This window comes from Amblyomma mixtum, chromosome 10 (genome assembly GCF_055824585.1).
Source record: "Amblyomma mixtum isolate Tamu chromosome 10, ASM5582458v1, whole genome shotgun sequence".
In the NCBI taxonomy this organism is placed as follows: domain Eukaryota; kingdom Metazoa; phylum Arthropoda; class Arachnida; order Ixodida; family Ixodidae; genus Amblyomma; species Amblyomma mixtum.
In genome coordinates, this window is record NC_143021.1 from 21,171,646 (window position 1) to 21,416,297 (window position 244,652).

Genomic DNA, 244,652 nt, shown 5'->3' on the forward strand with positions numbered 1-244,652 from the left:
CTCGAGGATGTTGTTGGTTTTTATCGACGCGCAGTTGATTTCCCTGAGCTGGTGATCCACCACGCTGGCTACCGAGCCGTGTCGGTGTCTGTATGTTGTTGCGTCAACGCATAATACGTCTTTTGCCCCGGCGAAGCTTCTTTCGTGGAATTCGGATCTTGCCTTTCTTCTCGCCTTATGTATATCTGAATGCATGTTTTTTGGAATTGGGCTGATCTCAGTGATCCTCCTGAATTCACCTTGAACGCTCGCTGTGCTATTTAATTCTTTCAAAGCGTCCCTCATGCACAGCAACCGCAGCGAGTTTCTGCCTGTTTCGGAAAGCATCAGTCTTGTTTTCTGCGCAAGAAGGTGGGCCTCGATATGTTCTTGTACTGTGTTGTTTATGCCAAGTTTAAAGGGCCACTGACCAGGGTCCGGACATTTTTGAAAAACAAGCCCACTGCATAGATGAGGCATCGAAGATAACCTCTGCAAAATATTAGAGCCATGCGCGCCCCGAAAAGCTGCGAAAATTCAAATCAAAGCCCGTTCGTTCTTTCCTTCCTTCAAAAACGGGCCCGGCCCACTACTCTGCACCCCGCTGACGTCAAGGGGGGCTACTTTCGCTAAAGGCACTCCATTGGTGCATCGTTCTGACTGACGGGAGAAGGTTGGGCGTAGCCTTGGCGTCGCGTCGTCTGCACAAGGCTTTCCGCAGCGCCTTCTGTTCTGGCTCATGCCTACAAACCCGCATGAAGGAACAAAAAAAAAAAAAAACTGCGGAGGGAGCGTGCGGCGACAGCCTTGAACCCTAGCCATAAAAAGTAAAAAAATAGTAAAACTGAGGGAGTTGGTTCGCCCCCCCCCCCCCCCCCCCCCCCCGTGATCACGTCACGAGACGCTCTGCGTGCGCGCTCCCTTCTCAGTTTCTTTTCTTCTATGCGAGCTCCCCAAAACAAGGTTTTAATTAGTAGTGCAGCAGAGCCTTTCCCTCGCTCGCCCACATGACCGCTCCGCACACACCCCCCTTATCTTTCGTGCATCTTGCGTACGCCTTGACTCCAATGAATGACATATGCTTTGGAGCGGAGAAAAGACACAAACACACAGAACACAAACACGCATGGAGAAAAGCAAACGGGCGGTTGCCGGGTCCGCGCTTCGCCGTGTGTTTCGAACACAACCGACTTCCGCCCCTCCGCTCGTGAAACGGTGGGGAGGCCTAAAAGAAAATGAAAAGGTGGCTGGTTAACTGGGAATGACAAACAGATGTATGAAAGGATGCGCTCGCTAACAAGTCTAGGTGGTCGAGCCGATCGCGCCTCTCGATCGTTCAGTGTGCGGAGAAAATGCAAAAACCAAGAAAAGAATTCTATTGAAGGCGGGGCCATGACGTCGCCCTGTGACGCACTCCACAGACACCACGCCTCCGGCTTACACCGGAGATGGAAGGGGTGATTTTGCCTTGCCGAGCCTACTCGACGAGGAGCGGGAGAGAAAAATTTCGAGGAGGGAATGGAAGGAGAGGAGGCTCGCTCAAAGAGAGGTAGAGAGTGTCTGCTGCGCTGGGGTGGGCACGGGGCCTTTAAGGAATTTCTCCGTCGAAGTGTTGACCGGCAGTCCGAGAGCGCATTTGTATGCTTTTCTAAGAATTGCCTCTAAGGGCCGTTTCACATGCTGCGACTAGAACGAAAATAGTCGGCCTAGTCGGTGACGCCGCAGTGCGATTTTCGCACAGTGCTTTCACATGCAACGCGTACCCAGCGAATTCGGTCGGAGGGACACGCAAGGTTGCTCGATGTTCGCATAGGCAACCCACGATTAAACCCGACAGAAACACTGCACGGAATGTGTTGATGATGTAATGACCAGCTTGTTTTTAGATGCAAGGCAATATTTCGTATGTTTTGATTAGAATAAACAGCTTTGCTTACGCCGCGGGAACAGCTCCCACGTGACCCCACGCCGAGACGGCGCGTGACGTCACGTCACGTGCGAGTTGTTGCCGCGGCAGGTCTCGACGCACGTGCGCTCTCGCTCGCGCGCCTGGAGACCGGTCGTGGCCGCGGCAGCTGCTCCCGCGTGACGTCACGTCACGTGCCGACTCGGCGCTGCCCATTGGTCAGTCGCAGAGCGACCACACCGACGCTGCGACTGGATTCCAACCGGACGGAACTTGGTCGCAGGCCGTCTGCGGCTAGACCGACGGCCCTCCCCAGTCGCAGACCGACCGAATTCGCAGCGTCGCAGGCGAGAATCGCATGCATGTGAAACGGCCCTAACTGCTCCTTTTCTTGCTCGAGCGGTGTTTGGTAGGGGACGCTGTATAAGATCCTACTGAACACGATGGCCTGTACTAGCCTTCATGTGTTTTCCTCCTTCATACCTATTCTTCTGTTGGAAATTCTTGCAATCATCCTGGTGATCTGTGCTGCGGTATTTGCTAGCTGTCTGATCGTATGATCAATACGACAGTTGCTTTGGATCCACATGCCGAGGATCCTAACTTTCGATGCTTCCGGAACCTTCGTTTCCCCTATGTAGATATCTATGAAGTTTTGCAGATCATACCCTTTTCTGTAGACTCTGAGCACCTCGGATTTTTCAGGGGAGCATGCAAGTCCACAGTGTCGGGCGTATGCGTTGACCGTGTCTGCTGCTCGCTGAAGAAGCTCTTGTGTTTCTCCTAAGGATCCCCTTGTCATCCAGAGTGTGATATCGGCCGCGTAGATGGCATGCCTGATTCCTTCAATTTCTTCGAGCGCCCTTGCTAAACCAATCATTGCAATGTTAAAAAGCATAGGTGAATGCACAGAGCCTTGCGGTGTTCCTTTTTCGGGGGTGTTGAAGGTGTCAGTACTGATGCCTCCAATTCCAATGGTAGCGGTTCTGTTAGTCAGAAAAGCTTTCACATAGTTGAATATTCTCTGCCCGCAACCCGGTTTGCTGAGCCCCTCCAGCACAGCCCTGTGACTGACGTTGTCGAAGGCTGTTTTAAGATCGAGAGCGAGCAAGATGTTTTCTCCATATTCTGGGACGGTAGTGAGCACCTCCTCCTTGATCTGCAGGAGAACGTCTTGTGTTGATAGGTATTTTCGAAATCCAAACATAGTGTGCGGCATGAGTTCGTTGTCCTCAAGGTGGCTCTGCAACCTGTGATGCACAACTCTCTCGTACACTTTTCCCAGGCATGATGTTAACGAAATGGGTCTAAGGTTTTCCAGATTTTGGAGTCTTTCCGGACTTAGGAATCATTACAATTTCCGCATGTCGCCAGTCGTCCGGCAGGATCCCTTGTTCCCAGTGCTTATTGACAAATTTCGTGAATCTTTTGATTGAATTGTCATCCTGATTCTTTATCATGGCATTGGTGATGCTATCCTTCCCTGGTGTTGTGTTCAACATCCTGCTACACAGAAGTCTCGGATTGATCTTGTCTCTAAATAGTATAATGTCTTTGAAAAGTAACCAGCTAACCGTTATTTATAATTCTCATCAACCATGTTTCATTTATTATTTTCTATACAAAAGCAGCGCACTAGCACAAAAAATCTCTGCCTCTCCCGTAACCGAGAGTAGAGTAAGCATGAAATGTTTACGGGCATAATACGAAGCGCACGCGGATACGACGAGACGCAGGCCTGACAAGAATGTATATGCAGCGCGTTCGAAACTGTCTAAAGTGCGTAGAGGCGAAAGCGTTTTCCGCACCACTTTGCCTTTGTGAAACTGGTGACGTCACCACTAGATCACGTCACAGATAACTGATGACGAAGTAATGGAAAATTACTAATTAGTGACTAATTACTGATTAATAACTTAATACTAATTAACTGCTAATTGATGACGCTTAAGCTTCGGCTTTAGGAGTGGAACGCGAGAGCGTGTTGTAGCGCTGCCAGGCAGTCCACGGAACCCCGGGGACCAGTCGTTCAGCGCGATGCCTTGCCCTTTGAACGCGACAATTTTTGAGGAAAGAAAATGGCGCAGTAATTCTCTGTCATCTCGGTGGACACCCGAACCGCACCGTAAAGGGAGGAACGGTCCCACCCGTTCGGCGCGATGGTGGTGGTGAAAAACATTTATGGGAAATTAAGTTTTTTTTACAGAAAGGTGATTGGGGTAGGACCCTATTGGCCCTTTCCCCTTACAATACTGGGTGGTGGTGGTGGTGGAAACTTTTATTGCCAATGATGTAAATCGTGGGGGCGAAGCCCCCTACATGGCACTTGGATGCCTCCTCAATGTGAGGAGGAGGCACCCTTACAACGGGAAGGATAGCCCCTGGAGCGCAATCCTTCTGTGAGCGCTGGAGATGATCCGGCGCTGATCTTGAGCGGACGAGCTGGTCAGAAGAGTCTCCCAGTAAGACTCCGCCGCGGTTGGTGATGGGGGATGAGGGAAGGTGGGGCATGTGAGGAGGGTGTGTAAGAAGTCTCCTGGTTTGCCGCAAAGTTTGCATGATGACGGGAATTGGTCTGGGTATCGGGCATGCATCAGTATTGGGTATGGAGCAGTTCGGGTTTGTAGTTGTCGCCAATGTGCAGCCTGCGGTATGGTGAGGGATGGAGCTGGGGGTGCGTATTCCCTTCGTTTGTCTCGGTAGTACGAGAGAATATCACGGAAGGAGAGCAGGCGCTCCGAGGCTCGTAGAGGGGGCGCGACTCCTGCCCGGAATGTGAGACCTCGGGCTAGGGAATGAGCCTCCTCGTTGCCAGGGAGGCCAGCATGTGCTGGCGTCCAGATGAGGGTGATGAGGCGCCGGGGCTGCCAGAAACGTAGTAAACGAGCAGCGGTGCTGGATATGTAGCCCTTCGCATAATTTAAAATTGCAGATTTGGAATCGGAGATAATTTTTGTGGCAGATGTAGAAATGAGAGCAAGCGCGATGGCTGCCTCTTCTGCCTCTGTGGTCGAATTGGTAATGATTGAGCTGGAGGTTAGAAGCTTTGCATTATTGTCGGATACCGCCAGGGCCATACGGGAGCCTGTCGTATATTCCGCTGCGTCCACGTAGACCACCTCATGGTCCTCGCTATACTGTTTGTGAAGGACCCGAGCCCTTGCTACTCTGCGTTCCCTGTCTCGCTCAGGTTGCATGTTCTTGCGGATTGGGGTTACGTTGAGATTAGAGCGGAGGGTAGCAGAAAGGGGGACCCCCTCGGTAGGCTCTGTAATTGGGGTCAGGCTCAACTGGGACAACAAAGTACGACCAGCCTCTGAGCTGGATAGACGGGATAGTTGTGCCATAAAGGTAGCTTCTTTCAGCTCCTGAAAGGTGTTGTGTACACCGAGTTTGAGGAGTCGGTCGTTGGATGTGCTGGGGGGAAGACGTAGAGCCGTTCTCGTGCAACTACGTAGGAGCGCATTAACCCGGTCTGTCTCCTTCTGTTTGAGGGGTAAGTATGGAAGGGCATATGTTGTGCGGCTTATGATGTAAGCCTGGGTGAGGCGAGTCGTGTTTCGCTCGCGTAGGCCAGCCCTGCGGTTCGCTATGCGGCGAATCAGTCCAGTGGTGTGTTGAGCGTGTGTTTGAAGTGCCTTTATGACTTCTCCGTGCGCACCGTGGGAGTGGAGAACCAGTCCTAGCACGCGGATTTTGTGTACTAGTGGGATGGGATGGGTACCTATAGCGAGGGAGATGGGTGCATTGACTGAATCGTGTTGCTTGGGCCGGTAGAGGAAAAGCTCCGATTTTGAAGGGGAGCAGGTCAGGCCACGCTCCCGTACATATGCGCCGATGGTGGTTAGTGCCAATTGTAGGTGTTCTTCTATTTCGGCATCGCTGCCATGGTTTGCCCAGACAGTGATGTCGTCGGCGTAGAGGCTGAAATGGATGTCGGGAATTTGAGCTAGCTATTGTGGTAGGTGAAGAAGTGTTATGTTGAATAAAATAAGGGAGAGCACGGCTCCCTGGGGCTTACCTCGTGCTCCCAGCGTGATCCCTGGTAGGCTGTGGTCGCCGAAGGTAAGCGTGGCTGTGCGGTGGCTGAGGAAGTCTCGGATGTAGTTGTACATCCTGGCGCCGACTCCCAGGGTCGTAAGGTTTTCTAGGATAGCTGAGTGTGTAACGTTATCAAATGCCTTAGTGAGATCCACCCCTAGGATAGCTTTAGTGTCGGAGGTCTGTGAGTCGAGAATGTGATGTTTTAGCTGCAAGAAGACGTCCTGTGTGGAAAGCCCTGGTCGAAATCCAAACATGCTAGTGGGCATGAGATTGTTGCTTTCTAGGTATTGGCAAAGCCTGCGCTGGAGTACATGCTCCATGAGTTTGCCAACAGAAGATGTGAGGGAGATGGGTCTGAGGTTAGAAGTAAGCAGAGGTTTGCCAGGTTTGGGTATGAAAATGACTCTCGCCTCTTTCCATTGTGGTGGGAGGGTGCCCAGTCGCCAGCACTCATTAAAGTATGCTGTAAGTGCAGCAATAGATTGTGCGTCGAGATTCCTGAGAGCCTTGTTATGTACCCCGTCTGGGCCGGGGGCTGAGGACGTGTTAAGCGTCTGGAGTTCAGCCTGGACCTCTACTTCTGTAATGGGTTGGTCAAGCTGGTCGTTAGGGGGGCCTGCATAATCAGGGTGGTGTGCAGGAGGGTATGTGGGGAAGTATTGATTCCGAAGGTCTTGGAGGAGGTCTGGTGGAGGTATATCTGAAGTATGTATGAGTTTGGTGAGGGCGTGTCTCTGGGCAGTCTTAGAGTGAGTGGAGTCTATTAAGTGCCGAAAAAGGTTCCAGGTCTGAGGCACACTCATATTGCCATCAAGCTTGTTGCAGATAGATTCCCAGTTCTGACGTGAAAGATTCGCTGCGTGTGTTTCTATCTCTTTGTTAATGCGGGCGAGGCTACGCTTAAGTGTCCGATTCCATCGCTGCCTTTGCCAGCGGCGCTCTAGGCCTGTTTTAGCCTCCCATAAATGTAGGAGGCGGGAGTCAATTGTGTCGCTTGGGCAGTCTTCGGGTAGAGTACAAGTTACGGATCAGACATCGCTTTTTAGCTGCTCGGTCCATGCGTTGATGTCCGGGATGGGAACGAAAGTGCGTGCTGTTCTACATGAGCGGAAAGAGTCCCACTTTGTAAGAGTGGAGCCTCTGGAAGGCCTGAGATGTAGTTGAATGTGTAAGAGAATTTCGATGATGAAATGGTCGCTACCAAGATTCTCTTGTGTGTTGCACCATGTGGCGTGAGGGAGGCGATGTGCGAACGTAAGGTCTGGCGTAGTGTCTTTACAGACACTGTTTCCCGTGCGTGTAGGAGAGGTGGGGTCTGTGAGAAGGGAGAGACCGGCTTGTTGCGCGGCTAACCATACCCGACAACCGCTCCGACAACGCTACCTCAGACGCAGCTCACCCGAACGCCAACAACGCGTCGCGCCACGCAGCAGCCGTAACCGGCAGCGGCAAGACGCCGGCCCGTCTACCACCTGCGACTAAGGAGGCTCGCCTCGCAGTACAGCGGAGCAAGCAGCTGCCACCACTCCCACCGAACGCTATTCGAGTAGTCGTTCGCCCGCGAGGTGAACTACGACTCCTAGATGTCCCAGAACCCCGGCTCTTGAAGACAGTGCAGACGCAGCTCGATATCATTCCACCGGACGACTTCTGCCTGCGCGTCCACCCGACCAATAATACTTGCACCATGGCAACCACACATTTCCCAACAGTCGAGACTCTCAAGACGCTGACCTCTCTCACCATCGGAGGCAAAACATATCCCTGCGCGGCATACGTAGCACCACCACCGGGGGCTACCAGAGGAGTCATCACGAACGCGTATGACGACGAGACGCCGACGCAACTGTACCACGACCTGGTGAAAAGAAATCCTGAATACACCATTCTAGCAGCGCGACGCATGGGCAAGACACACTCCATCCTGATCACCTTCGACGAAACCACAGTCCCTCACTCCATCAAATACATGGGAGCCATCCACCGCTGCACCCCATACCGTGGCAGTCCGGATGCCTGTACAAACTGCAGACAGCCGGGTCACCGCCACGACGTATGCCCGAGTCCCAAGACAAATATCTGCCCCCGTTGTGGAACACAACACTCCCAAGAAGACACACTTTGCACGCCCAAGTGCATTCTGTGCGAGGGCCCACACCTGACAGGCACGAGATCCTGCAAGGGACGCAACATCCACCAGCCACGGAAACAGCCAAACCACCGACAAACGCAGCTACAAACGCAGCAGCACGACTTGGTCCTATCCAGAGAAAATTTTCCCAATTTGTCATCCGGACTCCCACAGCCCAACCAAAACAAACCAGCTTGGTCAGTGCCGTTGAAACAAGTCTGGGACACCTCCGCCTCTTCACACAGGTACACGAAATCCTTTCCTGCACAACCCAGTCTACAACAAGCCCTGGCAAAATCTCAGGAGGAGGCAGCAGCGGCTAAAGCAGAAGCTACAGCAGCCCGAGCAAAAGCCGCCGCCTTGCGTCAACACATCGCCAAGCTGGAAGCCCAGATAAGTGCTCTTGCCGCTGGTTCTACCCTTCCACCTGCTCCCGCTCCTACCACATCCCAAACTCCTCCTCCCAACCCGCCTACCGCCGATACCTCGTCCTCCCACTCCGAGCCTAATTCCTCTCCTGATTTGCTAGCAATGGATGCTGACACTGATCCCTTTACTAATTCACCTCCGTGCACAACGCCCTCTCCCTCCACACCCATGTCACTAAACAACATAACAACCCTGCTTGAATCATTTGCAGCTCGCTTTGAGGCAAAACTGCAGGACGCTTTAACTCGCATCAACGAGGAATACACACCCATCAAAGACGCAGTAATCCGCATAACACAAGACAACGCTATTCTTAACCACCGATTCGATGTGCTAACTCAAGGATGTGCTAACTCAAGGTAACGATCTTGAGTCCCGACTCCCAAAGCGTGACCCCACACCAAACAGACGCAAGAAGCCCAAAGCACCGGAGAAACAGGCCAACCCTATCCCTACCATAGTTCAGGGCTCCCAACCCCCCGTTACAGCTTCCTCCTCTATAGATTGTCATGATGGCAGTTCCACTCCGTAATCTTACACTCTGGCAGTGGAACTGCCGGGGATTTGGTCACAAGCGTCACGTAATCCACCAACTGCTGTCCTGCGCTACAGGACCCGACATCCTTGCCCTGCAGGAACCCTCAAACCCACTCACCCTACCCGGCTATGCTCCTGTTCTGCCCATATCCCCCACACCCCCTCGGCTAGCATTTCTGGTTCGTCGTTCACTCACCACCATCTCCCATTCCATAGTGATTGAAGACATTGATCACCTTCTTATTGAGCTTGTGCCGCAACACACTCGAGCGAACAGTGCCTTCATCCTAAATGCATATAGCCACCCTAAATGCCTTCAAGGTAACTTCGAGCGCCTCTTTACCCTCGCGAAGCGCATAGCCAACAAGTGCCCCTTACTCGTCGTGGGAGACTTTAACGCCCCACATACAGCCTGGGGTTACCCACACGACACACCGAAAATACTGGGTGGAACCCCTATTCCGGTGCTCCATTGGCAAGCAACGCCGCCCGCGTCCGTTGAACCAAAGCCTTTTGGCTCTTTAGGCCTTGACAGCCGAGCAGGGCCGCCTCCCAGTCCTCTCTGGTGGGGTTGGGGTTGGGGGGGGATAGATGGGTTTGATTGACACGCCCAAACCATGTGGAAGATGTCAGCCACCTCCCCACAGAACTGGCACGCGCCATCAAAGGATGTATTGAAATGTTTAAGCACCGCCGGGCACAGTACAGTGTTAGTAAGAATTTTGATGAGGAGGCACTCGTCAGCGCGATCCAGACCCTTAGAAGGGGCCGGGTAGCGCCGGTGCCCCTCCTTGTAGTAATCGGTGATTTGTTTGAATGTAAGGGCCAGATTTTCTGATTGGGAGTACCCTTCTAAGGACAGGGAGATAGCCCGGGGAGAGAGTGCGCGGACGGCCTCATCGGCCTGTTCGTTTCCCTGGAGTTCCTGGTGACTGGGGGCCCAAATCAGGTTGCGTGGAGTTGGATCTTCGCATCGGCAGCTATATTCCAGTATGCGCCAGGCAAGCAGGGGAGCCCAGCCCAACTCGTAGTTCCGACAGGACCCTCGCGAGTCTGTGATGATGTGTTTTTACTTGGGATTCGTGAGAGCGCGAAGTGAGTGAGTGAGTGAAGAAACTTTATTTCCGCCAGAAGAAGACCCGTGCCCCTCCGGGTCCGCACGCAGGCGAAACTACCGGCGCTTGTATGGCGGTCCTGTAGGAGGACTTAGAGAGTCTCGTTAAATCTTGTACGTTGCCCGGATGTTCTCGTTTCAGTGCCCGGATGAGTGGAATTCAGTGTCCGGATGTTGGCTCTCGGTCTCGGCGTGACGTGACCTACCTGCCGGCAACGGGAGCTAAAAAGCATTTCATGCTTAAAAACACGAGGGAAGAAAGGACGATACACAGTGCCATGTCTCGTCCTTCTTCCCACGTGTTTGTGTTAGTGCGCTGCTTTTTCCAAGAATGTCGTAATAGCTCGCCCACCAGTCTACGATATTCATTCATGATGACCATGTGAGCAGCGCACGTATGTATCTGGGAGAGGGGGTATGGCATCGCGTTGATGGAGAGATCGGCGTATATCGATGATGACAAAGCTCAGGAGAAGGTGGTGGTGGTGCGACACTTTGTCCCGGTGAAGCCCCAAATGCCGACCGATACAAGGGAGCGGGAAAAAGGACGTGTAATAAGTCTTTCTTAAGTTGCCTTTTCTTCACAGTTGTCAAATATTCTCTAGAAAAACGGGTGACAAGGAATCAATAAGAGGCGACAACCTCACGAAGGTAACGAGACACACTGTAGCGACCACCTCCGGCAGAGGAGATTACAAAGTCTGGGAGTGCATTTGGCAACATAAACTGAACAAAACACTGGAGGAAAGGGTTTCTTCTTTCGCGGAGAAACATGAAGCGCATGACCAATTGGCTTAAAAACAAGTGAGAGAAGGAGAGACCCCCCTCGGCGACTCGCCGAAAAAGATTCGTTCGGGAGGTTCTCTCCCAACTGGACTGCCATATAAATGTCGCAAAGATGCGATGGAACTTCTGTATATTCACCCGTGTACAGTACAACACCTGCAAGATGTACATTACCTTTGCTGCTAGAAAAACATTGCATACCGTGGCACGCGCGAACACTGAAAGGTCGCGCCCACGCCATTTAGATGTCATCTCTCTCATTTCACCGGCCTTCTTGCTCCAGACCGAATCGCTTTCACGATAGCAATCAAGAGGCACCCCAAGATATGTGCTCGGTGTAGTGGACCAGTGAACATTTTCAAATACATCTGGAGTCATGTCCCATGCGCCATGCCACAAACCAATGCACTTATCTATGTTTAACATGCTCCCACTCGGGGCACAAAAATCTTGTGTTGTTTTCAGTACAGCCGTAATGCTTTCCCTGTCCGATGCAAAAAAGGCAACGTCATCCGCGTAAGCAAGCACACGAACTTCACACGAGTGGGAGCCAAAACCGCGTATTTCTTCATTCTGCAAAATTTTCTGGCAGAGTGGTTCAAGGAACAGTGAGAACAACAGCGGCGACAATGGTGGCTGTCAAACCTTCTGCTTTCGGGGGTATTTATGTTTACAAATAACCGAACCTTGGGAGTGTTGACCAGCGCCACCCACGTTCTTAAGCGGCGGACGTAGCACGTCCTGAGTTACCGCTGATGTGACGTAGAACGCCATCGAACGGCGAGGGTGGAAGCTGTGTGAGAACCCTCTTATGCTTCCTAAGGCATCAAGGCTGCCAGAACCGAGGCCCTCGTTAAGCAATTAAGCAGACAAGGAAAGGGGAATGAGGGGCTCGTTATAAGTTTGAGAGAAGCCAACAGCCACAGAAACCAAGGGGCAGAGGGGAATTTTTAATTTCTTTTTATTTATTTTGCGGTGTTGATCGATTTATAATATTACTGAACATGTTATCGCTTAAAGCTAATTGATTAGAAAAGCAGAAGAAAAAACAACCACATGCCGCCGGTGGGATCCGAACCCACGACCTCCGAATTACGCGTCCGGTGCTCTACCTCTGAGCTACGGCGACGGCTGTCAAACCTTCTGCTTTCGGGGGTATTTATGTTTACAAATAACCGAACCTCGGGAGTGTTGACCAGCGCCACCCACGTTCTTAAGCGGCGGACGTAGCACGTCCTGAGTTACCGCTGATGTGACGTACAACGCCATCGAACGGCGAGGGTGGAAGCTGTGTGAGAACCCTCTTATGCTTCCTAAGCATCAAGGCTGCCACAACCGAGGCCCTCGTTAAGCAATTAAGCAGACAAGGAAAGGGGAATGAGGGGCTCGTTATAAGTATGAGAGAAGCCAACAGCCACAGAAACCAAGGGGCATAGGGGAATTTTTAATTTTTTTTATTTATTTTGTGGTGTTGATCAATTTATAATATTACTGAATATGTTAGCGCTTAAAGCTAATTGATTAGAAAAGCAGAAGAAAAAAAAAACAACCACATGCCGCCGGTGGGATCCGAACCCACGACCTCCGAATTACGCGTCCGGTGCTCTACCTCTGAGCTACGGCGACGGCTGTCAAACCTTCTGCTTTCGGGGGTATTTATGTTTACAAATAACCGAACCTTGGGAGTGTTGACCAGCGCCACCCACGTTCTTAAGCGGCGGACGTAGCACGTCCTGAGTTACCGCTGATGTGACGTAGAACGCCATCGAACGGCGAGGGTGGAAGCTGTGTGAGAACCCTCTTGTGCTTCCTAAGGCATCAAGGCTGCCAGAACCGTGGCCCTCGTTAAGCAATTAAGCAGACAAGGAAAGGGGAATGAGGGGCTCGTTATAAGTATGAGAGAAGCCAACAGCCACAGAAACCAAGGGGCATAAGGGAATTTTTAATTTTTTGGAGCATTAGCGAAATAGCGCCTCAAATACCCAAGCATATTAATTGCGTTAGTACAAATCAAAATATTTTTGGATCATGACATTTTAGCGGTAAATATAATGCCAAAATACTCGTATTCCAGAACCCTATGCAAGCATAATTCATTGAAAGTGTAATTGATCAGTTAGGCAGATGCACTATTTGAATATTACGTTACCAAAGTTTTAGTAAAATTTCATTTCATTGGCCAGGTGCTACACAAGGTACAGAAACTGGCAAAAGAGGCGTTTACTTGCAGATGATCTACTAGTGTGTTAATCTTGCAATATAATTCACAGTCATCTGCATAAAGACGTATATGTGAGGTGACAAGCTGAGGTAAGACGTCCATGTAAAAAAAAATTCATAAAGAGCCAAGTACCGCCCTTTGAGGTACATCAAATGACACGTCAACACAAAGAATGTTAGTCGGATACGTGCGAACTGTGATCGGGGCAAAATAAAAGCAATGATCCAACTAACCAAGTGAGAATTGTTCAAAACCATGTTAAGTTTTACTAAGAGATTAGAAAGTAGCACAGCATCAAAATCCTTAGAAAACTATGAATATAGCGTGGACATGGGTGGCGACGTCAAGTGCGCTGGGAATGTCGTGTAAAAATCCAACTAATTGTGTTCAGGTACTGAAGCCTTTCCTGAAACCATGCTGAAAGTTACGAAGAATGTTTTGAGATTCCTGAAATTCTATTATATGTTTGTGAATTGCATGCTCCAGCATCTTACATGAGTACGATGTAAATGTGAAATAGGTCTATAATTAAAAAAGCTGTTTGTTAACATATTTGACTAATGGAAGTACTTTGGCCAGCTTCGATGACAATGGCACCACGCCAGTGTTGACAGACTTTTGAGAGATGACTGATTTAAGAAGTCCACAGTGAATAAAGAACGAAAAAACAATTAGGTATGCCATCAGGGCCGGTCATATTTCTGTGTACATCTGTAGTATTAGGTGAAGTAAACGAACCACATTAATTTTGATATCAGGAATCGAAAATGACACACTAGGATGGTGAAAGGTTACAACCTCGAGGGCGTCAGGTGAGGGAATAGATTTAAAGACGGCATTAAAAGCACTGGTTATCTTTAATCGATCATTAGTTGTTTCATCACTGACGATTATAGACGAAGATAGAGACCGTTGGCAAGATAGAGCGAAAAAATTTAAAAGGATTAGTTTTCAGAAATTTTCATAGTGTATGTGAAAAAAACTATGTTTAGCTGGGTTGGTTAACACTCGAAGTTCTTCCTTTGCCATGTTAAACTTGATAACACTTCTTGAATTATATAAGCGCGTCACTCGCCTAAGGGGTCGAAAGCGGCGTCAAGCATGTAGCATGTCACGAGTCATCTAAGGTACATTAAGATTTTTTTGTTAGTTTTAAGCGGAACAAAGCTCATACAGCGCTGCCGCCGGCATCCTGATATTCTCCTGGCTAGCAGGGGCATCAAAACTCCGCACGGCGGGCTTCCGCTCCCAGGGAAGTGATAACAACTCGGACGGACAGTTTCGCAAAATTCACTTCATGGTCTTTTTCATCGTCTTCATGCGGTTCGCCGTGGTTAACGTACAACGTTCGCTCGCGCAAGAAACGATCAAGACAGATTCGTGAGTGATCCTTCAACCTCTTTGTCAAATGGAAAGATATTACGTATCTTCCAGGAGTGCTCATACAACCTCTTCAAGAAAAAAGCTAATGTTCCCGCCGGTTTTTTTATTCCAACCTATGTGGTACATTTGTTTCGTATATAGACGGCTTTGGCGTTCGCGTTCATTCATGATTTATATTTGTTGCGGACGCAATAATTGATTACAATTGTCAGATTGAGGAGCATCGAATCTGGTCAATCGAATCGCCAGGATGGCGCATACAAAACGAAAGAGGGCCAATGAACTGGTTTACCCTTCAACCTTAGTAATGTTACTTCCATGCTTCCGCGAAGTTATATAAGGCAAGAATTTTCTAGTTTAGCGGCGAGAAGGTATTATAATCATGTCGACCTTCATCACGCAATCCTAAAGCTTCACCTTTCCACATAACTGTCACCCACACTTCTCGCACTTTTACGTGGGAAGCTCCCAGACACCCTTAGAGCGTGTGGGGGTAGCGGTCTCGGACACGAAGGAGATGCCCTCGACTCAGCGTGGCAAACTCAGCGAAGACCAGCTACCAAGTGACAAGAGGTTTTTGGGCGTTCGGTGCCCAGCTTTCGCTGGTCGCAAGCCAGAGAATGGGTCGGAGCCAAAGGTTCACAAACAATAACAAAGTTTATACAGCAATTGAGACGATACAGAGGATTTCACAGACACTAGTACAAAGACAAAGTGATTAGCAACATAATGCAACTCGTGCAAAGTTAAACTCGAGAGAGAATACAATTCAAAGGTAATATTACACCTAGAGTGCACTAAAACAGGACAGAGAGGTAAACAAGCAAAACACAATTTGTTCACCGGGCACTGCGGCAGTCCGACGACCAGAGTTCCATGACGATGCCGTCCCGCAGACTGGCGAACGTTGCCTTGTTGGTCCGATGCTGGCCGAGTGGTGTTTTCCCGGGAGTCGAACGGGCGCGCATCGATGAAGCTTAAACGGCGGTCCGGACTGACTTGACAGTGGTCAACGTCCTTCTTTTATAGGCTCGCTCTCCCGTCTGTTTGTTGTACGCGCCAAAGTAGGCGCGCACATACACGCAGTATCTCCCGTATAGTCTCCCTTCCTTTCTCTCGCCGGCCGCGCGTCCTCATTGGTTAAAGTCAGGAGTCGTTTCGCGAAGGTTCCAGCGTGTTCTAGCGTGACGCCGTCGTGGCGGCGTAGCCGACGTCCGAGTGCAGAGGAGGGGGACGTGACTTAGTGCACGCAAGGCTACGCCCTTTTCCTCCGGTCAGCAGTAGAACCGACTCGCATGTTCGAGAATCTTCGGCGTGGATGACTCAATCCTTCGACGCACGCCGTGGCGATGGAGAGAGAGGCACGCGCTCGGCGGGGGCTTTCCCTCTCTCCCGTTGTGCTCGCGCCGGCGAGACGCCGTGCGCGCGGCGGTTTTTCTTTGTTTGTTTCTAAAATGCGCTGAATTTTGTGACACTGCCCCTTCCTTTAAGAATATTGTGTAACAATATTCACAAACCACAAAATTCGCGCGCACATGCATGCGCTCACACAGTCAAGGGTGAATGCCAAAGTACATACATCAATACCTTGATGCTTTCACATACATAACACAGTACAATAGACGGATTGCACTCCAAAACACGCCGCAGTTCGGCGGTACAATTCGCGCGCACATGCATGCGCTCACAAACTACATGTGAAAATACATACATCACTACCATGATGTTTTCACATACACAACACAGTGCAATGTTCACAATGCACATAAGTACACGCCGCGATTGGGCAGTACATTAACACAAGGCTACAAACATGGAGCACACAAATACAAGGCACACTTTCGCCTAAACTTCCAAGTTTGGCCTACCGAGCGGGCTCGGAACAGGATTGTTTCGCTCAAGGTTTCAGTCACGCTTTTAGTTCTCTTACGCACGCGACTCTGACTTTTCTTCCTGTCGCGCGTTCTAGTCTTCTTCCGCCCCATGCTGAGGCTTCTCTTGCGAACGCGGTTTTGGCTCCGCTTCCAACTCGTACTCCTGTCTGGTTCTGCGGCCAGTCTTCGAGCCCTTCTTCTTTTCCTCTGGCCAGCGCGTCTGTTGCGAGCAAATTTAACGCCAGTTCGCTTACGACGGCTGCGCTTCAGGTGTTTGCTCTCTTTTCCGTGTGCGCTCTTCTGTTTCCGTTTGCGCCTCCACACTGAGTCCTTGCTGTAGGCTGGGCTCGTTCCTCTGAGCTTCTTTCTGACTTTGCTGCGATGTTCGGGCAGCTCGCTTGCATTCGGCGCGGCTGTCTTCAGCTTGGTTCTGTCCCTTCCCATTTTCTTCCTGAATTTTCTCCAGGGCTTCTGCTTTTCTGCTTTACGTGCTTTGATGGTGTCCGACTCATTCCTCTTTCTTTTTTCCTTCTTCCAATCTCTTCTACGGAGCACGCCCGGTTCGTTTTCACTTGCATCATCCGAGACGGGCTCTCGCGATGAAACCACTGGTTCAGCTCTCTTTTGTTCTTCGAGGGCTGAGCTTTCTTGTTCCAAATCCTTTTTGTTATTTTGGAGCCTTCCTTGTGGGGGGCATTCTGAGCATGGCTCATTAGCCGCTGATGACTCATTCTCCTCACTTTCGCTCAGTGTTGCTTCCACAGCTTTCTCTGATACTTTCTTGAGCTCGTTAGTTTCAGTGCAGTGCTGCTCCATTCCTTGTACTGCACTGTCTCCTTCCTCCGAGGCACTAATTTCCTCTCCTTCGTCATAGGCACCGATTTCCTCGCCTTCCACATCGTGAAAGCCCTCCTCGCTGCTCGAGTGTCACTCGGAACGACTTCCGGGTCATCACTGAGTGAGCTCTCCTGAGATATGATGGCGTCGGAGCATTCATTCTCTTTGACATTTGACCGCTCTTCCTCATGGTCCCTACTGCAACCCTCAGGCGTGCAGCACAGTGATTTGTCGCTGGAGCTCCAACTCTTTTCTTCCTCATCTTCAGGCGACTGCCCTATGGTGCCCTCTGACTGAAGTATCAGTTTGGCCTTTTCAGTGCTAACTACCTCTGTAGTAGCTACACAATCAATTTCCTGAGGAAGCGACACTCCGGTCGGTTCTTCAATCCTGGTGGTTTCAGTTGCAGAAACAGGCTGTTCCACAACCACACTCTCACTAGTTGAGCTAGTTACAACCTCTTCCGTGGTTGCTAACGAATTAGACTCGTTAGTCTTCCACCCGGCCTCTCCGGGGTTAAGCTCCACTGGATCTCTGACGTTCCTCGAACGCCGCATTTCAGCAATCTTCCTCTGAAGGATTGCCATATCTCTTTCAAAAGCCCTTTCGGCTTCTTCACGTTTCCTTTGACTCTCTTTCTCAGCGGCTTCTCTAGCGCGCTGTCTTTCTCTCTCTCTTTCTTCTCGAGCCCTCTCTCTTTCCTGGTCCACCCATTCTCGCAGTTCGGCTCCGGTCATCCCCATCTGGAGACCGACCTCTACTAGCTCCTTTAGCTCCTTAAAGCTCATATTTGGAGACCGAACTCTACATTCAAGGCAATGAATACCTCTCCACGGTGAACCTCACTAACCGCTTCGGAGCGGCACCTCAAAATATCGCTCTGCTGCTACCACTCGTTTACGATTCGTAATCTCCTTCCGACTCTTTCTCCGTTCTCTGTGCTTGCAAACACCAAACGTCCTGTCGCGGACGCCAGAATATATTGTCACCCACACTTCTCGCACTTTTACGTGGGAAGCTCCCAGACACCCTTAGAGCGTGTGGGCTTAGCGGTCTCGGACACGAAGGAGATGCCCTCGACTCAGCGTGGCAAACTCAGCGAAGACCAGCTACCAAGTGACAAGAGGTTTTTGGGCGTTCGGTGCCCAGCTTTCGCTGGTCGCAAGCCAGAGAATGGGTCGCAGCCAAAGGTTCACAAACAATAACAAAGTTTATACAGCAATTGAGACGATACAGAGGATTTCACAAACACTAGTACAAAGACAAAGTGATTAGCAACATAATGCAACTCGTGCAAAGTTAAACTCGAGAGAAAATACAATTCAAAGGTAATATTACACCTAGAGTGCACTAAAACAGGAGAGAGAGGTAAACAAGCAAAACACAATTTGTTCACCGGGCACTGCGGCAGTCCGACGACCAGAGTTCCATGACGATGCCGTCCCGCAGACTGGCGAACGTTGCCTCGTTGGTCTGATGCTGGCCGAGTGGTGTTTACCCGGGAGTCGAACGGGCGCGCTTCGATGAAGCTTAAACGGCGGTCCGGACTGACTTGACAGCTGTCAACGTCCTTCTTTTATAGGCTCGCTCTCCCGTCTGTTTGTTGTACGCGCCAAAGTAGGCGCGCACATACACGCAGTATCTCCCATATAGTCTCCCTTCCTTTCTCTCGCCGGCCGCGCGTCCTCATTGGTTAAAGTCAGGAGTCGTTTCGCGAAGGTTCCAGCGTGTTCTAGCGTGAGCCGTCGTGGCGGCGTAGCCGACGTCCGAGTGCAGAGGAGGGGGACGTGACTTAGTGCACGCAAGGCTACGCCCTTTTCCTCCGGTCAGCAGTAGAACCGACTCGCATGCTCGAGAATCTTCGGCGTGGATGACTCATTCCTTCGACGCACGCCGTGGCGATGGAGAGAGAGGCACGCGCTCGGCGGGGGCTTTCCCTCTCTCCCGTTGGGCTCGCGCCGGCGAGACGCCGTGCGCGCGGCGGTTTTTCTTTGTTTGTTTCTAAAATGCCCTGAATTTTGTGACAATAACCTACAACATTATTTATGATTTTCATTTGCACCGATGGGGAATACTTTAGAAATTCGATGGCTCGATGGGGTAGAAGATTTTTTTTTTCACGTTCATTAGTTAGTGATAATGTACAGAGATGCAAGGTATGCAGTCCTTCTTTCGCAGAGGAAAAATGGCGCGACGCTTAAAGGCTTTTTCATGGCTGGATGAATGAACATCCAAATTTTCTTCAGGTGCCTTCACGCTGCTTGGCGTACACACAGTGATTCTCGGTACCAGTCTGGGCACAGAGGCCGTGCACACTGTTGAAGACGGAGTGGTCCTGGTAATGATTAACTCGTACAGCTCCGCAGGTCCCGGCTCCGAAGGACGATGTCGAACTCCGCTGTGGAGGAAACTGTACAGAAGGTTTATTTTGCATATTTAGAGTCCAGATGGGAGCACTCTTGTCACAAAACAACATCGTGTTAAATAATCGTCGAATTCCCCAGATCCCGGACTGAGGAATAAAGTTCAGAGATCGATGTCCAATCAGATGGGCACATGGGGACACTGGTGGTACCACCCACGGCAGGGGGCGGTGCTGGGCTCTCTCGCTCTCTCGCAGCTCGGTCGATGGGAAGGGGAAGACAGAGTCATCAAACACTGATGTGCCACCTTGACCACTGCTGCAAGTCTTCTATGCGTTGCCTGCGCGGGAAAATAGTCTCCCGCAGTCTCCCTGCAGGTGAATGACCGTCCTTGAACTCCCCCGCCGCACGTCTGAAGCTCGAGACCTCTGTCGAGGACACAGCCGCCTTTCAATCAACAACAACCGTAGACCCTGCGCAGCACCACTCCGTCCGGCGACCCGAGGACAGACTCGGCCCCTCTACCGCCGCCGCCAACGTCTCTTCTTCCGCCGCTGCTGCCGCCGTCGCCGGCCCTCCCCGCATCTTTTCTTTGCGATGAGTCACGTCCTGTACTAATTCTTCCCAGGCGAGTGTTCTCTGATCTTAACAGCACTCTTGTGTCAACGTTCGCTTTTTGGTAATGCCCCTGTCTCGTACCTATGACATGGTCAAAAAACAGCTTTCATAACACCGAACGAGGCTTCAAGGTTACTCGTTCCTCTGCATTCGCAGCGCTCGGTAGATGCTGGCTCGTGGCGGTCGTCTTGCAGTAGATGGATATGTCGAGCGAGCTCTTGACGTCTTTGATGTGATCGAGGAAGACGATTAGCGTTCCTCTTTTAATGTGTTTATATTCCGGCCTGAAGTTAGTTACCCGCAAATTGGCCTTTTTACTCGGAAGACACACGGAGCGTCTAACGATATCCGTTCCTACTTTCAACAATATTTACCATACCCTTCGCCCACGATGTTGTCCGAAGCTACGACGGCTGCAGTAACGAGAGTATTTAAAGGGGACGAGGTGTTGACTCTATATAGCGACAACACAGAGTGCTGTGTGATTCCTTCTAAATGGCGATAGTTTTGGATTTTAGAGAGCTGATTTCTTTGTGTTGAGTAAAAAACTCTTTTCTTAGAATCAAGTCGCTAAAGCAGTGTTGTGGAACTAGCAAAGACGGGCTGTATGTTTGTCTATTGACCACTCTTTCAGTGCGGAGTCCTAACGCAACGATGAAGGGGCTGTAGCTTCTTTCTCGGCTGAGCGGAGAATGTTATGGTGACGGCTGGGTAGTTATATGCATGTCTGTAATCCCGCCAAAAAGACGCGAACGGTAAGAGATGGAGAAATCAAGCATAGCTGGCGATGGTTAGGTGAAATAGCTGTGACGTTACTGTCATGAAGTGAAGGGCGGTTCCCAAGTGACTGTGCTTAGAGTGCAAACAGAGAATACGGTGGGATGATTTCGGCAGCGAAGGAAGACGGGTTAGAAAGCAACAAAATAACACGAAAGTCCTGGAAGAGAAGGTATAGACGCCCAATGTCGCATGACGAATTTCTCCTGCGACCCGCTTAATCCCTACACCTTAAATGCAGTCACACACCCTAGCACAAAGTTCCTCGTGATAACTCAAGTTAGTGAAGTCTGAAACGCCATGTACGTCCATCGTTTAGTTCGTCCGCCGTGTCAAAGACATCACGTCGAACTTTAAGCTGCCCTCAGCGGTCCGTCGGACCATCCACATAGTTTAGTCCTAAAGAGTGACCGGCCGTCGCGGGTGAAGTATGCTTTCGCACCAAAACATGACGAAAACATGAGATCTGCAGCGATGATCAAAATCGTGACACCTAAACAGCCGCAGCGATCGTGTCTGTAAAGGGTACAGACATTTTCTACCAATTTGGTAAGAATTATCCATTGTTTTCGACAACCATGTTTCCGTTCAGAAGAACACATGGGTGGTGCGCGCATCTACGAGAGGCGGTAGGGTGTCGCGTTGGTTGAAGGCCATGCTTATACCGGCAGCAAGGAACCTCAGGTCTCGAGTAGATTTACCTTAGACTGTCCCTGATTTGTTCTACGTCACACCTACGGTAACTCAGGACGGTCTACGTCCGCCGCTATTGAACGTGGGTGGCGCTGATGAACACTCTCAAGGTTAGGTTACTTGTAAACATAAATACCACCGAAAACAGAAGATTTGACAGCCGTCGCCGTAGCTCAGAGGTAGAGCACCGGACGCGTAATTCGGAGGTCGTGGGTTCGGATCCCACCGGCGGCATGTGGTTGTTTTTTTTTTCTTCTGCTTTTCTAATCAATTAGCTTTAAGCGATAACATATTAAGTAATATTCTAAATTGATCAACGCCACACAATAAATAAATAATTAAAAAAAATCCCCTGTGCCCTTTGGTTTCTTTGGCTGTTGGCTTCTGTCCCGATTTGTAAGAGCAGACAGCAGGCGAATTTGAAGAGCCTGGTGCGTAAGTGCTTTTATGGGTGGCTGAACACTTGCGATGAATCTTGGACCAATGTGAGTCGAGTTTTATGTTTACACAAAGTTTAATCGACCCTAAGTTATCGGAATCTCTTTTCACTTTCACACTGCCTAAAAGTTTTTTTTTTTATCATTATTGCCTGCTTGCTTGGGGAAAAGTCGAAAAATACAGGTGTTTTTCTGGTTTCACCTCAGGAATAAAATGCTTTGTTTTACCTTGGAATAGATATACTTCAGAATATGCTGAGAAGCAAGTGTTTCTAGCCGAAGTCAGTTATCTAAATCGTTCGTTTCCTGTGCCGTCGGAGTGGCGTACGAAATCCCACTGACGTGCGGGTGGGGCTTATATAGGCCAGACAGGTCGCTGCATTAACGACAGGGCACGGGAGCATGGGAAATTGTTAGAAAACGGAGGCAGGTCGAATTTGCCCTACATTGTAAGATTGCAAGTGTGAGCCAGTGCTTAAGGAATAAGGATTCTGGGCAGGAGCCGCAATCAGGTGGCACGTGAATTTCTTGAGGCTTTTATGATCAATAAGAAGGCAAGCACTTGTGTTAGTGACTCTTCAGTATCCCTCCGTTGAAATGAAGTGTCCTTTTCCTGATAGTTTTGTGCGACGTCATGTGCTGTGCATCTTCTCAGCCCTGCATTTCTAGCGGCCGTCTGTGGTTTGTTTAGGAGGGTTGTTAATTCTGTTACTGTTTTTGTCTTTTCTTTTTTATTGTTTTCGGGTTCTGACTGCTTTTGCTTCATCTGGCTTACTGTGCCTTTACTATGATTGTCATTTGTTTTTTTACTTTTTTACTTTTTATTTTTATTTTCGGTGTTTGCTTTCTGACTGCTTTTGCTTCTCATCTATGACTCTGCTTTTGATAAGATTGTTTGACACTGCTTTTGCTACGAAATGGCCTTCTCTAATATCTGTTATCAGAATGTCTTAGTTTTTTGCTGCAGGGGTTAAATGTTTCTTGTCTGTTATCCTGATGTTGCTGCTTTTTTTCCGCATGTTGTGTTCGGAGCGATAATGCGATGAGTGTCATGTCGGAGCTGTATGTTTAAATATGCCACCTTTCCATCTAATAACCAGTTGGTAGTGTGGGCATGTGGTGCCTCTTTCTTGTTAGCGTCCTTGTTGGGCCGCCTTTGATTTCATCACGCACAAACTCGCCCCCCAGGCCATTCCTCTGAACACCACCTACCTTCCTCATTCATTTGCAAGCAGAGGGAATCTAAGACAGAGAGTACATTTTGCTAAGATTGAGCCCATGTGTCGGTTAAATCAATAGGCAATAAATAAAAAAACTAAACGAGGGGTACCCAAAAGAAACCGGACTTATTTTTGTTTGAACTTATTTGTTCGCATTTTAAGCACAGAACTTCAATCTCCTTCAAAGTATTCCCCACTTGCAATAATACGCTTGTCGAATCTTTCATTCAATTTTTCAAAACATTGTTTAAATTCATCTTTTGTGATGCTTGATAGTGCCACCGTCGTTTTTTTCTTGACCTCAGCAACATCAGCGAAACGCTTTCCATTCACCTATTTTTTCATTCTAGGAAACAAAGAAAGTAGCACGGGGCAAGGTCGGTAGAGTATGAGGGTTGAGGAATAGGGGTCATGCCATTTTTGGTCCAAAATTGTCGTAGAGACAGGGCTGTGTGAGCAGGGGCATTGCCATGATGGAAAAACCAGTCACCCGACCGCCACAAATCTGGCCGCTTCCACCGCACACTGTTGCCCAATCTTTTCAAAACATCCTAGTAGAAAGCTTGGCTAGTTCTCACCCTGCGGAACAAATTCTAAATGGACGACTCCTCTCACGTCGAAAAAACAAATCAGCATTGTTTTGAGGTTTGGTTTCACCTGACGAGCTTTCTTGAGGCGAGGTGAATTTGAAGTTTTCCATTGGCATGATTGTTGCTTTGATTCAGGATTCGATTCAGGAACACTTGAGTTGTCCCCATAGCATCGTCCTTATACGTCTTTCTTAATATTTCAAGAGTTTCCATTCAACTTTTTCCGAGCAAAAATCAGAATTTCACCGGCGCACACTGTTCACGAAAATCAGCCATTGCAAAAACGACATTCACACAAAACAGTCGTCACTCTAAAACTCTGCCTAAACTAGTCTGACCTCCTTCAACGACGGCACTCGGCTTACTGACTCTGGAATGTTCGTTCTATGCGCTCCTAGTGGCAAAACGCGGTACCACAGAAGCTTTGCCGACCAAAAAATTTAGTCCGGTTTCTTTTGGGTACTCCCTCGTAGCCATACATTCATGGTAATCCGGTCGATCAGTGGAAACAGGCCCAGTTTGCTCTTTTGGGATTGTTGCATTTGTTTCGAACTCTACGATACTCTTTAGCTACCGTAGAAGTAGGCGGTAGGATGGTTCGACAGTATACCGGGAAGCTATCTCAGTAAACTAAGGATCTGATTAAGAAACGGCAAAGCATGAGGACGTCTAACTCCATAGATAGAATAGAGCTAGTAGAGCTGTCGAAGTTAATAAATAAGCGCAAGGTAGCCGACATCCGGAAGTTTAATATGGAGAAAATCGAGCATGCTCTAAAGAGCGGAGGTAGCCTAAAAGGAGCGAAGAGAAAACTAGGCATAGGTAAAAACGAGATGCATGCGATAAGAGACAAAGTGGGAAATGTCATTAGCAATATGCATAAGATAGTTAAGGTAGCCGAAGAATTTTACACAAATCTATGCAGTAGCGATTGCAATCAGAATGTTAATGAGAGATGCAGTAGAGTACAGCATTGGGACATCCCGCCAGTAACGAAGGAGGAAGTAAAGAAAGCCTTGGGAGCAATGCAGAGAGGGAAAGCAGCTTGTGAGGATCAGAAAACAGCAGATTTGTTGAAGGATGGAGGAGAGATTGTGCTCGAAAAACTAGCCACCCTATATACGCAATGAATTGTGACATCGAGCGTACCTAGAGCTTGGAAAAACGCTAACATTATCTTAATTCATAAGAAAGGAGACGCCAAGGACTTGAAGAATTGCAGACCGATCAGCTTGCTGTCTGTTGCCTACAAGGTATTTACTAAGGAAATTGCTAATAGGGTCAGGATAACCTGAGACTTCAATCAACCAAATGACCAGGCAGGCTTTCGTAAAGGATACTCGAGAATGGACCATATTCACGCAATCAATCAGGTGATAGAGAAATGCGCAGAATATAACCAGCCCCTATATATAGCGTTCATTTATTACGAGAAAGCATTCGACTCAGTAGAAACCTCAGCAGTCATGCAGGCATTGCGGATTCAGGGTGTAGAAAGAAGTGTGTTATGTGAAAATATTGGAAGATATTTGTAACGGTTGCACAGCTACCATAGTTCTCCATAAAGTCAGCAATAAAATTCCAATAAGGAAAGGTGTCAGGCAGGGAGACACGATCTCGCCTATGCTATTCACTGCCTGTTTGCAGGACGTATCCCGGGGCCTGAAATGGGAACAGTTGGGGATAAGAGTTAATGGAGAATACCTAAGTAATTTTCGATTCGCTGATGTCATTGCTTTGCTAAGTCACTCAGGTCATGAACTGCAAAGCATGATCAATGAATTGGACAGGCAGAGCAGAACGGTGGGGCTAAAAATTAATATGCAGAAAACCAAAGTAATGTTCAACAGCCTAGCAAGGGAACAGCAGTTCGCAGTTGGTAGCCAGGTGTTGGAAGTAGTAGGAGAATATGTCTATTTAGGGCAAATAGTGACAGCTGATACAGATCATGAGTGGGAAATAACCAGGAGAATAAGAGTGGGGTGGAGCGCATATGGCCGTTATCTCAGATCATGAATGGCAGTTTACCAATATCCCTCAAGAGAAAAGTATACAACAGGTGTATCTTACCGGTACTCACCTATGGGGCAGAAACGTGGAGGGTAACAAAGAGGGTTCAGCTTAAGTTAACGATAACGCAGCGAGCTATGGAAAGAAAAATGATAGGTGTAACGTTAAGAGATCGGAAGTGGGCGGAGTGGGTGAGAGAACAAACGCGGGTTAATGATATCCTAGTTGAAATCCAGAGGAAGAAGTGGGCTTGGGCAGGGCATGTAATGCGAAGGCAAAATAACCGCTGGTCCTGAAGGATAACGGAGTGGATTCCAAGAGAAGGTAAACGTAGCAGGATTTTTTTTAGTTTTGTGAACAGGGCAATTGAGCAAGCTTCGAAGGAGTTAGGGGTGCGTATTTTTCATTATGTTGACGACTATTTGGTGTTTACCCCGCCAGGCAGCCTGCCTAGAATGATAGTCGATGTTCTTTAGGTGTTTAATGAGTACGGACGTGGGCTAAAGTTTACAACAGAGGTGCCCACGAACAAGGAACTGCAGTTTCTAGATCTGGTTTTGTTTTCCCGAGACAAGCACGTGTGCTGGTGTTATCGGCCAAGATCGGCTAAGCCCTTGTTAAACTTCCGGTCAGGTCATTCCAAGCTTATAAAAAAAGGCATTATCTTGTCTTGCCTGCAATCTTCACTCAAGAAGTCCTGCCATGAAATGATTGGGGAGAGCATTGCAGCCCAATCAAACAGATTATGCGCGAATGGCTATCCGGCTCACCTCATTTCAAGGCCAGCGGAGAAATTGCTTAGGCAGGTGAAGTATGGGGCTCAGCCGAGTGCAAGAAATGAAAATCAAAACAAAAGACCGGCAGTGGTTCCATATGCGCACAGCATGTCCCATGGGCTCAAAAAAGTGGCAGGCAGATATGGCGTTGACGTAGTGTTTTCTGCCCCGAAGAAATTAGGCAGGATGTGCAAACAGGTAAAGCAGAGGCAGGAGGGAAACAAAAGGGCTTGTCAGGTGCGCCATATTTCCCCTTATGTACATCACGAGGTAGGGGTAGTATACCAAATTCCCTTCTCGTGTGGCCCCACATATATTGGCCAAACAGGAAGATGCATCAACAAGCGACTCATGGAACATGAGAACACCAGAAAAAAAGACCCCCTGTCACACGTAGCGGTCCACTGCAGAAAGTGCAAATGCAAGCATGAAAAAGATTACGAAAAAAGAAAATCAGAAGGAGACCCTCGCGCTAAATGTGCATTCCGTTGCAAGAAATGCAAATGTACCCCCGACTATAAGAACACCAACATCGTGTTCCGCCATAGTGATAAGATGACGCGAGAAGTTATTGAAGTTTTTCTTATACTTGAGAAGGGCGCAACGTGCATTAGTTGCCCATCGGTCACCCTTTCCGAAGGGGAGATTGGGTATCTGGCGTCACATGTGGCATGAGTTGAATATGGTGGCGATTAATCTTTCCTAACTCTGTCTATATATTTGTGTGCTTTTTTAAATAAACCTAGTTGTTAGTCAGCGCCTTTTTGTCTTCACCCCTCAGTTTCCACGTTCCGTCTTTGTTGCGCAGTTTCAAAAATGAATACGTAGGAACTTGCCCAAATTTCTGCTTTACTAAACGTAGCCGGGGGCCGCAGAAATTTCGGTGTGTGGATGAGAATAAGAAATTTGCGGGAATATGGTGGCCGCGGCTGGCGCAGGACAGGATTAATTGGAGAGACATGGGAGAGGCCTCTGCCCTGCAGTGGGCGTAGTCAGGCTAATGATGATGATGATGATGAACATCGCTACTCAAGCCCGAGTGGGGCAGTGATAAAAGCAGGGCTCATGAGCAGCTAAGTGTCGTTATTTGATGGACGTCGCTTTGCGTTCTTCACATTCGTGCGATTTTCGCTTGGGGCGAGAAATATTACCGCTTGGCGCCCAAATTTTTTGAATCACAGCGCTGGAGAGTCGCGTTTTCGGAGTTATAAAAAATACTAGCTATTTCTAAGGGCAAAAAATAGTTTAAATGCAATCAGGCGAATGTGAGTGATACATAAGAAGTTGACTTTTCTAATTTAGTGAACCACATTACAGATAATACGATTCGCCTGTTTTCTAACGTCCTCAATCAATGGTATTATTTTGCCGAAAAACAGCTTCTCTTTAACTCAAGAAAATGATTTAATTATTGGCAGGGTTCCTTCATACACCTGGTATAATCAGTACGGTTCTAAATCAAAATGTTGAATGGAAATGGCTTCACTGAAACAAAAATCAACAATTATTGACAACATAGAACACAGAAAGCTTACCTTAGGATGCCTTATCGACTTTTCCAAGGCCTCCGACAGGATTAATCATGTTACCCTTACTGAGAAGCTATCAGTATACGGAATTTGAGGAAAGGCACTTGGCATTATAAAAAGTTATTTACAGAATTGTGTGCAATGCGTTTATATTGACAAACATAAATCAAAACACAAATCCATCCATCATGGAGTACGTCAGGTAGCATACTGGGACCTCTAATATTTAACATTTACATTAATGATCTAGTTCAAAATTGGTAAGGGGGCCGAGTATATAGTATATGCAGACGAAGTAAGTATATTTATATCAGGAACCGATGGTAATGAACTAATGCGGAAGGCTGATAGGATTTTAGCCAAACTACAGAAATGGTCAGTGAGGAACGCGTTACTAATAAATAACAGCAAATGAAAGGCGGTACTTTTTAGAGCAACAAATTATCAACACAGCTCTGACTTTCCGCTATTCCTAGAAAATAAAGCAATAAAGGTAACCGAGACAGTCAAAACACTAGGCTTACACTTCAATTAACATTAGCTTTGGGACGATCACATAGAACACCTACTAGTCAACCTTGCCCGTGTGGTAGGTATTTTATGGAGATTTCAACGAACGTATCCAACCAAAACTAAGTTTTCGATCTATCATGCCCCGTTTCAACCCAACATTGACTACTGCCACCTAATGTGGGGAAATATAACTCTCACTAATATAAACAAATATTAGTGCTACACAAAATTGCATTAAGAGATTAAGAGCGATAGGAACCGTTTCATATTTGTCGTCCTCAACACGGCCATTTTCTTGATACTGTATTCTAAAGGGTCTAGGTTACATGAATGTCGATTATTGACAGTTTATAAGACAAAAATTCGTCGGAACGTTAGTTTACTTACCCGCACGTCTAACTTCAGAAAAAACCCACCCCCTCACCTCACACGGCAACACGAATATTGGTATATACAACGACCATGCAGGAATTATGGCTTTCAAGCCCTAAGGTACACATTACCCTTTACTTTGAATCAGTTCAAGGACAACACTTTAACCATATCTTCTAAGAGATTGCTTGAGATGCTTCTGTAGTGTCTTCCACTTGTTCGTGTTGTACAATGCTCTTCGAAGTTGTTTTTGTGCTTTCTGCAGTGTCTGTTTTCAGAAATGCGAAAAAAAGCCTAGTCAAAATTGCATTTTTATACTCTGGAAGCTATTAACCAGCCTTCGTGTATCCGGCGTAATTGTTCTTTTTTGCAATTATTGTAATTCTCACTATTTTATGACATTTCTCAGTACCGCACTGCCGAACACACCATAGGTGATGGTGAGCATAGTCAAGCCGCTGTAACGGGACTTTTGATCCCTTCAGCTAAAACAGAAGTACATAAACTACATTGTTTGGAATAAAGATATTACATTGTATTGTAATGCGCAGTTTGAAACGACACACACCGAACGAGGCTCAAACATTCAGCATGGCCTGTTGCGCAAGTGGAAGGAAGGTGGCGTCAAATGCAAGGAAAAAATATTGAAGGCCCCGCCCTCAAATTCAGGGATACTGAATCTCAGTGTAATTGCTTCGTCTGCTGTTGCCTAATTCCGCGTTGCACGTGACAACCCGGTCCTGAGATGTTTTAACGCAAGTGTGTTAGTGCCCCCATCTGGGAAAAAAATCTCTGCCGTGGCCATCAGCGTTGGCGTTGGTAGCGTCGGCTTTGGCCACCATTTGAAGCATCGCAGAGGAGCCGGAACAACCAACCGTTCTCCCAACCTATGTGGGCCACCAAGGTCACGTGACCTTATGATATCATCACTGCTTGCCCACTCGATTATGAGCAAAGTGACCACCGTGGCTGGTGGCAATTAAATTAATGATTGGTCGCTGGAGGTTGCTCGGTAATATCATCTTGGGTCTCACAAGCCCCACCAGGTGACAGCACCAGCCGTTATTGGGCAACCGCACATTGCTTAAACGCTGCATCACTGCGCCAGAACTAATATGAGGACTCCCACCGATCTATGAATATAAAGAATGAGCAAATTCCGCGTGTGTGAGTATTGTCTCGTTAACTCTACTTCGTCAATACCTTCAGGCGGAGCTCATGTCTCCCCTCAAGTTTTTTTGTTATTCCAACTGCTATAGAAAAAAAAACTATCGGGTGTCCATCGTTCGCTGGTGCGGTAGATCATCGCGAAGAGCTCAAGCACTATACGAGAGGTATGGGGCCATTTGGGCTAGAGTTCCCACTAGAGTTAATACGGTTGGCCGATGCTATAGTTGTCACTTCATCCCGGTTAAAAAAGCATCAAATCCCAGTTTCTAGATGCACCTTGTGTAATTCACCAGAACAAACTAAGTGCAAGAAGTGCAGGGATTGCGCAGGAACAGAAATCATTACGGAAACAACTTTTGCAGGGTTACTGTCGACATGACAGGGTAAACACAATGACTAGGGAAGTCAATTCAAGGCATATACCGCTCACCTCGAATATGGACGTGACGCCAGCTTCGTACAGCACAGGAACGAAGACACGGGTGGCAAGCGGAATCCACAGCAAAGCCATAGTGAATCCCCACATCAAGTGCCATCCGTAGGCGTAAAAGTGCGCTGTGAATCCGACAAGTCCCGTCGCAGAGAACAGCGAAGCCACGGAAGATGCCGCGAGTGGGAGGACCTTCAGCACGCGACCTCCGAGAAATATCTCCGATTTCGCAGAGCTGCTACTGCCGCTTCGTGATCTCTTGCGGCAAGAGAAATACATACCGAGGCTGAAGTTCACGAATACTAGGAGTGCGAAGAGTGCTATGTCCACAGCTTTCAGCATGGCTAATGGGCTTCTTTATCGCTAGACGCGCTTTTTGGAGGCTACACAAAGTACTGTCGCCTAAAGGGCCGTTGACGCACTTAGAGACCACGAGCTGTTGCGGAAGTTGGCCAGGATAGTACGTAGTCAATCTGTGACCTGGATTGTTCTATCTATCGAGTACAATCGAGCGATGTTGTCCTTCCGTGAAAGCCGATGCTTTGTTAATTTACGCGGCTGATAGAGATTCTCGTAACACGGTTTCTCTGTCCAGCGCCGCCACTGCTGAGCACACCAAGTGCAGAAATATTTTACTCCTCGTTTATGATGACAGCGTGCTGTCTAGCTCAGTTTTGGGCAGATGGCATTCAGCTGTTAGTCCCACTTAAAATCGCTGTTTTCTTATTTTGATTTTCTCTTAATGGCTTCGTTCTGTTTAAAAAGCAGTATAGAGGAAGGGAAAAGCAATGTATGAACAGCTGGCGCAGCCATCGCTGTAGTTCACTCTGTTACTATGCTCTCTGGAGCGCTTTTGCGGTCTTCTTTTTCTGGTCAACAGAAGTGAGGAAGTCTCTGAAGGCCTGAGAGCGGAAAACGGGGACACGGACGAGGAAGGGAACAGGACGAGCGCTCGTCCTGTTCCCTTCCTCGTCCGTGTCCCCGTTTTGCGCTCTCATGTCTTTCACGAATATGCACCCACAAGCCCAGTTTCAAGTACTTCTCTGAAGGCCGCCCTATTTTCGGTGTTGTGTCGGCACCCAATTAGCCAACCGGTATCCAGATCCGCGTAGGCTCTTTCTGTTCATAACATTTCACAGCTGCACCTATCCCCGCATGCCGGCTGGACGGCAGGCTTCTTTGCTGTGTACGCAGTAGTGTATGCGAGAAGTCAGGGCTGAAAATCGGGCGGCCCCCGTTGATTGCTCCTGAGCATTAATTGCGGCCCGGAGTCGACTCCACCTGTTATGAACAGAGATGCCTGAGAAATGAATCGATGCGTTTTTTGCTTGCGCCTTGGAAGAAACAATGACGTGGATATTTTACTTACGCATTCATTACGGTAAGCCCGAGCGGAAACGGGGGAGACGCAAACAGAAAAAAAAATAAAATTATGCGACATCACCTTCTCGGTGTTCGATATAAAGCCTTAGCTGCGGGAGCTTCAAGTGTTTGCATCTGTGTGCTCAGCAGACGCGAAGACGAAATCGAAACATTCACGCATGTTTCCTTTCCGGAAACATCCTTCTAGGACTTCTAAGACCCAAGAAGCGCCATCTACCTCATAGATTTTGCACTACTATTGCGATTTGCAGCCACCTTTGATATATCCCGTACATTTATTCGTTATATCAGGTAGAAATTTTTTAAACGTGCGCATCATAACACGACAAATCGTTTCACACCATCTGGAAACCCCTAAGACAAAAAGTTCGGCCGTAATGGCGTCTTAAGGTCCTCAGAATGCACGGTCTAGGGGCGGTAAGGTCGTTGTTGCGAATTCCATACATGATTTGGGCTTCATCTCAATTAGTAATTTCACCCTCAGAAACATGCAGTCATTTGACACAACTTACGCAAATGGTGATACAGGGGGTCCCAAATCGATGGGCGCTATACTGGTACATAAAAAACGGACCGAAATTTTCGGAATAATGCGGTTGCTGTTTTGGTCAATTTCAATTTAAGTTGCAGTTTCGTCAATTTCACCTTTATTGCAGACAGATACGTCCCTCACAACCGTAAATAGTAAGAGCTAACGTTCTTATTTGCGTTGTATTCTGTGCTCCACCTAGACTACTACGCTGTAAGACGACATGCCGCTCCTGAAGACGACGAAGTTAGCGCGAGGTATGTAAGAGCTATAGCTATGTACGAGTATATAACCAAACCAATAAGCCAGTTTGGTTTATTGGTGTTAAACGTCCCGAAGTCACTCAGGCTATGAGAGATGCCGTAGTGATGGGCTCCGGAAATTTCGACCACCTGTGGTTCTTTAACGGTCACTGACATCGCTGTACTGTACACGGGCCTCTAGAATTTCGCCTCCATCGAAATTCAGCCTCCGCGGCCGGGATCGAACCCGCGTCTTTCGGGTTAGCAGCCGAAACAATTTCTATGGTTGCATCTCCAAGAACCAACCTTTCTTCTATCTGTGCCTGCTTGCCTCAAGTCAATCTTAAATTACTGTCAGCTCTTTTTTGGCTTCCCATAATACTTCATCTACATTTTTACAATGAAAAAGTTGGTGGTGTCGTCGGCGTAGAGCACGTATATTGCATTGCTTTCCTTTTGCACGATATCGTTCACATAGATGTTGAAAAGAAGGGGCCCTAAAATGCTTCCTTATTGCACCCCGGAAGTTAGTAATCTGTGTGATGAGTTACTTTCAGCGATGGAAATGCGCTGCTGACGATTCAAAAGAAAAACTAAGTAAAGCGGAACCAAATCCTCGGACACCATAACTGAACAGTTTGTCTAGTAATATTTCATGGTTTAGGCGATAAATGCTTTGCTGTAGTCAATGAAATTCCGAGGGTAAGTTTACCTTCATCAATATGAGAAATTATTAATTCATTCTGAGTTAATAATGCTGTTTCCATTGACCCCCCTTTTCGAAAGCCATGTTGACCACCGGAAATCATGTTATGTTTAACGAAAAAGCTGTTCATGCGCAAAAGAATAATCTTCTCTAAGCCCTTAGGAAATACAGGAAGCACTGACATTGGTCTATAATTGTTAACATGATTTTTATCACCCCCCTTAAAAATAACTGGAAGTTTTGCGATTTTCATCCAATCCGGGAAACAACCAGATGTAAGAGCCAGATTGTATATGCATGCTAGATGCAGCGCAATAATATCGATAACATAATTCACCGCCTTTATTTGAAAGCCGTCAATATCGCTGGCATTGGTGCTTTTGAAATTTATAAATGTGTGATAGATTTTTGTTTCATTCGATGGGTCAAGAAATAGTGTCTCCTTACACTGGTATTGAAGCAAAACGCTAGTTGAGTTGTCGAATGGTGGCTTTGCTGCACTGACGAAGTGTTCATTGAAATACTCGGCTAGGGGAATTCCGGATAACTTTCTACTACTTATACTCAATTCAGAAGTGTTTTGTCGTGTTGTTTGTCTATTTAGGGCTTAGTTGAATATTTTCCAAACCTTATGCGGATGCTCTTTTCTTGCAGCATTGAAAACGTGGTTGCAGTATTACTTCTTTGCTGTTCGCAATTCCGCGTTTAGCTTGTTCCGATGCTTCTTAAATGCTCCAAGTTTAGCTAGGTCTTTTGTCCTGAGGAAGGCTTGAAAAAGAAGTTTTTTTCAGTAATCATTTTTATGTGTTCTGGTCCTAGCCAAGGTTTTCTTATTTTTTCTTAAGTTTAACATTCTGATAAGGAAACGACCACTCATACAGCTGACGGAATATTGAAAGAACTCGCTGTACGCGTCACTGCTGGAGACCTTGTAAAAAACGGATGACCAGTCCGCATTGATTATTCGTCCGGGAACATTTCAAGGTTTTTACTTGACAAGCATCTGCACTTTATACTGTTTGAGCACTGTTTTTGTCGTAGTAAATTGGTAGAATAAATGATATGTATATTGGACAATGGTCACTGATGTCAGTTCATTCTCGTTCTCGCCTCACCGTCGATGTCGCCGCCGTATTTACTCAAAATGTGCTCCGCATTACCGTGGGCGTAAATAGCCGTCGTTGCTTCGGCACGACACGCATCTTTCAAGTACTTTCCTTTCAGCATCCTTCTACATGCAAAAGTCCCTGATTCTAGCCCAGCATTCTACTCAGCATTTTCGTTTATTTTTACTCTCGAATACATCACATCAGCTCCCAGGGAAGATCCATTTCTTGAAGTTTCTATGCATCAAATTGTTAATACAGATACTTGAATTTCATTGCATCTGAATTATGTTAAACCTGCTTGAAGTTCTGATTAAATCGGTATAAAGAACAAGGTAGTTAACTAATTAAAAACACATTACAGTAGATTTTTCAAGTATTGTCATTACTCTTATCGCAATCATTACCGTCTGGATCAAACCCTAACGTTGGGGCATTGCAAAATAATACCCCTATTTAAAAAAATTACGTAGAGCACTTAAGACTGATACCATGCTTTAATGCGAAAGAATTGTCTAAGCGAGAGCTGTGTTGCGAGGTTCATTAAAGATTCATTCCTTTTTAATCACACACCTACTCAGCAGCTCAAGGAAACGCATGCACTAGATTCACCTTTATTGTCCAGGGAGTAAACGCGGTTTCCCTCCCGGCACGTTCTGGTGGACTTTTTTTGTCGCACTTATTCTTGCGCAAGTTATTAACCTGTTCTTCTTCTTGGGAAACACGGAGGATCCGTTTCTACGCACAGTTTTTTAGGTTCGTTTAGCAAGAGCTTTGCTAACATTTGGTGTATCAACAGTATGTCTTGACACCGGTGGAATGTATGCTTATTTCTGTGTAGTTGTCTAAGCAACCTGTTTATTATGTACGCGATTCATAATGGAATGTTTAAGTAATGTTTATGATTTATGGTCTATGGAGGTTGAGCTTCCCAAAACGGTACAGGCTATGAGGGAAGCCGTAGTGAAGGGCTGCAGATATTCGACCACCTGCAATTCTTTAACGTGCGCTGACATGGCATAATATAAGGGCCTCTACAATTTCGCCACCCCCGAAATTAAACCGCCGTCGGCGGGATCGAACGCGCGGCTTTCTACACCGAAGCCGAGAACCATCACCACTGAGACAGCCACCGCAGCCGCCCATTTAAATAGTGTTATCAAAACACACCTTTAGAGAGGTCTTGTTCAACCTGTGTATCGGTCACTGTACTCTTTTCTACCGCGTCAAAATCTATTGAAGCGTATTTAACCGAAGCGTGGCCTTGTGGTAGAGCATCCGCCTCGCATTCGGGAGGTGCTGGGTTCAATCCCCAGCAGGGTTGCCAGATGGCTCCGACCTCAGGTAGCCAAATTGGCCGCCGTAGTAGCCCAAACGTAGCCAAAAGCAAAATTTTTGGGTAGCCCAAAAGTAGCCAAAAATATTTGTTTTTATGACGACATTTCTTGAGTATATTGAATTAATTTTTGGCAAGAATATTTACGTATTAGATTTCTTTTGTCTTATATATATTATATATAGATATCGTAGAGATATTATAGTCTTATAGATATTACATGACGTCTGAGGGGGCGCGCAAGGCGTGTCATTTCCGTTGTTACGTTTCGCATCCGTCATGCGCGCTAACCTGTGCGGCTAACCAGGTGCGCTAACCAGGTCCTAAAAATGGGGCCGCAGTTCCACTCTGCAGGCGCGGCAGTAAGCCATATCACCTGAGGCGGGTTACGACAGCCAGTCTGCGCGCGGAAAAGAACGGCGGCGCGATATAACGCAATCGCAGCTCTAGTTTAGGAATATTTCACCTTCTAAATGTTCCTGCGCAGATTAGACAAATCGACAGTGAAAATACCTTACTGTATACTTACGCAGCCTCACATTTCAATTTTATGCTTTAAGAGAAAGGGTTCTCACTGAGAGCGTCACCTCAAAGCATCTACCATGCGCCTTCTTGAAGCTACATTCTACGATATGCATGAGCTCAGAATAAATCAAGGATATATGCCATTAGATGATATTCTATGTCGATTTTATCTTCAGTCTAACAGCACGTTCACAATAATGAGAAAAACATATTACCCTTGAATTCCGACTCCTTTTTCCATTTCTCTTTGTAGTTCCGGATTTACATCGCCCACTTGCCCATTCTGAAAGTTCTCGTAGCGACGGATCTAATGCCATGTCACGCCACCAACTTCCGCCGCCTTCGTTAGTTACAGTGGGTTCCGCGCCGCGCCGAAGGATGGCTCCATGGCTCCGCATGCGTGCACGCAGATTACGCAACGGACACGGCGCTCTCGCGTCGCTCCCAATGAATCTCGAGGGCTGCACGTGTGCCGCTTGAGGCTGCAGAAAAAGCGTAGGCTCATGCGAGTGGCGCGCTTGCTGTGTCCATCACGGGAATAGGAAGAAATAGAAAAAGACCTTATTAATGCGTAAGCATTACTTGCCTCATGCGTATCTTGAGCAGAATGTGTCCGCAGAACCAGAATAAAAAATACAAGGAAAGAACATGCCTGGCTGTGGGTTTCTAACCAGCCACCTACCGCAGTAGAAGCGGACGCCCAAACCACTAGGCCACGTCTACGGATAACGGAACATGTGAGGATCACGGAACCACGCAACAGAAGCGAAACAGTAGCATTTAATGCTTACGTATTCGCATCACGTAGGGAGACTTAAGTTAGTCTAGTGTTTGCCCTCTATTCTGGCGCCAAGGTCGCTTGCGGTTCACCGTCAATGGGAGAACGCTCACATGTGCAAACGGCAACAGTCTATGTTCGGTGGCGCGCGCGCGCGCGGGTGGCGTTAGTCTGCGGATTAAGTGGAATCTATAGGCCGTGAAGTGTTTCCTGGGGGCAACTTTCACGTAGTGTCCACTCATTATAAAAGAAATCAAAAGGTCATGATCCTTTACCGCCTGGCACACATGTCTTCTCGAGCACAGCGTTTTCAAATTGTCATTTTGTAGCACACGCGCTCAATTTCTTTAACCTGCTATAGCCTGCATTTTTTCCTGTCACTGTATAATTGTAACAGAGCACATTATTACTACTTTAACTTTTTTTTTTCACACATGAAAAAGATATAGCCCAGAAGTAGCCACATAGCCAAAACGAAATTTCTGACGCCAACTCGGACAAAAAGTCGCCCAATTTGGCTATTAATAGCCCAATCTGGCAACCCTGATCCCCAGTGCCGCCGGGTACCCACCGGTTTCTTTAATGGGCACAAGATTTCCCCTTGCCTGGTGCTCGGCTCTTCTAGGGTGAAATACTTGGGAAAAGGGTCTTAGACCAAACAGTTGCCTTGACGGATGAGTGATAAGTTCCCCCGCCAAGCAACCATAAGTCCGCCTCGTGCGGCATAAGCCCAATTTGTGGCGCTTTTTTTTTTTACTTCTTCCAAGCGTACACCCCTAAAGAAAGCCGAGCGCCAGGCCGGGGGACGCTTGTACCCTTTTGTACCGGTGGGTGCCCGGAGGAGGGTTTCGAACCATCCACCTCCCGCAGCCGAGACGGGCGCTCAAACCACTAGGCCACGACTGCGGTAAATCTAATCCCTAACAGCCTGCTGGGGAAACTTTCTTCTTTAAAAAGCACATTTGGGTTCTGCCAATCTGGCAGTCTTGATGCCTTAGGTAGAATAAGAGGGTTATTGCATAGTTTCCGCCCTAGCCGTTCTATCACACTCGCCGCGGTGGCTCAGTAGTTACGGCGCTCGGCTGCTGCCCCGAAAGACGGGGGTTCGATCCCAGCCGCGGCGGCTGAATTCCGCTGGAGGCAAAATTCTGGAGGCCCGTGTACTGTGCGATGTCAGTGCACGTTAAAGAACCCCAGGTGGTCGAAATTTCCGGAGCCCTTCACTACGGCGTCTCTCATAGCCTGAGTCGCTTTGGGGCGTTAAACCACAATAAACCAGTAAACAATAACCGTTCTATCAAGTCCCTACGTGGAACTCGTAGTAATACACGACATACTACGTCCGCAGCTACCTACGAATGTGGCGCTGGTGAGCACTTGCAAGGAGCGGTTACAGTACACAGAAATACCGCCGGAAAGCGGAAGATTGGACAGCCTTCACCGTAGCTCAGTTGGTTGAGTACCGGGCACGAAATGCGGAGGTCGTGGAATCGGATCCAACCGGCTTCATGTGGTTGTTTTTCTTCTGGTTTCTTTTCAATAATCTTAAACCATAAAATAATAAAACTTGTTTTTTTCCGGAAATCAAGAGCACCAATTAAAAGAAAAAAAAACATCTCGATACTTCTTGATGTCGGTGGCGGTCGGCTGTTGTCATGTTCTGGCGCTCGGCTGCTCAGCCGAAATCCGTGGATTCGATCACGGCCGCGCTTGACGAATTTCGATGGTGGTGAAATTAAAGTGGCCCGTGTACTGTGCGATGTCAGTGCACGCTAAAGAACCCCAGGTGGTGGAAATTTCCGGAGCCCTCCACTACGGCGTCCCTCATAGCCTGAGCCGTTCTGGGACGTTAAACGTCATTGACCAAACCTAACCGTTATGTTCACCCTTTAAAGACATGGATAACGGAAAAGGGAATTTCTGTACCATGGGATCTGGCTTGTCTTTTGTGCACAATGCCAGATGCTGTTCAACACGTACTTATATCCCTCGGATGGGCTTTCTTTTGGGATTTTTTACAGCGAACTTTGATGAAAGAGTTTAGCAGAGTGGTTTCTTGGGCGAGTTGGTTTACCATATTGAAATATACCTGCGCTTAAACGACACGGACTGAAAGAAAGAGACACACACACAAAGCGCTGGACAGCGCTTTGTGTGTGTGTCTCTTTCTTTCAGTCCGTGTCTTTTAAGCGCAGGTATATTTCAATTTGATGAAAGATTTCTTTTAGATCCCGGTGGAACTCGGTTTTTGGCAGTCGAGAATGATGAGGGTGTGCCGTATGATATGCTAATGCTATTACGCTTACACAGCAGGTGGAAACGTCGAATGGCTATTCGTAATGCTGCCGTTGATGCCAGATATAATCTTCAGCATTGTAGGAATTCTGTTCGTTCAATTGTAGAGGTTTTCAAAACTCAACCGACTGTGCCTAAGTGCACTGGAGAAAGCGACAAACCTGAATTATTTGTAGTGAAACAAGATTTCTTGGGTAACAAGATGTGCCAAAAGATGTTTGCCATATTTACCTAATCATAAATATGCGTGCTTTTTTTTATTTGCAAAGTGATTGGAGAGATCTGCTTCTCTTAATCAGCTGTGATAGTGTAATACCATGTGTCTCATTTTTGTCCTCGATACTTTTTGAACGAATGTTATTTACACGTCAATGCAACTTCTGTTGTTCTCAAGAATATGCTCTGTACACACTCCCAATTTTTTAACATGAACGTGCGCGTCGACTGGACAGCGCGCTGCGCAGAAGAAGACGGAAAGGAGAAAGCGTGTGAGGGAAGGTGACGCTCACAGTTCGTTCTGCTGGAGTAAGCTGATAGTGCAGTAAGGCCGATTGGATCCAAACCATGCCAAATCGTATAGCGCCGTGGCAAAGCGCGCGCTTTTTGCAACCGCTGTTTCTTTTGCTAATGGTTTCTCCAGCTTTCACGCTATGTCCAGCAACCTGTGCGATCATCACCTCTTCTCTGTGCTCACATGGGCGGAAATGGACGACCTCATGTTGCCGCACGCGGAGCGATGGTTGCTGAAAGGATTGGACTGCTTGAGTATGAAACGAGGCGGCAACGGTAGTCAGAGCTACTGCGAGATCTTTCCCGCCACGGACTACTAGTCGTAGATAACATCGAGAGCTCTTTACTCAAGGTTCACACGATCGTTGGCCGCGTACTGGCTAAGCAGCAGCTCAGCTCGTTAGCGCTCAGCGCGAACTGTGAAAGCCTTCACCGAGTATTGCGATTCAGGTCCTCTTGAGCGGGTTCGCGAATGGGTTGCATTCGCCAACCTAGCGCAGGAGCTCTATGTCATTCGGCACTGAAAAACGCACGCGGCTGGGGGCCACGGTCCTCATATGCACACGAAACCGAAACTTTTGAGAAATGAAATAACCATACAAAAATGACACAAAGAGCCATTGCCATGACGACAGTGTACACAGTCTGTTGTTAGGCTTACAGGCTTAGAAATAGACTGCTATCTCAAAAGTATCGACAAGTTATGACATGTAACACTGCGCCCGAGTGGGATGACAGAAAACGAAAGCGAATACCACCATTTATTGCCACTTAAGCGCCGAATAACGCAATGACGAGGTATTTTAGAACCGAAGCGGGCAAGCAGGGCGTCGCCATGTTGTCTCCGCCAGCCCCGCAAAGACGAGACGCTATTTCCAGAAAATTGCGTGCGTACGCTAAACGCTAAGCTTCCTTTAGAGTTCTGCGCATGCGCATTATAGATACGCTATTTTAATGCATACGCAAAGGTTTTGCGTACGCTATACTAAAACTGCCTACTAAGGTGACCCGGGTCGTTGCCGCGCAACCTGCCGTCAACCATAGCTTGTCTCGAAGGGAGCGCGCGCTTGCCTTGAGATCGCTCCTGCTTCACGCTACTACTTTACCCTTCTCCTCCACTTTCCTCTTCTCTTCGCTATCGTCGTCTTTCGTCCCCCGCTGCGCTCCGCGCTAGGTTACGCCTACGGCGAGCTACGCCAGGTACGCCGCTGAACCCGTGAAGGGACGCCTGAAAGCTGCCCACTAAAATATCCTGCACTTAGAGGTCGGAAGAGCCCCGCCTCGGTGGCTCAGTGGTTACGGCGCTCGGCTGCTGGCCCGAAAGACGCGGGTTCGATCTCGTCCGCGGCGGCCGAATTTCGATGGAGGCAAAATTCTAGAGGCCCGTGTACTGGGCGATGTCAGTGCACGTTGAAGAACCCCAGGTGGTCGAAATTTCCGGAGCCCTTCACTACGGCGTCCCTCATAGCCTGAGTTGCTTCGGGACGTTACACGCCAATAAACGAGGGGCCGCAAGAGGGCGTTATTCACCTTGGTTATAGCGCGCTACTCCACATCAGAAATGAGAGACGAAGAAGCGCACGCAATAAAAGAAGAGCGAACTCACAACTGTCTGTTAGACATGAAACACATCCTTTTATACAATCTAAGTGCATGTCCTGTCAAGGTTTTATCAGAATGAAGCACGCGCTATTGCACCTGTATCGGTTTTCGATTAGTGCTATTTCTGCTTCTGCTAAGGTTATGGAAGAATCACTCACACATTTCTCAGGATATTTTTAATCATTTGGTTTTCATAACCGATTTTGTCTGTATCGCTGAAAAACGGCTGAGACCCTCCTTAGCAAAAACTAATACGCTTGGAATATACGGTCGGCTATTTAAATTGTATTTTCAACATATTTTGCATTCATGAATGCGCTAAAAATGTCCAGAAAATATGTTCCTGAAATTTCATGCTTGGTATTCGAAATATATTCGTAAAATATGCCAGAAATACCTCGCATAAAGCCTACTTCAAGCACTTTCCAAATACGTGAAAAAACATGTATGCAGTTTTAGCATCTTGTCAATGTATTAAATGTGTACTTTCGTAAATATGTTTAATTCATCCGAAGTATACTTCAATTCTAACAAACGTGCAGTCCTTTTAAACGTATACGAGGGGGTACCCAAAAGAAACCGGACTAAATTTTTTGGTCGGCAAACCTTCTGTGGTACCACGTTTTGCCACCAGGAGCGCATAGAACGAACATTCCAGAGTCAGTAAGCCGAGTGCCGTCGTTGAAGGAGGTCAGACTAGTTTAGGCAGAGCTTTAGAGTGACGACTGTTTTGTGTGAATGTCGTTTTTGCAATGACTGATTTTCGTGAACAGCGTGCGCCAGTGAAATTCTGATTTTTGCTGAGAAAAGGTTGAATGGAAACTCTTGCAATATTAAGAAAGACGTACAAGGATGATGCTATGGGGACAACTCAAGTGTTCCTGAATCGAATCCTGAATCAAAGCAACAATCATGCCAATGGAAAACTTCAAATTCCCCTCGCCTCAAGAAAGCTCGTCAGGTGAAACGAAACCTCAAAACAATGCTGATTTGTTTTTTCGACGTGAGAGGAGTCGTCCATTGAGAATTTGTTCCGCAGGGTCAGACAGTTAGCCAGGCTTTCTACTTGGATGTTTTGAAAAGATTGGGCAACAGTATGCGGTGGAAGCGGCTATATTTGTCCAGTCGGGTGACTGGTTTTTCCATCATGTCAATGCCCCTGCTCACGCAGCCCGGTCTCTACGACAATTTTGGACCAAAAACGGCATGACCCCTATTCCTCAACCCTCATACTCTCCCGACCTTGCCCCGTGCTACTTTCTTTATTTCCTAGAATGATAAAAATAGGTGAATGGAAAGCGTTTCGCTGATGTTGCTGAGGTGAAGAAAAAAACGACGGAGGCACTGTCAAGCATCACAAAAGATGAATTTAAACAATGTTTTGAAAAATTGAATGAAAGATTCGACAAGCGTATCATTGCAAGTGGGGAATACTTTGAAGGAGATTGAAGGTCTGTGCTTAAAATGTGAACAAATAAGTTCAAACAAAAATAAGTGCGGTTTCTTTTGGGTACCCCCTCGTACGTATGCTGTTTTAGCATCTTTTCAAGGTATTAAAAGTGACTTTCGTAAATATAGAATTAATTCATCTTAAGTACACTGCAATTCCAACAAACGGGCAGTCCTTTTAAACGTATTTGCAGCACACTTCTAGCTGCCGTTGAGCAGTCTAGCGCTCGAAATCGCGTTTCGGGAAATGGCATTTGCGTGTTGTGAATGTATTTGAAGTGTACTTCCGTATTTACGAAATTAATTCGTCCAAAGAATACTAAAACTTTATCAGATTGGCAGTCCGCCTTAGCATATTTGCAGCACACTTCAAGCTGCCGTTGGAAAACCTAATGCTCGAAATCGAGTTTTTGGAAATTGCATTTTGGTGTTGGCAATGTATTTCAAGTGTACTTTTCTAAATACGCTATTAATCCGTCCAAGTATACTGAAATTCGAACAAATCAGCAGTCCGCGTAAACATATTTGCGTTACACTTCAAGCTACCACGGAACCATCTAGGGCTCGATATGACGTTTCAGGGAACAGTGAAAACTCTCCCTTTCCTGTCGTCTTTTCGTTTATGGTAACTTCTAGCGCGAAGGTAGTCACCACTTATTTACACTACGTGCGGAGAACGTGGTAGCATTATACCGGCAAATGAGCCTTGGGTACTTCCGGGCCCGAGTATGCCAGCGTAAAGAACCACGACCGGCAAGGCCGACCGGTTCCCTCAGACGTCCGTGTATCTATTGGTTGACAGTTCGACTCCTGACCTAATCCTGACCCAACTTTCGACGAGCACTTCGGTTTTAGATCGTCTTCAAATTCGAACGCGACCAGTGGGGCACTTCTGGGATAATGTAGGGGCCCATAGTGTTAGCGCAAAAAACACCTCACCGGGCAAGGTAGTGCGTCGTTTCCGGCGGCTATATATAAGGCAAGCCAAGTATGATGCTTGTCGGAGCGTTTCTTGTTTGTTGCGGCACTTTCGTCACGATTTCCTGTGTAGTTATCGTTGCTGTTCCCATTCCGTCCAGTCTGCAGCACCTCTTGGTAACTACGCGTGTACAATTTTTCATCAGTTGAAGCAGTTAACCGTCTCATTCTGCGAAGCCTACAGAGTAGGCTTTCTTAAAGCCGAAGCTAATATATTTTTAGTGTATTAAATGTATAATTTTAGCCTGTTTCTAATGTATTTAATGTATATTTTTAGGATATATTTAATACATTGTAAATATGCTAAGCGGGCAAAAATGTACTTTTCACGTAATTTAAAGAACGTTCAAAATATTATTGCTAGTATACTCAGAAAGCATTTCTATTGCAGTTTAAAGGGGCACCGCGATGATTTCCTCAGTACCAGTTAATGTCATTAAATGGATTCATCATGCTTTCCAGAGACCAGAGCAAAAAGAATTATTGAAATCGGAGCATGCAAACGAAAGTTATTCCACTCTGAAAATTCGAAATGAAAAGCTCAGACGAAAACGCATTTCACTCACCCATTTCACTCACCCAGTACCAAGATTGGGCGCTACCAATCAGAGCCGCGCCTAGCGCACACGCAGCGGTAGCGTGCATGCAGTTGTTGCTTTGTCGGGGCTGTAGACAGCCGCGCATTTTGACGGCGTCTTCCCCCCATGTATGCGACGCCGTAGTCGGGGCAGGGCAGGGGTGACTAACGACAAAGGAAGCTCCCCGAAGTTTTTTTTAGTCGGACTGTAAAGGCCGGGATACATGGAGCGTTTTTACCGCGTCAAGTCGTCGATTTTCGCCCGACGGCGCGCACACGACGCCCCGCGTCAAAAAATACGCCCGCCGCCGTCGATCTGGCCCAGCCAGATTTTTGACGCGCGGCGTCCGACGGCCGCCGGAAGCGGCCAGCAGGAGCAGCCAATCGGCGCTCAGGCTGGCTGACACTTCCGCTCCTCGCTCGCGTCGCCCGCGTTGTCTCGTGTTGTTGTGCTTCGTGCGCGAGTGCTCGCCTATCGAAATCGTGTTGTTGTGCTTCGTGCGCGAGTGCTCGCCTATCGAAATGGCCATGTCTTCTTCCAAGGCAGCTCGCCTCGAGTTCAACGACCGCTTGATAAGCGCTGTGCAGAGGCATCCCATATTGTGGGACTCAGCACGATCTGACTACAAGGACATTAGAAAAAAATGGCTGGCATGGGCCGAAGTCGTCGCCGAAGTAGGATGCGATCCAGAAGGTATGTTTACTTTGCTATGAATGTTCGTTTTTCGTCGAAGCTAGAAACGAATTTCATGCTTGCCGTCGTCAGAAATCTAGCGCACCGCCGAGCACAGAGCATGCACGGTGGTGCACGGCGATGCCTGCGGAAGCACGTTGTAGAGGTCTCGAGGACGCTACGACGATTCAATGAATCTCATCTGCGACATGGTAGTGCTGCGACACTTATTTGCCTGAGAACTGTTTTGCATGTAGAGGTCAGCCCGCTTGTTCAGAGTGCTGAAGCGGGTGTCGCTAAGCTAACGAATGAAATCTAAGGTACTGCGTTTCAGACACAATGCTTGCTTTCGATCGAAGCCAAAAATGCATACGAGAATCGTGGCCCAAATACACACGAGAATTGTGCCCGAGAATCGTGCACCAAGGAAAGCAGGTGCAAAAAGATTTCATTTGTTCCATGGCGCATCGCGCACTGTCTGAACAAGCCAGATCATAGGTGCACAGCGAAGTTGGCCGCACGTAGTTGTTTACACGCAAACGTTTAGCCATTCTATTTGGTACACAAGCTTTGCAACAATATGCATTATATTTCAGACTGTAACCATACCACGACGAGGTGAAGGTCAGCTAGCAGCATGTTAATGAGACAGCTGTTGTTGAAAGTGGTGCGAGAAATATTCAGGATAGCTTTTGCACTTTCGATGGCATTGTGGTGATGACCTGGCTTTAATCTATGAAACTTGCGTATAAATTGCTCTTCTCTCATGCAACTTACTGTCCCCTTGTATGGGACTCCATGATGTAAGCAACCTAGAAAGAATTCATATGCTGTAAAGATAGTTATATACAGAGTATTCTTTTGCTTCGCCGCGACCAGGATGATGATTTTTTCTGTCTATAGTTTTCAACACGAACTGCTCTTTCAAAGCATTCAATACTTTGAAATGTTAACTTATCGGACACGGAACGGAACACTGATATCGCACAGCACCCATCGAGGCATATTAAAACTGCTAGGACCAATTACGGGCAACAAATGGTTGCTTTTCGACTGCCCAAACACTCAATCATGTTACATGAAAATAATGTTGATGTATTGACTGCGCCGATCCACGAGCTTTTGGATTATTATCAGCATTTACAAGAGGAGCTTGGCTGTTTTATTTTCTTGAAATATGTGCATCACTGGCTTTTTACTCGTTTTCTGTCAGTGTGATCTCGCCTTATTAATAACAAATTCTCGCCTGTTGTCTGTGTAAACAGGTCAACGGCTGGTCAAGCCCGTGAGGCTTTTTCCCTCAGCCCTCTTCATCATTTGAGGTGAATAAATGCGTTAAACTATACTTGCAGGCTCCAATGTCCAGGCGCGGTGGAAGAGTCTTAGGGACACTTTCACGAAAAAACACCGCGCCTGGAAGGATGGCGCTCCGAGTGGCTCTGGAGCAGGTGCAGTGAAGCAGGTGCGGTGGCCGTATTTTCACCTGCTCATGTTTCTCAAGGACCAGGTGGATATCGGCAGGTATGTCTCCATAGCATAATGCTCACTTTTCAAAACCATTTATTTTTCCATTGGGGTTCAGAGAAGCGTGTTACATAACCAGATGATGTAAAAGGAGTTGAACAAATACAAAGTTACAGTAGTTGCAATAATAAGTACTGGACAGTACTGCAGCTGCTGTGCCTCCAAATGTTCATGAAGGAATGTTTGCAAAGCTGAGGTATGAAAAGTAGCGTGCGCTGATTAGCTGCACGTAACATTTTTTTTTCCAGCACCTTCTCCAACAGCCGACAGTTGGACGAAGAAGCCTGCGGAGAAACTGCTGAGGCAGTCCTAAATGCCATCTACAGTGATTGTGACGGCAAGAATGTGCACTCAAGTTCCTTACTGCCTCTTTGCAAAGGTACGACACCCAAGGGTCCACATATGCAATAGAACAAGGCAATACTGAAGCCATACAGAGACATAAAATGCACTTGAGCTTTTCGCAAGGACCATCCAGAAACACCACAAGCTGGTCTAAGTAAAGGTGCGACATCAGAGGGTCCACATATGCAATAGAACAAGGCAATACTGAAGCCATACAGAGACATAAAATGCACTTGAGCTTTTCGCAAGGACCATTCAGAAATGCCACAAGCTGGTCTAAGCAAAGGTGCGACATCAGAGGGTCCACATATGCAATAGAACAAGGCAATACTGAAGCCATACAGAGACATAAAATGCACTTGAGCTTTTCGCAAGGACCATCCAGAAATGCCACAAGCTGGTCTAAGCAAAGGTGCGCCATCAGAGGGTCCACATATGCAATAGAACAAGACAATACTGAAGCCATACAGAGACATAAAATGCACTTGAGCTTTTCGCAAGGACCATCCAGAAACACCACAAGCTGGTCTTAAGAAGTGAAAACTACCATTGCATGTTACTGCAGTCAGCATGGCCGAACTTTATCTTCGCCCCTGTGGGCTCATGTCTGGAAGCAGCACAAGTTCTTGGAGAGTCATTTTGCTCTTCTGAACTCTGTTTTGCAGCATAATATACAATGCTTTGCAGAGATTCAGTTCCACAATTCTATTTTTTTCTCATAGAACCGACACAGGAGAGCAGCGTCCTCGGCAGAGACAGCCCGGAGCCGAGCACATACAATGGCTGCTCACAGACTGCCTCAGCAACCCCTCGACAAGGGCAGCGCACCGCAAAAAAGAGGCGCCGGGATGAACGAACGAGGCTGGACGACGACATACAGAGGGTGGACCAGCTGATAAAAGATGACAGGGACCAGGCCTCTCTGTATGGACAGACTGTGGCGCACAAGCTGCGCGAATGCCCAAGAGAGCACCAACGTGAAATGGAAATGGAACTTCTGCAGTTTATTGCCAAGTACACCTTTGAAGACGCACAATAAGTTCAATAAATAACGCATTTTCAGTAGCACGTAGCAGCATGAGCACAGAGCACTTTCAAAACATGAAGGCAGAACAAGCCCTGAACTTCAATTCGGAGAATTGCCAAAACACTGCATATACACCCGCTGAAAAAAACAAAACACCCACCAGGATTGCAAGAAAAATTTTGTAATCATGGTGGGTGTTTTCTCTTTTTCTGGGAGTATATATGCAGTGTTTTGGCAATTCTCCGAATTGAAGTTGAAGTTCAGGGCTTGTTCTGCCTTCGTGTTTTGAAAGTGCATTGCGCTCATGCTGCTACGTGCTGCTGGAAATGATGCAACATCAACTACTCAGACAGCTTGTCTTATTCAATAAATAAGTTTTTGTCGAACTGAATACAATGTGCCAGAGCGGACAGAATAGCAGGCAGCAAAGAGCAACTGCAATTCATTGTCTTGTGTTTCAGTTTGATATGGAACACCACCTAAACCTTACAAAGCTTGATGGTCAATGTGGCAGCAGGTCTAATTTGTATTCATATTTAGCGGAAAGTGGGTACATATCATGGACAAGAAAGATTACAAGGGGAACATTGTATGAAGGTAGACTAGGCAAAATGCATTTCAAACACACCTGACAAGGCCTCGCCTCCCAGTGCAGTGAACACTTAGGATATTATTATACAAAGTACAGCACACAGCTAATTAAAGCACATACAGCAAAAAGATATGCTTCGAAGCATGATTGTCTAGGCAGCAATGGTTGAGCACTTAGTTACAAGAGCTGTTGCTATGTAGAACATAAATTTCATACAAAGAGCAACACACGTCTAATCAAAGGGCGCAACCAAAGGGAAATGTATTCGGGACATACAAAAAAAGAACTATGACGGTGCCCCAAACTCGCAGCTAGATACGGACTTCACAGAAAGCGAAGTACACTTTGCAATTCACGAACTCAACAGTAACTCTGCAGCAGGCCCTGATGGTATCACAAATCGAGCTCTCCGAAATTTAGAGGACAGCTCGGTCAAGTTCCTAACGCAACAAATCAACGAAGCCTGGAAAACTGGCCATCTTCCTGCCGAATGGAAACGTGCAAACACGGTCCTCATCCCAAAACCAGGCAAGCTGCTGGGCCTACAAAACCTAAGGCCCATCTCACTAACGTCCTGCCTAGGAAAGCTAGCTGAACAAGTCATACTTAATAGACTATCGGAATACGTAGAAGAAAAGGAGTACTTCCCCTCCAATATGATAGGCTACAGGCCGGGTCTCTCAACGCAAGACGCTATGCTACGAATCAAGAAAAGTCTGTTGGATCGCCCCACACGAGACACCAAGGCGCTGCTGGGACTCGACGTGGAACAAGCTTTTGACAACATCCAACATCAAGCCATTCTCAAAGCCTTATCTGACCACAATCTCAGAACACGCTTCTACCGCTACGTCAAGGCATTTCTGGAGGATCAAACAGCCACTCTCCGGATAGGCGAGCACATCTCGGAGAGCTTTGAACTGGGCGATAAGGGAACACCACAAGGCTCAGTACTTTCACCATTCTTATTTAACTTGGCCATGACAAAGCTTTCTCGCGCACTGGGTGAAATTGCTGGTGTGGAGCACACCATATACGCAGACGATGTCACCATCTGGAGCACCGGTGGGAGCGATGCGGAATTGGAAGCTTGTATGCAAGAAGCCATCACGGTTACCAAGGCCCATCTCGCCCCAATGGGACTTCGCTGCTCTTCCAGAAAATCGGAGCTGCTCATTTACCACCCCCCAAGACCAGGGCGCCCATCCAACGACTGGCGCAGACACCCCACACCATGCATAGAGTTACACGACAGGGATGGAAATCGCATACCTGCGGTTGACAAAATACGAATTCTAGGACGAAAGCAACGGCTCCAACTCGGCAATGTTGGACAGCATCACGATCAAGATTGCAAACGCGATCCGGATGTTTCGGCGCATCATGAATAGGCACAGGGGATTGAGCGAGGACAACACCATTAGAATGGTCCACGCTTTTGTACTCTGTCACATCACATACGTGGCTGCGATGCTCAACTGGAAAAAGGTACATCCGAAAAGGCTCGAAGTACACATACGTCGAGCTTTCAAGACAGCATTGGGGCTTCCCGATAATGCCTCCACTAATCTTCTCTTACAGCTAGGAGTGCACAATACCCTTGCCGAAATCATCGAGGCACAGCACACGGCACAGATCGCACGCCTATCAAGCACTAAAGCGGGCAGAGAGATTCTCGTCAAGCTCGGCCTGAACACCATAGCAGGAAGGGACAATGTCGTGCAGTTACCTAAAGTCGTGCGAGAAGCAATTAAAGTGTTCCCCTTCCCAAGAAATGTACACCCGATCCACAATCAAGGAAGAAGACTCGCCCGCGCCAAAGCCCTCGCTGCTGACGCGGCAAGGTTTCCAGACCAGACAGCTTTCGTGGATGCTGCGTACATACCGGGAAAGCATGCCTACTCGGTAGCAGTAGTCGACGGACACGGGCGAACGCGTAACTCACTCACACTTTTTCACGAAGAAACCAGAGGTAGCTGAACAAGCAGCGATAGCACTAGCTCTCAAAGACTCGAGCTTCACAACTGTGTACAGCGACTCTAGAGCAGCCACTCGAGCTTTCGCCAAGGGTGGAATAGACAAGACGACGCTACGAATCTTAGGCGGAAGTAACATCACCGCTCACTCCATCGTATGGTTCCCGGCACACATGGGCAGCTTAGGGGGTGGCCTGCGGAATCTCAACGAGATCGCACACGAGGCGGCGCGAGGGCTCATCGGCCGCGTCCCTCCGGTTTCCCCCGCTACTTCACATATCGAGTTCAGGGAACAATTATTCACGTACAACGAGCTCACTAAACACTTTTATCTAGGCAGAGGAGCGTTTCCCCTCCCGGATAAGAAATTAACCCGCAGCCAGTTGGTCACGTTACGCTTGCTCCAAACGAACGCATACCCCAACCCCTGGCGCATGAAGCACATCGACCCAGATTACGACGGACAACATGTGTGTGACCAGTGCAGTGAACGTGCAGACTTGACCCATATGCTGTGTGGTTGTGCATCAAGTGACGCCTACACCCAGAACAAGGAACACTGGGACAAAGTACTAAAAAGTGCTTCACTTCACGACCAGCTTCGGGCTCTCTGTGCTTACGTGGGAGCTGCCCTCTACACCTGGCGCCTAGCCGAGTGTCCTTCAGGACCCCTACTGTGGGAAATAAAGTTTTACCACCACCACCATACAGAGGACCGTGTGCTGTGCGACGTCAGTACACGTTAAACAACCCCAGGTGCTTGAAATTTCCTCAGCCCTTCACTACGGTGCCCCTCATAGACTGAGTAGCTTTGGGACGTTAAACTCCAATAAACCGCACCAACAGAAAAAGGTTGCATAATGTGCAGAGACTTTCTACACATTCTGAGGTGCTGGAAGCCCGGTGTGCGCCCACCGCCATGGTACGGCACCTTCTTCCATGAAATACCGGGCAAAAATGTCCCTGGTTTGGGCAGCGGCTGCTTTATGATTCCTCGACTGTGTGGGTTCCAGGTCGAGGAGGGCACCGGATTCGCCTTCTGACCTCCACTGACCTGGGATGACATTTCCATAATCATCTTCTTGGTCGGTATAGCCTGGTGGACAGTACGAGGTGTCTTTGGTTGCACACAAAAAGTTGTGCAGCGCACAGCAGGCGAGGACAGCAAACGCTGCATTCTGAGGCAGGAGATTCAGCGGGCCCAGCAAAACTCTCCAGCGTGCTGACAAGATTCCGAATGCATTTTCCACAATGCGTCTGCAATAAAGACAGTAAATCCATGATAATCTGTCACCTTGCAATAAAGGTTGCATAGTCGTTATTTGCGCTCCAGGTAGAAGTATCAAACATAACGAAATTTCACTGGATCAAGTAACTAATTGCAGAAGCCAAATGTACCGTCCAGGTAGAGCATATCTGAATATCACTCATCTAACAATGCTAGAAATTATGTACTCTATAGTTCAGGTGAGCATTTTGTTTTCTTTTCTCATAACGGACAAAGAAAGGCATGCCCAACTAACAGAATGTCATTCAATACCTTGCTCTGCTGAGCCTGTAGTTGAACACCCTCTTTGTAGGCTCCACATTCTTGCCGGGGTAGGGACGCAAGAAATCTTTCCGCAGTTGAAAAGCTTCATCCCCGACGAAGACATGTGGAGCTACTGTCTGTGTTTTGGGAAGGCGTGCTGGTAACGGCAAGTTGGCAGCATTACGGGCGAGCTTCTTCCCAAAGTTGCACTCCTTGAAGACGCCTCCATCGCTGTGCCGCCCAGGAGCGCCAATGTCAATCATTAAAAATCTATAGTTGGCGTCAACGATAGCCATGAGGACTATGGAGAATGTGCCCTGAAAATGCATAAAACAACATATGCACCAACACCCCTGTATGGATAGAAAGTCTGGACAAGTTATAATATAACAAATGCACTAAATGAACCTTACCTTATAGTTATAAAAATTGCTACCAGAAAGTGGTGGCGCCGTTATTTGTACATGTTTCCCGTCAACTGCACCAACACAGTTGGGGAAGTTCCACCGCCTGCCAAAATTACCTGCAGCAGCTTGCCATTGCTATGGCCCTGGCTCCTAGATAGCAGAAAGAAAAAAGGAGAGATTTGTGGAGAATCTAGTTTTGCATGCTAATCATGAGCCAAAACTCGTTTCACTTTTCATACTACTTCATTCCAGCCACTACAATACTTTTCACGTGGCTCTTTAGAATGGCAGAATGAACTGATGGCTTTTCAGAATGCATCGTTCATGCATATGCATATATATATATATATATGTTCAACATTTTCTACTCAAGCTCCACAACAGGGAGCAGTAAAATAAGACAAGCAGTACTCACCGGAACATACAGTGGCTCCAAATACTTCCAGATAATTCTGCATGTATTCTGAATCACCTTTCGAAAGGTTGACGGTGCAACTCGGAACACCATGGCCACCTGTTTGATGGCCATTCCCGAGGAAAGGTATCTGCATACAATGAAAAATTAATAACATGCATGACGACATAGGTGTCACAAGCGCTGCAGTATACCTGAGGGTGATGGCCAGCCTCTCTTCAGAACAGAGAGGCTCCCTGCAAAGGAACTGGTGCTCCAAATCCCTTTGGATGATCCTATGCAGCTCGTCAAACTGCTGCGGAGTCATCCTATAGTATTGGAAAAACATCTCCGGGTCCTTCCTCATGAGTTTGTACTGAAATAATGACAGAAAACAAAAGTAAACTGTCAGCGGTATACCATTCTTTCATGAAAACGTTAAAATTTCCGTCCTACTCTTTCATTTCGCTTCAATAGGCTCTTGGCAAGCAAAATCACACGAAGACCTGCAGTTTTTTTTTTAATGCCTGTTTTTCTAAGGGTTGTACAGCCTTTGTCGCCACTCGAAGGAAAACTTTTCCTTTACCATTCTTGTCAGTAGCATGGGATCGGGCGCGGTGCGCAGCGAACACGTGTTGCCTGTGAAATAATAAACGCCTTCGCGGAGAATCCTGACCGCCCGACTGCGTTTCATGGCCCATGCAGAACGGACGCGGAGGCTGACGTGACCGACGGTTCAAAAATATACGTTGGAAGACACCAGGATGGAATCCCTGAAATCGCGGCCTATACGAGGCTATTCTCACATTTTTTGAGCACAATCGCGGCCTATACAAAGCTATTCTCAATTTTTTTTTTGCGCATACTTGAATGTAATCCACGTATATTTACTATGCCCAGCTGACACCCCGAACGCGCAAATTATTGAAAACATGCTGCAAGAGCTGTCTGATCTGTGATGTTCTCCAAACGGAGGAAAATCTCATGTTCATGCCACGCGCAAGCAGGTAAAGTTAAAAATTTTAAGCGGAGAGATGAGCTACGATTCCGTCTGCACCAGAGCATTAGACGAGAAGCAGAAGAGAGGACAATCGGTCAGTCGCTAGCAATCAGCCAAAACGTACTTACCGAGGTGTGGTACTCGCCCTCCTGTTTTCGTGCCTCCCATACGGGATGCACCCAAAATCTCCTTTTTCTTCTTTTCTTCTCTTCGAGTTCTTTCGCCTTCGCGAGGAGCAACCTCTTCTTTAGAAGAAGTAGCCGACGGAGTACCCCCATGGAGAGTCGAGTAGTCTGGCCAAGCTACGCGCACTTCTTTATATTCTGCTTCTCTCGCAGTGCCTCCGAACCCAAAGTGATTGTATAGAGAAGCGAACGATCAAGAGGACGAAAGATCGGGCTATAGTGAACTAGAATAGCTCGGGCCAAAAACCTCGCCGCTGTACTAGCTGTACCTCGTTGTCTGCACACAGTGTAGCCATCCAGCGCGCGCGCTCCGCTTAAACAGGCGCAAAAATACCGAAACATTCTTAAAAGCGGCTAACGTCAATTGTAAACAAATGTTTAGAATGTTTCTGTTGTACTTAGTTGTTATAAGCAAAGAAGAATGGTTTTTAAAGCTCATTTGTTTATTTCTTTTAGGCGAAAATATTTTCAGTTCGTCTGCCCACACTGAGGCGGCGTCCGCCGGTTTTCCGCTCCATGTATCCGTGCCCAGCGAACTCTCTCTGCAGCGCCGCCGCGGCGCTTTCTGACGCGCGTTTTTCGTGAAAAAAATCGTCGCATGTATTCCGGCCTTAAGGCTGTCAGCGGTAGCCCCCCTCCCCCCCAAACTCGACTCCCGTCTCCTGTCCGGCCTTTCTCTTCACAATTTTGGGCAAGGTGTTCGACTGGCTTTTTTTTTCGCTGCTGTCTTGGTATGTTCACGGCCGGCCTCGACGCGTGCGCTCTTTCTGAACAGCGCTGGCCGCCACGAAGGTTTGAAGCGGAATGGAAAGTGTCGCCCCTAGCTGTATTCTTGTTAGTTTTCGTTCGCTTTCCCTGCTTCTTTCCAGTTTTTGTGGCATGCAAAAAGCTTTCAATACTCAGAGACATAATATTTTGGATCCATTTCGCAAGTATAAAGGAACAATATGCAAACTGGACGCCCAACCAATGAGAAAGGCAGCGCCCTATCTGGATGCCATCTCATTTCCGCTGCCGTAAATGGCCGCCGCGTTGCGACACCATCGGCTCGAAACAAGCATTTCTAGCGAAGATTAAAATATCAAATATTATGATTTCGGTGATCTCATTGCGCGTTCAGGACTCACAATGTCCCTTACTCTGCATACAAAGAATAAAGAACCCATGCTTTATGTACGTCGCAGGGCACCTTTAAGCATGGGGACAAAAAAATGCGAAATAAATATGAAATTAATACAATATCTTTCAAATGCATTTTAAGCACATCCACTTTTTCGTTAAGGGCCGTGCCGAGCACAATGCGTAGCCAGGTTCCCTGGGTGCGTGACGAGGCAACAATTCCTAGAATGTTCATTTAATCTTTTATATTCACTATTGATCAAGTTATACAGAAATATGCAGAATTTAACGAACCTCTCTATATAACCTTATAGATTCCGAGAAAGAAAGCATTTGATACAGTCAAAACCTCAGCAGTCATGCATGTGTTACGGAATCAGGGTGTAGATGAGTGTTGTTCAATGATACGGGAAGGTATCCGCATAATTGCTGTACAGAGAACTTAGTCATTCATAAAGTTAGCAACAAAATTACAACAACGAAGGATGAGAGAAGCCACCAGCCACAGAAACCAAGGGACACGAGGGATTTTTAATTTATTTATTTATTTTGTGGTGTTGTTCGATTAAGAATATTGCTGAATATGTTACCGCTTAAAGCTAATTGATTAGATCAATTAGCTTTAAGCGGTAACATATTCCAGAAAGGAAGCAGTCGCCTCGTAATTTCGAATTATGCGTTGCGCTCGTGAAATATTAGGCGGGTGCTTCATAAACGCACGCGGACACGTGCTAAGCGATTCCTACGCTTCCCTGCGTCGTGCCCTGTGATCGCGCCTTTCCCGTGTTTTCTGATTTGCTATTTCCTTCCTTTTCTGCAAATCGTAGTGTTGGAAATTTTTGTTTTTGACCATTTTATTCTTCTGTTGCGTAATTTGCATTGGGGGCTATATAGCTCTTGCTCACGTCTTGGCATATTTGCTCGCAGGTTTTTTTTTCTTTCGAACATCACCTTTATTGATGAAAACCATCGAAAGTAGTTGCGAACTACAATTCAACATGTCTTTGTTTGTTTTTGCTTTTTTTGCGCGGAACTTCCACACCAACAAACAATTTGAGGATTCTTCGACGACCACTGAATAAATGGACTGACAACTGGCGTTAGACGCATATTAACCTAGCTTGTTTGGCGCATGTACGGTACATGAAACTATAAAAGAGCGCGCATTCTGCTTGGATATTTTTTTTCTTTATATTTTTGTTATTATGTGGTAACATTTTAAGCTATCTTGAACTAACAGAAGCCACATCATACGGCCCCACAAAATACGCGAGTGTCTCAAGTCGTTTTGGCGAAATGCATCTTGAAGCTCCAAGTTTTTCACTTCAAAATTTTCAGGCTTTTGCTGCAGCTTTGTAGCAATACTTTGACGCTTCCGTGTTTCCCATCCACTTCTCTCTTGTAGATATTGCTTTCTGTACTGGCTGTGGCCATGTGACTCATTCTCCAAAAACTCCAAACCCTTTTCACGTGTTTTGGCCTCTTTCCCTCTCTCTTTCAAGTCTTCAAGTCCAATATCTCCCCACCTGTTTTCCCGGCCGTGCCCTTTTCCAGGTAGCGGGCTAACCCCCCCAAGCGCTATTTTTTCTTTATGGTTGTCACTTTCTCAAAGCTGTTTTCCCTCGCGCGCAGCTACGCGCTTCGCTGTTCCCCCACCTCCCTGTCTCTACTTTTCAGCTCGAGGACTTTTCTCGGAACCACAAAACCTCTGTAAAGGAAAATAACTCTCTCCCCTCCAGCCAACCCCCCCCCCTCCCCCCCACACACCATCGGCTCCACTACTCGTCTTGGAACCGCACGACTCATCACAATAAGACATTCTTGACTGCACGGCGGAGCTCAACCACGTGCACAACCAACGCGACGAAAATGCATGCACACTCGAGCTAGCACCGTTCATAGTCTGTGCACGCGAAAAGCCACACTCATATATTAGGAGAGCTCCGACGGTGTTCGTACCGCCTGCAAGATCTTATTTGTAATTACTAAAACTCTTTTATCTTGATATGCGTCTGGAAGTTAAAGTGGTTTTTGTAGTAAATGTTGCTTTGACTACATGCGCCTTTATTTTTTCGGCAGGACAAGAGAGCGAGCCAAAAAGCACGAGGACGACTTCTGTGTACCCACTCTCATTGCGAAATGGCTTGTTTGACGTCGTGCGCATTGGAATTGTGGCCGAATGGTGAGAATTTAATTTTTCGCCTTTGGTGAGATGAACTCACTAAAGATTCACTACTTTGGCTAACAGCGGGTTTGAACTCATATGACTTGAGACAGGATGCATTCGCGAATATGTCCTTTACCGCTTATGCACGACGGAAATCAGAACCGCTTAATTAATTTTCCACTGCAGACTAGTTGGTAAGGATATGTGTAATACTTCCGTAGTGTTTCTTTTTGCCTTCTACGCTTGCAGACTCAATAGAAAATCCGCAATTACTGGTTAAAGTTTTTGCCCAAGTTCTCTCGCAATGAAAAAGGGCATTACTCTGGACTATCAGACTAGCATTTTTGTGTGGTTTTCAAGTTGCAGTTTCGAATCCAATTATAGCATGCATGCGAAGCAACTAAGGTAAAACAAAGGTGCCCTGAGTTCCTTGCGTTCAGCGTATTTCGCCAAAAATCGCAAGCCGCATTTTTAACCCCATTAAATAAAACTAATCAAAAATGTTGTTTTGACGTCCATGTGGAAGAGACGCTAAACCTTGTGCATATTTACTGGAATAAAAATTAGCTCGCAATTTAGAGTACCAGTTATGATATTAAAACAAAATAATACATTAATCTGTTTTCAATATCACATTAATTTGCTTATCTCGCATTGAATATACATGGTCTGTTCTGAAAGTAGTAGGACTCATTTTTTTTAAACAAAATTTATTGAAGAGAATAGTGCAAACGGTTACAATTCTTCAAGGTAGACCCCTTCCGCACCTTCACGCTGCTGCCAATGAGTTTTACAGTTTTCGCACGCCTCCAGGAACGCCTGGACCGGAATGCTGTTTAGCTCCCTCGTCACGGCCTGTTGAACCACCTCTAGCCATCCGTGATGTTTCCCCTCGAGCGTCGATTTTATTCTCGGGAATAGAAAAAAGTCTGGCTGGGCCAAGTCGAGGCTGTAGGGGGGCTGAGGCAGCGTTGCCGCCTTGTGCTGGGCAAAAAATCCGGGTCCTCATTCACATGATGAAGAAGATCCTACCGGTTGGCCTTTTCCTCCTCTGACAACACTCCCGGAACAAACTTCGCGCACGCTTTCCTCATGAATAAGTTTTCTGTCACGATCTCAAAAATTTGGGTTTGAGGAATGCTGAAGTCATCAGCAATCATTCTGATACTCATTCTACGATCACTGCTAAGTAAACATTTCACTCACTACACATTTTCGTTGGTCTTGCTGGTCGAAGGGCGTCTGGAGCGGTAGTCTTCCTCCACTCTTTCCTTACCTTCTCAGAAAAGCTTGTGCCACTCAGAAAACACCTGATCTACCCATGGAGGCGTCACCGTGGGCCTCCTTAAGCGTGTTGTGAGTCTCTTTGGCAGTTTTAGCAAGATTTACTCAAAATTTGATCGCGTATCGCTGATGTAATAAACTCTCGACGATTATGCGTGACGAGACGTTTCGACAGGGGTTCACAGTACAGGCGACCTCCTCTCTTAAACGGCCGAGAGCCGACTGCCGATTTTCCCGAGCATTCCCAATATCCCCCTTCAACGATCCTGCACGCGCAGACCACCTCTCGTCCGCCCGTTCGCCCAGGAAAAAACCAGTCCTACTACTTTCAGAACAGACCCTGTATTTACTGGGAGTGCGACACGACGCATTAAACTAAATTAAACCATTTGGTATAAGGGAAGTTTAGTAAATTAAATTCCACTTTGTGCAACTAATGTGGTGCAGGTTCTTAAGAGTAAATTAAAAATTATCCTGTAAAATATGTTGCTAGTGTCTTCACGATGACTGTGTTTGACAAAATTCGGTGTTATTTAATCATTTTTGTTTTTGTTCTGTGATGGCCATAATTCAACTTACCATGACATCATGCATCTCTTTACAGGCTTGGCGCTTCGTGAGGCCATCGTGCAAGAACTGGACGAGGGAATTTGTTTGAATGCAGTCCAGCAGCCCCCTTGCAAGTGGTGTGGAACGATTACATCGCATATGACTGATCAGTTCACTGGAGGACAGCTCCGTTGAGCGCTTTATGGATGCCTTAGCCGTGCCGCAGCAGCTTGCCGAGATGCTTTGTCCAACCTGATCGGCACGCACCAAACTTGAAAATAAATTGTTTTCCCACAACCTCTGTCACCATGCTCTTGGGCTCCCTTTCTTTACTCCCCACGGTGGCTGGTGGTAGCGCAAACCATCCTGTGTGCGCTAGAAGCGTGATTCTTGTAACTCAAAGCAATAAACGGGTCTTTTTTCTGGAATTCTTTCGCACCCTCATTTATGAATATTTGCTAGGTAGAATGGTATGTATATACAACCATCCACAGTGCCGGTCATTGCCGAGTGGGTTAATTGCATGTGCCAGCGTTCGAAAGCTGGATGCCATTATTCGAAAGCTGTAAACCATTATTCGAAAGCTGAATGCCATTATTCGAAAGCTGGAAACCATTATCCGAAAGCTGGCTACCAATGTTTGAAAGTTGGATGCCAGTATGAGACCTTTGCTGGCCCATGCTGCAGAACGAACGTCGGGACTGCGTTGGCCGCTTGATTGGCCGAGCGTTGGCCCAAAACTGGCATGAAAGTAGGGCCAATGTGTAAAGTGCTAGCACTCGGCCCAAATGCCAGCGTAGGACCGATGTTCGTGCCAAGTTTTGCCAACACTTGCCCGACGTTCGGCCAATATTTTGTGCTGCCTGGGTACAGCGATTTATACGGATCAGACAGTGATCGCTGGCGGCAGCGAGTTTTGTAGCCGGAATACATTTCGCTTCTTAGCCATGGGATAACGAGAAAGAAAAAGTTAGTGAGTGTTTTTTCATTTGTCTTCAGGTAACTGCCGAAAAACGCAAACAGCGAGCAGTTCAGGGATTACGTAATTGCAGAAGGGAAACCATCAGGTCAACAACATTCGCGGCGTTTTTAACAAAACTATGCAACCAATATGACCACTGCCGAATTTCCACTCAAGACCAATAGAACTCACATCGAATATGGACGTGACTCCGGCTCCATAAAGCCCGGGCACGAGCTCTCGGGTGGCCAGCTCAAGCGCGAGTGGCAAGAAGGCCGCGCACATCATGTGCCAGCCGTGGGCGTAGAAGTGCACCGTGAAGCCGTTAAAAGCCCCGTCGCACAGTAGAGCAACCCCACGGCAGCGCCCGAGGACCTTCAGAACGCGTCTTACGAGAAATATGTCCGGTTTCTTATTGGCGCTGCCTTCGCGTACGAAACTCTTCCGAGAAGAGGAGTGCATGCCTAGGCAAACGCTTTTATAAACTAGGAGTCCAAACAGGGTCCAGTCTAAAATTTATGGTATGGTAATTGAGGTGGTTTTTCGCTAGGCACGCAATGTTTTTTGCGCAGAGGAGTGGAAAATGGTTTCTCTCATCGCGCTATCGGTGAGGATACAGACCACCAGAAGTAGAAGGAGCCGGCCACGCCTGTTTTCTAGCCTCCTGTGGCTGGGAGTTATTTTAGTTCCGGTGTTTGATGGCCGAGCTTCCTGTGCTGTACCTCAATGCGCGCCGAGGCCCACAACAATACTCGCAGCACTGCATTTGCAACGGGAGTCTCGCTCGGGCAAGTTGGCGATCATCCAGCCTGATTGCGCTGCGCGAGACACACTTCTTTCCGTGGCGTCAGCCAGGGAATAGACAAAACACATGTGAGGGGACGAAGGACCACGCTATTTTGTGTTTCCTCGCATGTTTTTTCGCCTGTCCCCGAGCTAATGCCGAGCTAGATATAAAGAAACATTGCTTGCCTCAGATCCAACCAATCTTGTGATCACGCGACGAAGAGATAGGGGTACGAAGAGGCGGGCGTCTTCCGCCTGGAGTTCTGATACTGCAGCATCTTCCAAAGGAAATAAATTTGCCTTTCTTGTTTACGTTTGGATGTTTTGCTTTTCATTGTGTCGCAAGACATTTGCAATGTTGATACAGTTTGAACAACAAGCATTATGGTTATTAGAATGATCAAACCTTTCGTCAGTACGGATATACATATGATTTGTACTACTCCATCAAAAGGAAGAAAAACTTAGCGGGTCACTTAATTGTCATTGGTTTTGACAGTAGGAGAGCGTAGCACCTCTGTGCGACTGTTACTGTACAGCTACTGAGCTTGTGAAGATTTTTCGCAGGGCCGGCTACTGCCGCACTTCTGGCTCTATGCCTGCGTTGCGCTTGTTACGTATGCACACACCCGAGCGCAGCTGCCGACTCCCGCCGCCTCCTGCGTGGGGCCATCGCGAGCTCACAGCACCTGTCACGTATCACGTGACCTGGCATGGCGCGCCGCCCTATACGGAAGGCCGACACGCCAGCGCGCCTGCCCCCTGAGCGAGTTGAGGTGATGAGTTACAACTATAACATACAGTTACAATTAACTGTGAGGATGATTTTCTTCCGATTACGCTTAATTGCAATTGCAATAAAAAAGATAAAGCGGTGCCTTACCTCAAGCTGGCGCCAACGAGCGCGGAGTTTACTTATATGCCTTCAAGGAGTGTCAAAGACCAGGTAGCCGGTTGCGTCTCTTTGATGTGCTATTCTTTTACGGGAATCCACGGGTATCTGCGTCCGTGCCCCCCCCCCCCCCCTCCCCTTACTCCTTCATGGACCACAGATCTGACGCCGAGGGTCTGCGCGTTGCCTAATCACAAAGGACGTTCTTTCTCTAGAAGCGATCTCGGATGGTCCGGTCATAATCGCGTCTGTTGCGCTGATGTACCTGAACCTCGTCATGAATATGCACCACTACCTGACGGAATCAGGTGCATGCTTCGTCGAGAATGTCCACCACGTTCATTCTGACGCCAAGATGACCTCCGCGTTTTAAAACGGCGGTGAGTGGTCAGTTTTGAGAAGGCTGGCGTTAGTCTTGCCGTGCTGCTTGCCTAACCAGCTGCCCTTGCCACCGCATTAGCCACTGTCGCTGAGGTTCGCCACTCAACTCGCTGTGCGAGTAAGCGCAGCCCTTAGGGACAGCTAGAGTTGAGCAAGGGCCTACGTTTTATGCGCCACCGGTACCCCCCCATAGCAGACTTCTCCTAAGACCTCATAACGTGATTAAGTGTGGGTCTTAAGAAGCAGCTGCGTATGAACACCACGACTTTAGCGAGCCATTACTGTATCGCCTAGCCGCGGCTATGTGCACAAAAACACTAATGAGATGTGCACACAGGCACCGCCAATCAGAAATCCCTCTCACTTTTGCAGCTCGATGAATATCAATGACTGCGGCACACCCAGTTAATAAGAGAACCGTGCCGCCGGAAACCTTGACAACTTACTCTTACAGCGCCCCCAGGAATGACACGACAAAAGAAATAGCGCCAGTGGCCAGTACCGCTGGATAACCTACGAGGGCGAGAACACCGCATGAGAGATTTCTTGACTAATCAGGAAGTCAGCTACGAGAGAAAAAAATCACGGCTAGGCGCCCGCCAACACTTATTACTTGGAGAGTTTGGTAACTAACCACACTTTTCCGTCGTCGTCATAGGTAGATACCGACAGCACCTTAATTTGTATCCCTTAAAGTAACACACCATAATTCTCGGTAGTTTATGAGGAAGAGCTAGGCATATCTCCAAGACACGCCGCCTTGCCAAGCCGCAACATGTAAAAGACCTACAAGTGTCGCCCAGGTATGATGAGTCTTCATTTACTGTTCCCTCGCAAACGGCCTGGGGTCATCAGCGATGTATCGGCGAGCCCAAAGGCTTCTTCGCCTACATGTTCTGCGTCCACGTGAATAGGCGAAGGCTTTTCTTAGTTGTCGGAACCTCATTAGCGCTTGTCCGATTATCTAAAAGGCGAGAGGACACGTGGATTGGAACAGCGAAGTTATATAAGAACTTCACTTCGCCGAGAACAGAACCAGCATTCAGAAGCATTTAGACAGCTTCTTGCCTGATGAGACAGCAAAGCTACACCGAGACGCAACTTGCGCTGCCAGAATGCCGTGTTGCCCAGACCGCTGCTGCAGCAACTGTGACTTCCAATTCTATGAATACTTCAGAAAGCACTACCAGTGGACAAGGCAAGGGCAGCGAACCCGTTTACCAGAAGCAGAGAATTACCACCGAACTACCAGAGGACAAGACAAGGGCACCGAAAATTTTTACCGAAAGCAGGGAATCACCAAGCAACTACCAGTAGACAAGGCAAGGGAAACGAACATGTTTACCGAAAGCAAGGATTTACCAACGAACTACCAGAGGAAAAGACAAGGGCGCCGAAAATGATTACCGAAAGCAGGGAATTACCAAGGAACTACCAGAGGAAAAGAAAGGGCGCCAAAATTTTTACCGAAAGCAGGGAATTACCAAGGAACTACAAGAGGAAAAGACAAGGGCGCCGAAAATGTTTACCGAAAGCAGGAAATTACCAAGGAACTACAAGAGGAAAAGACAAGGGCGCCGAAAATGTTTACCGAAAGCAGGAAATTACCAAGGAACTACCAGAGGACAAGACAACGGCAGCGAACACGTTTACCTAAAGCAGGGAATCCCGAAAAGCTTCCAGCTGCCAACATCAAGCTCTTGTGTCACACGTGGAAAGGCCGGTCCTCAGATTGTACGTTCAGAACCACGAAGAGAGCAGGCCACAGCTCACTGGTTTCTTACTGAGCCCTTTCATCCTGAACTCGACCGCTAACTGCATGAACAGGATAAGTTTTTCATACCTGTACCTTAGGAAACATAACAGAGAACCGAGGCCAAGAGCCTCGAGACCGTCAGCTTTGGTATACATGGAAAGAGTTCACGGCACACAGTACAGAAATAAAAAAAATTATGCATTCCCGCGAAAAGGGACGTCCAGCACTTGCTTCGAAAGCAAAAGCGAAGAGTACCAACAATTCATAAAGCACCGCAGGACCCATTAGATCGTCAGTCTGCACATATGCCTTGCAAGACTTGCAGCAGTGGGCGAGAAGTGGTTGCTAACTTTCCACCGGTACCCAGAGAAGAGTCGAAGCTGGCTCCGTGGCTTCCGCCATGTCGGCCGCAAGGAAGTGGGGCAGCCGCCAGGCCTCTACCCTCCTGCAATGTATGCTCTCATCTACTACTGGTCCAAGTTGACATGCAACTAGGGCAGGGACGAGGCTAAGAATGCCAGCAACAACCTCTAATAAGTCATCCTCGAGCAACACTCAACCAGCATCTACCGCGTGCGGTAGAATGCTATCAGTGCGGCCAGCATTTTGCGGGCTTCGGAGGATGTTATAAATAAAGGGCTTCTCCGACTTAAGCTAGCGCGAACGTTCACGGGCTCCAGCTAATTGGCTTCCAAGAGTGGTGAAGGCCTGACGGCTTATCGCGTCTCTTTGTACTGCAGTGCATTTTTTTAAATAAGAGACAGTAAGAGAAAGCCTTGCATGTGCCCATTCATTCTGATCAGGAATTCGCATATCTGGTCAGAGCTGCTTATACAGCAATCAAGCGTAATGGTAAATAAAAAGGTGGTGCTGAGAATGTTTCACTAGAAGCAGCCCTCGCCCACTAATTGCAACATCGCTTTTCATTAAAAAGGAATTTCGCGCCTAGTACGAGCGGCAGAAACTGAGGCCATATTTGGCAACATTTAATTCTGCACAATTGGAGTGCCTGCCAAAGTTCTTCCTACGGGCTTTTTCTCTCAGGAGAGGAAATCAAAAATTAGACACAGACTCTTAAAGCTGCTTACGTGTAGGAATGCCAGAACACACAAGTAACACCACCCAGAACGTTGTATGACGAATGGTTGCATCGAAATGTTGATACGAAAGTACTGGAAGGCATAGATTTGAAGGCGCATTCGTCGCCGGTTCGAATTCCAGCTGCAAGTTAGCCTCCAGAAAGACTAGCACATGTAAGCTATATGCAACGAGAAATCATGACGCCACAGGGAACGCTGTACGACTAACGGTTGCGTTACACTTTTGGTGGGAAGGTTGGGAAAACTGGCGCCATATAGAGGTAGGCCAGCGGGGAGTATATACGTATATACGAACCACAATATTTATTTATTTCAGAATACTGCAGGCCACTGCTTGGCCCAATAGGCTTCTCTGAAGTGCGGTGCTCGGTTTGCCGTGTGCGCCATATGAATGTTTGATGATGTGATGCTTCTTTTCTTGCCCTTTCTGATTTTCTCTACCATCTGCGAGTACACACACATACAGGGTCTGTCCTGAAAGTAATGAGACAAGTCCCGGTGTGGAGCGTGCATGCGCTAGATCGGGAAACCGCTTTTGGGGGAACGAGGGGGAACCTTCAGCTTCTTAATGCAAAGACCTCAGTTCGATTCGAGTAGGTCAAGTGAGTGGACGTGCTCAAACGTGCACCCCTGTTTTGTCGCTGCGTTGAGGAAACCATGGAGCGAACGGTGGAACAGCGCGATGTGGTGAAGCTTTGCAATAAACTGAGTAGTAAATCACCGACCGAGACATTTGAAAGCATGTGGTAATGATGCAATGTCCAGATCGCAAGGGTTCTAATGGCACAAAGCCTTTACAAATGGCCGTGAAGACGTTCAGCACCGCACAGTAAACGTTACCGTCCGTAACCGTGATCGACGGGCGCCCGGACCGTTGCTCGTCGTGAACGTCCTCACGACCGTTTGTAAACGCTTTGTGCCATTAGAACACGCGACTGGATATCGCATCGTTCCCACATGCTGGCTTGATCACGTTGATTGACTCGGTAGGTGACTTACTCAGTTTATTGCAAAGCTTCCCCAAGCAGCGCTGTTTCAACCTTCGCTCCATCATTTCCTCAACGCAGCGACGACACATGGGTACACGCTCGAAGACTTCCCCTCGCTTCGCCTGCTCGCAGCCAACTAAGCTCGTCGCATTGTGAAGCTGAAGGCTTCCCTTCTTCCCCCAAAAGCTCTTTCCCAATCTAGTGCTTGCACGCGTAACGCCGCGACTTGGCTCTTTACTTTCAGGACAGACCCTGTATACACACAGACATTCCGTAATGTTACTAGTAATGCTTACGCATTACAAGGTGCACCCGGTAGCTTTAGTAGCCGGCTGCTGTTGGAAAGCGTCCTGATGCATAGTCAGTTGGAGCACAGTGGAAACTAGGAGAGAAAGCGTTTACGGTGCTAGTTGGAATCAGCGCTGGGACTGGGAAATTGTTTGTTCGTGATTATTTTTTACTGACGCAAGCTCACGGGATCTTACTGAGAACACAGCTTTTGCCCTAGACCGTCGTTCTTTGGCATTTATTTATTTACAAAATACTGCAGCCCGAGGGCCAAGCAGAGTGGGCAATATAACAACAGCCAAAGATCACACCAAACTTCAAAAACAAAAAGAGAGAAAACAGAAAAACACTACAAAACACCTGTATGATCAACATAAAGGCAGTCAGAAGTAAAAGGTTGCTGTATGAACAACATTGTCAAAAAGAAAGAACGGGAAGAAATATTATAAAACACCAGACGTAGGATTCCAAACAGAACTCAGATCAGAGGGAACAAGCGTTCTTCAAAATCATGAACATCAAGCGCGGAAAAGACGAGAGCTGGCAAGCTGTTCCAGTGAGCGATAGTGCGAGCAAAAGAAGAGTTTTTAAAGAGGTTTGTACGGGCAAAGTACGGCGTAAGGCTGTGGTCATGAACGTTCCTAGTATGCCGGGTTAAGCGTGGGTGCAGGTAGTCCTTGGAAGAGAAATTAAACTGTTGGTGATAATGTGTAAAAAGAAATCTTAACCTAGCGAGTGCTCTTTTTGAATTTCTCTGTCATCCAGTTTTGCGTTCCGCATGTCGCGACATTTTGCCACTCCTTGTGGCACTGGAGCGATTTCACAGGATTACTTCTTTATTAATTCTTTATTTTTATTATTTATGCTTGGTATTCATTCTTTATTAAGTTGATTGTTGTTTATGATGATAATGGCAAACAGTGAACCTTCATGGATGCATGTAAAAATCAGACTACATTCTCTCGTGGCTTCATCCCCGGTTTCGAAGTATTTGGGAGCATTAAATACGGTCGAATGCTTGAATTTGGTTCGAAGCGAATATCATATAAATATCTCTCGATTTGCTTACAAATAACGAGAGCAGCGCAAAAAAAAATGTGACTAAACGGAGAGCAGACAAAGACGAGCGGTCAACTTCCCACAACTTTTATTTTGAACAAATAACAAGTTTATTCATCTTCAAGCTACAGCGCGAAAACACAGACGGGACACACAGAACGAGAACACACACAGAGCGCAGAGCTCGTTGTGTGTTCTCGTTCTGTGTGTCCCGTCTGTGTTTTGGCGCTGTTGCTTGAAGATGAATAACCACCAAGCCCAAGCTGCTGTTCTGGCTCAATTTATACATGCTGTCCGAGCCGAGAAATCATCTGCGTATGGGCAAATATGTAAGCGTATTATGTGAGAGGGTGCTCACGCCACCCTCCTGAAGTCTCGGAATCTGTTCAGCTTCTACAATTTTCCGTATGACGCGTGATTTGCTCATCTTAATAACAAACGTGTTTCTAAGCTGGGCAAACAGTGCTTGCAAGTGAGATAATCACTAGGCAGAAAAACCTTCAAAATGTTATCCTTCACGGGCTTTTTTTGTGTTGTTGCGTCCTCCCCTAACCTATCTTTATAAGGTCTCCCAGTCTGGCCAACGTACACTTCTCCGCACTTGAAAAAAAAATCGATTTACAACGCCTTTTGCATATTGTTCAACATAAGACCGTCTATGCTTCATGACGCATTCACGGTGCTGGGTTGTCTCCGGGGTGAGTTTGTGGGGTGCAGACAACACGAAAACACGACACAGGGTGCAGAAACCAAGACAGCGGATATGGTGCCCGTACAAACTCCTGCCCGATTGTACTGTTATTGAGCTGAAGCTGCGCTTATATTCACACAGCATAGTGTCTTATGCTGGGTCCTTTAATCCAGAGGGCTAATATTAATTGCATATACGGGATATGGTCCTAAATTAACTTATATTCAGGCACGCGGTGATAGCCGACGAGCTAAAATTAACCCTTGATTACCCTTTTGACCGCGATAAAAGTGTTCAGTGATCTCAGTAATAGGCAGGAAAAAACTAAACCTAAATGCGTATCACATAGTTCAGTTATGAACGCAGTCTGCCTGCACTGAGGACGCAAATACTAGGCCTCTGTGCTCTTCCGTCGCGCTTGCCGCTATTCTGCGGCTGGAATGCTATGCATTTATAAAGCCGCAACGTGTGGCGGGATCAAAAAACAGAAACAATCGGCCAAACTGGCCGCTGTTAGAGTTTGTGGCCACTGACAGAAAGGAATAAGGCAAATAAATGCTGAGACAGGCATCTTTTTGTGCACGGAAAATGGTGTGGCTGTGTGCCGTTCTTTTTATTACGCTACGTAAGCGGAAGGGATACGAATATTGAAGTTAGGAAGATCGCTGAAGCAAATTTGATTAGAAATTCAGCCCCTTTTTGTTATCGCACTTTAGCTATCACTGCAAATAAACACGTTTTTAAAAACTCCTCTCCAAATCAGCATCTTGATGAATGATTCCATGAATAAATATTGATAGGCATGAACATACCTCAGTAGCAGTAAAGTAATTTCTCGGGGTGCCTTTTTCAATCCGGTCTTCTATGTGTACGCTTGTTACTGATTAAGGAATGCATCTCAAGCCCAAATTTTAGTGTTATTTTATTTCGCTGATAGAGTGCAAGCAGCACATAATGACAGTCGTTTTTTTTTTGAAACCATAATTTTCGAACAAATGTTTACAGTATTTGCCAAATTATAACCCATATGTTCTTTATTTGTTAGTGAGCCCAGATTTGTGCTCCTCTCAGGAACCAGTGACATTGTAGAATCATCTACGTTATTTTTGTCCCCGATATTCTATCACTGGATATTATTTTTCGTACCAATGCATTATACTTTTTTCACAGAAATATACTCTCCACAGGCGCCACCGCTGTGGCTCAGTGGTTATGGCTACGGACCTAAGAGAGTTTTCCTAAGAGACACTAGTTCGATCCCGGCTACGGCGGTTGAACTTCGATGGGAACGATATTTTAAAGGCCCGTGTACTGTGCGATGTCAGTGCACATAAAAGTACTCCAGGTGATAGAAATTTCCGCGTCCCTACTGCGTCCCCAATAGTCACTCTCAATGATCATATAGCTTTAAATAACGCATTCACCACAGTGACCAAGTGGTGCCAAGAATGGATGCCTATTAATGTTAAAAAATCAGTTATTTTAACCGTAATAAAAAGAAAGATCGATCAGTTTTTCAGTACACATTAAACAACATACCTCTTGCATCGGTCTGCGAATACAAATATTTAGGCATGACACAAACCTCTGTCCCCAGATGGGATTCTCATGTTAACAATGTCAAATTAACCGCCTTAAAACAGTTAGTTTTTATTACCAGCCGCCTCAAACTAGCACCATCTGAAACAAAGCTAGTTGCATATAAAACATTTTTCAGGCCAGTTCCCAAATAGGCTACTACTTTCACTAACAAGGTGATTAAACAATTAGAAGGAGCGGGGAGGAAGATGGTCAGATGAATATTGAAAAATAGAGGTTCACAGACTCGCCAAGAGAACTACTCAAACACGCAGGACAACGAATCTTTCAAAACTGAGCAAAGCTAGCGCGCCTTAAAACCATGTACCAACTCATACACAATCAAATAAAAAGTTGACACTTCAAAACGCATATCAGAATCGCAAACGCGACAGACACGTCATAACCACATACGAGGGGGTACCCAAAAGAAACCGGACTTATTTTTGTTTGAACTTATTTGTTCACATTTTCAGCACAGACCTTCAATATCCTTCAAAGTACTCTCCACTTACAATGATACGTTTGTCGAATCTTTCATTCCATTTTTCAAAACATTGTTTAAATTCATCTTTTGTGATGCTTGACAGTTCCTCCGTCGTTTTTTTCTTCACCTCAGCAACATCAGCGAAACGCTTTCCATTCACCTGTCTGTTCATTCTAACGAAACAAAGAAAGTAGCACGTGGCAAGGTCGGGTGAGCATGAGGGTTGAGGAACAGAGGTCATGCCATTTTTGGTCCGAATTTGTCGTAGAGACAGGGCTGTGTGAGCAGGGGCATTGCCATGGTGGAAAAACCAGTCACCCGTTCGCCACAAATCAGGCCGCTTCCACCGAACACTGTTGCCCAATCTTTTCAAAACATCCAAGCAGAAAGCCCGGTTAACTGTCTGGCCCTGCGGAAAAAATTCTGAATGGACGACTCCTCTCACGTCGAAAGAACAAATCAGCATTGTTTTGAGGTTTGGTTTCACTTTACGAGCTTTCTTGAGGCGAGGTGAATTTTAAGTTTTCCATTGGCGTGACTGTTGCTTTGATTCAGGATTTAATTCAGGAACACTTCAGTTGTCCCCATAGCATCGTCCTTGAACGCCTTTCTGAATATTTCAAGAGTTTCCGTTCCACTTTTTCCGAGAAAAAATCTGAATTTCACCGGCGCACGCTGTTCGAGAAAATCAGCCATTGCAAAAACGACACTCACACAAAACAGTCGTCACTCTAAAACTCTGCCTAAACTAGTCTGACCTCCTTCAGCGACGGCACTCGGCTTACTGACTCTGAAATGTTGGTTCTATGCGCTCCTAGCGGCAAAACGCGGTACCACAGAAGCTGTGCCGATTCAAAAAATTAGTCCGGTTTCTTTTGGGTACCCCCTCGTACGCACACTAAACGAGTTTTCATTCCATACTGAGTGTTCAAATATTCGTACTTTTCTCGCGCTACATCGTGAATAGAACACCTTGAAGGCATCCACTGTTAATAGTCCAGCATTAAATGCTTTTATCATTATTGTATTCTTAAATCACTGCGAATTTGTTCCTCATTTTTTGTGTTTCTCTCCTGGTAGAACTATTTGTCCACCAAATTCTTGCCACGCGATACTCATTCTAGTTCAACTCCCATCCAATTTTCCTGATGTATAATTTTGAGTAATTTTCTGATATGTACTTTGGTTAATTATCATTGCTATATTTTGTGTCTATGAATTTTGGAGTGCCTTCCCTGTTGTGCTCCCTGACGGGATTGACAGTATCAAACAAATAAAAATAAATAAATAAATAGCCTGAGGCGCAGTTAACGTGCAGAAGAGTGGGGAATGTTCCATACCCAGTTAAAGAATTCAGGTCGATGATACAGTGCTCGCTGCCGGCGGTGAGGTTTCAGAAGAAATGCCTGCCGCTTCTTCACTTTTAAATAGCGAAAACAATTAGGTAATTTTTCTTTATATAACTGCCAACAGCACTAACTGTAGAAAGGAATTGGTTAAATCAGCATCTTTTGCCAGGCTTTTTTTCCGTAACGGTGCAATTAATTCGAGGACAGTCGACATTCCAATCGCGACCAATGCCACTCACCTCAAATATGGACGTGACGCCTGCTCTGTACAGCACCGGCACGAACACACGGGTGGCCAGCGGAAGAAACACAAGAGGCAAGGCTTGTCCCCACAACATGTGCCAGCCGTATGTGTAGAAATGCGCCGTGAAGCCGATAAGTCCCGTCGCAGAGTAGAGCGAAGCCACGGCAGATGCCGCTAGTGGCAGCACTTTTAGGACGCGCCCTCCGAGAAATATGTCTGCCTTTCTTGAGGCACTTTGTCCGTGCGTGGATCTCTTGCAACAAGAGAAATACATACCGAGGCAAAAGTTCGATGTAACTAGGACTGCAAATAAAGTCCAGTCGACAGCTGGCAGCATAGTGAACACGCTGCGCTCTCTGTGAGCGCACTTTGTTGAGTGTGTGTAGGCTAGAAGAAAATGCTTTCCTTCAGCGGACTACCGACGTGGATAGAAAACCCTATAAGTCTGAGAAGATGGAAGTGCTCGTTTTCAGTGCCTGTGTGAGGGCGCGTGCTGCTTCACTGTGGGGGTTGACGGACCAGGTTTCCGGTGGTATGCATCACTGAAAGCCGTGGCTGTCACAGATACTCGGAGCACTGCTTCTTTCTTCGGTCCGGTTAATGATGCATGTTAAAAAAAAAGCTTTCCGTTTCTGCTTGTTCCCGCTTATACATGGTCACTGTCAACCTCAGTTGATGGAAATGCGGCTCATTGCTTAGCCTCAGCTAAATTTACTGCTTTCTATTATTTTCATTTCCGCTTTAGGGTGGAGTGTTTTGTAGTAGACAACTAAGAAGCTTTAAAAAGAATAGCTTCAGCATCTGGCTTTACCGACAGCTGGGTTTGGCGTGACTGAGTTTCTCTGTAAAGGTTCTGTTGCCCCTCTGCAGCGCTTGTGGGCTGGTCTTTTTTTTTCTGATCCGATGAAGTTGAGCTGCAAGCTGCGAAAGTTCGCGCTTGTATCACAGTTCAGCCGCTGCGCCAGTAACCTAGATTCATTGCGGCTCCCCCGTGTGCTGTTCCTGTTAATCCCTCACCCCTGTCGGCAGGCTAGCCCAGATGGGAAGGCACACGTGTCGTAACTATGCCGCTCCCGTTGATTGCTATCGTATTTTAAAGGTTGTCCGCTGAATGTGGCACCAGAAATCTATGAACAGAGAGAAATTTCAGTAAATAAACTGACGCTTTCTATACTTCCAAGTAAAGAGCCTGATAACAGCGCTGCCCCTTCCCACATTGTCACCGACTCTCAGCAAGCATACCGCGATTAAACCACAGGCCGACCGCCCACTGGAACGGTGATCCCGCCTCAACGAACAGCGCGTTACGGAGACCCCAGGCCATGAGGGCCTCGAGGGGAACGAGAGAACGCTTTAGCTCGCGAACTTACCAACCGAGCGGAGCTGCCTACCCCCTAACATGCCCCTTTACCCTCCAAATATTCAGAACACTTTGAAAACCAGCGGCTCGACCGCCAGACTGTCGCAGCAGGTGTTCAGTGGCTTTGAAAAACGATGAACAACAGAAGAGCAAGCTGGAGTGGCATTGAAGCGAACACTTTGTTGAGCAAGTGCACTTAGCTGCCGGCGATCAAAGAGGCCGCCACTCTCGGCTGCACTCAGTTTAATGGTGGCAGCGAAATTTTCAGATTACAGAGTTGCTAGGCCACCTAGTTATGTTTTATAGACATTTAAAGCACGCAAACAGCTTCGAGCATCGTAGAAGCGGATGTGCATTTACAGGATCGTTTTATGGGAGTGTGCTGAGATGTAGCTGTTAAACGAGGCGGTGAGGCCACGTGTAACGAATAATGAACAAAATGTGAAAACAAAATTGCTTTCAGGCTATATCTACGGTTATAGCAGTATATACGCATCTATGTTTCGCTTTCTCGGCTTGGAAAAGCCTTCCTTTTGACAGAAGTGTGCACTCGCTTTTTCGAGAGCGAGGAGCGGAGCACAGGCAGTAGCTGGTTATTTTAGTTTTGGCAGCACTGGCAACTGTCGAAGCGATATGTTAGTTAAGTGTTGTTACAAATCCCCGGCCTGCACACGAAGATAGTTGCGTCCAGCCACGGGTAAGAAGCATGAAAGGAGAAAGGGTAAAGCAGTCCCCAGAGTGCAACAAATTCAGGGCATGTCCTCAGCAATGAGCTTCTTTCGTACTTTAGCCGGATTCTTTTGGTTCTTTGCAAAAGTGAGGAAGCTGTTTCGAAAAGTAAGAACAAGGCAGGTTGAATGTGTGTGCAAGAAAATGGACGTTCCTTTAATTAGCAACAGCTGAAAGGTCAGAGGATTTTAAACACGTGGGGCTGTGGTATATTTGGCTTCATAGAGGCACAGAGGACCGCTTCCTTATATCATTCATATCCGCAAAAACTTATTCTCGTGCTTTTTCGTGCTATGTTGACGTGTATCCGGCTCACAGCTATCGTTACGGAGTGCGCCGTAGAATTAGGAGGTAGGATGATTCGTCAGGATACTGGCAATCTACCTGAGGAAAATGAAGATCTGGTTAAAAAACGCCAAAGCATGAGGAGGTCTAACTCCACAGACAAAATAGAACTAGTGCCTATGGGGCAGAAACGTGGAGGCTAACGAAAAGGGTTCAACTTACATAAGTTAAGGACAACGCAGCGAGCTTTGGAAAGAAAAATGATAGGTGTAACGTTAAGAGAGCGGAAGCGGGCGGATAGGGTGAGGCAACAAACGCGGGTTAATGACATTCTATTCATATAAAGAGGAAGAAATGGGCTTGGTCAGGGCATGTAATGCAATTCAAGATAACCGCTGGTCTTTAATGGTAACGGAGCAGATTCCAAGAGAAGGCAAGCTTGGCGGTGGCAGCATAAAGTTAGGTGGGCGGATGAGATTAAGAAGTTTTGCGGGGATACGCTGCCTGCAGCTGGAAAAAGACAGGGTTAATTGGGGAAACATGGGAGAGGCCTTTGCCTTGCAATTATCGTAGTCAGGGTGATGATGATGATGATTACCTAGACATTATAGCAGGCAAACTAAATGCTCTAAGATTTCATTCTTTAAGAATGTGGTAAAGAAGGCGTCAAGTGTGTATTTTTTTTACTTCTGCTGATTGTGATCAATTGAACTGCTTATTTCACAGCAGTATTCGTCTAATATTTCACTGGTTTGTAGCAACAGGCTCCTGTGGGGCACCGGAAATAGCCCGCACCTGGTTTATTTTTTTTATATGAGACATAGGCTTTCGGAAAAAGGCTCTGCCCGTCTGACATCTGTTGTGTTCTGGACTTCGCCCCTACCTCGAAACAGTACCAGGCTGCGACACAGGCTGCGATGACAAATTGTGGTGTATCATTATGCCAGGTGCCTGCTGGCGACCGGAAAGAGGCGTTCTGGATATTTTACAAATGCTTTCCCTTGGAGCCTGAATAAAGAGATGTCTGCTCGTTTTATTCCGGACCTAGCACATGCGATATAATGCTGTATCAAGGCACAAAAGGGTGAAATGAAGGACACAGTACAGGAAAAAGTGCGCACACTATAACAGCTCCTTGAACATCCCCAACACTTTAGTTTATTTAGGCATTCGTATAAAACATAAGGCGAAAGGGCCATGATGCTAAAAAAAGTGCATATTTGCGCTCTTCAACATATTGTCGCTTTCAATGGCACTGAATGTGCGAGATTTGTGCGTCAACGCACATTTAGTGCTGTGGAGGCAAGAGAATGCCGAGGATCCATCTAAAAAATTACCCAACTAAAACTGCGAAGTCGCAAATGGCGTAAGAAGAAGCCACAAAATACGGCAGCGAATTTACAATCAAGTTCCCAGGTACGCTGTGAGCTCAAAAAGGTTGTCATGTTCGTTATGACTAATACTCTATCGGAATACATGGCGACTTCACCGCAAAAGTTTGATGGTACAAGAGCTGTAAAAAGCGTAGTCTTGAATGAAAACGTGCGCAGACAACCTCAACTGGTGGCAAAGGGTGTAGTAATCTTGTCATCGGTTTCGTAGCAAAAGCTAAAGAAAGTTCTAGCCCTAACTATTCAATCGCGTGATAATAGCAACCTCGACATTGCAAAACAAGGTATAATGTCATTGGTTCACAAATTAGAGACTAACAGATCCCCTAGCCCTGATAGAATACTCAACGAATTCCTGATACGGTGCTATAAATGGATATCAAAGTTACTGGTTATAGGAAGGAACTGCACCACGCGATTTTCTGCTAGCGCGAGTGGTAACAGTCTTTAATGGAAGAAATAACCTCTTTGTGGATAACTGTGCTCCTATTTCAATCACTTGCAAGACGTGTAAAAAATGTGGAGCATGTGATCCCAAAGCACTTAGGAGAATATGTAACAAACAATACTGTGTTTTAAAACTTATAACACGCATTTAAGAAGCGCCTATCCACAGTAACCCCCAGCTGTTCGAAACACTGCACAACTTTGCAATCGCAATTAACTTCAGACAACAAATAGATATTGCACTAGACCTGTAAAAGCATGTCGACAGTGTGTGCCATGTGAAACTCATTGAAAAAATTGGCGACTGTGGTGTCGACCTTATTATAGTAAAATGAGTTCAAGCCTTGTTGCATAATTGGTACCAATTTGTTGAAATATCTGGAAGTCGTTATATATACATGCCCGAGGCGTCTGGTGTGCCGCTAGGGTCGGTTTTGTGGCCTGTCTTATATTTATTGCATAATGACATTGCAGCTGGCGTCCGTCGATTCGTTGATGTGAAATTGTTTGAGGATGACTATTTTGTTTTGTTGTGCGGAAAGCTTCAGTGATAAAATAATTCGGAACGACTCATTGAAAGCTATCGCCGATTGGTGCACTGCACGGGACATTAAAGTTAACTTCGAGAAAACTACCTCTATGACAATTACAAATAAGGAGCCCCACTGAAATTTCCATACACCATTAATAAGAAAGATATCAAGCACTCCAAGAGTCTCAAATATTTCGATGTCAAAATTACTGATATTTTGCGGCGTGGCTAACATGACGAGATATTTGTGGATCAACAAAACGGAAGAATGGCTACCTTAAATGCCACTCCTAACGACAAACTCGCGGCGTAGGAAACAGTAGTATGGCCAGCAGTGGAACAAGCAGACAATGTTAGGGGCCCTCGTAGTCCAACCAAAATCAGCAATTTATTCGTTGTCCAGAGATTAGCAGGCATGTCCTTATTTTCGTGCTACCGCAGAAAGCAATTGGCACATGCACTCTTTCATAGGGCCGGTCTGCAACTGTTGCATCTACGAAGAAAAACTGAGCGGTGGAAATTGTTTTACAAGCTTTATAAAAAAAATTATATCCATATGTATAAAGTACGAATAGCAGTTCGTACAAAGTCCCCCATGCCACCCATCCTTAAAGCCAAGGGTTGACACATAAAAACATTCTTGTCTCATTCGAAGAATTTTTGACTGTAACAGACTCGATGCCGATGTGTCAACAGGGTTCCGCTGAGCTGAAATGTTTCCGCAGAGGCTGGAAATGCCTTTGATGTAAATGTATCCAAAGCGTTCATTTTTCCACTTTGTATCAGCCAGCAAGAGCAGAATTTCTTTTTGAGAATTCGATGCTATTCAAGAATTCTAATCTACGAATCTTCTGGAGAAAGCATGCAAGTTTTTTGCCTTAAAGTTGAAAATGGTGACGCCTTCGTCAATTAAAAGCGCGACGATGTTTCGGCTTCTTATCACTGCGTTTGAAAAGAACGGGAAAACCCTTATCTCATTGTCACCGAAATTTTACATGCCTTCGCCTGCATGCTGCTGTGCGTCAGCCAATGCTATAAAACATTGCTTTATCATCTTCATCTTCCATGGCGTTCGTTTCCTTTCATGAAATAACCTTTTCTTCCCCAGAAACATAGAAACATAGCGCCGTCGTACATAACCTCATTGTTGGGGCCTCGGCTCATCGCTGTGCACTGCGGAGAAGTCTGAATGCCGATACCGCTTTAATCGACGATTGCGCCCCCTATCCAAAGCTAGCGCAAAACGATTTCTCATGCTTTACCTGCCCGTCGCTGTGCACTGCGGAGAAGTCTGAATGCCGATACCGCTTTAATCGACGATTGCGCCCCCTATCGAAATGCTAGCGTAAAACGATTTTTCATGCTTCATCGAATCCTAAAGCTCCTGCTGTTGCCCTTTAACATTGTTGGAAATAAATGAAACATAATAATAAATAACAACACGCATTCCATTTTTTATTCTTTACAAGTGTTAAGTACTGTTGTATTCATGACCAACTTTAATAAAAGAGTGCCACTACGTAAGGCACTTCTCAAAATCTGCTTCAGACTTGTACTCTTCTTTGAAGAACATGACGAGCTTTTTGAGCATGGATAGCAATGGAAACTTGTTTTTGCTGCACAGGCCCTCTGAGTCCGAAAATTCGACGCGTGCGGCAGCGATTCCAAACTGCAGACCCGTGACGTTCTTCTTGCTGATACACAGCTGCAAAAAAAAAAAAAAATCACAAGCACTGCGTTAAATATTATCGCCTGTTAATCAGCAGAGAAGTGCAACAGGGTTCGCAAGTGGCCTCCTAAGCGGAACTGAGCGGCTTCTATCCCAAGGAAAACAGCCGGAACAGCCTGAGAGTCAGGTTTTTTTTTAATGCGATATTGAATGCCTCAGGGCATAAAACTGAGAGCCAGGTTGGGAGACACAATGATGACATATACACTTTTATGCTGTGTTCACAACCAGAATAATGTGGGAAATCCATGTAATCGAAATGTGTCACCCTTTCGTAGATTCAGTTGTGTAATTAGAAACCACCTTCACGACTTTCTATTCAACGGGGTGAGTTGATGTGTCAATTGATTGCTGAAAAGTTTGGTTAGAATTATAGAACTTAAAGTGCAGGTGGTGTTTTCCACAAGCTTTGAGTTATTACAGTCAAATCTAGGTTAGAAATGAAGGTTAAGAGCGTTGATAAATTTCGCAATGCCGATAACATCTACTTCTACTGAAGACATAAAAACATAGTTCTGAGGTGGTATGGATGGCAGCAAGACATCCGTTAATTTGGAAAAGTTTCGTACAAATGCGTCATTAAGGACTATAGCACACAGGCTCTTGGAAAACGGATCGCTAGCGTAATTTAGTAAATTTATTGAATCATCTACCGTGAGACTAATAACTCGCCAGAACGGCTTAATGTTAGTTTGCAAAACTGTTGGCAATGCATTTGATAAAAAATATTTTTTTGCATGCTTAATTGTGCTCACACACGTATTCGATACAGATTTACTTCGCACTTAGCAGCAGTTGGAGAGAGCTAAACCGCACGGTAGGCACGTTTTTTCCTTGTTAGGCATTTGACGTAGTTGTTATACCAAGGTGCTTGTGTACTGGTGGTGATGGTGTGGTTAGAGATGAGTTTGTCGATTCTTTGGCTGACCTTCAAAAAGATCCGAGTTAGCTTGTGTAGTTTGAAGGTCAAAATCAGCGAGAAAGACGTTAATACATTAACCTTCGTTACATTTAGGCTGAAAGTAGATTTTTTTTCTAGTCACGAATAACTGTTTACATGGTGTTATATCTGGGATAAGGTAAGTTAATAAAAAAATTTATAATGAAATGATCACTTATCCATGGTAAGTAAGAGATATAGAAACAAAATCAGGTCAATTAGTTTATACTAATCTGCTACCTTTTGTTGCTGGTAGTGAATTGCTTACGTAATCCATTGTGATAAAGAAGTAATGAAGAGAATCCTAAGTATTTTTTGGGTTTCTTGAGAAAGGAGATGGAAAAGGGGGCTGAATATACCATGATATATTAGGAAAGTTAAAGCTGCGAACAAAAAGAATGGTGATGAGGGAACACTTATAGAAAGGGTAGTAATAGCAATAATATGCTATCATTTAGGACTCCGAGGACCTATCAACATAATAAGAACTCATAATTTTTATACACTATTTTAATGTTTAAAAATGGTCCCCTTTTTGGTATTCACCTCTCGATTAAGCAAGATGCTCAAATGCTCAGTGCAGTTCATTTTTCATCGCATCGATACGTTTTTGCTGCAACGCTTGTCTAAGTAAGTGTCGGTAAAAAATTACAAGAAGGTTATTTTAAGTGGTTACGCGGTAGTGTATATTTACCCTGGTGACCCTCACATCTGAAGGAGATAAGGGAAACCCGTAATTTACGAGCAAACTTTCATGGCAACCTGCTCTGTACATGACATTATCTGCAATAAATTTCATTTCAAAAGGCTCAGCAGTGTACTTTTCTCAAAAAAACAGCATGATAAAAACTCAGGTATTTAGCTTTTCCCTCTGAGAAGTTGTTACATGAGAGGTTTTGCGTTCATGAGGTCTAAAAATTGCCGCTTACTCACAAAATAACGTCTTTAACGGCACTCTCTATTACCGCCTATGTGTAACGACTTTTTTGTCAGGAAAATTCAGGATTTTTGAACTAGGCGTGCTATCGTTATTTCAGGAATGGGTCGTATTGACGCCAGCGCTCGTGCAGAAGGAAGCGCCTCTCAAGAAGAAGAGGAAGTGTGGGTGTGAAAGTGAAAGTGATCTGGAAGCGCACGTCTGTTGACCCGCTGTGGACCCTCAGCCGCCGATTACCAACGTGGCATCTGGTGGAGGTGCGGGGTACGTCCTTAATGCACCGTACGCCCCCTTCAAGCCGCAATTCGAGCCCCGTACAAATACCGAAGGTAGACACGCCAGTCCACCAGGGCAGTCGCCGATTACAGGGCTTACCTCCCGAATTTGGAGTGCTCCCTGTTTCGCATTGTTCACGGAGGGTAGGTCCTACAACGATGAATCCTCCAGCTACAGTGTCGCCGGTCCTGCTCCACCACCAGCGAGAGCCGCCCCATTTTCGCGGTCAACCACACGAGGACGCCGAAGACTGGCTGGACCAGTATGACCGGGTGGCCATCTACAATGCTTGGGGTGCTGACTGCAAGATGCGGCACGTTTATTTCGCCCTTGACGACTACGCGAGGACCTGGTTTCTGAACAATGAATCTGGCCTTGGAACGTGGGATACGTTCAAGACAGAGTTCCTCCAAACTTTCGAGGACAGCACGTCGCGCAGGGAGAAGGCCGACCTGCTTTTAAAAGCCAGACATCAACTCCCCAGCGAGAGTGTGACGGTGTATGCCGAGGAAATGAAGAGGCTGTTCTGGCGTGCCGACCCAAACATGTCGGAGGAGAGGAAGGTGAGCTTCCTTATGAAAGGTGTCAAGGAGCAGCTGTTCGCCGGCCTGGTTCGAAGTCCTCCAGTCACGGTAGCTGACTTCGTAAAGGAGGCGGGCACCATCGAAAAGTCTTTGGACATGAGGGTCCACAGCGGGTCAACAGACGTGCGCTTCCAGATCACTTTCACTTTCACACCCACACTTCCTCTTCTTCTTGAGAGGCGCTTCCTTCTGCACGAGCGCTGGCGCTTCCTTCTTGAGAGAAGGAAGCGCCTCTCAAGAAGAAGAGGAAGTGTGGGTGTGAAAGTGAAAGTGATCTGGAAGCGCACGTCTGTTGACCCGCTGTGGACCCTCAGCCGCCGATTACCAACGTGACATCTGGTGGAGGTGCGGGGTACGTCCTTAATGCACCGTACGCCCCCTTCAAGCCGCAATTCGAGCCCCGTACAAATACCGAAGGTAGACACGCCAGTCCACCAGGGCAGTCGCCGATTACAGGGCTTACCTCCCGAATTTGGAGTGCTCCCTGTTTCGCATTGTTCACGGAGGGTAGGTCCTACAACGATGAATCCTCCAGCTACAGTGTCGCCGGTCCTGCTCCACCACCAGCGAGAGCCGCCCCATTTTCGCGGTCAACCACACGAGGACGCCGAAGACTGGCTGGACCAGTATGACCGGGTGGCCATCTACAATGGTTGGGGCGCTGACTGCAAGATGCGGCACGTTTATTTCGCCCTTGACGACTACGCGAGGACCTGGTTTCTGAACAATGAATCTGGCCTTGGAACGTGGGATACGTTCAAGACAGAGTTCCTCCAAACTTTCGAGGACAGCACGTCGCGCAGGGAGAAGGCCGACCTGCTTTTAAAAGCCAGACATCAACTCCCCAGCGAGAGTGTGACGGTGTATGCCGAGGAAATGAAGAGGCTGTTCTGGCGTGCCGACCCAAACATGTCGGAGGAGAGGAAGGTGAGCTTCCTTATGAAAGGTGTCAAGGAGCAGCTGTTCGCCGGCCTGGTTCGAAGTCCTCCAGTCACGGTAGCTGACTTCGTAAAGGAGGCGGGCACCATCGAAAAGTCTTTGGACATGAGGGTCCACAGCGGGTCAACAGACGTGCGCTTCCAGATCACTTTCACTTTCACACCCACACTTCCTCTTCTTCTTGAGAGGCGCTTCCTTCTGCACGAGCGCTGGCGCTTCCTTCTTGAGAGAAGGAAGCGCCTCTCAAGAAGAAGAGGAAGTGTGGGTGTGAAAGTGAAAGTGATCTGGAAGCGCACGTCTGTTGACCCGCTGTGGACCCTCAGCCGCCGATTACCAACGTGACAGTATTATTACTGAAATAGTATGAATCCCTGGTTGGAAGGAGTGACGCACGGGTCGGCAACTCGCCTTGAACCCATTAGCAGAAGTGCTGGGAGGCCGCCGCGGTGGCTCAGCGGTTATGGTGCTCGGCTGCTGACCCGAAAGACGCGGGTTAGATCCCGGCCGCAGCGGCTAGAATTTCTTTGGAGGAGAAATTCTAGAGGCCCGTGTACTGTGCGATGTCAGTGCACGTTAAAGAGCTTCAGGTGGTCGAAATTTCCTGAGCCCTCGCGTCTCTCATAGCCTTAGTCGCTTTGGGACCTTAAACCCCATAAAACCAAACCAAACCAGAAGTGCTGAAAGGGCCAGGATGCGCCTCGCAGAAGGTATCAATTTTTCAATATAAAGCATGCGTATAAACTTAAGAATGGCAATCTTATGGGTTAGGCGGTCATCTACATACTATCACAGCCTTAAAGAAACGCGCAGGTCTCCAGGATTTATGTCTCCACCGCAAAATTGCACTACTATCACTTTTTAATAAACTTTATCATCATCCATCACTTCATAACGACTTTTTTTCTTTGCCTCCTTCGATTTTTGACCGCCGCGATCATCCCTTCAAAGTTGGGCGTTTCACGTGCAGAACGTTTAACTATGCGCATTCATTCTTACCACGCACAATATTTGACTGGAACACTCTGCCTTCACATATCGCAACAACCACTGATCCTGATAAGTATGTTAATCATATACCTTCAATAACTACTGCTTAACTCTTCGCATACATTGTTATTTTATTTTTTCATGGCTTCCTTTTTTGCAGGGTATGTTACTAAAATGATTTATTGCATTAGTGTTTTGTTTGTATAATTTCAATACTGCAGAATCTTCGTTCTTGGCCGGGCTGCCATTCTTTTGGTTCTTTTGCTTACTTATGTCATGCAAAGCGTCTTATTTGTGCTTTTGTTTTATTCTGTTCAATTGCCTGTGCCCCCCCCCCCTGTGTAATACCCTATCGAGTGCCTTTAGGGGTATGCTGTATAAATAAATAAATAAATAAATAAATAAATAAATAAATAAATAAATAAATAAATAAATAAATAAATAAATAAATAAATAAATAAATAAATAAATAAATAAATAAATAAATAAATAAATAAATAAATAAATAAATAAATAAATAAATAAATAAAATATAATGTACATATGCAGCTAAAAAACTCTCCCCGCCACCAGTACTTCGACACCTAGCTTCTCGAAAATTTAGCAGCAATGAAACGCTACTGCACGACCAAGCTCGCGAGAAACAAATGAAGCGCACTCTAGTCTGCGCGTAGTGTGAAACGATCGTACATCTCAGGTGACCGTGTCCGACTTCGTGGAGCACCGTGGGATAGTGCGGACATTGATCGAGTGGCAATCAGAAATATTCTGCCACGCCCACGTACTGTCTTTGTGCTTTTCATTATCGCCATCGTAATCAGCCCATCGACGCTACATTAATAGGAAGACAAAGCCCTCCACTTCTGATCGTCTTTAAGGAAAGTTCTTTGTGAGCCGGGGACATCTGCCACCTCAGAAAAAAGCAAGGACTTATGATCGGTTCCCAAACTGAGACCCATAACTACATTTCTTATCTTGGTATCCACCCTGCACTCTCTATTATCATCCCTTATCTTTTTAGCGGCCTCTATGTTGTACCCAAGCTATTTAAGCCTGAATTTTTTGGCCTCGACCTGATGTTACCCCATTCACCACCTTCCATGACAAAAGGTATTTTCAAAAGCTAATTTCCAGCATTATCAAGACTGAGAATAATAGGTAAACACTGCCAGTAAGCATTGTTTCAATGCTGCTATTTACAAGGCTGTAAGTTGTTGGATATTAAAAGCGAGGATGCCCTGCCAAATGCAATCTATTTTTGAATTTTTCACTGTTGTGTTCTAGCAGCTGGCTGCAATGATTAGAGCAGGAGCTTCATCAGTTAGGTTCCTTTCATGTCATTCTTGTGTTTTGGAAGCTCATTCTTCTAGTGTCAATATAGATGGATAACACGCGAGTGTCAATTCTCTAATCACTTTTTCAGGTGTGGATGCCATTGCGTGTAGAACTGTGCATTCAGGGGAATAATTCGCATTGAAGTCGTGCTCTCAACAGATCGTCTGTCGCCCCTCGTTTGTCTTCGACTCTTGAGCTCGAGTGACATTAAAAGTTTGATTGTCTTTTATCGCGTTTTGAGTGAGTCTTATCGAAACTTTTGTTTTTAGATTTTCTGCAGAAGAGAATCTAATTAGACATATCTGATTTGTACTTAGTTTTCTTATTAAGAAAACAGCTGTGGTTGTCCTCTACGCGGAGAAAGGTCGTACCGTGTATATGCAAATTTCGGTGGCAACCTGGTAGCAGAATTCTCGCATGACTACTCATATTTTGAATCTTTGCAGATTTATTTTTTCTACTATACCGTGGTCAGAGATAGATAGAGCTGCTATTTTCGTATAGGTATACGGTTTTGATTAATATACTATAGAAGGTTCCCGAATAGTGTTCGAATTCGGGACCTCTTTTTGTAGTTTTGCTCATGGTGTCTTGTACTCTGAATAACAAAAAATGCTGATTTAAATTCTGATTTCTAAAAGCTGATTCGTGGCGCTTGGTACTCCGTGTAGGAAGAGATATTAAGACATTGATATATATATATACATATAAGTGCACTCGTGTTCTACTCGCATCTTGTGCCCGTGTAGTTCGTCCATTATAGGGTAACCTGATAAACTCATGCGCCGCTAGCCTATCCACCACAGACAGCCGTATCCATGAAAAGTATAACAACTGTTTTGTAGAAAGGATGTGATTAAGAGCGGCCAGCAGCAGACACCTTGTAGACGCGAGTAACCGTCGTAAGCAACTGCGGACACTGCTTACCGGCAGCTATGTGTGGAATGCTAGGTGAAAAGTAATAATGATCTGAATACGCACCTTGCGTCGAAGTGTCCTGGCGGAGTCGAATACGAACCTTCGATTGGTCTCGTTGTCCACGACATATTTGCAGTCAATCCGCTTGCTCTCCATTGAGGGCTTATATTTTGGCTCCGCGCATGCCTGTGTGCATGCGTTATAAATAAAGAAATAAGAGCCAGTGAATTAAGTAATATAAGTGAAAGGAAATATATAGACCACTATTAATTAGCGATAGCTTTTGCTGAAAATGAAGCTGGAGCTTTCTTGCCAGACACACAAAGAGGAACACACAGACACAGACACACAAAGGAAAGAGGTCTCGGCCCGTGGTTTAATATTGCTTTCAATTTTTAAGAATAGTACATTGACAAACATTTTATTCAAGTTAAGGTTACAACAGAGTTGTAGTCTTTCAGCATTGAAATGCAAGGAAAAAGGCAGTTTCCTACATTACAACGAATTTCTTGGGCTCGCCTAGTTAATGCAGTTTTCATAGCTGGCGGCAGCGGCACCCTCGACAGAGGGGTGAAAGCACCGCAGAGGGAATAACGCTCAAAGGGGCCCATTGATCATCCTTTATTCGAACTATTTGTCATAAGGACACAGTTATGAACGATCCACTAATGTAGCTTTCTCTTCATTGCCAACAATACCCATCCCTGTGAGAGAGGGAGAAAGCGTTTAATTCCTGACCCTGGTCCCGGTCGCAGTCATAAGTCGAAATTACTTCCGAGGTAATTGCAATTTTATTATACATCAGGTAGGAAATCAACTACTCATGACGATGCCTTCATCTCTAATGTGGTCCACAGGAGCTCTTTGTTCACCTTGTTACATCCACCGACTTATGTTAATAAAGGCTAATTAGAGGTCTGTTTTACGGTTGGTTGGTTTATGGGGTTTAACGTCCCAAAGCGACTAAGGCTATGAGAGACGCCGTAGTGGAGGGCTCCGGAAATTTCGACCACCTGGGGCTCTTTAACGTGCACTGACATCGCACAGTACTCTGTTTTACGCCTTAGCTATTTCTATGCATTGGATAAGCGCGAACAGATCATCATCTAAGCGCCAACCACTTGTTAAGTCATTCTAAGTTCTCCGATTATCTGATTACATACTCATGACTGAATATTTAATTTCACCACCTGCGTTTCCAGCCAGTGTATAACAGATGTTATCCGAACCAGTCAGAAGTATTTTATGCGCATCCTATTTCCTTTGTCTTTACAAATAAAGATCACTTTACTCTGTCTCCAGCTGTGCGGAATTTGCCATTTTGGTAGGACTGTCTCCTATGTTTTAAGAAAATTTCCTTGCTTCTAGGACGAAGTTAATTAATTAGCTTGATTGGAATTTCTTGTATCCCTGTGGATATAAATCTATAAATATTTGCTTCCGCCTTTTTATTATTTATTTATTTGTCTACACTATCGGTTCTAGTTCGGACCCAGATAGGGGTTGGCACTGAAACAAACTACGGACTTTTGCCACGGACTGTGCAGCAAACTTGGGGCACGCTGTGAACGACATTTGAGTGGGCGTCTCAATAAACTCTACCCCAAAACTACAAGTCAGCAAGGTCAAACGAAATGCAGAACATCAATGAGAGGAGTGTGCCGAGACCACAGAGAAGGTGCAACAGCGCTGCTTGCTACTGTAGCGCACCTCAACCAATGAACTGCAGCGATCGAGGTGCACACCGCTTTGCCGTTGAGGGCAGCGAAACAGTGCGCCGGGCCTACAAGGCACACTCGGAAATCGAAGCCCAAACGGACCCCATAACGGTGATGTGGAAGAGGGGAAAGCTCTCAAAAGCTTGGAAGACCACATTGATAACGCTGATCCCCAGGGCAGCGTGGTGCCTATGTCCGAATGTGCTACGTTGGCAAACTCATGCCCCACAAATAAAAGCGAATTTGATGTAATTTCTGCGAGAGCGTGGTTCCCTGTCCCTTACTGTGTACGGGTCCCGGCGTACGGGTCCACTCTCTGCTCCCCACCTGCGCTTTCCCCAGCCGCTTCAATAGGCCTGCCGCCTACCGGAGCTCGAGAGCCTCAGTAACGCGGAAAGGCAAGGTAGTTGTTAGCACATTATGTGGAAACGGCTCGACACAAAACAGACAAGAAAGAAGATGGGGCGAGTGAAAGCAGTAGAGAGTTTGACTGCCTTCGCATGCCTATTTCCATCGTGTAAGCCATGGCCATGGATTCCTCCACTCATTTTCCGTCGCCGTCGCCTCTTACGCCCCCACCTAGTGGGCCCGAGGTCTCCGCCCACAAGCTCCCCTACTTCTGGTCACGGACTCAGGATTTCGGTTTCCCACCATCGAGGAACTTCGTCAATGGTGCGTTCCCGCCTCGTATTGCTGTGGTTATCCGCGGCGTCCCACCTTCGCCACCTGCCGATCGCCCTTATGATCAACTTAAGGCGTCGCTCACATAGCGCACTTCTGAAACAGAGCCACGTCGTCTGCAGCAACTCATTACCTAGCAGGAGCTGATAGAAAGCAAGCCTACCGAACTGATGCGTCGGATGACTGATCTGACGGGGCGGAATTCGTGTTTGATGCTTGGTGATCAGTCGAGTCTCTTCCAAAAAGCTTGCGCCTCCCGAGGGCCGCTACGGCACACCTTTGGACGAGAACTGCTAGCAATAGATTTGGTCGTGAAGCACTTCCGCTATTTTCTCGAGGGACGCACCTTTCGTATCCTTACTGACCACAAACCTCTGATGTTCGCGCTTGCGTCCAGCAGCATCTCCTAAGCGTCTCCTGAAATCAGGCAGCACACCTACATTTCCGATTTTACTAGCAAATTCACCCCGTCAGTAGCAAGTCGAACGCAATAATCGCAATTTGTGGTGTCTCCCATCATGTCCGTATTCGTCGTCGCGCTGTGTAAATGAAAGCATGAAATACCAACTCGGTCAGCAACTGATTTTAATCAACCCGCTACAGTGTTCCTTCCACCATGACGACTGACCGTGGTCCTCAATTCGACATTATTCGCCAACCTGTCTCGGCTCCTCGGCGTCCATAACATCTAGACGACAGTTTGCCACCCAAAGGTGTCATCGAACGTCTTCATCGGCAATTGGAGGCTTCACTTGTGGCGCCGGTATTCTGTTGGCCATTTATTGCGTGCTTACCCATTGTCCTGCATGGCTTCCGCGCCACACTTCACTGTGACTCTTCCACCTGTGCGGCATAGATAACGTTTGATACAACCCTTCGCGTCCTCAGCGAATTCTTCGAGCACTCGACACCCACGCCTCTTGACGTTTCCTACTAGCCTGCTGTCCACGAAGCGCACGCGCACTGTCTTTCCCTTCAGGCAACGACATTATTCCCGTCGTGTCAACGCCAACCAAACATCAGCGCTGCACGCATGTCTTTGTTCGCAACGAAGCCGTGGGTCCAACCTTACGGCCATCATACGATGGTCCATTACCGACGCGCCAGCGTTTTCAACATTTTCTTCTGCTCATCGACGGCCTTGAAGGAACGGTCTCCGTACACCGTTGTTTGAAGCCTGCCCACTTCGAACCCGACTTCATTGCCTACTGTGCAGCTGCCTCTCCTCCCGACCGTACCAGTCCACGCCACGTACGATTCGCGCCAACACCACCCGCTCTTCGCCATTCATCCCTCACTCACGGCTTCACCGCTAGAGGGAGACCCTGTAGCCTGCCATAGTGGTTCGGCCGCAGAAGACGATCACACGCCCCAGCATGCCTGGCAAGCGCGAACAGATTTGGTTTCGTGGCTGCTCAGACCAATGCCGGCGCCGCGCTGCGCCTCTCCCGTTTCGCTGAGCGGGTTCATTAAAATATATTTGTGGTGACCCAAGAACTTGTGGTCCGACCCTTCAGGTAAAAAGCTGTGTGTGTGTGTGTGTGTGTGTGTGTGTGTGTGTGCGCGCGTGCGTGCGTGCGTGCGTGTGTGTGTGTCTGTGTGTGAGTGCGTGCGTGCGTGCGTGTGTGTGTGTGTGTGTGTGTGTGCGCGTGCGTGCGTGCGTGTGTGTGTGTGTGTGTGTGTGTGTGTGTGTGTGTGTGTGTGTGTGTGTGTGTGTGTGTGTGTGTGTGTGTATGTATGTGTGCGCGCGTGCGAAGCCACCAAAGCTCAGCGCCCTTAGCAGTTAGTAGCGGATCAGGGCACCCTTCGGGCATCTTGCCAGACGGGAGCTGGTATCTGAAAATGCTACGCAGGTGGTTCCCAGCTTTTCCAAATGATGCTGCACAAGTGGCCAGACAAGTGTGCCGGTTCGCGCAGCCGCTCGTCAACTGTCGCCTGCTCTGCCACTTGCCCTACTAACAAATGAGCAGAGAGAAACACCGCGCCGACTGTGACACACACGATCAACCGCAAATCCTTCCAGCCTGTGGTCCTAATCAGCTGGGTGTGAACTGGTGAAAAAACAGCGAGACAGTGCGAAAAGAGCGCTGAGGAGAAGATAGCGGGGACGCGACGCGCGACTGCGCTCGGGGACCGCTTCCTGACCGAAGAACCAACTAAAGAGAGGCAGGTCGTCCAAGAATACCACGCGTGCATTCACGCCCCAGCTATCTCAAGGAGCGTGATCCCGACATGGTAACTCTATCAACGCAAATTTCTAACACGCTGGAGTCAAAGCACAGCAAGGATAGCGGTTGAAAGTACGCTTTCTGTACTCGTGAATTCCTCCCTCGCCATGTATGTAGAAGGAAACGAAGACCAATCCAAGCGGTCACCGCAGGCGGCATCACCACTGTCACCCTAATGTGACAGCGCGTTACATGCGCAATTCAACACGTATGCGCTCAATGCCTGCAGGCTAAAAAAATTTCATGAGCGCCGAATCGCTCCAGGCACGCAAGTTTTACAACGTCTCCACCCTACGCTTCACCACTGATAAGATCATCAGCAATACCTTTGCCGCATCAGGACATCAGCTGTGCATTTCATGAAAATATCGCGCTTCTCTGAAACAAGCGCTCGCGCACTATTCCGAGTAAACTCTAACCGGGCCGCCACTAGGACGATGGAGGACCCGGAGTACGGCGCGGAGCTTGAAAGCGGCACCTAACTCATCTGCGGACACCACCTCCCTACCAGGAAATATAGCGCGAGGCTACCCATCACAGTAATAGAGCCTTAGCAGAGTAGACTTCCTGCGCCCAGGACGGCGCATCATTTCGCCACCTAACGAATGCTTTGCTGTCCTGTTGGTTTTGCTGCGTGCCCACCACGCTGCATGACGTGATGTCGAAGTGCATCCATAACTGCACCTCCAAATGCTTTGTAGGGAAATTGGCAGAGCGCGAACCTGCTGTGGTTACAACGAGATCTGGTGCACCGTACCTTGGCTGATCAGCGCCAGCACTGACTTCCTATTAGGATGCAACCCGCCACAGCGAAACGACATTGCCTCTTCTCCCCGGCGGGCTTCTAGATACGCCCAGCTGACTTATCACGCGTCGTTTCGACGACTTCTAATTAGATGGTGTGCACAGACCATGTCTGTATTTAATGAAAGCCTTACTGGTGAGTTTTCTTCTTTACGTTACAAAAAATTGCTGTTTTTCTTACCATTGGGAGGAGGGGAGTGGTGCTTCCTATGCCGTACACAACAATAAAAAGCGGTCAGTCTTATATCTGTGCCATGAGCTTTATGCGAATCACGGGAGAGATATGGAGGCATAACTTTTCTACACCTATTACATAACCTCGGGTGGCTGCATCCAAACCTCTTTAAGGCAGCACGTTAAGGATCGGAGTTGCGTACCGCCTCTTGTGAGTCGGGCTATTTCCTTGGCGGATGTTCTAAACCATTCACAGGAACCACTTATTTTAATTGCCATTATATACAGCGCGTAGCATCACGACGGATTCAGTCATCACATTGGGATGTATAAGTCAGGAACAGCTGTTGGAAACAATCAACAGGGCTTAGATTTTGATTTAAGGCTGTGCACTCAGGCACGTTTTTCGCTTCGAGCGCTACTTTTTAGGGCGACAGAACCCATGATCGCCGCGAACAAAAGTTACCAGTAGCTGAGGTAGTCACAAGAGTTTGAGTGCGTGACACAGGCGCGAAATCGCTAACGTGCACGTTTTTCATGAAAGCTGTGCACCGCCACAGTTAATCGCTTTTATCATCTTTCCAGAACATGCCTAGCCGCTAAAGCGGCATTTACGTTTGTTACGTACGTATGCTTGCTCAGCCCACGATTAAACGCAGCATATTTTTTTCCCGGTTTTCTACCGCACTACAAAAAACTAAATTGTGCGCTAGAGTACATCACACCGGCCCAAGTTCAGGTCTTGTAAAGACGCATTGAGAGTTTTGTTTCCTGAACAACGGATTATTGAGGCCTCTGGGTACTCGATTGTTACTTGTTTAAATGTTCACTGCTAGAGGATGAAGGGTTCGTCAAAAGTTTAAATTCTGGACTAATTAGCCGCACCGACGATGTTTGATTTATTATTAATCCGAAGTTAACTTGCTGCCTTATTGAAGACTGCCTGACAGTGCCATAAGACTCGCAGGGAAATTTTTGTTTCTTCTGTAAGCCGCTTTAATTACGCACAGAGAACAAATTGAAGTTGTTTTTTTTATGGGGTGTAATGCCCCTAAGTGACTCCTGCTATGAGGGATGCCGTAGTGAAGGGCTCTGGATAATTTCGACCACCTCGCGTTGTTCAATGTGCACTGACATCGCATATTACCCCGGTCTTCTTAGCCTGCATCGATAGCTAGAGAAGATTCTTGAATGTAAAACAGTTGTTATCATCACCGGTCTATTTCGCGAGCAGACCGTGTGATCCGACACCTGTTCTTGGGCGCGGATACCAGAGGCTACATTGACCGCCCTTCACTTCAAACCGGAAGCAATCCGTTCATTAGGGTAAAGAAGTCACTAGTTTTATATACGAAAGACAGGAAGATTACCGCAGCCAATTCTCCCGGCGATAAATAAGACTATTGCTGCTGGACAAACATCAACAACAAGCCGCAGAGAGCCAGGGAATAGAATAACTGATGGATGGGTTTTGTCCTCAATCATCCGTATTCACTACTTCTCGAACGTCGCAAAACGCAATGGTAGCAGCCAAGTTTTGTCCTCTGGGTGCTTCCTTTCCGAGACAATTGACAAATTAATGCTTCGCAGAACACTTCCTTGCCACCAGCAAGGAAACTCGACTCCTTTCTAGGTTACTCATAAGCGCCCGTGGTGCCTATCGAACAGAGTGCCAATTTCGGTCTTTATAGACACCTGTCAAGCTTTCTCGTCTCCGAGGAAACCAGTTCATTCAGCATGGGCCGCCGAAATGATTGCGGGAAAAATGGAACTGTGCTTCGGTCACAACATGCATTTGTCTCGTTCGGAGCCCTGGGACCGAATTGCGTAGCGCTCTCAATCTGAAGGCTGTTTGAAGCTGTTTTCATACTGCCTTCAGATTGAGAGCGTACAGTAATTTGGCTTCTGGCTTCAACAGCGCTGATCACGGAACTCCGCGCGGGTGTGAAGGGGAGGTCGTCGGCATCTGCGCATGCACTCACCTCGGCGACGCTGGCCATCTGTTCGGGAATTCGTTTGTGCTGACAGAGGGTGCCCACGGTGTCGGCTTCCACATTTCCTTCGGAGTCGGTGGGATCGAAGTACCAGCGGCCATAGACTCCGACAGACAAGTAGAGCGCTGCTGCTCCCACGCCTTGGTGTCGTAGTTTGTCGACGTCCGAGGCGTGCTTCAGGGCCGTCACCTGCGCGGTCACAGCATGACGTTCGAAAAGGGAGCAACACTGCTAGATGAAGACTCGCATGGGTCTTCTGAAAGTACCCCAGGCTATATCTAGCACGATATCATTAGTCAATGAAACGCCTATCGTAACAGTTACTTATTTGATTTTGAGCCATTTACATCATCGTCATCATCATCATCATTTTGTTCCAACATGAACATTACAGATGCTGAGGACAGTGAACAAAAACCCTCTAACAGGGCTTGACGGGATTCACGGCCCCTAAAACATGTCATTGGCAACAAAACTAGAATACAAATAGAGCGCATCAGACATGGAAGGATTTGGTACAAAATCAAGAGATAAACAAGGACAATTACAAGATTAGGAGAGTGTTTAATGAGGTATACAATTTACGGTGCCATTGAGAAAAAGGTAGAAAGTGCAATTATTGTGTCTAAGATATATTTGCAAGAAAACAGTACTGTGGCCACGAAACAACTCGTTTGTTTAGAAGCGACGAAAGCATATTAGATGTAAACGATAACGGGCTGTAGCGGGCATCAGTCAGTCATCAGTCAGTGTGCGGCATTATACGGGGTCAAAAATAAGACGATTAGATTAAAATAATATTACTCAGAGCGAGATGTCGATTATTACAATTTTCCTCACAAACTTATATAACTAAGCTAGACTTCGGTTGTTTGCTTGTGTCTTGGTGCTCATCTTGCCCGCTCATGGATGCTCCTCTGTAACAAATATGCAATTATCGCCATTTATCGTCCTGATTCAAAAAGGGCCAGCCGAGTATAATCTACAGCACTGGGGCACAACACTCCGCTTTTTTGTCCTTTGGCAGAAAGCACCAACGATATTACCGGTCTCCATGGTAAGCTTGACTCGTTAGGGCAAGCATTCCTCATAAGCTAGAAGTTTTTATATTTTCTGCCACTGCCTTGTGGTAATCAAGTAAAAAGACCACATTTTGCATTTTGCTCTTTCCTTGCGCTTCAGTATTGCGTTTTCTTCGAGCGGATTTACTGTGTTTTCCGAAACTCAGCAAAGCGTTGTAACTGCTAAAATTTCTCTCTCTGCCGCTTACTCATCAAACGGGCTGTATCATCGTATCCCCCTCAGTCACCGCCAAATAATTGGTGCGCGCGAGCATTCAGATTTCTTTCACCTTATGAAGTGATATTTTACGCTTCTGTAACGGTGTGCAAAGTTTTGAACACTTATTGGCCGAGGTTACAAACGCGACTCCTCACTTCTCCAGAAAAACAAATAAAAAATCGCCAGCTTTCCATCGCCAAGAGTGTTCGCAGAAATATCACATCTAAATCTGATAGGCATCGACCCCAAAGCAGCAGGCCAGAGCGATCAGTCACGAGGTGAACAATGAAGGTATGTGCATTAAGCGTATCTGAGCAAAAGCAGTGTGAAAAACGTTTTATCAGGAGCGTTGTCGAAAACATGTCGTAGAAAAAACAGTGTCAGGAAATCTAAAAACTCGTCATACTAAAACAGGTGAATGGTTAAAATCTACTCTTCATAGCAAAAGCAGCGTCAAGAAACCTAAAAACACGACAAACGTACTAAAACTGGTAAATCTGCTCTTCGTAGCAAAGCAGCGTCAAGAAAATTAAGAGATCCATAAGTACAAAAGTTCTTGCACAGGCAAGAACCAAATTTCATAGGGAAATTACTGAGGCCTTTCATACTACTAACATTAGAGACAGCCGTATTAGCACAGCTTCAGTTCTACTGTTGAACAAAGATACGATTCCTAGATCGACGGATGTGTATTTGTTTTGCTTCTTGCCTGCATTTGTTCAACTATTATGTGCAGTCATAATGGGACTTCTTTCTTTGACTCTTTAACTCTGCCTTACTTCGCTTTTTTAATCTTCTTTACCGGCTGTTTTGAATTATGGACCTTTTACTTTTCTTCAGACTGCTTTGCTACGAAGAGCAGATTTTAACCATTGACCAGTTTTGGTATGTTTGCCGTGTTTTTACGTTTCTTCACAATGCTTTTGCTACAAAGTGTAGACCTTAAACTTTGACTAGTTTTAGTATGCCATGTTTTTAAGGTTTCTTGACACTGCTTTTGCTAAAACATGTTTTCGACAATGCTTTTACCAAAACAGGTTTCTCACATTGATTTTGCTTAAATATGTTTAATGAAAATGCCTTCATTGTTCACCTCATGATTCATTGTTCTTTCCTGCTGCTTTGGGGGTCGATACCTATCAGATTTAGATGTGATGTTTCTGGGAACACTCTTGGCGATGGATAACTGACACGAAGTGAGCACGTGTTTGATATTTTATCAACCTTGTGACTGCCCTCACTGGTATATATGTAGCTACCTTCTCTTCAAAATAAACCGGTTGGAAGTTGCGCCTTCTACATGTCGTATGTGTCTGTTCATTTTTGTCCTGTTTTTTTTTCGCGCAAGTACGTACCTTCAGAAATGATGAACCAACTTGCCCAAGAAAGAGTTTTAATTTACTACCATTTTTAGGCAAAAAAATGGTAGATCTTACCGATCAGACTGAAAACTGGCTACAATTTTCCCGCGCTATAGTGAAGCAACATTTTGTCCTTCATTTGTCATGTCCAAGAATTGTAACTGCAGAGATAAGTATTTTCAGTTATCTATCCCTCATGTATATGGAGCGCTGTTCTTGACCTCTTCTCATCTATGCAATATTATCCATTCTGAATATTTTGCGTAGTGCTTTCTTTTATATATGGAATACTTTTGGTTTGTTTTATTATATTTATACAATGTCTGTTTAATTCCACGTCTGATTGGTCCCATTTACTAGCCGTGGGCTGCTGGTCGGAACAGTTCTTTCGTACTTCAGAGCGTTAGCCGCATTTCGAGCCCCCGTGTTATGCTAGTTGCACGGATAGAATCCAAAATGGCGATTTCCATAGCAACGACACTGTATCCTCGTGGTTGCCATGGTACCGAGGCGGTTGCATTGGAATAGAATAACAACAGGCAGAGGAGGGCTGCTCAAGCACTACCACTCCAACTACACTATGTAGATCCGGTATAAATATCCCTCTCTGGTTTGCGTAAAAGTAGGGCAACCAAGTGCCGACATTCGTCTAAAAATTGCGGGACAGCCATTTGCCGCCGAATATTCCGTGGTGTCATATGATTCAGCGTTTTTTCCGGCACAAACCTACTAGTTATGTTAGTGTGTAGCTTGTGCCAAGGATTCGATTCGGCGACCTGTATACCCCCAATTGCACCTATTTACGAATCTTCACATGAACATTGGGGCTCAACAATTTGTCGCAGAGTGTCTCTGATAACTGTAATAACGTTTGATTCCCAGCGTTAATCACTGTACGATCGGTGCACTGTAATAGCAGCAAAATACACTGCAATGGCTCTGAAGTCCTGATCACTGCGTTCGCCGTCAGCACCCCTACTGCTACCTGTTGTTGACAGAAAAGAGGTTTCGCTCACCAGGCTGTAGAAATAGACGCCCTTACTGTCCTCGATGTCCGGTGGTTCCAGGAACGTGGGTGGCACAATAACGCACGCATTAAATCGGCTGTCATTTTCTACAAAATGTGCTTTGGAAATGTAGATGTCTGGCACCAGAACATTCCTGTCAGCAGAAGAGGGAATATTTATTTTATTTTATTCAATACTGCCAGCCTCCATTTGGTGGCCAAGGCAGGAGCGGTACAAGGATTCATTCTACATCGCGACAAAACAAAGCAAGTAAAAATGCGAATAAAGAAGCAAACGCTAACACACAGAGTTTTATAAAAAGACTAAGAGCAAGGTTAAATGCACTCGGTTACCTAAAAATACAAAAGAAAGCAAACAAAAGAGCATGAATGAATACACTGCGCTTAAAATGACGATATGACAGCAGATAAAAAAGACTTCTGATCTGTCAAACGGACCACGTCACGCGGAAGCCGGTTCCATTCCAATATCGTTCTTGGAAAAAAAGAAAACTGATACGCTTTCGTTCGGCACCGTGGCACCATGATTGTCAAATTGTGTTTATTGCGCGTTGGTCGTGAAGTGTTGTATGCCATGTAGGTCTCAAAATGAATGTTTGTTGAGTTATTAACAATCCCATGCAACATTTTTAGACGGTGCAACTTGCGACGAGATTGAAGTGTCTGCAGTTCAGATTCCCTAAATAGATTATTAACCGAAACGTGCCTTCCATATGCGTTGTAGATAAATCTAAGCGCCTTCCTTTGAACGCCTTCAATGCGCTGTACATCCACTTGGGTGTGCGGATCCCAAACCACATCTGCGTATTCCAGTAATGGCCGTACGAGTGCAGTGTAAGCTGCTAATTTAGTTTTAGATGTGCAGTGCCTTAGACGATTTCTTAACAGCCAAAGCCTGTTGGACGCCTTTGAGACTATATGCCCGATGTGCGAACTCCAACTCAAGTTACTATTGAATAGAACCCCCAAGTATTTGTATTCGTTTACGGGGGAGACAGCTGCACTGTTTATTCTGTATGTGTAATCAAGAGCGCACTTTTAACGCGTAAATGTCATTTTTGAGCACTTAGACGTGTTTAGTGACATTTGCCAGACTAGGCACCACCTTGAGACCTCTGAAAGGTAGTCATTCAGCACATGGTGATCCTCCGCATTTTGAATAGGCAGATATACAACGCAGTCGTCAGCGAAAAAACGGCACCGTACAGGGAAGTCGAAGTTTAAGTCGTTTAAGTAAATAAGGAACAATAGTGGACCGAGAACGGAGCCCTGGCGTACTCCTGAGAGAACTGGAGCTGGCACAGAATTGGAACCTGAGATCTGGACGTACTGGTGCCGTTCAGAGAGGTATCATCGCAGCTTATCGCAGCTTATCATCGTCTGCAGCTTAACATCTACAGTTGGGAGAGTTGTTTATACATTTTGTACGAAAACGGGCCGGAAAGAGAAATTGAGACTGGAAGAAACACGCAGGATACACAAAGCGATGAACTAACTAAAGACAGTTTATTTCTTGTTAAAGAAGAATTAGCGAGTTCGGTAGAGCGGTAAGCACCCACGAATTCTCTGCAATCAACCACACATGGCAAACGAATGAGTTGAGCAAGGCCAGCAACACTTCCCGTTATTTGGTAACGCGAAACCATTTCTGGGCTCATGAGTGGCGTCACCGGAAGCTGTGGAGGGAAGTTGCGGACAGAGTGTGTCCAGATAACTGAACGAAAATGATGAGAAGAAAAAGGCGAAATAGGTCAGAATCGAACTCGGGCCTCCGGCGTGCTAGACTGGATCGCTTCCAATCCGCCACGACGGTTTTCTTTATCTATTGCCTTACTTCGGTAATAATTGCACCAAAACTGCAATCACAATAGGATCGAGGACTGCAATCACAATAGACAATGTACATACATATTGCAGGCTTCGCAATGGACCAGGCAAAGACTGGCTTCGTCCATTTAAAATTCACACAACCCCACAAGAGGCGCTACTCTTGAGAGCCTCTGAGGGGGTTCCGCGGCCGATTTTTTGTGGAGCGAATAACAAATCCTTGCAATCTTGAAAATAAGTCCTAGTCGGTCTGGCGTATCTGTCACGATGATAAACTGCTATTCTCGAGCGCCATTAACGCTTCAAGTTGAAAAAGGCGAGTATAGTGGACGCACAGATGTCTCAGAAACGTAGCTTCAGGATACGCACTGAGGCGAACATCAGTAATTATGAGAATCTAAATTGCATATGTATGTTACCGGTAAGTTTCCTCCGTGCTAGAAGTTTGGAGTGCAGTTGCAGCGCCATCATACGGTATCCACTGAAAACCCCACACAATGTACGGCGGTGGTGCAGCAGATGGCGCGCGCGTAGGCGAGATGACCGGAGCGAGGTGACGCACGTGACGGACGCACATGAGGAGGGCGGACGCGAATAGAAGTGGTTTCGCCTAACAGCACCTAAGATACGGCAACACCTTCATCGATAAATGCTCGGAGAAACCACTGACACAGGATTTGCAAGGCATTTTTTTATTTTTCTCGCAAGCCTACTCAATCGTTACTGTGATTTTATCTTCACCCCTCATTAGGACGGGAATCATTTAGAACTCCGCGACACATTTATGCGACATACAAAGAGTAATTTTGTGGCCGTAAATCTGTTTCCTACTGATCCTCATGAACTTATCATTGACACAGCTCTTTTATTTAGTTTTGAGTAATACTTTCGCATGCCCGGGACCCAGCAGAAGTGGGTAAAGATTTTTTTCAGAACAAAGTAATGTACATATAAAATATTCAAACATAACTCAGTTGCGGGTGCGTCTTTTGCATAGAGAGCGAATAACATGGAAATAACTGAAGAGAACGGCATATTTTTCTCTGTATCCACTTTACGTCGCACTACAAGACACCGGAATGGAAAAAAAGTTCTTTCTTTACTCAAAATGACAAACATCTAGCAAGGAATCTCATCTTTGCACAGGTCATTTAATAAGTTTCGGAGCAGCAAATATAACATTTATGCCAACCCGTTTTCCCGTATTTTGAGCCGCCGCGGTGGCTCAGTGGCTATGGTGCTCGGCTGCTGACCCGAAAGACGCGGGTTCGATCCCGGCCGCGGCGGCTAGAATTTCTTTGGGGGAGAAATTCTAGAGGCCCGTGTACTGTGTGATGTCAGTGCACGTTAAAGAACCCCAGGTGGCCGAAATTTCCGGAGCCCTCCACTACGGCGTCTCTCATAGCCTTAGTCGCTTTGGGACGTTAAACCTCAATAAACTACAGCTAACTTTTCCCGTATTTTGGAAGCTATGGCAAAAGGCGTGAATGTAAAGAATGACTGCAATCATTTTCTTGAAGAGGCTGATTGAAAAACTTTTTCGGGCTTTCAGAACTTTCTGCGCATTCTTCTACTAGAAACCTAATGAAATTTGCATGATGACGCGTCTTACAATACGAATCTGGTGTTGTAATCCGCCTTCCTGATAATGCTCAGAGAACCTTCTAAGTATGTTTGAAAGGCCAGATAAGACACTGTTTCTTTTCTTTTTACCACTACAGAGTGGGATGACAGGAATGAAAGACTTGGTTTGCTCGCACTTGGCTGCAATGCACAGAACCAGTGAGAATGGTAAATGAATCACCAAACACGAGAACTAAAAATTTAGAGGGTGCACATGCAGTTATCCCCAAGCGATGACACTGCGCTTGATTTAAGTCTTCTTCATGCTAGAACAACAAGGAGGCTGGCTTAGAAGAAGATGTTATGGCTGTTTTCGTATAAACCAGTGAAAGCTGAGTAATGCGCACCTTCAGGTTGCGCGTTCCTCCGCCCGTCTAAGGAAGTACCTCTTAGGTGCTCGTTAGCCACTTTCTACGTAGTCCGGTCAGTCGACCTGGCATCCGCTACAGCCATCGCGCTGGAGCCCTGGACTTACGGAACTACTCGCTGGACCGGAAATCTAATAATTTCGAACCCGACTCGGACTCGAAACTTCGGACTCGAAATCTAATAACGGTGGGGCTTCAGGTGGTGACGAATTCAAAAATTTCTTCTTTGACAGGGCGTGCGTGAGTCAGGACTAAAGAGGACACGAGAGTTTCGGACACGTACAACTCGTGCGATGACTGAATGGGTAATTTTGACTTTCAAGAGTTTCTAATCACTAAGAGTCATAAAAATATACCAAGGCGTACAATATTTCTGTACTATGTACTGTCTCAACGAATCTGCCTTGGAGGCTAAAAAAATTAGAGGGGTATGACGCGGTAGCGTAAATAACTCCCTTAAATAGCCTGGGTTCTCTTTGCTTAACTCTTCACAGACAGGGACGCTGTCGGACAAGACATAGGAGTCGGCCTTTTAACCATGCCAAACGAACGGACCTCGGTGGCCTAGCAGTAGCATGTCTGGTTTGGGTTCGAAATGACACAGGTTCGATTGCCATCCCAGCCGAACTTTACTTGCAATTCGATAAGTTTAGATTTTAATGTCAAACTCGTTTGATTCATTGTGCGACCTTGTATTCACATTTGGACGGCTTATTTTAATGACATTAAAATCCGGCGCTGCACGCCTAGCGTCACTACCTTTCAGACTGCTCGTCATTTTCTTGAACGCCGCCGGAATGAGAGCTTCAAAGCTATCGCTTTCAAAATGCCGCTTAAAATTATCCGATACATGACCCTAAAGAAAGTTCCCCATTTAGAAAGACAGTAAGTAGGGACATATTCCTAGAAAATGGAAGAACATCATCCATTCTGGAGGAAGGCGTCGCCAGTCCATTCCAGTTAATTCCAACTATGCTGAAAACAAATAATAAGCGCCTACTTCAGTAGTTAGTCCGCCGATGTCGGTGTCTACCGTGCTTCTTCGCTATCACAGCTTCCAATTTTGGTTACTTTTTTAGCACAGTACTTTGACGGCAACACCCCTGCTGCAAAAAACTTCTATGATGCAATAACCTCATAGAGGCTTCATCATAGAATATCATGCAATCTGAATGATATATCATACAATTTGTATGATATTCTATGACATCTCTATGATGACTGTATGATTTATAGAAATGTATGACATTTCTATGATAATTTTCTATGATTTGTATGATAAGTCTATGATATTTGTATGATAAACTGTATGAGTTTATTGCAACATAGAACTTTTTTCAGCAGGGACGTTTTATTCGTGTGCTAGATGGTGGAATTTTTTTTACACTAAGTAACGCTGCTCAAGTACTAGGCCAGAAAATAACGACAGAAGGAGAATGTGACCAGCTTGCGCCGTAGTCCGGTCGCTTCTTTGCATAATCATTCACGTGCTAACATTCCTTCAAACCAACGCGTTTCGCACTTCAAGCGCAGTCCGTAGTGAAATAATGAGCGATTATCGCGCTCTAAATGTTGTCAAATTATGCACAATTTTATATTTTTCGACGCGTTTTTCAAAGTCAATGCAACTGTCGCATTTTTTCTTTCCCGTCATGCACTCTAGGCGCACCACGGCATTCCTAAATCTGACGACAGCCAGGAGCACAGAACGTGCTAAACGTGGGCGATCAGGAATTCATATTACGTGACCACACCGAGGACACCAATGATATACATGCACCTATAATTAAAAGGCCTTTGGACTTCAAACTAAACCAAATGCTGCATGCATCTAGAAAAACTTTACCCGGACATAGAAACTGGGTTCATGGGAACTTAAACCAGAACCGAACTTAAACCTCTTTATGAACAGTTTGCTGCAAGACGCTTTTCCAAAGCATTTCGAGTCACATAAATTGTACAGCAAACCAGTAGAAGGGCTCCAGTAATTATGAAATCCGTGGGTACAGGGCGGCTCTGAGAATCAAACCCTGCTTCTCCCGCATGCGAGGCAGACGCTGTACCATAAGGCCATCGTTTCGGTTGAACTCTTACTTCACAGTGAACTTCAAAACTGGCGTGATACCTGCCATCCGGCTGTATGCCCATAACGTTGAATGTTGCTCGCACAGACTTACAGAAAAACAAAGAGGCATTTACCTGAATGCAGCCGCAGCATCGACCGCTGATATAATGTCATATTTACTTGACCACGTAGATGCTATAACGGTGTATATGGGTCTTTCTGGTGTCCTTTTTTCTGCCAAAAAGTTCTTAATGTCCTAGACAGAATTGAGAGATTTCATTAATCGAAGATAAATGATTTCACAGTTTTTCGCAGGTAATTACTTTTATGCTTGTATATGAAAATGGTGCTAAAAGTAACTTTTAACGCAGCAACTTCAAGGGAGCCATTCTAAATTAATTAAATTGCTGAACTACATCGAGTAATATCTAGAGCAGAAACGTTTGACGTGTTCATCAAGGTTAAATATCCACAATGCGTAAAGTTAGAATGCTGACGCTCCCTCCCTCAGAGAATGCCAGACTACAATGGGTGAAGTCGCCGCTATCCACTCTCCACTATTCGCTCCTGTTTCACACCTCCAATAAGGTATGGTGGTGGTAAAACTTATGAGTGAAAGACCATACGGCTCACCACGTATTCGAAGTTGACACAAGCTCAATTACTATCAAGTGTACCCTACAATACTCCATTCCTTTCGTTTAGAAGTTAATCTCGCGATGTCATACTGACTGTCTAATTTCTTTCTATTTGTTTACTTCTTTAGTAATATTACCGAACAAAAGCTGCGCAGATGTTCTGCAGCGCTCCATGCCTGCTGCCACCCTAAGGCCCAAATGTAATACAGTTACGTAGGATTCAAAGACTGGAAAACTTTCCTGCCACAAAATTTGCTGTAAAAGAACCTAAATCCTCTCCCGGAGAGGGCCGTGCAATTAGGCTTCAAAAGGCTGCTGCTTGATTCTCTTGCAGTCTTTACACATTCTTGATTACATGTGTTCCTTTCATCGCTACTAGGTCCAAGAGGTTTCTTCACATTTCGTGCCTACCACATGCCTGTGAAAAGAATATCCATATTCTCATTGTGCGCGCATTGATGGCTTTGTAGCGATGGCGCATCGCTAAGCATTGAGACAAACAAAACTTGGAAAGCTACAGCCTTCACAACATCCATTGCTGTCGTGCAATGCTGATGTGTTCCTCAGGTGACCGCTGTTCCCTTCTTTCGCTGCCTCCAACATTTTGCGCGCCCATTCCCTCATTCTCTATTAATCTGAACTTCACTACAAAACGCGCGAAAAACCCACAAGTGCAGTTTTATTGTATCATTGAAAGGATGCTAGCCTTCATATGGGCACAAGACATGTTCCACTCAGGCTCACTCAGGTATATTGTCACGTTCTAGTGACGGCTGTCCAGCGGTCAAGAAGACAGGAGCAAGACTTGCAAATGAAGCTCTTTATTTGGGCTGACTTGCGCCCGCAAAAGAACTAAACAGCACGACAGCGGCGTAAGCAACAAAATGTGCTCGTCAGTCGTCGAACTACGAATGCCCGCCGCTCGCTGCATCGCTCAATATAAAGCCGGCAAGAAAACTACGAGATAACAGGCCAAACGTAACTACAGTAATCTGGATAAACGTAGATGCAGTTCTTCATAGCTGTGGTCAATCGAGATTAGTCCGGTAGCTTCTCGCGTCACGAACAAAAATGATAATGCCTCGTTCCTGCAGCCTTGATCGCGAACGAACGGACACTACAATGATACGTGGCAATATAAGAACCTCGTTCGCATGGTGTTATTGACGCTGAAAAACTATTCTCAAGGCTCAAGATATTGCAAGAGCGCCAATGCATTGCGAGAATATAAAACAAATATTGTGTCGAAGAGCACTGAATATAGGTTTCTCAGGAATATTGAAGGGGTCGTAGAAAAAATGCTCCAACAAATTGGTGCTGAGTGGCTACCGAGCTTGAGAAATAATTTTTTCAGAACAAGCAGTTCATGAATTTCGCGCATTTAAATCGGGGAACAAAAACAAAACAATAAGGAAGCCGCATGATGCGCATTTAAACGGTCCCCACTATAAATTTAAGCTATGCCCTCACCTGAAGCTGAAATGGCGCGTTTAAGCCAAATGCTGGGACATCAAAATCTACCCCATCGGTTTTCAATGTGTAAGGAGCCTGCACTGAAAAATTTCTTTACTCGTTTCAAGCCCTTAAGGCCGGAATACATGGAGCGTTTTTACCGCGGCGAGTCGTCGATTTTCGCCCGACGGCGCAGATTTGACGCCCGGCGTCGAGAAAAACGCCCGCCGCCGCCGATCAGGACCGGCTAGATTTTGATGCGCGGCGTCCGGTGAGACCGGAAGCGGCGGCTGAAGAGAGCCAATAGCAGCGCAGATAGCCCGCTCTTCCGTTCCTCTGCCTGCCGCCGCCAACATGGCCGCCATGGCTGTCGAGCTACGCTAGCTACGCCGTGTTTTTGGCACGCAAATGTTTTTGTCGTGAATATAAACGCTTCGTCACACTTGAAATGTCGCTTTTTTTAGAGAACACGGCCGAATCTTGGATCGGAATGCCTGCGCTCCTTCGTTGAAGCGAATGTGTCGCAGAAAACCGCAGCCGCTGGTGTCCGCGGCTGAGCGGGCGTCGAAAGGTACGCGACGGCATGCATTCCAGCACGCAAATCTTTATAGATACTTATGCGCGCGCCTGCTAAAATTTCTACAGTGGTGTCGAATTGAAACTTTCCTGATTTTAACAGAATGGTCAGCGTCGCTGTTCTCACAGGCCTCCTTGCACAGTGGTGTTTGCCACTTGTTGATCACATTTGCTTTCGCGTCGAGGGATACGCGGCGGCGCGCCGCCGCTTTAACGCTCCTTGTATCTCCAGCCGGGTGTCGCGCCGCCGCGACGTTTTCTGCCGCGCGAATGTCGTCGAAAAAACGTCGCATGTATCCCGGCCTTTATGGCGCAGATATACTACTACTGGTCCAGAGGAGTAAGGAGTCCTGATGTCTGTAAACCTTGCATTCTTTATATTTTTTCATTCTCGCGCAGGAAGGTCGCTTCGAGAACTTTGCCGTACTAGAAACATTGCATGTAATGTTATTTCTGTATTGGATGGACTTACTTATTTCCCAGATGAACTATCACAAAAACAAAACCATTTACAACGACGGCAAATAGTCAGGAAAACGTAAGTGCACTTTGTTTTTTTCATTTTTTCGTCCGCCTGGTTCCCTGAGTGCCACTGACACTACATCTGAATGAGAGAAAGCAGTAGAGCTCACGTGTCAGGATACGAAGAGCAGGTTAAGATTCCATGGTCTATTTTTAATCACACTCGACACTTCTGGTATAATTGTCATGCTACATATAAAGAAAAACTAATCGAGTGTCCTTTTAAGTAACAAATGGGAAATCTTTTCCATCTAACACCAACACTTCAACGGCTAACTCTTACCTTGAGAATGCCCAGTAACTCAGCCATACTTGTAGCGTCGGAAAGATACGGGTCAGTATTTATATATCCATAGTGAAATATCCTCCGACTGAAGAGGGTCTCGAAATGACTTTTAGATGTAGTGTTCTTTACAATTTCCATCATTAGGTCCTTCTCCCTGTGGGGTGTGCAAACAATCGACATACACAATGGTGATGGACAAACTTCTTTATAAGTGCAAAGGGAATAAAAAACTGAATTTTCCTACATTATGGAGCCTAAAATGCTGCAGCAATAACAACTTCTAAAGTAAAATTATGGCAATTAAACGATCAGGTCTTGAGAGCCTATTAGACTAATGATGCTAAAGTAATCTTGAATACAGTTTCCTCATAGCTAGTGAACTACAATTGCTAACTTAAATGTATGCTGGCAGACAGCAGAATGTTCTATTTTTTTTCTTCTCTAAGAGTGGGAAGCACTGTTCTGTGCACGTGCTAGTGCCATTCGAAAGCGAACACGCCCCAAATTTGCAGATCACGCCAGCAGTAACACTACCAAGTGTGAACGTATGGTATCTATACCATGGCCCACGCGCACCCCAGTGATCTCGTCACTAAAGACAGGATGGAGGCCTGTGCATAAAACAGCTGATCAAACGATGACATTCTAACTTCTTCATAAGGTCAGCTCAGTAGGACAAGCACTTAAGCTGATGTCCTTGACGGGAAAACACTTGACGGGAAAAATCATGGTTTCCATTTTACGCTCTTGAAATACGGTGATTATTGCGCCCTCCCGAAGCCATGTGTCAGACTCAGTTTACTCGCTCGTTCATATCTCTCTAGTTATTTGTGCTTACCATGAAGCGTGTGGGCTGAACATGAAACTTACAGCTGAATACCTTGCCAGGACGCTGTTCCGCAACATTACGCTGAAAGGTGAATGATCGCTTCTAATCTCGCATATGAACAGCTGTCATCCAACCGTGCTTCATCGACTGCAGTCTTTCCAGCATGTGTGCGCCATTGTTCTCCACGAGCGCCATACCTGTCGTCTTCAAGATACCAGCTCTGCTGGTGAGGCCTTCGTGTTTCGTGCAACCCTAGAACGCTATCCGCGACGGACGCTATTGTCGATGACATTTCGACGGACCTCCCAATCATAAGCAAAATTCATAGATCATGACCACCTTCGAAACACTTACGCGCCCAAATGCGAATGCGTCCCTATCCATAATTAGGTATAACACAGCTGGAAGAAGTCATTCTTTTGTTCATCGGCTCCAGCAATAACACTCGTAAATAACCGCTTTTACTATGGACGTTAAATAAGCAATTTTTCTACTACACATCATCATCAACCTGACTACGCCTACTGCAGGGCAAAGGCCTCTCCCATGTCTCTCCAATTAACCCTGTCATTTTCCAGCTGCGGCTACCCTATCGCCGAAAACTTGTTAATCTCATCCGCCCACCTCACTTTCTGCTGCCCCCTGCTACGCTTGCCGTCTCTTGGAATCCACTCCGTTACCCTTAAGGACCAGCGGTTACCTCGCCTTCGCATTACATGTCCTGCCCAAGCACATTTCTTTGCCCTGATTTCGACTAGGATGGAGAATCAGTTCTATTGTACCTCTAAATATAAAACATATTGCGCGCGTCTGTATTTTTTCTACTTCTCTTATGTCTTTGGAATGTCGTGCCATGTAGGACCGCTCGCGGCACTTTTAGAGCCTGGGTAACATCAACGCACTCTGTCGAGCGGTAACGAGTGTATGACAAAGGCAGGTCATAAAAGTCCCGCTAACTTTTCGCGCCAGAGCTTTAGTATATGCAAATTACAGTATCATAAGCATACAGTTGTACAACATGAACTGGTGGGCGAGTTGGTCTGACATATTTTCTAGTGAAGCAGCGCAACGGCACAAGGCCAACGGAAGAATAGGACAAACACAGCGCTGAACTGACAACAAATGTTTATTCCGGATGCAATCAGCATATATATACCTAAGCACCTTTGAAAAAACAACAAAAGAAAGAGATAGGAGCGGAAGGTATCATCCCAGTCACTATGCGCATGCAGCTGTATCGCGTGTACATCGGTCATATGACATCAGATAGTTGTGCTCTTTCAACGAAATGGCTACGGAAGGTGTGCTGATACAATTCTCACCCAGCTTCATGATTTCAGATGCCTCGATTATCTCTCTAGTAAGTTTATCTTTGTGTTTGGTAACTACATGGCTGTTTTTGAATTTCGGAAAACAGGAACAATCCCGACAGTGAATACCTATGTGGCGGGCCGCATTCTTAACGTTGTTTCCATGCTCTCTAAATCTTTCATTTAGACAACGGCCCGTTTGGCCGATGTATGAAGCACCACACGTCAGCGGGACTGAATACACCACGTTATCTTGGCATGGCACGTACTTCGTCCTGTGGTTTTTCTTGCAGTCACGACCAGATTCTGATCTTTTATCCTGGCCGTTCACCCTCGCACACAAGCCACTGAGTCTCACAGGCGCTGAAAAAACAACATCAACTCCAGCCTTTTTACCTATTCTTTTGAGATTGTGGGACAAGACATGGACATAGGGTATAATTGCCAGATTTCTTTGTTTAGAAAGAGGAGCAGCGTTGCCCCCCTTTAGCTTTTTCAAAATCCCTTCTGCTACTGAGGCCAGAATATGAAGGGGGTATTTTGCATCGGTTAGTCTTTCAACCTGATTGAAGAAACTATGTTTTATCTTGTGTGGACAGGATTTTTTCATGGCATTTTGAAAACATGACGCCACAATGCCTCTTTTCACGAGCTTCGAATGGGCTGAGCTATAAGGAAGTAAGGGCTTTTTGCTTCTAGGTTCAAAAGCCCAGCATACATGGAAATCATTGAAATATAAGGTCAAATCAAGGAACTTAATGCGATCGTTCACAGCCACTTCATGTGTAATTTCCAGCGGAGAAAGCACTTCCGAGAACATCGCGCACAGGTCATTCACTTCCGAAGCGAACCTAGCCGGGTCACAATCTAGCAAAATAAGGTAATCATCTACATATCTGAACACTCTGGAAACTGTAGAGTTCATCAGCGATTGTTCGAGTGCCCTGTCAAGCTTAGCTAGAAAGATGTCACTAAGCAAAGGAGCGATACAAGATCCTATGCAGATCCCATTCTTTTGAATAAAAACAGTGCCTTCCCATTCTGCATAGGTTGACTGTTTTTATTCAAAAGAATGGGATCTGCATAGGATCTTGTATCGCTCCTTTGCTTAGTGACATCTTTCTAGCTAAGCTTGACAGGGGACTCGAACAATCGCTGATGAACTCTACAGTTTCCAGAGTGTTCAGATATGTAGATGATTACCTTATTTTGCTAGATTGTGACCCGGCTACGTTCGCTTCGGAAGTGAATGACCTGTGCGCGATGTTCTCGGAAGTGCTTTCTCCGCTGGAAATTACACATGAAGTGGCTGTGAACGATCGCATTAAGTTCCTTGATTTGACCTTATATTTCAATGATTTCCATGTATGCTGGGCTTTTGAACCTAGAAGCAAAAAGCCCTTACTTCCTTATAGCTCAGCCCATTCGAAGCTCGTGAAAAGAGGCATTGTGGCGTCATGTTTTCAAAATGCCATGAAAAAATCCTGTCCACACAAGATAAAACATAGTTTCTTCAATCAGGTTGAAAGACTAACCGATGCAAAATACCCCCTTCATATTCTGGCCTCAGTAGCAGAAGGGATTTTGAAAAAGCTAAAGGGGGGCAACGCTGCTCCTCTTTCTAAACAAAGAAATCTGGCAATTATACCCTATGTCCATGTCTTGTCCCACAATCTCAAAAGAATAGGTAAAAAGGCTGGAGTTGATGTTGTTTTTTCAGCGCCTGTGAGACTCAGTGGCTTGTGTGCGAGGGTGAACGGCCAGGATAAAAGATCAGAATCTGGTCGTGACTGCAAGAAAAACCACAGGACGAAGTACGTGCCATGCCAAGATAACGTGGTGTATTCAGTCCCGCTGACGTGTGGTGCTTCATACATCGGCCAAACGGGCCGTTGTCTAAATGAAAGATTTAGAGAGCATGGAAACAACGTTAAGAATGCGGCCCGCCACATAGGTATTCACTGTCGGGATTGTTCCTGTTTTCCGAAATTCAAAAACAGCCATGTAGTTACCAAACACAAAGATAAACTTACTAGAGAGATAATCGAGGCATCTGAAATCATGAAGCTGGGTGAGAATTGTATCAGCACACCTTCCGTAGCCATTTCGTTGAAAGAGCACAACTATCTGATGTCATATGACCGATGTACACGCGATACAGCTGCATGCGCATAGTGACTGGGATGATACCTTCCGCTCCTATCTCTTTCTTTTGTTGTTTTTTCAAAGGTGCTGAGGTATATATATGCTGATTGCATCCGGAATAAACATTTGTTGTCAGTTCAGCGCTGTGTTTGTCCTCTTGTTCCGTTGGCCTTGTGCCGTTGCGCTGCTTCACTAGAAAATAAGCATACAGAGCACAAGCCGAAGGACGACCGATCGCCATTGCCTGACCACCCGTTAATTTACTGCAATTTATTGACGATATTGAGCACTTATGGTAGCTCTTCCTAAGCATCATTACAACTGACAACGATTTTGCACTGGATAATTTTAGAACATTATTCACCAATATTTCAAAAGAAACTACTAGCATGCTCTGAAATCTAGCGCCAATAAAGAATGATGCTATTGTTGCGTCATTTTGAAAAGTGATGAAGCAAAAGAATTGCCTGCGAGGAAATGCGGCTGCGATGTATTAGTACTACTGGCACTTTGCCCTGCGAAGGAGTTAAGAGGAAATTTTTCAGGCTCCCGATATTCGCAGCGCTCGGTATGTTAGAGCAGAAGAAGCAAATGAAACGTACGGTGAACTTCTGAAACAGAATGAACTAAAGGCTCAGCTCTTCAGTTTACTAAAGGCGGTGTGTCAGCTTTTTCTTTCGCGTGATGTTTTTGAAATGGAGTGTAAACGCTGCAGGCTAGCGACAAAAGCAGTGGAAGAAGAACGACATGGAGCGTAACAGCCTTGATCCTTGCTTTTAGATGCTACTGGTGTAGCAGTCTAAATCCATTGCATGCCCAGGAGGAGGGGAATTCAGTGAATACATAAACTTTAGCAGCAATTGAGTTGTTATGAGTTTTTGTTAGCTTTCGTCAGATTATCGACATTCGCACTGCGTTAAAGCATCGAACACGCAAAAGCATTGACCGGGGAGTAGGTGTAATAACGGCTTCGCAGTGCACGCTGCAAAGCCGGTCTATCACCCACCCCGCTTCCTGCCCTGTTCGACTCCCAACACTCACTCGCTGTCGAAGGCAACCCCGTATTCCGTCTTCCTGTGTTTCTCAGCCATGTTGAAGAAGTGCTGCACTTCGGGAGAGTACGGTCCGCTCAAGTCCTCGACCCGTGATACCGGCATCTCCTCGAGGAAACTGAAGTCGCACAGGCCGTCCTCAGGGTACACCGTGCTCGCCTTGATGTCGGGGCCGAATGTGCACACCAACGCCTCCACCGGGACGGGTCGAGCTGATGGTTTTAGGGAAAGATCAAAGCCTGTTCGCTCAAGCCACATCCAGATCAACACAGGAAATGAGCCCCAACTGCTCGATTGCGCCAGTCAATCATGAAGGAAGTTTAATTTCAAAGGTATAAGCGCTGGTTTTGGAACTGAATCCCAAATATTGGTCTTAAAGTTGCGCTGCGTTGAGAAACCTGAGTGCGATGGCTACAAACAGTGTTCTACATGAGTGCATGAAACAAATTGTCCAGCGGTGCCATTCCCCTTTCTATGGTATTCTGTATTTCCCAGAACGCCTGTGGGAGAGCTCAAGGAGTGTACACATTCATTATTCTGATTCAAGATATGTTCCATGTGCGAAGTTGCAGCACAGCTCTTGCAACCACAAATTTGTCTCTCATCGTAGTGATTCATAAGTAGAGACCGGATTTTAGGCAAATGCCTATTTTTTTCAACGCTTCGTAGGCGCACTATTTTTACATATGAGCACGAATTAGGTGTTGACAATATGTTTAATACTGTTTTTATAGTGCCTATAAATGCCTATTTTGGGTGTCAGTGCCTATAAATGCCTATTTCCGACGTCAGAGCCTAAAAATGCCCTATTTTACAGTAAAGCGGCCTGAAATACGCTGTGGTTTTGCTTTCAGATTCTGTTTGCTTTCGAATCCATTTCGGTTTTGAGTAGAACGCACACGTGGCAACATTAGATGACCTCGTCAGTTGGCTGTGGTGAACACTGCACCTACGCCGGCTGTGTACACAATACCAACCACGTCAGCCGAAAATATCGAAGCAACCTTTTTCCTATTTTCTGTTCTGCCATTTTATCATGGTAGCTTGTTGATGACTTTGGCTGTTAAAGTGGTAGTCGACCAGATGGCACCACATTTCGGAAAGTATACGGAGTAAGTTTTAGGTTTGTCCAAATAATTCCCAGTTGGTTCCAAATGAAACCAACTGTAAAATGTTCCATAAACCTGCAGGAAACAGTTTAACTGATTTTTTTCTGAAGAAAATTTTTTTTCTCTCTGAAGAACTCAGAAAGCACTTCAAGGACGTTAATGAACTTATTGCTTCAGTCAAGGGTGTGTTTTTGAAAGCGCCTTGTCGTGTGTGCGCGTTTAAAGAGCAGTTCTCGGAAGTGCCTCTCCCGCCGGAGCCTATCATCACACGGTGGGGAACGTGGCTGGAAGCCGTTGAATACTACAACGACCACCTTTCTCACCTGAAGACCGTCATAAACAGTTCCTCAGGTGATGAGAGTGCTCTAGTCAGGAGGGCTCACTCTGCCTTCTCTCAGGACAACCTCCAAGGAGACCTCGCGTACTTGGCCGCCGCGGTGGCTCAGTGGCTATGGTGCTCGGCTGCTGTCCCGAAAGACGCGGGTTCGATCCCGTTCGCGGCGGTTGAATTTCTTTGGAGGAGAAATTCGAGGCCCGTGTACTGTGCCATGTCAGTGCACGTTAAAGAACTCCTGGTGGTCGAAATTTCCGGAGCCCTCCACTACGGCGTCTCTCATAGCCTCAGTCGCTTTGGGACGTTAAACCCCATAAACCAAACCAAACCAAACCTCGCGTACTTGTCCGCTAACTTCACTTTCCTTGCGAGCACTATAAAAAAAAATGGAATGTGGGGGTGTAATGCTCACTACCAACATTGGACTAATTGAGAATGTGCAGCAACGAATCGCTGCTCTTCCTCACGGAGAAGTTGCCGAGAAAATCCGCGCAAAGTTGCAGTCTGTCTTGGACAAAAACGAGGGGTTCTCAGTCCTCAAGCAAATTTCAGGAGTACTTACCGGTGAACATTCTATGATACCCAACAATGTAAAGCCATCAAATGTTCCTAAGTACAAGCACGCTCCTGTAACATCCGTTGAGGTTGAGCGTTCCTTTTCAGCATACAAGCTTGTTCTTACTGATAAAAGGCATAAATTTGAGTCCATCAACCTGGAGATGGTGCTTGTCCGCTACTGCTTCCATAGCTTTAACAGTGATTTCTACATGGACGATGTTTATTTTACCATGGATCCTCGTGGATGTACGTAGGCCCGTGCAGAACTATGATTCTTTTCGGCTTATTCAGCATCAATCAGCACTGTGTGTAACATTTTCTAGCATCTCGTATTTATGGTTTCCAGACCCTTCTAATGGCAAGCACCATTTGATAGTCGCGTGGCTCCATACACGTGTGAGCGAAGACTGAACTCATTTGTCAGATGCTTTGAATTGACAATGTTTCTATCAATTTCTAAATTCATGGCCTCCTGTTAAGGTGTTCATTGTTTCTACTTTTGTACGCGACAAGCGAATGGTTTGTTTCGAGGTGTACCAAAGTGTTTTAAAACGGTTGGTAACCGTCCCTTTTGCTCTGCCGAAGCATGTGTATTCTACGAAAAGTTGCGCGACAGCCTTAAAAAAACGGCTTCTAATGTTCGCACCTTGCTTAAAGCCCCAAATCATTCCTGCTGTGTTTTTGTTTTATTTTACGGCAGATATTGCGCGCTGAAGTTCGGAACTGTGTGGACTTTTGATAAAGTTTATAGTGCCTATTTTTCTCCGGTAGATGCCTAAAATGCAATTTTAGCCGCCTATTTATGGCGCCTAAAACGTGCTTTTTAGTGCCTAAAAATCCGGCCTCTATTCATAAGTATATGATTCTTTCGAATGCCAGTAAAAAGGTATTCATATTCTCGCATTACTGGGCTCATATAACCATAAGGTAGTTTCACAACTTGCTTTAATAAGAAAGCTAAAACTTGCAGTGTTAACTACGGTTCAATATGGCAGCATGGGCCTGTATGGGACGCGCAGAAAAGGTGATGTACTTTGAAAGGCTGGTCTAAAAATTACGCATTCGAAATATATTAGCGGTTCAAGCGGATATAAACACTTACTTGGTACTGTTGTAGCGTTTGCTGTAACAGAATGATGCAAAATATTTCTTAATTGAAAACAAAAGACAGAAAACTGTCCTCAAAAAGGTGTACACCTGATAAGAAATCCAAGAGAGAAATAAGCCGGGTTAGTTAGTACATTATTTGAATAAAAACAGCGCAGTAGATGGGACCAAGCAGAGAGAACACACAGACACAGGCGTCTGCTGCGCTGTTTTTATTTACATGATAAGTAATGTTTTCTGAGGGGTCTGATAGGTGCTATAAAAATGCCATAATTTCGTGCAATTAAGCATACAAGTGAAGGAAAAAGAGGTGTTCTTTGTGGCATACATGACGGAAGCCAACAGCCACCGAAATTAAAGAGCAAAGGGGACAGTTTTATTTAATTTGTAGTTTCTCATCAATGGGGCATTAATAAAAGCAGAAGAAAAAGAAGCACATGCCGCCGGTGGTACAGGAACGCATGACCTAAGAATTTTGCGAAATTCGGATGTCGTAGATATCTATCCCACCGGCGGCATGTGCTTGCTAATTCTTCTGCTTTTAATATTTCCCCATTGATGAAAAACTACAAATTAAAAAAAAAACGTCCCCTATGCTCCTTGGTTTCGCTGGCGGTTGGCTTCCGTCATGTATAAAGCTAATCTGAGAAGAACTAGATGCCTTGTGCACACGCAAGAATAAAAAGAAAACGGGGTGAACTGGGACTTGGTCCAATCCTGAAATTTAGCTAACAGCAACTGGTTGTAATGCAGGAAATGGCGTGTGACTAGTGTGAAAAGTGGGAAAGGGAGGCGCCTTGTATTCCCTGGCACAAGCAGCTGTAAGACGCGGATGGTGGTAAAGCAGAAGCATGTTGATGGTCACTAGTTCTACCTTCAGGCGCATCGGCAAAAAAGGGAAGGACTGAGCTATGTATGAGATTGTCCTGGCGCCTTTAAGGAAATCGACATCATTTGCAGTAAAGAACCATCGCGGTAATCTTGGTCTTAAGATCAAAGCGGTTAAACACAGAACCTAAAATCAGAAAACAGGAGCTCACCTTCTACCAAACCTCCTAGCTAGTTTAAGACTGCATGTTCATTAAGCCTGTGAGAGACAAAAGGTCATGAGGAATCAACGCCGCCTAGTAAAGATGGCATATTCATATACCAGGAATTTCTTATCAAGTATTAAAAATTTGAGCTCGCTGGTATTACCAATTCTTAAGAAAAAAAATAAGCCATTGCCACTCTTGCCATTGCCACTGCCCTGTGAAAGCATCTGAAAAAGTGGAACATGTGTGGCCCACTGAATACTGAAAGATAGCCCCTTCAGAAAAAAAGATGCATTGTTGAGAGCTAATATGAGTTTTGTGAAGGCATAGAAACAATTCATACAACATAAAAAACCTACTTTATGCGACAAAATAGTGATGACATGTTGATGCTACATGCACACCTGTTCGACACTTGTACAACAGGCGTGAGGCTGCCTCTGGCAGGCTACTTCACGTTTTGAAAACTCCGGAAGCCAGTTGCACAAAAAGGCAGTCCACAAAGTGTGCATTGAAATTGTGTTCTCTCTTTTCTGGTTTTCGCCTAGCACCACCTGATTATAAATGCATACGAAATAATTATAACACAGTCGAAATATATCTCTAACAGGTGTGTATCGGATGTTCCACAAAGTTTAAGGAATAATTGCGGGTAGAACAGAAAACAACGTAAATAAAACATTTTGGGATTCGTGAGTCAGAAATAAATTTTTTACACTTACTGTTCATGATTTGCCACATGGACAGCACGCCAAAATCCTTTGCAAAACGAATGCAGCGCGCTCGAATAGTACGGTTCCTTTTAGATGTTGCTATGTGCTGTCACAAGGTTAATGCCATTTAAACAAAAGTAGAAAGACGCCTTTGGAGATCTACGATGTGGTGTAAGAAGTATGATAGGAATGGGTGCCGTGGTTTTAGTCTCACAACTCAAAACAAGGCAATGAAAGAAGCGTCACTTGTGTGTCCCGGTGTCATACAAAGGTTGGAAAGAATATTGACTGACTGGAGCGATCACGAAAGGGTGTGATGGGCAAAGCAGTGGCTGCAATTCGCCAGTAGAATGATGTGGAGACGCCTTGTGACGTTGACAGGGGAAGCACGAGTGCACGTATTTAAGGACGAGGGTGCACATGCTGCGCCAGTAGTAGCTCAGCCGGATGCAGGTATATGTCTTGAAAACTCTCGCGTGACCAGACTGTGGGTCAGCGTAGGCGCATATTTGCGTGCGCAAGTGGTGAGTTCCGGCAATTAACGAGACTATTACTAATTGTGAAGCCGGAGGCATGGCGGCGGAGAGCACATGAGGGAGAAGCAGTCGTGGATTTTTGCAGGTAGTGAAGAGATGCAGTCCACGAGTAGGCACGTTGCGCTGAGGGCATGTCGCTGATATAACGCGACGGCTAAGAGGCGTGAGAGCTCCAAAGAATGACCATCTCGGCTGCAAGTGGACAGCGGGACAGGACATCAGACTCTTGATGCTCGAGTCCAGAGTGATGTACTACACGAATGTCACATTCCTAGAGACGAGGAGCCCACCTGGAAAGGCGGATGGATGGGTATTTCAAGCAGGGAAGCCAACAAAGCGCATGCTGGTCCGTCATAAAATAAAAAAAAGCGGCCATTCACGAAGGCCGGAATTTGGCAAGGGTCATTACGATTACCAACCATTCTTGTGCGCTTACGAAGTAATTAGGTTCAGCCTTCGTAAATGTGCGGCTGGCATAGGCAATGATGTACTCAGTATAGTTAGTGTCTAAAGGATTCGCTAGAGAGGTGATAACGACTTAAGAGCATGGAGAAAGGTCGCTGTCATCGAGGGCCAGTGCTTTAGCACAGAAAAGAGAAGGAGTGACGTTCAGCGAAGGATTGGGCAGAGCAGAGGACCCGACTTCAGCTGAAGCACTGTCGAGGATAGCTGTATGGCGCGAAAATAACTACCAGCCCAGAATAACAGCATGGGAGCAGAAAGGCAGCACGAGCAACTCCATCGTGTAGAGCAAATCCTGAATCACAACTCGAGCGGTACACACCATGGTCCAGCAGTTGGTGTCTCACCTCCGCGTCTACAGAAATGCTGCTCAGGAACATGTTCATTTTCGTATTTACACGAATTTGCTTCTCCTTTCCAATCGGAATACTCTAAAGTGCTGCTATGAAAATACTGAAGGTAATCGTACATTCGTTCGATGCATAGTAAAATTTTTGTGTTAAAGTTTTCTCGTCGGTCGCATCGAGTAGGTAAATCTGCAGTAGAAAACCAATGGGGAAGGTATTTGGTGAAAGCAAAAGCGTTAATGCCAAAAAAAATGTAAACCTGCCAAGGCGAGATCTGCGGATATATATCGATTTTTATTGCGATTGATTATTATGAATGAAAAAAATTGCGTGCATAAACTGCTTCTAGTGGAAAATTGCATTTGTCCAGAATTAGTGACTTTACCTGAAGTAACCCGAACAAGGGATCAACGAGACTGAGTCACCGACCTATCCCGCGTGAGCGACGTCGCTCTCCGCTATGACGTCAGCGCTATGACGTCATGGAAACGGCTGTTTGTTAACGGTTCACGATTGCTTTGAAGAAGAGCGCGACAAAGTATGTTATGTCATTTGGCCAGGGCATATAATTACATCAGAAACTTCCTTAGTAAAAGAATAGCTTCAATTAAAATTGGGAGCTACAAGGATCGGTCATTCCAATGGGTACCAATGGCATCCCACAAAGGGCAGTCTTCTCCCACTTCCTCTTTAATGTAGCCATGAGATCGCTCCCAAAACTTCTCCGCAAAATCCCACACGTCAAACACGCGCTGTCATCATCATCATCATCATCATCAGCCTGACTACACCCACTGCAGGGAAAAGGCCTCTCCCATGTTCTTCCAATTAACCCTGTCCTTTGCCGCCAATGTATCCCCACAAACTTCTTAATCTCATCCGCCCACCTAACTTTTTGCCGTCCCCTGCTACGTTTGCTTTCTCTTGGAATCCACTCTGTTACCCTTAAAGGGACTATGAAACAAATTTTTTGAGATTACGTAAAGATAGGCAATCCATCACTCGTCACTCCAGCGCAAGAATTTTTGAGCTAGCATCAATAACAACGAAGTTATAGGCGATTAAAAATCACGCTCCTCCTCTCCCCCCTCAACTCGTACGCGCGGAGCACCAAGAAAAAATAAAGAAAACAGCTCCGGGACTGGGCTCCGCCCATGAACACGTCATTCGCTGACGTTCGGTTCACGACTTCCGGTTGTCCCACTCCCGAGGAGCAGCGTGTGTCGGCAGCGTCTCTCCGGTCTCTGCGCTTTCTTGGCTCCCGAACTCGCGACAGAAAGAGGCGGCAGAGGTAAATTAAAACCATATGCGCGAAGGCAATGCCCTCGCTCGCGCTTGCCCGAGGGGGTCGCGCGGCCGCTCGAGCAGACGATGTTCACCGCTACCGGAAGTGTGCCCGTGACGTCGAAGCTGCCGCGGCTCTAGCGAATGACAGCGTGTGGTGGCCTGCCGACGTCATGGGACTAGTGACGTCTGTTTTCCCGATTTTGGTTTCAGAATTGCTCCCTACGAAGACACCAAGCGGCCCGCGAATTTTAAAAAACACGATTTTTAAAAATTCATAATAAATTGCCGGCTCAGTTCCGAAGATTCATACTTGGTGTCAATGCTTCTGAGCATCACTTCTAACATTTACAAGCGGCTTTTAATTCTTTTCATGGTCCCTTTAAGGACCAGCGGTTATCTTGCCTTCGCACTACATGCTCTGCTCGAGCCCATTTCTTTCTCTTGATTTAGACTAGGATATCATTAACCCACATTTGTTTTCTCACCCACTCCGCCCGCTTCCGATCTCCTAACGTTACACCTATCATTTTCCTTCCCATAGCTCGCTGCGTTGTCCTTAACTTAAGCTGAACCCTCTTTGTTAGCCTCCACGTTTCTGCCCCATACACGCGCTGTATGCCGATGATATTAGTATTTGGACCAATACGAGCTGCAAGAAACAGGTATAAGGCTGCAGACACAGTCAGCTCATACGACACGGGCATCGGGCTAAAGTGCTCCCCAATAAATTCCAAATTCCTTGCAGTGGAGATCAGATCATGCGCTAAATGGATCACTTATCAAAAAAAAAAAAAACGTTTGTGATTTTAGGCCCTTACAACCGATGGCGCCACCCATGCACATGGCGAATATTTTGTACGTAACAACTTGAATTAGGCCGTGATGTAGCCGACGCATCACTAGCCAGCTGTGTCATTCAACGCAACAGTAATTTGCCTAAAAACAAAGAAGTTTGGCGGCCAGAAAGAAGCGGATTGAGCCTGCAGTCGCTCTAACCACTGCATCATGTCCGCCTCATGCATGCAAGAATTGTCCCTTTCCCTCAGTATCTTTACGTTTTCGGCGGCAACTCGGCGGACCTACGCACAACTCTAGGTACTTATACAGCAACTCTAACACTGTGCTGTGCGCAGCACCTCTACCGGTCAAGCGAGACGCAACTGCGTTGCGCTGCCATGCGTTGCTCGCAGAGGAGGCTAACAAAGAGAGCTCCCACTGGAAAATGTTCGCCGCAGCGCGGCACTGCATTGACTAAAAATTATTATCCCCATAGGTGTGAAATGTCTATGTGTGTGGCTTCTCCGTCCACCGCTGTCCAAGCGAGAGCAGAGCAGGCCATCCTCGATTAACTTTAGCGCAAAAAAATGCAAAAGCTTGGCAATGAATGCAGTCTACGCTGACAACCAAAACAGGCGTGCTCTCACGGGAATGTATTCCGTAGCTGCTTTTTGCCCGCTATACATTGATATGGTGCGCACGGGCACTATAGACAACGCAGTGTGGCTATACTCGCTGATACAGGTGTGGTGCAAAAAATGTCAGTTTAGTCACCTTGTTGGCCAATCCTTCACGAAATTTTCTTTTACACTAGAACATACGACATGGGGCTGTCAGGAAACCACGCCGCCCGCGTATTGAAATCCCCCTACAGCGGAGCAGGGGGAAGCGTGCGCTGTCAAGATCGACGCGCGCAGAACAGCAACAGCTGATTGGTGGAACACAGCAGGCGGGCGAGGCTTCTCGGGAACTGAACAGAGGACACCAGCTGCGGACTCCCGTGAAAGGCAGCAGCCGTTTCAAAGTGGAAGAAGATTTTATAAATTCCTTACAGTAGGCTATAAATCTAAAGTACTGAACACCACTCTGCTTTTTCTCTGAGCCCGAATGTGAAGAGTGGCTCGATCCCCAGTGCCTCCGGGTGTCAACCGGTTTGGAATCGCCACAAGATGTTATCCAGCCTGATACTCGCGTTCTCCTGGGTGTGTTTTTGACCCAACCTTGACTAGACGTAACCACGTTCTGCCTCGACGCTCCATGGCCAACAGCTGCCCTGACACAATTAAAATGAACTCATCAAACATGAAGAACGCACTAAAAAAGAAAAACAACTGATTGCGCAACCTCAGAAAAAGCTTGCGGCACCAAGCAAGACCAATCGGCATGCACTTGTGAAGAGGTATATGGGCCCAAAAATGAGATATATTGCAACCACACAAATATGTGCTCTGTATCCTGAAATGGCTCCTCGAGCGCAACCCCTGAGAGCAGTACCTTCTTACCTCTTAGTAGGCAATCCAATAAAAAATGCTTTTCATGGACAAAATTCTTGTGACAGTAGCACTGGGTGTTATCGAATCTGCTCGCTGCAGATTGCGTAACTTGAAGAGCTGTTCTGCGGCATTCCGCGTGCACTTCTAATACATCATTCGAGGTGGCGAGTCGACAAGTTAAAAGAACAGCGAGGCTGCAAGAAACGAGTAACTACCAGAGAGCTCCTGAAAATATCACACAGTGACCGCTCCTATATGCGTAAGAAAGAAAGAAGTGCCGTAGTGGAGAGCTCCGGATTACTTTCAGCCACAAGGGGACCATTAACGTCAACTGAAATCGCAAAGCACACGTGTGCTTTTTGCGTTTCGTCTCCATCAAAACGCGGCCGGTTCTACCCCGACCGCGGCGACCGGTTCGACCCTGACTGCGGCGGCCGCGTATTGATGGAGGCGAAACGCAAAAGGCGCACGTGTGCTCTGCGATTTCAGTTCACGTTAAAGGTCCCTATGTGGACGAAATTATACCGGAGCCCTCCACTATGGCACTTTGCTTCCTTTCTTCTTTCACTGCCTTATACCTACCTTACGGAGAGTTCGGGTGTCCACTAAGATATATGAGACAGTTACTGCACATTTCGTTCCTCAAAAACCAATTTTAATTTTTTCAAGTGCAAACAGGAGCGCGGCGCTTCAATGCCGCACAAAATAAAAACAAATTACGAGAAACTTTAGTGGCTAAAGTGGTGAAAGGCGAAAGCCTGAGTGCTGAATTCTACTACGCGATTGTTCACTTCACATTATGTTGGTGCATTGACTGTCAATTGATGAAGCTTAATCTTTGCCTTTACGAGTGGACCGCGACAGCGTGTTGTAGCGCTGCCAGCGAGTCCACGGAACGCCACCACTCGTTCGGCGCGATGCGTTGCCCTTTGAACGCAACGTTTTTTTAGGAAAGGAAATGGCGCTGTAATTCTCTGTCATCTCGGTGGACACCTGAACCGCACCGTACAGGAAGGGAGGAAGTGGAGTGAAAGAAGAAAGAGGGGCCGTAATGAAGAGAATGAAAATTGTATTTGAGGAAAGGAAATTACGCAGTAACTATCTCACCTATCTCGCTGTACACCAGTCGCGAAAATTGTATGTGAGGAAAGGAAATTGCGCAGTAACTGTCGCACATATTTCGGTGGACACCCGTCAAAATTCATTCGCGGTGACGTCACGACCATTTGACCAATCTGTAACGCGGACAAATTTGCTAACACGTTTTGGTCACGACAGTATGAGCCATTAAAGGCTTTCGCCTTAAAAACTGAGGACACTTATGCCTGCTTACGTGGAGGAATGCGAGAGCATGTCTTTCATCTTCGTTTTTTTTTCTGACTCATAACGTGGAGTGCGGCATTTCGTCATTTCCGGTTGCGACAAACTACACAAGTTCATAATTTTCGGTTACGACGTACGACACCACTTCAACATTTCCGGTTACAACATATTGCTAAGCTTCGCTACTCTAGTTAAGACGTACGGCGCCGATTCGTAATTTTCGGTTACATCACAATTTTGATACGAAAATCGGTTTTCGGGCTATCTCGTGAGCCCCACCGTTGCCTGGGGCTAACTGTGTGTGGGGGTCCACATTCTCTACTTCCAGGTAACCGTAGACCCACCCGACTGTCGGCGACTGAATGAGCGTCCGAAAACCAACACTGAAATCACCGAGCACTATAGAGTGCAAGAAGGCCTCTGCCACCGCCGGACCGAACTTTAAGAACAGAGAGGCAGTCGCTTGGCGACGCCTGCAAGCTGGGAATTTCCTAAATCCATTCTGGTCGTTCCTCACGCGAATATTCGATAGACCTGGTGATACGTGTAAAATCGGCGGAGAAAGGGGCCCTCTTGATCATATAATCTGACAATGTCCGGACTGCCCAGGTCGCCCGACCCTAATCACAGATTGGGACAAGTTTCGTTCCCTACGTGCTCAGAACGCCCCTACCCGGATTAATAACCTGGACGAGTGGATCTCCAAACTGCAGGCAGATGTCTCTGCTACTACTCAAGAATCACCTATCACGGCTGATCAATCCATTACAGACAGCCGTCTCCTCCACCTATGGCAGGCCCGCGAAAGCCTTCAAAACCGCTGGAAAAAACAGCGCCACAATAGAACGCTTCGGCGTAGAGTAGCTCAGATAGACAAACAGATTGAGGCGCACACTATCGCACTGACTACCCAGCAATGGGGTCAAGTTTGTGACAACATGCGTGGACAGCTCCGGCTAACTCGCACCTGGCACCTTCTCCGTTACCTTTTAGACCCAGACGGTTGCAAAACATCCAAACGAGACACCATTTCCCGCATAGTCCATCAACACCCCGGCTCAGACCAGGATCTTCTCGATGAACTTCGTGTACGCTATCTCAATACTACTTCCCCGGACCCTCTCCCCCCCTACATGGGCGGTGCCAACCCTGCCCTCGATCAGGAGATTTCGGAAGCTGAGGTAAGATTCGCTCTCACTCAGATCCGTCCTAACTCTGCCCCGGGACCGGACGGCATTTCCAACAAAACTCTCCGTAATTTAGATGACCCGTCCATTGAGGCCCTCACTGCCTTTATGAATGATTGCTGGAGAGAGGGTAAAATCCCCGCAGCATGGAAACATGCACGCGTGACTTTCATACCGAAGCCAGGCAAACAACTAGCTCTCGAAAACCTCCGCCCCATCTCCCTCACTTCTTGTGCTGGGAAACTGATGGAGCACGTCATTCTCAACCGTCTCAATAATTACGTTGAAGATAACCATCTCCTACCTCGCACCATGTTTGGCTTCCGCTCAAATCTCTCTACGCAAGACATTATGATCCAGCTCTCACGAGAGATACTGTGCCCCTCTACCAGAGCAGGCACAAAGGCTATTCTAGGGCTTGATTTAACTAAAGCATTTGACAGCGTCTCGCACCGAGCTATTCTCACTAACCTCTCCCTGTTAAATCCTGGTCGCCGTACCTACGAGTATATACGTACTTTCCTCTCTGGTCGTACAGCTGAACTTAGCTTTGGCTCTCTCCTCTCAGACTCTATAAACCTCGGTAGCAATGGCACCCCCCAGGGATCCGTTCTCTCCCCATTTCTTTTCAATGTCGCCTTGCTCACACTACCTTCTAAATTAGACGCTATCCCCCGGCTATCCCATACCTTATACGCAGACGACATTACCGTCTGGGTTTCAACAGGCAACGATGCTGAGGTCGAATCCGCACTTCAACAAGCGGTCGATGTCATTGAGCGCCATGTAGCCGCAGCCGACCTCTCGTGCTCCCCTCAGAAATCCGAGCTGCTGCTCATCCGAGGTCAACCCGGCCTCCACGGCCATCCTCCCATCTGCATTACTGCTAGTGGTCAGCCCATACGCGAAGTATCCACCATTAGGGTATTGGGGCTCCTCATCCAGAGCAATCGGAAAAACACCGACACTCTAGCTAACTTACAGTCTCTGTATCGCAGACCATTCGTCTAATTCGTCGCATTGCTAATAAACATAGAGGCATGCGAGAGGCTGACCTCCGACGTCTTGTTCAGGCGTCTGTTATCAGTCGCCTCACATATACCCTCCCTTACCTCTACCTTAGCTGCCAGGAACAGGACCGCGTTGACTGCCTTATTCGACAGGCTTACAAGGCGGCTCTTCATCTCCCCCACCGGACCCCCACGTATAAACTACTGGCATTAGGGGTCTACAACACTGTGACGGAGCTCTCGGAAGCTCATCTCACTTCTCAGTACGAGCGTCTCACTCACACCTCCACGGGACGTCACATACTCGAAAAGCTTGGAATACGCTTCGAAACAACCGCACCCGACAGGGTCCAGCTTCCACACCATATCCACAGTAACCTTATCGTTACCCCTCTTCCTAAAAATATGCACCCAGAGTATCATGTCGCTCGCCGCAAGCACAGGGCTAAGTCTCTGCACAAAAAATATTTAACCGATCAGACAGCAGTCTATGTCGACGCCGCTGAATACCCCGACCGCGAAGCTTTTTCGCTCGCGGTTGTAAACTACTGTGGACGGCCGCTAGTTGCGTGCTCCATTCCCGTCAGATCGCCTGAAGAGGCCGAGGAGGCGGCCATAGCCTTGGCGATGGTCTCCACCTCTGCAGAAACCATCTTCAGCGACTCTAAATCGGCGATTCGTAGTTTCGCCAAAGGCCGGGTCTCCCCTGTCACCCTCTCTCTTCTCCACTCCACCAAACTTCAACTCGGCCCGATCCAATTGATCTGGGTCCCTGCGCACTCGTCGCATCCAGGCAACGAGGCGGCCCACAATTATGCCCGAGGATTCGTCGACCGGGTTGTGGTGTCGCCCGTCCTGCGGACGGCGAGAGTTCGTGTGGTCACATTTCATGACATAACCATGCACTACCGCTTAGGTAGACTTCTATATCCCCCCGCACATAGTTCTCTCACCAAACCCCAAGAAGTTGCGTGGAGGCAACTCCAAACGAACACCTTCCCCAACCCCGCGATATATGCCCGCATATACCCTGGGGTCTACTCCCCTTCCTGTCAAATGTGTGGCCAACATGCCACTCTATCCCACATACTCTGGGCTTGCCCTCGGGACAACCCCCGTCGAGGCTTGCAGCTCTCGAATCCAGACCAGTGGGAGGCCGCATTGCACAGCTCCGACTCGGACACACAGATCCGGGTTGTGACAAGAGCCCTAGAAGTCGCCGAATGACACGGGCTCATGGCCACTTGATGGGGCTATAACCCCACACCGTCAGATACATCTGTCGACGAAAATAAAGTTTATCCTCCTCCTCCGGACTGCCCAGTTGTTGTGACCGAGAGAAGGATGAAATAGAAAGTGCACGGGCCTGCCGACTGGCTCAAGGCGAGCTACCACCGCTGCCGTGTGGAGATCGAGGAGAGGTCAAAGAGAGGAAAGAAAGAAAAGTAAAGAAAAGACGCGCGTCGAAACAACCGCGTCCGCCGAAGCGGACGCTTGCTGAAAGAATGCATAAGCGGTCGCAGCCGCGCTCGCTCTCAAGGAGTCAGGAAAAAGCATTAAAAATAGAGATGCCTCTTGATCTTATAATCTGGCAATGTCCTGACTCCCCAGGAGTAAGGAAAAAGCATTAAAAATAGAGGTGCCTGGGAGGCCTTGCTGCGGAGCCAGTCCTATGCCGAACAGCAATAAATCATCCACCTGGCATCGGAAGCCGCGATGAAACACTAACTTCGCCTGTCTTCATCGCGGAGGCTCCGGTCCCCGTCCCTTGAGACTCCGCGCCGGGGGCGGGGAGTAGGAGGCCTCCTACATGGGTGGTGGTGGTGGTGGTGGAACTTTATTTCCAGCGGATATAGAGGAGCGACCCGAAGTCACCCCCCGCTTAAACGGCTGCCGCTATCCCTTGGGCAGCGGCGGCGTCTTCAGCCAGCTGGAGGAGCTTGATCTGTGTCCCCGGGTCGGGGCTGAGCAATAGAGCCTCCCAATGATCAGAGTCGGTAATGAAGCGACTCGCGGGTAGGGACTGCGGGCAGTTCCAGATCATATGATTTAGATCGGCTTTGGCATCACAATTTTTTCATTTGTCTGAGTAGAGTCCATCTGAATAGAAGCTACACAATTGGGGATTCGGATAGGTTTTAGATTGAAGTTTACGCCAGGCTTTGGCCTGTTGCTTGGAAAGCGTTTTATCTGCTGGGGGAAATCTGAGTCTTGCAAGCCTGTAGTGCTGCAGGATTTCTCTGTAAGAAAACTACCTGTCCTTGCCGGAGTATAGGGCGGGTGGACTGCACGACCAAGCTCGGCGGGACAGTTCTCGAGCTAGGTTATGAGCCGCCTCATTACCAGCAAGGGAGGCATGAGCAGGCGTCCAGATTAGGCGAATGCGCCGCGTGGGCTGATAATTTAGCAGAATCCGTGCTGCTTGTGGAGAGATTCTTCCAAACGTGTAGTTCCGTATTGCCAATTTTGAGTCGCTGACAATGGTTTCTGCCGAGGATCCCGCAATGACTAGAGCAATGGCTGTTTCTTCTCCAACATGTGTGTGCTGAGTGCGTATAGTGCCCCAGTTATGAATGTACCACATTCCGTGGTGACCACAGCTACCATCTCGTCAGCCGAAGAATCTGCTGCATCAACATATACCACAGAGGTATCATTAAGGAAACGTTTGCCTAATGATTTGGCTCTCTCTGCACGACGTTCAGCGTGGAAATCGGGGTGCATGTTCCGAGGTAGTGGAGGAATGACCAGAAGCTGGCGTATATGCTTGGGAAGGTCAGTTGTTGGTCCGCCTTGTCGTTCGTATGTTATGCCGAGTGTGGACAGAATGCGTCTGCCAGTTGGTGTGGCCATTAGTCGTTCGTACTGCGAGACGATTACCGCTTCAATCATCTCACTTAGGGTGTTATGAAGACCGAGACCTAAGACTTTCTCAGTCGCTGTGTGCATGGGTAGCCCAACTGCCTGTTTGACGCATTTTCTGATTATGGCTTCCACTTTCTCTTTTTCAGCTGACTTGAGATGTAGGTAAGGGCATACGTAAGCGATGCGGCTGATCACAAAGGCTTGTACTAAACGGAGAGTATTGCTTTCCCTCAATCCCGAGTGGCGGTTACTAATGCGGCGAATGAGTCGCATAATTTGCTGCGAGGTTCCCTGAAGCTTCTGAGTTACGTCACCATTGAAGCCTTGTTCTTATAGAATTAGGCCCAGGATTTTAATTTTGGGTACTCGAGGAATGGGGACTCCGCGAATACTGACTTCGATGGCCGGTGGGGGTTGCGCAAGGGATCTGATTTTGCGGAATATGAGAAATTCAGATTTGGCTGGAGAGCACCGCAACCCTCTGGGGTCTACATAGTTCCCCACGATATCGATGGCATGCTGGAGTCTCTCTTCGATTTCGGCATCACTGCCCTCGGCTGTCCACAAGGTGATATCGTCAGCGTAGAGGCTGTGGTGGAGTTGCGGGATCTGCGCTAATTGGTGTGGAAGTTTCAGCATTGCAACGTTGAAGAGAAAGGGTGACAGGACCGATCCCTGCGGGGTGCGCTTGTTGCCGAGGGGGAAGTCACGCGAGTGGAGACCTCCTACTTGAAAATGCGCCTTTCTACCTGTGAGAAAGTCGCGGATATAGTTGAAGGTGCGGGCTCCCACCCCGAGTTCATGAAGGTTCTCCAAGATCGCATCATGTCTGACATTGCCAAAGGCCTTTTCCAGGTCGAGTCCAAGAATTATTCTGGTGTCCCGCGTTTTTGCCTCAATAATGTGATGTTTGAGCTGAAGCATTACATCCTGCGTAGAAAGTTTTAGTCGAAAGCCAATCATGGTTGGGGGTACAGCTCGTTCTCCTCCATAAACCTGTTTAGGCGGGTATGAACTACGTGCTCCATGAGCTTACCTACACAAGACGTGAGCGAAATTGGCCTGAGGTTCTCAAGGCTGAGTGCCTTCCCGGGTTTTGGAATGAGAATGATCTCTGCCGTTTTCCATATTTGTGGGATTGAGCCCTCCGACCAGCATTTCTGCATATACTCAGTTAGTGATTGTAGCGACTGTTCATCTAGGTTGCGGAGGATCTTGTTGGATACTGCATCTGGGCCAGAGGCGGATTTACAGTTTAGCCTGGCAATCTCTGCCCTAACCTCATCCACAGTAATCGGATAGTCGAGCTGCGTGTTTTCCGGACCAGCATAATCTGGGAAGGCTTGGATAGGAGCATTGCCAATATATGTCTTTAAGTTCAAGGAAAAGGTCCTCTGGTGTGCCTGCGTATGCATGCACAAGCTTTTGCAGGTTCGGCCTCTGGGTGGTTTTGCTACCTGCAGGGTCAAGTAGATGACGGAGCAAGTTCAAAGTCTTAGAGACTCCCATATTGCGATCCATGCGGTTGCATATGTCCTCCCAGTTTTGCTGAGTAAGTTTGACCGCATGAACCTCGATCTCCTTGTTTAGCCTAGCTATTCTTCTGCGCAGATTGCGGTTCCACCGCTGTCGTTTGAGTCGGTTCTCGAGTCCTCTCTTTGCCTCCCATAGGTGAAGAAGCCGGCTGTCCGCAATCTCCAGGCGGTCAGCCTGCTCTAACGTACGGGTGGCTGCCTTGGTATCTTGGCAAAGATCCTGTGCCCAGACATCTATGTCTAGTGTATCGGGGGTATCAGCTTCTCGGGCGGCCCTTTTAGCGCGGAACATGTCCCAATCGACAAGGGTGGGAGCTCGAGTGCTACGACGCTTGGGGCCAGTTGAAGCCACTATTTCCAATATGTAGTGATCGCTGCCGAAATTTTGTTGAGTGTTTATCCATGTTGGAGTGCGCGAATTTTTAGCAAAAGTCAGATCGGGAGTCGTATCCCTGGAAACACTGTTGCCGCAGCGGGTGGGGACTACTGGGTCTGTAAGAAGAGTCAACCCACACTGTTGTGCGGTGAGCCACAATTTTCGACCTTTAATGTCCTCCTGTGGGTACCCCCAAGCCGGGTGTTGCGCATTAAAGTCTCCCGTGAAAATGACGGGGTGATTGCCTGCAAGTTTCAGGGTCGCCTGAAAGAGCGGGCCAAAGCTTGCTTTCCGTAACTTTGGGCTGCTATAGACATTCAGCACAAACAGACTGTGGTCAGGTTTCCTAGGCGGAATTAATTCGACTAGCACGTGTGTGACATTTGTGACTGGGGTATCGTGCTGGACAACCGTAAGATTTCGCTTGACGAGAGTCGTGACTCCAAGCGTGTCACCCCCGATGAAAAGGATTGATATCCAGCTAGCTTGCTATTGGTTTGTGTCTCTTGTAGTGCGATTAAGTCCGGTCCGTTCCTATTGTGGAGGAATTGTTGGAGTACAGCTCGTTTGCGGTTAAATCCTCGGCAGTTCCACTGCCAGATGGTGTAGTTTGGTTGTGGCGCCATATTGTGTAGTCTGATACCGCTTCAGAAGAAGCGGGTTTGCGAATTTTGACGGGAAAGAGCCTACTCTCTGCCTCCTGCTGCCAGGTGCCTAAGTTAAGTAATTCCTGCCGGTGTGTGCATAATTCTTCCATGATGGAAGTCATTGTAAGCTGCATTTGAATGAGGGTGTTGGTAGTCTGCGTTTGCGCTTCTTCAATTTTGTGAATGCTGTCGGCTAGCTTTTGTTCTTCGGAGAGGGAACCGCCCGCTTTTCGCTTAGGCGGGGGTGCCCGCGGTGATTCAACATGCGTGTCCGCTCCGGCGGAGGTAGAAGGGGTAGGGTTATTGGCGCCAACGGTCATAGGCGGTGACCCAGTCTGCATTTGTTGCTGTTTTAGAGCGGCATTTTCTTTCTTTAGTTCCTCCACCTCGCGAAGTAATTTCCCTACCAGCACTTTCAGGTCTGCTAGCTCAGAGGGGTTGGAGTTAGATTTCTGGGAGGCTTTATTTGCCCAGCCTACCTTTTGCGTGCCGACGGCGTCCTGGTTCAAACCGGGGTTCCGTGGCTAGTGTGAAAGAGTCCTGGATTTGGAGGCGGACCGGCCTCTCTGTTGCAGTCGTGGAAAAGAGCTGGATCGATGTCTATAGTCCGCCCGCCCCCTGCTTTTGGAGCGGCTGCGTCGCTCTTTAGTCTGCGGCGTCTCTTGGCTATGCTGGGTCAGATATTGGCGTTCCTGTTCCCAGCGGCGTTTGGTCACAATGTATGGAGTGCGGTAGATCTCGCGGCATTTGTTGCTGCCCAGCTCATGGCCCTTACCGCACAAGGCACACTTAGGCTCACAGGTATGCGTTTCAGGAGGGTTGGCCATGCCGCATCCGCGGCAGCGAGCGTTTTTCGGGTCCGGGCAAACGTCTCTGCGATGTCCGAGTTGTCCGCACAAAGAACACACTTCGTATTTTTTTTTGTAGAGGCAGCAACGAATCATGCCACCACCGAAGCTGATCCAACGGGGAACTCTCACCGTTGAAGAGAATGAGGACCGTCTGCGACTGCGCACCCATGCGCCGGACACCACATATTGGAGGATTTCTGGGATGCTGAAGGTTCGCTAGGATGACAGCGTCCGATAGATGTTTGGGAACGCCTTGGATCACTCCTTTACCACTGCCGTCCGGCGTGGCGACATACGAGGTGATGGCGATCTTGTTCTCGCCGTAGGTGAGCTCCTGGATGCTTAAGTAGCGTTCCACTCGTGCCGCGGAATGGGTGGCCACCAGTATGGTGTGTTGCTTGAAGTTGAGGAGCATGCAGTCTTCAGAAGATCCAGACAAGAGCATCCAACTGGCACTCATTTCGTGGGCCCAGGAAGTCGCCCCCACCTGGGGGCCACACCAAGCCCACCTGCCCTAAATCCCGCCAATCTATGGCAATAAAGTTGTTTCTCTCTCTCTCTCTACAGAAGATTCCGCCAAGGTTACACCCGCGGCGTCACGAATGAGTTGAAAGATTCCGAGTTGGCCACAGCTCTCGAGTATACGGAGGCCGCCCGATGGCCGGAGTATCACCTTGGTTACGCCCTTGGGTAGGCGAGGTAGGTTCGACGCCACCGATATTCGAGCAAGTCGTCGGCCAAGCTTTTTCGCAGAGGAGTCGGCAGATTGCCGCATGCTGCCCTGTCCCTGGGCGCAATCGGTCCCATTGTGTGCCGCGGGGTCAGTCCATCGGCGTTCGTGACCGGATCGTTGAGATTCACCGACGGTGAACCAACCATATTGGTGCGAAACTTCTTCGGGGGCTATATCAGTTCCCTCCACGGTGACTTCCATATCCAATGTTGGACGAAGATCCCACTCAGAAAATGCGGCACAGCCCCGTCAGAGCGGGGTCGCTAGGCCTGGCGTAGGCTTAGCGGGCCGTGCGTACCGGCGAGAGCCGAATCAGGCAAAAAGGGACTTGCCGATGCGTTCGATGGCGTTATCCGAGCTTCAAACACTAAATCCAGGCGAGAGCGGTGTTGACCGTCGCTGAATTCAGCGGTGGGCATGGGTGAAGCGAGGAGCGTTCGCACGAGCGTCCGATCCACGCCACGTCCAGCCTAAAAGTACTACATGGGTGGAAAAAAAGTCTTCATAATTTTCCTAAATCGCTTTTTGAGGGAAGAAAAAGGCGCAGTAGCTCTCACATCTCGACATTTTGGTGGAAACCTCAACCGCGCCTTACGGTAAATGGATTGGACTGAAAAACAGTTATTCAACGGGAGAAAGTGGTGTAAGGTTAGGTCATAGTGGCGCTAGATGACCGTTAGGCCGTGGCTTACGGCGAGCTCGTTGGCTCACTCCACTGCCCGGTGGTGGATCCCTGGATTGGGTGTATACCTGTTGCAACCGGCGTCGTCGCTTCGGCGAACGCCTTTGTTGTCGCAACACAACTGCGGGTCGGTGCTGAGCAGTACTGCCTCCCACTGCTCGGAAGTTGCGAGCTCAATTAGGTCCAGGGCACGGTGGACCAGGAGATGTGGATTCTCCACCTTACGGGAAAAGGTAGTCTCAGAAAGCGTGCAATTGAAGGTGCATATGTCATAGGTCCGAACCACTGTGACAAGCTAGTCGCCAACTTGACTAAAACACGTAAGCTATTTGCAAAGAGAAATGCTATGGCACCAGCCGGAGCGCTGTACGACGAACGATACCTCAAAATTTTGTGCAAATGTATTCGGAAATGCGGCCAGCACACTGAGGTCAGTCAATGATGCCTTTGCCGAGATTTCTTCCAGGTGTATCCGTTCTCGCTTCGGCGAGCGCGGCCTCGGCCGCTTATCTGTTCTTTACCGCCACCCTGCCCGAGGTCGACGTCTCTGAGACGCAGGCCTCCCGCGTTTGCGAGCTCCTTGCCATCCAGGAGGCTACACCAGACCAGCTTCAGCGGAGCAGGCAGGTGCGGTGGCGGGACTTGACGTCGCATTCGTTACCACCAGACGTCCGCGACTTCGGCTGGCTGCGAGGCTGGAGTGTCCTACCGACGGGGGTCCGCATCGCCGCGTGGGGCATCGCTCCTTCTTCACGGTGTCCCCAGTGCGGTGCGACTGAGACCCTCGAGCACGCCATGTTCGAGTGCGTCGTGGCGCGCACTTTTTGGAGATTCATGTCTCGCATGTTTTTTGTTTCTTTAGACGCGCGCACCAAGCGCGCGACTTTTTTGAGCGCCTCCTTCTTTGCGTGGGCGCCTTTGTTTTGTGGCGCCAGCGTGGCGTCGCCTCGTTGCAGGGTCGGCCTCAGCGCGCAATGTTCCCCCTGCTCCAGCGCGTACGAGCGCGCCTGTTCCAACAGGCGTGCTTGGATCGTGTCCAACTACCAGAAGAGGAGTTTCTGCGGCGGTGGAGCACCCGCTTCATCGCCGTGGACAGGGGTCGCGTGACGGTGCGGCTCCTGCCATACTAAGTGTATATTGTGCGCGGTGGTAGCTCTAGTGCGTGCTTCCCCCGCGTGTGTCGGACATTCCTGGACACTGTGGACACTTGTGGTGTGTTTGTACATAGCGAATGTTCCCGCCTTTTTGTTGTCGCGAAATTGTGTTATTGGGGCGACGTAAGTCGCCGTGTTGCATCTCTGTCTTTATTTGAGGGACCGCGGTCCCTTGTACGCATTTTCGGCTCCAATAAAATTCTTTCATCTGTTCTTTGAGCAGCGTCCGCTCCGGCGAACGCAGTTGTTGCTGCGACGCGCGTCTTTACTTTCCTTTTTCTTTTTTCTCTGATCTCTTAACTCTCCTCTATCTGCACGTGGCAGCTGTGCTGGCTTCGCTCGAGCCAGTAGCAGGCCCGTGCAATTACCTTTTCATCCTTCTCTCAGTCACAACAACAACAACAACAACAAGATGAACATTGAGCATTGCTCAGGGGTTGTACCTGTCTCATGCGCCGTATTCTGTGGATCCATTTTGCGGACAGCGTCCGCTGACGCGTTGCCGTTCGCATCAGCCATATAATGCGCTTGGTGCTTAGCACGCTTTGCACGCCGGGGAGTCTGGACATCGGGAAGACGCTGCCGCACCGCCTGCGGCTGCGGATGCCTCGTTAGCGTCGTTTATTCGAACGCTTCAAACGGTTCGCGCGAGTCTCGCTGTTTTCAGGCGGATTTTCTTCACTGCTTTGTTCGCGATTTGCAAGTCTCGGCTTCGTTTGCGCATCGCGAAATTAGTAATGCCTCTAAACAGAAGGGACCCGTGGGGTGTGCTGCGACTCAACTGCAATGAACCTTTTTGCGAGTGCCAGCACTGCGTTGTCGTCTATTCGTCGGACTCTCCAACAAGCGAACTCTCTGCGACTATTGCGACCCCTCGCCAGGTGTTCATGGCAGAATAATGGATCTAGGTAAGTGGCTTTTGTTTTGTACCATGAAAGTATTAACGAGTGAAAAAAGTTGGGCAAGTTTGTATATATTCATTATTCACAAAAGCGCAGGAAACACGGACGAAAGGGGAAAATAGACAGAACAAGCGCTCAACAGAGCTTGTGTTGTCTATTCTCCCTTTTTGTTCGTGTTTCCGGCGCTGTTGTGAAAAACAAAACTATTAACGACTTGAAAAAGTCTTCGTTTAGCGAGTGTCAAATAACGTATTTTGGCAGCTTACCAGAGCGGGCTCATTTCTAAAGATTGTTGACTGGGTGCATTTCGAACCTAAACAAGGGTTAGTAGATTTGTACCAATGCATGGCTGACCTTACTCGCGTACTTTGTGTTGATATTTCTGCTTATCTGCCATGCTTTCTTCATCCAAGCACGGCCTTAGCTGCCTAGTTTCATCAAGTGCTGTCTCTCCACAGTACGGTGATAATTAGTTGCTAAATATCTATCGGCATGCGTATGCTTGCGGTGGTGATGTGCGCGAGTTAGTGCATGGATATGGTAATATTGTTTGAGACCTGAATTATAGAACTCTGTACGTCTTTTCTGTACTTGTTAATTTGTTTCCGCCCCATAAGTATTTGACGCCAAGCTTCGGGGAAATGTAAAATTATTAACTTTGTGGCGCTATAGATCCATAGTCCGTACCTTACAGATTACGTAAGCGAACCTGCTTGACTGAGGCTTTAGTGCAGCATAGACGGCGTGCCGGGAACATGGATAGGGGGACAGAATTCCTCAAGATTATTCCATCCCGTGCTTTCCTTCGTATTCTACCCGGGTGGTACAGAGCAAGAGAGGGGAGCTTTCGAAGTGCCGCAGGAGAGTTCATATCATCATTTCGAAAGGTTAGCGGGCTTAGCAAACTTAGAAATTTAAATTTCTTCCAAAGAAACATGTCCTTTTCTGAAACCGCTGCCCCTCACCCGCCAATACCGCGTTTACATGTGCGCTACATGCTCCGTGCTTGCTTTTGTATATTCCAGATCGCACGCTTCCTTTGTAATGGTATAATATTAGTATTATTCCACCATATTTCTAGAATTCTGCACGTTGTTTAAAGCGAAAACTGTACTGCACTATGTTCCGCGAGTTTCGCCGACTCCTTTGCTTTGACCTTCAGCGACCTTCAGCCGCTCCGGAGCTTCGCTGGCTCGACCATGTGACTATAGCAACGTCACTCGCTGAGGCAGTTCCGCGGACGGAGCATGCGCTGTCCTGCTGTTAGGCCGCGTGACTCAGTGCGCTTGGCCACGGTTTAGACAGGAGAGCACCGCTCGTCTTTGCATTGGACGCTTCGCCACGAATCCCAGCGAAGTTCCAGATGCTCCTCGAAGTCACGCCCGACCTTTGATCAATGGGGACGCACGCCCAGTGCGACAAGGAGGAGACTGCACAGCTGATGCTTTGTGTCGGTGCGCGCCTGCCTTGGCGCGTAGTACAAGCAGAGGCGGACCATGCCTATAAAGAAGGGCGTTAACCGCTATCGTTAGTGCGAGCCGCCGTTTAAGCTTCTGAGAAACGCGCCCGCTCGACTCCCACGACCACACCACTCGCCCAGCCGCGATTCATATCCACTGCCACCATTCACATATTCAAGGCGAGGACAATCACCTTTACGAGATGCTTGATCACGTGGACACCAGGCCATGAGGCTGTCAAAGGGAACCAATGTGCGGACGCCAACGCCCGAGGATACGCCAACCGGGAGGCGCGCACCAAAGGGGAACTGGACGCAGTCACTAGACGGTATGGAGCCATCTTAGAACACCAAAGAGCCCTCCGGAGGACCTACCCTCCTCCCCACAAAGGCCATAAAGTTTGTTTTGTTCGTGAACCTTTGGCTTCGGCTCATTCTCTACATATAAATACGAAGGAAGTTCAGGCCAGCAAGAGCTTAAATGAACCAAAATATTGGCTTCATCGCGAGAATCGATCTCGGATGATGCAAGTGAAAATGAACCAGTCTTGCCCTGTAGAAAAGTCTCGAAGAAAGTAAAAAGAAAGAGAAATGAGTGGGGCACCACCAAAGCAGGTGAAACCAAAAAGCAGAAGCCCTGGAGAAAAGTCAGGAAGAGAATGGAAAGAAAGATAACTAAGCTGAAGGCAGCTGAGTCGGCTGCAAGCGAGCTGCCCGAACATCGCAGTAAAGTGAGGAAGAAGCTGATACGAACGTGTCCAGCGTTTTTTAAAGAATCAGCTTGGAGACGAAAGTGCAAAACAAACAGCTCACACCGAAAAGAAGGAAAACACGAGAAGTGGAGCCGTCATGAGCAAACTGGCTTTAAATTTCTTCGCAAGAGACGCGCTAACCACAGGAAAAGTGGAAGGGCTGGAAGTATGAGCAGAAGCACCTAGAGTCGTACGAGTAGGAAGCTGGGCAAGAACAGGGTACGGAAGAGAAGCCTCAGTACAAGATGGAAGAAGAGTCGAACCCGCGACAAGAAGAACAGACACAGTCGATTGCGAAAGAGAATTAAAAGCGCGACTTAAAGCTTGAACGAAACAGTAGTGTTCCGAGCCCACTGTATAGGCCAAACCTGGAAGTATAGGTGAAAGTATGCATCGTACTTGTGTGCTTCTTGTTTGCAATTTTGTGTCAATGTACAACGGAATTGCTGCTTGTTTTTAAGTGCATTGTGGCCATTTCATTTAGTTAAGTATTCTAAAACATTATTGTATTGATGTATGTATTTTGCGCTCGCCCTTAGGTTTGTGAGCGCATGCAGGTGCGCGCGAATATTGTCATTTGTGAATAGTGTTCCGCAATATTGTTAATGGAAGGGGCAATGTCACAGAACTCGGCGCAAGTTTGAAAAAATTACACAAAAACAGCGCCGCGCGGACGGCTCTCACCTGCGCGCGTCGTAAAACGGGGGAGAAGGAAACCCCGGAAATCACAGGACTGCCCCCTCCAACACAGCTCGCCGATGCGACGCGCGGGGGGATTGCCGTCGATTGTTCTCGAATGTCGGAAATGCTTCTACTGGAAACCGGCGAGAGGGCGTAGCGTTGCGTGTGCTAAGACATGCCACCCTCCTCCTCTGTACTCGCGCGTTGGCGGCGGCGCCGCGACAGAAAGTTCCAGATGCTCCTCGAAGCCACGCCTGGCTTTTGACCAATGGCGACGCGCGCCCAGCGCGAAAAGTAGGAGACGGACCAAGCCTATATAAGAAGGGTATTGACCGCTACCAGTTAGTCCGAGCCGCCCTGTTAAGCTTCAGTGAAGTGCGCCCGCTCGACAACCGTGATCCCACCACTCGCCCAGCCACGGTTCAACGAGGCAGCGCCCGGCAGTCTGCGGGATGGCACCGTCGTGAACCTCTGGCCGTCGAACAGTCGCAGTGCGCGGCGACCAAATTGTGCTTTGTTTGTTTGCCTCTCTGTTGTGTTAGTGCACTTTATCTGCAATATCCATTTTGTATTGTATTCTCTCTCGAGTTTAACACTGCACCACTTGCATTGTTTTGTTAATCACTTTGTATGTGCTTGTACTAGTGATTGTGAAATCGTCTGTATCGTCTCATTGCTGTATAAAGCTTGTTTTATTTGTGAACCTTTGGCTCCGACCCATTCTCTGGCTTGCGACCGGCGAAAGCTGTGCACCAAACGACCAAAAACATCTTGTCACTTGCTAGCTGTTCTCTGCTTAGCTTGAACCTCTGAGTCGAAGGCATCTCCTTTGTGTCCGAGACCACTATCCCTACACGCTCTGAGGGTGTCTGGGAACGCTCGGAAAAGTACATGAAATTGGGTGACACCTACGACACCTCTGCATTCTAGTTGACATAAAACACCAAATCATCCATTCGGTTACATCACAATTTTGATACGAAACTCGGCTTTTGGGCTAACTCGTGAGCCGCCTCATCGCCTGGGACTGAGTGCGGGGGTCCACATCTCCACTTCCAGGGAACAGTAGAACCACCCGACTGTCGTCAACCGAAGTCGACTGGAGCTAGCAGGCCTCTCTGGGCCACACTTACAGCCGAGTTAAATATGGTTCGGATTCCCCAGATCCCTGGCTGGGGAATAATGTTCGAAGAGCACTGTCCAATCGAATGGACCAAAGTAGAGGCTGGTGTTACCACCCACGGCTGGGCAGGTGCAGGCTTTTCCACTCTCTCGCAGCTGGGTCGATGAGAGGGGGAGATGCTGACTCATCCAGCCCGGCTGGAAAGGAATCTCCCGCAGTCTTCCAGCAGGTCAATGAACCTGCCTCCCCGCCTGTTGTCCAGAACACGAGACGAGAACACAGAAGTCTTCAATTAACCGCCAGCGTGACTGGCGCCGCCACGTCGCCTCCGCATCCGCTGTGGTTGCTCGGACAAAACCTCATGGGCATCTCCTGCCTTCGTCGCCGCTGCCACAGTCACCTGCAGTCCGCTCAAGGAATTCCGCTGCTCTAATCCACTTAGGCATGGAGGGGGGGGGGGGGGCATTCCAAGCACCCCACTTCACCACCGCCGTCGCGAGGTTGTCGGCCTCGTCGACTGTTCACGGTAGCTGCTTGATCGGGCACACGTAGTCAGAAGTACGGTCACGACAGCTCGTCCGCCGCCAGGTAGAGGCCTCGAAAGGGGTTACAGCTCCTCGCTGTCCTCTGTAGAGGCCGCATCAGCCAGGCAGGTCCTCTGTTTCCTGGGTGATCCAAGGGTGGGTGTCTGCAGGCCGAGGGTCTCAGGTAGAGCTTTAGTGGTCAAATCTGCACAATGCCCCCACCCCGGCAAGGCAAGAGCACCACCCTTCTCCTGAGTCGTGCCAGGCAAAACAAAGAACAAGGCCTCAAGCTGTGCTGCTCAATTAACTCCCCTTTTTGGCTCCCCCCCTCAGGCGGTCTGGTTGGGTGAGCTGCGGACGGGACCCATGCGGGCGATTCACTGGCACCGCATGTTTCAATTTTGAATCAGGTTTTTGTGCTGGAAGAAATTACAGCTGCCGTTGCGATCCACAGACCGGCGGTCTCGATAGATAAGACGAGAAGACAGTAGAGCTCCACCACTCGTCACGTAATCCAAAGCGCTAATCTATACATAACACACAAAACCCACACACTGCAACTATACATTACAAAAGACACTCAAATGCCGTCATTAAAAAAAGTTTCTCTTTTTATTTTTTTACAAAAAATTAACTTTACTGAGAATGCAAGTTATGCCTAGAGAGCGTCTGAAATGCGCACGCCATCTAGCGGACAAAACCTCTGCTGGGACCATCAGCATTCCCATTTTCCTTTCTCTTTCGATAGCGCACTTCAAAATTGTGCTCCTGTAGTGCGAGACTCCAGCGCAACAAACGTACATTTTTTGGAGACATGTTGCGAAGCCATGTCAGTGGGCAGTGATCTGTCTCGATCACAAATAGTGAGCCTGCCAGGTAGCACTGCAGCTTCTGTGTAGCCCACACTAAACAGGCGCACTCTTTCTCCGAGGCGCTGTACGCCTCTTCACGGGTCGTGAGTTTTCTGCTCACGAACAGCACGGGGTGTTCCTCTCCGTTCTCGTCGTGCTGGCTCAGAACCATCCCCATGCCCCGTTCACTCGCGTCGCACTGGATAATGAAGGTGCGGTCGTAGGAGGGAGCCTTCAGTACGGGCCGGCTGGTCAGCGCTCTCTTTAACGCGAGAAAAGCTTGTTCTTTTTCGTCGCTCCAGTTTACCTTAATCGGCTCTGTCTTCCTCAAGCTGTCCGTGAGCGGACTCGCCATCTCCGAATAGCCTGGAATATAATGCTGATAATAGCCAGCCAACCCGAGAAAGGCGCGTATGTCAGTTTTAGTGGTTGGCCTGGGATAACTGCGTATGGCAGCAACCTTGGCGTCCAGCGGCCGGCGATAGCCCCTTCAAATAATATGACCAAGATACCAAACCTCGGCCTTCCCAAGCTGACACTTTTCTGCAAGGACCGTCAACCCCGCCTCTCGTAATCGGGTCAAAATATCGCGCAAGTGAAGCAAGTGAGCCTCCCAGCTGTCAGAAAATACTGCAATGTCGTCCAGGTCGGGAAGCGCGTAGGCTTCCGCCCCTGCCAACACCCTATCCATTAACCGCGAAAAGCAAAACGGCGCGTTCTTGAGCCAGAAACTCATTACGAGCGGTCGAAAAGTGCCGAGGGGTGAGATAAAGGCAGCGCAGCGGCTTGCCCTTTCGGTCAGGGGAACCTGCCAGTAACCCCGGGTTAGGTCGAGTGTAGAGACATACTGGGCCCTGCTGACAGTTTCCACCCGCTCTTCCAAATTAGGAATGGGGTAAAGTTGGTCAGACTTGGTCTCGTGTGACCGCATTTAACTTTCGATAGTCAATGCAGGGCCGAGGCTCTTTTCCGGGCACTTCTACCAGCATGATAGGGGACGTGTATTCGCTTTCCGCCGGCACAATGACACCGAGATCAAGCATGCGACGAATCTCGGCATTGAGGATCTCTTTCTGTCTTGACGAGACGCGATATGGCCGCGAGTGAATAGGCTCTTCGCTAGTTACTTGGATATCGTGTTCAACGAGGAGTGTCTTTCCTGGCCTGTCGGCGAAAGTGTCCTTAAACTCCAAAAGTAGCCGCTGGAGGTCCTCCCTTTGGGGTTCGGTGAGAACTGAATCTCCACGTATTCTCACAAGAACGTTAGCAAAAGAGGGTGAGTCATTGCCTGGAAATACAAAATCTGTCTGTACCTCGTCAGGGGCATTTAAGGCCAGCTGGACGATCGCTTCCCGTTGTCGATAGGGCTTCATGAGATTGCAATGGTAAATTTTTACCTCTTTCCGTCTACCCGGCATTTTTACCGCGTAGTTGGTCTCAGACATTTTCTCCACAACCTCCGCGGGTCCCTCCCACTGGACGTCCAGCTTGTTTGCCTTCGATGCGGCCAACAGCATTACTTTATCTCCTGCCGAAAATGAACGCTGCCGCGCGTTTCGCTCGTAGTAGAGCTTTGCTTTCTGCTGGGCCGACTTCATATTAGCCTCAACTAGCTCTTTGCACGACTGAAGCCGTCCCAGTAGCTGAAGTACATACTCGAGGACGGTGGAGTCCTCGCCTCTGCCCTCCCAAGATTCGCGAAGCATGCGAAGGGGCGACCTTAGCGACCGGCAGTATACCAGTTCAGCTGGACTAAATCCGGTGGCTTCATGCGGTACTGAGCGAAGCGCGAACATGGTGGCTGGCAAACACGCTTCCCAGTCTCGTCGGTGCTCGTAGCACAGGGCCCTGAGGACACTTTTCAGTACAGAATGCCACGCCTCGACGCTGTTACTTTGCGGGTGTCTGATAGAGCTGTGAATAATGCGAATCCCGCATTTCTCTAGAAAGGTGGAGGTGAGTGCGCTCGTGAACACGCTACCTTGGTCGCTCTGCAACTCGGCGGGGAAACCGATCCTAGAAAATACTTTCAACAGCCCGTCGACAACTCCCACAGAGTTCAGTTCTTTTAGGGGAATTGCCTCCGGAAATTTTGTTGCTGGGCAGATGATTGTTAGGATGTAGCGGTAGCCTGATGCAGTTACAGGTAGTGGACCTACAACATCCACCACCAGGCGCAGAACGGTTCGCTGATCAAGGGCACAAGTTTCAGAGGTGCCTTATTTTTATCTTGTGATTCCCCCACCCTTTGACACGCGTCACACGTCTGCACAAATTTCTCAACATCTTTAAAACACCCTGGCCAATAAAATTCTCTCAAAAGCCGGGCCTTTGTTTTTTTGATGCCGAGATGACCGGACCAGCCGCTCCCGTGACACAACTTTAGGAGGCTAGCCCGATATTTTTGTGGCACCACTAGCTGGTCGTGATGCACGCCTTTGCTGTCTTTGTACTGCCGACAGAGTACTCCGGCCCGCCGCTTCAGAAGGATGTTTTTTTTCGCCAACCCCTCACCGACATGTTGACTCAAATCCTGGAGAGTCGCGTCGCTTGCCTGCTCAGCTGTGATGGTCTCCCGGTCTACTTTAATCAGTTCGGGAAAGCCATCCATTAAGGGAGGCACTAGAGAAATTTCTAATCCGTCATTGTTCTCACTAGGTGGCGCAGCAGGCAGCTCATCCGCGAGAGCCATGGTCCCTGCATCTACCGCAGCATTTATTTCGCCGGTTGCATGCTTTTCAGCTCCCTCAGAACTCAATTGGGCCGCGCTTTGGAACGCGTCAGCGCGTGCACGGAGTGGTCGCCATAACTCAAGCCCCTCTTCTTTAGCTCGTCCTCCGAGCGGTTTGAAAAGAGGTAGGGGCACCCCTCTGGCAAGGTCGCTGACACCGCCGCTTCTGCATGCAGGACCCCAAACGGGCCCCTAATGGTGACGCGCGCGACAGGAAGACAGACACTGTCCTCCTGAGCCACCTGCCGTATCCATGCGCACTCGCCAGTAAAATCTTGGGGTGAAACGAGCGAAGGGTGCATTACATCCATTGTGGCGGCGGATTCGCGCAGGACGCGACACCGTCGCCCATTCACGGTCATCTCACGCATGTACGGCTCAAGTAGGCGCATATTTTCGTCGTCGAGGGCAGAGAGTGAAAAAACCAGCTTAGACCTTCGACAGCCGCTAGCGATGTGCCCTGGCTCGTGACAGCGGAAACAGACTGCTGGTTTCCTCGCCTCGAAGGCTTTAGCACGATCCTTCTCTTTTTTTTTTTTTCTTTGTCAACGTCATTTATACCTACGGGGCCTTTTTCGCGGTCCCCCTCACTTGCCCCTTTCTCTACCCTCGGTGGGGCAACTTTATTCTCGTTCCGCAATGGGCGCCTCCCGAACTCCCTGTAGGGCTTTGTTGCTGCCCGCGAGCTTTCCTTTCCTGTTTCGCGCCTCACCTGGAACTCTTCTGCGAGCTCGGCGGCGCGCTCTAAACTATTTTTTTCGGGGCTGTCTTCCACCCAGAGCCGCCTTTCCTCATTTAGACAGTTGTAAAACTGTTCTAAACAGAACTCTTCTACAACTTTGTCACGGTCCTCATAAACCTCCGCGGCCTTGAGCAATTCGGTCAGATTTGCCTTAAGAGAGTACGCAAAATCTGGGAATGACTCAGACAGCTGCTTCCCCGTGGTTCTGAACCGTGGACGGAAGGCGTCGGCTGACAGGCGGTACCTTTTTAGCAAAGTGGCCTTCACTTTATCATAATCATCCGCCTCCGCTTTTGTCAGCCGAGCAAGCACGTCGGCAGCCTCACATGGCAGAACCGCCAAAAGGTGCTGAGGCCCAGTTGTGCGAAGAAAGTTATACCTTTCGCACGTGCGCTCAAAGTTCACAATGAACAGCCCGATATCCTCGCCCATTTTGAAAGTTGACATCAGGTCTTTAATTTTGGGCGGCTTTGATGTCTGACTGCTCACCACAGAGGTCGTCCCTGCTTTTCATTGAGCTTCAGCTCGCTTCACCTCTAGTCGCTTCTTTTCTAGCTCCACCTCATCTTTCCTCGTTTGTTCCGCTAATTCCAATTCTCTTTTTCGTTCCTCTAATTCCTCTTTTCTTTTTCGTTCCTCTAACTCCGCTTTCTTTTTTGTTCCTCCAATTCCTCTCTTCTTTTGATTTCCTCCCAGTGCTCCACTATCACCTCATCATCAAAACCAAGGTCCTCTATCGCTTTGACAACCTGCAATTTTTTCATAGTTATCCCACAAAGAATCCCTAATTTCCCAGATAAGGAGATCAGGTCCATCTTACGCAGCTTTCGCCAATCCATGACCGCCCTTAAATGCTCGGTAACAATGTGATTGCAAGTCTCTCAAGGATGTTGGTGCAGCGCAAGGTTCAAATCCGAACAGGCTACTGCAACCAACTTACACTACCAGGAAGAGCAGCACAAATTCTAAGCCTGGCAATACTCAAGGAGAGAAGGCAGTACACTCACCAAAACCGGAGCACGGACACCACGCAGACGATTCCACCGCTGCCAACCAGTTGTTGCGACCCGGGTAGCATGGCCGGAGACCGGTGATGGGACGAGGAGGATGGGAGACTGGGTTAGAGGAAGGTAACGAAAAACTTTATACACTTATTTACATTATTTACATAGAGCGGGACTGAGAAAGACTCTCAGTGGAAGGGAAACGTCTTCGTCAACCGAAGTCGACGATGGCAGAAAATTGGCAGAGGCTTAGCTTGGTTAAGCCCGGTAAGTTGCGAAAGCATTAGCCCTGGCTGCGCCTGGTTTGGCTGGTCACGTAGAGCGAGCGCCTCCCCCACGGCAGCGGCGCGTGGAGGATTCGCTGAGATGATCGCGACGAGCCGAGTTTGGGGGGGGGGGGGGGGGGGGCGCTTTTCCACAGCTGGTATGACGTCCCACATAGGTCACGCTAAAGGTCAATGGTGGATTCTCCGGGACGACGGCTAAGAGCGGAAACCTCGAGCAGTATTGCTTTCGCATTAAAACACCACCACTCTCAAGAAACTCAAGCAGGTTGTAGGCGCGATATCGCACCACATCCGCAGGGTTTCGGGACATCATAGAGGCTTGAAGGAGCGCGACCTATGTCACCTTATTGATGCCTTTGTCCTCAGCCGTGTGCTGTACACTATCCCATACTTACAACTATAGCGCCCGGCGACGCTATAAAGCGCAGGAGCTGAGATCGGCGTTCCCGCGATAGCGGAAAATAAAGATGGACAGCGCGTGCTCCGAGCGCACGCATGGTCTGGACTGTCCAGGACAACACATGCCAACACCCACACAACATACCTGGGAGGCTCGTGTACGCTGCACTACCCTGAAAAACCAACGAGCGCTCATCGGTCTCGCTCTAGAGGCTGCCAAATTCCAAGGAGTCTTGGCCGACCCCTAGATCTGGGCCTTCGGTACCTTGACTGTTTTAATAAATGTTTACCAACCAACCAACCCGGCACGGGCTGTTCGGAACTAGAAGCCTGCCACGCTGGTCATCTTGCTCTGGTGCTCCGCTGCGACTCCGCAAATCTTCAACAGTGGTGACCTGGCGAACCCCGCCTTCTATCCCAGCGGCTTCCTAGCATGGCGTACTGGCAGGACCCAAGTTTCGACCCGCCGCTCTCAGCGTTCCGGCCTGCAGGCGTGGGCGGGGGGTTCGCCCAACAGGACGCTGCGATGCACCTGAACGATATTACCATCCAGCCGTTTAAACACGCAGCCCTTTGCGACATCCTCCCGCCCGACCTCCTGCGTCGGCTCACCTACTCTGCTTTCGGCTGCCGGCCATACGATGAGCTGCGTGCGGCCGTCTTGGCTGACTTCGGCGCCTACTATGTTCCGCCGCCGCTCTACGACGCAGCGGGCCCATTTTCGCCGCCGCCAGCCTCTGGCCCTGCACCGGCCTCTATCGCGCCCACGCAGCCTTCATCAGAACCCGGCCCGCCTCAGCAACCCCTCGCCGCCTCGCCACCACTCCAGTCCAGCGTCTCCGGCATTGCTTTTTTAGCACCGACCGCACCAGACGCTTCCACATCGCTTCCGAGAGCACATCCTGCTACTCCGGGCACGCTAGCCGCACTGTGCGACGACTCCACGGCCCCAAGTCCGCAGTCATTCGCTCAGCAGCTCGGTGAGGTGCCTGGCCCACTGCGGTTTGCCACGTCAGCGAACTCAGCGACAGATGCGCCTCGCGCCACCCTGTTCAGCGCCTCCGGTCATACCGCCTCCAATAAGGACGATACAGCATCTTTGGCACAGCCCGGTGAGCAACTTCTCTCATCTCCAATAGTGCTGCCGTCAGTCGAGCTCTTCCTCGACGAGTGCCCCAATTCGCCAACTTCTGTAACCTACTGCGTAGCATCGCTGCCAGCCGAAAGCTCACCTGCCGCCTCATCGCTCATTCCGCCAAAGCCGTCAGTCACTGACCTGAGCGGTCGAGCTAAAGGCGAAGTGAGATTGCCGCCACCGCAGCATATGCCACATACCAGCCCCCATTACCCCGGCGGCCACACCGCCTGCCCAAGGGGTCCCTCCCCAAGACCTCAGTACTGTCAACCGCTTCTCGGAGTCTGACCCTGGCAGCTCGACACTGTCGCAGCAAGCGTCTGCTTTGGTGCCTGACTTGAGCCACTTTCAGCAACGAATGGTAGAGCTACCCACACCGAGTAGTGCGGCAGTTGTCCATCCACCTGCTGTGTCTCTTGCTATCCGCCAGCCGTCTGATGTAGCAGTCTCAACTACACGCCTTGCAACTGCCGCAACCTTCTTGCAGTCACCCACAGCCTACCATGCCCACCCGCGAATCAACACTGGCCAGTCGCTACGGACTGGCACTCTCGCTTCACCCAAGCACCTGGAATTGACCCAGCAACTTCTGCCGGCATCGTCACAGTTGTCGCCGTTACGTCGACGGTACCACCAGTCCAACCAGCGACTTCTGGCCTTGGGCGTGGGAAACACATTCCGGGAGCTTCGAGAAGCCCACTTAGTCAACCAATACACGCGTCTTGCACAGACCACGTCCGGTCGCCGCCTCTTGGACCGGCTACACATCACAAATGACTACCATATTGAGGAAAGGTATTGACTACCATATTGAGAGAGTGACAGAACCCTGGAGACACGCCCTTCGGGTCCGACCCCTTCCCCGCAACATGTCCAGAGAAGACCATAGCGGTCGTCGCCAGGCGCGCGCGGAAGCATTGGCACGATACTATGGTAACCAACAACATGTGTATTACGTGGACGTTGCCGGCCCACACCACGGGGTGTGGTACACGGCCGCAGTCGTACACAACACAAACACAGTTAACGGGCTCACTTTCAAAGCCTACAGCGCAACACACGCGGAGGAGATTGCCATTGCTCTAGCTGTCACTACTCCCAACTCGAAACACATCATCACCGACTCGCGAGGGGCCTGTCGGAACTATGAGTTGTTCTGGGCTCCCCCGCTTGCCTGGCGCATATTGGAATATAGCTGCCGATACGAAGATCCAACTCCACGCAACCAGATTTGGACCCCCGGTCACCAGGGCCTCCAGGAAAACGAACAGGCCGATCAGGCCGCCAGCGCACTCTCTCCCCGGGCTATCTCCCTGTCCTTGGAAGCCTACTCCCAATCAGACAACCTGGCCCTTACATTCAAACACATCACCAATTACTACAAGGAGGAGCACCGGCGCTACCCGGTCCCTTGTAAGGGACTGGATCGCGCTGACGAGCGCCTCCTCATCAAAATTCTTACTAACTCTGTACTGCGCCCGAAGGTGCCAGTTCTGTGGGAAGGTGGCTGACACCTTCCACATGGTTTGGGCGTGTCAATCAAACCCATCTACCCCCCCCCCCCCCCCCCCAACCCCAACCCCACCACAGAGTGGTGGTGGTGAAAACTTTTAATTACTGAAATAGAGTTTGGGAGCCACAGAGTGGCCCCGCTACATGGTCGGCGTCCCTAGTCCGGGACACCGCATGACAATGCCCCGTCTCTCGCCCGTTTCACCAGAGCCCTTTGGGACTCAAGCGAGGAGCAGTTGAGGAGGGCAGTCTCCCATGCCTCTCTGGAAGGGTAGGGGAAGGGGGGAGGTGGGGATTTTGAGTACATGCCCACACCATGTGGAAGATATCACAGGTCTCTCCACAGTGAGGGCATCGCCCATCCGTGTTAGGATCGTAATGCTTTAAGATTGCAGGACAGAGTAGAGAACCTGTCTGCAGGCGCCTTAAAGTTCGCTCCTCCGTCTTACTCAGCCCCTTTGCAGGGGCCGGGAAAAGGCGGTGGATGTCGCTATAATGCGTTATAATTTCCCTGAATCGCAGCAGCGGCTGGTTAGTCTCCGAGCCAGAAGAGCTGAGATGAGGAGCCCGGTGAGTAAGCGCTCGGGCAGCCGCGTCAGCGGCCTCATTACCTCGTAAGCCCTGGTGGCCATGAGCCCAAATGATTCTTTTGGGTGTTGGATCAGTGGCAGCCCGTCTTAGAATGCAAGCAGCTAAGGGGAGATCTCTCCTGCCAAGTAATGATCACATGCTTTTCGGGAGTCCGTAATGATGCTTCTCGAATTGGCGTGGGCGGCAGCAAGCGCTATCGCTACTTCCTCGGCTCGCATTGAATTCGGGGCTCGAAAAGAGAGTCCATCAATGTGCATTTCCTGGTGAACGACAGCGGCCGTGTAAAATCCCGTGGGCGATGGGCCTGCTACGTCTACATAATATACACCGGGTCGGGAGGCGTGTTGTCTCTCAAGAGCCCGAGCCCGCGCTTGTCGCCTGTTTACGTGCATGTCGGTGTCCATGTTACGGGGGAGCGGGGAGATCCAGAGCATATGGCGCCACAGTACTGGGATACGTTCCGCCTCCTCTGGAGTGCAGTCGTGTTGGATGTGTAAGCGGTTTAGCAGCCGGCGCCCAGGGGCCGTCTGCATGAGCCGCGTGTATTGGTTCACGAAGTGGGCCTCCCGCAGCTCCTGGTAGGAGTTTAGCACCCCCAATGCCTTGAGTTTGGCATTAGAGGTAGCCACCGGGGATCCAGGGCTCGCTTAGTTGCCTTGCGGATGATGGCGTCTATTCGCGCCTCGTCTTGCTTAGTAGTGCGGAGATACGGCACGGCGTAGAGGATCCGGCTAGTCACGAAGGCATAGACGAGCCGAAGTGCGTCCCTGCCCCGCAGACCGCCCCGCTTGTTGGAAACACGGCGGATCATGCGCCCTACCTGTTCGCCTACTCTCTTGAGTTTCAGAATGGTGGAGTCCGGTCTGAGTCTGTGGTGAATGAAAAGGCCCAGAATACAGAGCTCCTCCACCTCTCTAATAGGACCTCCTGACAGAGAGATGGGAATTTCTCTCCTATCCTTTGGGTTCGCTCTGACATGCAAAAGCTCCGATTTCGCTGGAGCACATTGGAGCCCACAGTCAATAGCATACGCATCGACTATGGAAGCGGCCTGCTGAAGGCGGGCCTCCATGTCCCCAAGGCTCCCCTCAGTGGTCCAAATTGTAATGTCATCTGCATATAACGCGTGTTGAATCACCAGAGAGGACTGGGAGGCGGCCCTGCTCGGCTGTCAGGACCTAAAGGCCCAAAAGGCCTTGGTTCACCGGACGCGGGCGGCGTTGCTTGCCAATGGGGCCCCGGAATAGGGGCTCCACCTATTATTGTTAGGGGAAAGGGCCAATAGGGCTTACCCCAATCACCTCTCTGTAAAAATTTATTGCACTATAAATGTTTTTCACCACCACCACCACAGCTGCTGTCAGTCCATGGAGCCGTTTCATCCGCTCCTGTGCTTGTGAGCGCGTACATGGCACGTCAGATCCCCATCGACATCAGCTGCAACGTTCCAACACCGATGACACTTGTGTCAGCGGGCAGCACTACTGTCGGTGACGGCCCGACCATGGCTTCCCCTGCCCCCATGTCCATTGTCAGCTCGGCACCCTCCATCATTCGCCCGTTGCGCAGCAGCCAGGCTCGTCCACCTGAGCGCGCGCACTCCACCCGACGGCTCTTCCCGGCCCCTGACATGAACTTACCGGACCCTCCATCGTGTGATCTCCATCTCTGCCCCGTCGGCGCGTACATTTCGCCGTTCCGTCTAGGCGGGGGGCCCTATAGTGCCCGGCGACGCTGAGATCGCAGGCGCTGAGATCGGCGTTGCCGCGATAGAGGAAAATAAAGATGGACAGCGCGTGCTCGGAGCGCACGCCCGGCACGGGCTGTTCGGAACTAGAAGCCTGCCACGCTGGTCATCTTGCTCTGGTGCTCCGCTGCGACTCCGCAAATCCTCAACAAAACAATCCAAACATGACATAAACGCTTTGGATGCTTTGATTTGCAAGGCATTCAAGGTAGAACTTCATCTTCCCCCTCAACACATCCACAGACAGATTACTAGGCCTGGGCCTATAAAACACGATCGAGGAACTGGTGGAGGCCCACCGACAGGCCCATTACATCAGGCTCACACAAACCTACACAGGTCGGTATATCCTGGACTCACTCGGAATCGGAATACCGGCCAATGGCCCAACCCTCCTTGCCATACCACAACCCCTTCACCAGGAGCTCCTCATCAGGCCGCTCTCGAGGAATATGCACCTGTCCCACCATGAGCAGCGCCGCAGAAACCGTGCGAAGGCACTCCATCGAGCGTACGGCTCCGAGCCGGACGCCGTGTGGGTGGACGCTCCCTGCACCGGTGATGAAGCGACAGCAGCTGTGGTGGACTCCTCTTTATCCACCGTCCTCACAATACCTCTCCCTCCAGACACCTCCCCAGAGGCTGCAGAGAAAGCCGCCGTTGCACTTGCTATCACCCGCACGGAAGCCCGGTACATTTTAACGGATTCAAAATTCAGGGGGGCACTTTGTTGACCTAAATTGCGGTGAGGCGGAAGCCTTAAGCGCGGTATTGCTGCTTGTGTCATTGTGTGGTTAAGGGGCTAAGCATCGCCTCTGAGTGGAACGCGAGAGCGTCTTGCAACGCTGCCAGAAAGTCCACAGGACGCCATCGCCCGTTCGGCTCTATGCCTTGCTCGTCGGTAAACTGGTTTTTGAGGAAAGGAATTCTGTCTCGCATGTCTCGCTGGACGCCTGAACCTCGCTGTAACGGGAAGGGAGGAAGATGGACGTGAACGAAGACGCTATTCACTAGACGCGCTTTTGTTGATTCCAAAGGGTCGAGCTTGCATGGCGCAGTGGTTGCGTGCTCGTCTCGCACTCCGGAGGCCCTGGTTCGATTCCCCAACCCGACCAGTTTCACACTCGGTTTAGTTTATTTATCTGGCCTGACTAGAAAGATTAATTAGGCTAATTGGTTAAAGAAGCAATTACCTAAGTGACTAAATTCCTGATCCTAAATTTTGCTCGAGGCCGAGTTCATGTCTCTGCTTTTTGGCATACTGAACTCGCCCGATGCACTCGCACCCAGCCAAGTGGAACTCATATGGGTGCCTGCGCACTCCGGGAATCCCGGAAACGACGCCGCCAACCTTTTAGCCCGAGGTTCTTTAAACCGGGCTTAGGTGGCCTCGGATCGCGGTTACGAAGGAGCGCATGCACTTATTCAGCTAGCTGACGCAGGCCTACGGAGCCTCACGCCAGCTCTACCCACCGCCGCACCCCTCCCTAGATAACAAACAATCAACACTATGGCGCAGACTACAGACACGCTCTCTCACCTCATCCCTTACCCTAGCGCACTATCATCCATCCTTCCCACTCTCTCCCCGGGCTATCTCCCTGTCCTTGGAAGGGTACTCCCAATCAGACAATCTGGCCATTACATTCAAACAAATCACCAATTACTACAAGGAGGAGCACCGGCGCTACCCGGCCCCTTGTAAGGGTCTGGGTCGCGCTGACGAGCGCCTCCTCATCAAAATTCTTACTAACACTGTACTGTGCCCGGCGGTGCTTAAACATTTCAATACATCCTTTGATGGCGCGTGCCAGTTCTGTGGGGAGGTGGCTGACACCTTCCACATGGTTTGGGCGTGTCAGTCAAACCCATCTATCCCCCCCAACCCCAACCCCACCAGAGAGGACTGGGAGGCGGCCCTGCTCGGCTGTCAGGACCTAAAGACCCAAAAGGCCTTGGTTCACCGGACGCGGGCGGCGTTGCTTGCCAATGGGGCCCCGGAATAGGGGCTCCACCTAGTATTGTTCGGGGAAAGGGCCAATAGGGCCTACCCCAATCACCTCTCTGTAAATATTTATTGCGTTATAAATGTTTTTCACCACCACCCACTCCGGCATGCGCCCTCTGCCCAGAACCCTTCTCTTCTTCCCTCCACATCCTTTCTCTTTGCCCGGCGGACCCTCTCCCGCGGGCACTGGAGAACCTCAAGACCTGGGAGAACTGGGAGACCCTGCTGCGCTCGGAGGACCCGGGCGTGCAGGCCATCGCCACCGGCCGAGCTGCCTGTGTTATGGACCTTAAGAACACAAACACTTGAGTGCAGTGGGGTCGTGTGCAGACCCTGGGGCGTGCCCCGAATTCCTCTTCAAAGTTTTTATGCGAAGCATACTACTTTAGCTACCACTTCAGCCCTTCACCGTGGTTATGCGCCTCCAAATCACGTGATACATGACGTCACACCACGTGACACGATGACGTCACGACAGTAGAGAAACGGGGGCCCACCTCGCGCCGTCACTGTGGTTGTGCGCCTCCAAATTACGTGACACGATGATGCCACACCACGTGACACGATGACGTCACGACAGTGGAGAAACGGGGCCCACCTCGCGCCGTCGCTGTGGTTGTGCGCCTCCAAATCACGTGATACATGACGTCACGACAGTGGAGAAACGGGGCCCACCTCGCGCCGTCGCTGTGGTTGTGCGCCTCCAAATCACGTGATACATGACGTCACACCACGTGGCACGATGACGTCACGACAGTGGAGAAAGGGGGGCCCACCTCGCGCCGTCGCTGTGGTTGTGCGCCTCCCATGGAGGAAGGAAAAGAGAGGAGAGGCCCTTTCCACACAACACCATGGGAGAAAAATGTGGAGGAAATCACGTGGTTTTTTTCGCGATCGGGAGGCCACCTAGTCCGGGCAGCTTAGCAACGGCGTCGTAGTTGCTGCTTGCAAGCCGGGCGGTAGCAGACGACCGCGGCGTAGCAGTTGCGGTGCGGCGTACTTTTCTCAACTGCTCGAGTTTGTTTTTGATCGTGCTCACAAGCTTACGTTGGCGCCGTTCAATCATATCTCAGGCGGAATTCGCTGCAAAACTCTCGTTGTTGCGTGCATTGATTTCAACGTGCTCGACCACGATCGCACGGGCATTTCGTCAACTGCGTCACTGCTTGGAGCCGTCGGGAGACCGCCGCTGCTTACTGAGGAGCACTCGCGCTGTTCGTTTACCAGTGATTCAATACGCCGTGCGCTAGAGAGGTCGTCGGCGTATTGCGCGGACGTTTCGCGTCCTGTGCGTGCAGTGTGCGTGTGCCATTCGCGCTCCCGTTTCCATCGGCAGTGAAACCTCGTTGCTATTAGGCGTGCTCTTGCAACGCTCTAGTGATCGTCACTGGTGTTAGTGTAACTATTTTCGTTTTTCGCGATTGCGCTTGTGTAAGCAGCGGGGGCCATGACATCGGTGGAGGGCGATATTTTAAAGGAAGCCGCTGCGCTCGCTTTGCATGCTTGCACGCCCCTGTTATACGCCGCCGGTAAAAATGAAAAGATAGAGACCCTGCGCTTAAACAATACCTTAGAGATTTTTTTCTTTAATAAAGGCGAAGGGTTAGTTTTGTTCACTGCAATATCTACATAAAGATACGAATGCACACAGGATGCCGAGAACTTCATTTGTAAAAAAACATTATTTTCTCACAAAAAACAACTCGCACGAAAAAAACGTGGCTATTTACAATATCTTCACATCATATACAACAACAGAAAAGCTTCTGCTCTATAACAAAGTCATCAACTGCAAACAAATGACATTTGTCAAAACTTCAACCCCATACGCAAGCCTGCGCTCGGCTGCAGGTCCTTTAAAAAAAGCACTTTTTATTTTCGCGATACCTTCATTTGAGGAGAATGCAAAGGATTAAAAAGTAAACTGACGTAAAAAGGTCTGTTAATAATGGGGTGAACTGTGCCTAGAATTAAAAGGAGTGCCGTACGCCGTGCGACGGTGAAGAATAAATGGGCACTCTTATTTTCGTTTTCACATTTCGTTTCCACATTTATTTTCGTTTCCATCATTTTCGTTTCCAATAAATAAATAAAACATGTGCCCCCCTCGAACAAAATTTCTGGCTACACCACTGCTCGTGTGGAATTCGCGCGGCTAGGGGCCCGCGTTTCTCGCGTGTGCTTAGTTGTCCTTCGCCCACCGCAGTAATTGAAAGCGACAGTCACTTCCCGTGCTTACAAGAGTTCAGGAACAGGGAGGAGATTTTCGATACCGGACGAATGCCCTTCCCGGGCATCGGTGGCCGTCGTGTGGTTTCGCGCGACGAGGGGTCCACGTTTCTCGCGTGTCCTTCACCTCACCCGGTGAAGGCTAATTTCGAGCGCTGAGCTAAACAAGCAAGTATACTAGTTTCATCGAATGCAGCCTTCAACTTCAGAGTCCCAGGGACGGGTGTTGCCAAAGGGGGGCCACCGCAGATAACCACCGCAAGATGGGCCACCGCAGTAATTGATAGCGAAGGTCACTTCCCGCGCTTGCAAGAGCTGAGATAAGTATTTTTCTCGGCTGCTACTAATTGTGACCAGGGCCGAGCAGTTGGAGACGGCGCGGAGACGACGCAGTACGAAGCAGTAACTGAAAGTAGCCGCCTGTCTCACACGGGTATTTCCGCTTTATTAACTTTTCCGCTGACGAACACCGGCATAGGGCGCCCTAAACCGGCCGGTAAGCAGCCAAGCGCCACCAGCGCGGGGATCTGTGCCCCTGCGGTAGCACGCTCCTTCGTTGGCTTTGAAACGCGCGCGCAGTAGTCGAGGGCGGGACTTATGCGATGACGTCAGCCCGGACAAGATGGCGCCGAGCTGGTTTCCGGCTTTACAAAATGTCACGTGACGGCCTCTCCTCTCTTTTTCCTTCCTCCATGGCGCCTCCTAATTACGCGACACGATGATGCCACACCACGTGACACGATGACGTCACGACAGTGGAGAAACGGGGGCCCACCTCGCGCCGTCGCTGTGGTTGTGCGCCTCCAAATTACGCGACACGATGATGCCACACCACGTGACACGATGACGTCACGACAGATCACCGTCACGCGCTGGGAGAGGGAGAACGATGCCATCGCACAGACGCCGGAATGTCCTCGAGCGCCATTCCCGCGCATTTCGAACGCGCGTTCACACTCGGTGTAGGTGAAACGCTCCCTTCACCGGGCAGGCGGACGCGGCTTCCGTGGCAATCCAGGCGCTCACCCAACGCGCGTCTCGGGGTTAGTCGGCTTTCCGCTGTAGCCATGCCGTTGTCTTCCCCCACGACGAAGGCTTCTAGTGGTTGTATTAAAATGACCAAGTATTCAACCAAGGAAAGCCATGTATTACCAAGCCTAGCCATCAATATGCTTCGCATCTGACTAGGCTTAACCTTAGCTAAGCCTCAGCCATTTTTCTCTACCTCTCTTCTTCTTAAATCGGTTTTTGTGGAAAGAAAACAGTGCAGTAGTTCTCACATCTAGTCATTTCGGCGCACACCTCAAGCGAGACTTACGAGAAAAGGTAGTCTCAGAAAGCATGCAACTGAAGGTGCATATGTTATCGGTCCGAACCGTTCACGCAAGCTAGCCGTCAACTTGACTAAAGCTTGCAAGCTATTTGCAAAGAGAAATGCTATGACAACACCCGAAACGCTGTACGAGGAACGATTGCTCAAAATTTCGGTGCAAATGTAGTCGGGAAAGCAGTCACACATTGAGGTCATCCAGTGATGCCATCGGCCGGGTTTCATGTAGACTACTAACTGTGAGCAACATTCCTTGGGTATGAGTTCTTCTCTGATGTCATGTCACCATTGCGCCGCATCTGGTCGAGCTCTTAGGGCTCGCGTGTACTGCTCAACGTATTGCTCGTATTGCTGCGTATTGCTCAACGCACCCCGTTACCTTCGTCGCTTATGTGCGCATGGAAAGAGGAGCTTTCGGAGCGCCTACATCGCCTTTTACGTGCCTCCTCTTTGAAAGCTGCTGCATGGCGTCGTCGACGCAGTCCTTCTCCTTATCCCGAGAGAGAGAGACAGAGAAAACTTCATTACAACAGGAATTCGGGGCACGCCCCAGGGTCCCCGCACGACCCCACTCCACTCAAGTGTTTATGTTCCTAAGGTCCATAACACTGGCAGCCCGGCCGGTGGCGATGGTCTGCACGGCCGGGTCCTAAGAGCGCAGCAGGGTCCCCCAGGTCTTGAGGTTCTCTGGGTCCCGCGGGGGAGGGTCCGCCGGGCAGAGGGAAAGGATGTGGAGGGAAGAAGCGAAGGATTCTGGGCATAGGGCGCATGCCGGAGTAGGGAAGGAGGGATGATAGTGGGCTAGGGTAAGGGGCGAGGGGAGAGTGTGTGTCTGTAATCTGCGCCACAGTGTTGCGTGTCTGTTATCTAGGGAGGGGTGGGGGGAGGGTAGAGCTGGCGTGAGTCTCTGTATACCTGGGTCAACTCACTGAATGAGTGCATGCGCTCCTTCGTGAATCCCGCATCCGAGGCCACCTGAGCCCGGTTTAAAGAAACTCGGGCTAAAATGTTGGCGGCCTCGTTTCCGGGATTCTCGGAGTGCGCAGGCACCCATATCAGCTCCACTTGGCGGGGCGGGGGTGCATCGGCCGAGTCCAGTATGCCAAAAGCAGGGATATGGATTCGGCCTCGAGCAAAATTTAGAATCGCAGTTTTTGAATCACTGAAAATGTACCGGGCTTCCGGGCGCGTGATAGCAAGTGCAATGGCGGCTTCCTCTGCAGCCTCTGGGGAGGTGTCTGGAGGGAGAGGTAGTGTGATGAGTGCAGATAAAGAGGAGTCCACCACAGCTGCTGTCGCTTCATCACCCGTGCAGGCAGCGTCCACCCATACGGCGTCCGGCTCGGAGCCGTACGCTCGATGGAGTGCCTTCGCACGGGCTCTGCGGCGCTGCTCATGGTGGGACGGGTGCATATTCCTCGAGAGCGGCCTGATGAGGAGCGCCTGGTGAACGGGTCGTGGGATGGAAGGGAGGGTTGGGTAGTTGGCCGGTATTCTGATTCCGAGGAAGTCCAGGATATACCGAGGTTTTTGGAGGAGGTTTTTGTGAGCCTGATGTATTGGGCCTGTCGGTGGGCCTCCACCAGTTCCCCGATCGTGTTGTGGAGGCCCAATCCTAGTAATTATTCTCTGGGTGTGTTGAGGGGAAGATGAAGTGCTACTTTGAATGCCTTGCGAATGAAAGCATCCAAAGCGTTTATGTCATGTTTGGATAGTTGTAAATATGGGGTAGTGTACAGCACACGGCTGAGGACAAAGACATGAATGAGGCGACATAGGTCACGCTCCTTCATGCCTCTATGATGTCCCGAAACCCTGCGGATGAGGTGCGATATCGCGCCTACAACCTGCTTGAGTTTCTCAGAGTGGTGGTGTTTTTGCCATCGTTCTGGATGTGCAGGCACAATACACGGAGGGTGCCAACCTCAGGTACCGGAACACCATTCAGTTCAATGGCAATGGGGGAGCGGGGACAGCGGTGGTTCTTCAGACGGATGAGGAGCCGTTCGGACTTCTCTGGGGAGCAAGACAGTCCGATGGTCCATGCGTAATTATGGGTGAGGTTGGCTGCTTCCTGTAAGGTGCTCTCTATGTCGCCGTCACTGCCGTGAGTGGTCCACAGGGTGATATCGTCGGCATAAAGAGTGTGCTTCAGGTGGGGAATAGTTGTCAATTTTCGGGCGAGGGGGATGAGGGTAATGTTAAAGAGAAAGGGGGAAAGGACGGACCATTGAGGGGTGCCGATACTCTGAAGCGTGTAGGAGGGGGAAGACAAAGGGCCGAAGTGTATCTCAGCCGTGCGGTCAGTGAGAAATGCTTGAATGTAGGCATACGTGCGCACACCCACATTCAATGGGGATAGGGCAGTCATGATCGCCTATGTTCAATGCGATGAAAAGCTTTGGAAAGATCCAAAGCTAAGACTGCCTTGGTGTGACCTGGAAGAAACAGGTCAAAAAGGTCGTGTGTGAGTTGCAGCATGGCGTCCTGTGCGGATAGATGGGGGCGGAATCCCACCATGCTATGCGGGTAAAGATTGTTGTCCGCCATGTGACTTGTGAGTCTCGCTAACACAACATGCTCGAGGAGCTTCCCGAGGCATGAGGTTAGCGAAATCGGGCGAAGGTTTTGAATGGTAAGTGGTTTGTTGGGTTTGGGTATGAATATTACTTTCGCGTGGCGCCACGACTGCGGGAGGCTACCCTCCCTCCAGCACTGGTTGAAGTATTTCGTAATCTGGGTGATGGATCGGTCGTCCAGATTACGGAGCATGGAGTTTGTGATTTGGTCTGCACCAGGTGCTGAATTGGCGCGGAGAATCAGGAGGGCCGCTCTGACTTCCGCCTCCGTGATGTCGGTGTCGAGTGTGGGATTTGCTTGTCCTGTGTAGTGGGGTAGAGGTGTGGGTGCGCCTGGAGAAGTGTGTACATGGTTACATGGTTACACTGTGTATATGGTTACAGTGTACATGGTTTGAAGTGTGTCTAGGAGGGTGTCGGGATCGTCAATGTGTTCGTGTGTGAAGCGTGTAACGTGGTGCTGTGTTGCTGATTTGGTGCGTGTAGGGTCAATGAGGTGTCGGAGGAGTTGCCATGCGCGTTTGCTGGACAGGTTTCCTGCGATGCCGTCACATATCTGTACCCATTTTGACCGGCAGAGCTCCTCAGAGTGTTGTTGGATTTGTGTCTGGAGCGCGGCCAGCCGCTTTTTAAGTGTCCTGTTAAGTTTGTTGCCTTTCCAGCGTTCCAGGAGGCTGTGATAAGCTTCCCAGAGGTGGGCTAGGCGTGTGTCGAGTGTAGGGGTTTCGGGTGTAGTTTCAATGTGTCGCGTGTTTTTGGTGAACGTCATGCCTGAGTGATTGCACCCATGCGTCGATGTCCGCAATGGGAGTGTCTGGGAGGGCGGTGCGTACAGCGCCAAAGGCATCCCTGTTAATGAGTTTGTGTGTTGTATTTGCGTGACGGTGTGGTTTGTACGGGACAGTGATTTGTATAATGTAATGATCACTCCCCAGTGTATGTTGTGCTCTGTTCCAGGTAACGCCGCGGATACAGCGGCTCAGCGTAAGGTCCGGACTGGTGTCCATGCTGACACTGTTTTCGATCCTCGTAGGCGTCTGAAACGTGTTGTGCACAGTGAGTTGGAGGTTCTGCAGGAGCAGCGAGAGCCTGCGACCTCGATGTGTCGTGGTTGTGTATCCCCAGTCAGTATGCTGACTGTTGAAGTCCACGCCCATCAGTAGGGGATGTTTCTCTGCTAGATGATGTAGGTCTCGCAGAAGTGATTCTAGCGAGGCCATCGGCTGCGACGGGGGGTGGTATATGTTTGCTATAAATATAGAAGGAAGTGAATGTGTGTGATGTATAAGTTCAGTTATCATCCCGAGGTACTTCGGTTTGCGCGTCAAGAGCTGTTGAGCCCTCAAGGTGCTCCTGCCTTCACATGTACCGCAGGTGCTATGTCCCAACCAGGTGGCAGGAATTTCAGTGCGTTTTATAGCCATTTCAGGAGTATTGCTCAGTCGCTCCTTCAACTTGATCGCAATGTGGTTTGCACGAACCTATTTTTAGCAGGCTTGCCGCAGGTTTCCACTGAACTTCATGACGGCCTTATGGCTCTGCCAACAACAGGGGAAATCAAGGAGGCGTTGGACTCCATGAAACGAGGCTCAGCACCTGGGCCAGACGCCCTTCCTGTAGAGTTGTATTTACAATTCTGGGATATTGTAGGCCCCATTTTCTCAGAAGTGCTAAAAATATGCTTCACTCAGCAAGACTTCCTTGAATCATTCAAAAGAGGCCGCATTGTCCTTATTCCTAAAAAGTCTCCTTTCTCGACATGTCCGGCAGATTCGCGCCCTATCAGCCTACTAAATTCAGATTACAAAGAACTAGCAAAATTACTCCTTCGTCGTCTACAGGCTCTCCTCCCGCCACTTATTTCCTGCCACCAGGTTTGCTCCATGCCAGGCCATGAAATACATGGTTTATCTTCTGTAACGCGAGACATCCTAGCGTATACTTTACGGCGGCGTGCACAGGGTCTTCTTGTTTCCCTTGATCAAGAGAAGGCGTTCGACTTTTTAGAGCACGAGTATATTCACGGGACGCTGGATGCTTTCGGTTTCCCAGCTTCTTTCATGCTTCTCATTAAAGAAATGTACAGAGATATTTCAAGCACTCTGTTCCTCGATGGCCGGGATAGTACTGCATTTGATGTGCGCCGCGGCGTCCGTCAAGGTTGTCCGCTCTCCCCACTTTTGTTTGTATTAGCATTAGAGCCTTTCCTCTTGCCAGTCAATCGCCACTCCCTTATTAGAGGTCTGGCTTTGCCAGGGAGCGAAACTGTACGCATCACTCCTTATGCAGATGACATCACTCTGTACTTAGCTGATGAACGCAGCCTGCTTGAAACTCTAAATGTTTTTAGTGAGTATGCCTCCTTGTCTGGAGCTGCCCTTAATTACTCGAAGAGTCGTTACTTTTTTGTGGGGTCTACCCGGACTCGTATTACATCTGCAATACCTTTGCAGTGGTGCGCGCAGATGAGCATTTTAGGTGTGACCGACGACTGTGCTGGAATATGGGACGGTGTGTGGTCTTCAAAGACATTACAGCTCGTGTGCGAAGGGCGCAGGCATTCGACCTGCCTCTGCTTGAGAGGCGCTACCTGGTTCAGTCAGTCATTCTCGGTGCCTTCTGGTACCTCTGCTGCTCTGTTAAACCACCCCTCCGTGTAATAAGGCGGGTGCAGACTACAGTTTTTTCTTTTTTTTGGTCAGGCGGTACCGAGCTTGTGGCTCGTGCTGTTCTTGGACAACCACGCGAGAGAGGAGGTTTTGCCTTTCCAAATTTGTCTGTTACTCCTCGCTGTTAGCTTTAAAGGGTATTTTGCGTATTCTGCTAGGAAACGCGTCTCCGGCGCGAACCCTGACTCGGTACATTTTGGGCCCTTTACGCTTTTTGTATCCCGCGGCCCCTTATAATCATGGACCTCAGTCAGAGCAACCTACCGCTTTCTATGCCTCGTCAGTGGCCTTTCACAGGCATGTAACAGCAGTAGCTCCTGATGTCCACATTGTCGCGGACCGTGTGGTGGACATTATGGTCTCGCTATTGTTGCCTGTTGTGCGGGCGGCTCGCCGCTCACTTATGCGCAGCGTTCAGTGGGCGCGCTTAGCGTCGACACCTCTCCCAGGGAGAGAGAGAGAGAAAACTTTATTTACACAGGAATTTGGGGCACGCCCCAGGGTCCCCGCACGACCTCACCGCCTAGACCATCTACAAGACTTTGTTTGGAAAGTTGGCTGGGCAGTGCTCCCTACTTGTGATCGGTTAGAGCGATGACATGTGTTACGCTCCAGTACCTGTCTGAATTGCCCACTCCCGGAATCTAATCGCCACGCTACAGTCACCTGCGTGGTAGCGCGTGTGTTTTGGCGCGCGGTTCATGCGGGATTCCATGAGCAGGGCATTTCGTGCTTCGTCTCTCGCGGCCGCTTCCCCAGCGGCCGTTTTGCTCGCCTGTTAATTGTTACGGGTCTTTTTAATTTATGGCGCAGTCGATGCGCCGCGGTCGCTGGTGGCTATCGACGCCGCGCTGTGTGGCCGATGCTCGGCCGTCTCCGACGGGAACTGATCAGTTTTTTGTATGAAGAACTATTTTTCTTGGGTGAGGAAGAGTTTCTCCGGCAATGGTCATGCCCTTTCATTTCTGTACATAACAGTCGTCTTGTCCTGGTTTTTAGGCCAAACTGGCGCTAAGGTCTCCTTTTAATGTTGCAATGTCAAATTATTGCCTTTTCACCTTTCTCTCAATAGGTATGCTATCCTGTTTTACATCGCCCACGAGCAATTCCTGTTGTCACTTAGAGATGCTTATCGTACCTGTTATGCTCGCCTTACATGCTTATTGCCATGTGTTCCTGTAAATGTCACTGTATCTGGTAACCTTGGCATGTGTACATAAGTAAATAAATTTTTTCTGAACATGTCATGTGAGAAGTGCTACTTCCTGTGGACATATTTTGCGCAGTTTCCAGTGACGGTTTTCTGTTCGCATGAGCCATATAGTAAATTAGAACGGTTCTAACCGTTCGTATGAGCTACGCTGTTTTCTGGTGGCTTTTCACTGCCTCCTTTGATCGCGTTTGGAAGTCTCAGCTTCATGGTCGCACCACGAAATTAGTAATGCCTCTAAGCAGCAAAGACCTGTGGAGTTTGCAGCGACTCAGCTGCAAAGAACCTTTTTGCGAGTGTCAGCGCTACGTCCTCGTCTCTTTGTCGGAGTCCGCTGCAAGCGAACTCATCGCGACTATTCCGACCATTGTCCATGCGTTCATGCAGAACAATGGACCTGGGCAAGTGACATTTGTTTGAACGATGAAAGTATTAACGACTTGCAAAGTCTTGGTTAGTCAAATGGCGTATTTTCGCATGTTATGAGAGCGGATTCAGTTCTAAAGTTCGTTGTTGGGTGCATTTGGAACCTAAACGAGGGTTAGTAGATTTATAACAGTGCATAACTGACTTAGCGCGCGAGACTTTTTGTTGATATTTCTGTTTATCTGCGATATTTTCTTTAGCCAAGCACGGCTATAGCTGCCTAGTGTCGTTAAGTGCTATCTATGCACAGTACGGTGATAATTCGCTGCTAAATATATATAGCCTATTTTGCATGTGTGTGCACGCGATGGAGATGAATGCGAGTGATAAGTGCCTACGATTCCAATGCATGGCTCTGGTAATATTGTTTGAGACCTGAATTCTAGAACTGTGTACGTCTTTTCTCTACTTGTTAATTGGTTTCTGCCCTGTAAGCGTTTGACGCCGCTCTTCGGGGAAGTGTAAAATTATTGTGTGGTGCTATGTATCTATAGTCCGTGCTTTACAGATTACGTAAGCGAACCTGCTCGACTGAGGCTTGAGTACAGCATAGACGGAGTGCAGTGAATATAGATAGCGTGAGAGAATTCCTCGAAACGATTTCATCCCGTGTTTTCATTCGTCTTCTACCCAACTGGTACAGAGTAAGAGAGGGGAGTCTTGGAAGTGCCGCAGCCGAGCTCATATGTTCGTTCTTTGAAAGGTTAGCGTGCTTAGCAAACTTCGAAATTAAAATTTCTTCCAAAGAAACACTTGTTTGTCTCTGAAACCGCTGCGCCTCACCAGCCGATACCGCGTTTACATGCATGTGCGCTACATGCTCAGTGCTTGGTTTTGAGTATTCAAGATCGCACGCTTCCGATCTAATGGTAAGATATTAGTATTATTTCACCTTATTTCTAGAACTCTGTAGGACATTTAAAGCGAAAGCTTTACTACACCATGTTCCGCGAGTTTCGCCTACTCCATTGCTTTGACGTTAAGCGACCTTCAAAGGCTCCCGAGCTGCGCTGGCTCGACCATGTGACTAGCCACGTCACTCGTTGAGGTGGTTCCGCCGCCGGAGCATGCGCTCTCCCGCTGTCAGGCCGGGTGACACGTCGCGCGCTTGGCCGCGGTTTAGAGAGGAGTGCACCGCTCGCCATTACATGGCGCACTGCGCCGCGGATCCTAGCGGAGCTGGACCATCTCGGAACGTGACGCGGAGGACCTTGCAACGTCTTCAGCAAGCGAAATCTGACCACGCCGCGGGTATCGCGGGTATCGCACGCTTCCACTTGGTACAACCAGGTTTAGAAGACTTAAACCTTGAACAATTTTTTTAGTCCTTTTGCATTGATTTTTGCCTGCAAGCTTTCGGCGCCACTCTTCCGGTACGAGTTGGATTTCTTGTGTGGCTGCGGAAACTATGTAATCCGTGCTTTCTGCAACACGTAAGTCAGCCTTCCCGAATTTAGCTTAAGTGCTGCATGATGGGTATGCAGTGACCATGGTTTCTTATTGCTTTCTACGAAGGGAGCAGGAGGGACATAAGAAGAATGTTTACTTCTGTGATTATTATTGCATGTTTTCGCTTCCTCGCACAACCTGAATTCAAGTCGAAGTCCGGGCTAAATACAAGTTTGATGACCTGGAGAGAAAACAAAGCAGCGGTGGAAGCGTTTTCTTCCAAACAGAAACGAGAATGCGCTTTCGTCGACGTTGGCAAGCATTTAAAAGGCCATTCCAGGCACGCACTTATCGGCGAGGTTTGTGGATTGATTATTATGCATTCATCAACCAGTTACTGTTGCATCCAGTGCCTTCTTAAATTTAATTTCCAACGACGCTTAATTGACATCTGCAGCCTTAGAAAATGACATTTTATTTCTTATTAATTTCTTTTTCACTCCACTGAGCACTACCGCATATTTTGGCGAAGTATATTTGCTGATGACCGTATGACCTGCAAATAACGGGACTTCATGTGCATACCTGCACTGAACACACTTGATTTTATGCTGAACAAGTCATCTGGACCTCAAGTGGAAGCATAGAGCAGACCCTCATTTTCTGCCCATTGACACACTACATCAAAAACATCTAGTATCTACCTGAATTCTCACCGATGATCCTCCTAGTGCATAACATTACCCTGCCTGACACAACAGTGCCTCGTAGACTGCTCACACACTGCATGAAGAATCTTCTCATGCTCTCGAAAAAGAAGAATTTGTGCTATGTTCATGGAACAAAAGTTGTGCTAAGATAGTTTGCTTTTTAAGATGCTGAAGTATATTCTCTATGGATGGCTTCAATGCCTTTTTCACCTGCAGTATACTTGCTTCATGTATTGTAGTGAATGTTGCCAACCTTATAGTGCAGTTAGAGTTAGAAGATCATCTCATCATCATTATGCTTGGTTGAAGTGATTGGAGTAGTGAGGATTTCACTGTGGCATTTATGGTGCACACGCATGTTCACATACTGTAGATGATTTGAGGTGTATTTCCTGAACTGATACTCTGAAAACAGCCTAATATAAGTATCCGACATTCATGCAGTTTTCACAGTTGTTTATTTAATTAAGGCCCTATTCCTTTGGTTTTTTATTTATCTGCAATTTTTGAGAGCTTTTCTGCAGTCCGTGTTGTATTGCCCAGTTCTTTAGGTGTAAACGTGGGACCACTTTCTGGTTTGGTTTGGTTTATTGGGGTTTATCGTCCCAAAGCAACTCAAACTATGAGGGACGCCGTAGTGAAGGGCTCCGGAAATTTCGACCACCTGGGGTTCTTTAACGTGTACTGACATCGCACAGTAGACGGGCCTCTAGAATTTCGCCTCCATCGAAATTCAGCCGCCGCGGCCGGGATCTAACCCACGTCTTCCGGGTTAGCAGCCGAGCGCCGTAACCACTGAGCCACCGCGGCGGGGCGGGACCACTTTCTATTCTTAACATATACAGCAATCCTAAAGATAGAGGCAGAGTTGTTCCGGGCATCCGTGGATCCTTTTGTTCGTTAAAGCTAATTGTGGTGGGTGATTTTAATGCACGTCACACGCACTGGTGATACACCTCGGATACCCCCAAAGGTAACCTCATTTCTACAACAATGGCTGATTACAACCTTAGCCTGATCACAAACCCCACCGTACCCACTCTCATTGGCACAAGTGTCACCAATGACACCACACCCGATCTCGCATGGGCCACACCGAACATAATCGTTAAGTCTCACACGGTGCTCCAAGACAGCCTTGGAAGCGACCACTTTCCATTCTCCACTATTATTGCTTATGATTCCAAGTTTTTCAACCCTCGTTCGCAGCTTCTCACTGACTGGGACAAATTGCGCTCATACTTGGCAGCTGATATTCTACAGAACCCCGTACTGTCACTGACTGGAGAGACTGTCTGGTGAAGGCAATTCAGGCGAACAGCAAAAGCATTAAAAATACCCTTAAGGCACCGAAGCTTGATCCACATCTGGCTCATCTATTGGAGGCCCGACAGGGACTTCTCAAGCGCTGGCGTCACCAGCGACACAATCGCAAACTGAGACTCCTCATAGCCGCTCTCACTCGCGAGGCAGAAGAATACGCGAACAAGCTAGCCCGCGCAAACTGGGCCACCTTTTGTAACGATCTCAAGGGTACATTAAGCAAAAAACGCACGTGCTCCCTCCTACGCGCTCTCTTAGATCCAACAACCACTAAATCTCAGACACAAGTAAACACACAACGTCTAATACAACTAGAGCTCCAAAAGGGCACCGAGGTAATTGGCCAAATACGGGACACTTATATACCAACACACCTTCAGTCAGCAGAGCCACCCAAACTACCTCCACCTAACCCAGGACTTGATGCCGACATCACCTTAAACGAAGTCCGCCGAGCACTCTTCAGTATTCGCCGCTCTACGGCGCCGTGGCCGGATGGCATAACGTATAAGGCACTACTCAGTCTAGACGAAGTCTACCTCCAGGAACTCACGGAGCTCTTTAATAACCACTGGCAAGCTGGGACGCTCCCATCAGCCTGGACCCATGCCAGCATGCGATTTATACCCAAACCAGGCAAACCCCTCACCCTTCAAAATTTGCGCCCCAACTCCTTAACGAGCTGTGTCGGCACGCTCTTCGAGCATGTCATTCTCAATCGCCTCGAACCGTTTCTAGAAACAACAGGCTTTTTCTCCAACGCTCAATTCTGCTTCCGCCCCAACATCTCGGCGCAAGACGTACTTCTTGCCCTTAAAGAGTCCCTCTTTTGCACCAAGCGCCGTACAGCCAGTACGCGACCCATACTGGCCCTGGATATTCATAAGGCTTTCGACGCAATAAGCTCACGACATTAGCCACCACGGGATGCGGCACCCGCATATGGCAATATAGTCGGGCCTTCCTTCAGGGACGCACGGCAGAACTACACCTTGGGGATATTGCCTCCCAGCCTTTCCCCCTGCCTAACCGGGGTACCCCACAAGGGGCGGTTCTGTCACCTTTACTTTTTAATATTGCCCTAGCGCCACTGGCAAAGGCCCTTGCTGCTACCCCAGGGCTCCACACAGCCATATACACAGATGATATAAACCTCTGGACACCGGGAGGATCCCTTGGAACAGCCCAGGATATACGCAATCTGCCATGGACATCACCACCACTCATTAAACAAACACTGGCCTCCGTTGCTCTCCAAATAAATCGGAACTCCTGCAGCTGAAGCCCCTCCCCTGTCACCCCTAGATTGAACTGCACATGTACGGGAATCCAGTGCCCATTGTGCCTCAGGTGAAGATTCTCGGCCTTCTGGGGAGCGATCTGTGACTACGGTCCGGCTACCTTCCCGAGCTAACCAGCAACCCATCTTTTGCCCAGATTGCCCTGCTGTACGCTACGCATCTTGTGCATCGTCAACTCAGTTCGTGACTGCTGACACGCGCGCAACGAAGGCACGTGCATTCGGACTGCTAGCGTCAGCACACGCAAGTCCACCGCTGCCACGGAGCGCCACCGCAAGCCCTGCCTGCTATATAACCTGGCTACCATCGACGCCGCGGGTCATTTGCTGGGGAGCGATCTGTGACTACGGTCTGGCTACCTTCCCGAGCTAACCAGCAACCCATCTTTTGCCCAGATTGCCCTGCTGTACGCTACGCATCTTGTGCATCGTCAACTCAGTTCGTGACTGCTGACACGCGCGCAACGAAGGCACGTGCATTCGGACTGCTAGCGTCAGCACACGCAAGTCCACCGCTGCCACGGAGCGCCACCGCAAGCCCTGCCTGCTATATAACCTGGCTACCATCGACGCCGCGGGTCATTTGCTGGGGAGCGATCTGTGACTACGGTCCGGCTACCTTCCCGAGCTAACCAGCAACCCATCTTTTGCCCAGGTAAAAGGCACATCTTTGTACCTATTTTTCAGCATATACGGATTTTGGGCCGCTAGTCTCAGATCGCTCCTTGGGCTATGGCTCCCACTGTTGCTGTTGTCGCTAAGGAACTCGAGGAATTTAAATTGTCCTTCGAAGCAAAACTGCGAAATATCACTGATGTTCTTGACACTGTGAAAAGTTCCGTCGCTTTGCGCAGTGATGATACTGTAAAGGAGCTTCAAAATGAGGTTGAAGAGCTGAAAAAATCTCTTCAGTTCATGAGCAACGAGTTTGAAACCATAAAGAATCGGAACGCCAGTCTTACTGCAGAGAACAAGAAACTACACGAGAGCAATGAGGCCCCAGTGCGCAGGGTTGCCCACCTGGAACAATATTCGCGTCTGAACAATCTAGAAATTAGAGGTGTCCCTGTGACTCAGGGCGAAGATTGCAACAAGATCGTTGAGGTTCTCGGCAGCGAGATTGACTGCGCCGTAAATTCAGAAGATCTGGATACCGTGCACAGGGTTCCAACACGAAACAAGAATGAAAAAAACATAATTGTTCGTTTCCTCTCGCGAAACAAGAAGGCGGAATTCCTGGCAAAAGCTAGGAAAACACATCCTACAACGACATGCCTGGGTTTCCCTCAACCGCAGGAGGCTCCTGTTTATGTCAATGACCATCTTTCACCTGACAACAAGGACCTTTTTTCGAAGGCTCACAAGCTTAAGAAAGATAACAAATGGGCCTTCTTGTGGACATCGAACTGTGTTATTCTAGCTAGGAAGGAGCAGAACAGCACAGTCTTTCGGATAAATAATGTAGACGACCTTGAAATGTTCCGTGAATAGACATACGGGTGCTGACGTTCTACATCTTTCTAACCGCCATCATGGCATCATATACCCCGGAATATGCTCGTTCGATCTTATCCGAAGCTAAAGGTCTGTCTGCCATCCACTTCAATGCTCGTAGCCTACGGAAGAATTACGATAACATAACCGCTTTGCTTACTTCCCTTCAGCATCAATTTTCCATCATCTCATTTTCTGAAACTTGGCTATCATCCCTTGATAAAGATTTGTATGCTTTTCCTGGCTATTCATGCGAATACGCACACCGTGTTGATAACCCCTATGGTGGTTCGGCTATCTACATTTCAAAGCACATTGCTTACAAAAGACGTCTTGATTTGTGTTTGAATGTGAGTAAATGCGAATCGGTTTGGATAGAAATTGATTGCCGATCTACTGGTGGCACAGAGAAGGTTATATGCGGCCCTATTTATAGGTCTCCTTCAAATGATGCGTCTGAATTTTGCCGGGCTTTTGAACTAGCACTCCATAAACTATCACTCGAAAATAAAAACGTCTTCATTATGGGAGATTTTAATATCAATATGCTAGACATGACTAATCCCATCTGTGTCGACTACACGACCTGTTTCTACAGCTATGGTTATGCAAATTTAATTAGCACGCCTACGCGTTGTACTGACCATGGCTCGCATTCATTACTTGATCATATTCTTTCGAATTTTCCCACTGCTCCTCCGGTTGGCGTGATAGAATGTGATGTCACTGATCATTTTCCGGTATTTCTTTGCGCACTATCATCTCGCTGTAGTAACAACATGTCCACGAGGAAGTCAGTTTTTGATAGCGGAAAATATTTTGAAGCCATATCTAATACTGATCTTTCATACATTTTGGGTCTCTCGAACCCAGAAGTGGCTGTACTTGAGCTGTCGAAAATAATTTCATCAGCAATCAATAAATGCACATCGCTCCAATCATCCACGAGAAAATATGTTACCCCCATTTCCCCATGGATAACTACTGCTCTGTTAAACTCTCTGAAGAAAAAAGAAAACATGTATAAGAAAACTAAACACCAGCCGTTCAATCTGCGTCTTAAATTGAGATATAAAAGGTATTCCAGTGTACTAACGTCGCTTCTAAAGAAAGCTAAACGATGTTATTATAAAAACCAGTTATCCACACATACTAACAATTCTAAACGAAAATGGCAGCTGCTTGACGAATTTCTGAATATTCGTAAGTCACCTAGTGTTGTTAAATCTATTTTTCACGGTGGTGTTACTTTATCTGATCCCGAGGAAATGGCGAATACATTTAGCAATTATTTTTTCAATTCACCTAATTATCCTTTCTCTTCGTTATGCACACCTTCTCTTGAGCGCTGCCCTCACTCCTTTTTTCTTACCCCCACGTGTCCAGATGAAGTTCTATCTGTAATTGCTAATTTAAAGACGACCGGCCCCGGCGTTGACAATATCCATGGAAAGCATGTGAAAAGTATCCGGTCATTGCTTGCTCCAGTCCTTAGCCACATCTGCAATCTCGTTTTTAAATCTGGCAGTTATCCCAAGCAGCTCAAGATAGCGAAAATAATACCGGTCTTCAAAAAAGGCGATCCAGCTTTGCCAAATAATTATCGTCCGATTGCAATTCTTCCTTTTTTTGACAAAATTTTAGAAAAACTAATTGAAGTAAGGTTGTCTAGTTATATTGAAAAATTTAACATATTGACCGATAGTCAACACGGCTTTCGGCGCGGACTATCTACAGATACTGCAATAGCGTCTCTCATAGATTACGTTAGACTAACAATTGATAAAGGAATGCTCTCAGGAGCAGTTTTCATAGATTTTAGCAAAGCATTTGATTCCATTGATCACTCCATCTTGTTTCACAAATTGGAATCTTATGGTATCACTGGACCTCCCCTAATGCTCTTGAAGACCTTTCTCTGTGACCGAGAGCACACAGTCTCTATTAATGACCATACATCTAACTTAGCTTTAATTAACAAGGGTGTTCCACAGGGCTCAATTCTTGGCCCTGTATTGTTTTTACTCTACATTAATGATTTACCATCCTGTTTAAAGAATTGCAATAGTATACTTTACGCAGATGACTCTACCATGCTATCATCGCACCAGGACATTAATCAGCTGATTCTTAACCTACAGAATGATCTTAATTCTCTTGAGCGTTGGTGCCACATTAACCGCCTGTCCGTGAACGTCACTAAAACTTGTTTTCAGATTTTCCATCCCCCTCAGAAGTCATTGCCCATCACACCACTTCTATACCTCAATTCTGCTGCTATTTCACCGCAAGATCGAGTTTCTTTTCTTGGTGTTATCATTGACCCTCACTTAAAATTCCATCATCATGTAGCTGAAACGTGCAAGAAAATTTCTTACGGGTTACGCGCACTAATTAAAGCCCGAAGCTATTTTCCAGTCCAAACTTTATTATCTCTTTACTACGCATTCATCCACAGCCACATAAACTACGGTATCTCATCTTGGGGTAACGCCTATCATATTCATCTCTGGCCTTTAATAAAACTGCCGTGTCCGGTCGTGTCCGGTCGCTGTGTTGAATGCAGCGAAAGACGCACACGGTACTTTAAGACTTCGTTTATTTAAAGCCGATGAGGGTGCGACCAGCGTCGACCGAGGCAGGAGCCGAACTGGCCGCCCGAAGAAAGGAGGGAGCGGAGAAGCGTCCACGGGAGGGAGTGGCTTCCCAAAACAGGAGGAGGATGCGGGGGCGCACCATGGGGGGGCATCTGGCGACAGCGTGCGACGAAGGGCAAGTGGTCGTTAGGAGGAGGATGCGAGTGGTCGTTAGGAGGAGGATGCGAGTGGTCGTTGGGAGGAGGATGCGGGGGCGCACACACACAAAAGCAATAAGGGGACACAACACTTCCTTCCCCCTTAGAAAGTTGCCTGGTATCGTGCAGGGGGTCGGCGCTCACGCGTGGAGGCGCGCTGGCTTTGTGCGCTCGGGGGAGAAACACTTGTAGGCTGGCTGTTGTTCGCTGTGTCTCCTAGGTCTGTCCTGGGCGAAGTCTCTTCTTCCGGGAAGAGGTGCCAGGCTATGTGGGAAGATGGTGCACGTGCTCTCTCCGCTGGCGGACAGCTCTCAGACGGCGTCGTAAATCTACGCAGCTGGTTGAGATGTCGGCATGCTACTGTGCCATGTATGTTGACGAGCCAAGAGCGCAGGCCTATGCGTCTGACAATTGTAGCTTCCTCCCAGCGTGGCTTTTTCAGAAACTGTCGGGCGAGGACGCGCTGCCCCTCATTAAGCGTGCCGCAGCGCGGAATTGCTTTTTCTTCCCGGAACGTCTCTGCCTTTGGCTCGGGGAGGATGGCTGTGAGCTGGGTTCGCATTTCACGCTCGAACATCATTTTCGAGGGGGTCTCGCCTGTTGTGCTCTGAACCGTCGTGTGCTGCTTGAAGAGAAAGCGCGCAAGGCGGCGCTGCAGCGAGCCTGTCTGATCTCTTTCAAGGGCGCGTTTTAGCTCGGCTACGTAGCGCTCGGCTTGTCCGTTTGTCGCTGGGTGGTAGGGGGCCGATGTAACTGATGAGATCCCGTTGTCGCGATAAAACTTGAGGATCTCCGCAGACACAAACGGTGTTCCGTTGTCCGACACTACCTTGCGCGGCAGGCCGAACGTTGCAAATAGTGATCGGAGGTTGTCAATGACTGCTGCCGAAGTCGTCTGTCCCATTTGCCTTATCTCAAGCCACTTTGTGTAGGCATCTACGACCACAAGGAAAGTGCAGCCCTCAATTGGTCCTGCAAAATCAATGTGCAGTGTGTGCCATGGTGTGTCTGGCTTTTCCCATTCTGGGAGAGGAGCTTTCGGCGGGGCGCTCCGGCTGCTCTGGCAAGGCTTGCATTCTCGCACCACTGTTTCGATGTCGTTGTCAATGCCAGGCCACCACATGTAGCTTCTGGCACACTTTTTCATTGCAACGATGCCCCGATGTCCGGCGTGGATGAGAGACATAGCTTGTGCGCGTAGTTCTCTCGGCATCACAACTCGGGACCCAATTATGATGCAGCCGCGATGGGTGCTCAACTCTGTAGCTCGCCTGCGGTAAGCGTCGAAGTTGTCCCCTTTGAGTTTATGCACGTTGCCTTGTTGAACAGCTGTGTAAACTAGCCGGAGAGCTGCGCACTTCTGCGTAGATGCTGCAACTGTGCCTGCTGTAAGCGGAGGTTCTGGCAGTGCTTCGAACATCAGAACGTCTCCTGGTGGAAATGGTTCGTCAACAGTTGCGTCTAGTGGCAGGCGGCTTAGCGCATCGGCGTTTTGATGTTTACTCCCATTGCGGTAGACCAGAGCGTAGTCGTACGCTGAGAGTTTGATGCACCAACGTGTCATTCGCGGAGACAAAGTTGGTGGCATAGGCCTTTGTGGTCCCAGAATGCCCAATAGCGGTCGGTGATCGGTTATAAAGGTCACCTTCCGGCCGGCAATGTACTGGTGAAAATGTGTCGCCGCGTAGACGATGGCTAGCCCTTCTTTGTCAAGTTGCGCGTAGTTGCGTTCTGCTTGCGACAACGTACGTGAGGCGAAGGCGATGGGAGCTTCCCTTCCTTGCTCGTCAGTTTGCGATAGAACCGCGCCGACTCCGTACGGTGATGCGTCGCAAGCCAAAAGCAGAGGCTTCCTTTCGTCGTAGTGGCGGAGGACTGTACATCTTCGAATCAGGTCTTTCAGGGCATCGAATGACTGCTGATGGCGTGGCGACCATGTCCATGTCACATCTTTCCGAAGGAGTTGGTATAAGTCGTTGGCCACGGTAGCTCTTTGTTCCAAGAACCGGTCGTAGAACGTCAAGAGTCCGAGAAAAGCCTGTAGCTCCTGCTTGTTTGTTGGAGCTCGTGCTTCTGTGATCGCTCGCACTTTGTCCTCGGTAGGGTGAATGCCTTCCGCATCAATTCGGTGTCCCAGAAATTGCACCTCTGGCACCGCAAAACAGCACTTCGATTTGCTTATGCACAAATTAGCGTTTGCTAGCCTTTCGAGAACGAGCTCTAGGCGCACTGCATGCTCTTCAGTGGAAGTGCCACTGATGATGACATCGTCAAGGTAGACACAAACTCCTGGGATGCCCTGAAGCACTGTCTCCATGAATTTTTGAAATATGGCCGGGGCTGCAGCTACGCCAAAAGGCAGTCGCTTGACTTTGTACAAGCCTTTCAGTGTGTTAATTGCCAATAATTCAGCAGTTGACTCGCTCACCTTCAGCTGCTGATACGCCTGGGTGAGGTCCAATGTGCTGAAGACTCTTGCGCCACGTAGTACACTGAATACTTCTTCAGGTGTCGGTAGCGGGTAAGAGGACGCTTTAGTCGCAAGATTGACGGTGCTCCGGTAGTCTCCGCAGAGGCGTATGGTTCCGTTCTTCTTGCGAACTACGACAAGTGGTGTGGCCCATTCTGAATGCTGCGTCGGCTCGATGACACCTTGCTGCTCCAGTTTGTCCAACTCTTTTTCAACTGAATCTCGGAGAGCAAACGGCACCGGCCTGGCCTTCAGAAATTTGGGTTGCGCGTTGTCCAACAACTCCAGTGTGACCGGGGGCCCTTCGTTTCCTGGAATCTCTTCCGAGAATACTCTTTCGTATTTCTCTTGCAGTTGCTCAACCATGTTCTGGCTCGGCGTCTGGTGTATGCCGCATATCATCACGCCTAGTGGAGAAAACCAGTTTCTCCCTAGAAGGCTTGATCCTGTGCCCTTCACAACAAGCAGAGGTAGCGTATGGGTCTGGCCGTTGTAGTTAACCTGCACGTTGGCAGAGCCCAATAGTGGCAGATTCTGTCCTGACCACGTTCGCAGGTGCGTGTCGTCTTGTTGCAGGGCGGGTGCGTCAGATGGCCATGAAGTTCGGAACGTGTCCTCACTGATCAGAGTACAGGCTGCGCCGGAGTCCACCTCGAACTTAATCAGCTGGTGATGTACGCTTACTTCTGTAAAAATCTTCGGTCGCGTGCCGAGATTCATGGTGTTCAGGTCGTACAACACAGATGGTGTTGCTGATGTTGTTCCATGGAGATCAGATAGCGGCGTATTCTCTGAGGCGTTGACGCTGTGATTAGGCTGGGAAGGTGACTTTATCTTGGCAAGTCTCCGTTTCGTAATGCATGCTCTTTCGATATGCCCTCGCTTGTGGCAAAAATTACACGTGGCTGACTGGAATCGACATCCCTGGGGGTTGTGTTGGTCGTCACACCGCCAGCAGCGTTGTGCCTTTTTGACCGATTTTACAACAACAGAAGGCTTGCGCACCTGGTTGCTTGTCTGGTGTACCGGCTCGGTGTTCCGGCGAATCCCTCTCTGCTGGTGACCGGCGCTCTCCGCTCGAACGGCGATGTCGTAAGCTTTGCTGAATGTGAGGTCCTTCTCAGCGAACAGGCGCTGCTGCAGTGACTCGTCACTCAGTCCGCACACAAATCTGTCGCGTAACATCACGTCCAAGGGAAGCATGGTGGTGTTAGCAGAAGAAGCTGCGTCTCCCTCCTGCCCGGTAGCTGTTGTCGACAGCGTTCCAAAATTGCAGTCGGCAGCGAGCTTCTTGAGCGCGGCTACGTAGGCGCTCACAGTTTCTCCTCCCAGTTGATCTCGTCGTTGGAAGCGAGCCCGGCTGTAGACCTCGGATGGCCTTGGGTCGTAGTGCTTTTGCAGCGCTTTTACGATGTCGTCGTAAGACACTGCCGCTGGTGTGCTTGGCTGAATAAGGGCGCAGACAGTATCGTAGGTCTGCTCCCCGCACAGCGTCAGCAGGTTGGCCCTCTTCAAGGCTGGGTCTGTGATGTTGTTAGCTTCAAAGTAGAACTGAAGGCGTCCAACCCACGATGACCACGATGAGCCGTTGAATTCTGGTATCTGATTGGGAAACCCTCGCGTAGCCATGGCTTGTCAATAGCGTTGCGTAGCGCGGGTCGAATCCACTTTCTCGTCGCCACTGTCGTGTCCGGTCGCTGTGTTGAATGCAGCGAAAGACGCACACGGTACTTTAAGACTTCGTTTATTTAAAGCCGATGAGGGTGCGACCAGCGTCGACCGAGGCAGGAGCCGAACTGGCCGCCCGAAGAAAGGAGGGAGCGGAGAAGCGTCCACTGGAGGGAGTGGCTTCCCAAAACAGGAGGAGGATGCGGGGGCGCACCATGGGGGGGCATCTGGCGACAGCGTGCGACGAAGGGCAAGTGGTCGTTAGGAGGAGGATGCGAGTGGTCGTTAGGAGGAGGATGCGAGTGGTCGTTAGGAGGAGGATGCGGGGGCGCACACACACAAAAGCAATAAGGGGACACAACAAAAAGCAAGCCATGCGCATCATAACCAATACCCCTCGAATGTCACCCTCCCGCATTTTGTTCATAGATTTAAACGTTCTACCTATCTCGGCCCTTTATTTTTACAACCTTGGTATCCTATTCTTTAAGATGCTTCATCATTATCTCCCGCTAAGCATATTTTCTCTCGGCACGATCATGAGCAACATCGTCACACGTTTTGCGCTGCGTAATAACTTTTTACTACCTAAGGTCAGAACTAACTACGGCAAACAATGCCTTCATTTTTCATCCGTATCATTTTGGAATTCTTTGAACATAGACGTCAAACAAACTAATACGCTTTGTTTATTCAAGGTTAAACTAAAGCTTTTCCTTCTTAATTTGTGATTTTTTTTGTTATGTTATTGATTCTATGTATCGCGGCATCTGTGTTTTATTTTACATTGTCGTGCATTACATTGTTTGTATTTAAATAGTTCAGTAACTAATATTACATTATGTGCCCATATTTATTCTGTTTCGTCGCTAATTAATGTGTTGTGTATTTTATATTATGTTGCATATTGGAATTTATTTTCATGGGAGGTCCCGCCCGCGGTCTTGTACCATGGGACCTCTCGCTGTATACAATTGTAACATTTATTGTATTACTCAATAAACTTTCAACTTTCAACTTTCAACATACTCGATGCAACCTACACCCTTCAGCTCTTGCAACGACAGACCAAACAAGTCGCTGCACTTATCAGGCGGGTGGCAGCATGCAATCATGGGCTCTCTGAACGCGAGACCCTCAATATGGCAAATGCACCAATCATTAGCCGCAGTATATACCACGTCCCATACCACATACTCACTACGCGGCAAACACAACAGGCAGACATCCTAATACGCACGGCTGTCACCTCCGCCTTACGTCTTCCACGGACAGTTAGCACGAATTGTCTCCTGGCTACTGGTACCCAAAATACAGCGATCGAATTAATAGAGGCTCAACGCACCAACCAATTAGTCCGCCTGAGTCACACAGAAAGACGACAACGCCTACTGCGACAGCTACGTCTCAATCCACCAATTCCCACCCCAACAAGTCCTACACCTTACATGATTTCTCTGCGCACTCAGGATCCCATATATCAGAAGCCCCTACCACGCAATATGAGCGCTACTGTCCATCAGGGTAGGCGGCAGGCACGAGAGAGCTACTACATGAAAACATACAGCAACCGCTCCGATATCCTTTATGTCGACACGGCAGAAAATTCAAAACCAGGATATTTCACGGCAGTCGCAGATTATGAAGACGGCACACTGGGGGCCGCCGCCACTATCCGGACTAATTCGCCTGCAGAAGCGGAACGAACCGCCATCGCACTTGCTCTGGCCCACTTCACCATTGACAAAAACGTAACCGAAATTTGCACAGAATCCCAGGACGCGTACCGCCACTACCTAAAGGGTGTGGCGACGCCGGCAACACATCGTATTCTTGCCGCAGCCACCTCTCTCGACCGAACGGTTACTCTGTCGTGGGTCCCTGGGCATGCCTCGATCCCCGGTAATGAGCGCGCTCATGCGCTGGCCCGAGAACTCTCCTCCCGAACCCCGGATGATCAGGCACTCAACCCTGCGAAAGAGGCCTCATCGGTCCTCACTACATATCATCAAATCACAACATTCCACAAACTCAGCCGTATGACACTGCCACCACCCCACATTACCTTGTCGCCCTCATCCAACGCCACATGGCGATAATTACAGACAGGCTGTTTTATTTCCCCCACCACCTCTCATGCTTTCACCCTACCTTTCCTACTAATTGTACCAGCTGTGGCGTGCCCAGATCCACACTTTTCCACTACCTTTGGGAATATCCTTCCCCAAAGGCAGTACCCCCATCCCCAATCCCACCATTCTTCCCGGGAGGTTGCTTTACATACCGCTCAGCCCGCCGGCCAGAAATGGCTGGTGGATCAAGCTTTACGTGAAGCACAATCCCGTGGACTCCTGGAAAAGTAGGGGACCACCCTGGAAGATTTTTTTTGTGTAATAAAGTTGTTTCCATCCATCCTTCAGTGTCTCTTTTGAAAAGTGTGATAAAGTCTATAGTCACAATATTTTGTATCAGTTGCATGTTTACTGTGTTACTCAGAGATCAGTCAAGCTTTAACACCTCGCTTTAGATCATAGTGTTTTCTAGAGCGCAGCTCCTAGGCGCCCTTTTCTGCGTTTCGCGGCGTTGCCGTCGTCGTTGTCCGTTGTAACCATGAGAGGGCAAAAGCGCAACCTCCTTCACTCCTTAGCAAGAAACAAAAAAAAATCTCTGCCTCTCCCGTAACCGAGAGTAGAGTAAGTATGAAATGTTTACGGGCACAACACGAAGCCTGCGCGGACACGACGAGACGCAGGCCTGACAAGAGCGCGTTGGAAACTGCCTGAAGTGCGTAGAGGCAAAAGCGTTTTGCACACCACTTTGCCTATGTGACACTGGTGACGTCACCAATGGATTACGTCAGAAATAATTGATGACTAAGTAATGACAATTTACTAATTAGTGACTAATTACTGATTAATGACTAAATACTAATTAACTCCTAATTAATGACGCTTAAGCTTCGCCTTCAGGAGTGGAACGCAACAGTGTGTTGTAAACTTGTAGCGCTGCCAGGCAGTCCATGGAACGCCACCACCCGTTCGGCGCGATGCCTTGAACTTTGAACGCAACGCTTTTTTGATGAAAGGAAATGGCGCAGTAATTCTCGGTCATCTCGGTGGACACCCGAACCGCACCGCACAGGAAGGGAGGAGCGCCACCACCCGTTCGGAGCGAAGCTACCGGCGCTTGTATGCTGGTCCTGTAGGAGGGCTTAGAGAGTCTCGTTAAATCTCGTACGGTGCCCGGATACTCTCGATTCAGTGCCTCGATGAGTGGAATTCAGTGCCCGGATGTTGGCTCTTGGTCTCGGCTTGACGTCACCACACTGCCGACAACGGGAGCTAAAAGCATTTCATGCTTAAAAACATCGCCACGCGAACGACTCTCGCCGGCGCGCGTCGTAAAACGAGGGAGAAGGAACTCCTGGAGAGGGACTAGCCTTGTGTGTGTAGCGGCCCCCTCGCCCACTGCTCGCCGACGCGGCACGCGAGGGGATTTCCGTTGTCGTGACCGTACTTCTGACCACGTGGGCCCGATCAAGCAGCTACCGTGAACAGTCGACAAGGCCGACGACCTCGCGACGGCGGTGGTGCAGTGGGGTGCTTGGAATGCCCCCTCCGAGCCTAGTGGATTAGTGCAGCGGAATTCCTTGAGCGGAGGTGACCACGGCAGCAGCGGCAAAGGCAGGAGACGCGCCAGAGGTATTGTCAGAGCAACCACAGCGGAAGCGGAGGCGACGTGGCGGCGCCAGTCACGCTGGCTGTTAATTGAAGACTGCTGTGTTCCCGACTCGTGTTCTGGACAACCGGAGGGGAAGCAAGTGCATTCACCTGCTGGAAGACTGCGGGAGATTCCTTTCCAGCCGGGCTGGATGAGTCAGCATCTCCCCCTTCCCATCGACCCAGCTGCGAGAGAGTGGAACAGCCCGCACCTGCCCGGCCGTGGGTGGTAACACGAACGTCCCCTTCGGTCCATCCGATTGGACAGTGCTCTTCGAACATTATTCCCCAGCCAGGGTTCTGTAGAATCCGAACCATATTTAACTCGGCTGTGAGTGTGGCCGAGAGAAGCCTGCTAGCTCCAGTCGACTACAGTTGACGAAGACGTGCCCTTCCACTGAGAGCCATTCTCAGTCCCGCTCTATGTAAATAATGTAAATAAGTGTATAAAGTTTTTCGTTACCTTCCTCCGAACCCAGTCTCCCATCCTCCTCGTACCACCACCGGTACCCGACCATGCTACCCGGGTCGCAACACCGTCGATTGTTCTAAACGTTCCGAGTCGTTTATACGCGAGGTTGACGGAAAGGGCGTAACCTTGCGTGCGCTAAGAGATGCCCGGCGGCGCCACGAGAGAAAGTTGCAGATGTTCCTCAAAGCCACTCCCGGCCTTTGACGAATGAGGACGCGCGCCCGGCGGGAGAAGGAGACTCCACATCCGACACTGTGTGCATGTGGAGGCCTGCTTTGGCGCGAAGAACAGGCAGACGTGGAACGAGCCTATATAAGAAGGGCGTTGACCGCCGGAGCCGCCCTTTAAGCTCCAGTGGGCAAACTGTGTTTTGTTTGTTTGCCTCTCTCTCTTGTGGCAGTGCACTTTAAGTGCAATAATTCTTTTGTATTGTGATTTCTCTCAAGTGTAACTTTACTGCTAGTGGAGTGTTTCTTGAAGCAGGAATATGTCTGAAAAATAAAGAGCTGTCTGTGATTGTACACACGTGTCTTGCTCGCATTCTTTGCCGCAACCTATCGAAAACCTGGAACAGCTGATGAGCTGCGCTCAAATTTCGCATTAGGAAATAATGTAATCGTCGGCAATTGTTGCGCTTCAAGCAGTGATATAATATGGGCTCAGAGTTCACAGTGCCTTGTAAAAACTATAGGCTGCACTTATTGTGATATATACTTCCTGCGTTTAACTGGTCACTACATTAAGGCATGTTGACGGGCTAGTTGGTTTTGCATCTTGAAACTTAGAATAAACCACCTAGGCGCAAATAATTTCACAAGGACACAAAAAGAGACGAGGATACAACGGACAGGTGCAAACTTCCAAGCACATACATTTCTAGCCTCAGGCAACGCCCACATTTGCACACCACGTCCCTTATCGCAGCCGTGACTTATCGCCTAGCTCTAACATTATTGCTCAGAAAATCGTACTCCGCCGCATACAACTTAACTGAAGTGTCACACACGCACAAGGCTGCCTTTTGCTTTATGTGAAAGGCTTCCAATAAAAGCCTCGCCTGCTTGAACTTGCCTCTGCCCAGAATTCTCGCCTTTTCCAGTCGGGCTGCACACTTGCACGTGTTAACGTGGCTCAGCAAAGTGGCGTGTTTATCTCTAGTATTCACTACCTGTTTGTCATGACCCCCAAGGCGTTTGTTGATGCACCTCCCCATTTGCCCTATATAGGACATGCCACAGGTCAGAGGTATCTCGTACACCACTCCTTCCATGCAGCGTATGAAGGTGCGCTCATGTTTTTATTCTGCACCCCGGGCGCTCAGTGCCACAAATCCGGGGTATAAGTTTGCTCAACTTGTTTGGGGCTAAAAAAACGAGCGGTACCTTTTGCCTGTTAGCCGCCTTCTTCAAACTGTGTGACACTTTGTGCACATAACACATGGCTTCAGGTTTTACCGCAGGGCCCCTTTCTTCAAGACGCTTTGGACTGGTGCAGCGTTTTGTTTTTTGGAGGAGGGTTTCGGCGACAGCGGTCAACACCACCGAGGGAAAGCCAGCAGCCAAAAGGCGTCCAATCTGGTTTCTTAGGCTATCGTGCATTAGGTGCGGACAGGACTTCGAAAGCGAGGACTCAAAGTATAACGAGGCGATAGCGCGCTTCCCAATTTTTGAATGCGCCGTATTGAAGGGCAGCAGTTCCTTGGTTTTGGCTGCTGGCTTCTGATCGGTGGTGTTGACCGCTGTCGCTGAAACCCTCCAACAAAAAACAAAACGCTGCACCAGTCCAAAGAGTCTTGAAGAAAGGGGCCCTGCGGTAAAACCTGAAGTCATGCGTTATGTGCACAAATTTTAGATTACGGCACCAGAAACGAATATTTTGCGTTGTTTGAATTCAGGAGGAAAAATTTATATCCAGGTGCTAATAGTTTAGTCACTCAAATTTTTATTTGAAACCAATTTTATTGTGAGATGTGTTGTATGTTGGCTCGAAGTACTAACTGAAGATAGTGACTCTAGGAAGAAAGCTGCGCATTACGCCCAAGTGTTGAAAACGCATCGCAAGGTATGGCGATAATTTAACTTCGGTAATTAACTCCCTTCTGTAGGTTAGGGTCCGCTCCGAATTAAGTTTTATGATGCCTGGTTAAGGCAGGTGAATTTACTTTCTAAACAATTTGGCAACAAAGGGCAGTGTTCTGCAATGGTAACGATCAGCTGCCGAACGGAAATATTTAATTTTGCTAAGTTGGAATGAAATTTGAATGAGTTTTAAAACCTAATTCTTCTCCCGCGATTATCAGTTCAAACAAGCAAGAAAAACAAAAATGTGCAGACAGTGTAAGGAAACGTTATTGTTGCATTTAATAACGGACTTGGCTAAGCGCCGGAGAAATGAGAAAGCTTTATACTTGATATCACTGGGAACACTACAAAAATTTCTTGAAGTTCTTGAAATGAGCAGCTCGGAGTTGACTGTGTTTTGAACATGTGTTTTGCAGCTGGAGCTTCACTTATTAAGCAGAGCTATACAATTCCTGAACGCAAACCGCCAATTTAATGCTGTTGCGCCGGTATTGTTGTGGTTGATAAAATCGGCATCATTGTTAACATATCTCAAGTTACAGTTTGTCTTTCCTAATGTCTTTACCAAGATTGCACGGAACAATTACGTAATTCGCCTATTGTGACACCTGCAATTAACGCCGACGACTTAGAATAGATACAAACATTGAATACGGTGTGCAAGTAATCTGACCACAATTTGGCAAAGGCTTGTGTAGTACGGCGAATAGCAGTGTAGCCGCGGCTAGCTCTGTACGTTATGGGAAGACAGGGAACTCAGTGTCCGTGCGGGTGGGCGCAGCCGTTGCTCGACAGTTTTCGAGTGCGCTTTGTGCTCTGGCGATGTAAATTGCGATGTGTTTAGTATGCAGAGCTCATAATAAACCCGGCGCAATCGCGTACTTGCACGAAGCGCAGTATGTGATCTGAAGAGGGCCGTTTTGATGTGCGTTCCATACCAACACTTTGCGTGTATCGCATGCTAAGCTGGTGGGAACGTTGCTGCTTTGAACGCATTAACAACGTCATTTGCGTGGCAGATAAAGCCTGTGCGTGAGTCCATGGGTGATGTGCACGGTTCGATAGCTTGCTTGCAAGAGTGGTGCCGCAATGAAGTCTCGTTCGAACAGTTGCGGGGTGCACAACACGACGAGCGGTGTTCCTCCCGATGGCCTGTTGTCTTCCTACTGGCGAGCGAACGGCTCTTGGCTTCTCTCCCAACTCGCACTAACCTTGATGCTCGCTTTTGGTGGACCCAGTCATCGTCGTCTCACCCTTGCAGGTAAATTCCCTGTTTTCGTGGGAGACGTTCCTAGTATCTTTCATAGCTCTTCGCGGCAGCGTCTCTGTGCCCGCAGGGGCCCACGTCTCTCGCCCGGCTTTGCTACTCAGGTCCGCGGCGGCAATGACGAGCACTTCACGAGGCTCTCGGCTTCCTTCTCTCTCGTCTGTTTAGTGCGAGCGCGCGCCTCTGTGACCACCGCGCTACAATCTGCATCGATCCTCCTACGGCGGTGCTGGCTGGTCCTGAGAACGACCGTTAGATTTCTGCGTCCGTTAGCTGCAAACGTTCCTGAGGCCGCCCTTGTTGTGGATTACCGGACATCTCCGAAAAACTCCCTCACCCCTCTGCACTCATCAATGCACCCCCCCCCCCTCCTTCCCTCCCCCCTCCCTCCCCCGGCCCCTCACTACGTCGTAAGTAGTAGCTCCTTCGAGCTCGAGCCTGAGCGATCAGCGATATCTGATCGCACCGCCCGAAGCATAGCAGAAACTAGAAGTCCTGGACTGAGGACCCCGCGCATGAAGACTGGTCCCACGGACACCCTTCCTAAAATCAAATGTTTTTGACCAACAGCTCCACCACCATCTACAACCATGGCCTTTTATTCGCATCTCTTATCCTCCTATGACCCCTCCTCTGGCGGGCGCAGTGTCTTCTCTTTTGCCTGGCCGCCTGACCGCAACGGACGTGTAAACTCAGTAACTTCCATCCCCTTGCGCAGTGCCATTCTGGGCAACCGTACAGTTACAGTTATATAGCGCTGGCTGTCCAGCCCCTAATTCTTCTTCCACCCATTGAGCTCCGGAAGTGAGTTACTTTACAGTGTACAAGTAAGCTAAACTGGGCTAGTCGGAGCAATTGCATCTTCGAAAAACGTAGCGCGAAACACAAGACACAGGTAAGGTGAAGACAGGACACGAGCGCTTCTCACGACTGAATTTTTTATTAGGAAGGATATCAGAATATATACCATAGATATGGAAGCGAAGATGAAAGAAACAACAAAACAAAAACAACCTTAACAAAAAGTGAGATTGTGTACCTCCAATCGGTTGTCAAGTAACAGTGCACATGTTTTATGTTGCTATGCTATGTACCTGCTTCCATCGCCGGCCTTTTACCTCCTCGTCTTGTTCTTTTTTTTCAGTTGTTATTTTGTTTTTCCTTCTTTCTTCTTCGCTTCCATATCTATGGTATATTGTCGTGTCCGGTCGCTGTGTTGAATGCAGCGAAAGACGCACACGGTACTTTTAGACTTCGTTTATTTAGAGCCGATGAGGGTGCGACCAGCGTCGACCGAGGCAGGAGCCGAACTGGCCGCCCGAAGAAAGGAGGGAGTGGAGAAGCGTCCACGGCAGGGAGTGGCTTCCCAGAACAGGAGGAGGGTGCGGGGGCGCACCGTGGGGGGGCATCCGGCGACAGCGTGCGACGAGGGGCAAGCGGTCGTTAGGAGGAGGATTGAGTGGTCGTTAGGAGGAGGATTGAGTGGTCGTTAGGAGGAGGATGCGAACTGTCGTTAGGAGGAGGACGCGGGGGCGCACACACACAAAAGCAATAAGGGGACACAACACTTCCTTCCCCCTTAGAAAGTTGCCTGGTATCGTGCAGGGGGTCGGCGCTCACGCGTGGAGGCGCGCTGGCTTTGTGCGCTCGGGGGAGAAACACTTGTAGGCTGGCTGTTGTTCGCTGTGTCTCCTGGGTCTGTCCTGGGCGAAGTCTCTTCTTCCGGGAAGAGGTGCCAGGCTATGTGGGAAGATGGTGCACGTGCTCTCTCCGCTGGCGGACAGCTCTCAGACGGCGTCGTAAATCTACGCAGCTGGTTGAGATGTCGGCGTGCTACTGTGCCATGTATGTTGACGAGCCAAGAGCGCAGGCCTATGCGTCTGACAATTGTAGCTTCCTCCCAGCGTGGCTTTTTCAGAAACTGTCGGGCGAGGACGCGCTGCCCCTCATTAAGCGTGCCGCAGCGCGGAATTGCTTTTTCTTCCCGGAACGTCTCTGCCTTTGGCTCGGGGAGGATGGCTGTGAGCTGGGTTCGCATTTCACGCTCGAACATCATTTTCGAGGGGGTCTCGCCTGTTGTGCTCTGAACCGTCGTGTGCTGCTTGAAGAGAAAGCGCGCAAGGCGGCGCTGCAGCGAGCCTGTCTGATCTCTTTCAAGGGCGCGTTTTAGCTCGGCTACGTAGCGCTCGGCTTGTCCGTTTGTCGCTGGGTGGTAGGGGGCCGATGTAACTGATGAGATCCCGTTGTCGCGATAAAACTTGAGGATCTCCGCAGACACAAACGGTGTTCCGTTGTCCGACACTACCTTGCGCGGCAGGCCGAACGTTGCAAATAGTGATCGGAGGTTGTCAATGACTGCTGCCGAAGTCGTCTGTCCCATTTGCCTTATCTCAAGCCACTTTGTGTAGGCATCTACGACCACAAGGAAAGTGCAGCCCTCAATTGGTCCTGCAAAATCAATGTGCAGTGTGTGCCATGGTGTGTCTGGCTTTTCCCATTCTGGAACAGGAGCTTTCGGCGGGGCGCTCCGGCTGCTCTGGCAAGGCCTGCATTCTCGCACCACTGTTTCGATGTCGTTGTCAATGCCAGGCCACCACATGTAGCTTCTGGCACACTTTTTCATTGCAACGATGCCCCGATGTCCGGCGTGGATGAGAGACATAGCTTGTGCGCGTAGTTCTCTCGGCATCACAACTCGGGACCCAAATATGATGCAGCCGCGATGGGTGCTCAACTCTGTAGCTCGCCTGCGGTAAGCGTCGAAGTTGTCCCCTTTGAGTTTATGCACGTTGCCTTGTTGAACAGCTGTGTAAACTAGCCGGAGAGCTGCGCACTTCTGCGTAGATGCTGCAACTGTGCCTGCTGTAAGCGGAGGTTCTGGCAGTGCTTCGAACATCAGAACGTCTCCTGGTGGAAATGGTTCGTCAACAGTTGCGTCCAGTGGCAGACGGCTTAGCGCATCGGCGTTTTGATGTTTACTCCCATTGCGGTAGACCAGAGCGTAGTCGTACGCTGAGAGTTTGATGCACCAACGTGTCATTCGCGGAGACAAAGTTGGTGGCATAGGCCTTTGTGGTCCCAGAATGCCCAATAGCGGTCGGTGATCGGTTATAAAGGTCACCTTCCGGCCGGCAATGTACTGGTGAAAATGTGTCGCCGCGTAGACGATGGCTAGCCCTTCTTTGTCAAGTTGCGCGTAGTTGCGTTCTGCTTGCGACAACGTACGTGAGGCGAAGGCGATGGGAGCTTCCCTTCCTTGCTCGTCAGTTTGCGATAGAACCGCGCCGACTCCGTACGGTGATGCGTCGCAAGCCAAAAGCAGAGGCTTCCTTTCGTCGTAGTGGCGGAGGACTGTACATCTTCGAATCAGGTCTTTCAGGGCATCGAATGACTGCTGATGGCGTGGCGACCATGTCCATGTCACATCTTTCCGAAGGAGTTGGTATAAGTCGTTGGCCACGGTAGCTCTTTGTTCCAAGAACCGGTCGTAGAACGTCAAGAGTCCGAGAAAAGCCTGTAGCTCCTGCTTGTTTGTTGGAGCTCGTGCTTCTGTGATCGCTCGCACTTTGTCCTCGGTAGGGTGAATGCCTTCCGCATCAATTCGGTGTCCCAGAAATTGCACCTCTGGCACCGCAAAACAGCACTTCGATTTGCTTATGCACAAATTAGCGTTTGCTAGCCTTTCGAGAACGAGCTCTAGGCGCACTGCATGCTCTTCAGTGGAAGTGCCACTGATGATGACATCGTCAAGGTAGACACAAACTCCTGGGATGCCCTGAAGCACTGTCTCCATGAATTTTTGAAATATGGCCGGGGCTGCAGCTACGCCAAAAGGCAGTCGCTTGACTTTGTACAAGCCTTTCAGTGTGTTAATTGCCAATAATTCAGCAGTTGACTCGCTCACCTTCAGCTGCTGATACGCCTGGGTGAGGTCCAATGTGCTGAAGACTCTTGCGCCACGTAGTACACTGAATACTTCTTCAGGTGTCGGTAGCGGGTAAGAGGACGCTTTAGTCGCAAGATTGACGGTGCTCCGGTAGTCTCCGCAGAGGCGTATGGTTCCGTTCTTCTTGCGAACTACGACAAGTGGTGTGGCCCATTCTGAATGCTGCGTCGGCTCGATGACACCTTGCTGCTCCAGTTTGTCCAACTCTTTTTCAACTGAATCTCGGAGAGCAAACGGCACCGGCCTGGCCTTCAGAAATTTGGGTTGCGCGTTGTCCAACAACTCCAGTGTGACCGGGGGCCCTTCGTTTCCTGGAATCTCTTCCGAGAATACTCTTTCGTATTTCTCTTGCAGTTGCTCAACCATGTTCTGGCTCGGCGTCTGGTGTATGCCGCATATCATCACGCCTAGTGGAGAAAACCAGTTTCTCCCTAGAAGGCTTGATCCTGTGCCCTTCACAACAAGCAGAGGTAGCGTATGGGTCTGGCCGTTGTAGTTAACCTGCACGTTGGCAGAGCCCAATAGTGGCAGATTCTGTCCTGACCACGTTCGCAGGTGCGTGTCGTCTTGTTGCAGGGCGGGTGCGTCAGATGGCCATGAAGTTCGGAACGTGTCCTCACTGATCAGAGTACAGGCTGCGCCGGAGTCCACCTCGAACTTAATCAGCTGGTGATGTACGCTTACTTCTGTAAAAATCTTCGGTCGCGTGCCGAGATTCATGGTGTTCAGGTCGTACAACACAGATGGTGTTGCTGATGTTGTTCCATGGAGATCAGATAGCGGCGTATTCTCTGAGGCGTTGACGCTGTGATTAGGCTGGGAAGGTGACTTTATCTTGGCAAGTCTCCGTTTCGTAATGCATGCTCTTTCGATATGCCCTCGCTTGTGGCAAAAATTACACGTGGCTGACTGGAATCGACATCCCTGGGGGTTGTGTTGGTCGTCACACCGCCAGCAGCGTTGTGCCTTTTTGACCGATTTTACAACAACAGAAGGCTTGCGCACCTGGTTGCTTGTCTGGTGTACCGGCTCGGTGTTCCGGCGAATCCCTCTCTGCTGGTGACCGGCGCTCTCCGCTCGAACGGCGATGTCGTAAGCTTTGCTGAATGTGAGGTCCTTCTCAGCGAACAGGCGCTGCTGCAGTGACTCGTCACTCAGTCCGCACACAAATCTGTCGCGTAACATCACGTCCAAGGGAAGCATGGTGGTGTTAGCAGAAGAAGCTGCGTCTCCCTCCTGCCCGGTAGCTGTTGTCGACAGCGTTCCAAAATTGCAGTCGGCAGCGAGCTTCATGAGCGCGGCTACGTAGGCGCTCACAGTTTCTCCTCCCAGTTGATCTCGTCGTTGGAAGCGAGCCCGGCTGTAGACCTCGGATGGCCTTGGGTCGTAGTGCTTTTGCAGCGCTTTTACGATGTCGTCGTAAGACACTGCCGCTGGTGTGCTTGGCTGAATAAGGGCGCAGACAGTATCGTAGGTCTGCTCCCCGCACAGCGTCAGCAGGTTGGCCCTCTTCAAGGCTGGGTCTGTGATGTTGTTAGCTTCAAAGTAGAACTGAAGGCGTCCAACCCACGATGACCACGATGAGCCGTTGAACTCTGGTATCTGATTGGGAAACCCTCGCGTAGCCATGGCTTGTCAATAGCGTTGCGTAGCGCGGGTCGAATCCACTTTCTCGTCGCCACTGTCGTGTCCGGTCGCTGTGTTGAATGCAGCGAAAGACGCACACGGTACTTTTAGACTTCGTTTATTTAGAGCCGATGAGGGTGCGACCAGCGTCGACCGAGGCAGGAGCCGAACTGGCCGCCCGAAGAAAGGAGGGAGTGGAGAAGCGTCCACGGCAGGGAGTGGCTTCCCAGAACAGGAGGAGGGTGCGGGGGCGCACCGTGGGGGGGCATCCGGCGACAGCGTGCGACGAGGGGCAAGCGGTCGTTAGGAGGAGGATTGAGTGGTCGTTAGGAGGAGGATTGAGTGGTCGTTAGGAGGAGGATGCGAACTGTCGTTAGGAGGAGGACGCGGGGGCGCACACACACAAAAGCAATAAGGGGACACAACATATATATTCTGATATCCTTCCTAATAAAAAATTCAGTCGTGAGAAGCGCTCGTGTCCTGTCTTCACCTTACCTGTGTCTTGTGTTTCGCGCTACGTTTTTCGAAGATGCACTTTACAGTGTTACGCACTTTTACTGTAGTTACTGTACAATGTCGCATGTCCACTGTAATAAAGGCTTTCACAGTATCAATTCTCTGCTTCCCCAAAGGCTCCTAAGCTGCAATTTAAAGTAGAGAGCCGACAAAGAGAATTGGAATTAAAGACAGGCCGTCCTAAGCAAGCACAATAATATCCTGTAGCTCTCTTCTTTGCTATAAATGGTGAATAATTAACACCAAAAGGCTAGCTTTAAAACCTCCGTATGAGCATGAAATGCTTTCCGTCAGCATCCCCTACCAATTCCTAGTTTAAGAAAACAAAAAATATCCCCATTGCGATCAAAAAAGCCCTTGCATTATAGGTAATAAATTATTCGTTTGTTTTTTGACTGAATAACGTCAGTCGCCTAATCAAATGCGCTCGAAAACAATTATTTTATGCCCATGTGGATATTTTTTGCGTTCAGGTGTAGACGACGATTGAATCTAGCCACAGTTCGTTTTTCTATATTGTCCCCAGGAGGAGTGAAGTTTGTAGTCGCACGAACTTGGCATCAAATTACAAAACTGTCCTACACGGGCTTTTCAAACTACCACAGCCGGATGAGTTCTGAATGGGCTGCTATGACGTCGCATTCCTTGCTTCCGTTTGTCTGGGCGGTTTCACACGCTGCCTAAAATCTAAAAAAGATAAAAACCATCGTATGAACAATGCGGCAGTATAAGGCCATACAGAGTTTTTTTTTTACCGTTGTCCTCAAATTTCAAAGCTTATGATTTCTATCTCTTTCCAATTATTTTAATCAAGATTGCCCGCATCTGTTATTTGTGACTGTGACTTACCATTCGAGCGAACGTCATCGAAAGGTGTAGGTGCTGCGAAAAAGAGAGAATCACTGCATTGAAATGACTGTATTCTCAATTACGGTTTAAGTACGAATAGAGTGGGGACTTTGGCAACTGCTTGCGTTGGCCTTGCCCAGAACTTTAATCTTTTCGTAGAGGTAAAGAGAAGTTGGTTTTGAAAATCTCAATGGTTTGTCACCAAATTAAGCAAAAAGCTTTTGAAGCGTTCACGATAACCCTTGGGGTCCCTTGCTAAACCGAGTCTTTAAGAGAACACCTTAAAATTTCTAAATATAGGGTTGTAGATATCAAGAATGAAATAAAAAAAACTACGAGTAACCTGCCTGTGATTTCCTAGGATAATATTGCTATTGTTGTCTGTGTCGAAGTTAGCGCACCTCTATGTCCCTGTCGCCATATGGATGGTGGTTGTTTCTATTTTATTTATTTATTGATACTCCACCCCTTGGTGCTGAGACGTTAGCGGGGTGGCAAAAATGTGTCTCACAAAACAGACGACATAAGAAATAAAGTAAAAGTACAAATTCAAGCTTCCCTGTCTGCATCAGGAATACAATAATTTGACTGCACGCTTTGAGAGCGACAGGACATAAGAAATGCATGCTATGGTACAATAGAGCGGGCAGTTGGAATCTGTGGCCGTAGTCATTCCAACGCATCATCAGCGGAAGCTGTGCAAGCTCCGGTCGAGCGTCCTGCGCGCTCGGCGCTGATTTAGCGCAGGAATATGCACTGGATTTCCACTCCCTATTGAGCTTCATAAAATAATTTTTTATTGTTTAGAAAACTGATAAAACGTCCTCTTGTGCGTGCATGCTTCTAATTCACCTTTGGCGCTAACAAAGTATGTTAAAAACGTTGAGTGAATTTATATTAGGTGGAATAATTTTTGCAATATATGCCTATCCTGGCACAGAGTGTGATACTCATTATATATTTTTCGCAATCAAATAGGTTTAAAACTTTTCAATGCTTCGCTGAAGCATCTGGTATAAAATTTTTACCAGCCCAACTTAAATTCTGCCCAAAGATCGATTAATTTTTTACGGCTATGATGGCATGTGAGGTGCAAAAGAATGTTTCGCATGTTTATCCTTCACGTTTCATGTGATGGATTACTAAGAATTATTGTGAGCGGTCAGAGTAGTCTCCACGTAGCTGATCCTTTTCGTCCTGTTCCAAAACCTCTTTCCGAGCAATTGCAGTAGCACTCTTCGCATCTGTAAAAAAATGCAAACTGCCGAATACCGTGCATATATTTTTTGATAGTGCTGTGGTATTCAGCGATCACTGCTTCCCTGATTATGCTCATCGGCGCTTCACCATAAGCCTCTACACATACCAACTTGTTCGTAACAATTATAGGCGGCAACGTTGTATTTTTTTTTTCAATTGTATGAGCTCCAACACTTAGGAAAGGAAAAGAGTCAGCAGTGAAGTAAGATTACTAGAGTAATGAAACAAATGTGGCTCCCTGACCGGCTTCTTCAAATGGAATTTAGTCTGTCCCAGAAGACGCGAAAAATAAAATTTTGCTCCCTTCTCAAGTCTAGTCTGGAGCCTCAAAGAGACATGTATTTCAATTAAAATGCTTTACTTCGTAATGGAGCACCCCTACCAGCAAACCTGATGGCTGAGCCATGAACATATGTATATCCATGACGCTAACTGCTAAACACTCCACGCGAGCTACAGCTCTTGAGTTCATGGTTCCCTTTAAATTTATTTCCATTGTACCTAGAGAATTCATCGCATGCAGTGAAGTACTTCTGCATTGGGTTACTCGGATGTCCAAGAGCATTAGCTAAGAAACTTATATCCGAAGATAGAAAGACTTTCTGAAATTGCGGTCGTTGTAGTACACAAACGGTGAAGTATAGTTTGTCCAGAAACAGCGCGGTAGAAATAAAGCTTGTTTATTCAACTTAAAATGCCACTGAGCATCCTACAAGATGCACAGATGCACGCTTGTAAGCATGAAAGAAAGCTTGGTGTAATCATTTAGGGTTATTCCTCCTTGTGTCATTTTAAGCCTCAGCATAATCTCTACCCAAAAGCTACCTGCATAATACTCAAAGTCGTTTAAATAATTTCTTGATACTGCGCGAATTAAACGCGCTCGTATACCCGAATCATGTAGCAGTAAGCTATATATTTGTTTTACGATATTTAATTTTCAGAAGGTTCTGTAGCCTTTGCTGCTAGTTTGCCGTTTCCTACTTGAGAAAAAATGGACCGTACTCGTAGCATGAGCGAGTGAATTTCCAAAAGCTCTTTTGATACATTTCTTTCCTAAATATTTCTCAGTTTGACGGATGTGGCGTTGACCACCTAAGAGCGGGAACCAAGGTTAAGTGACCAGGCTGCAGTTTTGTGTCTGCACAGTTCTTATATATGAAAGCGCGTTGAGCGTGCTAATGCGAAAGCATTATATGCCCCGGCGTCCGTCGCCGTGCATGGCACGAAATTCGCATTATGTCGGAACGGAAGAGTACGAGGTCGCAACACCTGTCAGCGAGCATATGTAGCCATGAATGACGAACCGTAACGTATGAAAGTCATGACTCATGACTGCTAGTTATTCATGCTGTAGGCGTTTGCAGTGCACACGAAACAAGGACGGACAGAAAAGGGAACGAAACAGAGCGCTCTGTTTCGTTCCCTTTTCTGTCCGTCCTTGTTTCGTGTGCGCTGCAAACACCTACAGCATGAAAAACCAACTAGCCCAAGAAAAGACAATGCTAGTTATTCTTCAACGTAGCTTGGCCCAGTACTTTACAAGTAATCTAGTGTCAGGTGTATAGATTTTATACAAGGTATGCAGAGACATGTCTTGTAGTCATACTCATGACTGATAGTCATTCTGTAACGCAAAATGGCTCAGGAATTTCCTGGTTTTCCTTTCTCATACATGTGCAGCCTGAAGTGTCTGTGCCGAAATTTTTTTCTACATCTTACCCTCATATATAGGGGATTTGTTGTACTTCATTGGACTGATAATTTTTTTGCAGTTACTTAACGGTTCCTACGAATTAGATTCGTCAGTCGCGCAAATTGGGGCTACTCTACAAAAAGAAAAACAAAAAGGTTTCATGCAGACTCTGAAGGGATTCTGGATAGCGACACACCTTAATTCAAAGGTGGTATAAAAATTCTTCAGTGTGCGTTGCAATAAAATTGCTCCACGCAGGTGCTAAATCGCTCATCGATGAGCATTCGGAACTCCGGCCGAGCTTACCCTTCGAGCTCGGCTAGTTTATACAAGAAGGAGCAGATGGCACCGGCGCCAGTAACTGAGCCGAGCTGCGTTGCCCTAACCGCGTTTTAGCCGGCGCCAGTGGGCCTGAAAAGTGAAGTCGGGTTTGTTGGTTACGGCTATTGCCAAAGTGAAGGCTGAGTCGATGAATGGACTCATATACAGGTATACAAGACGCTCAGGGCCTTTAGTTGCTTGCGTAATTTTTTCCGCCTTTCATCTTAGTGCTGTTGAAGCCAGGGAGTTGAAGTATTACACATGGCAACCCTGATTGGCGTCATCCTGAAGTCGTGGGGCGTACTTTTTGGATAAAATTGTGCCTACCCCAGATTAAACGAGGGTACGATATGGAAAATGCGTTGTCCCTGTTGTCCCCTAGCGTTGCAGCTGAATTTGCTTTGGAGAGTATTTATTTATTAATTTCTTGATGTGGAAATACCTGTGTGGGGACTTTAGCAGGCTGGGTAAAGAAAACTAAGCAGTTTAACGAAACAGGCACAGGTAAACAAGTAATAACAGTCGAAGTTGCAGCTCTGAAACACAGTGTCAAAGAAAAAAAAATATACATACAAACAACAATAGTACAGGAAACGATATTTGCATCCAAATAAACTATGCAATATGCCGCGAGAATAACGTCAGCGACAGTTGCAGCACCTAATTGGTATTCCAATCAGAAATAGTTCGTGGAAGGAATGAGTATTTTAAGCATTTATTGCGCGTGAAAAAAGGAGTTAAACTTAGCTCATGTCACTGCCGGGTCACATATCCAGGTTACAAAACAAGGAAATCGGTGAGTTCAGTTACGTGGTGTCCTTTAATAATTGGATACATGAATTTAAGTCGTGCAGAACGATTTCGCACAGTGATTGTCGGCAAGCCTGCTATGGTAAAAACATGTGTAAGTGATGTACGTCGGTTGACTGTTATGTACGTATCGAGCAGCCTTCTTTTGAACCTCTCTACTCTGTTGATATTAGTGTGAGTGAGCGTGTCCCTAAGGTCAAAACTCAAAACGTCAAGAGAGTCAAGACTGGCAACAACGCAAGACAAGGTTTTTGTAGGCAGGGAACCGCTGCCTGATTCGCACGGGATAGCAAACTAGATGTTAATATCCGACTTAATTTGTCTACCCTGTCTATTGGGTGTGAATAATTCTTTTGTTAACACATCGCTTGAAGGCGACTTAATGTATTCATGTGTTTGCTCGCGACCGAAAAAGATGGGATGCAAGGACACTTAAAATTAAGGCATGCTTTCGCCAACTCTGTTTACTTACGGTGCGCAGTGTGTTCGTTCATTGCGTGGCCGCCGCTCTGCTGGTTCCCTGGGCCGCCACCGGACCCCACTATGTACCGCTCTGCAAATGTGAACAGATAGAAAGCGCACAAAGCTGACTCCTGAGCGCATGGCAGGATGCGTAACAAAATATTGCCACGTATCATTGTAGTGTCCGTTCGTTCGCGCAAGGCCGCAGGAAAGTGGTGTTATCATTTTTGTTCTTGACGCGAGAAGCGACCGGTCTAATCTCGAATGTTCGCAGCCATGAACAGCTGCATCTACGTGTTTCCAGATTACTCTAGATGATCTCGACCTGTTATCTCGAAGTTTCCTTGCCGACTTTAAATTGAACGATGCCGTGAGCAGCGGGCATTCGTAGTTCGACGATTGACAAGCACGCTTGTTGCTAACGCCGCCACCGAGTGATTCAGTTATTTTGCGGGCGCAAGTCAGCCCAAATAAAAAGCTTCGTTTGCAAGTCTTTCTGGTGTCTTCCTGACCGCTGGACTGCCGTCACTACAACGTGACATCTGGTGGAGGTGCTGGGTAGCCTTCCATGTACCGGACACCCCCAGCAAGTCGCGACGCCAGCCCTTCGAGTCATTCACCGCAGGACCTGAGTCCAGTCCACCGCGCAAGCCGACGTCTGCTAGGAGACGCACCTGAGTTCGGGATTCTGCCTGACCCTACCCGGAAACGAAAGCCAGCAGGAACGTCCACCATGAGCTTGCCCCAGCCGACGGCTCCAATCATTCTTCACCAGCCCCGGGTGCCACCAACCTTCGACGCTTCGCCTGGCGCCGACCCCGAAGAATGGCTGGAACAGTTCGACCGTGTGGCTACCTTCAACAACTGGGATGATGCTACGAAACTTAGGTACGTCTTTTTCGCCTTGGAGGGACCAGCAAAAGTCTGGTTTGAGAATGAGGAGGCTAACCTCACGAACTGGGAAACCTTCAAGGAGCAGCTTCTAAAGACCTTCACGAACGTTGTGCGAAAGGAGAGAGCCCAGCAGCTGCTACAGTCTCGCATACAACACCCAAACGAGACCGTTGCTGTGTACACTGAGGAAATGAAGCGTCTCTTCCGGCGTGCCGACGCAAGCATGAAGGAAGAAGAAAAAGTAAGGTTGCTCATGCGAGGAGTTAAAGAGCAACTCTTTGCCGGCCTCGTCCGAAACCCACCGAAAACTGTCGCGGAATTTGTAGAAGAGGCATCCACGATGGAAAAAACTCTGGATGCCCGAGCCCGCCAGTATGACCGCCAGCAGCGCATTTTCTCAGCAAGCTGCCTGGACACCGCTAACAGCAATGACCTGCGGGATGTTATACGTCAAGTTGTGCGAGAGGAGCTCCGACGATTGCTGCCAACGGGAACGCAGCCGCAAATTTCATCGCTCACGGACGTCATCAGGGACGAGGTTCAACAGGCCTTGGGTGTGACGCCGACACCCACGCAGCCTCTGCAGCCCCATGACTTACGCCGCAGCTGTGCGCCGTCCTGCCCCTCGACGACGGGACCCAAGCCCCTATCGCCCTCAGCCAGCTGCGCTGGACCGCCGCCCACTCGCCCCAACCCGCCCGTCCTACGAGCGCCGCACACAGACGAGGAAATGCGACGAGTGGAGAACTCCCGACCAGCGCCGTCCACTATGCTTCCACTGTGGCGAAGCCGGTCACGTCCTCCGGCACTGCCCATACAGAAGACTGGGCATCCGAGTGTTTTCTTACGACGCTCCACGACCCCGACCCGGCCAGCGACCAGCCGAAATCGAGAAGTTTTTGCGTCGGGAAGGATGCTCATCGCCGAGCCGCCTATCACGTTCCCCGTCGCCATCTTCACCGCGCTTTGTATCTCCTAGCCGAGGTTACGCGATGCGTGGACGCTCCCCCAGCCCCCGAAGGTTAAACTGAATAAAGCAGCCTCTGGAGGTGAGGTTGCTTCTAAGCGCAAGGACCAAGATTCTCCATCAACGAAAACACAAGACTATGCCTCAACTACGACGACCCCTACGGCGACGACGACGACCCCTACGACAACGACGACCACCACGACGACGACGACCCCTACGACGACGACGACCCCTACGACGACGACGACCCCTACGATGACGACGATCCCTACGACGACGACGATCCCTACGACGACGACGACAACTACGACTACGACGACAAATACGACAAAAACTACAACACCGACGACGACGACTACGACGACACGGCCAGACTTGAAGCTTTTACCGCTGCTCTTACACCTTATTAGGAACGCTAAAGGACTCTAAGTTCTCGAAGCATTCTCCGCGTTGATTTTCATTTTAAAGCATCGAGACGATGCTTCTTTGGGAGGGGGGTAATGCCACGTATCATTGTAGTGTCCGTTCGTTCGCGCAAGGCCGCAGGAAAGTGGTGTTATCATTTTTGTTCTTGACGCGAGAAGCGACCGGTCTAATCTCGAATGTTCGCAGCCATGAACAGCTGCATCTACGTGTTTCCAGATTACTCTAGATGATCTCGACCTGTTATCTCGAAGTTTCCTTGCCGACTTTAAATTGAACGATGCCGTGAGCAGCGGGCATTCGTAGTTCGACGATTGACAAGCACGCTTGTTGCTTACGCCGCCACCGAGTGATTCAGTTATTTTGCGGGCGCAAGTCAGCCCAAATAAAAAGCTTCGTTTGCAAGTCTTTCTGGTGTCTTCCTGACCGCTGGACTGCCGTCACTACAACGTGACAATATTTCTTTGAAGCTTTTCTATGGATCCCTTCGAGCAGTTAAGACTGCCATAGAAAATCAATGGAGATGAGAGAAAAAAAACTTTAATAGCAAAAAATAAAAGCCTGCTTACAGGAGATCTGCGGTTATATTGATTACTATCGTGAAGTCCTACAAGTTATGAAGACATTCTGTTCATAAATTTTTGCCAATGAAAAATGCTTTTGTCCAAAATTTGTTTGGTAAGAAAGAGAATGATCTTCCAATCATGTAGGATAGGATAGGATAGGATAGGATAGGATAGGATAGGATAGGATAGGATAGGATAGGATAGGATAGGATAGGATAGGATAGGATAGGATAGGATAGGATAAACTTTATTTGCTCTATTTTACAAGTTATTACGGTCGACAGAGGTCGGCGCCCCTATTCCAGGGCACCGCTGAGCTTGGCTGCTCGCTGGGAATGGATGACCAGTTCTCTCTGGAGAACCGGGTTGCCGCTGGAGAGCAAACTCTCCCACTGTTCCACACTCGCATTTTGTATTCTATGGAAAGCCTCGTTTCTTTTGCATTCCCACGTGATATGATATAGGATGGGTTTGGCCCCACACCATGGGCATATGTCCCTGTACTGATCCGGGTACATTTTGCTTAGTATATGTAAGCTCGCAAAGGTTCCCGTTTGCAGTTGCCGCCAGTATACTGCTTCTTGTTGATTTAAAAGGCTTTGTGGGGGAGGATAACAAACTGCCGGGCACTATAGCGACTTATTGGCCGTAATTCAGTAATATGAAGTTGGTGACGCTGTCTACGACAGCCGATAGGATATTGTTCCATTGCTGACTCCTGCCCCTACTTCTGATATGAAGTTGCAAATTTGTATTGTTCTCAGCGGACGATACATTTCGGTGACATCCTAGTCAACTGGGCAGTTGCGATCGAAAAAAATCACCGTTAAGTTCATGAAAGACGATTCGTGATCTAATTCCCAAGTCTGGTTGTTAAATACAGTTTACCATGTTTCTTTAGCAGAATTGTCCATTACTAGTCTCAGCCGAAAACTAGAGACAAATAGGGAAAAACTCAGGCTTTAGGAGTTATATCGGAATCTTATGAGAGCTACAAAAACAAACTTGGGGGCCACTTAAGTTCACCTCATGAGCATGACGCGGCAGCGTTGAAGGGTCCCTAGGATGGCACACTTTCGCGATCACGCACTTCCTTACTCCCCATAACTGTCCGTATCATTTGGCGATGCTTATGAGTGACCATAATGACCAAGAGTGACCCTACTGTGTGCCTTATGAGGAAAAGAATTCATTATTTTCAGTGTCAGCAGATTCCTGAGCATGTGTAGGGGTAGCCTCCTGGGTTCCTGACTCAAGGGGCAGCGATTCAATTTCGCTTGACCATATGATTTCTTTGTTTTCAGCAGAAACTGCATATCTACGTCACTGCCCTCTCGACCAATTAGGGTTTTCCAGTCGCGCCAACCCCGGTTTTTCCGGTCAATGTGACCTTTATTACTGTTGGATTAGTAAAATAGAGCACAACTGTACTATGGCACGAATATGCATCGGGCACAGTTCGATAGGAAAAGAAAAAAAACACCTGATGTGGTCACTACTATGTATTATAGGGTTCAAAGTTCTCCAGGAAACGCGACAAGTGATTTTGCCTAATAGCTGCCATGCTTGTTTTTTAGCGATCACCTGCTATCACTAACATATGTCAAGGCGCTCAAGTCCGACTTTCACCTCAACAAGTGTCGTCGTCAGCCAGCGGCTTATCAGAGAGCTGTCAGCTTCAGTTCTCGATGACGTGTCCTGGACAATTTTGTCCTTCACAGTACGTTGATGAATTGTGCCTTCTTTACGTACCGCAATGAAAGGACTGAGTCATTCTAAGAAATATCTGTTCTTAACTTCGACCAGAATTAGCTGGAAATGGAGCCGTCTTGGAAGTTGCTGTGGGGGAGAGAAAGCCACGGGCCCTGCTAAAAGTAGAGCACACTATAAATTTTGCCTTTCCATGGCAGCAGTTACCGAATTAATTTCTGGTTTTATGGCGTTTAACGTCCAAAAGCAACTCAGGCTATGAGGGACGCCGTAGTGGAGGGCTCCGGGTAATTTCCACCACCTGGGGTTCTTCAGCGTGCACTGATACTGCAAAGTACACGGGCCTATAGTATTCCGCCTCAAGCGAAATTCGACCGCCCTGTCCGGGATCGAGCCCGCGCATTTTGGGTTAGGAGTCGTGCTCTATATCCTCTCAGTCACCACGGTGGCGGATTAATTTTTGAATCGCTGGATCAAACTGACGGGCAGTCTGCAGGTTCCTAAAAGCAATACAGCTGAACATATCAAATATTGGTAGAGGTATTGAATATTTCTTTAATAAAAGCTTTGTGCCCTCCTCCTTCCACTTGGGGGTTGTATACTTAGCTATTAAACATGAAATGCTTTTAGCTCCCGTTGTCGGCAGTGCGGTGACGTCACGCCGAGACCGAGAGCCAACATCCGGGCACTGAATTGCACTCATCCGGACACCGTACGAGATTTAACGAGACTCTCTAAGCCCTGCCACAGGACCGGCATACAAGCGGCGGTAGCTTCGCGCCGAATGGGTCTTGGCGTTCCTCCCTACCTGTATGGTGCGGTTCGGGTGTCCACCGAGATGACAGAGAATTACTGCGCCATTTCCTTTCCTCAAAAAGCGCTGCGTTCAAAGGGCAAGGCATCGCGCCGAACGGGTGGTGGCGTTCCGTGGACTGCCTGGCAGCGCTACAACACGCTGTCGCGTTCCACTCCTAAAGGCAAAGCTTAAGCGTCATTAATTAGCAGTTAATTAGTATTTATTCATTAATTAGTAAATAATCACTAATTAGTAATTTGCCATTACTTCGTCATCAATTATGTGTGACGTAAACCAGTGGGGACGTCGCCAGTGTCACATAGTCAAAGTGGTGCGGAAAACGATTTCGGCTCTACGCACTTTAGACAGTTTCGAACGCAGGCCTGCGTCTCGTCGTGTCCGCGTGCGCTTCGTGTTATGCCCGTAAACATTTCATGTTTACTCTACCCTCGGTTACGGGAGAGGCAGAGATTTTTAATGCAGAAGCCTTTAATGCCTCATCGTTGTAAGCAGAAGTTGTCGACAGAAATGTCACGCTTTTCAATTGGTCGAAACGGTCGTGACGTCACAGTGCGCGAATTTCAAACGGGCCAATTGTACTTTGGCTAGTAACCATGCAACCAAATAAAGGCATAGTATAGTGATGCTTCAAGTGGGACTGAGGTTAGTTAATTGTTTAAATGACCAAGTAGCCTAATTAACCTTTCTAGTCAGACCAGATAATTAAATAAAACCGAGTGGGAAATTGGTCGAGTTCAGGAATCGAAGCCCGGTGTCCGGAGTGCGAGACGAGCACACAACCACTCCGCCATGCCAGCTCGATGGATTGGAATGAGCAAAGGCACGCCTAGTAAATACGTCGTCTTCGTTCACTCCCACCTTCCTCCCTTCCCTTACGGCGAGGTCCACCGAGATATGAGAGACTGATACATTTCCTTTCCTCAAAAACCAATTTACCGACGAGCAATGCGTAGAACCTAACGGGCGATGGCGTTCTATGGATTGCCTGGCAGCGTTGTAAGACGCTGTCGCGTTTCACTCTTAGAGGCGAAGCCACATCTTAACAACGCATCAGTGGCACAGGCAGCAACACCGCGCTTACGGCTTTCGCCTCACCGCCCTTTAGGTCAACAAAGTGCCCCCTGAATTTTGTTTGACGACCTATGTGCTGCGAATTTCATGGGATGGTTTTGCACGAAGTTTTCGTTCTTTGGCGTTGGTGCCTTGCTTGGGCTTCTTAATGCTAGCGCCGCGCAAAAATGGTGAGTTTTTAATTTTACCCCTGAAGATTTCTTCAGCGCTGCTGCTGGCAACAGAGCACTTTCGCGACCATTGCATTAGTGGCATGGGAAATAAGCTTTGTAAAGCAGAGCTCTTTGCTATTACCAGTTGCGAAACTTCCCATAAGGTCCATGTGGCAAAAAATGAGAATATGAGGTGGTCAAAATTCAGGTGTTCACGCATTGCTGTGCCACTCGCGGTCAATAATGTAAACTGTCTTGAAGTTGGGAACTCCAAAATTGTTGACAAAAGTACAAACGCCTGGCAAGAAAATTAGTAGTAAATTTCATGGATTAAGACAAATTCATAGATCTAACAGTCGGACGGATAAAATAAGAGTAAAAATAAGAAAAAAGACGCTTCTCAGTAGAGAGTTGCGAGTTATAGACACAGCTTTTATTTTCTGCTTACAAATGGCGGCACGATCTGTAAAAACTCAGAAAGTGGCTACAAGGAGTGGTCACTTTGTGAAGCGGAGTTCCGAAACTAATATCAGCAAAAATTGCCGTGGCGAACTGCACTCGTTTAAAAAATATGAAAAGATATCCATCGGAAAATCGAACTTTAGTCCTGCATAGCCTCATCAAGAGCATCTGTCACAGGTTGGAAGCAATCTTACCTGTCGACGACGTCGTGGTTTGCTTCAGCGCCTCGGCGGAGACTGCAAAAATTGGAAGGCATCTTAAAATGAGAACAGTTATTTCCAGCATTATTTTATGAGAAGCTTTTCACAGTAATGTATAACACATAGATTAAGCAGCCCAAATTGCAAATTATCTTCAAAAAAAGTTCAGACATGAATCATTCGTAGTGAGCGCACGAACCTGTTTCTCGTACACAGCTCATCTTCGCTTCATGTGCCAGAGGCCTTGATGTTGTAACGATTACTTTGCTCGTATAGGAATGGCAGCCACCGTTTGCGACATTACGGGGTTGACAGTTAGCCAGAATCTTGTACGCCTTCTCTATTATAAGTTAAATGTTTAGGGGAATCCCCCAAGGTGGAGGAGTTTTGTAATAAGGGAGTATTTACTCATTGACATCCACCCGAAAGCTGAGAAAGCTGTACAGCTTTCTTTTGTAGCCGTATGGCTGCACTCGGGTGGATGTCAATGTCAATGAGTAAATACTCCCTTATTACAAAACTCCTCCACCTTGGGGGATTCCCCTAAACATTTAACTTATAATAGAGAAGGCGTACAAGATTCTGGCTAACTGTCAACCCCGTAATGTCGCAAACGGTGGCTGCCATTCCTATACGAGCAAAGTAATCGTTACAACATACGGCTACAAAAGAAAGCTGTACAGCTTTCTCAGCTTTCGGGTGGATGTCAATGAGTAAATACTCCCTTATTACATCTTTATTATAAAAGGCAGGGCTTAACAGGGGCACAAGGGCAAACACATTCAACGCGAAAAGAGCCCTTATAAAGTACGCCCTAGAATACTGCCTTTGCCTAGCAGCAAAGAATGTATCGGAAAAATGGATGAATCCTTTCTCTTTAAACACTCTAGTGAAGCCACATTTGAGGGCGTGGCATTTTAGTTCACCTCTTCGCGTTAGCGAGACTTTTCCTCGGATCATCTTCGCTTGACGAGCAGCAACCGCCTGAATTCGGTGTACCTATTAATATGTGCCTCCGGAAACCTCCGCATTGCATTCTTCGGTCATGGGCGCACTGTTCAAAGTTTTAGCAAATGTCTTCACGATTTCCATTAAGTGAAGAAATGCTGCAAAAACCTGTGTCTATGAGGAGTAGCCTCTAGACTTGGTGCGGGCTTTTCAGTTATGGCCAGTGTGGAACCGGGTGTCTGCATTTTATTTGGAAACTAAGACGGGCAAATTAGTTCACACAGAAGAAATATAAATGACAATGCGAACACCCCGGTTTCGGTGATTTTAGAGAAGTTAATTGCGCTACCGTGTTAGAGCTTCGGCGGGTGCCTTCTTGAAATATTAATTCTCATTTAAAGCAGGCAATTAACTCCAGATTAAGAGGAGCTGTCGGATCTCCAACGGCAGCACATGAAACGCCAAGGGGAAAATGAATTTATTCGGGGGAAGCATCTTGGCGAGACCCTTTCTTCATCATCTGAGGGGTTTGTAGAGAAATAGAAAGAAAGCAGGCCTCTATTTTCTCCTTCCCGGCGTGGATCGCCACAGGCTGTGTCGAAGATGTACTCACAGACGGTTCCCCAGAGGTAGAAGAGGAAGCAGAGGGTCAACATCGTGACGACACAGATGGCCACGGTGACGCTTCTGCTGTGCGGAACACGCCTGCGGTGCGGAGCAGTATCCACAATTTGTGAAATAAATTCTAAATCGCGGCACAAATGTGTCGTTTACGTGAAGAGCTTGAATGATTGTCGGGTAATATGGGGACCATTTGGAGAAGCCCTTTAGTGTGGACAGCAAATGCGATCTGCATTTGGCCTTACTGGCGTTCTTTCGGAGAGATGTAGTGCATATGGAAATAAAGATATATAATATAGGTCGACCAAAAATGAGATGAACAGACTGGTAATATCGTTCGTTCAGGAAGCTAAGGAGGACGACAGCAAAGACTTGTGTAGGGAGCATTGAGCGACGTCTATTTGACCCTTGCGCGACTGCACTTAATGACTCGAATATATCGCTGCTTATAATTGATGTAAACATAGGCATACTTGGCATAAATAACATAATTTATATCTTCGATGCGTGCACGAGAAAGCGCATTCCAATACCTCTCTGTTCTGTGGCTGTGTTAAACGTAGAGTAATACATCTTGGACATAACACAGCCCTGTAGCACTAAGTGTGCAGTGTTTGCTCATCTTCCGCAATAAGGCAGCCATAAGTAGCAAGCACCGCACAAAGGAGCGCAATAAAAAAACGCAGCACATTTTCTTCATTAGCCACTTTTGCCACTGCGACCATCGGCCTGGATTGAAAATAGTGCGCAAACTATAAAAGCCTCCTGGATTGGGCGTATTATTTTTCTTCAGTAAAACCCATTGTTGGGCTAGTTGGGGCGCTATGCCGGAAGGCCCGAGTTTGGCGCTCGCCCGAGTTTCACCCGAGTTTGCGATGACGGCAGTCAGTGAACGAAGATAGCGCGGAACGTGCGCAGGCAGCGGACAATAAAATGTAGAGATAAAGCCACGTAAAATCGATACAAGCGCACCTTGCGCGCCTGTTTCACACTTCAAACACAATACACTGCGCAATACCAGGCCGCAGCGCTACCTGAAGTTATCAGCGCCATATCAGCAATCGCGAAATCGTGACTTCTCTCCTATCTATCTGCACACTCGCCGCCAGCTGTTTGACACGCCCTTTCGGGCGCGTCGAAGGCGTGTCTTCTCTTTCAGGCTCTATCTGTCTCTCCATTTCCGAAGGCGAACAGTGCGCACTAGGTGCACTCTTGTATCAACCCTTTCTCTTCTCTCGAATACGTTAAAAGGCAACATATAATATTGTGAACATTTTGTTCATTTCCAAATGTATTTTAAAATCTGAATCCAATGAAGCGTTGTTGAAAAGCATAGCTTTAGGAAATTAACAAAGCTTTGACACTTTCTGCCGCTAGAGGCGATAGTGAGGCCATTGCTTGCAGCGTGGCTTGCATACGAACTAGAGCGGCAGCCCACCGTGTCGAAAACGAGAGAGCTCCTGCGCTGACACGCCGCCGGTAGCGCTGCCTTCGATTGGAAAGACTGGGCAACTACTACACGCTGAATCTGTCTTATTTTTCGGCCACTGCGATAATATATTTTATTGTGTCGTATATCAAAATATAACAGTCATACATCTTCTGGCTTGCATTATAAACAAAAGCAAAAAACTGAACTTCACTGCACCCCCGCGTCACTGCTGCTCTCTGCAGTGACCTCAGGTGGAGCTCTCCGCTGCTACGGCCGCTGCCGCACCCCGCTATGGCCAACCATTGCTTTTAGTACGCTCTTGGCAAATCTCAGCGGTAGAAATTGGCCGTGCGAGCGGCTGTGATGCGGTGTGAGAAAAAAAAATTGCTGTTTGGCTGTATTCAATGATTCATTACGTATGCCTGTTGCGTGTGACGCCTCTTTAGCGCACTGCGGATGCGAAGAGCGTGCTACCCAGCGACACAGCTCATCCTATGTCATCAGACGATGACTAAAAGCTGTGAACGGGGTTGACGCGCGTATCTGCGTAGTATTTGTTAACGTCGCGCACTTCAAGGTTTTGCGGACTGATTTGGTCACTAACGTCGATCGCCGTTGTATACCGCAGGGACATCGCATTAATATCCTTCGGGCAGGTGAGGGATCCTGTTTGTAATAATGGAATCGGACTTATAACAGAGAAAGGTGTTACGGTTGTGAAGTACGCAGTGCTTGCGTGCTGGAAATTACAAACACTTTATTGCACTGGGTCTGGAGCAGCGATCGTTTGTCGATCCCAGATGTGTTTGACACATTGATGCTAAGCTTTATCACCGATGATATCACCGATGATGGATGGATGGATGGATGGATAGGAGCGCCCCCTTTGAAACGGGGTGGTGGCAATTGCCACCATGCTCAGCTTTTCTTTATTTATTATTTTTTTTGTTTACTGTGTTGGCAATTCTCATTAAGATTCTCCATCAACTTTGCCTACGGTTTCCTACTATTCTAACCTTATGCCACATCTCTGCTTTTCAACCACCAATCCTCCAATCGCTTTTTGCTGACTTCCACTGCAGATTTATTTACATGACCATTGTTATCTTTAAACCCTAGGGCCTCAGAAAGAGTGACTGTGCCTGCATCGACATCCGGATGGTCACGTGCCGGCGCAGCGCCCCTAGCGGGAAGAGCGGGAGTCAGGTGGTGGCTGCGGCCGCGCGCGACCGCACGAGTTGGGGCCCAGCTTTTCCTCTGGCTGTTGTGACGTCACATCACGTGGTAGCGCTCAAGGTCAATGGTGGCTGCCCGGCCGCGCCCAAGGGCTGAATTGAGCGATTGCAATATGCAACGCATAAAAGTGGGCTCCTCGGCAACGGCGAAATCGAAAGTTGCAGATGGCCACTTGTTAATCGGGCCACTGCAGAGCATTCACCACTGTGCTAATTAATTAAATCCGACGAATGAATGTCATCTTTCGCACAAACCTCTCACTTGCATCTAAAAAGTATAGTCACAATGCTGCAGAATCGGGAACCGCCATTGCTGACCAAAAGCCGGTGCGAGCTCATTGACAACGAATTTGGGACAGCTCACATTAACGCGGCATGCATGTAATGAGCAGATGCATGCAGTTCATTTCAAAACACGGCATAATATTCAAGCGATTCTGAAAAAAAAACGAGTTTTCTCATTCAACTCACGCGAAATTCAACTTGCGATGAAAAAAAAATGTGATATAAAAAAGTTTCACCATGCGGGATTTGAACCCACGCGCTCCCATTGCCTGTCGACTCTCCGGAGCGACGCGTTAAACCACACGGCCACAGAACAGCGCGGAGTGATACACCTCTCTTTATTTATTTTTTTTTTTGCGGACTACTTCCGTAGCCTTCACAGCGTTGCACATGTACAGCCTTTGTCATATGTTTGGAGCCCAGGGGGTTGGCTTCTGACCCACACTGTGTGGTTCGTACTGCATCTCCAGCGCTCCAAATTTCCTGAAGGTAAAACGATTTCTGGTCCTGTCTTCTCAAATAGGTAGGGCTGCCACGAATGCTTCAGGAGTCTCGCTACAAGGCTTAGAAGCAAACACCCTGGGCTCTAAACTTTTGACAAAGACTGTACCTCGTCGCCATTGGCGGTCAGCTGATGACGGGCGTTGGTAGCGTTCCCTCGCGGTACAAAGCAAAATTTAATAATGCATAAATCACTGCAAAGCGCTTTAAATCCAAATCTTGCACAATATAAAATGCTTTAAAGGTGTATTAAGTGGATTATAAAATTCAACAAAGCTCGTTTGTCTAATTGCACACGCAGTGCACTTGGTGGAGCGACACACAAATGAAAAGTACACCGGCGGTTGTCTCACGTGACCCGTTCTTTGTAGACCGCCCAAGAAGCCGATGAGGTGGCGCCGATGTGACGATAAAGCACGGAATATATCCAGATAACCCAATGAAGTTTGAGGCGTGACGAGGGTGGGATTTTGTCCTGCTACCATTAGTTTACTCATCGGAGGGCGTCGCCAGAGCTCGGGAAGATTCCGAGTTTCAGCAAACTCGGGCCTTCCAGCATAGCGCCCTTGGTGCGTTGCTTTAATATTGATGCGGGTAGACGACGACGACAAAGAGCGATGGCACGAGTGGGAAGAGTAGAAGAGGACAACGAAGTTCGGACTGTGTTCTCAGTGCCGCTCGCAGCTGTTCTTGTCTATTTGTAAATATCTGTAAATATATTCTTTCCCGCAACATATTTGGTGGAGGTGCGGCTTTCCCCTACGTCTACCGACGACGGAGCTCCGCAGCGGCCGCCAGTTGCCTTCACTCATCATGACCCAAGACGCCGCCCAGCAAACCTCAGCCCCGGCCATGACATCACTCGTTCTTTCTCCCCCTCGTGACCCTGGAACCTTTTCTGGCACCGACAACACTGACGTCGACGACTGGATCAACATGTACGAGCGAGTGAGTACCTACAACCGCTGGGATCCGACCCTCATGCTCGCAAATGTAATATTCTATCTAAAAGACACTGCCCGGGTCTGGTATGAGACGCACGAAGACCATCTGACCAGCTGGGACGTGTGCAAAGAGAAACTCCGCGAATTGTTTGGACGGCCGCTCGGCCGAACGCTTGCCGCTAAGAAGGACCTCGCCTCCCGAGCTCAAACATCTACGGAGTCCTATGTGTCGTACATTCAAGATGTGCTGGCCCTCTGTCACAAAGTTGACGCCAACATGCCCGAGTCTGACAAAGTCGGCCACGTGTTGAAGGGAATCGCCGACGATGCCTTCAACTTGCTCGTATACAAGAACTGCACTACAGTCGACGGAATTATTAAGGAATGTCGACGCTTCGAGGAAGCCAAAAGCAGGCGTATTAGCCAGCCGTACACACGCCTCCCCAACACGGCTGCGACTTCTTCATGTGAAGACCTGCGACACCGGGAAACTCCAGCGCCCCCAGAAAATGTGACCCGCATCATCAGACGCGAGCTCGAAGCTATGTCCCCTGCCCCCCTGCATCTACATGATGGCGACAACCGCTTGCCTACCATCTCTCTGGTACAGGCTGTCGTCCGCCAAGAGCTTGGAAACCTTGGTTTCCAGCCCGTCAGCCCTGTACGGTCTTCACCAGCACCCGAAATCACTGCGATTGCTCCTGGACGACCTTCGTACTTCACTCCACGTCGGCGAAACCCTAACGATTGGCGGACAACCGACGACAGGCCCATTTGTTTCCATTGCCACCGCATTGGCCACATCTCCCGCCACTGTCGAAATTATTGGTCCCGTCGCAGCACATACCGTCCTCTCAGCTCCCACCGCGACGACGAACAGCCCAGCCACTACACGCCCCCTCCAGCCCAGCACAGTGCTTCAGTCGACGGCCAGATTCCCCGCTCCAGCCGCTCCCCGTCCCCCCTGCGTCGACAGTCTCGTTCGCCCCAACGCCGTCGCTCCTCTCCTGGCCCCTACGGACGCTCGCAAGCGGAAAACTAGACGCTGCAGTGTCTGGAGGTGATGCTGCAGTACAGCCCCAGTCCCAAAATCCTCGATTAGCCCTTCGCGCACACCATAATTTGCTCGCCATTCATGTCGATGGAGTGCCTGTGCGAGCCCTGATCGATACAGGCGCGCACGTATCCGTCATGAGTTCAGCCCTACGACGCCGCCTTCGAAAAGTACTGACCCCTGCACCCAAAGCCGTTCTCCGCGTTGCCGACGGCGGAACGCCTCATGTTGTTGGACTATGCACAGCCCGTGTGACCATATCCGGCCGCCATACATCCGTTCTCTTCTCTGTTCTGGACCAGTGCCCTCATGAAGTCATTCTTGGCCTCGACTTCCTGTCTGAGCATTCAGCCCTCATTGACTGCGCCACTAATGTTGTTCAGCTTGACCTTCCTCTTTCTGCTGAGTCGCCGTCCCCAGTTATACACCGTCTTTGTGCTGTCGACTTTGTCCGTCTACCGCCTCAAGCCGCAACTTACATTTCTTTCTCATCTGTTCCCCCTGTACCTGATGGTCACTACGTAGTCACTCCGGAACTCCCGCAACAATATATTCAACCAGCCAAAAAGACGCACACAGCAAAGCTGAGAAGAACGGTAAGATAGGACAGAGGCTGTTTTTTTTGTATTATAGCGAAAGCATTACTTGGCTATGTCGACGATTTCGTGTTCGCGAAACGTGTCGGCAGCGATTTCTGTTAGCGTGAGAGTTAAGCGAAAAAGAATTTTGATAGAGGATGATGTGATGATGATGCAAGTTAAGATTTGGTCGATATGGATTAATTAGTTAATTAATAAGAGCTGAAAATCTTCCTTAGACGTCAAAATATTATCGGACGTCGATATAGTGCGAGGAATAAAAACACTGCCAGACGTCAAAATTGCGAGACAAAACGCAGCAACGGGACAGAGGATGATGAAATCACGTTGTACGCCAAGTTTGATTGATCTGAAGAAATTAATCAGGCCAAAAGGTCATATAGTATGATTGATCTGAAGTTTGATTGATCTAAAGAAATTAATCAGGCCAAAAGGTCATATAGTCATACGTGCATATAGTAAGAGGACGTGAAGATATGGTAGACGTCAAAATTGGAAGAAGTAAAAAGGGACGCAAACAGTCAAAAGAGAGAAAAAGAGGCAAACATTGCAAAGTTAAGCAAAGAAAGGCGACGAGCGGGAAGAAGGCACCAATGCCTTCGCATTCTATTTCCTATCTTACCTATCTTCCCCTTCTCCGTTTTCCTGTGTGCGTGCTTTGGGTTGATTTAATTTCTTAATTACATTTCTTAAACCATATTGCCTCACTGATCAGGAACATAAATTAAAATAGCTCACAGATGATGACAGCCTCTTTCATTGGCCATATTATTTGGGGCGGATGCTATCTTAAAATAGCGGTCGCCATATCTGGTGCTAATTCAGAAAACTGTCGAGGCCGCCCTTTGTAACGTATTGCGATTCCATACACCTGAACATTTTTAGTTCGAGTTGTGGTAGTGGTAAAATAAAGATGGGAAAGATCTTCCGGTCGAATGACAGATTCGCTTGCTAAGTTCCAAGTAGGCAGCCTCTCTCCCACAACTTATCGATTTTATTTAAGTTTCTTTATAGACAACGTTGTAGGGTAGTGAGGGACCCCTTTAAGATGAATACATGAAGGAAGCCAACAGCCATTCACAGCAAGCAAGCGTCAGGGGAAAGTTTTTTAATGCGAAAACATCAGAAGTCCCATTCGCGCTCGCAGGTGGTACAAAAAATTCCAGTGATGGCAAGAAACATAAGGTGTCATCAAGCACATTGTAACGCACATAGCACGCCGAGCACCACCGCTTCAGATAATCCTATACATATTGTCACCGACAAAAGGTTAGACGTACGCAGGGCAAGTTTACTTAGGCGCGCAAGACGCTGCTGAGACGCGATAGGCAGCAGTTGGCTCGAGCGAGAAAGACGACAAACTATCTATCCCTTAGAATGCCCAACGCTTGCCAAGTGGCAGGCAGTACAGTTTAGCCGTGATACGGCGCCACTAGAGGGGTTAATGGGTGTTGCGTTACTGCCCCTCTATGAAGGGTGCCGCCTCGGTGCGGCAGCAATTGCAACGAGAACGAGAAGGGACGTCGCATGTGTCCGGCGTGTGGTGTAGACATGCATGAGGCGCTAGCGGGCGTGGTGCGGCTTCATCCTGGCGACGTCGGCGACTTCGGAGGTCAGCCGTCTAGATGACCGAACTGTTCGTTGGAAGAAAACGCCGTAGTTCACCTCACGGAGTTGGCGGAGAACCTCGTAGGTGCCAAAGTAACGGAGCGCCCCCGCCGGCGGGCTGGGCTCCACACCCAGACTTGTTCGCCTGGCTGGTAACGCACATCTCTCTGGCGGAGATTATAGCTGCGAGCGTCGTGGGCTTGCATATGCCGGATGCATTTTCAAGTGAGTTGGCGGATGGCCTCGGCGTGACGAACGATCTGGACAGCACTCATAACAGGGGAGGTAGTACTATCAGAAAGCTGCATTGCGTCCAGCATGATCATGGCTTCGCGACCGTGCACTAAACGAAATGAAGTGCATAGTTCCCTGTATAGCCGTATTACAGGCAAATGTGACGCAAGGATTATGGCGTCCTGATTCGTCTGGTCCGCGTCGACATGCATGGAAACCGTGTCGCCGACCATCTCGATGAGCCGTTCGCTGAGGCCGTTCGTTTGAGGTTGGAAGGCATTTGTTATGCGGCGACTTGTACTGCTCAGGCGCATAACCTCCTCCGGAAAAGCCGAGGTGAACAGTGTACCCCTGTCAGTTAGAACGATGATGGTTGCGTCGTACGATGGATGGTATTGTGACTGAAAAGGTCACAATTTCCGCAGCGCTCCACAGGGAAGAGCTTTGGTTTTACTTTATCGGCTTAGATAGCCTGTTGAGACCCCAATGCAATGGTTACCCAGCGATGACATCGCAAATGGGTCGAGTAAGTCACTGCCGACTTGATGGAAGGGGACCTATGGGTGGATGAATAGACGATAGTGGGCCGGCTCGTTTAGTCGGTGGCGCCTTCCGACGTTAGAACTCGCAGCAAGTTCTGTCGTAACGCTTTACAACTTCAGAACCCTGGGCCAGGTGTACTTTTGTCGTATTCGTGTAAAGCTCTTCAAAAACCCACGTGACCAGAAGATGGGTCATCAAGGAACGCCTGCAGGACTTGTAGGCACGGCGAGAAGATATACAGCTTTCGTCGGGCGGTGGTTTTTCTGACACGGAGCGCCGCCGCGTAAACACAAAGACGACAGTTAGCGGGAGAAGATTAGCGGGGGAGGCCGAGCGCTTCCTTTTAGAAACGCAATGAGGGGTTGTAGTTGACTATCGTCTCGTTGGTGTTGAGTGAGAATGAACATAAAGATGGCACCAAAAAAAAAATCGTTTTCGCAGTCAATTCGGGTGTCCTTGTTAGGAGCACAAGACCGACAGTCTGCATCACTGTGCTTCCTACTGGACTTATAGGCGATCGCGACATCGAATTTCAAGTCGAAGGCTCCAGTGTGCAAAATTCCTGCGGGATCTTCGTGATTGACCAGCCAATACAGCGAGTGGTGGTCATTGAGGACTCTGAAAAGGCGACCATATTGCCACCTGCTGTTCTCACGTGGCCCATGAAAGAGAAGACGTTGAAGTGTCTCGCGCTGGCTGGCTGCCAAATTTTGCTGGTCAGCGACTTATCACCCTATCTTCCCTGACAATATAAATATGGGCGAAATTTGGTCACCACCAACACAACTGCCGGCCATGGCTTTTCGGTGGTGGAATAGTTCGAATTGGATCGAAACAAGATGCGGCTTGCGTGTGCGATTACGCGTTCGAGACCATCGTGTCAGTGCACAAAGACCACAGAAGCCGATGTTGCTGGCGTCTGTGTGCAGTTCAGTGTCGGCTGACTCATCGAAGTGTCCAAGGATGGGCATACTTTGGAGACGAGTTCGGGGATCTTCGAAGGCCTGCTGTTGCTTCTAACTCCAGAAGAACGGTTCGTGAGGCGGGTGAGGAGATCTGCGATCTGGGAGAAGTTCTCGAGAAAACGCCGATTACAGGCGCAGAGACATAGAAAGCGGCACACCCTTCGGTTACCGGTCGCCACGCGAAAAGCAGCGACGGCGGCTGTCTTATCGGTGGTCGCCGTTTCTAACGCATTCCAGACCCTCAGCTGAGAACTTTCCACAATTCAATCTATTGTAAGGCTCATGAAATGTATAGATATAACATTTGAACCACCCATGACAGTTATTTAAAGAAGATCGGCTCCACAGCTACGCGTACATTTAGGCCATATAAACATGCTTTTTGCATGCTCAGGTGTCCTTCTATTATCCCTTCTCTACAGTACGCCGAAGGCACATATACTGAAACGTTTCCTGAAGCTACAAAATTGCTCCTTCGTACTCATCTCGCTACAGATGATTCTTACCATGATCTCCTTTTACGTACTCACGTTCGGAAAATTACTCCGCAGTCTTACAATAAGTAAGTTCAAGATTTGCGGTTCACTGTTGCGGAGATCGAAGCTGTAATGAATTCATTAGATTTGTAGTCTATACCTCGGCGTGATGTTATCTCTCCTCGTTTTGCTGTCGCCATCTTTAAAACTCTCCCCTCGTTTTTCGCTTTCCTCTTTAATTCTGCCTTGCACTTTGGTTACTGTCATCAGACGTGGAGAATTGGCTGAATTACTTTTATTCCCTTAAACGAATAGACCGAATCATCTTCCCAATTCTTACCGACCGATCTGTATTAATTCGTCTTTTGGTAATGTGCTCGAACATTTATTATATGGTCAGCTGCATTGCTCCTCTTTCAAAAGAAACTACTTCTCAGAAATCAGTAATGCTTCACGCATCGGGAAGGGCGGCAATGAAGCCACCAAGCTGAGGCGGCATAGGTAATTGTTGAAGAAATAATCTAATGATAAACTTTGTGCATGTGAGAAGGAGAAACACGAAAATGGAAATGGCACTAATTAAGGAGCTTGGTGGTAGATGCAAGAATTTTCGTTTGCAAATGGTTAACATGGGGAATGAAGCTTAAGTGAGAGTTAAAGACAAGGCCTATAATTGAATACTCGGCTCACACTTGAAACTGTGCCTAGTTGAATGGTTGACTTACGTTTGTGTAACGCCGGGGCTTCATTAAATAACAAAAGATAAGAACACTTTTCTGTGTTGAACTGAATGCGATATGTAGTACAGCAGATTGAGATTAAAACTGAAACACTTGAAGCCAGCATTAACCCCACGGGGCTAGTCGTTCATAACTGGAATTTGACCTATTAGTCTCCTTCTTGTACTCTTTCTGTGCCTTCTACCCTCAGCAGTCCGCAGGGTTCGCCACTTTCGCCATTACATTAGAACATTTTGCTACACGATATCTTAAACCCTCATTCCCCCTCACCTATCCACATTCAGACATATGCAGATGACACCATTATGCTTGTCCTTGGTGAAACTAGCCTCATGTTGTCAACGCTGGGTTCAAACGTTTCAACTTTATTCCAAATCTGGTGTATCACATCTCGCGTTCAGTTAAACCCAGAAAAGTGTTCATATGTTTTGTTACCTAATGGTGTCCCGGCGTTACACAAACGTGACAACTATTCGACTAGACAAAGTCTTAAGTGTGAACCGAGTTTTAATTATAGGCGCTGTCTCTGACTCTTACTTAAGCTTCATTCCGCATGTTAACCATTTGCAAATGAAAATTCTTGCATCTACCACCAAGCTCCTTAAATTGTTCCATTTGCAATTTCGTGATTCTCCTTCATATGCAGAAAATTTATCAGATTATTCTTCCCAAAATTGCCTATGCGCCCCAGCTTGGTGGCTTCATTGCCACCTTTCCCGACTACGAGATCGCGTCTGATCGCTTTAACAAATTCCTCTTCTTGCGCTTACTATGCAAACCGCTGTTCTTCACGTTCTTCCAAACGTTCTTTCTTTGTCTATTTATCTGTACCAGTTATGTGCAGAGGTCATGCTCTTCACGCTACGGCAATCCGTAGTATACACGTTTTGGCGGGCTAGTTGGTTAAGCATTTTGAATAAACAGCCCGAACGACGACAAGCACAAGAGGCAAGGAAACAGCATTGTGTCGTCTGTTTCCTTGCCTCTTGTGCTTGTCTTCGTTCGCGCTGTTTATTCAAGACCTAGTATCCGGCAATACATTTTATGACCTAGATGAAATTCAACCTTTATTAAATCCCTGCTCCGACCACCCTCATTGAAATTGAAATTTTCTTTTGTTCACCTTAGTTCTCAGGAAGCCCTATTCTTTTCTTATGAGCGGGCCCTTTTTCTTGTGAACGTGCAGTGCATATTTCCACTGATGGGTCTCTCACTGATTGCTCAGCTGGTGCTGGTTTTGTTGTTCTTAGCTCAATACAAAATATTGTATACGTTCATCGTCTCTCTTCAGAACCACCCTCTAGTACCTATGCCGCTGAGCTTGTTGTAGCCTTTCATTCTAATGTTTCTTACACGCCTGTTCATTTTTATACTGATTCTCTACCTCTGCTTTCTGTCCTGTCTTCAGTTACGTCTTACAACCTGACAATTTTCTTTTACGTCTTTCAACTCAATTATTTCCATTAAGAAAGATCTCTATCGTTTGTCTTTCCTCGCCCCATATTTATTTCATATTCGGGGTCACTCCGGAATTATCGGTAACAAGTTAGTCGACCAAGCTGCTGGTAGTGACGGGCAAAGTGCCAGTTTACACAATTCTATCGTGTCACGTCGTTGCGAGCGCTCGCGTTTACGTAGTTCTTCGCTTCTTTTATGACACCTTTTCTGGCGCGAGAAGAATGCCGGCACAGAATTATTCAGTTGGATCTGTAAGCATTTATTGGAGCATTTATTGAAGCAATTGGAGCATTTACTGAACTTGGCGGTGAATGGCACCACGTTCCTTTGAAGAGATCTGATAAGGCGGCCGACATAACAGTTGCTGGCTGGAGCGAGCTATAATGTGGTGCTTTGTGAACTGTTTCTGATTCAACAGGAAAATGGCGCAAAAGACGTGGACAAAAGAGACAAACATGACAGGACCAGCGCCAACTTACAACTGAATTTTATTTCGCACCAAACCCACCTTTATGTAGGCCAACACGCCCTAACATCCATGTAATCACGCACAGGCAGTATAAGAGATCACTGTAAGATATCTAACACTTGAAGCGCGATAGCAACCACGTAACATACTATCATGGCTTAAAAAAGACCCAACGAAAGTATAGCAAACAACACTAAAACGGTCATGGCCAAGCAACTCGTAAACACCAAAAACGATACACACTCATGAGTGATACGTATGTTACGTGGTTGCTATCGCGCTTCATGTGTTAGATATCTTACAGTGATCTATTCTACTGCCTGTGCGTGATTACACGGATGTTAGGGCGTGTTGGCCTACATAAAGGCGGGTTTGGTGCGAAATAAAATTCAGTTGTAAGTTGGCGCTGGCCCTGTCGTGTTTGTCTCTTTTGTCCACGTCTTTTGCGCCATTTTCCTGTTGAATCATGAACCAACTAGCCCAAACTAGAGTTCTTCTTGAACGGTTTCTGCCTAACCTTGGAGCTCGAGGCAAAAGAGTGGCAGAATTTTTCGAAAATGCTTTTCAGACAGTGCTTGATTAGACAGGAGGCTCGGGTTCGCATCAATTTTTATGGGACTGGTTGATGCCTCCACTGATGCCGGGGTTTCGGACAAAGTGTGCTGTCCCGCGCATTCCCTTAGTTCTTCGAAATACGCAGTAACTGTTTTGCTCGGAAAACACAGATGTTCAGAACTAAAATTGGTCACCAAAAGTTCTATTCACCCACTGTTCAGCACCATTATTCCGCGAGCAACATAGGTTGCAAAAACTGCTCATTACTGAATAATTAGCGCTGGTATCTACGAGTGCAGTCACGTCCTGGTTAACGGCGGCTACCGGAATTTCTCTGGCAACCAGTCAGTCGCAGTGCGTTGTTGATATCGTCGGGTGAGGTCGCCGTCGCTCGGGTCATAGCGACTAATCGTCGAGAGGAGGCTCTTGACTCGGTCCAGTAGCGGCAGCCCTACCCCGGAGGACGCCGTCTTCACTGTTCCCGATGTGTGGATGTTCCTCTGAACTGGCGAGAGGGCGACTCGAGACTGGGGAAGAGAGCCGCTGAGGGGATGGCGCCCGGGACTCGCGTGGCAGCGAGGTTGATGGCTGAACGTTATCAGACAGGTACTGCTCGATATCCCGCGGCAGTTCACAGTCTGGCTACAAGCGGTGGACATGATGGCTATTACCGGTGTTGTCAGTTGACCGAACTCCGGTTGCAGGCCTCGCAGGAGGCGTTCATCTTGCGGACTGGTCTTGTGGCCGAGCGTTGACCGGAGTCAAAGGTGCCTCCAAAGTCAGCGTATATCGAACGTTACCCAGCTGCTCCACCAAATAGGTCACCAACCAAAGGTTGATGTACGCAGAGCAAGTTTATGTGTAAGCGCAAGGCAGCAGATGGTTGTAGCGGGGAAGGCGACAAACCACGTAGTCCCTAGAATGTCCATGGCTTTAAAGGTGTGAGACAATGGAGTTTAAAAGCGGTACGACGCTACTAGGAGGGGGGGGGGGGGTTAGTAGTATAGCAATATATACCCAGCACTAGCTGACCTCCACGTGGCGCCAGTTTTGCCAACATTCATACCGCTCTGTCGTGTTCTCTCGTCTTGGGTGTGTGTGGTTTTTGGCGCCTTCATTTTGCAATGAAATACCAACTAGCCCAACAAGAAGTACACTTATTCACACCAAAATTGTGAAGCAACCTTTGGCGTACAAGGTTCTGGGAGGCGTCATACGCTTCCTCCTTACATATAGATTACAAGCGCTAGTCAAATTGAAGGCTAGCTTGTAACAAGGATTACAACTGGCCTTATATGCCGCTTCAATCGCATGCCTGCCCAGACTTTCATATCAAGATTGTTTAGCAACCGCTCGTCGAGCAGGACTCCGGGTGGTCCCAAAACTCAGTGCACAAACCACTGCCAGACGTCTACACACTATGTCCATGACATGCGAACTCGGCTAGCATGATCGCCTTGCAGCCAGAGGCTATGAATGTTTGTGTACTGGTGCGCAACCGATACTCAAATCTCGTAGAAAAAAAACTTTAATGCATGTACAAACATTACGCTTAAACAAGGCAACCACGGGTAGTAATGCTTCCGCAGTCCACACGTAAGCAGTCTGGTGTCTCTGCCGAACGTTGTGTTTGGTCTGTGTGATGATTAAATGAAAGTTCCATCCGAAATAGCCAAATGCGCATTACTTCTTCCTTACCGCATGTTGTGCAACGTGATTTCCATGTTCCTGAGAAATGCGGTGACCAACTTTAAAGGCAAAGAGGGAAAGCAGCTGGTGAGGATCAGGTAACAGCAGATTTGTTGAAGGATGGAGGAGAGATTGTGCTACAAAAACTAGCCACCCTCTACACGCAGTGTCTTGTGACCTCGAGAGTATCAGAAGCTTGGAAGAACGCTAACATTATCTTAATTCATCAGAAAGGAGACGTCAAGGACTGGAAGAATTACAGACCGATCAGCTTATTGTCCGTTGCCTACAAGGTATTTACTAAGGTAATCGCTAATAGAGTCAGGACAACCTTGGATTTAGTCAACCAAATAATCAGGCAGGCTTCCGTAACGGATACTCGACAATAGACCACATTCACACTATCAATCAGGTGATAGAGAAATGCGCAGAATATAACCAGCCCCTATATTTAGCCTTCATTGATTACGAGGAAGCATTTGACTCAGTGGAAACCTCAGCTGTCATGCAGGCATTGCGGAGTAAGGGTGTGGAAGAATGTTATGTGAAAATATTGGAAGATATTTATAACGATTGCACAGATACTATAGTTCTTCATAAAGTCAGCAATAAAATTCCAATACGGAAAGGTGTCAGGCAGGGAGACACGATCTCGCGAATTCTCTTCACCGCCTGCTTACAAGAGGTATTCCGGGCATTGGAATGGGAACAGTTGGGGATAAGAGTTAATGGAGAATACCTGAGTAATTTGCGATTCGCTGATGACATTGCCTTACTAAGCCACTCAGGGCAGGAACTGCAAAGCATGACCAATCAGTTAGACTGGCAGAGCAGAACGGTGGGGCTAAGAATTAATATACAGAAAACCAAAGTAATGTTCAACAGCCTGGCAAGGGAACAGCAGTTCGCAATTGGTAGTGCGGTGCTGGAAGTAGTAAGAAAATATGTCTACTTAGGGCAGGTAGTGACCGCAGACCCGGATTATGAGAGGGAAATAACTAGAAGAATAAAATGGGGTGGAGCGCATATAGCAGGTTCTCTCAGATCATGAATGGTAGCTCACCAATATCCCTGAGGAGAAAAGTATACAACAGCTGTATCCTACCGGTACTCACCTATGGGGCAGAAACGTGGTGGCTAACAAAGAGGGTTCAGCTTAAGTTAAGAACAACGCAGCGAGCTACGGAAAGGAAAATGATAGGTGTAACGTTAAGGGATCGGAAGAGGGCGGAGTGGGTGAGAGAACAAACGCGGGTTAATGACATCCTAGTTGAAATCAAGAGGAAGAAGTGGGTTTGGGCAGGGCATGTAATGCGAAGGAAAGATAACCGCTGGTCCTTAAGGGTAACGGAGTGGATTCCAAGAGAAAGCGAACGTAGCAGGGGACGGCAGAAAGTTAGGTGGGCGGATGAGATTAAGAAGTTTGCGGGGATACTGTGGCGGCAACTGACAAAGGACAGGGTTAATTGGAAAGACATGGGAGAGGCATTTTCCCTGCAGTCGGTGTAGTCAGGCTGCTGATGATCATGATGACTTTAAAGGCTGTGATGGCAGCGGCGGCGGCCGTTTGGTGCGAAAGCTTGAATGAGCAGGCTTCTTTTGCTCAAGATGCCTTTTGTAGCGCCAGAGTACGGCAGAGCAAGAGCATAACCGCGTGGTGTTAAAACGTTTAGCGCGCTTGCTTTAAATTCCAGCAACAAAAGGTAACATAGTATATGCATGGGAAAAAAAACAAACTAAATCTCTGTTTTTGACGCGTCTCTACAGATTAACGAAACGCTTTTGCGGCTGCTGCATGTAAGTCTGAGGCAGAGGCATTTGATGTTTGACTTTGTCGGGGCAGTATAGTACCAATTTTTGATGTCTGCAGAAAGCATCTTCACTAACGTGAGGTATGCGCAGTGATTTACATCAACAAATAAAATGTATTATTGGCCAAAGAGCTTGGTTTACTCTGAAGGTTTGATGTGGATGTCTGGCATCAATGTCAGCCTCGTTATGTCAACTGCAGGGCAAAGCTTCTCACAACGTACTGCATTTATATTTTACAGGCTGGTAGCACCATCAATAATCAAAGAATGCCCTCCACTGCTTCTTGTAGGGGCTGTTCAGGTTCTCACAAGATGTGCAACTATGATCTTTTTTTTCCAAAGTGAAGAAAAGGCGAGTTTTTTATACCCTTTCGCGCTGCCGACGCGTTTACTGGAAATCTGTTCGAGAGGACTTTAGCACCAACTCAGAATATCCTCAAAGCGTAAGTAAAGTGCCGCTTGCTATTTCGCAGTGTTGCAAAGCTAGTCCAGCAAAGTAACGTTCACGTCGTTCAGATGCTACACTAAACGGGAACGAGTAATGTGTCTACGAAAAAGAAACTCGCTAAACATTGGTTCCAAGTAGCATTCCTTCATGATATGAGCGCCGTCAGATCGAGTTGCTTCCAACAACGTTTATGTCGTATTCCCCAAGGTTTTAACAAACATTTTTCCGAGGACAGAGAGAGAGAGACAGAAGAACTTTTATGAAAAAAAAGCAGAAAACATAGCCAGCGTTTAAAAATCGCTGGCATGGTACTCTGCGTGGGGAAAGAAACCTGTACATAAAGACGAAAGAAGAGCGGTGCGGAAAAGGTGAAATAAAAGAAAAAGAGGAGAAGATAAATTGAGGCTATGAAATGCCTACTAAGGTGCATCGACGAGAAATGAAGACGAAAGGCGACTATGATTAAAATAGGGTGAATTTTCACCGTAACTTACGCTGGTTCTCGATGTGCTGAAAAATCAGAAGAATGCCATCACGGTTTCTCACAAAAGAAGTTGATATATAAAGGTTTCAGCTAATTCTCAGAACAGCAGTGCGCATGTATTCGCTGCTCCATAAGGTGCAAAAAATAATCGCAATATGCGCTGACTAGGAATGCTTTGCGCGTTGGCGGCGTCATCGGGGCTTTAGTTGGCGACCTTCAAAAATGCCAAACCCACAAATTCTGGAAAAGCGCACTTTTAAAAACGAGTTGTTAGTGGACGGAATTTTTTTTCTCATGTTGTCAGATTGCGTCACACGAGTTGATATATCTGCAGCTCCCTCTTCAGAACGCTTGTTGATTTCTGCTGTTTACTGTGGAAACGCACCTCATTGGTTTTCTGTGGCAGTCTTAACAACTCGGTGAAAGCGCACGACAAAAATGAAAGCTATATTTCGTTACAAAGTGCTTCATTAGTCATTTCCATACAGTGTATTGATAACAGTACATTACAATAATCCCCAGGTGCCTAACAATTGAAAGTGATATTGAAGAAGCTCGACTTGGACAGTTTAGAAAACTGCACGCTCAGAGCAGTAATATGTGCCTGCGAATGAATGCAACATCTCAGTTCAAGAACTCGATGTAAACAGAAACCACGCAATTGAGCACACTCTCCTCCCAGCATTGTAGAGGATGATGATGATCATCATCATCGTCAGCCTGACTACACCCACTGCAGGGCAAAGGCCTCTCCCTTGTCTCTCCAATTAACCCTGTCCTTTCTCAGTTGCAGCCACCGTATCCCCGCAAACTTCTTAATCTCATCCGCCCACACAACTTTCTGCCGTCTCCTGCTACGTTTGCTTTCTCTTGGAATCCACTCCGTTACCCTTAAGGACCAGCGGTTATCTTGCCTTCGCATTACATGCCCTGGCCAAGCCCATTTTTTCCTCTTGATTTCAACTAGGATGTAATTAACCCGCGTTTGTTCCCTCACCCACTCCGCCCTCTTCCGATCTCTTAACGTTACACCTATCATTTTCCTTTCCATAGCTCGCTGCGTTGTTCTTAACTTAAGCTGAACCCTCTTTGTTAGCCTCCACGTTTCTGCCCCATAGGTGAGTACCGGTAGGATACAGCTGTTGTATACTTTTCTTTTCACGGACATTGGTAAGCTACTATTCATGATCTGAGAGAACTTGCCATATGCGCTCCACCCCATTCTTATTCTTCTAGTTATTTCCCTCTCATGATCCTGATCTGCGGTGACTACCTGCCTTAAGTAGACATATTCTCTTACTACTACCAGAACCTCACTACCAATTGCGAACTGCTTTTCCCTTGCTAGGCTGTTGAACATTACTTTGGTTTTCTGCATGTTAATTCTTAGCCCCACCGTTCTGCTCTTCCTGTCTAACTGATCGATCATGCTTTGCAGTTCTTGTCCTGAGTGGCTTAGCAAGGCAATGCCATCAGCGAATCGCAAATTACTCAGGTATTCTCCATTAACTCTCATCCCCAACTGTTCCCATTCCAGTCCCCGGAATACCTCCTGTAAGCAGGCAGTGAAGAGCATTGGCGAGATCGTGTCTCCCTGCCTGACACCTTTCCGCATTGGAATTTTATTGCCGACTTTATGGAGAACTATGGTAGCTGTGCAATCGTTATAAATATCTTCCAATATTTTCACATAGCACTCTTCCACACCCTGATTCCGCAATGCCTGCATGACAGCTGAGGATTCCATTGAGTCAAATGCTTTCTCGTAATCAATGAAGGCTATATATAAAGGTTGGTTATATTCTGCGCATTTCTCTATCACCTGATTGATAGTGTGAATGTGGTCTATTGTCGAGTATCCTTTACGAAAGCCTGCCTGATCATTTGGTTGACTAAAGTCCAAGGTTTTTTCTGACTCTATTAGCGATTGCCTTAGTAAATACCTTGTAGGCCTACAAGAGGATCATAGAGTGTTGGAATGGTCGGTACTCACCCTTATCCTCGGGTTCGTATTCGCCTCTTTCATCCTCTGAAAAGAACAAAAAACGGACAGCATGGTTACCACTGTATACCGCGAGGTTGATTGTCAGCTGTTAAGTTATGCTATATTTTACGATTTTTTGAGGCAGAAAATATGACAGCGACTTCATACCTGTATAGTTACAGAGCACCATTTTCAGTTCCCCACACATACCCGTTTTTCGACTATCTCCCTTGTCCAGTTCGCTGGTCAAGGCGCACGCCACCACCGATATGCCCTCTCCTCGGGAGGTGCATTTAGCAGCAGCTGTCCCACATGAACCTTGCTAAATTCGTCCGCTGTAACCATACCCTCCTTCCTCTCTGTACGATAACCACCTCTGGTTACGCATTCATATGCTCTCGCCATAACCTCATCCTTCTAATATAACCCTTTTTCTCCTTCTAGAGTAATTACATCTGGTGCCTGGAAGAGATGGGTAGGCAGATGAATTCTTGACGCTCACTAAGTGAACAAGGGAGGGGAAAGCTTGGTTTGGTTTAGTTTAGTTTAATTGGAGTTTAACGTCCCAAAGCAAATAAAGCTATGAGGGCCGCCGTAGTGCAGGGCTCTGGAAATTTGCACCACCAGGGGTTCTTAAACGTACACTGACATCGCGCAGTACACGGGCCTCTAGAATTTCGCCTTCATCGAAGTTCGGCCACATGCGGCAGGGATCGAACCCGCGTCTTTCGGGTCAGCAGCCGAGAGCTGTAACAACTGAGCCACCGCGGCGTGGCAGGGGAAATCTCAGGGTACTTGCAAAAATTTCGACAACAGGACTTCGTCTTCATCTGTGGATTCACCCGCCCCATCCTAACACCCTTCCCACTTCACACCCTTTCCAGGCCTTCTTCTTCGAAGTGAGAACCCTATTTGAAGCTCGCCAATGATGAATGTGTTGCCCAGACTAAGACCAGGGTGCCAAACCGGCATTTTTTCTGGTTCGGTTGGGATTCGGGTTCACGCCTTTCGCGTTCAGTTCCGGGTTCTGCTCCAGAGGGCCATTTCGTTCTGGTTCGAACCGGTTCGGACCGTCTCGAACTGGTTCAAACGGGTTGAAACGGGTTGTTGTTGTTGTTGTTGTTGTTGTTGTTGTCCTCTAGCTTTTTTTTTTTACGATTTGTTTACGAGAACATAAAACTGGGCTAGTTTGTAAGAGTTCCCATGCAGCGCAGGTTATCGGCCTAGTTCTGGTAATGGATGGCTTCACATTGGTCAATAGTCGGACCGGCCTTTGCCAATACATTTCCAATTTTGGGACAGTTATCCGCACTGCTTGGGTTCATGCTTAAGCAGCGCAGTAAACAGGAAAAAAGGAAGTCTGGAGACGACACAGACGCTGATTAACAACTGGCTATTACATTCTCGGAAAAGTATATTGTCACGTAGTGGTGACTGCAGTCCGGCGAACAAGAACACAGCGAGGATGTCTTCGAAACGAAACTCTTTATTTGGGCTGACTTCCGCCCGCAAAGAACTGAATCACTCGGCGGCGGCGTAGCAAAAAACATGCTCGGCGGTCGTCGAACAGAATGACCGCCGCTGTCGGCCGTGCTCTTTTTAAAGCTGATAGCGAGCATTCGAGATAAAGCTTAGGAAGTTACTAGAACCTTCTGGAACAAACTAGAACCGGCTCCGTCTGCATGCGATCAATCGAGATAAATCTAGGCGCGCCTTGCGTCACAAACGAAGTGATAAAGCGGCGCGTCGGCGGCCTTGAAGCATGAACTAACAAATACTACAAACGAACGCTACAAAGATCCGCGGCATTACTCCCCTCTCATAGAAGAATCGACTCGATGCTTTAAAACATAAAGCGGCTATAAACAATCAAAAAGGGATTGTGAAAAAATAAACACCGAATGTGGAAACACGGCGTCCTCTAGCGTGCATGATAGGGCGTTAGGCGTACGACATGGACTACTTCTGGTCGTACGCGGCGTCGCTCGGATGCAGTCATTTGGTCAGGAACGACTTCATAGTCCAATTCACCTAGCCGACGAAGGACCTTGTACGGGCCGAAATAGCGGCGCAAAAGCTTTTCACTCAATCCTCGGCGGCGGATGGGCGTCCAAACCCACACTCGGTCTCCTGGCTTGAATTCAGCGTTGCGTCTTCGTAGGTTGTAGCGTCTGGCATCGGTCCGCTGCTGGTCTTTGATCCTTAATCGCGCTAGTCTTCGTGCTTCTGCGCATTGAAGGTAGGCGGCGACGTCGACGTTATCTTCCTCGGTAACTTTCGGCAGCATGGCGTCCAGCGTGGTCGTGGCCTCCCTGCCATGGACGAGCCTAAAAGGAGTCATCTGGGTGGTCTCGTGCACTGCGGTGTTGTAGGCGAAGACTACGTAAGGCAAGATGACGTCCCAGGTCTTGTGTTCGGCGTCGACTTACATGGCGAGCATATCGGCGATGGTTTTGTTGAGGCGCTAGGTCGGTCCGTTGGTCTGCGGGTGGTATGCAGTTGCTCTCCGGTGGCTGGTTTGGCTGAAATGGAGAATGGCTTGCCTCAGTTCCGCCGTGAATGTTGTTCCTCTGTCAGTGATGAGCACATCGGGCGCGCCGTGTCGCAGAAGGATGTTCTCCACGAAAAATTTGGCGACTTCTCCTGCTGTTCTGTTCGGTAGAGCTTTTGCCTCGGCGTAGCGGGTCAGGTAGTCGGTCGCTATGATGATCCACTTATTTGCAGATGTTGATTTCGGGAAAGGGCCAAGCAAGTCCATGTCGATCTGCTGAAAGGGCCTTGAGGGGGGTTCAATGGGGTTCAGAAATCCTGCTGGTCGGGTTGGAGGGGTCTTTCGTCGCTGACAATCTCGGCAGGTTTTCACATAATGTGCGACATCGGCAGACAGTCGGGGCCAGTAATACTTGTTCTGAATGCGGCGGAGAGTGCGAGGAAACCCCAGATGTCCAGCTGTCGGCTCGTCGTGCGAGGCATGAACTTCTCCGCGCAGACGGACCGGTACAACAAGGAGGTAGGCTGTGTTGTTCGCTGCAAAGTTTTTCTTCACGAGGACATAGTTCTGCAAACAGAACGAAGACAATCCTCGCTTGAAAGAGGCGGGGGGTGAAGAAACCTTGTCTTCCAAGTATTCGACCAGGCATTTTATGTCGGGGTCCGAGCGTTGCTGTTGTGCAAGAGAGCTGGAGCTGATGGGTCCCAGGAAAGCGTCCTCATCGTCGTCCGGCAGCGGTGCATCTACAGGGGCTCGTGACAGGCAGTCGGCGTCAGAGTGCTTGCGTCCGGACTTGTAAACGACGCTTACATCAAACTCCTGGAGCCGCAGGCTCCATCGAGCGAGGCGGCCGGAGGGGTCCTTCAAACTGGCGAGCCAGCACAGTGCGTGGTGATTGGTGACCACCTTGAACGGTCGTCCGTACAGGTAGGGGCGGAATTTCGACGTAGCCCAGATGATGGCAAGCACTCCTTCTCAGTTGTCGAATAATTAGCTTCGGCTTTGGACAGGGAACGGCCAGCGTACGCGATGGCCTTCTTCACTCCGTCAATTTTCTGAACGAGGACAGCGCCTAGGCCCACACTACTTGCGTCGGTATGAATTTCAGTCTCTGTGTTTTCATCAAAGTGCGCGAGGATCGGTGGGGACTGCAAACGACGCTGAAGTTCGTTGAAGGCTTCCACTTGCGGCGCTTCTCATTTAAATGGCACGTCTGCCTTTGTCAGGTGGGTGAGTGGCTCGGCGTTGCGGGAAAAGTTCTTCACAAATCGCCGGTAGTACACGCACAGTCCGAGGAATCTGCACACAGCTTTCTTATCGGCTGATGGCGGAAACATTGCGATAGCAGCTGTTTTCTGCGGGTCTGGACGTACTCCTTCCTCGCTTACAATGTGGCCTAGAAACAGCAGCTATTCATAGGCAAAGTGGCACTTCTCTGCTTTCAAGGTTAGCCCGGACGATGTGATTGCGTCTAGTACTGTTCGAAGCCTTTTCAGGTGCTCCTGAAAGTTCGAGGCGAAAACAACGACGTCATCTAAATATACCAGACAAATCTACCACTTGAGGCCTGCCAGCACTGTATCCATTACTCGCTGAAATGTGGCTGGTTCGGAACAAAAACCAAATGGCATCACCTTGAACTCGAAGAGGCCATCTGGAGTGATGAATGCGGTCTTCTCGCGATCTCTCTCGTCGACCTCTATTTGTCGGTAGCCGCTCTTGAGGTCCATCGATGAGAAATACTTAGCGTTGCAGAGCCGATCCAGTGTGTCGTCGATGCGGGGAAGGGGGTAGAAGTCCTCCTTTGTGATGTTGTTCAAGCGGCGGTAATCAACGCAGAATCGAAGCGCACCGTCTTTCTTTCTCACTAGAACAACAGGTGCCGCCCAGGGGCTCTTTCAAGGCTGGATAACGTCGTCGCGCAGCGTTTCTTCCACTTGGTCTCGGATGGCTTGTCGTTCTCGCGGCGACACTCGGTAGGGGCTCTGGCGGAGAGGTCGGGTGTGCTGGTCGGTTATAATGCGATGTTTGGCAATCGGCGTTTGTCGGACCTTCGGAGATGACGAGAAGCACTCGCTGTAGCTTCGAACGAGATTGCGGATCTGGTCTTGTCTGTTCCAGGGCAGGGCTGGGTTTACGTCGAAAGTGGGTGAGTTCTCTTGGTCAGAAGAATCTTCTACGGATGGGTCGGAGAGCGCGAAGAAATCTCGTACGTCGGATATTTCGTCGAGGAACGCAATCGTCGTTCCTCTGTTAACGTGCCGGTATTCTTCGCTGAAGTTAGTCAGCAGTACTTCGGCTTGTCCTTTGCGGAAATGTGCGATGCCTCTTGCGATGCCGATTCCTCGGTCGAGAAGCAACTGCATGTTCCCCTCGATAATGACTTGAGTGTTATTCCCTTCCGTGGCGCCTACGGTGATGATGACGCTTGAGCGGGGTGGGACACTCACTTGTTCCTCCAGGACACTGAGCGCAACGTGATGTTCCGGAGATCTCATCGACGGGATGGCCTCATCCGTGGAAAGTGTGATCATGTTGGATCGCAGGTCGATGATCGCTTGATGCTCATTAAGGAAATCCATGCCCAAGATCACTTCGCGGGAACATTGCCGTAGCACTACGAAGGTCGCGGGATAGATATGTGCCTTGAGAGTAACTCGCGCTGTGCATCGTCCTGATGGCGTAATGAGGTGGCCCCCTGCGGTGCGAATTTGTGGGCCGTCCCAAGCCGTCGTTACTTTCCTCAGCTGCGCAGCGAATCGTCCGCTCATCACCGAATAATCGGCTCCTGTGTCGACTAGAGCGGCGACTTTCCGGCCGTCGATAACCACTTCTAAATCGAATGTCCTGGCTCTGGAGTTGCACGTCGTCCTCGGCGTCGGGCTACGGCTTCGTCGGGTATGTGAATCGTGGGTAGGGCGTGTGGTCGGAGCTTTTCTTGATGGGGACGTAGTTTTGAAGGCGGTTAGCGCCGTAGTCGAGGTTGTTGTATGCGTCGTCGGCGTAGTAGGTGCGGCGTCTTCATACGGCGTGGTGGCTGGAGGATCTTCGTCGTTTCCTCGGCAAGCAACCTGACCTCCACAGGTTGCTTTATTTTGTTTCCCCTACGAGGGCTAGGGGACCTTCCTCGGACAGCCGCGGCGTAGCTTCGGCCCGGTGATGCAAATCGTGCGGTGGACGGCGACGGGGAGCGGGTAAAACGGCTTGAAGATACGTACTCCCCTCTACGTAGGTAGTCGTCAATTTCCTGTGGTCGCTTGCCGGGGAGCGGTCGAGGGGCGTCGATGGCCAAACCTCGCAGCCCGATGCGTCTGTACGGGCAGTGGCGAAGTATGTGCCCGGCGTGGCCACAATGGAAACACAGTGGGCGGTTGTCGGGAGTCCGCCACTCGTCGCATTTCCTAAAGCTGTTGCGTCGGTCGTAATGTGGGCGCGCGGGAGCTTGGGGCCGCCGTTCTTGTAGAGCTGGTACGCGTCGAAGAGGGCTTGGGAGGTCTCGTCGACGCGCAGGACTGCGTAGTGCGGCGGCGTAGTTCATGGCTACAACTTCCGTTGGTGTCGTCTGTGACGGGGAGCCAAATGCATGCTGCACTTCTTCGCGGATGATGTTCGTGAACGACGCCACCTGAGTCTGCTGCGTCGGCTGTGTTGGCGATGGCAGCAGTCGGCGAAGTTCTTCGCGAACAATTTTGCGTTTGAGATCACGAAGGTTATCTCCACTTGCAGGGGTATCTTCTGGGGGGCTCGCCGACAGCACTTCAAGTGGTCGGTTGTAGTGCCGGGTCCGGGCATTCAGGGTCTTTTCGATGGTTGAAGCTTCAGCTTCAAACTCGGCGACGATTGTTGGAGGATCCCGGATCAGTCCAGCGAAGAGTAGCTCCTTCACGCCTCGCATTAGGAAAGAGAGTTTCTTTTCTTCGTTCATGTCAGGGTTGGCGCGCTTGAAAAGGCGTTTCATATCTTCCACATACACAGTCACGGTCTCGTTTGGACGTTGAAATCGAGACTGCAGCAGGATCTCCGCTCTTTCCTTGCGTACGACGCTAGTGAACGTAGCCAGTAGTTGCTTCTTGAAGGTCGCCCAGGTCGTGAGGGAAGATTCGTGGTTTTCAAACCACGTTCTGGCGGAGCCGTCCAATGCAAAATAAACGTTACGAAGCTTAGCGCTGTCGTCCCAGGCGTTCAGCGCTGCTACACGGTCGTACATGTCCAGCCAGTCTTCCCCATCTTCGTGTGGTTCTCCACGAAAAGTCGGTGGCTCATGGGGCTGGCGAAGTACGACGGGCGTTGGCTGTACACCAGGTTCCATCTTGAGGGGCATAGCTGGTCGGCACCTCCACCAGGTGTCACGTAGTGGTGACTGCAGTCCGGCGAACAGAAACACAGCAAGAATGTCTTCGAAACGAAACTCTTTATTCGGGCTGACTTGCGGCCGCAAAGAACTGAATAACTCGGCGGCGGCGTAGCAACAAGTGTGCGCGGCGGTCGTCGAACAGAATGCCCGCCGCTGTCGGCCGTGCTCTTTTTAAAGCTGATAGCAAGCATTCGAGATAAAGCTTAGGAAGTTACTAGAACCTTTTGGATCGCTTCATCGCTTCATTTGTGACAAACGAAGCGATAAAGCGGCGCGTCGGCAGCCTTGAAGCATGAACAAACAAATACTACAAACGAACGCTACAAATATCCGCGGCAATATGAAGGCACAGGACACAGTGAACAATCCAAAAAACAGAAGAGCAAAGATTAAAAACTTGAGATTAACGCAAGAACCTTATCAAGTGAGGCTAGCTTAGCAGTGCTGTTGGAGGAATTAGCCGGTATTAAATGGGATGTCATAGGGTTTGGTCAGGTTAGGAGGACAGATGAGGCGTATAAAGTATTAAAGGGCGGGCATGTACTGTGCTATCGTGGATTAGCAGATAGGCGAGAACTAGGTGTGGGATTCCTCATAAATCAGGATATAGCTGGCAACATCGAGGAGTTTTACAGTATTAACGAGAGAGTGGCAGCTATCGTAATTAGGCTTACTAAGAGGTACAAGCTGAAGGTCGTGCAGACCTACGCGCCTACATCAAGCCACGATGACCAGATAGTTGAAAGCTTCTATGAGGATGTCGAATCGGCAATGACCAAAGTAAAATCACAGTACACTGTACTGATGGGCGACTTTAATGCAAAGGTAGGTAAAAAGCAGGCCGGAGACAAGGCGGTAGGTGACTATGGCATAGGCTCTAGGAACAGTAGGGGAGAGTTATTAGTAGAGTTCGCAGATAGAAATTATTTACCGATTATGAATACTTTCTTCCGCAAACAAGCAAACAGGAAGTGGACGTGGAAGAGCCCCAGTGGTGAGAATAAAAATGAAATAGACTTCATACTGTGTGCTCACCCTGGAATCGTACATGATGTGGAGGTCCTCGGCAATGTCCGTTGTAGCGACCACAGAATGGTAAGGTCTCGTGTTAGCTTAGATCTGAAGAGGGAACGGAGGAAACTGGTGAAGCGAAAGGCTATTAACGAGTTAGCATTGAGAGGGAAGGTAGACGAATTCAGAATGTCGCTCTAAAACAGATTTTCCGCTTTAACTGAAGAAGACGACCGTAGTGTTGAAACAATGAATGATAATCTTACAGCTATCGTTACAGAGTGCGCCGCAAAAGTAGGTGGTAGGATGGTTCGACAGGATACCAACAAGCTACTCAGGAGACTAAAGATCTGATTAAGAAACGACAAAGCATGAGTACGTCTAACTCCACAGACAGGATAGAACTAGCAGAGCTATCGAAGTTAATCAATAAGAGGAAGGTAGCCGACATAAGAAAGTTTAACATGGAGAAAATCGAGCATGCTCTAAGAACGGAGGTAGCCTAAAATCAGTGAGGATAAAACTGGGCATAGGTAAAAACCAGATGTATGCGCTAAAAGAGAAACAGGGCAATGCCATGAGCAATATGGATAAGATAGTTGAATTAGCCGAAGATTTCTACACAAATATATACAGTAGCGAATGTAATCATCAAATTACTTAGAGAGGCAGTCGAGCACAGCAATGGGACATCCCGCGAGTAACGAAGGAGGAAGTAAAGAAATCCTTAGGAGCAATGCAAAGAGGGAAAGCAGCTGGTGAGGATCAGCTAACAGCAGATTCGTTGAAGGACGGAGGAGAGATTGTGCTACAAAAACTAGCCACCCTGTATACGCAATGCCTTGTGACCTCGAGAGTACCAGAAGCTTGGAAGAACGCTAACATTATCTTAATTTTTAAGAAAGGATACGTCAAGGACTGGAAGAATTAAAGACCGATCAGCTGATTGTCTGTTGGCTACAAGGTATTTACTAAGTTAATCGCTAATAGAGTCAGAACAACCTTGGACTTTAGTCAACCAAATGATCAGGCAGGCTTTCGTAAAGGATACTCGACAATAGACCACATTCACACTATTAATCAGGTGATAGAGAAATGCGCAGTATAAAACCAACCCCTATATATAGCCTTCATTGATTGCGAGAAAGCATTTGACTCAGTGGAAAACTCAGCTGCCATGCGGCATTGCGGAGTCAGGGTGTGGAAGAGTGTTATGTGAAAATAGTGGACGATATATTTAACGATTGCACAGCTACTATAGTTCTCCATAAAGTCAGCAATCAAATTCCAATACGGAAAGCTGTCAGGCAGGGAAACACGATCGCGCCAATGCTCTTCACTGCCTGCTTACAGGAGGTATTCCGGGACTGGAATCGGAACAGATGGGGATAAGAGTTAATGGAGAATACCTGAGTAATTTGCGATTCGCTGATGACATTGCCTTGCTTAGCCACTCTGGACAAGAACTGCAAAGCATGATCAATCAGTTAGACAGGCGGAGCAGAACGGTGGGGCTAAGAATTAACATGCAGAAAACCAAAGTAATGTTCAACAGCCTAGCAAGGGAACAGCAGTTCGAAATTGGTAGCGAGGTGACTGGAAGTAGTAAGAGAATATGTCTACTTAGGGCAGGTAGTGAACGCCTATCCGCATCATGAGAAGGAAATAACTAGAAGAATAAGAATGGGGTGAAGCGCATATGGCAGGTTGTCACAAAGTTCGGCGCATTCTAGAAACAAAGTAAAACCGCCGCGCGCACGGCGTCTCGCCGGCGCGAGACCAACGGGAGAGAGGGAAAGCCCCCGCTTAAAGCGTGGCTCCCTCTCCCCTCCACCACCCCTCACCGACGCGGCGTGCGCCGAGGAAATGAGTCATCCACGCCGAAGATTTCTCTCGAACATGCGAGTGGTTTCTACTGTTAACCGGGGAAAACGGGGAAGCCTTGCGTGCGCTAAGACATGTCCCCCTCCTCTGCACTCGGACGTCGGCGACGCCGCCACGACAGCGCCACGCTAGAACACGCTGGAACCTTCGCGAAACGACTCCTGACTTTAACCAATGAGGACGCGCGGCCGGCAAGAGAAAGGAAGGGAACCTGCACGGGAGATGCTGCGTGTATGTGCGCACCTACTCTGGCACGTAGAACAAACAGACGTGCAAGCGCGGCTATAAAAAGGGCGTTGGCCGCTACCAGTCAGTCCGGACCGCCGTTTAAGCTTCATCGAAGCGCGCCCGCTCGACTCCCGGGAAAACACCACTCGGCCAGCATCGGACCAACGAGGCAACGTTCGCCAGTCTGCGGGACGGCATCGTCGTGGAACTCTGGTCGTCGGACTGCCGCAGTGCCCGGTGAACAAATTGTGTTTTGTTTGTTTTTGCTTCTCTCTTGTGCTAGTGTACTTTAGGTGCAATATTGCCTTTGTATTGTAGTCTCTCTCTTGAGTTTAACTTTGCACGAGTTACATAGTTTTGTTAATCACTCTGTATATGTTTGTACTAGTGTTTGTGAAATCCTCTGTATCGTCTCATTGCTGCATAAACTTTGTTTTGTTTGTGAACCTTTGGCTCCGACCCATTCTCTGGCTTGCGACCAGCGAAAGCTGGGCACCGAACGCCCAAAAACCTCTTGTCACTTGGTAGCTGGTCTCCGCCGAGTTTGCCACGCTGAGTCGAGGGCATCTCCTTTGAGTCCGAGACCGCTGCCCCCACACGCTCTAAGGGTGTCTGGGAGCTTCCCACGTAAAAGTGCGCGAAGTCTGGGTGACAATATATTCACTGCCCCTTCCTTTAAGAACATTGTGTAACAGTATTCACAAAACACAAAATTCGCACGCACATGCATGCGCTCACAAAGTCAGTGGCGAATGCCAAAATACATACATCAATACCTTGATGCTTTCACATACATAACACAGTTCAATAGACAGATTACACTCCAAAACACGCCGCAGTTCGGCGGTACAATTCGCGCGCACACGCATGCGCTCACAAAGTCAATGGCGAATAATAAAGTACATACATCAATACAATGATGTTCCCGCATACTTAACTCAATGCAGTGTTCACAATGCACATAAAACACACCGCGATTGGGCAGTACATTAACACAACAATGCAAACAGGAAGCACACAAGTATGAGGCATACTTTCGCCTATACTTCCAGGTTTGGGCTACAAAGTTGGTTCGGAACAGGAATATTTCGCTCAAGCTTACAGTCGCGCTTTTAATTCTCTCACGCACACGACTCTCACCTTTCTTTCTGTCGCGAGCTCTGCTCTTCTTTCGCCTCATGCGGAGGCTTCTCTTCCGAACGCGGTTTTGGCTCCGCTTCCTGCTCGTACTCCTCTCTGGTTTTGCGCCCACACTTCGAGCCCTTCCTCTTTTCTTGCGGCTAGCGCGTCTGTTGCGAACGAATTTACCGCCAGTTCGCTCATGTCGGCTCCGCTCCTCGTGTTCTCTTTTTCGGTGCGCGCTCTTCTGTTTTCTTTTGCGCCTCCAGACGGAGTCCTTACTGGACCCTCGGCTTGTTCGTCGCAGCTTCTTTCTCACTTTGCAACGATGTTCGTGCAGCTCACTTGCCTTCGGCTCGGCTGTCTTCAGCTTGGTTCGGTTTCGTCCCATTCGGTTCCTGAATTTCCTCCGGAGTTTCTGCTGTTTGATTCCACCTGCATCAGCGGTGCTCGATTCGCTGCTTTTTCTTTTTACTTTCTTCCAAATTTTCCTTTGGGTCAAGCCCAGTTCACTGACAATGGCGTCATCCGAGTTGTTCTCACGTGATGAAGCCACTCGTTCAGCTTTCTCTTGTTCTTCGAGCTCTGAGCTTTCTTCTTCCAAGTCGTTTTTCTTTTTCTTCTTTCTGACTACTCTTCGAGCGCAATGCTCAGAGCTCGGCTCAGGAGTCATTGGAGAATTATTCTCCTCACTGCTAGGTTCTCCTTCCTTAATTCTTTACGTCAGTTGGTCACTTAGTGTGCAGCCGTAAAAAGGCTTTCCTTCTGATGCACCCACTCCTTCCTCATAGGCGAAAATTTCCTCGCACTTTTCATAGGCACAAATTTTCCCGCCTTTCTCATCGGTAAGGCCCTCCTCGCTGTTCGAGGGTTCGCTCGGAACGGTTTCCGGGTCTTCACTGAGTGAGCTCTCCTCAGCTATGATTGCGTCGGAGCATTCATTTTCTTTGACATTTGAACGCTCTTCCTCACGGTCCCTACTGCAACCCTCAGGCGTGCAGCACAGTGATTTGTCGCTGGAGCTCCAACTCTTTTCCTCATCTGCAGGCGACTGCCCTATGGTGCCCTCTGACTGAAGTATCAGTTTGGCCTTCTCAGTGCTTACTACCTCTGTAGTAGCTACACAATCAATTTCCTGAGGAAGCGACACTCCGGTCTGTTCTTCACTCTCGGTGGTTTCAGTTGCAGGAACAGGCTGTTCCACAACCTCATTCTGACCTGTGGAGCTGGCTACAACGTCTTCCGTGGTTGTCAACAAAACAGACTCGTTAGTCTTCCACCCGGCCTCTCCGGGGTTAAGCTCCACTGGATCCCTGACGTTCCTCAAACGCCGCATTTCAGCAAGCTTCCTCTGAAGGATTGCCATTTCTATTTCAAAAGCTCTTTCGGCCGCTTCTTCGCGCCTTTTTCGTTCTCTCTCCTCTTCTTCTAGTTTCCTTTGCCTCTCTTTCTCAGCGGCTTCTCTAGCACGCTGTCTTTCTTTTGCCCTTTCTTCTTGTTTTCTCTGCCATTCTCTCGCTCGCTCTAAAGAGAGCTTCTCCGCCTCTTCTTGTCTCTTCTGCCATTCTCTTTCTCTCTCTTCTCGAGCTCTCTCTCTTTCTTTCTCAGCTCTGTCTCTCTCCTGGTCCACCCATTCTCGCAGTTCGGCTCCGGTCATCCCCATCTGGAGACCGGCCTCTATTAGCTCCTTTAGCTCCTTAAAGCTCATATTCAGAGACCGAACTCTACATTCAAGGCAATGAATACCTCTACACGATGAACATCACTAACCGCTTCAGTGCGGCACCTCACGATATCGCTCTGCTGTTAAGCCCTCGTTTACGACTGCTTCATAAGCTCCTTCCGACTCTTTCTCCGTTCTCTGTGCTTGCAAACATCAAACGTCCTGTCGCGGACGCCAGAATATATTGTCACCCACACTTCGCGCACTTTAGTGGGAAGCTCCCAGACACCCTTAGAGCGTGTGGGGGTAGCGGTCTCGGACTCGAAGAAGATGCCCTCGACTCAGCGTGGCAAGCTCAGCGGAGACCAGCCACCAAGTGACAAGAGGTTTTTGGGCGTTCGGTGCCCAGCTTTCGCTGGTCGCAAGCCAGAGAATGGGTCGGAGCCAAATGTTCACAAAACAAAACAAAGTTTATACAGCAATTGAGACGATACAGAGGGTTTCACAAACACTAGTTCAAAGACAAAGTGATTAGCAACACAATGCAACTCGTGCAAAGTTAAACTCGAGAGACAATGCAATACAAATGCAGTATTGCTCCTAAAGTGCACTAACACAAGAGAGAGAGGTAAACAAACAAAACACAATTTGTTCACCGGGCACTGCGGCAGTCCGACGACCAGAGTTCCACGACAATGCCGTCCCGCAGACTGGCGGACGTTGCCTCGTTGGTCCGATGCTGGCCGAGTGATGTTTTCCCGGGAGTCGAACGGGCGCGCTTCGATGAACCTTAAATGGCGGCCTGGACTGACTTGACAGCGGTCAACGTCCTTCTTTTATAGGCTCGCTCTCACGTCTGTTTGTTCTACGCGCGAAAGTAGGCGCACACATACATTCAGTATCGGTAGTGCTGTCTCCCTTCCCTCTTCTCACCGGCCGCGCGTCCCCATTGGTCAGAGGTCGGGGGTCGCATCTCGAAGTTTCGAGCGTATTCTGGCGTGGCGCCACCGTGGCGGCGTCGCCGACGTCCGAGTGCAGAGGAGGGGAACTTGTCTTAGCGCACGCAAGGCTTCCCTCTTTTCCCCCGGTTAACAGTAGAACCGACTCGCATGTTCGAGAGAAATCTTCGGCGTGAATGACTCATTCCCTCGGCACACGCCGCGTCGGTGAGCCTCGCGCCCAGCGGGCCCAGCGGGGGTTTTCCCTCTCCGCCGTTCGGCTCGCGCTGGCGAGACGCCGTGCGCGCGGCGGTTTTTCTTTGTTTGCTTCAAAAATGCGCCGAATTTTGTGACACAGGTTCTCTCAGATCATGAATGGTAGCTTACCAATATCCCTGAAGAGAAAAGTATACAACAGCTGTATCCTACCGGTACTCACCTGTGGGGCAGAAACGTGGATTCTAACAAAGAGGGTTCAGCTTAAGTTAAGAACAGCGCAGCGAGCTATGGAAAGGAAAATGATAGGTGTAACGCTAAGAGATCAGAAGAGGGCGGAGGGGGTGAGGGAACAAACGCCGGTTAATTACATCTTAGTTGAAATCAAGAGGAAGAAATGGGCTTGGGCAGGGCATGTAATGCGAAGGCAAGATAACCGCTGGTCCTTAAGGGTAACGGAGTGGATTCCAAGAGAAAGTAAACGTAGAAGTGGACGGCCGAAAGTTAGGTGGGCGGATGAGATTAAGAAGTTCGCGGGGGTACAGTGGCGGTAACTGACCAAGGACCGGGTTAATTGGAGAGACATGGGAGAGGCCTTTGCCCTGCAGTGGGTGCGGTCAGGCTGATGATGATGATGATGAAAGATTAAAACTAAAAAACCATACAGCGCATGCACATCATAGTCGAGTCACGACATCCTTTTCAACGAAATTCGAAGACTATATTCTATAATAGACGGCACTCCCCTATCTCCTGGACCTTCAACAGTAGCCAAGAAAGCTTACTCCTTATCTACGAAATTGATGGATGGTGAAGCAACACGCTCATCTGCTTCCTTCATGATCATAAAGGCCTTCACCATCTCCCTACAAATTGGATCAGGGTGATTAAGCAGGAGACTTGTCTTTTTAAGTGGGGAAGCAATGAGCATCTGTTCGAACATCACAGATAGGTGAAAATAGTAGCAGTGTAGTACAATTTGGCTTTGCATTGTAGCGAGTACAACGATTGCTTCCCCCAGTAGATAAGTCGTCTCCTAATTAATAACCATGTTTGCATTTGTAGGGAGTTGGTCGAGGCCAATGGGATCAGGAAGGAAGCAGATGAATGTGTTGCTTCACTATCTATCAGTTTGGTAGATAAGGAGTCAGGCTTTCTTGGCACTGTGTGAAGTCCAGGAGATAAGTGAGTGCCGTCTACTATGGAAGATACTCTTCGAATTTTGTTGAAAAAGACGTCGCGACTCGACTGTGATGTGCATGCGCAGTATGGTGTTTAAGTTTTAACCTTTCTTCAGTTTTTGGGGGTTGTTCCCTGCGTCCTGCTCCTTTATACACTTTTCCCAGAATAAAATAACCAGTGGTTACTCAGTGCTCTTGTCGTCTCCCATCTTCCTTTTCTCGTGTTTACTGCGTTACTTGAGCATGAAAAAAATCTTTAATGCGAGATGTTCTCACTTTGCCCATTTTATTTATTGTCCGCAGCAAAAATACGAATTTACGGCAAGAGCCGCAAAATGAAATGTACTCGAAATTAATGAAAATTGGCTATGTATATACGCTATAATCGACCTTATGAGGTGTAATACGAAAAGCCGATGGAATTTGCATCTACAAGACTCTCCTGCTTGAGCACTTTGGGAGACCCCATGGCGCTAGTAATAGGTCTCCATTGATGCTTTAGTCAGTTTGGACTTTCTCGTACGCAGTGTACTTACGGGGCACCAAAATTGCCGCCGCACGCGCCCTCTACGTTCCCGCGCACTACTGAGAAACAAAACTGTCATATATCGGCACGAATACATAGAGAGAGATACCTTTCCATCACCCCGAAACCGACTGGCCAGTCCCCCCCCCCCCCCCGCTCTTTACTACATGGTAAGAAAATGTTCGAGAATCCCTCCACCGCCCATCCCCCCCTCCCCCCCCCCCCTCCCCCAACGAGAGCCTCGTGGGAGCACTGGCTCTCCCTAACATCCAGAACTTACCAAACATATTTTGTCTAAATAACCTATTCGACATCGCCTTTGTGACTCACGTTATATACCACGAGCCCCTATAGCTCAGTATCTTCAAAGACAATCGTGGCGTCTCTCTATAGTAAAGTAAGAAATTTGTTTGTGATAGAATGTTTAGGACTTCTCCTGGGGCGCTATCAAAGGCAACCTTTGCGTCAACAGAATTTTTTGTGCCCTTGATAGAGTGATAAAGAGTGGTTAATCTGGCGTGCACCATTGGTCCACCAACTTTTTTCAAGCATTTATTTCCGAAACTGCAAACAACTCCTTTCTGGCAGCTGTGCTTAACAGATGACTAAGTGCTCGCCTGTCTTTCCTGGACATGCTCGCGAGGGCTGGTTCATTCGGTTCTCTCACTCTTCGCTTTTACTTACCTGTACGGCCTCTCCTTAAGGCAGATGACCAATGTTACGATCGGTCATTACTTCCTCTGCCCATAGATCTACGGCCGTACCTAGACTTTCTTGATACTAGTGTATTAAACCGAAGTCAGCGGATTTACAGTGGAGCCCACACTAACGGCCGCAGATATAACGAACGCTCGGTTATTACTAGCGGGTGTGGTGCTACCCTGAAAATATGCATAAGGGCAACGCAAAATCGTCGCAGATACAGCGAACAACTCTGGCCACACAAATCGGTTATAGCGAACGAGGTGGCGCGGTGAACTACCCCGAGGTTGTAGACGTCGTTCTTCCGCTAAGCACGCAGATGAAATAGCGCCTCTCAACCTTACCCGCCGCGGTCGTTTAGTGGTTATGGTGCTCGACTGCTGACCCCAAAGACGCGGGTTCGATCCCGGCCGCGGCGGTTAAATTTCTATGGGGGCAAAATTCTAGAGGCCCGTGTACTGTGCGATGTCAGTGCAGGTTTAAAAACTCCAGGTGGTAGAAATTTCCTGAGCCCTTCACTGCGGCGTCTCTCATAGCCTCAGTCGCTTTGGGACGTTAAACCCCACAAACCAAACCAAGCCTCTCAACCTTCACGACACCACCTCAGAAAGAACTTGTCAACCCAGAAACGGAATTAAAAGGCGGCACTGCTGTGCGCATCGCTAATTGGAACGTCCAGCATCCGGTAACACTGTGAACGCTGAAGTAAACGCGGTAATGATATGCTATAATTCTCTATTGAAATAGTAAGTCACCGCGGGCCAAACCCGCGTCGATGGCCAACGAGGGCAATCATTGCCTACGCGTTCGCCGGCTCGGCAAAGCATCCCGAGTAGAAGAAGCGCGGTGCGCATGAGAAGGGGGCATCGTGAAAAGAGAAGTTACTGGCCATGGTCGCGGATCAACTAACAGCAGCGATTAGATAAATCCGAAAGCCTTGCTGGCCACGCCAGTCACGTGGTATGCATAGCCTGCCCAGTCCTCTGCACCTTTTGCGCCGCTACCATGTGAAGGCATTGTCATATAGAGGACAGTGCAACGGATGCATTCTGCGCCACAAGCGCTACGCTACTTCGTCGCTGCATCAGCCCAGGAACGAAAGGAGAAGCTCGAGAACAGGCGTAACGAGATGCTTGCAGATTTCTGGCAACGCTTCGTTGATCGATAGCCGACTGGATGTTTCCTCGGATAACTCAGTTCTTACAGACCACAAAATCGCAGAAGCGCCTGCTCTGACGGAGACGTTAAACACCAAGCGCGAGCTCTCCCTACTGCTGGGAATCTCATTTATGTGGCCGACCTGCCACCAGTTGCCATGCACACTTCATCCATGATTAGTTATACCCCGTCCCTGAATTTGATAGTTGGTAGCAAGGTCTCAATGAGGATTAATTGACCGCCCTAGATAGCCTGGAAACAGCCGCGACAGGATCTGCTTTGCACAAGTAGGCACGCATAACGCAGCTTTATAAGAAATAACTGCCGCTTTTAGCGGCCTTATTATTTTTGCCTGTTGTACGAAGAATCCACTTGATACGAACATCAGATATAACGAATAGAACCCGCGTGACCACCAGGTTCGTTATAAGTGGACTCGACTGTAGTTTCAATCGGCCACAAAAACCTTTTTCAACCTTCAGACATGGACCTTACATGTTAGGACGTACCTTCGCTCCAAAGAGGTGTTTGTGCTGTGGTCAGTGGATTTCTACCTGTGGGAGCAACGAGAAACGATTTCAGCAATAAAATGATATTTTTGTCGTGATGGTGTATTCTTTTGGGACATACTTAAGCAGACTCTTAAAAAAACCCATTGACATCATACATTTCACTATAACATTTATGTCTGCGATGAAAAACTCCGGAATTCCATGCAAACTCAACGTGCTCATAGGACACACAACCACCGTGTTCCACGAGGACACCGTTCAGACAATAGTGCACTTTAACGGAGGAGGAATACGCTGCGCAAGTTCAGCCTCCTGATTGGTTCCCCCTTCATGACGTGTTCACCGTCTGGAATTTTCGTGTGCGGGCGGAGGCAGGGAGTTATGGTGGCATGAGGCCTTATGCCGAGATCGCTGAATTCGTCGAGGTCAAGTAAGGCATGAGGAGGGTCAGAGAGGTCCCAAATATTCCATACAACAACCATGAAAAGAAGCCTACAAGATAGCCGAATGGCCTAAAGCATCGTTGTACAGAGTTTTCTGTTGCGCCGAAATTAGTACGAATCCCGCTCGGAGTCAGAGGTTAGACTGTGCATACTCTTTTAGTTGTTCTTTTTACTGCGTTAGCAGTATAGCCTGCCTTCCCAAAAATAACCGCGCTGCGTGCGTGCAGCCTCCATCCTTGATGCACACTCCGGTGGGCGCAAATCAGGGCATTCACTGGTAAAAATACACCTTCAAAAACTTTCACCCATCTCCCCACCCCCATCACCCACCTGTACCCGATATAGCCGAGGCAGATTGTTGTGAAGGCTCAACGTATTCAGTCGCCCAAGCGTTCTAGGAAAAAAACGCTAACAATCATAAGCCTGTCGTGTCAGACACTAAGAACGGGAAGTATGACTGCGAGAAGTAGATATAAGTCGCGAGACAGAGAATTCAAGATCGAGCAGTGCGAGAACTGCGGATGGAGCCGCGCGCTGGCGAACGGCAGCAATTTTTTCTGAGAAGCAGAACGATTTCAGCGAATCGGCATAACGAAATCACTTCATCGCAGTTACACTTCATCGCAGTAGCATCTTTCTGCGCGTAACACTATCACATGCCAGCGAGCGCATGTATTTCCGCATTGCCCTTTGGTGTAATCGGTATTTATTTTTTTTTTCTTACTAGTACATCTCCACCGTTGCCAAGAACCCGCCTTTCGTTGCTTATTTCCGTCGCGCGAAAACAAGAATATGTGGATTCTAAAAAAAAAGAAGCTGCACTAATTTATACATTCTTCTTTTGGTAATACTAGTTGTAATATCTCGGGTTTAACGTGTCTGGTAGACATTGGGGATATATCACAGATGGTGGAGTGGAGGGCTCCAGATTAACGGAGCTGGGGATTTTCGACGTGCGACAGAGCACGCTGGTTTTTGTATTTTTAGAATCAGCAGCCGAGTTCCACAGTCATCGAGCCATATTTTTTTTCTTTATTGCCCTACTGGCCCATCGTGAGGGGTTTTATTTAGAACTTGCTGTCTAAGACAATGAGCACCTATAAAAGTAAATGTTGCACTACCTACTGCGCTTGCTCAGTGGTTAGAGTGCTCGGTTACTTATTCGGTGTACCCGGGCTCGAACTCGGTCCCGGCGGCCACGTTTCGATGGAGGCGAAACGCAAAAGGCACCGCGTGCGGCGCGGTGTCAGTGCACGTTAAAGGGCGACTGCGCAATTCCGCGATACTCAAGTATTCAACTCTATACAGGCTGTAGGTAAAGCATGCTAAGTTTTTCGCACTACCATTTAAAATAGTGACGTAATCGACAATTAAATGTCGCATTTCTCTTCAAATCAACAGAGGAGTGCGGGGAAGTTCAGTGTGATGTCACGGAAGGTAAGATTTCAAATTACTGCTGCCGTCAGCCACGCCCTGCCGTGCCTCGTTGGACGCTGCCAAACGACGTTCGGCGGGCTTTGAATTCGGTGGCGTTGGTTTCTTTCCTTCAAAGCAGGCGTTATGCGTTGTAAATGCACGGATACTTTCGGTGACGTCATCATGCGTACCCCACATAGCGTTGTGCGCTGCGGAGAAGCTTGAAGGCCGTCGCAATTTTAATTGGTGATTACGTCCCCGTTTCAAATCCTAGGCCAAAAGGACTTCGCATACTTTACCTGGAAGTTTCACACATTCGACCCTTTTAAGCTCGTCGATTTTTAAAACTTATGCAGTTGCCCTTTAAGGATCCCCATCTGGTAGAAATTACTCCGGAGATCACCCCTACTGCGCCTGTTTCTCTTTTTTCTTTCACACCTACCTTCCTCCCTCTCTTACGGCGCGGTTCAGGTGTCCATGAAGAAGTGAGACAGACTGCGGCAATTCCTTTCCTCAAAAGCCACCATCACAATATTGTTGGGTTCTTGCGCTAATATTTCGTCCATTTGTGGGATATGACGCAAAGAGTAGGAAGGCATTCTCAATCGGTACTAAAATGACTATAGACACCCAGTTTTATTGCGTGTTTTCGCCTTTTAAATGACGCCATAGATATTGGAATACATGGATCACCATGCTTGCCGTTCAAGAGGCACTTTGCTCTGGGCCGCCGTTCCCCTACTACCTATAGGGCTAGCATTGTCATCCGCACCGACGCCCTTCACGTCATGCGCCTACTACGACGCGTTAGTCGCACCCCAGGCATTTGTCAGGACATCAATAGCTCCTTTTATATATTGTAGAATAACTCTTTGACATATATGGACAAGCATGACACTTTCAACCCTTCCTTTGAAAAAGAAATCGCATCATCTGAATGAGCTTTCTCTGCTAGGCAAGCGAACAAAGGAAGCTTCTCTTCCGAACTTACCGAAGTGGTGAAAGAAGGCCCGCGATGTTATGAAGCTTACTAGGAGCCCACTACCAGCAAAAATTCTTGAGACTTTGAGCTGGGGACTGAAGTGCAGTGTTCAGAATTCAGCAACGGTGCCTGACAGCCATCAAAGCAGACGAGGAAGAGAAGGCAGCATACAAACTGGAGGCTTTAAAGTGCGCAGCAAGGAGTGCCTCTAGTATACTTTGGCTCCTAGCCCCTGGAAAAGCAGTCACATTCCTTCTAGTGAACAACCTGAAGTTTCTGATGTCGGATAAAATAGCGAAGTTTGCTGTCATTTGAGCAGAACAGTACACCCAAAAAGTCATGGAAACGACTCTGAAGAACTTCAGGAAAGAAGAGAACCTTGATGAAAAACAGAAGAACACCATTCGAAAGAAAGCACAACAGCTTCGCGAATCGCTGGTGAAGCTCACTTACGACATGCCAGGAGGCAAGGGCTTGTGCTTAAAAGTTTTGCTTTCGGTAAAGACACACAAGCATGGTAACCCCATCAGGACCTAGGCCGCCGCGGTGGCTCAGTGGCTATGGTGCTCGGCTGCTGGCCGGAAAGACGCGGGTTCGATCCCGGCCGCGGTGGTTGAATTTCTTTGGAAGAGAAATTCGAGGCCCGTGTACTGTGCGATGTCAGTGCACGTTAAAGAACCCCAGGTGGTCGAAATTTCCGGAGCCCTCCACTACGGCGTCTCTCATAGCCTCAGTCTCTTTGGGACGTTAAACCCCATAAACCAACCAACCAACCCATCAGAACCATCAATGACCACATGTTATTTTGTTATGATAACATAACGTCATGGTGCTCAGCAATCTAGACAATATAG

The 244,652-nt window shown here is 48.3% G+C and overlaps 1 protein-coding gene across 1 annotated transcript; it reads right to left on the reverse strand.

Annotated features, from left to right (window-relative positions):
- Positions 1-78,349: 78,349 nt before the first annotated feature.
- LOC149325319 (uncharacterized) lies at positions 78,350-218,282 on the reverse strand. Its single transcript, XM_089564232.1, has 13 exons — positions 218,257-218,282; positions 203,453-203,544; positions 201,886-201,927; positions 194,637-194,717; positions 190,091-190,110; positions 121,371-121,407; positions 111,429-111,651; positions 106,101-106,257; positions 102,764-102,885; positions 96,736-96,880; positions 93,066-93,266; positions 85,542-85,664; positions 78,350-78,538 (listed from the first exon to the last, which is right to left on the reverse strand). The coding sequence occupies exons 1-13, from the start codon at positions 218,280-218,282 to the stop codon at positions 78,350-78,352; spliced, it is 1,458 nt and encodes a 485-aa protein (XP_089420358.1).
- Between the last annotated feature and the right edge of the window lie 26,370 nt (positions 218,283-244,652).

What these genes read in the sequence shown, in the direction of transcription:
- LOC149325319 (XM_089564232.1), bottom strand. Translation starts at nt 218,282, where the DNA reads ATGGAAATCACGTTGCACAACATGCG. An exon ending in AACCACGACGTCGTCGACAG is followed by an intron (nt 194,718 to 201,885) that starts GTAAGATTGCTT and finishes TCACATTTGCAG; the next exon opens with AGCGGTACATAGTGGGGTCC. An exon ending in AGATGGCCAGCGTCGCCGAG is followed by an intron (nt 85,665 to 93,065) that starts GTGAGTGCATGC and finishes GCATGCACACAG; the next exon opens with GCATGCGCGGAGCCAAAATA.